Raw genomic sequence first — 288,358 nt, forward strand, 5'->3', positions numbered from 1 at the left:
AAAACAATATTTTACAACACCAAGATGCCCCAAGAGGTCCCCATCTTCACTGTGAAATACACATCAAGGAGATTGGGAGAGCTGGAAAGATTGCTCAGTGGTTAGGAGCACTTCTGGCTACTGCAGAGGACCCAGGTTTGACTCCCAGCATACACAGATGGCCCACAAAAATCTGTAACTCCAGTTACAGAGGATCTGACATACTCTTCTTGCCTCCGTGTGCAGCAGGCACACATGTGGTACACAGACATACATGCTGGAAAAACACTCATATGCACACAGAAACAAAAATAAATGATCTTCTCTTCTTAGAGAGAGGAGACTGTGTTCCTCCTGGAACCTCCAGGCCACCCTGGCCTCTGCCTCAGCACTTTGCTGTTGAGATCATTGAGACCCTTTTCTTGAATCAGCCGAGATTGAAGTTGACCTAATATCCAAGGAAAATCCAGGGAGGCAAAAACAGGGCAAAAAATTAGAGCGTTCAGAACGCACTTGCATACACGAAGGACTGGGTTGCTACTGGAAGGCAAGTGTCGCCCCAGCCAGCTCAGTAGGGCCTCCCTCAAGGTCCACAGCCCATAGCCTCCCACCACCACACGGCAACAGTCTTGGGTGGCCCAAATGTTGGGTCCCCACCGAGAGAATATTCAGGTCCATCATTTGCTATCCTCTTTCTCTAGGAACCTTTCTCACCTCAGATCACAGTTGGCACCTTGTCCTGTGATCCCTTGGCTGTGGTCTAGTGCATCCTTTCCCCGCAGTGAACCATCTGCCTGGTGACTTCTCCTCCAGAAGGGGCGTTCCTACCCTCACCCATCTGAAGGGGGAGAAGCAGACCTTCCTCCCCTGAGCTCCAGAAATGCTTAGGTAGGCTTCTAGTCCAGGTGTCATGAAGGCGCAAGTCATAAACAATCCCACACCAGTTTGGAATTGTGATTAATAGGGTGGTATTTATTTAAAGGGGAATAAACTTACAGATCACCATCCCAGATAACAGCCCTCTGCGCACGCAATTAGGAAGAAGTCTAGTCGCAGGAACCGGAGCAGGAAGTAAAGAGAGAGAGGAGGGAAGTAGCCGCTTTTTTAAAGGGAAAGAGACCATGCCCCAATGGGCTGGTATCTCGGCGGCTATTGGTTGGAGGAGTGGAAGGACCTCCCGCAACAGTGTCACACTTAGAGACTTTTTCTTAAAGACAGATTTTGTGGGCTCCAGACTGTGGCACTCTCAACAGGATGAGTTCCAAGAGTCAATGTTGCCTGATCACTTTGCAACATCAAAAGCATCATTTAAATTGTCTGTGTCTCTGTTTTCTCTTCTCAAAGTGGAATATAATTCTACTCTCACAGGTGAAATGACACCCATGAGGTCCTTGGTAGCATGGCTCGCATGGATGGATGGGGTTTGAACAGGTGGAAATAACGACACTCACACCAGCCTGAGAGCCACCGCTCACAGTGTGCCTTAGCTGGACTTCTCCCCCTATTCATTTCATTTGTACAGTTTATACCATGAAAACATCTCTCATTTTCTTCCAATCTCAAGGCAACAGTGAGAAGAAAGAGATACTGCTGTGGTTGAGTGTGCACCTAGTTATATTCTATTGAAATATAAAATTTCCAGGATAGTCCACACTCCTGATTTCTTACCTCCATCCAAAGTAAGTCCCATGTATGGAGCTGAATTTATATGTGTCCATCAGATATGTGTGTTCCCTATTTACATAAGAAAATGGCTGAACAGGAAGATTTAAACATGAGGGTAAGTCTGCCACAAGCACTTCCTGTACCCTACAGACTCACTTGACCTCTTAGCCTTGGTTTCCCAGTTACAGCAATGGGGATTAGGTCTAGACTCCGTCTGTCCACTTTAGAAGATACACAGTTTGAGAAAATAGTTAAGGTCCTACAAATTGGAGCCAGTTTAGTCATTGAAGAACAAAGCTTGCAGCTTCCCAGAAACCAGAATCCAACCTTTAATTCAAATTTGAATTACAAATAAATACAAATAGCAAACCTCCCCGTTGCTATTCTGTTCCCTAACTACATCAACACTTTCTCTGAAACTATAAGAACTGGGCATTTGTGCAATAAGCTTGAACTCAAAAACTGGCATTTCTAGCTATGAAATAACACCCAAGTCAGGAAGAAACCTGAAACAGGTGATGCTATTTTGAATACAGCTCTAGTGCTCAGGCATCTCGTTATGTAAGAGAACAAGTTCCCCCTTTACACTGGTGTGCTACAGTGAAACCTGGTTTACACAGAGCTAGACTGATTGGAGTCCAGCACCTGACATTCAGGAGGTCCTTGCCAGTCAACACCATCTTGCCAGTCAAACTCTACCCAGGTCATGGCCATACTCTACCCGGGGTCATGGTCATACTCTACCCAGGGTCATGGTCATATTCTACCCAGGGTCATGGTCATACCCTACCCAGGGCTCAAGTGAGTTTCTCTGGATATAAGGCTCTGTCTTCTTCCTCTTGAACTTACTATGGCACCAACTACTCAGCACATAAGACCCTTTTCTTGACCTGATAGAACATTCTGGATAACTGAGAATCAAGACAAACCTGCTTATTTGAAATGATAAGTCTTTCCCCATACAAAGATATGACTGGAGCTGCCTCGAACCTCCGTCAACCAGCAACTCTGCATCCAGGATGTGCTCTATTCATCTATCCCCCCAACAGAATATCACTCCACAAGAGGAGACTCACATGACCTCTAAAATGTTTGCTAAATGAAACAGGAGAATGTTTTGTGGTCCCATTATATCACTGTTCAGAAGAGGTAGATGGATGGAGACGGTGTAGAGCAGTGGTCACTGGGGTATAGGAAACAGGGACAGACTTCACAGTGAGTATGTGTGAGACACAGAAAAGTGACAAAAATGGCCAGAACTGACCATGGCTGCATAAGCTGTAGATCTCCTTTTCAAAAACTCAAAGGGGCTGTAGAGAGCGCTGAGGGGTTAAGATGCTGGCTACTCTTCCAGAGGATCTGGGTTCAGTTCCCAGCACCTACATGATGAATCACAACCATCTGTAACTCCAGTTTCAAGGGATCTAACACCTCTTCTGGACTCCATGTGCACTGTACAAACGTGGTGCACACACATATATGCTGTCAAACATCTATTAACATAAAAGTTAATAAATGCTTTTTTAAATCATTGGATTGTGTACTTGAAGTGGGTGAATTATATAATATGCAAAATATAACTCAATAAAATACTTTTAATTCTCAAATCCAGCCTGGCCTAGGGTTGCTCATGAATTGCAAGAGCACAAACCAGACTCAAGTGAAACTCTCCATTGTATCCTAAGACCAAAAGTTTTAATTTACTTTAAAAAGTAGAATTCATAAGAATATATCCAAAATCTTTCTCAGGTTATAGGAGTGGCCCACACTGCCTTTATCTCAGGGTTGCTGGAGGTTTTACATTTCAGATGCACACAAGGTTTGGGTGTGGGCTGAGTCCATAAACCCCACAAGAGTGACCCTGAAGCCTTAGGAGCTTCTTGATGTCTCCACTCTACCACCTGTGAGTGCTCCCTCTTATGTGTCCAAGTTCTGCTTGAGAGTGTGCGTAATGGTCTCTTCCATCTCTTTCCAGCGTTTCCTGAAAGGAAAGACAGGGACTCAGCAGCAAGGCAACCTCAGTCGGCAATCCTGTCTGTCTGTAGCACGCAGTAGGAGCCTGGGTACTTGTGTGTCATTTGGGAAGCGCTGGCAGCCCAAGCAGAGCAGCTACACAAGCCCAGGACCAATGAGTCAAGTTTGTGTTTACAGAGGAAACAAATAATTAGAGTAGATCAAAGGTCTGATGTGAAAATTAGAAACACACTCTTTGCTGTTCAGCTGCCAACCATCTGCCCTCGGAGATGCAGACATGGAGAAAAGTCACCAGGCACTGGTCTAAACCAGTCCCACAAGGCGCTGGGTTGGCTTTTGTTTCTCTGCTGTGAAACCGCATAAATACTTCACTTTGCCCTGTTTGTTCTTAGCCTGCTGGCCTCTCCACATCTTTTCTGACACCCCAGTCAGTGCCTTTTATCTGGTGCCAGTCTCCTGCCCAGAGCTTGCACTGCAGTGGATGGAACACTCTCTGTGTTCCCCTTCGTCATTGGATTCCGCGGGTTAGGGCGGCCGCCCAGCCCCGCCACACAGCAGCTCTGTGCATGGTTGCTAAGATGCGCATGTCAACGGTTCAGCAGTGTCCCGGCCCCTTGTCAGGCCCTTCAGCATCCTCTCTGCTGCATCCCCTTTGCCGCATCCCCTTAGCTGGCAATGTACTCTTTAGTTCCAACGCCGCTTAATTCACAGAGGGAAAAGAAGCATGCTGCTTGACTGGTCCTCCACCGGGAGCTGATTTTCCCTCCAGTTCTCATCAGTACCCGCCCTGTCTCAAAACCCTTTCATGTGTGACTCCGTCCCTTAGCCTTAGAAAGCTAAAAAGGGAACCACAGTGCAACATTGCCTGACATACTCCATGTAATGAAGAGGTTTGGTGTACACAAATCCCGTCAGCTTTGATCCATCTGCAAGGCACGTATACCCCCGCACACTGGGTCCTGCCTGATGAAACTGCTCCAAAATCTCCATGGGCTAGGTGGGGGCAAGGTAGGAGAATTTGAAGCGATGGATACAGTTTCCTCCCTTCTCATCAGAGCCGACTCCTTGATCGCTTCCTTCCAAGTCTGAGCAACCAACCTATCCCTCTGTCCATTACATGTGTCTCCCACAGACTCGAGTCAGCCAGACACACATGGCCACACACATGCAGCACAGCCTCACATGGGGAAGAAGTCAAGACGGAGACTGAGAGGAGGAGCTGAAGGGGCTGTGGAAATGGATGGTCCAGCTCGCACTGCTTCCCAGGGGTCTGTGCTCCTGTTACCATTCCCATGGTTCAGCTCAGACCTGCAGCTCAGGCACAAGCCATTCCCATCCCTGTCTTCCCCGACAGTCCAAACACGGCCATCTGACTTGACGCCATCACCATCACCCACCTGTCATCTGTACACACGCACTTGAGTACCCGATTTGGTCACCATGATCTGTCTCCACGACAGTTCTTGGGTCTTCCCACCTCTGCCCTTCCAATAAACATTTCACGTTTCTGAGTCATCTCCTGATCTTGCTGACTTCCTTGTCGCTTTTAGGGCTCTGCATTGACACAAGAGTGAAGAGTCTGGCTTTTATAAAAGTAGTGGGATTCAAAAATCAACACCCAAATCAGTAGCTTTTCAAATATAATGAACTTACAGCACAGAAGCCAGGAAAGCAATCCCATTCATGGGCTTTAAAAGAGTAAGAATAAATCTAACCAGGCAGTCAAAAGCAGGGGAAGGCAGATTGGGGAAACAGAATTGTGAACGTGATCCTCGGGTTCAGTGTAACCCCCATCAATGAAACTGCCAAAGGAAAACACAGGGATGCCCTTCAAAACATGCGAGCAAGGGCTTTCTGGAAAGAACTCCCCACGAACTGACAGATAGGACTGCACAGAATTAAAAATCTTCAGAACAAAGGAGACAGCAACCAGAGGAATCAGGCAGTGTGATGATTGTTTTTATCAGTGTGACACAAGCCAGGGTCATCTGGCAAGAAGGAGCCTCGACTGAGAAAATGCCTCCATCAGATTGGCCTACAGGCATGCCTGTGGGAGGGCCCAGCCCACTGTGGGTGGTGCCGCCCAGTAGGCTGAGCAAGCCTGGGTTGTGTATAAAGTAGGCTGAGCAAGCCTGGGTTGTGTATAAAGTAGGCTGAGCAAGCCAGGAGCAAGCTAACGAGCAGGATTTCTCTGTGGTCTATGCCTCAGCTGTGGCTACCAGGTTCTTCCCTGGAGCTCCCACTGGCCTGATTTCCCTTGCAATGGACTGTAAGCTGCAAGGCCAAATAATCCCTTCCCTCCTCAGTGGCTTTTGTCACAGTGGTACGACAGCAATAGAAAGTCAATGAGCCTGCAGAGTAGGGAAAGTTTAGCCAACTATATACCTGACACAGAATTAATATTTAGGCTCTAAAAAGAAATCCAAAACTTAAATACCCCTCCCCAAATCATCCAATTAATAAGTGGGCTAGTGAACTAAATAGTCAAGGAAGAAATTCACATGGGCAGTAAGTATTTGTAAAAAATGTTCACCATCCTAATCCATCAGGATAATGCAAACTAAAACTGCTTTGAGATAATATCTCAAGCAGACACAGTGGCTAAGATAGAAAAAGAAACAGGAAGGAAAGAAAGAAGTGAGATGAAGAATATTGTGACGCATGCTGGAAAGGACGTGGACAGGAGCTACCCAGGCTGCCTAGAACCTGAGTCTCAGGGACACTGCCCACCTCTGCCTCCCCAGCCCAGCACTGGGATTACAAGGGCACGTCACCATGTAAAGATGTCTATGTGGGCACTGGGGGTCAAACTCAGGTCCTCACATTCCTATGGCAGACACTTTACTGATTGAGCCATTGCCACATTCCCTAGAAGTACGTTGCAACTGTTTCTTGCTTTTAAAAGGCCATTCCGGTGTGGCGCTGAAAAGACACACTCTTTCCCCCAGCACAGAACGATGAAGGCAGCTGCTGCGGGTGATGAGGACACCTGGAGCTATGCTTCCCTTTCTTTGGGAACCAGGACCAATGGGACAAACCCGCAAGGCCACTTTCTAGGAACTGAGGAGTTAACCAGCTGTACAGCCCCAGGCTTCCCGGAAACTAAAGCACATGGCTGCTGTGATCTCTCACTCAGACATGGAAGCCTACATTTCATCCTTTGATTGAAGCTGTGCCATCCAGTCTGCCTCTCCACAAATAAATGGAATGCTCTGAGATGCCAGCATCTGGGCACACACAGTTTGCTTCTTCTTTTGAAGAAAAATAAACTGTATCATAACAACCAAGATGCTATGGATAAGACATGCCTTGGATTAGAGTCCCCTCTGCCCGGGCCACAGCATCGAGGCAGGCGGGGCTGGCAGGCAGTAATGGTAACCAGACATTAGCCAGTAGCCACAGGGAATCCTTGGATATCTGAGTGTGGCCATGCTGCCGGCGAGTACACCCTCATCTGGTGATGTCAACACCATTCCTGACGAGCATGCGTGCACTGTTTATTTCAGTAGTGACAATGAACAGTGGCATCTAATTCCCTCTGTGCATCTGGTCATGATTCCAGCAAGTCAGGCTCCTCCTAGCCCAGGGCATCCTTAGGTTCTCTGTGGATCAGGAGAGGAAATCAACACTCCCCTCCCCACACGTGATTCCCTACCCACTGCCCAGGGCAACTGCTGCAGGGATGCCTCTCATAAAGTGTGGCATGATGTCAAGCTTCTTGAGTTCTCTGCATATTTGGGACATCAGTCCTCTGACCAATGTGGGGTTAGTGAGGATCTTTTCCCATTCTGTAGGCTGCTATTTTGTCTTGTTGACGATAGCTGCCATGGATTTTTGAAACTAGAAAGGCCCTGGGTATGGAGCCTGAACAGGTGACTTTGAGACTCAACCACAGGACTTTGGGTACATCTGTGTTAGTTAATTTGGTGTTGCTACAACATAATGCTTGAGTCTGCATTCTTTATGCAACAAAGATTCAAAAATGGACAGCATGTGACCACAGGAGAGATATCGAGACCAGATAGGAGCAGCAATACCAGGCTCTCTACTTAGAACAGACACAGTAAACCCAAGGGTTCCGCCTGACTCTGTGAGAGCAGTTGCATTCTGCTCTTCCCCGGTCCTTGGTCAGAACCAGCTAGTTCAGCTTTCTGTCTCTCTCTCACAGGCAGAGGCACCTGCTGCCGTGTCTCCTTTTCTTTCCTCTCCCCTCTCTCCTCTCTCTCTCTCTCTCTCACTCTGTCTCTGTCTCTGTCTCTCTCTGCTTCTTTCTTCATCCCCCTTCTCCCTCTCTCTCCCCTTCCCTTCCATAACCCACTAAATAAATATCCAACTCCCTCTGCATCTCGGTCTCTCACCCACCATGGCTGCTGCTCCTTGTGAGACTGGCTGCCCAGCCGGGGTCTCTCACCCACCACCCGGCTGCCTTTGTGGCCCGCCATGGTCTCAGGACCCACTGCCCACTGCCGCCACTTGGGGACCTGCAGCGTTTCTGCTGCTGCATCCCTCAGAGGAAATGCAGCATTTTATTGTTTCCATAACACCCAACAGGAGGCAGCTTAACTGAAGACAACTCATGGGCTGCTCACTTGAGGAACCAAAGTTGGAGGGGTGGTGAGCAGCCCTCACCTCTCTGCATCCTCTTATAGTCTAGGAGCTAACCTTCCTCCTTATCTTATTCTATATTGACCATTATGCTTGCATGCATCTGACTCTATCAAATCTCACACCTTCCCCAGAACCCACAAGTCCTACGCTCACCTACCTGGGCAGTGTCCGACCCTAGGGTGGGAGCATGAGACAGCTTTTGTATGATGGTTTTCAGTCCTATTGGATCAAATCTCCCCTTTCCTTCTTTTGATGATACTTTGTGCTTGTGTGACAGATTGAACTCTAATCCAACTCAGGCCTCATCTTCCCTTCTCTAGTCTTGCCTAGAGAGCCCCTGAATGTGTCCAGGGAGGGGTGCAGCTCTGAGTCCACCTTCAGAGCAGTGACCCTCCAGATGCTGGGGTGAGGCTGAGGGATGAGAGATGACGTGTCTTTACCATTCTTTGGCTCCTAACATAGTCCTTGCCCTTTCATGTGTCTTTCTTGGGCTAAGAGCATGGGACAGGAAGTTCTCCAGCTGCAGGTCTTCCTGCTGACTATGGCACTTTCAGGAGGTGCATGCCTGTGGAGTCCTCGGTGCTGCACGGCATCCTCAGCTGGCTCCGCTAGCACTGGTTGCATCGCATGCAAAGGCTGGCTCATGCATGGCCATTGAATTCGAACGTCATGTGAATGATGCCAGCAGCTAAGCGGCAGCCAGGTTGCCCTGGGTCCCGTCTCGGAGGCCACTGCGTGCCTGGCTGATAGGAGAGGAGAAGCACGTCCCTAGGCAGACCCGTGAGAGCAGAGACAAGAGTGATTCTCTCAAAGCTGTCTCTCAAAGGGGTTTACATTGTTCCACTCTTACGCCTGTGGCGTGGTCCAGCCAACTCCTTAGACTTTCACAGCTTCTTTTCCAGCCAATGCAAAATACTTGGCTTCTTTCTGAAGGCTCTAATCTCGCCAGCAACCACACCTTCTTTGGCTTCCATTTTAATGCATTCCCTTTTTTGGCTAAGCTCTTAAGCTTTTAACATCTTTCCTCTTGGCTCTTTGTTTCGATTCTCTCACTTTATAAACCTGGCTAAGAGTACCCAGCAATATCTATGCTACTGCCTGAACTGAATTTTCTCGATTAATTATCCTGTCACAATTAAACTTAGCCTCACATGTCTTGGAGAAAGGCACAGACAAGTTTTTAGCTAGAATGTAGTCTTCCTGGCTCTAATTCAATACCCAAGAGTGGCCCATCCCTGTGTGAAAACTGTCTGAGCCTGCTGTCTCTGTGGCCTGCGTTCCTGTCAGAGTCTCCTGATCCTCCAGTGAGTTGACATTTTTAGCTAACATCTGCAGGTTCTTCTCATGAAGTAATTCAAAGGCTTTGCCCACAGCTGGGAGCCACCGGAACAGTCTTTCGTCGACTTGCTTCCTCTGTTAGCTACTTTTCATTGCGTTGACAGAAACACTTGAAGGAGAAGAGGTTGATTTGGGTCCACGGTTTCAGTTTCGGAGATTTCAGTTCACGGCTGTGGTCCCATCTCTATGGGCCTGTGGCAAATGGACAGTCAATAAGAAGGTGAATCGCTTTCCTGTTGTTTTGTTAAAATGCCATGACCAGAAGCAACTTAAGAGTTGAGTTTATGGTTCCACAGGGTGTGGAAAACATGACTGTTGGCAGAAGCGGGACATAGGTTGCTTTCTGTTCTATCTACCAGCAAAAGGCAGAAAGACCAACCGGAAGCAGTCAAAGCCCTGTGGCTCTGAAATCCACCTCCAGCAGCACATTTCCTCCATCAAGGCTACACCTCCAAAAGGTTCCGTGTCAGAGGCCAAACAGTGCTACCAACGGGGGTCAGAACATTCACCACACAAAGAGAGGATGACAGAGCAATGTAGCTCATCTCCTGGTATTCAGGACGCAGAGAGAAAAGGGCCAGAGATAGGTACACCTCTTGAGGGTACTTCCCCGGTGACCTGCTTCTTCCAACTAGGTCCTACAGTCCAACCGCCCATTAATCCTTCAATGGTGGCATTAGCTTGGGACCAAGCCTTCAATACACCAGCATCAGGGAACATTCTATATCTAAGTCACAAAGATGTTCTTTGATCCCCTGAACAGATTCAAAAAGTTTCGAGAAAACTGATGTGGGATTGCCCTATGTATGCTGTGAATACCATTGGTTAATAAAGAAGCTGTTTTGGGCCTGTGGTAGGGTAGAACAGAGCTAGGCGGGGAAAACTAAACTGAATGCTGGGAGAAAGGAGGTGGAGTCAGAGAGAAGCCATGGAGCCACTGCCAGAGATAGACATATTAAATCTTGCAGGTAGGCCATGAGCCTTGTGGTAAAATATAAAATAATGAAAATGGGTTAAATTAAGATGTAAAAGCTAACCAATAAGAAGTTAGAGCTAATAGGTCAAGCAGGATTTAATTAATACAGTTTCTATGTGATTATTTTGAGAGTGTGGGCAACCAGGAAATGAACAATCAGCCTCCTACTACAAATTGGCACCAACATGGCCAACTAAAATCCACATAAAACCTGAGAGGGCTTGGAAAGGAATTCTAGACACTAAAAAACAAATTTTAACCACATTTTCCCCCCGTATGGGCTTTGCTTGCTGGCGGTATGCTATGGCTCCTTTAAGAGAGGTCTTTCTGATTCAGTGGTAGCAGAAAAACAGCTACATGGTTTTGAAACATTGGCTTCTTGGGCCATGGGCCATGTTGCCAGCAGGAACTCTGATTCTTTTGGGAGGCCAAGCATTTAAATGGAGTCTGTGGGCAGCATGCTACAAGTTACTTGGTGACAGCATGAGCCAACTGGCTATCAGAGTTGAGGTGGTAACGACGGCTCCCACCCAGCAGTCTCAGATACTAACAAACTTTTACCATGTTGGACTGGGTAGAGCAAGCAGGCAGGGCCATATTTCCCCTAGCAATGCTGCCACTTAAGTTCATAAGAAGGGCTTAGCATTTTAAGAAGCACTTCTGGTCAGAAAAGGATTATAGATACACAATAAAGACAAATCCAGATTTTTTTTTAAAAAAAAAAAAAACTTCTAAATGGATCACAGTGTTGGCTAAATGTACACAGGCTTGGGAGAGAGAAGAAAAAGAGTATAGAGGGTTAGAAAAGAAGTAAATATTAAAAAAAAATAAAACACAGTCTTTAAAGAGACAGAGTACAGACAGTCAAAAATGAAATAAAGATAATAAAATAAATATGAAAAATAGGGTAAAAACAAATAAGCCACAGAAAGATGGAAAATTTACAGAGACTCTTGATTATGAATACTATCATGTTTGTTGAATTTTTTTTTACTGTGAATGAGCTAAATACAGAGAGACATTTCATTGTACAGACTGTTAAACTAAGCCAGCATATATACTCTAAAGGTATCTTGATTTCAAAATTTGGGTCTAAGGATATGTTGCTTTGGAAAAGAGGTTCTTCTTTCGTTTCCACAGAGGATGAGAACCTATGGAATCCTTCCAGACTAATGTGTTTGATGGACCAAGACCCCCTGAAAGGTCACCTTGGTCACCCCTCAAAAAATTACTTTGCCCAATAAACAGCAGGAAGCAGTTTGGAGAGAACTATGCCCATATTCCCAAATATTGTTTACAAATGTTTGTTTACATTTAAAGGGGTATATACTATAGAGATTGGTATAGATCTTGGCTTATTGATACAAATTTAAGGTCAATTTTATTATATGTAATTTTTGCTCTTGATTAAGGCATTGTGTTTGTACAACTTATTTAAAATGTAATGTATAATTTAAAAATATAGGTTAATAGAGAATCATCTATAATAGTCAAGCTTGTAGTCATGTTAGATAGGATTTTTTGATATATAGAGATATTTCAATTATATAGGGATTCTTCAAATCTTACAGAGACCTTCAGAATATGGCAATTAAAATGTTTTAAGAAGTTAGAACTTTTTATGACAGTGAGAGACATCTGCTCCTGGCAGCACCAGCTACTTTAAGAGGATGATGGGCACCAAAGAGGCTCCTTATGGAGTTTGTTAGCCATTTGGGCAAGAAGCTGCTCTTGCATGGACTGCTTGATGAATTTGACATGCAGTACCCACAGAAAGATGATGGCTGAATTTGCCTAAAGGTGATATGATCCTTCGGGGTTTCTGCTTCATGATAGAGTCCGCTAGACATTCTGCAGAACACAGAAGAAAATGATTGACAAACTGCTACTATAGGTGGAATTGTCTTTGAAATTTCCTGCTTTGTGGAAAAGTCTGTCAGATACTATGGGCCTGTAGGCTGAAGATGGATGCTCCAATGTTACAGAAGAACTTTGGGTGACTGTCCAGGCAGCAAGATGTCTCTGTCAATTCTAGAGTTTTGGAATACTGCTTACAATACACTTCCTGTTAACTTAGGTAATAATATATACTTCTGGAGTCTTCGATGAAGTGAAAGAATAATTATAGTTTTCCTTAGTTATAATAAAAGATAGATATAAATATAGTAACTATAATTCTTGCTTGATAACTGTTTTATTATATGTAATTTTACTAAGTTAAAATTAAAACCTTCCGTTTTATTTAAACAGAAAATGGGGGTGATGTGGAATTCCCCTCTGTATGCTGTGAATACCATTGGCTAATAAAGAAGCTGGCTTGAGCCTGTGATAGGGTAGAGCAGAGCTAGTCGGGGAAAACTAAACTGAATGCTGGGAGAAAGGAGGCAGAGGCAGAGAGAAGCCATGGAGCTGCTGCCAGAAACAGACACATCAAACCTTGCCAATAGGCCATGAGCCATGTAGTAAAATATAAAATAATGGAAATGGGTTAAATTAAGATGTAAAAGATAACCAATAAGAAGTTAGAGCTGATATGTCAGGCAGGATTTAATTAATATAGTTTCTGTGCGGTTATCTCTGGAGTCTGGGTGGCCAGAACACGAACAAGCAGTCTCCTACTACAGAAAACCCACAATGGGTAAGAATCAAGGCCTTCAAAGCAAGGATGATAAAACAAGCTCAGTGCAAATTTTGCACTCATTTGCCCCTTGGTGCTGTAATTTTGTATGGCTTGAACCTACACAGTGTCTGAGTTCATGTGCACATCAGTCCTGTTGTGTCTGGAGGAGGGTTCCTTGGGATCACCTACTGCCTCTGGTTTGGTTTGGCTAATTTTTACTCTCCAGCTTTTTCTTTCTTTCTTTCCTTCCTTTTTCCTTCTTCTTTCTTTTAGTTTTTTTTTTTTGTATTTTTGTTCTTTGTTCTTGGTTTTTGTTTGTTTTGAGAGAGAAAAAAGAGAGCAGCACCCAAGTGAGCTTGCCTGAAATTGGATGCGGAGGGAGGTGGGGAGGTGGGGGAGAATCCAGGAGGAGTTGCGAGAGGGGAAATAATAGAAACAAAATATATTACATGAAAAATTTTTAAATAAAGATGTTTCAGTGTCTACCAGGATCTTCTGAAGAACATGCAGTGCTGCTGGTACTGGGAGCCACGTGCACAGAATGGTCATTATAAAGACCTGTGGTGGATACATGCAGCCAGTACTATGATGTCTTCATAAATTCCTAAGCAGACAATGTGACAGGGCATAAAGATTATTCAAGAACGGCCTGTCTCCTATGTGGTCCTATGAAATGCTGGCATTTCTTAAATAATGTTGAACTTGATGAGATCTGTAATAATAGACATACATCCTTATCTGTGTGTGAAAACTGACATTCCTATTTTGTCCAAAACTTCTGACTTCTTGGGCATGGGCTGTCTCAAGCCATCAGGGCCCTGTCATGATCTGCCAGTTCAATCTCTGTTACAGCACATTCAATTTTCCTGTCTGAGCCCTGAGTGCTCCTGTGTTTGACTACTCAGCTCCCAGGCTCCACTCACAGACTGTATTGTGCCTATAGGACCATCAAGTGTTCCTAGATGCTAGGGGTTCACAGCCAAGCCAAACTTCTTACGGGTCCCTCTCCAGGGCACCCTCATGGCAGGTATAATGGGACATGCTTAGCATGGGGTACTTCCCCTAAAAAGGAACACTCAACAGTCCAGCAAAGCTGGTTAGTGATATCTCAGCACACTGAACCCTAAACAAATAGCACAAGAGATATTTATTCTCAAACTACAATTTTACCATCTTTTCCTTGATCCGTGAACCTTTTCCCAATAAGCACTTTGTCTTTATCTCAGTCTAGACACAGGGCACTTTTCTGTTTTAACAACCAAAGTATTTCTGGTGGGCATAGTTGGGGGACGCACTTATGTGGTGTCTAGCTATCATTGGTGCACACATGTGATGAGAGAGAGAGACCCATATGCTCTGCCTGAGAAAGCATGTGGCATGAAACATACCATCCTGATAAAACTGCCAAGCTCGGGGCCACAGGAAGGACTAAGGCACATATCCCATTGCTTCATGGGACTTCAGTCCTCCTCCAGTGAAACAGTGGGCCGTAAAAGCTGAGGCAGTGATCTGTAGTGCTGCTGACGTTCAACTGATTTCCTAATGCCCATTGCGTGTGACTTTTGCTTCATTTCTGCATTTTTCTAGTGGGGATAATGCTCATCACAGGTTTGCATTGGGGATTGTCGTTTATGTGTATAGGTACATATATGTTGTATATGTGTATTGGCACATATATGTCGTATATGTGTATAGGTACATACATGTCGTATATGTGTATTGGCACAAATATGTCATATATGTGTATAGGTACATATATGTCGTATATGTGTATAGGCACACATATGTCGTGTGTTGTATAGGTACATAATGCTGTATGTGTATAGGTACATATACGTCGTATGTGTGTATTGGTACATATATGTCATATATGTGTATAGGTACATATATGTCGTATATGTGTATAGGAACATATGCATGTTATTTCCACACATAGTTCACAGATCAATGTAACACAATGGACACTCTGCTCATTTTCTCTGTAGACATCCGAACAGAAAGGCCTCTTTGCTGCACACTCAATCCAGAACTGACTGGCAGGCTTACTGTTCCATTCGTTTGATGTGACCTCTGTAAGATTCCCCTATCAAATGATACAGAAACAGAAGCAGGGGGAGCCCAACGTGTTGTCACTGATTGCTTGGGGACCTGTGGGCAGTAGCTGGTCAGAGGGCTCCGGACAATTAGTGCTGTCCCTCCAGCTCTTCTCTGTGGTACTCACGCTCACACGTGTGTGGTCCTCACACCTGGATAACTCAGGAGACGGTGTGGGCTAAGCTCAGCCTGTCAAGGAACACAACACCCAAACGCGAAGCCTGCATGCATGCTCAGGTCAGCTTCTCTTTTTCGGTGATATGAAGATGCTTTTGTAACTCTCACTGAACTTGAAAACAGGTAATTCTGAACTTCTCGCTTGGCCACTCAAAGGTGACACTGAGGCTACAGAATAAACCTTTCTTGTAAAGTTAGAATCTTTAGAGAAAGAGAAGCAAAATTTAACAGCTTTGATAGAGGAAAGATACTCTGGGTAAGAACATTAGACAAAATGCTCCCCCTCTTCCCCCACCGGCAGAAATAAAAGCAGCTTTTATGAGCATAAGAAAATACAAAAAATAAAAGACAGATGGAGAAAGGCTTGTATTAAACCAGATCCTTGACAATTGGAATTCTGTAACTACCCAAGACGTTATAGATGCCAGAGTCATGGGATCCCTGCTGAGGAGAGCTCTAACAAAGACTGCAAACAGCCCAAGAGAAAGAAGTGTGTTCCAGTCAGTCAACAAAGCTGAGTGGAACTGGCGATGTGGAGACTGGAGATGCAGAGTTTGGAGTGTGCCCAGCTGGTTTTCAGTCTTGCACTGGTCCAGCATTTCCTCACTACGCTCCTTTCCCTGCACTTTGGAACAGTAATGTATATCCTGTGCCATTACATGTTGATATATGATCTGTTTTTTTATTTTTTTTTTTTACAGGTGATTACGTTAAGAGAGTGTCATGCATCTCAGAAGAGACTGGATTTTGAAACAAGTTCGAGACGGCTATTAACTCTGGGAACTTCTGAAGTTGGATTGAATGCATTTTTTGCACTATGATATGGCTGTAAGCCTTTGGCGGCCAGGGAGTGGAATGCAGAAGTTTGAAAGAAAATGGCCCCCAAAAGTTGTGGCACTATTAAGAGGTGTGGTCTTACTGGAAAAGGTGTGTTGACTTCCTGCTGCGTGTAGGATGTAGTATACTCGTCTGTTCCTGCCTGCTTGCCACCATGCTCCCCACCATGATGAAATGAACCTCTGAACTGTCAATGTTTTCTTTATAAGAGTAGTTGTGGTCATGGTGTCTCCTCACAGCAACAGAACGCTGACTGAGACAACCACCACCCTCTCCAGGATTTGACGGCCTGAGAGCAGGACCTGAGAGCAGGACCGGCTCAGTGTCACCATCTATCTCATTTTATTTTCTGAGACTAAGCAAGAAGTAGACAATCTGGAGAAAACAACAACGAAAATGATAACAACAACAACTTTTTTCTTTTATTTTACAACAGGGTCCTTGTAGCCCAGGCTAGCCTTGACTCTGGATCTTCCTGGCCCCACTTCCTAAAATCCTGGTGTGCACCATCAGCCTGGCCAGCCTCATTTTACAGCATCTCTGCTATATTTTTAACATGGCTCCCAAGACACCAAAGAGAACCTATATTTATCTTAAATAAGATGATAAAAAAAAAGCACTGATTTGGGAAAACGCATATATCCAAAGTATATTTTAGTCATTTATTTTCCATTTTAAAAGGTTTAAAAATGGCTCTAACCTAGGAGTAACCCAGGAGACAGACACACAGCGGCACCTAAGCACATGAGCCACAGAGGAGTTTCATTTACAACAGCAAAATTCAGCACATAAAGCAAGTATCTAGTCACTGAGTTTGTTTTATTTGGTGATAATGGTTACCCTTGCCACAGGATGGCTAACCCTCAGCAAAACATCACTGCAAGAACAATTCAAATTGACTGGGGTCACTTAGGGCTCCTGCTACTACTGGCATGCTCTGAAGAAACCTCACAAGCCCAGGCACACAGCTCAGCTCAGCTCAGCTCATGCACGGGACTGCAGTGAGGGTCTTGCAGGACATCCATACAACACAGCCAACAATGGTGCAGCTCAGTGGGAGGCACGGGCACCCACAGCATCATTCTCAAGCCTGGGAAGCTAGGTTGTTTAGGGAAGCTCTCATCAAGTGTCAGACATAGGATTTTTACAAGTTCTTCAAACTAAGAACCTGAGCTGGCTAAAAAGATGACAAAATAAACACGGTATTTGATACGTTTTTTATTTAACGGACGGTTTCAAGGCCACGGTCCACAATTCACATTATTCTGAAGAGCAGTCTTATCTTCAGGAGCTACCCACCTCAACACAAGCATCTCTGGAGAAACCCACGTACAGGGATATTAGCTTTCAACACTATCATTTAGACTTTGTACTTGGACACACTTCAAATTTATCTACTTGATGCAGGTGCCACAGGAGATAAAAATTCATGCAATGATATTTGGGTTCTTTTTAAAAGTAAATCTATCATTTGATAATTCAATGCTATATAAAGTACATTGAATATCTAAAATAAAACAAATGCCAATTATATCATTAATTAATAATATATTTATTCTCTTGAAACCAAACAGGCCCAAGTTCCTTTTTGTCTTCTTTGAGTCAGCTGTCTAAAAGCTTGTCCCTCTCAAATTTCCTGTGTAATGAAAACCAAGACATTTCATTTCTTCTTGGCAATTAACAAAGATGGCAGAAAGTTCAAGACAGGTGAGCTCTTGATACCTCGGAGTCGGAAAGGGCTTCTTCTTGGGCAGAAGGCTCATAATCACCTGTGTTTTCCGCTAATTCAACCTCTAACTCGTCATTGCTTTCTGCACTGTAATCAACTTCTTCAAGGAATCGAGGTTCATCTTCATCCAAAACATAAGTGGTAGGGCTGCAGCCAAAGCACAGAACACACAAGGCTTCGTGAGACCCAGACTTGGACACCCCACTCACAGGTATCAACCTGGACCTCAGTAATACAAGCAGCTCGGATTAACTGGAGACTTCACACAAATGAACAAGGTGTTCATAACAGCTGAAAGCCACCTGCCCCAGTAGTGGGGTGACATGGCCGGCCGTCTTTAGTGACACTGAAGGGTCCACACACGGTACATCATAGGCACAAGGGAAGAAGATTCACTCAAGGGTTATTAGTTCAAGGATTTCATCAACACACACATTTTGAAGATTTATCTTAAAATCCTATTTTAATCCCTGCAAATCAGGCAACAGGGAGTTAGAACCATTGATGTCTACAGTGACTCGCTGCTGTGAAATGGTCACAGCCATATCCCCACAATGTGACTACTCAACACACAGACTGACTACTTCCCACCGGGTAGAGAATAAGATGTCTGTGCATATTTCTTCAGGAAGTGTGTGAGGGATGAAAACAGCTCTCCCATGACTGCTTCCCAGTGGTGGGAATTACACACTCACATCAAGGACACACTGCTGGGACAATCTACACACCCCGCAGTTGTGTCCAAATGAACACAAATTTCATATGTATGTTTGCTTACAGGCCACTTCCAAACAACTATTTCTGATAGGTGAAACAACCAAAAGCTATACAACTATACAAAAGAGAAAACAGTCTGTTAAAATAAGAAGTGTAGAGTCAGTCGACCCTGGAGATGAGAGAATGCACAGCTGAGCACAAAACCCCAGGCCAGCACGCTGGAGCAGAAGGCAAGGGGATCCTAGAGTTCAACTGTGATGGAAAAAGTCAATTCTGTTTGAAAAAGCACTTCTTCCTCTAGTGAGCTTTGCCCTTGCAGAGGAAAGTGTGGAGAGTGTGTGTGCACATGCGTGCACATATGTCTGTGTCTGTGTTGGGAGTGGGGATAGGACTGCAAGCCATCTTACTCTGACACATAATGATTTTTCTCTTAGAAGCTCAGAGCTTTCTTGCCCAGTGGTTGTGGAGCACACCTTCAATCCCAGCACTTGGGAGGCAGAAGCAGATGGCTCTCTGAGTTCCAGGCCAGACTAGTCTTCAGAGCAAATTTCAGGATGGTCAGGACTACAGAAAGAAACCTTGTCTTGAAACAAACAAACAACAACGACAACAAAAATGTTCATAGCTTACACAGCATACCACAGTTCAGATAAAGATGTTGACTGGCTTGGAAAATGAACAAGACTTAGTAGATCCAACATTTACAAGGACAACTTACTATGAAATTTAAACACATAGTTAAAAATTCATGGGCAGAAAGACTGTAAAAAAAGATTGTCTGTTTTTTGGCATGGTTGTTACTATCTCTCTTGCTTTTGAAATATTGGTTCACCTTTGACCTCAGTGTTTCAGACACTCCTAAAATTGTAGGTGAGTCTTACGAGGCTGAGACGGGAACAAATGAAGAGAACAGGCAAACTCCCTGGCACATATTTGCTTAGTCCTGGCTGCGGACTGACAGCCAGAGAGGAGCACGGCAGGCCCATCAGAGAGGCAGCTAGAGGGTGGAGGACAGGGCAGCTCCAGGCAGGTGAGGCACAAAGGCAGAGACAGTGCTTGGCAAGAGGGAGCAAGGCGACAGACCCCACACGTTAGGGGCAGCGCTGAAGAGACCCTGAGCCAGCAGATGTAGCTCAATGGCCACTGGGAGAGCAGAGGCTGGAACCAGGTCGGTTACAAGGAGCAGGGTCAAAATAAGGATTGATTGTGTGTGTACAAGTGGATACAAAGTTCATTAACAGGAAATCAGAAAAGGGTCCGAAGACCATCTCCTAAAGCTGCACACCAGTAAGAAACAGAACAAGAGAGGTGCCAGAGTAAGGACAGCAAAGACTTGGGAGCCTCAGACCAAGAGAGCAAGCTCCAGGGGAGTGCAGCAAGAGACGGGCAGGGCTGTACCAGAGGCTGTTTCCCTCGTGGCAAGTCATGGTTTACTTGTCAGTTTGGCATGAACAAACCACACCTGCTTCATTCACCAAGCACCCTGCTCATGGTGCCACCTGTCCTGGTAAGGAGAATGGAAAGAGTAGGAAACAAAGCCCTTCTCTTAGTTCACACTGTACCCACCATGGTCACTCAGACCCTTGTCTCTCCAGATCCTCAGAACGCTCTGCTCCTAGCTCACAGCAGCACTGGCCCTGCAACACGGTCACCACTGCTGGGAGTCTGCCAGGAAGGCGGGCAGGGATCAGAGAGGAGAGAGAGCAGAGCAGACATGTCTATGAGCCAGGCTTAAGGAAGGAGAGGAAGGGAAGGCATGCACTTCTCCACACTGCACATGCACAGCCCTCACAATCCAATTCCACTGCCATTTCCACCAGCCGCTCGGCTGCACTCACTGTGGAGAGAATTCTGACTCTTCCACTCTGGTTTGCTCTCTCTCCTCTCTGTTGCTGCCCTACAGAGCATGCGGTCTGACAAAGATGCTCTTGGTTCCCAGCTCTCCATTCATGCATTCTCTTAAGTTCCAAGAGCAAGCATGTAACCTGACTTCACCTAACCCTCTTGTACCTGCATGGAGTTCTAGAGATGTTACATAGCTATCTGACCTACACCACAGACACTACATGCTGAGAACTCATTGTTTCCCCCACTAAATCTATTCCTCCTCTGTATTCTCAAATCTATACACTCAGGAAGTCACACAACTCAAAATTCTCCAGAAGGAAGCTAGCCTTAATCTCCAGACAATACCAAGCCCTACGTGATCTTTGGCACACTTTGGTCATACCTGTTTTCTCTGCACTGGATGTACATCGCACTTTCTTCTACCAATGGCTCGTGTTTCTTTTCAAAGTACAGCTTGACTTCATCCTCAGTTCTCCTAAACTCCTTGGCATGAGTTCCCTACACAGACATTCCATCTGACCATCATACACAGCTGAAGCTGCCTGTTCTCATGCCTGTTTTCTCAATACTAAGCCAAAGGTCAGGAACTATGACTCCACTCACCCACTTCCTGTGCCCCCAGAAAGGTCTAGAAGCACTTTTCAGGTGCTTCAATAAAGGTTTGTTGTATACTTTATGAATGTAAGAATGTGATGTCAGGATCCGACCTACAGCAGCCCTTCTCCTCCAGGCACCAACAGGCACCTTACTCAAACACAGCCATTCTCTCGCCCTGCCAGGCTCAAGTGAGTTTACACCGGAGGGTTATTTACTGGTGGCTCCCCTTCCTGCTCCCAACCCCATCTGCTAGTTCCTCCCTGGGAATCAGCCTAGCTGCAGGCTTGTGTTGTGAAACCACTTCCATCATGAGCCCTTATCTTCTGCAGAGCCCCACTATAATGACTGCCTCTGGGAATTAGGCCCAGACTAAAGCACTGTGCTATTGTCTGTCTACCTGGCATGGCATTCCACTCTTCCACTTGATCTCCCCGACCCTCCACCTCAGCCGTTTCAGGGAGGAGCAAGGCGGCTGACACAGTCATCAATGCTCCTACCCCCACACACACTATTTTACTTCAGTGGGAAAGATTTAGAACACAAGGCCAATCGCACCAATTAATTTTCATCTGCTGAACTCTGGTATATGTCCTGTGTACTTGACAACTTAAGAAGAACCTTCACATACATTACCTAACACAGTCACAACCACCTTCCTTCTCATAGGAAATATATGTGTCACTCTGAAATGACTATGACATACTTACAAGCATGTGCAAGCACACACAGAGGTCAGCTGAGCTACTGGACAATATGGCTGCCCAAAGGACATCTATTTGGAAAAAGAGAAAGAAAGAAAGAAAAAGAGAGAAGGGAAGGGAGGAATAGAAGGAATGAAGGAGACACCACTAAGCTCCAGCTATGAGCCAAAAGTCAGTCCTCAGAGGAGGGAGCCAGACGGTCAGGTCACCCATCATGCACAGAGTCATAACACACCAATGGCACCATCTTGTACACAGAGAGAATCAGCTACAATGAAGATGGTGGAGTTTAGAGGAGACCGTCTGCAGGAACCAGCCCATGACGACACTGGCAGTGCTGAGCTACTGCTGTACAGTATGATCTAGCTCCAGTTGTTCTCAGCAAAAACACTAGCATCTCTGTGACAACCAAGCAAGGAAGAAACTCAATGGAGCAGCAGGTTGAGAGGAAGAGGAGCACAGAGCGGGGTCCACACTCATGGCTTATTGCACTGAAAGGATACGGAGCAAAGTCGGCAAGGGAAAGTGCGGGGCAAAGTCCAGTGGGAAGCAGGGCAAAGGAGGCAGCGGCCCAGGGCAGGGTGTCATCAGAGCGCCAGCCATCTCAAGGGACTGCAGGGGAAAGCTGGGGCGCAGAGCTGTCAGGATCCCTGAAAAAAGGGAATTGCAGAGAGGTGACCCCAACATTCCAGTTTCCCAGAGGCATTTGACAAACTGTTAAATGATAGCACAAGAAGCTAAGCGGCACAGGAGCAAACGCAGACAGAGCCACAGGAGCGCTCTGGCAGCTATGTGGCCAAGGAGAAGAGGGTCCTGGACCTGCACTGTGACCCCTGGGGCTGCCACTTGGAGAGTCAGGAGGACTGAACCAGGAGTCAACTACATTTCACACGTTCACATTTGTGTTTGATATTACCTCAAGCCAGCTCAGTAGCACACTGAGTTGGGGCACCAAACCCTACTCCTTGAAGCTCAGCTGAGGACAGAGGAATCCTCTGATCTTTACATGACACCCCGCTGGCATTTGGTAAACTGCCAGACATGCCAAGAAACACAACTAGAGAAAACCCCAACAGAAACAGCTCTAGTGTGCTAATTATCACATGGGAGCTCTAAAATAACTGTGATCCCAATAAAAGGGAAAAATGAGAAAATGTAGTAACTGAAATAATCTATTCCCAGCAGACATACACATATAGACATACACACACAGACATACAAACATACACAGAGACACAGACAAAAGCACACAGACACACACAAAAACAGATACATACATGCACACTGACACATAAACAAATACATACACAGAGACAGACACATAAAAAGATACATACAAAGACACACATATAAATAGACACACATACACAAACACACAGAGAGACAGACACATACATATACACACAGACACACAAACAGACACACAGAGACACATACACACACACAGAGACACAAACACACATACAAGCAGATATACACACAGAGATACAGACATATAAACAAATGTACACATAGACACATAGACAATACAGATATGCATACACACACACACACACACACACACACCAGTTTAAGAGCACACTACATGACCCTAACCTGGAGCAGACGCAGAGGAGTCCAGCCTGGGTTACAGAAAGAGACCCTCAACAGAGAGGAAAGACCAGCAGTGGGGTGGGAACCAATGAGGAGCTAAAAAGCAAATCTTAATGAATAATGGATGGCCAAAGCAGTTATATGCATAATATGGCTTAAAGTATAAACAGTTCAATTAAATACATAACAATAGTATTAAAAGTGGGAAGATCATAAAATTAATGTGTCCTAAGGTCTCAGCATTCATTGTCTGAGGAAGCAGACACAGCAATTTATACTGTGCACTAGTAAATTAAGGGTCCATTATGCACTGATAAACCTCTAGGGTACCAATGAAAGAATAACAAAAGAAAATAAAACAGGCTTATGCAGAGACAAAAGTGAATAACAAAATCATCCCCAAAATAAGGTTAAAAAAAAAATTAAATAAAATAGAATATCAGATGTAAAAAAAAAAACCAAAAATTAAAACTCTTTAATTTTATCAGTAATTCACTAAATGGAAACAGAATGAATATACCATTGCATGAAGACAACAGAACAAGTAATAAACCACACACTTATATTCTGCACACACATTCACAGGCATAGCTGTAAAGTAATCCCAATGAAAAAAACTTTCTAATTCCTAACAGGGAAAAACTACATTTGCAATGGGAAACTTCAGCAATCCATCCTCACAGGCGAGCAGAGGGAAGGTTCTGAGCAACAGGAGAGAGCAAAGCTACACAGCAGACCAGGATGCCACAGGAGAACCCAGCATCCGCAGTACGCTTGCCTAAAATGAATGGCCTAGGTACATTAAGAGATGGAGGAAAATTCAGACCGAGGACCTGAAAACTATGGAAGCCTTAAGGTATAAAAGTCAAGGGAAAAAATCAGAAGTTAAGGGAAAACTAATCTGAGACAGACTAAGAATGATAGCCAGGGAAAGAGGTAGCTGAGTTCTTAAGGGCAGAAAAAGGGTGAAAATACACACAAAATCACTGCATCTCAGCTGCAGACTGTCAGAGAAAACAGCCCATCTTAACTGAAGATTGCTGGATATTTTTATAGTAGATATACAGATGTTTATATAGTGGTGAGAATCAGATGTGCTCAACCTGTTCTTGTACTACACCCTCTCCAGAGAGTCTGCTACAGGATGGACTCCCCATGACACAGAAGGAAACAAACACACTTACAAGAGGAAACAGTTATACTGATAAATAACTTGAAATGTTAAATATATGGAAGTAGTTAGCAGTATAATTCTTCTGAACAGACTTTTCAAATATACATTTCTTCCTTTTGAATGAATGAGTGTGTTGGGAGGAAGGCACAAATGGTGACCATCTGTGTAAATCACTAATAAACAAAGCTGGTCCTCTGGACTATTGGAGGCAAGCATCCTCCTTCCATGGGCATGGTAACATTGTGACTCCAAGTCAGTGTCTGACTTCAGGGAAAGCTGACCACCCTCCACATTTTGTATTAGCACCACATGTGGGCATGCATGTGTGGACACCAGAGGAGAACTGAGGAGTCAGGTCTCTGCCTCCACCTTATATGGGTTCTGGACCTGAACTCAGGTCATCTGGCTTGCATGGCAAATGCTCTACCCACTGAGTTATTCACCTGCCTAGCAACACCATGGTGAACTCTGCATTTGCTTGCACAGGGGTTGGGCAGTATGTTAAAGAACAATGGCTGCCAGAGATCACTGTCTAATGACCACGTCCACAAAGAGCCCGGTTTCCTGTCTCACTACACTTGAGGCTGCTGTACTGATTCACCTAACAGTGCAGTGACGGATTAACACAATGGCAAACTGGTACTTAGTAACACAAGTCATCACGGTGCTAGAGAATGGGACTATTCTTACCACACTCGCACACCACACAAGAGAAGGCTACAGTCTGACACTACGACTAACAACTTTAGCACTGAACTCTATGCTTACAAATGGTTCAAATGTCATACTCAATGAATTTTAAAAGTGAATATTATTTTTAAAACCATTTGACAGAAATAAATTGTCAAATGTATGCTAAATTCAGCTGTTTTCAACATAAAATCAGGTTACTGGACAACCATCTCAAGTATGTATACATTAATAAAATAAAATCTCTTCTGAAATATAAAACACAACTCCAAGTCTTCTTAAGTTAGAGATTATCTAAATGCCGTATTTCTCTGCTACTTGTTTTCAGGTTCAAAGTGAAGTATTGCAGTTATAAAAGCAAAACTCAATGCAGAAGGCTCTTTCATGGCAGCATTACTTAAACATTAATAAATGAATCAGCCACTACAGCTAGAAGCAAGTATTAGACACGTGACCTAATCCTGTTAACTGTACATGTGTTCTTGGCTATTGCCGTTGTCACGCTCGCCCACTGACTGTCCCGGAGAGGTCTTACTAGCAGATAGCACACAGGGGAAAGAGAAGAGTGTCTTACCTCGTCACTTTACAGGTGGATTCCATTAAGTCATTTTCAAAGTCAAGCATTTGGGAGGGCAGATTATATTCCAATGAAGAAGTCAGTCTTTTCAAACGCATTAAACCAACACAAAATTTCGCTCCCATTTCTTCCAATTCTCGAGTCCCAATCTGTAAACCCTAGAAATAAAGTAAACACACAGATTCTCAGAACCTTTGGTTTCCTTCGGCTGCAGCTCACTGAAGTCATTGAAGTCACATCCAAAGAACGTTGATGCACTAGCAAAGCTAAACCACTGCTGCGGAAGAACTGCTCTGTGACATGGTGGGCACGCAGTGTTCTAGGAAACACAGCAAACTGCCCTACAGCATGGCATCTTACTGTGGCTCTCTGGGGTTGTTTTAGAGAGAGGGTCTTGCCATGCACCCCAAATTTTCATCTTCCTTCCCCTGCCCACCCCCAACAACCCCACAGCTCTAAAAGAATATCCTGAAATCTGGACTCAGCTCTGGCTTCTGCGGGACTAACCTGAACTCTGCAATAAAACACATACTGCCACTAACCAGAACGCAAATCACGTTACCAACAATCTGAGGGAACATAATACATGAGCAGAGAATTTTCTGACTAACATTACTCTTGTTCATGTGCGAAACAAAATCTTCCTAATACTTCTTGTGAGCAGTGGTTCTGACTGTCAATGATGAAGTCTTCCTAACATTGTACTGAGTCTGGACCTCCAAAGACCACCAAGAGACCACATCTAACACAAAGGCAGAGTGATGATGATGATGATGATGATGATGATGATGATGATGATGATTATTCCAGCATGCTGGGGCTGACCATCCTACACAATGGAAAGATGACTATGACCCCAAGAAGGACATGGGGGGGGGGGCTTCTTTTCAGCCTTACTGAGGGGAGTATCTAAGGAAGGTAGGTCATTTTAGCTATGATTGGCTTAATCGTGTAAAAATCATATTAGTATATTTTAATTGGCTAGGGCTAGTCAGGGGTTAGCCAGGGCTACAGTTTCCATTTGGGGCAAGCCTGGTCCTCGAGCTGATGTGGAGATGACTCGAGCCTGGCCTGGCCCCGCACTGCACAGACCAGGCCTCCTCCTGGCTGTTGAGGGTGTTACACATTGACTGTCCTTTATTCGTGGCTTTTCCTCAGAAACTGCTTGTCCGGTCTCAGGAAACTGAGAGAAGACCGCGCAAACTGTTGCGGCGTCTGCTTGGCCTCTCACACACCGTGTGAGCCATGGGTCTGACTGCCAGGGCTGACACTCGTACTGAAGTTGAAGCATTGTGCGCTTCTGAACACTGCCTTACAGATACTCAGACAGTGTCTAAGTTGAAGCGTTGTGCACTTCTCAACACTGCCTTACAGATACTCAGACAGTGTCTAAGTTGAAGCATTGTGCACTTCTGAACACTGCCTTACAGATACTCAGACAGTGTCTAAGTTGAAGCGTTGTGCACTTCTGAACACTGCCTTACAGATACTCAGACAGTGTCTAAGTTGGTAAAAAGAAATGAAAGTAAGTACCTAAACAAAAGAGAATGAATTCAACAAAAGTAGCAAATCATTTTTATGTTCCACGTCAAGTGAGAGTGCTTGTTTTAATTTTTCTGCTCCATCAAAAAGAAAATTACACATGATTCCCATCACCTTCTTTAACTGCTCCCCAAATATAAGGTTATCAAATGTTAAATGTCACCATATAAAACCACAAATACTGACTGCAAACTATAGAGCTTATCATTTATTTTCCAGATACAAAATGAACCAAAACAACTAAAGGCTTCAGGCTATCAAGAGCTGTGGGTGTGGAGGAGAGCGTAGCCTAGCAAGGATGGACTGCAGCTGGCTGCAGTCGTCGGCCTGCAGGAGTCCACTGCAAGTGCAAAGAGGCACAGCTAGCACAGCAGGCAGTTTACCTGGGAATGACCTGTCCTCCTGACCCGCACAGCAAACATGTAAGACTGCAGAAGGAGAAGCATTTCCCTCCATAGGATATTCAACTTTTTTTTTAAAAGCTTACATATTTATACATTAAAAAAACAAATGGGTCTGATGGGATGGCTCATCCAGTAAAGGCATTTGCTACCAAGCCTGACCACCTAAGTTCATCCTGAGACCCACTTGATAAGAGAAAAAAACTAACTCCTACACATTGTCCTCTGGCCTCCATGTCTGTCTGTCTGTCTGTCTGTCTGTCTGTCTGTCTGTCTCTCTCTCTCTCTCTCATACACACACACACACACACACAGCCATGTATGTACACATACAAAAAGGTCACACACACAAATCTAAATACTAAATTGACAGGAATTTTTATAATAGAGTGTTACTTGTGTAGCTTCTTATAAATTACTAAATAAATGTGTGATCCAATGCACCAATGTACTTTCCTTAAAATCATGGATCTGAGGTAGAGTTGAATAATTAAAATTCTTAAAGTTTCCTAAGCAAGTGATCTAGTTTAAAGAAATTAAAAGCAACAAAAAGCAGGGTCAGGAAGATGGTTCAGTGGGTAAAATTGACTTATCTTCAAGCACAACGACTTGAGTTCAAATCCTATGCACAGCTGTGTATGCCCGGAGCAAGTAAGAGGAACTGGTAGATTCTAGGAACTCATTGGCTGGCCAGCCAAGGGCATTTCTAGTTCTATAAATAGAAGGTTTGTGTACACTTCAGAGAGATCCTATGTCAGAGAACAAAGTGGACAGTAACATAACAGCAGCGCTCTCAACCTGGGGGCTGAGAGACGCTTTTACAGGGGTTGCCTAAGACCATTGAAAAACAGATTTAATTACAATTCATTATCAGTAGCAAATTATAGTTATGAAGTAGCAATGAATAGTTTTACGACTGGGAGTCACCACGACATGAGGAGCTGTGTTAAAGGCCACGGCAACAGGAAGGTTCAGAACCACTGCCTTAGAGGAAGATGTTCCACATAGACAGGTGTGTACCCTTACACACCCACACACATGCAGTCCTCACTCTGACCCTCTGACCCAGAAACTGTCATGCTGTGCCACTCGGTCCCATTACTATATGTTACACACATAGCTCAATAAGGCAGATGTACATTTAACAAATACTTGAAAACCGAAAGAGCGTATATGAAAGGAAGCATCGAGCATCTTTACGTCTAGCACCTGTGGTAGGAGAGACAGCTCAGTGGTTACGAGTGCAGAGGACCAGGGCACAGGTCCCAGCAGTCACACGCACAGCTTACACTGCCTGGAACTTCAGCTCCAGAGCCTCCTCGGGAGTTGCGCTCTCGAGCGCGTGTGCGCACAGACACACAAGAATCTCCAGGTGCGCTACCTTGTATCTCCCCTGGTCGCAGCCACACAGGGTGCTCTCCATGGTGTAGCTCCTTTGAACGCCGATTTCCCGCCACACCACAACCCGAGCTGTGGACTCTTTGGATTTCTCCACGACAAAGCTACAGCTGCTCATGCAAAATGCTGGAGCAATGTGGCTCAGTATCTTAGGCAGAGTCTGTAAAAATAAAATTGTAACCCAGGAGTTATTAATTCAAACACTGCTTTGTTTTTAAGTATCTATGCTCCTCCCCCTCACTCAACCTTAGCTAATTTAGAGTCTTCTGCTGTTCCAAATGGTAACCAGTGAGGAAACACATTTATAGCAGCAAGCAATGTACAAAGTACACATTTAAAAGTGTCTACAATAAACATGGCTAAAAATATAAAGAAAGGGACTTGAGAGATGGCTCTGAGGCTAAGACCACTTGCTGCTCATGCGAAGGGCCTGAGTTCAGTACTGAAAACTCACATTGGTAACTGAAGCTCCAGCCATCTAATTCTCTCTTCTGGTTCCTATAGGCACCCACAAGCATGTGTGAAAACTTTCACACAGACACACATGCATAGACAATGCACAAGTAAATAATAAGCAATAAAATATAAAGAAAAACATGCTTAAAATTTAAAACAAATTAACCCAGAAAAGGTCAACTGATTTAACACTAAATGTCAATGACCTCAAGATTTAAAAAAAAAAAAAGCCCAACTAATGAAATCATAATCTAAGCAGTACCAATACTTTTTCTAACTCAAATTATCAAGCTCACCTAATATTGTAAATATGTGAACAAACTCTAAAAAAACATCACAGACAAAAAGAATGACTGTGTTTGGAGAAACAATCTCATCCATGTCAATGTGGCCTCTATGTCTAAATTGACCCACATGTGCATAGAAATGCAGGAAACACTGAGCTCTGCACTAGAAAGAGCCAACCATCACTAACATGGGCTCAGCTGTTGTCAGTGAGAAAGACTTGAAGTCACTCTTCACCAGTTAAATTAAACATGAAGCAACTTTTAAAAATCTGCAGGGATGAGAATGTGGTTCAGGAGTCCACAGGACTTGCTAAGCACACAGAAGGCCCTACGTTCTCAGCCCATTGCTATCAAAAAGAGGGGAAAAGGCAACAAATATCATTTCTAAATTATTACACACCAGAAAAAAATTAGAAAATGTGGGAGTTTTTTTTTATAAAAAAAGATTTAATTATTTATTATGTATACACTGTTCTGGTGCTTGCACTCCAGAAGAGGGCACCAGATTGCATTGCAGATGGTTGTGAGCCACCATATGGTTACTGAGAATTGAATTCAGGACCTCTGAAAAACAGCCAGTGCTCTTAACCTTTGAGTCATCTCTCCAGCCCTATAAAATGTGTTTGTAATACATATGAAACATTCTTATTTTTAAAATACTAATAATTAGATGAACATTACAAAAGCCAGACTTATGATAAAGTACTTCCAAAGGACAGTGTGATGTGCAAACATGAAAACCTCAACCTCACTTCCAACTGTCACTATGTAAACTCAAAGAACCAGACACTGGTTTCCCTAGGAAAGATGCTGCAGTAAAAAGGATGTGGGTCACAGTAGCACCTCTCGTGGCATTCTGAGCATTAACTGCTTTCATCTGTATTATGGAGAATTTGGCAATAGTATTCAAATGGCCATCTACAAGAGACTATTCAAGAAATACATGTGGGTGCTCTAATATCTCTTCACAGCAATATAAAAACCCTACCTAAGGCACATATCCATACTAAATACAAAAATAAATTCTAAATGGATAGCAAAGATCAATATGAAAGCAAACGTAAAAATAAAAACTTTAAACAAAAATAGCAAGATGCAGACATCGAATCTGATCAATTCACGTGTATTAAAATTTTCTGATAGCTTACATGCATTTGAAATTCAAATATTCATGAACTGTATATTACCCTGTATCCCATGTCTTCCACAACATCACAGGGAGCTGAGTTGTCATGGGTATGCCACACTGTCTCTTTGATGCTGCAGCCATACATAAACACATTCTTTTTTCGAGAATGGCCATGGTAGTCACAATACACCTTAAAAAGAGCATATGTTTTCACAATTAAAGCCTTAGGTGTACACATGTCACATTCCAAAAGACACGTCTGCTGGCTGACCCAGCATGCTCACATATTAAAGACATGAGTGATGATGTGAACCCTTAACTGCAGGCTCTGAATTTACTCAACTCCATTCCATGTACAAAATCATTTTCCCTATACACAGCTTATTGTGCTCAAAGTTGTGAAAGAATGCTTTATTATGATCTTTAGTAACTTTAGGATGAATTAAAACTACACTGTTGCCAAAACAAAAATTTTAATCTTTAGACTTATATATTACCAAATAAATGCAGATATATCAAGCCAACCAACAGCTCTGTCTTCTTTGGTCTTTAAATTTAGAAAAATCATCATTCAATAAAAAGTAAAACCAAGTTTTGTCAAGGATTTATAATTAATGTTTGAATTGCTAAATCCTCGAAGATCTCACATGCTGTAGGACGATTTTTACCCTGTAAAGATTTGTTTCTTGTACTTGTTTAATAAATGCTGATTGGCCAGTAGCCAGGCAAGGAAGTATAAGCAGGGCAATGAGAATTCTGAAAACAGGAAAGTTTAAGTCTGCAGTCGCAGACCCAGCTGCAGAGGAAGCAAGATGTGACTGTCTTGCCAAAAAAGGTACGTGGCTAACACAGATAAGAATAATGGGCTAATGTAAGTTATAAGAATTAGTTAATAAGAAGCCTGAGCTAATGGGCCAATCAGTTTATAACTAACATAGACCTCTGTGTCATTCTTTGGGACTTAACCACTGCAGGACCAGGTGGGACAGAAAACCTCCATCAACTGTCTCCTAAAACTGATCTGGATTGTGATGTCTTTTCACCATAACAGAAAAGTAACCAAGACAATAGCCTCCTTAACAATGGTCTGGAGAATCTGGGTTTCCACACCTCTAGAAAGACCAATCTGCATCTCACACCTGGCACAGAATCCATCAAAACAGATCATGACCTGCATGAGACCTGAAGCTTTCACAGTGGTAGAGGAAAGCACTTCAAGAAGCCTGCACAGTACAGGAAACAATTCCAACTGGCAAACGGGGTTACATGAAATCAAAGTGTCTGCATGAAAAAGGAGGAAGATGGCTGGAAAGAAGGCTCAAGAGCACTAGCTGTTCTTCTGAGAGGCTCTGGGCTCAGTGCCCAGCATCCATGTTGGCCTCCAAGGGACTCAGGCTCTCTTCAGAGCTGCTCAGGACCCTGAACACATGCGTCATATATTCACAGAAACACATAATTTTTTATTCTTTAAAGCTATAAAAATTATTTTATTTAGCCAGGCAGTGGTGGTACACACCTTTAATCCTAGCACTCAGATCTCTGTGAGTTCGAGACCAGCCTGGTCTACAAAAGCTAGTTCCAGGACAGCCTCCAAAGCTACAGAGAAACCCTGTCTCAAAAAAAAAAATTATTTAATGTTTACAAATGTTTTACCTTGTATATACGTATTTACACCAAGGGTGGGCCTGGTGCCTTCAAAGGCCAGAAGTGTTGGATGCCCTGAAACTGGAGTTACAGATCATTCTGAGCAGTCGTGTGGGTGTGGGAATCAAACTGGATCTTCTGGAAGAGCAGCCAGTGGTCTTAAACACTGACACATCCCTCCAACCCTAAGGTTTGGGTTTTTGTTTTTTGTTTGGAGGGAGGAAATCTTTGACAACTACACATCAGAGGACTAATATCTAAACACTATAAAGAATTTTTTTTTAAATTACTAAAAAATAGAATCACCCACTCAGTAAATGGTATAATGAATCAAAAAGAGAGTTCTCAAAAGAAGGAATATTAATGGCTAATAAATACTTGAAAAGGTGCCTGGGAACCCACACAGTAGAGGGAGAGAACCAACTCCTAGAGTTGCCCTTTGACCTCCACGCTTGCACTGTGGACAGGAATGCCAACCCTCCCACAAAAAAAGATAAATAAATATAATTTTTTAAAAAACTATTTGGCATCCTTAGCCAACCACCAGAGAAATGTAAATTAAAACTGCTCTGAGATTTTATCTCATACCAAACAGGGTAGTTGTCATTAAAATCCAAGTAACAGGTGCTGACCAGGAGGGAGGAAAGAGGAACCCTTCTCACTGTTCAGAAAGAGACGTGTGGAGCAACTGTGGAAGTCAGGATGGGAACTTCTCAACACAACTAAAAACAGAGCTCCTGGAAGATCCGACCTAAATCAACACTCTTGATGAGAATTGTATGCATCTGTAGAAACAGATGTAACGGGAAATGATTACATTAAGTACAATTAAGTAAACACAGAAAAACAACTACCAGTATATGTGGGACCTAGGTTTAAAACTGTGTGTGTAGATGTACGATTAATATATGCACGTGTATGCAGGTCACGATCTAGAAAGGGGGACGGGACACAGCTGAAGAGAGTAGTGGAACCTGCTGGGGTGGGAGGTGAGGACAAGAGAGAGCAAGATCTAAGGACACAGGTGTAAAGATGTCACTTTGCACGCCAACCTAAAAATATAACTTAATATAGACTATCAATCAGTAAGTGCACTTGTGTATTCAAGGGCAAACAAATACAGCCACGTACCAGCGGTAAGCGCTTCACTGCAGCCAGGTACTGTAGTAACCCCTTCGCATGGTAAATCGTAGGATGCAAGTCTGGGTTTGGACTTTGCCACTGTCTGTTCAAATCCTCTCCACTTAAAGAGCAGCGGTGACTACACAAAACAGAAAATACAATTGCCACAGACCGTCACATACCCTTCTGATTCAACTTTATGACTTATTCCAGTAAGTAGTCAAGTAAATGCAGATGGCGCTCAACTGAACATATATAGTATTCATTAAGTAAACACACATTCATCATTTTGCTATGTAAAATCTTATGTCATATTAATGTAACAATGGTGATTTCAAATTTTAAAATAAAGTTTTAAATTTTAAATAAAGTTTTTTAAGTTATAAAAAAGTTAAATTGTGAATTCTTTGCTTTTCTTCTGTACTTTATAAACACATCACTGGACACACTCTCTACTGACTAACTAGCAGCCATCTGCAATACTAACTCTATATGCTGAGTGCATTAGCTGCCTTGTAGACGTGCAATCGGAGTCCTCCACCAGAGAAGGGCAAACACATGAAAACTATGTAGTCTTGAAAATGTCAATGTGCTGTCCTTTGTCCACAGGAGCGATGTACTAATGTCACCAGGCACAGCACAATCTCTGGCCACACTGTTATGAAGAAGGCAAGACTAAAGCATGAAAGGCCTTCCTCATACCTGGCACAGCTTCCCCAAAACAACTCAAGATTTCATGAAATGACATTCCATAGGAAGAACACTAGCACAGCCATTTAAAAGTCTATCGATAAATTACTCACCAAAGCTTGCTTTCTTCTAGAAAACAATCATCAAATCCATTTTTTGAATTAACTTGAAAGCTACCAGCTCAGTGAACTCACATAACAGCCACCCTAAGAACTACGACACGGCTAGAACTATTGCTCCACTCACTTTCCACTGATGACACCGTCTGGATTTAGCATAGGGACGATTTTAAAGATGTAGGACTCCCGTAAGCTCTGGGCAGTAGGGCTATTACCCATGAGGTATTCCAGTGTTCCTTTCATGACCCAGCTTGCATTAGTTTCTCCAGGATGGACCCGAGCAGACAGGAAAATATAAGGACGATTTCCTAAAGTGCACATAAAATCTCAATTAAAATGAACAGCTAGCATGCTAAAAACCTGAACGACTTATCACTTTGGGGTCCAGAACTCTCCTCAGTTGTGAATTCTAATGTAAACTCAGGGTAATTCACTATGCACACACACACACTACACTAGACCCTACAGTAGGAAACACAAGCAAGCTGCCACATGAAGGAACTTGCAATGTGAACACACACAGCGCAATAATGTACACTGTTGAAATCACTTTCCTATTTTCTAATGATTAAAAAAACTTGAGGGGAAACAGTTTTACAAGGACTATCACCTGGTAAAGCTTAAAATATAAAATTGTATTTCACCCCTTCACTAACTCTGCATGACAGCACAGTGGGACAGCATGCACAGACTGGCAGAGCAGTCACTACGCACTGGCACAATCTACCAACACTGTGCACTTAGCCCACAATCACACAACTCGCCACCCCTGCATCCATGCACAGCATCTCTTTTTGCTGTTGGTCATTTGAAATACTTATCAAAAATTGAACTATGATCTTATTTTTATTACCTCAGCTGTAAAACTGAAGTAATGTTAAAATCTTAAATGATGGAGAAAAACAAGCAGCTATTTAATATGCCAGCTATCAAATGTCTCAACTCTAAAATACCGCTGCCCTTCTGCTTCAGCACCTGGCATGAGAACTAAAAGCATGGCTGTCGAAGGAGTGCTGAGAGGAGATCTCAGCTGACTCTCACTCTGCAGAGGAGACATGGGAGACACAGAGGTAGGTCTACAACTAGGTGAGGACCGAGACTAGAGCCCTAATCTTCTCAGGTGGCTCTTAGTATTATTTCTATATAAATACATAGAAAGCAAACACAAGTGAGAGTGCGTGACATTTTGAGTGAAGAAGATGGACTTACTGAATTGACAGATGTGCTCATAATAACTGGACTCTGGCATTGCTGTAATGGTCACCAGGGGACAGCTGTTTCCAGACAAGGTTTCACACAGCACATCTTTTCGAAAATAAATTTGTTGAGGATTATGTGCTGATTCCAATTTTTGAAGATGCATCTTGACAAAAATTTAAAAGCAAAGTATATAATCATTTCAAAACTCCCTATTGATATACATAAGTAATGCATCTAGATATCCACAGAACCAGAAGTAAATCTGGTTCCTAAAACTCTTCTCTAAAACCCTCAAGGCCAAATATAGGCCTCAACCTGTGCAGGACAGGAGAAAGGTGTCGTCTGCTAGCTACACATCACAGCAGCAGGGTTTCCCTCAGTGGAACCAATATTCTAAATCAGTTCACACAAGCTCAGCTGCCAATCTGATCCGTGAAAAACATCTGGTTTGCAAAGCATTTAGAATGTTGGAATTATAACTAAGGTCACGTAATAGCAAGCTAAAACTACATAACACAAATTATGAACAATTCCTTCTGATTTCAAAGTTAGTAATATATATGTGCAATAATGAATATATACAATATATTATATATAATGAATATATATAATATGCACACATATATACATATATATGCGTGTGTATGTGTGTATATATGTGTGTGTATATATACATACATATACATACACACACACACACACACACACACACATATTTACTTTCCTTGGGGAAAGAACTTTGAAACAGAACTTAATGTCACTTGGGCCGGGAAGGCTCCTACGCCACCCTCTACTGAAAAGCAGCCAAGCTTGGAGCCATCAGCCCTTCCCCTCTGTTCTACAGGCCAGGATGTACAGTCACATCTTCCAGTTCCCTTCCTGTATGTGACCACCCCTTCAGCACCCTTGCCATTAGACCAGATACTCTGCAGTGAGGATAAATCTACCACACCTGGCTTGATTTATCTTGTTTAGTTTTGATATACAATGCAAACATTCAGCAATCTCACAGTTTATATCCACATTCTAAGAAACTGGAGTCTTGAATTACAGAATAAACCTAGTTCTTATGCCAAAAAATTAATCTTCCTGCAGAAAAAAATTCACAATGCGGCCATACTTTCCTACTGTTAAATTTAAAAAAAAAAAAAAAAGATTTAGTGCTTTTAATTAAGAAAACTGAAATCCCATTTAGTAAAAATTTGCTCACAGAAAGTTTGGAGAAATATCAATTTCTACAAATGATATGTGAAATACATAAATGTTCCTTCCATCTACACGTGTGCAGATGTGTGGAAGCATGGAGTGGGCATGTGTGTACACGTGTGCAGATGTGTGGAAGCATGGGAGTGGGCATGTGTGCACACGTGTGCAGATGTGTGGAAGCATGGAGTGGGTATGTGTGCACACGTGTGCAAGCATGGGAGTGGGTTGTGGGCACACGTGTGCAGATATGCTTACCCATGTGGGTACATGTGAAAGCAAAAGCTGCCACGTAGTGTCAAGCATTCATTGCTTCTCTATATTTTTCATTTTCTTTTCTGAGATAAGGTCTCTGACTAGACCAGAGCCAAGAACCCAGGACCCTGCTGCTTTTGCTCCCAGCGCTGGGGTTCAGGAGCTCACTACACAAAGCTTTTTCCTGTGTGGGAGCTACAGACCTAAAGCTGGGACCTCGCGCTTGTGCAGTGAGCGGCCTAGCTCCGCCAGCCCCAGGCTTTCATAGTCATTGCATCGTCTCATTTCCACCTGTAATGTTTGCTGAGCCCGAGCCTTCCCCTGCTCTGATTATTTATTCAACCAAAAGCAACTTATCTCCAACTGTCCGATACTTACCCACAATACAGAGTGATATTCGAAAGTTTACAATCAGCATCTCTCACCTGCAGAGTTGAATATGTATATGGATAGTGATAGGCAAAATAGCAGACATCATCTTTATGTGGGAAGTTCACAGTAAATGTAATTGTATAGTAAGACTTTCCCTTCTGTCCACCTGCAGCAACTGAACTTCTTGAGAAGTGATTTCTGCAATTAAAAAGCATAAGGCATAGATGTTCTGATTCTCCTTTGCTAATTTTATTAAGTGGAATTTCAAAGAGAAAGAGAAAATCCCCAGTGGTAACTGCTTTATTCCACAGATATTACTCTTCTACTGCCTTGATAAGCACCATGGCCAGGGCACCTTATGGAAGAGGCATTTACTGGGGTTACAGTTTCAGGTTAGCGTTCACCTCACTGTGACCATCATAGCAGGGAGCACAGTAGCAGGCAGGCAGTCACTGAAGAGTAGCTCAGCATTAATGCCTTGACCCATAAGCACGAGGCAGGAAAGAACACACGGGGGATATTGGGGGCTTTGGAAACTTCAAAGCCTCCCCCCAGTGACACATCTCCTCCAACAAGGCCACACCTCCTGACCCTTCCCTAACAGCTCCATCAACTACAGAGCGCATGTTCACACATCTGAGCCTTTGGAGGCCACCCTGAGCAGGCCGTCCAGTCCATGCCGTCCAGTAATTTCCAGCTTGTTCTTCAGATCTCATGCGGTTAGATCTCGACACTGCTCATCAAAGGCAGCTCCCTCCCTCCATCAGACAACGGGCTGAGGACTGCGTTCACGGTACACGGTACTAGCACTTCACCATAGTTAGTGTTGAGATTACCACAGGGACATAGCCAGGAAAGATGCTGCTTCCTAATCCTTCCTAATGTGGTGTAAGGGAAATTGGCAGCATCACGGCTGCAGTGCTCTTGCCAAAAATAAACCTAAAGTTAAGCTTTTATATCTAACTGACAATGTACAAGAAATCAGTAAGATATACTTATTAATAGCAAAGGTGCAATCAGCAAGACAAACACCAAACTCCTATATGACAAATGAGCCAGTTTAACAGGGCGCTGGGAGAGAAGGGCGAGCACACTGATAAAGAAACACACTACCCACACTGAGTGATGTGTGATGAGCAGGGGCAGTCAGCAGCATCCTCAGATAATTTTAACACGGAACATTCTGAAGGGTATTTTCCAATGACTGCTCTTCCCTGCTAGCAGTCGTAGAAATACATCACTTTCCAGCCTTTTATACTTGAAACATCAAATCTAATGGGGGAAGCAACAAGCAGCATTTACATAGCCCCTGGAAGAATGTGAACACTGGCTAGATGACATTAAGGACTTTTCTTATGTATGATAATGGCAAGGTGGTTAGATGGTCTTAAGGGATCTTTGTGTTTTAGTGGTAAGTATTTCTGGACAAAATATGTGTATTTGACAATTGCTTTAAAAATTCAGCATGGGGGCCCACACGATTGCTCAGTGGAGAACGGTACTTGATGTCAGAACTGATGACACAAATTCAGTGCCCAGAAACATGTCTTAGAAGAAAGAATCAAATCCCAAAAGCTGTCCTTCGGCCTCTACACTCAAGCAGGTACACCCACCCTCCAAAACTCAGCCCACAATGTAAATAAATAAATAGGAAGGAACTTACATAAATCAACTTGGAAGCAGGTGGTTATGAAATACACAAACAAAACTGACAACATGATGGTAAATGTTCAAAGTGGGCAGTGGACACGTGGGGTACCACCCTGTCCATGGCTGTTATTAGCTTTAAAGTGGGCAGTGCACACGTGGGGTACCACCCTGTCCGTGGCTGTCATAAGTTTAAAGTGGGCAGTGCACACGTGGGGTGCCACCCTGTCCGTGGCTGTTATAAGTTTAAAGTGGGCAGTGCACACGTGGGATATCACCCTGTCCATGGCTGTTATAAGCTTTAAAGTTTTTAAGTTTTGCTGACATTGGTATTTAAGGATACACTATCAACTTAATTTCTAAAGTTCTAAAATTCTTGGAAAAACAGGGCTTACAGGTCATTTATTCCCACACTTACATATTCACACTGCTCCTCATTAACTCCGTCTCTGTGTCTTCAGTACACAGACAATGGCAAGCACTAAGAGCTAAAGAACACACAAAACAGGTCCAAGAAGGAGCCTGGCAGTTGTTTCTTCCCTGAGGTGACAGCTAACTGAAGAGGCATTTATGCCATCATACGTAGTCCCATGGAAGTCACAGGCTATAAACAAACATACACACATGTTGACTGATGGGGGTGGTTCTTGTATTTTATCTGTTGCTTTCATTGGTTAACTAATAAAGAAAACTGCCTTAGCCCATGGGTGGAGTAAACAGAAGAGAATGCTGGGAGAAAGAAGCCGAGTCAGGAGTCACCATGATTCTCCCACTCCAGACAGACGCAGGTTAAGATCTTTCCTGGTAAGCCAGCTCGTGGTGCTACACAGAATATTAGAAATGGGTTAGATCAATATGTAAGAGCTAGCCAATAAGAGGCTGGAACTAATGGGCCAGGCAGTGATTAAAAGAATATAGTTTCCGTGTAATTATTTCGGGGCATAAGCTAGCCATGCGGGCGGCCGGGTGCCGGGGACGCAGCCCCGCCACTCATCTTCAACAGAGTGGCACCCAACGTGCTAATGAACTCCACGTAAAACCTGAGAGGGCTTAAAAAGGACACAGAGAAAATTTAAGACAGCTTTTTGCTGTTTGTGGGTTGCGTGCGGCAAAGAAATTGTCCTGACTCAGCAACAGGAAAAAACTGGCTGTTTTAAAATGCCGGCTTTCTGGGCTGTGCCGCCATCGCGATCTCTGTCTGGCTCCTGCAGGAGACAGAGCTTTTGAATGGAGCATTTGGAGTAAAGTGCTACGATTTGTTTGATGGCAACTAGACTCACTGTGTGCCTAAAAGGAAGTCATTTTGTGCTGCGGCTCAGAGGCACAAACAGCTCCACCATGCTACTGGTGCAATGTGCAAGGATCAGAGGCACGAGCGGCTCCGCCATGTTGGACTGGGCGGGGCAAGCAGGCAGTACCTGTTTTTGACCTAGGAATGTCACAGCTTAGATTCTTAAGTGCTTAGCGATTTAAAAGCGCAAAACAAAGTGCTCCTGGATAGTAAAAAAATTAGATTCACAATAGAACTGATTCAGACACTGTTGGATGAATGTACGTAGGCTTGAGAGAGAGAAAAAAATATATATAAAGAACAAAGTTAATGTCTTAAAAAAAAAGGTAAAGTCTTTAAAGAGACAGAGTACAGGTAGTTGTAGATTAAAAGAAATAAAGAAAAATTAAGCCACGTAAAAATGGAAAATTCACAGAGAGTCTGGATTCTTTGTATTATTGTGTTTTCTTTAAAATTTTTGACTGTAAAGGAGCTAAATGCAGAGAGACATTTCATTACATGGGCTGCCAAGCTAAACCAGAATGGATATAAGGGTATTATGATTTCAGAATATGGGTCCAAGGATATGATGCTTTGGAGAGGGTCTTCTTTTGTTTTCACAGAGGATGAGACTCTATGGATTGCGTCTATCCCAATATGGTATGATAGACCACGCCCTCCTGAAAGGTTGCTGTGAACACCTTCAGAAAATTACTTCACTCAACTGCCGACTGAGATGACCCTGACACACAGGTTATACCATGAAAGATCTGAATACAGCGCCCCCATTCAGCAGGAAGCAGTTTGGAGAGAAAAAACTGCGCCCATGTTCCCAAATATTGTTTATAAATGTTCTTTTACATTTAAAGGGGGATATGATATAGATATGAATAATTTGCATTGGTATGGATTTTAAGGTCAATTTTGTTATATGTATATGTATTTCTGATCTTGATTACTGTATTGTGATTGTATAGTTCATTTAAAATGTAATGTATAATTAGGAAATATAGGTTGTTAATGGACAATCATCAATAATAGTCAAGCTTGTAGTCATGTTAGTTAGATTTTCTAGATATATAGAGATATATTTCAGTTAGATAGGCATTCTTCATATCTTTCAAAGACTACAGAATATGGCATTTTAAATGTTTTTATAATTTAGGGCTTTTCATGACAATGAGACACGTCTGCTTCTGGCAGCACCAGCTACTTCAAGAGGAAGATGGGCAGCGAAGAGGCTCCTTATGGAGTTTGATAGCCATTTGGACATGAAACTGCTCATGGCTGGACTGTTGCATAAACTGGACACAAAAAACCCGCAGAAAAAGGACTGCTGAACTTGCCTAAAGGTGAGATGGTCTTTCGGGGTTCCTGATTCATGAAAGAGTCTGCGAGACATTCTACAGGACACAGCAAAAAGTGACTGAACTGTCTTTGGAATTTCCTGCTTCATGGAAATGTCTGCTGAAAACTATGGGCCTGTAGGCCGAAGATGGATGCCCCAACGGTACAAAAGAACTTTGGGTGACTGTCCAGGCAGCGAAATGTTTCTGTCATTTCTAGAGTTTTGGATTTCTTGTTTACTCAGGTAATATTATATCCTTCTGGAGTCTTTGATGGAGTTGAAGAATGGATAGATAGTTATAGTTTTCCTTAGTTATGATAAGAGATAAAATAGATATAAATATTGTAACTGTAATTCTTGCTTGATAACTGTTTTGCTATATGTAATCTTACTATGTTAAAGTGAAAGCCTTTCTTTTTTGTTTAAACAGAAAAAGGGGAAATGATGGGGGTGGTTCTTGTATTTTATCTGTTGCTTTCATTGGTTAACTAATAAAGAAAACTGCCTTAGCCCATTTGATAGGCCAAACCTTAGGTGGGTGGAGTAAACAGAAGAGAATGCTGGGAGAAAGAAGCCGAGTCAGGAGTCGCCATGATTCTCCCACTCCAGACAGACGCAGGTTAAGATCTTTCCTGGTAAGCCAGCTCGTGGTGCTACACAGAATATTAGAAATGGGTTAGATCAATATGTAAGAGCTAGCCAATAAGAGGCTGGAACTAATGGGCCAGGCAGTGATTAAAAGAATACAGTTTCCGTGTAATTATTTCGGGTAAAGCTAGCCGGGTGGCGGTGGGAAGCAGCCCTGCCACTCATATTACAACAGTTGACAGAAGAGAACTTTGTTCTATTTATAGCTGACATAACAGTGTCCAATCCTGACTGAATGCAGGCTTCTGGAAAGCAACCCCAACAACACATACAACATAAAAAATAGTTTAGCATTGTATGCTAAAATGGGCTGAATTCCAATTTGACCCCAAAACAGCCAGAGAAAAAGCAAAAATGAAAATGAAAATGCCTGTTATCATCCCTTATACAGAAAAACTTAATCATGCTATGGTCACACACTTTGCATATGAAAGGATTTGAAATGTAAAGAAATATGGATGTTTTAACATTTAATAGCCTGAGCAGGTCTTCCAAAACCTTGCCCACCAATGCCTAGGTCCCCTCTTTTACTCCAACATTAAGAACAGAAAGGGTGGTCCAGGAGCACCTTTCTATTGAGCTGTCATTAAAAACACTACAAGCACTGCAAAGTGGAGATTAGGGTACACATTTCCTTTGTGTCTGCTCCTCATTTATTTGCCACTTATTTTGCTAACAAACAGGGTGTATAGAACCTTACTGAGAGGAAGCCTGTTTCTTTCCCAGAAAGTAACAGCACTTAAAACCTGGATTTTTCTATCTATCTATCTATCTATCTATCTATCTATCTATCTATCTATCTATTGATTGATTTGATTTTCAGGACAGGGTTTCTCTGTAGTTTTTGGTGCCTGTCCTGGAACTAGCTCTTGTAGACCAGGCTGGCTTCGAACTCATGGAGATCTGCCTGCCTCTACCTCCCAAGTACTGGGATTAAAGGTGTGTGCCACCATCGCCCGGCAAGACCTGGGTTTTTCCAAAGGGACGGCAGCAGCTGTTAAATCTGTGTAAATTCTAGAAGCCATCATCTTCTGATAAAGCTAAGAAGGATGAGATATCTGCGCTGTTAAGGACTACATTAAAGTCAAAATCCACTTATGGAAAACTCAAAACTAACAGGACAGAAGCCAGCATCTAACAGAGATAAAACACCAAGGCCAAAATTATGAGCATATAAAACTCTGTGTGACTGATGGGAAATGATCATTAAAAACTAGAATGTTAAATGGTTAGTTTGGATGCAGAGTTTTTCAAACCTGAGCACGTCCCCTACTGTTTAGCATTCATGTTCCAACAGAAAACCACAGGGAAAGCAGAATCTCACGTGGAACATCCAGTGGGCTCTAGTTAAACGGTAGAGGGGATCCTTACGAGCATGAAGAGGGTATTCTATTAGTAAAGAAAGAGGAGAAGGCCGAATCCACGCTGTGAACGTGCAAGGCTGTGATCAGAACTGTGAGTCAGACACTTGTGTAGTTTAAATTTTAAGAGTTTAATCTGAAAGTCTGTATGCATTACTAAAACACCTCTGAAAAGACAGCAGCAAGCTGTCCTTCTGCCAAGGGAAGGTGTGACTGACTTACAAAATCGCCCTTTCCAGCGGTGAGACAGCAAGCCATACCTTCTAGCTTTCCAAACACGGATGCACATAAAGGAGCACCAAGTGCCCTCAGGCGTCCAGCACAAGCACTTCGGGATGAAGGGGTCACGAGGAAACCAGACTAAGTGATAAATGATGCAAAGAACTGCTGACAACTATGCAGGAGTCATATATTGTCATAGTAAATAAAATAAGCATTAAATATACAGAGTGGAGGTTACCTGGAACATTAGAGTAAAATGGGAAGCAAGGACTCTACGGAGTTTAGGTTGTTTAGCAGCAAAGCTACAGTCACAAACAGGACATCTGTATCATACACACCACCCACCCTCCCACACAGGCTCAGGGACCACTTCAGAGGAGAAGGAAGAACAACATTCGCAGTCTAATGTCTGGGAGGACCCGTCTCAAACAGTGACCACTGGACATGACAGGGCTGCTGTGCTCAGGAATCCACAGCAGCTGAGGGTACCTGCACACGGTTAACAGGTGTCCAGGCTGGCCAGGGAGCCATGGACAGCTGACGGCTTCTGAAGGGGAGAGAGTCAGTTCTCTTTAAGGGTGTGACCCCTGGCAGGTCCACCATTCCCCCAGTGGATGCCCACACACACAGGTATATGGGCAGCACAAACTGGCCTCCATGAGTTATTTTAAAAGAGGAAGAAGAGGGAAAAAAGAAAGAGATCAAGTTGGGGTGTTAGGGAGGCAGGAGTGGAGTTGAGAAGAAAGAGTGGGGGTTGACTAGAATTAAAAAATATATTGTATGAAATTCCCAGAGTTAACAAAAATTATGGCTACCATTGCTGTGTGAAATAAAACATGACCACTGGGTAGTGGTGGCACATGCCTTTAATCCCAGCACTCGGGAGGCAGAGACAGATGGATCTCCATGAGTTCATGGACAGCCTGGTCTACAGAGTGAATTCCAGGACAGGCTCCAAAACTACACAGAAACCCTGTCACAGAAAGAGAAAGAGAGGTGGGGGGGGGGGGGCTTATTTGGCTTGCGCTTCCACATCACGGTTCATCATGGAAGGACATCAGGACAGAAGCCTGGAGACCAGAGCAATGATACTACCCACAGCGGGCTGGGCCTCCCACACCAAATCACTAACTAAGAAAACATACTACAGTCTGCCTACAGCCCAGTCTAGTGGAAGCGTTTTCTCGATTGAGGCTCCCTCTTTTCCAGTGACTCTAGCTTCTGTCGAGTTGATATAAAACTAGCCAGCAAACATACTAAGCCTGTTTTCACTGTTTTCGATAAACTTCTGTAAGAATACTTACTTGTAGTAACAAATGTCAGTCCCCATCCGAATCCACCATGGTCTGGCGTTTAGAGCTTCCTGAACTGAATACATAAGTGGCTGCATACCTTTGAAAGAAGAGGAAAGGGAAGAAAATATTTTTTTCAGAACTGTTGATGTAAAAATGAATCTTGTATTTCTAGAAAGCACCAAAAATCCAGGAAAGCTGAGGTACAGTGCGTGTCATTATTTTAAGATGTATTAAAGAAATCTGAGAGTTCTTCAATTATAATTTACCAATAATAACCCCTTTTAAATTTTAACTAAAATGGAATAACTTCAGAGTGAATGGCTACCATTTTTCTGTTAAATTGTATGTATTCGATCGATTAAAGATAATGTACTCCTTGAAGAAAGTAAAACAGCCATACATAAAGATGTGAGAATCTAGGGAGATGGCCCTGAAGGTAAAACTCATCACCCAAGTATGAGGCTGTGTTCCAGGCCCCAGAACCCACATATAAGAAGGTGGAGGCAGCAGCACACGTCTGTAATGCAGTGCTCTTAGAGGACAGGGAGAGGCTCATCCAGCTAGCCTGGCTGAGGCAGCAGCCCAAACAACACACACACACAGATGAGTATCACTCCTCTAACTCTCCACAGTGTCTCATACGCCGTGAGAAAGGCCGAACAATCTGTGTTTGCTGTCACTCTCTCTCCACTTGAGTGTTAACATAGGGTGGTATCCTGGCTCGCTTTATTTCAATTTGATACAAGCTAGAATCATCTGACAGAAGGGAACCTCAATTAAGATCAAGCTGTAGGGCATTTTCTTAATTAGTGATTGACATGTGAGGGCCCAGTACATGGTAGGTGATGTCAGCCCTGGGCTTGGTGGTCCTAGGTTCCATAAGAAAGCAGGCTGAGCCTGAGCAAGCCATGGAGAGCAAGCTAGCCTAGTAGGCAGCATCAGCTCCAGCCTCCAGGTTTCTGCCATTTGAGTTCCTGTTCTGGCTTCCTTTGGTGATGAACAATGATGTGGAAGTGTGAGCTGAATAAACCCTTCCTTCCCAAGTTGTTTTTGGTCATGGTGTCTCATCGCAGCCTACACAGTGAGATCTTATCTTCCCCTTCTCGCCCCCCCCACAAAAAAAAAAAAAACATAAAATCACCTCATTTCATTCCCTAACCTGATACAGTAGACTTTTAAACTGGAATTGAATTAAATTCACGTGTTAATTTTAGAAATACTGACAGCTTTTACTGAGATCAAGTTTGACTTTAAATTCTACTTTCAGTACATAATTACTTTCCTGGTGCAGGAATATTTCACTAAATGTATTTGCATTTTATAAGTTTTTTCCTCTCCCTTTCCAACTGGCTCTTTCAAAGCTATTTGTTGCTCACCTTCAAAGTGTGTTGCCTGACACACACCAGCCCACAGCAGCGATGCTGCCTCCTGGATCTCCGAAGGAATAACATTCTACTGCGAGCTCCTTATCCACCTAGCCCCTCATATGGAAGTTACTGTTATTTTCTATTTTCATTGCATTTCAGGAGATCACAACCTCAAATGTTGACGGTGAATATACTGGTAAGAATAAACAATTGTTTTCTCTTAATTTTAATCAAAATGTTACATACTACTTGATCCAATATTGGTCAAATTTCTCAGTTCTATTCTGTATAATCCAAGCTACAGTGAATAACGTCTGTGTGCCCAACACTGCTGGTCTTAGGCAGATAATGGTCAGTATACTCTCCCAACCACCTGCCCTAGATGTCAAGTGCTTTTAACGCCACAATTCACATATTTCACAAAAACTATTACTGCGTTTAAAAGTCAGGATCATTTTACTCTGGGCCTCTCATTACCCACAACAGAACACCGTGGCTGCTTCTCACACCCCTGATGGGCACACTGTATGCTGGAGGCTTCTTACTGTGGGCTGTCCTAGTTCTGACAAATTGCTATTCTTTTGGCAATAAGTTGTTATACCAGCTATTATTTGGAATCCTGCACCTAGATTCTTAGGTTTCTTATTTCTTAGATTTATTATTTTAAAAATTATGCTTATGTGCATTTGAGTGCAGGTAACCACACAGGATGGAGGGGTAGGGTTCCCTGGAGCTGAAGTCACAGTCAGTTGTGAGCCTCCCGGCACAGATGCTGGCAATCGAACAGCAGTCTCTGCAAAAGCAGCTTGCACTCTCAGCCATAAGCCAGCTCTCCAGCCCCTTAACTTGGCTCTTTTAAAAATAAGTGTGGAGATCACACTAGGTTCAGAAAAGAAAACTTAAAACCATTTGATTTTTTCACCATTTGCTAAAATAAACAACAAAAGTATAATTTAGTTTTACAGGGTTAAAAACCTAATGTATTCTTTTTTTCTCATTTTTTTTTTTTTGTTTTGTTGTTTTGAAGCAGGTGCCCAAGGTGGTTTAAATTCACTACACAGCTGAAGCTGGCCTTGAACTCATGATTCTTCTACTCTCCACCTCCCAGGGGCTGAGATGCAGGCATGCACACTATGCTTAGCTCTCAGCTTTCAAGAGTTCACAGCCTGTCTAAATTTCCACCTCGGGAGGCTGAACAGACAGCTCAGATGAGAGCACTGATCGCTCCTCTCCAGGACCCAGGTTTGAGTCCCAACACACGGTCACTCACAACTATCTCTAACTCTAGGTCCCGGAGATGGTCCTCTACCAACCAGCAGTACCTAACACACATACATGCAGGCAAGACACTCAATCACATTCAATTTTAAAATCATAAATCTACTTTGGGGGACTAGTTAGATGGCTCGGTGGCAAAGTGCATTTTTTTTTCTTCGAGACAGGGTTTCTCTGTGGTTTTGGAGCCTGTCCTGGAACTAGCTCTTGTAGACCAGGCTGGTCTCAAACTCACAGAGATATGCTTTCCTCTGCCTCCCGAGTGCTGGGATTAAAGGCGTGCGCCACCACCGCCCGCAAAGTGCACTTTTTTATACAAGCATGAAGACCTGAGTTCAAATCCCCAGAACACATGTGAAAAGCTGGGTGTGGTTATACGTATGCCTATAATCCCAGCACTAAATAGGACACAGAGAGGATCCCTGGGGCTTACTGTTGGTCAGCCTAGCTCCAGGTTCAGTAAGAATCCTGTCTCAAGCAAATAAAGCAGAGACAGATAGGGCATGGTAACATCCTCCTCCAACCTCTGCACCCACACACACCAAACACACACACCACACATACCAAGCACATAGCAAACACCACATACACACACACACACACCACATACACACCAAACATACCAAACTCACACGCCTCATACACACCAAACACACACCACACATACACACACTACACCATACACACATCACACACCCATACATACACCACATACACACCACACATACACACCACACATACACACACCATACACACACATACCACACCACACACACCACACACACCACACACACCATACACACCACACACACATACGTATCCCATACACACAACCACACCATACATACCATACCACATCATACACACCACACACACACACCACACATATCATACATACCACACATACACACACATCATACCATACATACACAAACACCACACATATACATACCACACACATACCACACCAGATACACACCACACATAAACACACCACACACATCATACACACACACACACACCAGACGCACACCACACACCATACATACAACATGCACACATACCACACCACACACACCACATATACCATGCATAACACACACACACCTCCTTTCATCTAAACATTGACTTCTATATTTTGCTTTATTTTGGTCTAAATATCTATCATTTGTTTTCATTAACTGTCTTCCTTTCCTTTGATTTATGTCCTCCAGTTCCTTACACTCAATACTTACTTTCAGTTATTTCTTATTTAAAAGAATGTAACCATTTCGGTTTACAAGTTAATACTGGTTTAGTTATGCTAAGTCTCTGATAGCCAGTCTTCTCCTAAAATAAAATGTATTATATAATGGGGCATTGATTAAATACTAGCAATGAGTCTGGTTCTACAGGAGAACTCAAATATTTAATTTTAATAGCTTCATATAGCTGGTAGTTTATTCTGCTTGACAGATAGTTCTAAATAATTTCTAGCATCAAATTCAAATCTCTTCTTTTTTAAAAAGATATTTAAGAATAACTATCATATGATTTCCAAGAGCTGATATATTCTTTACCTTAATCACTTTTCTCTTGATTTCTAACAATAGTCATATCACACTAAAAACTGCAGCTATCTTCTTACATCAGTAAGTTTCCCAGTAATAAGATGCAAGGTTCCCTGCTGTTTCATGAGCCTCCTGTGCCTCTTTATGCAGACAGTCGGAACTGAAAAGCAGTTGCACTTCCTGGCTAAGATTCTGTGGGTGTCACTTCCTGGAAAGCCAAGACATGTACGCCCCAAGATGCTTCCAGGGTCCAGTTCAAATGCTTCCTCATGTCTTTGCCAAAAATGCAACCTTATATGAAATATGTTTGTCTCATATTTGAAGCCCAACATTTTTAGTTTACCATGTTTGTCTTTATTTCATCTTTCTGACAGAAGAAGGCAGCGTGTTCCCCCTCATGCCCTCATGGTTTCTTACATGTTTAAGACTATACTCCACTTTATAATGAGGCATATATTGCTCTTTAACTTCAGGCTCTGGAAGGGAAGGCCGACTTTCTAGAGCTTCATCAGCTTTTATCGTCTTGTTCTTGGCTGGACCTGCATGAGTTCCATCATTTCTCATCTCTAATGCTTTTCTCTTTCTTAAACATTACTCTCAGACGCTGAAGTACATCCTCAAACAGTCCTCAAAAATGGATCCTCAAAATTCCAAAGCCAAGTTTGGCTACACTGTTCACAATCTTTACATTCTTTCTTATGTTGTAATTCTTGCTGTGTCAAATTCTATTTTAATAACAGTGATCTTTAGTAAAAGTAATTATTGGAGCTTTGTTTTCTTTCTGTGGTCTCCATGATCACTTTACTCCATAAAGGTCTATGGCCCCTTAAGGGCTGCAGCTTGAGAGCTGCACCTGCAGCGTGCAAGGTCCTTCTGTATGTGTTGCTTTTATTGGTTAATGAATAAAGAAGCAGCTTTGGCCTGTGACAGAGCAGAATAGAGCTAGGTGGTAAAACTAAACTGAATTCTGGGAGAAAGAAGGCAAGTCAGTGAGAAGTCATGCAGAAGACAGGAGACAGATGCTTCCACTGGAGCCCACTGGAACTTTCCTGGTAGGCCACGACCTCATGGTGATGCGCAGATTAATGGAGATGGGTTAGTTTAGAATACACGAGCTAAGTCTGGTCTACAAGAGCTAGTTCCAGGACAGGCTCTAAAGCTACAGAGAAGCCCTGTCTCAAAAAAAAAAAAAAAAAAAAAAAAAAAAAAAAAAAGAAAGAAAGAAAGAATATAAGAGCTAGCTAAAAATATGCTTAAGCTATTGGCCAAACAATATTGCAAATAATATAATTTCTGTGTGATTATTTCGTTTCTGAGAAGCCTCTGACAACACACCTGTCTCTTGGTATTCTGGTTTTCTTTTTAAACCATTAAATTTCTCTGACATTAATACTACAACTTCTGCTTCATTTTGCTTGCAACTTTATCAATTTATTCAATCACAAGTGTTGGGTCACTGAAGGAACACACAGCACCAAGCTGTAACTGACTTTTGAGAGCACCCACCTCCTCCTACCCAGTGATGCCCTGTCCCACCTCAGCCCCTTTAACCCACTTCCTTTCTCCTATTTATCAAACACTTCTTTCTTCTTTAACTAATTTCAGCTGATTTCTTCTTAGTTTTCATTCCCATTCTTTAATGGTCTAGACTAGCTGTTATTTTCCCTAGGTTCTATCAAAGGGATAAATAAAGGGATGAATAAGCCGCAGACCAGGACTAGTCTCACATCTTCCATGCCCTCTCCTTTCAAAGAACGCTGCTGGGCACCTCGTGTGATTCTTAGTTCTGTGTCCTGACCTCCTCATGGACTGATTCCTGAATTCTTAGGTATGCTACACTGTGTGCTGGCAGCGACAAATGACAGACTCTACAGAAGGCACCTGGCTGTCCCCAAGCTTCTAGAGTCACAATGACATGTCCAGTGTTGGGCTGATCTTCTATATGCAGAAAAACACAGTAGTTTCGAGTACATGATCTGCAACCAGGGCTTAAACTCCCAATCAGCTCTCACAGGATTGCTGAGCACTGACTGCGCTGTGACCTCTGAGTAAAATGAGCGCTTAGAGTAGACTGTGCTAAGACACACCAAGGCCTGCACAAGGTCAGCACTGACCACCGCCTGCCCACAGTGCTGGCATGTCCTTTAAAGGGGAAATGAGACCCTCTCGGTAAGTAACACCTCAGCAGTGTTACGGACACACTACATCATCTCTAATTTCCTGACCTCACTGCACCCAGGCAACTGGGTGAGCCATTTAGATCTCGTTTCACCCTCCTACAGACACACAAAACTCATCCTAACAGCTAACTACAAGAAGTAGAAAAAGGTCCAGGCTGAGGTGAAGGGGAACTTTAGACTTATCTAAAATGCTCTAATTTCTTTTTAAAGAATGTATTCTGATATTACTTTTTAAATTATAGTACTAATTTTGATAAAATATTTTAGAAGTTCTAACTGAATATATTTGGAAACAAAAATAGGCTGCAACACCAGAATTAATCTAATGAGGTAACTTGGATCCTATCAGCTATAATCTACTCAACATACTTCAGAGAGGTTGTATTTTAGTAACTGATTAATTCATCAGCCAAAAGGATAAATCTTTTTATTTTCATGAAACAAATATATTAACAAACTGTCCATTTTAAGTTGCCATGGTAACATCCAATGGCACTAGCCTTTAACAAAAACAAAGGCCAGGGTCAGTAATAACTACAAACATGAAGGGAGATGAGGTGTCTCTGGCTCCAACCATCACATGCCATAATATACAGGCATAAAGGTAACATTAACAGATGGGGACAAAAAAACTTAAAATAGAGAAGGGCTAACTCTTCAGCATCTCACAGGGACATCAGGGCATGACACTAAAGAGAAGAGGAAGCCACTGGCATAGGCCTTTCTCACCAACAGATGAATCAATTCAACAAATAATTCAAAACTAGATACTATCCAGACTATTGGCACTTCCAATCTGTTACCTGTAAGTCCAGAAACAGGCAAAGGTACAGGTGCCAAAAAGAGACAATAATGTAGAACAAAGTAGATATCAAGCCAAAATATACTAAACGCAACAAAGAGGTGTTTAAAAGAAAACACTGTGTGTGTGTGTGTGTGTGTGTGTGTGAGCTGTCTCTTTCTGTAAGTCACACTTCACACTGAATTTATTATTTATGCGCAGAGCAAGGTCAGCACCCTGAGTGAAGAACAGACCACAAGAAACAGGGAATAAGCACACTGTTGATGGCAGACTTCAACAGAGATCTTTCAATTCGATAATCACTTGACTGTATGAATAACTGAGAGACTGGAAATGTGGCTTTGAGCTAAACCCTTTTATTGATTTTAAAAAAAAAAGTCCAACTTAAATGGGGATCCAAGGACTAGTATGTATTTCATGAGCTAATGACAATTTCATGATCCCAAAACTAACAAAAAGGGCCATGGTCTGTAGGAATACAAAGTAATCCAGAGTGCTGGGGCATCACTTCAGAGGGGCAACATCTTGACAAAATATGCAACTCTCCTCACACCTCAAGTTATTTCAAAATAAAGCTTTTAGAAAGAGTTGGGAGCCATGGGAGATGGCTCAGTGCGTAAGGTTTTTGCCTTACAAGCCCGAGGACCTGAGTTTGAGCCCCGGGACCCTAGCTACCAGGAGATGGGAAGAGAAAACGGGTTTTCTGGAAGCTCTTGAGCCAGGGAGGTAGTGCACTGTACACAGCTGTACACAGCAGAGATCCTCACTCACCTCAACATGTCATAACATGCATGCACATATACATCATATACAGACATACACAGACAACATTCATGTCATAACATGCGTGCACATATACGTCATATACACACAACACAACACACTTCACACTCTTACACACCATACACACATATATACATACAAACACATAAACTCATATAACATACACACAAAGTCGATTATCCTAACTAGACTAGGGTCTTTGACAAGTATCTTGTGCATGCTTGTTTTATGCTACCAGCATGAACGTTATGGTCCTCACATTCACTGCATCAATCAACAAACACTTACCAAACAGCTACTAAGAGCCATATTATCAATGTACAGAACAGTCCTATGTTCCTATCTCAAAGGAGTCACATACACGTTGAAACAGCAGGGGAAGTATTAGTAACACAGCTAACTAACATAAAGCCCCCGTAGCAGCAGAGGGAAAGGTCACAACCCAGACAGCCCCAGCTAACCTCCAGGGCATGGGGCGTAGATCCCCAGCTGTGTGCATGCTTGATTCACTTAAGAAGGTAGAGACTGAACCTTAGGACCTTCATCTGGCGATGGATCGAGATAGAGACAGAGACCCAATTTGGAGCAATGGACTGAGCTCTTAAGGTCCAAATGAGGAGCAGAAGGAGGGATAACATGAGCAAGGAAGTCAGGACCACAAGGGGTGCACCCACCCACTGTGACAGTGGAACTGATTTATTGGGAGCCCACCAAGGCCAGCTGGACTGGGACTGAATAAGCATGGGTTGAAACTGGACGCTCTGAACATGGCAGACAATGAAGGCTGATATGAAGCCAAGGGCAATGGCACTAGGTTTCGATCCTAATACATGAACTGGCTTTGTGGGAGCTTAGCCTGTTTGGATGCTCACCTTCCTGGACCTAGATAGAAGTGGGAGGACCTTGGTCTTCCTGCAGGGCAGGGAATTTGGACTGCTCTTCAGTATCGAGAGTGAGGGGGAATGGAGTGGGGGGAGGAGAAGAGGAGTGGGGATAGGGGGAGGGGAGTGGGGGAGGGGGCAATATGTGGGAGGAGGGGGAGGGAAATGGGAAACGGGGAGGAAGCGGAAATTTTAATTAAAAAATAATAAAATGAAAAACAATAATACAAAAAAAAAAAAGAAGGTAGAGACTGATGCGGGGAGAGAATAAAACACAGCCTGAAACTAAAGCTGACTTATTAAATGTAAAACTGCCATCTAGTGGCAATTTAAGACAATCCATTTCAAGTAACAAAGAGGGTATGGAGATAGTGACACAGATTCTCAAATTTAGCCGAGTATTATTCTCAGAAATATGTTGTAAAACTGCCTTAGAATCATTTGTAAAAAAAAATAATAATAATAACAGAATCAGAAAAAAAAAAGTCCCCAAAAGTGGAGCAGGGGTGGCAATTTCTCTAAATGAAAGCAATGGTAAGGCTGCCCATTTTGGTGAGGCTATCAATATCAATGGACCCCTATGCCTCCTGAGTCCACTTCCAAGTGCCCATCTCTCAGCATCCCCCAGACAAAATGCCCAAGCTTCCTCACAAAGTGGGGGAAAGGGCACACCTTTAATCCCAGCACTCAGGAGGCAGAGGCAGGGGAGATCTGTGAGTTCATGCCAGTCTAATCCACAGAGGGATTTCCAGGACAGCCATGGCTACACAGAGAAACCCTGTCTCAAAAAATAAAACAAACAAAAAATAGAAAACAAAACCAAAAATATACAAAACGACAAATATTAAAATCAGGGAGGAATACAAAATTAAGTTGTAATAAAGAGAAAATTTTAAAGTTTTGATTTCTACAAATCAAAGAAAAGTACTAATTTACAGGGAGGTAATGATCAAAATTAAAGAAAACTTCTAAAGAAGATGAACAGACCAGCAGCTGTGTTTTTTATATAAAAACAGAATATTTTAAATACATACAAAAGAAAAGCCTGAGCACAAAGACATACACACAACTGTAGTTTCTGTTCACAACTCTGTGCTATTGATGAAAATCTAAACGTCACTCACACAAGAAAACACTCCATGTCAGCACTGTCCAAAACTGAACAGCCACTCAGAGGAAGACACTGGACAGCATGTTTTATTTTGACTTTAATGGGAATGCTACTGATATTTACCTTACACAAGACCATGTAAATAAAAATCTAAATTATCCTATAATTAATTAAAAGTTTCTGGCACCTGACAAAATTGCAGTATTTATAATAGATGTCCATGAGCGGTAGTGGTGCACACCTTCCTTCCATCCCCCACTTGAGGTGGGCACAGGAGGATCAGGTGATCAAGGTCATTTAAGATGATGAGGTCAAGACTAGTTAGGACTATGTTGAGACTCAAAAAAATAAATAAATATTCAGAGAAACAAAGATTTTTAATTTTTTTGAAAATGGTAAAATGTTAAACTATCATACTACAATCAATATTCTCCAAACAAATGCTGGTGTGTAGCTGAGGCCCAAGCTTATGAGAAATAATGTTTTTAACTCAAAGGAGACATATAAAACAATTCAAATGCCAGAATAATTTTTAAAAACCTGATAAACTATGGCCAATAATGTGTGATAATAAAAGTTTGGATAACCCTCATTAAAATTATTTCAAAGGAATATTTGAGGGCCAGAGAAAATGTCAGCAATGTAATTTTTAATTAAAATATAGAGAATGAAACAGCATGGTTATGGCTTTATTTTTTTAAAATGAGGCACAGTTATGTGTCGGAAATGTCAGCACTGTGGTAAAGGCTATAGAAAACTGCGTCAAGGGGACTGTCTCCACACAGGGCAGCATCGGTTTTATCTCCTTCTGAACACCACTGTGTGAGACTGGAAGTGCGAAATACACACAAGCACGTCCAGGGAGAGATGCACGCACGTACATCCAGGGGGAAATGCAAGCACGTACATCTAGGGGGAAATGCACGCACGCACATCCAGGGGGAAACGCACACAAGCACGTCCAGGGGGAAACACACACAAGCACTTCCAGGGAGAGAAATACACACAAGCACATCCAGGGGGAAACGCACGCAGGCACATCCAGGGAGAAACGCACGCAGGCACATCCAGGGAGAAACACACACAAGCACGTCCAGGGGAAATGATTGTGCTCTGCACTAGCATCACGGAGAACAAGAGTATGGAACAGACTACACAAAGATAGTCCCATCACCAGTCATGCAAACCAAGGACACTATGGATGTTTTCAACAAAATATACACATTTACAAGATTGTTTAAAAATTAAATATGACTTCACATCTCTTAAAAAGTATTTATAACCATGCCAGATATTAAAATATCTATTCATCCCAATATTTCATTAAATGACAAAGCTTTTATCTCATACAAGTGGGTCATTCTAGAATACATTATTTCCTACTTCCACACAGCAGCTGGCAGCAACCTCTTCAACTACCAAAAGCTTTAATTTTCAGAACTGTTTCTTTGAAGAACATCATCACCACAGGCTTTTAACAACTTAGGGAAATGACTTGAAATACAGGACACCAGTGTCTCAGACCTCCTGTTTAAAGCTTTCTAATCTTCGTAACCAATTATTGAGACCACTATCATTTTGCAACAAATTTCTCCTCAATAAAAGGATGCTTTGTATGTTAGAGAGTATGCGTGTACTATATAAAAAACTTGCTAGATTCGATATTTGAAGTTTTTATTTTTAAATACAAATGCTGAGTTTATGTAATTAGCCTCCATAGATATAGTCCTTGATTACTGACCAGATGCTGAACAAATAATCCTCAAGTTTCGTATTTAAGGTTTAGAACACAGCAGCCTTAAATGACAAGCTATACTTCAGATTCCTATTCCAAAACACTAGAGTTTTATTTAAAAAGATAAAAGAAAATTATTCAGAGAGCAGCAGTAAGGAAGGCAATAAACACAACACTCCTTCTTCAACACTGTCAATAAACTGTGCAGTAGGGACTCATTCTGCAAGGGATGAAACTGGCCAAGAACAGACACACATCTGTCCCGCGGCAGGTACCCAGTGAACACAAGGGAAGCGAAGCACGAGTTCTGTGTGGGCAGCTAAACAAGATCTGGAGTCACAGCTACGATTACAGAAAATGAAACTGGGGTTATCAGCACAGGCCGTGCAAACAGAAACAGCAACACAGGAACAGTGACCAGTGACCCCTTGGAAGAAATGGACCCACTAGTAAAAGCAGAGGCTACAGCAGCTCAGTCCCCACATAACAGAGCACCAACAATTCTCATCCAGTAAGGAAATGATGCCAACAAGAGAGAACTGCAAAGCCCGGATGGTTTCACTAGAAAAGTCCATCATGCCTTGCAGAATTAGCGCCAGTTCTACACAAGGACTTCCAAAAGATGGAAGACGTGCCATGTTGTACCAAGTCAGTACGACCATGATACCAAAAGTAGGTATGGTGGGGGCAGTTAGGGAGAGGGAAGTACAGCTTCCTAAGCACAAATGTAAAAATATTTTTCTTTGCTTTTTTCCTCTCTTCTGGAGCTGAGAATGGAGTCCAGAGCTTTCTGGACTGAACCACCACTGAACTGCAGCTTGTCTAAAATGCACACGCCCTCCACACATTTTCTCCACATGTGCCTTATCGGGTAGGACTAGGATCACAGCCCTGGGACCAGCTTAAAATGGAAAAAAAAAATTAACAAAACATTAACAATTCTATGATTTAATATATAAATGAAAAAGGGCTAATTTAATACCCTAAAATAAAACCTATGCAGAATATTAACAGGCTACGTAAAGAAGAAACCCCTGACCTACTGCTGCTGCTGCTGCCCAGGCAATATCTGAATTGTGTTCCATTTGGATGAGATCACCAACAGCTACTGCAGCCTAAAGGAATGTCTACAAGAAGGTAGCCCTTCTTACCAACCAACCAGACATTAAGCTATTTCAAACTGTGCACGATGAACAGCTAAGGTTTGGAAATCAGAGACTGAATACATCTAAGGCAGTGCTTCCGTGCTGATCTCTGGTCCTGCAGGTAACCGCCTCACAGGAAAGAACAAGAGGCTCACCATAATTAAACTGGCTGTTGGACTTCTCACAGTTGATGATGTTGAACCTGTATGCAACGCCAGGCCGCATCCCGCTGACTTCAAAGTAGAACCACTGGTGATAATGATTACTGTTTATATCCGAGTTCAGAATGAGGTCATACTCGTTTCTAAAACACAAGACAAAGACACCTGATGGCAAGTCTGGAGTGTCTGAGCACACACAAAATGGGAATGTTTAAACGGCTTACTTTCTAATTTGAATTACTTTGCGCAGATTCCCAGATTCAAATTTTGAGTTAAACTTCAAAATATCTCCTTCTTCTGGAGTGGCATAGCTAAATGAAAATTTTAAAATAAATATATTAAAATATATCACACTTAAACAGAGAAGCAAAGACTAAAACTAGAAGACATTGCTTCCCTCCCCCCTTTTAAAACAAAGACTATAGAAAACAAGAAAATTCTGATGTCCATTTATAGTCAAATTATAATCATAAGAGTCTTGTTACTACATTTATACCCATAATAAGGACTTTGCCTTGCTGAATAAATGTCTAAAATACTGATTATCACATAGGAAAAAAGAGACTTATTTTTAGAACCGCCTGGTAAGTAGCCATAATTTTTTTTTAAATATTTATTTATTATATATACAATATTCTATCTGTGTGTATGTATGCAGACCAGAAGAGGGCACCAGACCTCATTACAGATGGTTGTGAGCCACCACCATGTGGTTGCCGGGAATTGAACTCAGGACCTTTGGAAGAGCAGGCAATGCTCTTAACCACTGAGCCATCTCTCCAGTCCAAGTAGCCATAATTTTAACAAATTATACAGTTTTTGCTTTTCACTAACATGGACGGTTTAAGGGATTTACTATCATCTGGTTGAATACCTACTTGCTGGGCACTTCTGTTGTCTGCCTGCCTAACCCTCAGAGAATGAAAACCCCTACTTTTCTGAAAATTCTATTCCAAAACAAGAACGAATAAACTCCAAGAATCTCGGTATTTTTGTGCATCGTCACATCTGTTAGGAACAAGCTGGACATGCCCTTGCTTGGGGTTCTGAGGTTTGTTTTCCACATCTAACATGGAAGCATGAACAATGAAACAGCTACATGTTTAATAGGGTGTTATTCTTTCCTTGGGTAAGAATATTTTAAAGTCAAGAATGGTGGCATATGCCTCCTAAACCAGGAAGACTATTTTAAGTTGAAGGTCAGCCTGGGCTACACAGTGAGTTCCACATCAGCCTAAACTACAGTGGGGAACTCTGCCATAAACAACGGCAAAGACTATTCTAGACTCAGGCACCACCTTTGACGAAGCTTTAACTCATAGGTCTTAAGTTTGTTTCCTCCAATCATGAAAGGTAAGATGTTGGATTTCCTCAGAGCAACAAGGAGAGGAGAGACCCATAGACTTCACTCGACTTCTTTGAGTAGCTGGGATTTCCATGTATTTACTGCAGTTAGGTCCTGACACATACATACTATCAGTGATAATTCAAAAATAGCAAATGGCTGGGCTGCCAAGCCGTAAGGCCAGGACGGAAACTCCAGTGACTGGTCTAGTGCTATGGCAATAAAGGACAGCATTTCCCGTGAAAACCCCACTCTTTTAAGTGGAGGTAGTTTCATTTTTCCAAAACCTCGTTCTCCTCCTCCCTTCCCTACCACCTCCCCTTCTCACCTCCTCCTAGTTTTCTCAGTAGGTCTTTTCTGTTGAGGCCCTTGGTCTTGCCTCATAGTGAAGTGTCAGAATTTGCTCACTTCCCATGGGAAGCCTTATCCTTTCTGAGGAGAGGATGACAAGGTGCAGGTGTGTGTGTGTGTGTGTGTGTGTGTGTGTGTGTACAAGGATAGCTATGTAAAATGAGAAAAGATTGTATTAAAAAAATCTTAATAAAAAGAAAAAATCCCATTAAATGACAAAAACCAAAAACATGGTATTAGCTTACCTTTAATTTTTACCTAAAAAGGGGGGGGGGGTTGTCTTTCAACTTAAAGGAAAAATGAACAAGTTTTACCATGATCGTTGGATAAAAACAGCAAAAATAAGAGGGAGGATATGATAAAGGATAACATGTTGATGTGGGAGTGTCATATATCAATCTGTTGATTTCATTGGTTAAGTAATAAAGAAACTGCTTTGGCCCATCTGATAGGGCAGAATTTAGGTGGGCGGAGTAAACAGGACAGAATGCTGGGAGGAAGAGGAAGTGAGCTCAGATGCCATTTCTTCTCCTCTTGGGGGCACACGAGATGCAGGGCAGCTCCTCTGAGAGACAGCCACCATGCTCTCCTCTCCAGAGCAGATGCGATGAAGCTCCGACCCAGGATGGACGTAGGCTAGAATCTTCCTGGTAAGCGCACCTTGGGGTGCTACACACATGAATAGAAATGGGCCAAGCAGTGTTTAAAAGAATATAGTTTGTGTGTTGTTATTTCGGGTATAAAGCTAACCATGCGGGAGCCAGGCTATGGGAAGAGGCCCGCAGCTCCTACAACAACGTGTCATAAGAACTTTAGGGCTCAGACTCACTTGGGGTTGTCCAGGTCATACACCACCCGGTCTATGATGTCACACTGGTGGATCAGCCTCTCAATGTCTTGGGCAATTTTTGTCCTGAAAACATAAAAGACAAACTTGACAAAATTTACAATTATATGCCAAGGATACCAATGCACAACTTTCTCCAGAGTGAGTTTGGAATGAAAGGGTATAAAATAACTGTGTAAAATAAAAATAATCATTATTTTACTTGTATACAAAAAGTTAACACAAAAATATAAAAAGTAAAAATCAGTACATATCAAAGCTTGATCTTTAAAAGCTAACCACATAAAATACAGCCACAGTCAAACCTTATAAAGACAGAGGGTGGGAGGGAAGCAAGCCTAGAGTATCTATTGGGCCTCTCTGACTATGGACTATGGACTAACCGTTAGGCACGTAATTCTGTGTGCATGAGTGGAGGTAGGACAGAACCAGAGAGTTAAGACATCCTGCAAGATTTTGAAACACATGTATCTAGGAATTTAGCCCAAGAATACAACTAGCAGAATGTTATGGAATATTAGTTGAAGATGTGTTACATGTGTTTATGCTGTGGAACATCTGTTTAATGGTGCAAAGATGTGCTGCATTCGTTTATGTTGCATTTGTTTAACTCTGTGAAGCTGTGTTACTTTGCCTGTCTAAAAGACCTGACTGATCTAATAAAGAGCTGATTGGCCAATAGCTAGACGCGAGAGAGAAAAAGACAGGTCTGGTAGGCAGAGAGAATAGACAGGAAGAAATCTAGGGACAAGAGTGAGGAGTGAGAAAAGGAGGTGTGGAGGATGCCAGGGGTCAGCCACTCAAGCATACAGTCAGTCGCTGAGTAAGAAGGAAGAAAGATACCTAAAATAGAGAAAGGTAAAAGTCCCAGAAGCAAAATGTAGTTAAAGAGAAACTGGAAAATTTAAGTTAGAAAAGCTGGCTAGAAACAAGCCAAGCTAAGGCCAAGCATACATAAGTAAAAACAAGTCTCTGTGTATGTTTTTGGGAGCTGGGTGGCAGACCCCCAAAGAGAATTAATTAATTATAGATAAATAAATATACGAACCAACGATAACAGTATGCTTGCATGTTCTGCAGAATCCCCTTCCTGTGAGGGGGGAGGGGGAGAAGAAAAGTGGGAAGGAGGGAAGCACCAGAAGGAACCAAGGTACAGCTGGGACAGAAATTCAGACCTTAGCACAGATGAAGATTCCAGGCAAACTGGACACCAAGTCCTGGCAGCATTAATACAAAGCCATCTCTCCAATCGATTTTAAGATTTATTTTTATTATTAAATTGTGTGTATGTGTGCGCACCCAATATGTTAAATCCCCCCAGTAACTAGGATTACTAGTAACTATAAACCGCCTGATGTGGGTGCTGGGAACTGAAGTTGGGGCCCTTGCAAGAGTAGCATGTACTTTAACCACTGAACCATCTCTTCTTAGAGAGGAAGTTCACTAAGTGAATTGATTTAACCCCTAACTTTGTTCACATTAGCTAAAGGCAAACAGTAGAAATTAGAACCGTGGTTATAGATCTATGAAAAGCAGCATGAGAAATCCAAATTTAAAGACTCTTTAGCTTAGAAAGCTGAAACTGCCACCTACACAAGGACACTTTCCTACACTTGAAGAATGTCAGTGACATCCTTAGTCTTCAAGTGTCACCCAGAGACCCAAAGCTGAAGGCCACCATTCAGAGGCTGGAGAACCACTGGAGATAGGGCCTCGAGGAAGGAAGCTAGGTCACTGGGGGAAACGCCTCAAGAGGATACTGAGAACCCCACCCCTCCCTCTCCCACCCCTTCCAGCTCTCCTTCCCTGCCACCATGAGATAAATAGCATGCTCTACCTGCACTCACTGGCACTGTGTCCGCCTTACCACAGGCCCAGAACAGTCAGCCCACCACGACTAAAACCCCTGAAGACACAAGCCAGAATAAGCCCTTCTCTGAATTCGCTGTTGATCAGACATCGGTCACAGTGACAGAACACTGTAACAACAATACAACCTTAAGCTCTACACATGCTCAGAACTTGTCCTAAATGAAGACCTGGGCATTATGAAGAAAATATTAAAAGGTGTGACAGTTAAACATAAAAAGAAACTAAAACATGAGAAAAGTGTAAAGCAAAAATTTCTTTATCTACTCAACAGTTAAACACAATTAACTTTTCGATTTACTCTATAGAACACAGCCCCTTTGGCTGTGTCAGTGTGGCGATTTCTCAGAAAATTAGAAAATAACCTTCCTCAAGACCCAGTAATACCACTTTTGGGTCTATATCCAAAGGATACTCAATTGTGCCACAAGGACATGTGTTCAACAATGTTCATAGCAGCATTATTTGTCATAGCCACAACCTGAAAACAACCTAAATACCCCTCAACCGAAGAATGGATAAGGAAAATGTGGTACATTTACACAATGGAGTACTACACAGCAGAAAAAAATAACGACATCTTGAATTTTGTAGGCAAATGGATGGAGCTAGAAAACATCATTTTGAGTGAGGTAACCCAGACCCAGAAAGACAATAGTTACAGGTACTCACTCATAAGTGGATTTTAAACATAAAGCAAAGAAAACCAGCCTACAAATCACAATCCCAGAGAACTTAGACAACAATGAGGACCCTAAGAGAGACATATACATAGATCTAATCTACATGGGTAATAGAAAAAGACAAGATCTCCTGAGTAAATTTGGAGCATGGGGACCTTGGGAGAGGGTTGAAGGGGAGGGGAGAGACAGGGAGGGGATCAGAGAAAAATGTAGAGCTCAATAAAAATCAATAAAAAAAAAAAAGGGAGCCCTGGCAATGTCTCTGAGTGCAACAGTCAAAGGGACAGTGCTGGCTGTTTGGACTGCTTGTGTTTTTTTAAGACCTCCTACTGAAGGTCCGGCAAAGGGCAGCCTGGTAACACAACCTTAACTCTTCCTCAAACGGTCAGGAAGGGAAAGGGAGCTTCCCGCAGATGTTCAGGAGTCCCCTCTCCCTCAGGCTTCCCAGCTTCTCCAGGGTCTTTCTTGGCTGTGTGACAGTGTTGCTCCTTGGTTGTCCCTCTGAGCTGATTGGGTAAGAAGCTGTCAGCTAAAACCCTTAGCAATGAACCCTGGAGGATCTATAAACTTTCATGACCAGAAAATCCTACTTAATGGTTGTCAAGGGCCTGACCAAGAATGCTTCATGACTCTGGAGAGATGGAAGATTAACAGCCATGCAAATGGTAACAGCTTCTGAGTTAGCATACTTCTCAGTATTGCAAGGCCTGTCCCATGCTTCTGTCAGTTGGGCCTTAGAGTATCTCTGAGAGACCTGGCAAAGCAGGTGATGTAACCCCCACGGACGATCAATAAAAATAAAAGAGTGAGGGAAGAGCTTCAAAAAGAAAAGAAAAGAAAAAAGAAAAGAAAAATAACTCAACACATACAAAATAGTCTACAAGGGAAAAAAGCAGTCTGGTAGTCCCTCTTCCTGCTGCTGGAATAAAGCACTTTAAGCAGGAAGGGCTTAGCGGCTCACAGTCCAGGGGATCGTCCATCACGACAGCAGGAAGGTGAGGTGCTGCCACCCTGCACCTGCAGTTGGGAAGCAGAGAGGTGAAGGCTGCTGCTCACCTCTTTCTCTGCAGCCCAGGCCCCAGGCCTTGGAAAGACACTACCCACAGCAGAGGTGAGTCTCCCTCAATTAACTTAATCTAATCTCACAGACATGCCCACAGGCTAACTTAATGTAAATATATCTCACAGGCAAACTAATCGAATGTAGATAATTCCTCCAGAGCAGGCTCTCCTCCGTCGGGTGGGGTGAGTTGCACACGTGGTTTTGTATAACAGCCACACAAATGTCCATGCATGTTCATCTGACACTGCGAACTTTCCATGATGCTCTCCCGCCCTATTTGTTGAAAGTTTACCAATACAGCTAGTCTAGGTAGGCCAGCTTGCTCTAGGGATCTGCGTCTCCTTCTGACCACTGGAATTACAAGCAGGCCACCACACCACTCAGCATTTATGTGGGATCTCAACTCCAGTTCTTTAATTTCCATGACAAGTACTTTAACCACTGAGCCATCTCCTCAGCCTGTCCTAAGAGGTTATAGACTCTATCAGGTTGACAATATTTGCCATCACATCTAGTTTCAAAGATTCAATTATAGTTTTATTTCATAACCCAGCTAGTTTACCGGTGAGCATCTGTATGGGATTGGAAGTGCCTGCAGGAGCCTGCAGGGTCAGCAATGGATACAGCTGAAGATAATACTGCCCCTGTCTAAATCTATCAGTACAAATGGCTCAGCTGTATCTTGCCCAGATGAATGATATCTGGAAGTCCAGCTTCCTACCCTCTGACCTCATACTATCTCTACCCCCTTTTCCACAATGTTCCCTGAGCCTGAGGAAGGGACCCGGAGGAGCAGTGGGAGAGGACAGTAAGGCTCATGGGAAGAAGGAAGCAGTCTGCATGAGAATTCATAACTGTTACACTGCCTGATAAAATGAAATGATAAATACACCATATTTGGGGCTGGAGAGATGGCTCAGCGGTCAAGAGCATTGCCTGCTCTTCCAAAGGTCCTGAGTTCAATTCCCAGCAACCACATGGTGGCTCACAACCATCTGTAATGAGATCTGGTGCCCTCTTCTGGCCTTCAGGCATACACACAGAAAGAATATTGCATACATAATAAATAAATAAATAAATATTTTTTAAAAATACACCATATTTAATTTTACTGTTATTTTATCATTTACATTGAGCAAATATATATATATAAGCAAATCTTATAACAGATTTTTTATTTTGCAATTGGGTCAGAGACTTTTCAACTGAATTTATTCTATACTTAATTTTTGTTTTTAAAAGATTAGGATCAATACTACAAAGGCAAGAAAACAACAGAACTACAAATAACACTAAAACATTCCACAGGATAATTTTTTTTTTTTTTTTTTTTTTTTTGGTTTTTCGAGACAGGGTTTCTCTGTGGTTTTGGAGCCTGTCCTGGAACTAGCTCTTGTAGACCAGGCTGGTCTCGAACTCACAGAGATCCGCCTGCCTCTGCCTCCCAAGTGCTGGGATTAAAGGCGTGCGCCACCACGCCCGGCTTTTTACTTTTTTTTGCTTTTTACTTTTTTTTTTTTTTTTTTTTTTTTTGGCACAGGATAATTTTTTGAGCATGGGGTCTTGCTATGCTGCCCAGGTTAGCTTGGCTCAGCCTCCCAAGTGGCTGGGACCATACAGGTAAGCATTATCATGCCTAGCTTACTACTAAGTAAATTTAAAGGAATGGCTTGCTTCTTTCTTCTGAAAGTAACAAACCAATAAAGCTTCATTAATTTGACACCTTTCGTTTATAGTGTTACTAGATTCAGATAGGGAATCCATCACTTGCTTAGAGCAGGCTGAAAGAGACAAGGCAACTGGTATGAGCTAACTAAGGTCAGCATCCTCAATGCATTTCAGGAATAAGCATTTCTGAAAGCTTTCTAAACAGCTGCTCGCTAACCACATTTGGTATTTCTGACTTGAACGTAAAACTTCAAAGCCGTAAGACTACCGAGCTATAAGGGCCAGCGAATATCTCCTATAAAGAAAGGAGAGTGTGTATTTTAGGCTGGAAAGCCACGGGATTTCTGTCACAATCCTCCAGTTCCGTCACTGGAGGGGAGGTCCCAAGGCTATCAAGTGAAGCATTAAGTGGTAGCACATGCTACGGTAAAATGCACAGCTGGGGCTTAAAGACGCTTGTATTCCAGGATGTTCGGAGGCAACAGCAAGGCCTCCTTTTCAGGACATACTACACTTCTAACAATGGTATATCAAAAACTGACCAGACGTCATCTTTTAAAAATCACCAGAAACAGTTCAGAGACACTAAAAAGATTTATGAAGGTTTTTTGCATGCCGAGTATGTACTGACTGCTAGCAACGATTTCTATATGTATTTTTGGCACATGAAATATCACCTCACTTAGTGCCTTTGTGAATACCGAATTCTCGCTCTTTATTTCCAGCTAAACTTCCAAACAAAAGAATGGATCCTTATTGCTTCATTTACAGCATATTTTAAAAGTATATCTAAACAAAGTATGAATAAAAAATTACTAAATGTTGCTAAGATAGTATTTATTCAAACATCATTAAATAATCCTTCATACTTTTAGGTGCAATCTAAACCAAGCTTCTACATTATAACAGGTACTTATTATTCTTTCATTCAAACGCGTAATATGCTGACAAAATAAAGTAAGTTCATAAAATTACATTAATTAAGTATCATTGTGTCCTCTGCACTTGCTGAGAACTGGCAGAGGAAGGAGTAAGCCCCTTGTCTCAGACTCAAGCGCCCTCAGAGATCCCTTGTCCTGGAGCAGATTGATACCCTGACCCTGTGACAAGAGAAAAGGGGACTAGCAGATAACTCAAGGGCAGTAAGAACTGCACCCTTGAGAGCAGCTGTAGGGAAGACACTTCCAATAGGTCACTACTGTGTGCCCCAGACTACAGAGTGCCTGAGGTCACTAGAAGGAGGACACTACCTGGGACTCTAAATTGGTCCTACAGCTCACTGTTTCAGCAAGGCCTCTCTGGCCATTTCTGATGGATGTTCTAAGTGCCTGATTTGATGTTATCTATCTGCTACCTGCTATGTGTTCTTTTTCTTGCTATACACCCAGTGAACTTAGTCATTCAAAATCCAAAGTATAGCAATCATAGCTGATTCTCCAGACACAACTATCAATTGTGTCTAGAGAAAACGGGCAATTTCAAAGCAACACAAAGCATCCCAACCAATGTACCTTTAACTTGCAGCAATCTTTTTCCTAGAGACCCCAGATAGAATTTGAGTATGCCTTAGGAGGAGGAAGAGATCTGCAGCTCACCTTTGTACACCATAAGGCCTTTCTAAAATGGGCTCTTTGAATGGAGGTGGAATGTGACCGAAATAGTCAGGATAAGCCACCTCTGAGTACTCTGGAACAGACTTTGTGCTTTTCACGATCTCAATGTAGAGGTCTGGGTCGTGAAGCGTTGGTCCATCGGGGACTTCCACAGAGGAGGCCTGCTCGACTGACGAGTTGGACTCGCTATCTTCATCATCTTCAGTTTCAACTCCAGTACAACAAAGCTTCCCAAGCTGGACCGTCCGCCCTTCAAAAAGAGTACTTCCGCACGTAGCCACCTGTGGGCATGCTTTCGTGCACGAGAGGACCGTGAGAGGGAGACCACAGTCCTTCCTCGTGCCTACTTGTGAAGGACTGTTCTGCAAGGTGATCCGGTCCAAGGCCTTCACAATGTCACTGCTGAAGCTGTGAGCTGAGGAAGCAGTTCTGTTCTGACCACCACTGCCCTTGCCATCTTCCTTGGCTTCCTCGCCTTTGGGAGACATCTTCTCCTTCAGTACAGCTGCTTTCCTTACACCACCTGAGTTTCCAGACACTTCCTCTCCAGCCGTGGGAACAACAATAGGGCCTCGGACTTTCCCCTCAAACACAAGAGGTTTGGGTTCTTTAGAGATTAATTCATAGTCCTATTTAAGAAAAAATAAGTTTAACCTGTTATCTGTCAGTATGCTAATAAAAGTAAGAGCATATTTGTTTCACATACTACTTCAGAAACCTTTTTCTCATCTCCATAAACTCCAGGCATGCATATGGTGCACATATACATACATACAGGCACAACACTCACACACATGGAAGGGAGGGAGGGAGGGTTAAATGAATAAACAAACAAACAGAGGCTGGGAGACCACACAACAATAGAATGCCTGCTTAGTGGGCATAAGAACCTAAGTTCAATTCTCTCTTGCCCTGCAAAAAGTAGCTTCCGAATGCCACCTACAAATGACATTCGTTTTACTTCCACCCAGCAACTGAATAGCCAGACTTTACACATTGGAACAAGGTGCATGTTGGTCAGGTGCAGACACATCTAGCTGTCACAGACTTCAATGGTTAATACTGAAAGCAACTAATTTCACATATAATTAATATCATATGATATACCAGGAATTGACTCAATGATGGTTGAATAAAATTCTTTCAAACACTATTAATAGAACCAATAAACTTTTATAATCCTCAATATTTCTTCTTACTATTCATACATATATTTCAAACTCTGAAATTTAAAGCGAGAAAGACAACCAAATGCCAGAACAACTAACTCCTTTGGCAATAAATTCAGTTACGTAAATAAAAACAAAGTGCTATTTTCCTAACATATAGGACTAAATTAATTTACAACCTATAACTTAATGGCAAAATACACAACACACTAATAAATTTGCATTGCCTTATTTACTTGAAATAACAATTCAAGTGCTCTGACTCTAGACACATGTATCTTTACTTGCTACATTAACTGTCCTTGCTATCCTTACTCAGACCCAAAATAGAACCCCTGTGAAAGGGCCTCTCAACACCCCAAAAGAAGTTGCACCCCACAGGCTGAGAACTACTGATCTAAATCCTAACCCTGACACCAATTATAAAATTATTATACTGTACTCCTACACCAAAGCAGTAATTTGTATAGCATTATATATTCCTATGTGCATATAATTATAGGAAAATAGGTGAAATCATCATATGCTAATCAATTCCTACTCAAAACCACTATAACACTACTTGTCTGCCTAACTCAACAGTTGTTCTAGGTTAAATGAAAGGAAACTTACCCACTCCACACTCTGCCCCAAATACCTCTTCCCCCACTGCTTCCCACTTGACCTCCCTGGCCCACCCCCACTATTTTCTCCCTGACCCCTGACCTCCTTCCACTATTCTCAGCTTCAAAGTTCCAATGGACTGCAAACCTACAGGAAGAGCAGAGAAAGAGGAAGCAGGAGGTCATCTTTTTCACTGTACTCCAAGGTCCTAAGTTTACTCCCAAAGACAAATAAAAACCTGGTAAATAGTTCTCATTTATGTCTCATAAACTCACTGCAATCTTTTTCTTTCATCTACTGTGATTAAGAATATGGGATTTGGAGAACAACAACATTTATAGCAAAAGTTACTCAAGGCTTAGCGGCTAGCTAGCCCAAACACACACTTTCTGGCCTGGAGCTCACTGTGTAAAGCTGGCCTCTGAACTCACAAGATCCCCCTGGCTCTGTTTTCCTGGTGCTGAATTACAGATGCATGCTACCATGCCCTGCCAAACCCACACTCTAACATCAGATTTCAGAGCAGCACAGTCACTACAGAGAGAATAAAAACTACAGCTCAGTCACCCTGGCTGGTTGTGTAACTCAAGCTGAATAACTCTATCTCAGTAAATGAGAATGAGGAACGCTAACACTGACGACCCAGATTTCAGGGCTACGTTTGCCCTCTCCCTGTCCTGACCACTGCCATGTTACACAGTAGGTACCCAGGGAAAGGCAGAGCTGCAGAACTCCTCAGCACTGCTAAAATGGGCAGAACTAACAAGGAAGACTATAGCGTGATTTTACAATGCAATTTTAAGAATAGAAGACAAAATTTAAAAAAGCAAATCAAAGTGATGAATTAAAGTGACTATAAAATGTAAAGACTAGCCCAACGCTCTTCCTTCCTACAGGTCATTAACTCAGCCCAAAATGTCACTATCACGACCCAGTGTCATCCAGGAAAGGAAGATGAGTGTGACTTTCCAGAAATGATCTGTATTTATACCTGGAAATCATCAACAAGCTCAGGAAAGAGGTGCTCGTACATCTTCAGTTCTTCTACTGTGCGTCCTGGTACTTGCTGGGGCTTTAACTTGTTAATATCTGTTTCAATATCATCATTCTGAAATAATAAAACATGTAATTAGTATAAAAACACAAAAATGTTAGAGAATATATTTTATATTTAAAGTGTCCCAAGATAATATTATTATTTATGATTAGTAAATAATCACTAATAAAATTTATATTCAATTTAATGGCAAATCGGTTCTTTTAATTAGTTATAGATTATCACTGCTGCTGATTTTGTTGTTTGGCCATGATTAATCTTAATACAGCAGACAGTTTTCAGGCTCATCAAGAAAAAAGTAAAATAAAAATAAAGATCACGTTTGTTCTCCTTAATGCCCCTATTATTAGTCTGTGAAGTAAAACTCAAGAAAATTAAATTGAAAACCTTTATACATAACAAAAATGGTGACAATCAAAGTAGCTAGCATTGGCTGGCAGGAACTACACTACCCTCTAAGTCACTCTGCACACCCCCTGAAATAGGCTCATTTCATCTCCACCATCTGACTGAGGATGGGAGTGGAGCGCCAAATGATAAGGAGCAGGTAATCAGACAGCCTGGCATGAAGAATTAGTTCCGGATGTTCCGAAGTTTACATTCTAGCCAGTGTGACTCTTGAGTAGAGAAAGACCAGCACACTCAGCAGACCCTCTGCACACCCCACCGTCACCGTGCACACTGCTTCCTGTAGGCCGGGAAATAAAGAAGTGGTGCGAGTGCCCAAAGCCCAACTCTAGGAAAGGAGAGAGTGCTGCAGGCGTGTCCTCAGACGGACGAGTGTGCTTCATGGCAGGAGGGCAAGCGTCAGCTCACCTAGCACCCTCAGTGCCCTCAAAGAATCTTAACAACTGACCGCACACAAACTCATAACTTCCACATATGGGTAAGGAGACATAGAAAGACCAGTTACTAATTTTCCCTCTTTATCATACTGTCGCAATAAACTACTTAATTTCAATCCTAAAGCAAATTTATTTTACTATATTTAAATCCTTCCTATATAGTACCTAACTATATATGAACATTAATGAGTAATCTTAAGGAAAAATATATGACATTTCCAAACATTCTATATTTGGGAATTCACTTTTATTTACATAATCAATAAATAAGATTTTGTAATTACTATTGATAACAGATTGGTTTTGCCAGATGGTAGTGGCACATACCTTTAATCCCAGTACTAGGGAGGCAGAAGCAAGTGGCTCTCTGAGTTTCAGGCCAGCCTGGTCTACACAGTGAGTTCCAGAACAACCAGGACTACACAGAGGTACACGGCTCACTGTTAGGAAGGGCCACTTTAGCCTCAGGAAGGGAACCTGCAGTTGAGTTGTTTAGAACCTAAAGAGAGCCTAGACTAAAATCTCTGCAGAAAAAAAGAAAAAAGCCACATGCTAGTGAGGGCAATGCAGGCTGGAAGAGCACAACAGAGCAGCCCCAGTTCTCTACAACACAGCCATTCTCTAAGACACTGTGCACTGAGGACGCCCAAGGGTAACAGCCAACAAAGTCAAAGGCAGACAGCCGTGCAGGCAAAAGAGGCTCATGCAGTTACAGCTCGCAGTCTCAGCCAATGCACCATGGGCATGCAGAAGACATTTCAACAGAGCACACAGCAGTGGTGAGGAGGTGGATCTCCACCACACTGCCTGGCCCTGCGCATACACAGCCACTGGTGCCTTGTCTACACTGCTGGGAGGGTTTGATGGTCACAGTGCATAAAGAGCTTGGACTGGAACATGGTTAAGTGCTCAATAAGTACTATTTTTTCTCATAACTATCACTGTTTTGTTAAGGCAAAGTAGACAGTATAACTGCAGACAGCAATAACTGTCACTGGTAAGTCAGAGTAAAATGGAACGGTTCTTCAAAAACACCAATGTCAAGAACAAAGAAATCGGTGGAAATGTTTCAGATGAATGAATGGACCAAGCAAGAGCCGATAAAATGCAGTATCTGAGGCTAGATCCTGCAGCAGAGAGGGTAAAACAGCTCACAAAGGGCATTACAGGAGCAAATGATCAACTGGACACAGACGGCAAGTTGGTAGAATGCTAACAGCTGAGCTGCAGTTATGGTGGCTGGCGAAGGACCAAAAGAGCTGACATATCTAGCCCACGCTCAAACACCTACTTTTTAACACGTGCACTCATGCACACAGTTTCCAGCAGCCAAATCAGTCACTGTTCCAATTCTCCTCACTAATCTTTATACTCTTAATCATCACAGGTATTGTTAATCACAAGTGTGGAATGTGAAGAATAAACGCTACCAGACACTTTGCAATGTTCATTACTAAAGTCTTCACAGCTGGGAACCTACCAACTCCATTTCTCATGTCAGGTCCAAATACCCCGCTACCCCAGATTTGTGTCTTAACATCAAAGTCTGACCTATTTTTCTTTGTGATCACACTGGTGGTAATAAAATTGGTTCTATATTATTAATAAGATACAGCTTCCAGTATTCTATACTCTGAAAGGTGAAATATATAGTGTATCCCAATTTTAGGTAGTATTTCAAGATTTCAAGTATTAAAAGTGTTATTTTAAGTCATGTATATGAATGTTTTTCATGTGTGCCTGGTGCTTGCAGAGGCCATAAGCAGTGTCAAGTCCCATGGAGCTGGAGTTACAAATGTTTATGAACCGCCAAGTGGATGCTGGGCATCGAATCTGATCCTCTGCAAAAGCTGCCAGTTCTCTTAACTGCTCAGCCAGCATCTTTCCAACCCCAATTGTCCAAGATTTAAAAAACAAAACAAAACAAAACCAGAACCAGACAAAAGTTCTGAGCAGGCAGTAAACAGGCTAAGCCACTGACAATCAAAGGGACCTCTTTTCTAAAGATGCTGCAATGGCCCTTTTGCAGCAAATAAGCAGAGACACGTCTCTGAGCTGCCAGACACGGCACAGCTCCGAGAGTGCAGACTCTTCAGTTGCACAGCTCGGGGAGCACAGCATTAGCTTTATAGTCCCTCAGTTCAGCACTCTCCTCCTAAGAATCATGATGTCAATACTAAGCACCTCCACCACAGACTACACTCCCAGTGTCTTTACAACCCCAAAAGATTGCTGACAGAAGAAAAGGCCTTCTGGAATAAACCACCATAGCATTCTCAGGTTGCTTTCCTCAGAGCCCTTACGTTCCTAAAACTAAGTAGAAAGCTTAAAAACTTTTCCTCAGGAACAATGAACATTACATTAGGGCTGTTTTCAGACCAATAGATTCAGCTACAAGAGAAAGACATGGATAAAACATTTTATCTGTAAACCTATGCACCAGAAAATCTATTTGAAAGCTGATATACACAATTAATAAAGTTTACTAATGGTAAGAATGAACCAACCTTAAAACTTTGATCTAGGTCATCTTCATTTTCGACTTCATTTTCAGCTTCTAAATCAGCATCATCATTGTCATCACTTTCATCTACTACGTCATCCACTGCGGTGGAAACACACTGCGAGTCAGTCAGAGGCCAGGGTGTACAAGGCAGATGCGCACAGCGCACACAGAATTCCAATCATCAAGAAAAAGCAAGGTGATTTCTTTTTATAATTGAATTATTATGTTCATCTACTCAACACAAACTTCTTTTTTATTCTTTGACAATTACATATATTTGGTTTTTTGTTGTTGATGTTTCCTTTTTAGATGCCTTACTAACAACATCCATAAAGATAGCTCAGCTCTAGAAACCTGAGAAAGTATGTGGAAAGTATGTGTTTCCGAGCCCTAAAAGTTGGAAACACTACAAATTAAACATTTCACTGCTAATGTTCTCAGTTACAAATATAATAATGCCCTATGTTACAGTAGCCCAGATGAAGCATTATGATAAACCTGAATGACTCACTTATTTCCATGACCATGTGTTACAAACTAGGAATTTTTTAAAGATATAATTCCTACCCTAAAGGAGGAATACCATGGGAAAACCAGGCAGACAGTACGTGGCTGCAAACCTCATAGAGCCAAGAGATGACCACTGCCATTTCACAGGGCAGCACCTAAAGGAGACCTAGGGGCAAGGTAGTGACCTTATAAGAGGAAGTAAGAAAGTGAGATGACAGGCAATCGGGAAAATAAATATGACTGGCATGTAGAGTGTGCTTGGTAAATTTAAGTAAGAATGAGATGAGATGAAGATTACACGTCAGCTAAGGCAGTGAGACTTGAACCTACAGAATACAGATGGGATTTCCAGAAAAAGAATGGCTTCATACAACTTGCATTTTCTGGTTTGAGAGGAGAACATGAGTGAAGCAAGGCCAATCACGATGGACAGGTAAGTGTCTAGGCCAATGCAAGACTAGGGAATGAAAGAAAAGGCTTCAAGAAACACTCAGGGAGTTCCATGAAAAGGGCATGCATGGAGCGTAGCTGCGGGGAGACAGGAGAAAAGCATCAGGCTGCTCACAGAGTAAGGGAAGTACTAAGAGCCACTTTCCTAAGCTCCCTGGCATCTGTACCCAGTGTGGCCTAGACAGAGATTACTGACTGCCCCCAGCAGTACCATCCTGCTTCGCCTAATGTTAGTAACAGAACCCTTGCATTTTAGCGGAGGAATTCCAGCCTTCACTCAACAGTGACATCAGCTCCTCAGGATAATTCCAGACCAGTGTAATGTGATGCAAATTGATAAACATACACCCCCAAAATAAGTCGTATTCTCTGGAAGAGAGGAGAAAGTCATCCCTTGTTGCGTACTTTCTTACAATAAGCTACAAATGATCTCTGAGACCTACTCCACTGAGATCTACTAGGCACAAACCACTCGCCAATCGAGCAAATGAGTGAAAGCCTTGCTCCCTGCCCTAGGCCTGCTCAGCTAAGGTGTCCATCTCCATCTTCTACTCTGTGAAGTGTGGGCACCGGTCTGGCATGGGACTCTAACAGCAGCTCAGTCTATCTTCACTAACACTGGTATCAAATGACTTAAATTTGGGGGATGCAGAGAGGTTTTATAAAAATAAAAACTAAAAAAGAAGGTAACACAGCACATGCAACAACCTGGATCTATTTACCCTGAGACCTAACAGCAGTCTCTCATGGATGCAGTGGAAAGAGCTGATATACGGAAAAAGAACAGGAGCAAACGCTCTTCAGGAAAATATGCACTAAATCAACAAAAGCCTATCGCAAACAGGAAAAATACCACTTCAACAGTTCAGAGCTGGAGAAAAAAAAATGTCTTTAATTTGGGGCCAAATGTTCCAAGTATTTTCCTTTAGGTACATGCTCCAATGTGAAACCTCACACAGCTTCAGAGCATCTGAGGCTTTCTCACGGTGTTGCACTGGTAAGGACTAACTACACCTTCAGCATACAATCAAAACCAGTGGCTAGAAATCAAAACTGTCATCTGCTTTCTTGTCTATATTAACAACAGCACTGCAGGGAACAATTTCTATATGTCTCTCTGATAGCTTAGTAAGGCAAATACAGGGCATCCCTGGGATGCCTCCACTAAGGGAATGAGCCAGCAGCTCCTAAAGGACTTAGAAACTATAAACATTGTGCCTATAAACATGGTCCTCTTCCCCTCTTGCATTGTGTATTAGATCTACAGATATGGATATATTTGTGTATACAAATACATTGTTAGGTAGCATATTATATGCTGTGTGTACTGCACACACAGGTTTGATTCTATATACATGAGATACAGACACGGGAAAACTACTATATTTTACTCATTTTTCTTGTGTACCTGGTGCTATTAAATTTTTTGTTTGTCATGGTTCCCTAGGTAACACTGTAACAATACCTACCACAATTCATACATCTTACCCTCTCAATAGGTAGTCCTTTCTTTCTCTATCTTTCTCTACTGACTTAGCTAATGATTTGAGATACATCTTTTAATATTTAATTACTATTTCTGAGGCATGGGATAGATAAAATTTAGTAATACTGTTCAAAATAACTCAATTTCCTTAATAATCTTCATCTGGAATCTATTCATGATACTTACTGAAACAACTGGTTCCCTTATTTTGACCTATTAATAATATATGTCACCCATTTTAATATTAGAGTGAACTTCGTTTCTTAAAAATAATCATAAATAAACACAGCCCAGTTCAATTTGCTCTATTTTAGAATTTTCACATTTGTTTTGATTAGTGAGATTTAGCTGTGGATTGTTTCCGGTAATCCTTACCAGGTTTTGCTTTCAGCATCATGCTAGCTTCTAAAATTTTCTTTTTTTTCTATGCTCTGGAAAATAAAGCATAGGAAAATCCCTTGAAAGTTGAGAGAACTAACCTATGACATCATCAACAGTTGATATCACCAAACAAACTTGACTACATACTCCGTTTTAGGCTTTTTACTATTCCAGTCAGTTTTAGTCAATTACATGTCCCTAAAATACTATTTCAATTATATATTCAAATGTATTCTTAAGAGTGTTCTCTCCAGTAGCATTCTGATTTACGTAACCAGGGACTTAAGGGCACATTTACCCATCCATTGACTACTCATGGAGGGCAGGTTGAACTTGACTGGATGGAGCAGCGCCTGTGTTCCAGCACAGATACAACAGCATGGCTGTCCTGTCTTACACTCGCTTCCTCCTGGGTCTATACTCTGTGTAAACAGTGCTTCTGCACCTCTTTGGAGAAATGTACACATTTCCTAGTTTCCTTTCAAGCTGTCTAACCTACTGCTTTAATCTCCAGACAGTATCTGCCCTTTCACTCGATGTAAGGTCCTGATCTTTTCATAAAATTTTGGTGTTGTTGTTGTTGTTGACTTTTTATTTAAGACAGTGTTTCATTATACAGGTCTCGTTGGCCCAGAAACCACTGTGTAGACCTGGCTGGCATCAAATGCAAAGATCTGCCTATCTGCCCCTCCCAAATGCTGGGATTCAAAGCCCCAAAACGGCAGCCTTTAATAAGGAGTACTTAACCTGTTTAGATTTACTATCGGAAAGGACATGCTTGCTCATGTGTCACAGTCAGATCTCTCAAGGGTTTGTTATTCATCTCTGAAACTCCCTTGCTTTTACATAGCAGTGGTGGGTTCATTCAAGAAAAACAAAAGCTCCCAAAGTTTTTACTGAGAATGACACAGGGGCAGGCTCTAAAATACCTGTGTGTTCCTTTGGACCAATGAGGTCAGCATAAACACCTCTGTTGAGGAGGTTACATATGAAAATGTACATTTCTGCAATTACCATTTTAGAAATGTAAGAATTGTTATTAGGAAATCTATCAACATGAAATGGATTTGTTCATGTAGAAGCTCCGTTTATGGTAACGACATGCATTGTGAGCCTTGTACTAAAAGTGGTTATTATGTCATGGTGACAAGGTAGCCGCTGTCAGGTGTTACAGAGTGGGCAGCTTGTAGCATTTAGTACAGCTGCTCTTCTGCAGGGTCCTCTGCATCCTCAACATCTAAACTCATCACTCGACTGGCTGCAGTATACTCCAGTAATCATGTCAGGAAGGGCTTAAGATGCACAGCTCCATACCCACATATCTAAGAGCACACCACCTTCGTGATGGAAGCTATTAAGGTTCAGAAACCTCAAATGAGAACTGATCCTTCAGAAAGGTCTCCATAGATGGTACTTCACTACCTTTTTGGTACTTACTAATCAAGAAGGCAAGTCCTGAGTCCAGCTCCAGCCACTCAACAAAGGTGTACCCTCATAACCACCCATGCAATTCAAAGGGCGCTAAGGAGGAAAACAGGAGCTAAAGCAGTGCTCTTGTGATACCGAGCTATTCCATTTTGTCCTGAGGTCATGACAGTTCCCAAGCCCCTGGGATTTCCTGGGTGGCAGGAATGTCTTCTGTTCTAATGAGAGGACCCTTGGTAGAACCCTAGGTAGCTTCAGGATGGAGGCTGGGAATGTCACATCTGTTTCTCAGCCTCTACGGAGGAAGGAGGACCTACAAACGAATTAGTCATCAACATCCAATGGTTTAATTGACCATGCCTATTTTATGAGACCTCCATAAACTTTCTAAAGAATGTGGCTCTGAGAGCTCCTGAGCTGTGGACACAGAAGACATTAGGAGGAGGATGTATCTGCAAGAGCATGGCTCCTGTGCTGCGCTTCCTGCTGATGTACCTGAGTTATGTCCTTTATAACAAATAACGTACAGACTGTTCCTGACTGATGTGAGCTGTCCTAGCAGCTTACCAATACTGCCAGCGGTGTGGTAATGCCCTAACATCTTTACAGTCACTCCAAAACAGAGGAAGCCTGGGCACGTAGCAGCTGTCTGAAGTGGAGAGTGTCTTGTGAGATGGAGCTCTAATTCTGTGGTGTCCATACTAAGTCAAACAGTAGTCAATAAAGTGAGAAAATGAGAATGCCATCTCAGCGTCCAGAGTATCAAATCTGTTGATTATTATAGACAAGAAACAGTCCAGACCTGTCCCAGAGGAGGTCACATTTTAGCTAGGGAGGCTAAAAAAAGTAATTCTGACACACTAGAAAGTAATGGAAAACAAAATGAGAACATCCTCCTTGGCCCAAGACTCTCCATCAGACTCTTCCCATTCCACTTTGAAGGCTTGTGAGCTAACAAATAAATGCATTTCTAGTTTAGTGATTCGTCAAGTCTGAGACACACATCGGAAAGGAGCCCATAGGAGGGTATCACCTTTCTCATGTTCTCCATGCCTGGTGAACTCACTACATTGCAGATAAACTTCTGCTATCCCATAATCTGAACTCTGACTAAACATCAGGACATATTCCATTTCCTCCCTGTAGTTACTCTCTGCTGCAGGACCAGCATCTAACTCCTACAGCTCACACCTCCACAATCCTGTATTTAGACAGAGGAAAGACAGAGTCCAAAACTCTTTGATTGTCCCTCCAAATTAAACGCTAGTGGCATTACTGGAGTCAGAGATGCCACGCGTCAGAGGAGGAGGACTGTGCTCATCCTGGGCCTGTCTCTACCACTGCAGCATAGCTGTTATAAAGACTCCTCTGCCTGCCTTTCATAACTGCTACAAATGTCCTCACTTTCAAAGTCTGTGGGAAATTTCAAAGGAACAGAAAGAAGAAATTAGAAAACTATTTCACTCAACTGTCTTACTCAGAACTCTCTAGACTCAATCTTGCTGACTTTTAAACTTTGTGAGTTTTAAATTTTTATCAAACACACACACGTACACACACACCCCTATAGAGGTCAGGGAATAATTTGCCAGAGTCCACCATCTCCTTTTACCATGTGGGTCCTGAGGATTGAACTCGATTCACCAGGCTTGGCACAACATGCCATTACCTACAAGCTAGCTCACCAGCCTGATTTTTGAAAGGTATTTTTCTAAATGAGGTATTTTGATATTTTATGTCAATTAAATCTCTATTTAGATAATTAGATCTTATTATTGAATAATAATAAACCTTATAAAAATAACTTTTTCAATAACATAGTAAGAAAAAATTCTATGAATATCCATGTAAGCATTGCATCTGGGATGAAAAGGGAACCTGGCAGTAGGGAGCCAAGGAAGACCACAAAGTTACCTTAAGTGTAGCAGCTTACAGCCCTGCTCCAGGGAAAAGTTTCTAACAGCTCCGCTCCACTAGGGGAAAGCTTCCCCAGCAAAAGTGTTGCAGGTTCTTTACAGCTGGGCTCCACTCTGGCAAAAACATCACACTGCACAACAAACCTCACTAAAGAGATTTATTGAGAAGGAGGAATCCAGCAGGGTGACTGCCTCGAGTGAGAAACAGCAGCAAACTGAACAAGGTATAGGCCTTATATAGGGCTTCTTGGGGTGGGGGTGGATTTTTGTGGTAGGATTCTGAGGCAAACTCAGAGATTGGTGGCATTTCCAGCTCAAGGACTTCAGGAATTGGTGGGATTCTGCAACCTGACAAGGGGACAAGTTCAAGGTTTGGTGGGATTTCAAGTCCTGGTCCTGGGGTCAACTCAGGGTCAGAGTGTTTTCCTTTGGCCTTGGGTCTAGGCATTTTTTCCCTTGGTCCTTTTTACCATGCAATTCTTAACTACTACTTCTTTTCCATTTCAGTAGATACCACCAAAAACCACCACCAGTAAAAACCACATTGGAGTTAAAATTCTCCCATATTACATACCTACAGTGTTACACTAAAAGTGAAAAACAGCCTACCTCAAGTCATTTCACTTTTTTTCCAAGTAAGTTATTTGTTCAATTTTTGTTAATTGTGATAATTAGGTTTTTAGCTTATGGGAGTAGCAATCAGGCCAGCAATGTTACTCAGTGGGGCTGCCAGTAGCCTGATGTCATGGTTTGATGTAGAAGGGTCTTTATCTATCTGTTGTTTCATTGGTTAATTAATAAAGAAACTGCTTGGCCTGATAGGTTAGAACATAGGTGGGTGGAGTAAACAGAACAGGATGCTGGGTAGAAGGAAGTAAGGTCAGACGCCATGCCTCTGCTCTCCGGGGCAGACATGATGAAGCTCTGACCCAGGATGGATATAGGCTAGAATCTTCCCGGTAAGCGCACCTCGTGGTGCTACACACATTAATAGAAATGGGCCAAGCAGTATTTAAATGAATACAGTTTGTGTGTTGTTATTTCGGGGCATAAACTAGCCAGGTGGCTGGGAGCCGTGCGGCAGGAACGCAGCCCGCAGCTCCTTCAACAATGGTTGACCCCTAGGGCCTGTGTGGGCAAAGAACCAGCTTCTGGACGCTGTCCTCTGACCTTCACATGTTCACTTAGCACAAGCGTGAATGCAGGTGGCACACAACACACATGCTCATCATCACCCTCATCATCATCATCATAAGTTACACATACGAACATAATGAAGGACCTAAGTATCTGAGTCACCATCTTTTTTTTTTTTTTTTGGTTTTTCGAGACAGGGTTTCTCTGTGGTTTTGGAGCCTGTCCTGGAACTAGCTCTTGTAGGCCAGGCTGGTCTCGAACTCACAGAGATCCACCTGCCTCTGCCTCCCAAGTGCTGGGATTAAAGGCGTGCGCCACCACCGCCCGGCCTGAGTCACCATCTTACACTCTGAAAATTTACACTGATTTATTGACTGATTTCCTGTTTTCACAAGTCTCTCTGACATATACATGCAACACAGTACTTCTCTTAATAGACTACATTTCTTACTTATAAAGAAATGCAGATTTATCCTGCTCACATTCACACCCATGTCAAGAGCCCCACGAGCAGCCAAGGCCCTACCTTCAGGGGGTAAGCTGTAGAGCTGAGCCACAGGTCCAGTCACAGGGATGACCGGCAACTCGAAGTGGAAAGAGCTTTTAATGGTTGGTAGTGGCAAGCGGTTTTTTGGGAAACACTTCCTCATTATCAGACTAGAAGTGTTGACAAGAGGATCAAGGGTCCTGACAGCCAAGCATTCCTGTTCAATCCAGAATATGTGAGTTAGTGAACAGCTCAACACCACTATACTCAAAATGTAATACAATAATGATCTCCTAGCACAGATATCACATAAAGTAATACTGTAACATAATGTAGTTATAGAATGGCGTTACTCTTAAGACATAGCTGTACTCTGGAGTCACGTGACTGACTCAGTAGGATATTTCCTTAAATGTTCACTAGGCAAAAATCAGTACTTATCTTTGGCAATGAAAGTCATCAAGTAGAGTCACTCAGAATACAGAGGCACTGGGAACTGGTAAGAACTAAAGCATCGTGTGTACTGATTGTGCCTCTCAGAGCCGTAAGGCAGCAGCGGGAGCAGACACCACTTCCACTGCTAGGAGCCTGGCTGGTTGGCCAATTGTCAAGTACAGGTGATCTGATACTATTGCCAGTGACAACTGGCCTTTCAGTGGTACTTTGACATACTACACAATCTTCAATACATGACTGACTTAATTAAACAGTCAAATTAAGGCTCGAAAGTGTTAAAACCACCTGATTCATCAACATACATCAAATAATGATTACTGTATGCATCCAGGTGATAAAAGCAGGCATCTAGGATTGTTCCAGAAAAATGAAAACACTCAGATTTATACATGCCAAGTGTTTAGAAACCTTAAGCACCATCATGCAGAAAGGTTATTTATTGTGTGGAAAACCAAGAGAGTGCAACTTAAACAGGTATCCTGTCATTTCAAAGGGCAGAATATGGCTGCCCTGCAACTGCCCTCCACCCCCTGATGGTGTCTCCTACAGGGTCACTGGCCTGCTCTCGGGGCTGCGTGCCCTCCACCCCCTGATGGCATCTCCTACAGGGTCACCGACGTGCTGTCAGGGCTGTGTGCAGCTAGGATGCTAGCAGGGCTGGCATGCTACTTGTAGCTCTCATCTCTCTCTGTACCCTGTATTGAAAACTGGCCATGGTCAGGGCCCACGCTCACAGCAGAACTGCCCTGAAGCTAGAGCATCCTCAGATACCTGGTGAGAGTGCACAAAGCTAAGCCCATCTAGTCTCCCCTGCAGCACAGCTCTACGGAGCCCTCCCACTGTGTGCACGGTTTATACAGCTGCGGTGTGAGACCCATGCTCCAGGCATGAGCACTTGCCATGCTCTCCAATCATCTCTGAGGTCACATGTGAAAAACAATTGGGATTATTGGTTTTACAAAATTTTAAAATATATGTACACTTTCCTGACATAATAGTTCATTTTTCTAAGAGCCAAAACAATATCATTAGTGCATAAGCAGAATTGCGAATAAAAGTGACTTACTTGTGAAGTGTTGTACAGAATTTTCATCCCATTCGCATCAATAAATGCTTTCCTTCCCAATTTGATGTTTGTGACACTTTTTAAGCTCTGTAAAATTCCTTTCCGAATAAGCATGTTTCTGTGCCGGTTATCATGGCGGTGCCAATCTACATAAATTGTTAAAAGCACTTGAACATATCCTCTGTCTACGGCTCTCCTGGCATTTGTTTCTTTAACAAGAGAAAATTAGGAAAGGTTATTTTATATGACAGGAGAAAACTTTAAAATGAATCGAACAAAAAGTAAAATATCAGTATTGTGATAAGTTCCTAGCCTTTGAAAAAGAACAACCACATATTTAAATTTTTTCTAACAAAATAATTACAGCAAGTTCCAGAAATCATTCCAATTTCTACACACATCCTTGCCTAATTATGTTATTACAGTCCACAGCTGAGCCTCCTTCCTAGCCAGGCTTGGGGGCACACCTGCAGAGCTCATGAGGCAAAGGCAAGATCACAAGTGTGAGACTGTCTCAAACAAAAAAACTGAAAAATGAGTGCATTTACTAAGACAACGTCTATAACTTTTTAAATGTTATACTGATTTTAAAACTCCATATATTTTGAAACTTATATGGGCCTTTTTCATAAGACAAAAGCATAACGCTTTTATTCACTGGCTCTGAGTGTGACTGTGCTTAAAGCAACTGCCACTCTTGCTTATTTTTACTACAAAACTAACCCTATTGGATTATAGCTCATTGCTTAGAAAATTTATCTTCCCAGTGAAATTAGCTGTTCTAGATATTTCACAACTGTATAAATATCCACTCCTTAAAACACAAAAATTAAAATACAACTTGTTTTATATAAGAGGTAATAGTGTGTGATTAGAAAATAGTTCTTTCTAGGTACTAAAATCTTAACATAAAAAAACTATAAGTTTTCTGAAGTAAGTCAATCTTAATGGACTACAACTATAAGAAACCCTAAATTTGAACTGACCTTCTTACACTTAAGATTACTACCCAGAAGAACACACCTACTAAAGCAGCAGCCATGGAACACCTCCACAGCACCACACAGCGCTACCAGAACTGCTGTGGCAGGTCTATGAGAACCGCAGGAGCAGAGGAGTGGAGCCGACCCACCTAGGGCTGCTGAGTTACAAACTCTAATCTCTTCTTAACCTCAGATTTACTAAGCAGCCTTGCTTATGTTATGGACCCCAAGATGCTGCTGCCTTTAACTGCCTAACAGGATCATCAGTTCCTGCACATGCTTGTGTAACTCGTACGCTGGTAACGATGCTCTGAATGCTCTAAGGAGGAGGTGGTTTCTGAGGAGAGCATTGTCAAAGCTTACTGTAAACTCGATGTGTAGTGCACATCTGACATCAGCACCGGGGTGGTGGAAACAGGAGGATTGTCTCAGGCAAGAGAGAAAAATAAAATCAAACAAAAAAGACCCTCTACTGTATCTACAATAGCTAATTTCCTACGAGGCTGTTATTTATATTATTAGTTCAATTTCTTGATTTGATCAACAAAATTTTCTTGTATTTTAGACTAGGGATCTAACTTAGTTGACAGTGCTTGCCTATCAGGCACAAAGTCCTGGGTTCAGGGGTTCACCACATAAACTGGGCAAGCTGGTGCACATCTTAATGTTGGCACTCAGGAAATACAGGCAGGAAGATCAGGGGTTCAAAGTCATCCTTTTCCACACAGCAAGGTCAGGCCAGCCTGGGATGGACCAGACATTGTCTCAACAACAACAACCGAGAGTTTTAAGTGAGTGCACACTTTTGCTCACACCACTTGAAATTCACATGCCTTTAGTAGCCATGAAGAAGACTTAGTTAACAACTTTTTGGCCACTGCAATATTTACAATTTTGTTTCTGCTAGAATCTGCAACAGCCTAAATGATACTTAGGGGGAATGTTTATATTTTAAAATGAAATGCCAAATAAAGGATTCATTATCATTCAAACATGGGTGCTGCACTGGCCCTTAAAAAAATGATGAGAGCTATCTACAATCTTCACTGAGCACAATTAAAACAAATCAATGAAAGAGTTTTACTCAAACTCAGGGTACAAAAGTCCCTAGGAGTTTGTCTGTCCTTTCCTCTCAAAGCACAAAACCCTCAAGCTTCCCATTAAGCTGCATCATGTGAAGTGTGTCCCAGTGAGGCCCTGCTCACACTACTGTTACACTCACTCCTCCTATACACACTTCCCTTACCACATTTAGTTCAGAGAGCAAATCTATTCTCTGAGATAAGTGCCCACAATAAGCAAGTTTTAATGTAAGAGAGGATACTCCAAAATGTACTGGTCCATTTCAAACTATGCGGCCTGCTACATGCTATTTTGCATTATTAGGGTCCTGTGTTGTGTACCCCGTGTGTGCAGTGCAATTGGAAGAGATATTAAATACAAACTATTCATCAGATGCCTGGCTTCATCAAGTGTAACCATGGTCTAAGTTTCTCACATCACAGACAAGAGAAGTTACCCCACTGAGACACGTCCATTCCATCCCAAGGATGAAAGTGTCAATAAGAATTCTGGTAAACAACAAAAAACATATTTTTAAACTTAATTTAGCTCTTTTTTTTTTTTATAAAAACACAGAATCTTACTATGTAGCCATGACTGACCTGAAGCTCACTATGCTGATAAGTTAGCCTTGAACCTGACATCAATGACCCTGCCTCTGACTCCCACCACTGTGCCAGCAAGATCACACTTTAATCATGTTACTATTAAAAATATATAGCCATAGAAACAGCAAACAAGGTGGCCCCACCCCGGACAATAGTTTCTGAACAACTGCCTGTTATGTACTGGGAGAGCGGGCATATAAAAATTTATCAACAGAAACTTGAAGACTAAAAGTCAAGATTAAATGTTAATTAAGCAACTGGTCATATGGGCGAATACTATGACAATGTTTCAAAGACATACTGAGCCTGTTGGTGAGAAAAACCTCAATACATGTAGCACGTGTTCCCCAACAGCATCAGAAGACACATCTCCCATGTTTCAGCTCTGAAGACAGAGTGAGTTCTGTGCAAACAAATTTATCACTGCTATAAATTTATATCATGTCATTTTTTAAATGGTATTAATGTGAACTTACAAAAATTAGTAAAAACAAAATTCCTAATAAAAATGACTATGTTAATTTATGTGATATGAAGATATGCATCATAATGACATGTTTATTGAGCTAGTTTATTCCATCCATTTGGATAATTTATTCAAGCACATTTTTATATTTCTAACTTACTGACATAAGCATAAAGCCTTGCCATTAAAATAAAATAAGTAAATGTCATATAAACATCATTTTTCTGAGAAATAAACCTCATACAATATCTGTAAATTTGACTACAAGAAACTAGTTTAAGTATATACACTAAATCTAATTTCCAACTTCTTGAACATAGATATATAGTTAGAGTAGTTTAATTACTATTATTTCTAGTATTTAGAAACTTACTTGATTTTAGCAATGCAGCAAGAGTGTCTAAAGCAACCCTGTCAACACAACAAGAAAACACAAACAACAACAAAACTAGTGAAATGAATCTACAATAAAGGCATGCAATCTTGTCAGGTATCATTTTGTCCATTATCCATTCCAAATCATTTACTCTTGCGACAGCACTGATTATCTAGTGTTTTCCTTGTGTACATCTACCTCCCCCTCACTTTAAAATTATTTAATTAAATAAAATTAAAATAGTCAAAGTACTTGTAAAATTTTAATAAAACTAGCGTTGTCTTATGTGAGAAATTAGATAAATGAAATCAATTACAGTATCTGCATTTGACTTTTAAGAGTACACAAACAGCAAAAGAGATGTCTCAGGGGCCCTGGTTACAAAAGAATTAATAAGAACAAGTTATAATGGTCTAGTTCAGACCTACAGGGTGCTTGCTACAGGTGTCTCTAACTTTCCTATGTAACGGCTGTTCATTGCCATGGGCTAGCATCCTTAGACATGAGGGATAACTGTAAACTGTGCAACTTAGAAGCAAAGCTAATTATTACCCCTTCAAAGGACACAGAAAGAGTCCTAAAAGTTGAAGGTACATACATTTTCTTGAATATACTCAGTTACACACAATTATATCAGCTGTCAATAATCAGCCACAAAGACACCATTATCTATCACTGTAGAAAGCCTGTAAATCAAATGGTTTATAAAAAGTGGGTTACTAGAGGAAAATGTTTCAACTTCAGAAATACAACCCTACATAGTATATCTCCTCGTAAGATGTTAGCAACTACAATTTTCACTAAAATATGTGTACTATCAAGATTAAGCATTTCACTCACCATTAAGCATTTGTTGAATGCCTACTACACACTCCTTCATTTATAGAAGTTAAAACAACAGATAATTTTATAGTCTACATTATATAATAGATTGCACACATCTATGAAAAACTTAAGAAATTAAGACTCCGGTGATGAAGCAGCGGGCGCACATGTTGTGGTAGAGACGAAACTGTGACCCGATGAAGAGACGCACGGACGGTAAGCGACCAGAAGGTCTGCAATGCATGAATACTGACTCACAGTTAAACCTAGAAACAATCACTCAACTACACCAGAAACGGATGTTTCATGGATGTGGAAGCTACAGAATCTAAACTAAACTACAGCATGCCAAAACACACATGAAAAACCCCATAAGGAAACTAAACTAATAAAAGTCACTTGTTGATAAAGGCAATTACAAAATCAGAAAGGTGTTCCTTTAAAGAAATCAGCAAGGGTTACTGGTGAGCAAGGGTTACTGTGGCCACTGCAATGCTCCCAAGAGCAAGCAGGGACATACAGGGTGGCCAGGCAGCAGAAGCAGTCACCTAGTAAGAACTTCCTGTCTGGGCAAAGGCCTCTGTGTTTATCAGTCAGGAATGGAACACTTTGCATGAAGAGGTGCTGCTGCTGCTGTTGCTGATGGCCACCTGCAGTTAATGCCAAGGGCTAGGCTCTCCTTTGAGACACCGAGGTTGCCAGGACCATTCAGTGGGATCCGCATGTCACTCATCTACAGTCTTGCTGTGGTGGACAAGTCTAAAACATGTCTATTTGGAAGACAGAATAGACACATCTGGGAAACAAAGGAGACTGTCTGCTGTTCTGCAGGCAATGCTGAGAAGCAAGTCATGCATTACTGATGTGTCAAGAGCCTGCCTGATAGAAAGGTTCCTTGTCTGATGTGTAGGGGCTGGATAGCCATGATTCTTACAGGAGATTATGCAGGAGTTCACCAACCAGCACCATCTTACCCTCAAAAACAGGGAACACACTGCAGTCCTCTTTAGAATGGAGAAATAAAGGAGATTCTGTAAGAATACCCCAGGGCTTAAAAGCACAATGGTCTGCATGCCTGGCAGCCTTCTGGAATGTTGAGAATTCCCAACCTGTGGAGTTATCACATTATAAAGATTGTGTATAACAACAGCAACATGGACTAAACTGTTCTTACAATCCATATCTTCTTATAACCTTAAAAGTAACAAAAACAATCTGTGGGTCTGTAGACATAGAGTAGACACACAAAACTCTACCTACCAAGCCTAGAAGGAAGTACACCTGCACACATCAACTATTCTCTAGCTGTTCACTCCCTGAGGATGGACAGTATGCTATGTCAGATGGATGTGTCATATTGCAGGGTGAAATCAAAGAGAACTCTCTGCGGCATCTTAACTTTTATTATGTTATTATGCATCCCTCTACACCGTGGTACAACCACTGAAGGGTACAGATCTGTGGGAGAGCACCTGACCATCATGGACAAGGCCCTAGGTTCAATCCCTGTTAGCAAGGGGGAGACTAGTACATAAGCAGACAAAATACATATTCCTCTGAGCATTTAACAATAAAAAGCTAAAAGATCCATTGAATTCTTTGCATCTTTACATCAAGGAGGAGGGTGCTACTGTGTATTTCTTGCCATGTCAATATAACATTCTCTCTATCAAACTTTTTACTGCATACTATCATGACCACCTGAAAGAGCAACCTCAGATACAAGTACAAAGAAAGAAATCAGTATATAAAAGACATTTCAAGGGACAAGGTACAATGAAGACAGCTGACAATACGGTGACGAAAGACCAGAACTTTCACGAGCTATTAACAAATGAAATGAACTTCTTCACTGTTACAAGCTGAACTGTATTCCACATCTCCAACCTCAGGATCTAACCTCACCAGGAAACAGGGTCCGTGAAGATGAAGTCCATTAATAGGAGGTCATGCTGCAGGTAGGCGGGCTCTTACTATCGCTCGCAGGACACCCTTAAAGAAGACATTAAGACAAACACAGAGAATCCATCTACTGAGGATGAAAGCAGAAGGCTCAAAGCTGAGACTGCCAAGGATGGCTCAAGAATCACCAGAAAACCAGCACAACTGCTGAGAAGGCAGGAGTAAGGCTCTCTCCACGGTTTCAGAAGAGGACAGCCTGTTGAGGATCTGAGACTGGGCGTTCAGGCTCTTCAGCTGTGAGACAGTAAACATCTGTCATTTCCAGTCACCAAATCAGCCTGGGAAGCTGATGTAATGAAATGAACGCTACTACTTACTCATCTTTAGCTAACTCTTTACAAGGGGGTGGGGGCAGAAGAGGGAAGCAGGTGTCCTGGAATTGGAGCCACAGGCAGTTGTGACCCACTGAACAAGGGTGATGGGAACCAGACCTGAGCCTCTTGCAAAGTAGCAAGCACATGTTGACCACTGAGCAGTCTCTCAATTGAGTCAATGGCTAACTTGATTCCAAACTGTAAAATCCTTGAGAAAGGCTTCCTCCCAGCTGGCAGCTGTTTTCTTCAGGGAGAGAAGCTGAAGCGCGCGCACAGCCCCGGCACCAGTGGCTCTGAGCTTCACCTCCACAGCTGCATCAGATAAAGAAATTAGCAGCTTGCAATCATCTTGAAACTTTTATTAAAACATTATCCAAAAGGTGTAAACTTGGTGCCACTGCCAGTGGCCCCTCAGTCTGCCCCAGCCATGCAACTGTTAATCACATTCAGAGGGACTAGTTTGGTCCTAGGCTTGTTCCTTCCCAGTCTGGCTGGAGTTGGTGATCTCCCATTAGTTCAGGTAGACTGTTTCAGCGGGTGTACTCATCATGGCCTTGACCTCTTTGCTCATATTCTCATTCCTCCCACTCTTCAGCTGGACTTTGGGAGCTCAGCTCAGTACTCCGATATGGGTCTCTGCCTCTGTTTCCATCAGTTGCTGGATGAAGGTTCTATGGTGATATTTAAGCTATTCATCAGTCTGACTACAGGACAAGGTCAGTTCCAGCACCCTCTCCTCTACTACTTAGGGTCTTAACTGAGATCATTCTTTTAGATTCCTGGGAATTTCTCTAGAGCCAAGTTTCTTGCTAATCCCTCAATCAATAAACCTCTTTCCTTGCTCTCATCTCTGTCCTTCCTCCTTCTGGACTATCCTATTCCCTTAAGTTCTCCTCACCCCTCCCCTCCTCCCTTCCTCTTCCACTCTCCCTTCTCCCCCAACCCCCATGCTCCCAATTTTGTCAGGCCATCTTGTCTGTTTCGACTTTCCAGGTGGATCTACATATGTTTTTCTTAGGTTCACCAGGATTTATCCCTACTGCATGTACTGGCTTTTTGGGAACCTGTTTCCTCTGGATGATACCTTGCTCAGCCTATATATAGTAGGGAGGGCCTTGGGCCTTCCTCAAAGCAATGTGCCTTACCCTCTCTGAGGATTGGATGGGATGGGGTGGGAGGGTATGTGGAGGGAATGGGAACTTGGATTGGTATGTACAATGAAAAAGGACAATTTGTTTTCCTTTTTAAAAAAGAAAATAAAAGGAAAAAGTATAAACTTCAGCATAAAATTCTGAAACTATGTGACATTAATAAGCCAATGTCGATTCCTAAAATAAATTCTAAATACTAAACTTAAATATGAATTTATGAAAATTATAAAAATCCTTACATATTTTAAATGAATGATTCGTATTGGGTTAACTGATTAAAGTTTCTCACTTTCCAAATATTTATTCTTTCTCCTATAGTTTTCCAATTTTTGTATTTTCCACCCAGAAGAATACTAACAAGAACCCAAAGGGCAGTCCACGAGCAATGAGGAAATAACAGGGAGAGCAGTTGTTAATGAAGTTAGCACACCTACGTTAAGTTGGAGGTCAAGCCCAGCAATGACCTTCAATGTGAGGTGGGTCCTAATACAACTTGACTGCTCTCCTTGTAGAAGAGCTTACCGAGGAAACCTCATCTATTTCCCCTTCCTAGGGAAAGACATGCATACCTATTTGGCCCTCCTTGTTACCTAGCTTCTCTGGGGCTGTGGACTGTAGTCTGATTATCCTTTACAGTTAATATCCACTTATGAGTGAATACATACCGTGTTTGTCTTTCTGGGTCTGGGTTACCTCACTCAGGATGATTTTTTTCTAGTTCCATCTATTTGCCTGCAAATTTCATGATATCCTTGTTTTTTACCACTAAGTAATACTCTACTGTGTAAATGTATCACATTTTCTTTATTCTTCAATAGAGGAGCTTGTAGGTTGTTTCCAGGTTCTGGTTATTATGAATAATGCTGCTGTGAACCTAGATGAGAAGTGTCCTTGAGGTATGACTGAGCATCCTTTGGGTATATACCCAAGATTGGTAATGCTGGGTCTTGAGACAGGTTGATACCCAATTTTCTGAGAAACTGCCATACACTCCCATCAGCAGTGGAGGAGTGTTCCCTTTACTCCACATCCTCTCCAACATAAGCTGACATCAGTGTTTTTGATTTTAGTTATTCTGACAAATGGAAGCTGGTATCTCAGAGTCATTTTGATTTGCATTTCCCTGATGGCTAAGGATGTTGAACAATTCTTTAAGTGTGTCTCTGTGATTTGAGATTCTTCTGTTGAGAATTCTCTGTTTAAATCTGTATACCACTTTTAAATTAGATTATTTGGTATTTTGAGGTTTGGTTTCTTGAGTTCTTTAGATATTTTGGATATCAGCCCTCTGTCAGATATGGGATTGGTGAATATTCCCATTCTGTAGACTGTCATTTTGTCTTACTGACAGTTTCCTTTGCCTTACAGAAGCTTTTCAGTTTCAGGAGGTCCCGTTTATGAATTGTCAATATCAATTGTGCTACTGGCGTTATATTCAGGAAACTGTCTCCTGTGACAATGAGTTCAAGGCAACTTTCCCCTTTCTCTTCTATCAGGTATGTTGTAACTGAATTTATACTGAGGTCTTTGATCCACTTGGACTTGAGTTTTGTGCAGGGTGATAGATATGGGTCTATTTGCATTCTTCCATATGCTGACATCCAGTTATGTCAGCACCATTTGTTGAAGATGCTTTTTTCCCCGCTGTATAATTTTGGCTACTTTATCAAAAACTATAGGTATGTGGATTTACATCAGGGTCTTCGACCTGATTCCACTGATCCATCAATCTGTTTTTATGCTGATACCATGCTGTTTGTCATTACTATATCTTTATAGTAGAGCTTGAAGTCAGGAACTGTGATACCTCTAGAAGTTCCTTTATTATACAGGATCCTTTTAGCTATCCTGGGCTTTTTTTTTCCCCCATATGAAATTGAGTATCGTTCTTTCAAAGTCTGTGAAGAACTGTGTTAGAATTTTGATGGGTATTTCATTAAACCTATACATTGCTTTTAATAAAGATTGCTATTTTTACTATGTTAACCCTACCAATCCATAAGCATGAGAGATCTTTACATTTTCTGCTATCTTCTCCAATTTCTTTCCTCAAAGACTTAAAGTTCTTGTCATACAGGTCTTTTTCTGTTTGGTTATAAACTGGGTTGGGTGGATTGGGGTGGGACAGAGAAAGAGAATAATGATGGGGGGGCAGTTTAGGGTTAGGGAGAAAAAATTTGTCAGGGAAACTCCCAGGAATCCACAAGGATGACCCCAGCTGAGACTCCTAGCAGTAGTGGGGAGCACGCCTGGACTGGTCTTCTATAATCAGATTGGTGACTACCCTAATTGTCATCAGAGAGCCTTCATCCAGTAACTGAGGAAGGTGAATACAGAGATCCACAGTCAAGCACTGGCTCAAGCTCCAGGAGTTTAGTCAAAGAAAGGGAAGAGGGATTGTACAAGCTGGGTTGGGGGTTGGGGGGGTCAAGGTCATGACCAAGGGAACCTACAGAGACAGTTGACCTGAGTTCATGGGAATTCACAGATTCTGAACCAATAGAGCTAGGGATCCTGCATGGGACCCACCTAGGCCCTCTGAGTGTGTGGCAGGTCTGTTTGTGGGGCCCCTAGCAGTTGGATCAAGACTTGTCCCTTGTACTTGAGCTGGCTTTTGGAAACCAATTCTCCATGCTGGGTTACCTTGAACAACCTTGATACCGGGGTAGGAGCTTGGTCCTACCCCAACTAGATGTGCCATACTTTGTTGACTCCCATGGTAGGCCTGCCCCTATCTGAATGGAGACAGAGGAGAAATGAATGGAGGAAGGGATAGATGGGAGGTGGGGGACGGGAACAGGAGGAGAGAAGGGAGGGGAAACTGTGGTCCTTATGTAAAGAAAATGGAAAATTTAAAAAAAAAAAAAATACAACCACAGTCATAGTCGGATGGCTTAACAAGTAAAGCCACTTACTGATAAGCCCAGTTACCTGGGTTCAATCTATGAAGGAGAGGCCTATTACTACAAGTTGTTCCCTGGCCTCCACATGAACATCATGGAAGCCACTGGTGCAAGTATGCACACACACACGTGTGTACACATGTGTACACACACATACACACATGTATGTAAATAAATTAAGAAAGATATTAAAAATTAAAGAAAATAAAAATACAAGCTGAGTGCTAGGCAGAGGTCTTAGTCATTTAAGCACAAGCAGTATAAGGCTAAGGCCTTGAGCCTGAATCCTGGAAAACACACAGTCTCTCAGTGCTGTGCATCTGTAACCTCAGCTTCCCCACAGCCTGACGGGAGGTGAAGACTGAAGCGCAGGTGAGAGGCTGCTGGCAAGCTAGCCAAGGGTCCAGTGCAGCAGCAAGAGCAACAAGAAAGGGCATGTTCCAAGGTGGGAGGCAAGGACCAACTGCCCAGCGTTGTCTTCTGAAGACCACAGCATGTCATGGCAGCACATGTACACACAGATACACAGACACATGCACACTGGCACGCGCACACACTAATTTAAATACCAATAGGAAAAAGGAATAAAAGGATAATTTAGGTAACTACATTCCTTTCTCAGAAGTTTTTGGCCTATTGCCCTACAATGGAAACATCTGAAAATATCCCGTGTATTCCATTACAACACTTGTCATTGGTTTATTTGTGGTGCTTTATTCTGAACCCAGGACTAGCTGGGCAGTCCCCTCTAGCACCGCTGGTCTACAAATCAATTCAAATATAATTTTGAAATGTTCTGTTTCTCCTATGAACATTTTATATTAAATGTGATAGCATGGATACAACAGGATAATATAGGTATTACATAGGAAGGTCGTGGATCTTACACTAAAGTACACTAAAGATAAATGATGAACTTCCTTACATATTAAAAGAAAAATGACATGTAAATGAAAAATAAGTCTTGGAATACAGCTCACAAGTGCAGCACTTGCCTAGTATATACAAAGCCACTGGTTCAATCCCCAGAACCACTTTAAAAAAAAAAAAAAAAAAAGAGCACTGGGGGCTGGAGAGATGGCTCAGAGGTTGAGAGCATTGCCTGCTCTTCCAAAGGTCCTGAGTTCAATTCCCAGCAACCACATGGTGGCTCACAACCATCTGTGATGAGGTCTGGTGCCCTCTTCTGGCCTGCAGGCATACACACAGACAGAATATTGTATACATAATAAATAAATAAGGCCAGGCGGTGGTGGGGCACGCATTTAATCCCAGCACTTGGGAGGCAGAGGCAGGTGAATCTCTGTGAGTTCGAGACCAGCCTGGTCTACAAGAGCTAGTTCCAGGACAGGCTCCAAAGCCACAGAGAAACCCTGTCTCGAAAAATAAAAAAAATAAATAAATAAATATTAAAAATAAAAAAGAGCACTGTGTGTATACATCATACACTTTAGTATCATCTAGAGCTTATCCACATCCAAGTTTCCACACTGCTAAACTAAACAAAATATTATATGTATAGACACATGTGTGCTCCTAGGATTCATCCCATTAAATCCTTACAATTTATAATGAAGACACCAACACTAAGTACCTTTATACCTGGAAAAGACAAGAATGATGGGTTAAGTAACTTACTCTGGACTAGGCAGCCAGTAAGTGGTCGGGTGACATCCTCCAGGCCCTGCCTGCACAGCCCACTGCACTACCCTCACTATGCCAAGTGAGCTCCCTAGCTATGATACAAATACTTTATTTTGTTACATTTTATCAGTTATGTTAAGACTGTACATGATGTTTAAATAAGTAAACATGTGAGCTACAAATACTAAACTAATAATTATATGTACAAGTAATCTTCCCAAATATTTTGAAATATTTATTTATTTCCTTAGATAAAGGTCTCCAAATGTCCTAGGCTAGCCTCCAACTAACAATATTCCTGCCTTAAGTCTCCCACATGCTGGAACAGGCGTCTACCACCACATTCATTTATTTTGACCTTTATTAAGAAAACAACAACAAAAAAAGATCCAAATACTCTGCACCTTCTTTGTTAAAAAATAAAATTTGGAGGTTGGAGAGATGGAGCAGCAGTACATACTGGTATTACAGAGCACCAGAGTGTGGTTCCCAGCAACCACATCAGGTGGCTTACAACTACTGTAACTCCAGCTCCATGTGGAAAATCTGACGGCTCTGGCCTCCAAAGGTACCCACATGCATGCACATGTATGCATAATTAAAAATATAAAATATTTAAGAATAGAGTTCAGTCAAATACTTCAGGTTAACATGTTCGTCTTTATAAACATTTCAAAGCTAAAACTTTAAAAAGACATGTTTTTAAATATTTATTTTTATCATTTTTAATTATGTATGTGGGGTCGTATGGGCAGTTTAGTACAGTGCCTACAGAGGCTAAAAGAAGGCCCTGGATTCTCTGGAGCTGGAGTTACAGAAGATGTTGAGCTGGCCAACATGGGTGCTGAGAACAGAACTCAGGATCTCTTCAAGAGCAAGTCACACTCTTAACCTCAAGCTGATCTACTTCTCCAACCCCAATGGTCACTATATTTTTAGTTGTTTTATACATGTGTATCTATGTGAGTATAGGCTATAAGTGTGCAGATGTGCACAGAAGCCAGAAGAGGTGTCAGGGCCTCTGGAGATGGCATTCTGAGTGTTGTGAACCACCCGACATGGGTGGTGGGAACCAAACTCCAATCTTCTGGAAGAACAGGAAGTGGTGAGCTCTCTCTTGCACCACAGTCATTATTTTACAAGACCCACTCAAATACAGATTCCGGCAGAGGGAAGAGTGAACACTGACTCAAGACTCAGCAGGTAGAGGGAGCCGTCTGACAGCAGACACTTCAGCACAGTGATGTACACGGTGCCGCAGCACCCACCACCATCATCACCTGGGAAACATTTCATCTTAAAAAGCAAACGCAGGCAAGCTGCAAGCACACATAGAGGACACACCTGTATGCCAGTCACCTAATCCAGAGCTGACACATTTACACCTCACAGAGACCCTTCAATAAACACAACAGAACAATGGGCTCTTTGTTGTTTTTAAAGAAGTATGAGGGCTGGGCGATGGCGGCACACGCCTTTAACCCAAGTATTTGAGAGATAGACATAAAAGTATCTGTGTTCAAAGCCAGCCTGCTCAACCAAGCAAGTTCCAGGACAGTCAGGGCTACATAGAGAACTCCTGTCTTGAAAAAAACAACAAATAACAACAATAATAGATATTATTATGAGATACAACCAACAAATAAAACTTATTTGAATGCTAATACTAATAAGCTAAGTATTAAGAAGGCATTTCTTCAGCAGTCAGAAAACAAAAAATGAAATTAAGAACCACTATTAATATTGTTGGGCACAGAAATGAACTTGCTGCAACATAACAAGTTCGCACCTAACAGTGATCAACGTGATGGCAGACATAATATATGGACTGAAAGAAGAGTAAAACAACAATGGTAGAGCGCAGGCCCTGCTGAGATCGGGAGTTCATGAACTACTCTACTTCTCTGGGAAGTTGCAACTCCCTTAAGATTCTGGGGTAATAATGGACAGGGTGCCTGAACTGACCCTGCCCTGTAGTCACATTAATGACTATCTTAAATGTCATCATAGAACCTTCATCCAGCAACTGATGGAAGCAGAGCCAGAGATCCACAGAGGAGCACTGGGCTGAGCTCCCAAAGTCCAGTTAAAGAGTGGGAAGAGTGAGAATATGAGCAAAGAGGTCAAGACCATGATGGAGACACCCACTGAACCAGCTTACCTAAGCTAATGGAAACTCACCAACTCCAGCCTGACAGCAAAGGAACCAGCATAGGACCAAACTAGGCTCTCTGGATATGGGTGATAGTTATATGGCTCAGGCAGACTCTGGGCCACTAGCAGTGAGACCAGGATTTATCCCTACTTCTTGTTCTGGATTTTTGGAACCCATTCTCTTTGGAGGGATACCTTGCTCAGCCTAGATATAGTGGGAAGGGCCTTGGTCTTGCCTCAAAGCAATGTGCTAGACTTTTTTTTAACAAACCATAGGAAGCCTTACCTTCTCTGAGGAGTGGGGCGGGGGAGTGGAGGGAACAGGTGGAAGGGAGGGAGAGGGAACTGGGATTGGTATGAAAAATGAGAAAATGAAAAAAATAAACAAAAAAGTTTCTGGGAACAATGCTATGACTTGTTTATTTCTCATCTAAATAAATTCATGTAAAATTGTGACTCTACAACATCCAAGAACATGGAGATTGTTTTCTAGTAAGGCATTATTATCCTCTTGATGTCACTGTAGTAGTGATGCTATTTTTCCATCCTTATTTAACAGAGGTGTTTGCTCAAGTAGTCTACTAATTTACTGGGAGAAATAACCATACCATATGACCTACTCAACAGTCCCCAATAAAACACGCAAACAGCACTGTGACAGGAGCATAAACGACAGGACAACGATGACACACTGAAACCCATGGGGAGGATACATTATGAGCCTTGCTGTGTGAGTTTTAAAAACCCCTCGATACAACTAAACATAACCCCAAAACAGAGTGCTTCATCTCTGAGGTTAGAGGACCTATAAACTAATGGAAACACATGTGCACAATATAGCATCTAACATATACTCATATACCCATACATGTCCCAATAGAAGAAAAGAAAAAAATTATAATTTCAAGACATATCAGGTAGTCTTGAGAAGGAGGATAGCAGTCTTTAGAAGATTAGCCAGTTGGTGAGGACTACAGTAGGCACTCAACAAAGGCCTCAGTGAATGATACTCTGTAAATGGCCTATCTTCTCACAGGACCTAGAACCATTCAAAGTCAACATGACTAAAATACTAGTCTTAGTAAACTGAAAGTTTCTAATTTAAAGATTAAGCTTTTAATTAAGAACATCTTCATCATTATAAAAAGTCACTACTTAAGAACTAGAGACTCTAACTACAACTAACTTCAACTGCCCAGGCAACGGCAATGACTAAGGACATATTTCTACTCATGCCAAAACATTTACTCACTTCATAAGACCCGAGTTCTTCTTACTGAAAGGTCCAATGATTTTAAACATCAGCTCCACAACTCCATTTTTACCTAAAGATACTGCGTTCACAGCTGAGAAACAAGAGAAAGAAACAAAATAATACGGGTCTTAGTGATGAATCGAAAAGCATTCCAAAGTATTTAGTCAGTGTGAATGTGAGCTACCAATACACGCTGAAGGTCTGCTGTAGGGTTGGGTGTTGATGAAAGAGCTACCCAGTACACGCTGAAGGTCTGCTGTAGGGTTGGGTGTTGATGAATGAGCTACCCAGTACATGCTGAAGGTCTGCTGTAGGGTTGGGTGTTGATGAATGAGCTACTCAGTACACGCTGAAGGTCTGCTGTAGGGTTGGGGGGTTGGTAGGTATTTTGCTTTGCTTGTATGGGAAGCTGGAAGCAACTAGCACTCCAAAAAGAGTTATGATGAGACGACACCAGGAAAGTGAATGTGGGGAGTAAGAGACAAGCACTGGCTCTGCTCTGAGAAAACTGAGCACAGTGAGAGCAGCAGAGACTATAAGCCATGACTACGTCATTGTCTAAATGCAGTAAGCGGTGTAGGCTGTTTATTCTCCCTGGGCATCCCCACTTCAGAGTGAGACGGGGACTTCTGGGAAAAATGATGCCTAAGTCCACTCAATGTGAACATGAGTTAGCTCTGAAAGGAACAAGGTGGAGTTTAGAAGGTAGACGTTTCTGAAACAGCTCAACAGATAGGTAGGTACACCATGGACAATGTCAGATTATCAATGGCTACATGTGACAACACCTGCAAATGGGAAGGTGAGAAAAGATAGACGAGGGCCTTCAGTTACAGCAACTGACACCCAGCAACACACTAGATATGCATTCAAACAGCCTGGGCAGAGTGGGGGTGCTCTGGAGAGTCCAACCTAGTGTGATGCAACCAGGACCTTCACTAAAGCAGGCTCTGAATATGCAAAACTGAAGACTTAGTATTCTAGAGAGAATGGGCAGTAAGAAAACTGCTCCGTATTTTAAATTCTGAACAAATGTTAAAGAAATTACACATACACTGTGTGTGGTAGTTGTCTGCCTTTAATCCCAGCACTCAAGAAACAGAAGCATGTGGATCTCTCTGAGTTTGAAGCCAGACTGCTCTACATCGTGAGTTCTAAGACAGACAAGACTACATAGGGAGAACCTGTCTCTAAAACAAACAAGCACACACAAAAAAAATTACACAGAAACCATTTGTTAGCCTTCTAGTGCTTTATTCAATAAAATGCCACCAAAAAATGCAGCTCTTCTATCCCCTGGGGACCCGAGCCCCTGCTCTCTGCCTGTGCCAGCCTTCACCATCACCCTGGGAACTGCAGCCCCTGCTCTCCGCCTGTGCCAGCCTTCTCCATCACCCTGGGAACTGCAGCCCCTGCTCTCCGCCTGTGCCAGCCTTCTCCATCACCCTGGGAACCACAGCCCCTGCTCTCCGCCTGTGCCAGCCTTCTCCATCACCCTGGGAACCGCAGCCCCTGCTCTCCGCCTGTGCCAGACTTCCACAGTCACATCTCCAGCATCTTCTTTCCTCAATTGGCTGCTGTATTTAAAATTGTTTCACTTTTATTTCAAATTAAGTTTTTGATGGAGGAAGGTCATTTGTCAATAAACAAACTGCCTTGGCCCATTTGATAGGCCATCCCTTAGGTGGGTGGAGTAGACAGAATAGAATGCTGGGAGGAAGAGGAAGTGAGCTCAGATGCAGGGCAGCTCCTCTGAGAGACAGACGCCATGCTCTCCTCTCCAGAGCAGATGCGCTGAAGCTCCCACCCAGGATGGATGTAGGCTAGAATCTTCCCGGTAAGCGCACCTTGGGGTACTACACACATGAATAGAAATGGGCCAAGCAGTATTTAAATGAATACAGTTTGTGTATTATTATTTCGGGTATAAAGCTAACCATGTGGGAGCCGGGCTGTGGGAAGAGGCCCGCAGCTCCCACTACAAGTTTTTAATTTTTCAATCAATTTTTCTCTTTCCTAATCAATGTGGTTTTTGTTTTGTTTTATTGGTTTTGGTTTTCGACACAGGGTTTGATTCCTCTGTGAGACCTGGCTGTTCTAGAACTTCTTATGTAGACTAAGTCGGCCTTAAACTCAGAGATTTACCTGCCTCTGCCTCCCAAGTGCTGGGATCTAAATTACTTTTTCTTTTTTTTTTTCCTAATTCATTCCTCACTTTTACTGTTTATGTCTGTTCTTTGTTGATTAAATAACAAATTCTTTCCCTATGTCCTTAGTCACATAAGTGTTCGTTGCTCTTCTGAGTACACCTTCAACTAAGCACTCAGCATATACATGCACATGTGTATACACATATACCTTACACTGCATCAATATTTCTTCATGATATTCAAACGGTCTAGAATTTATTTCTAATGTGTGTGTGTGTGTGTGTATGAGTGTACATATGGAGGCCAGAGGTCAATGTCAAGTGGCTTTTTCTATTGTTCTACATTTTTTGAGATGTGTCTCTCATTGTATCTGGAGTTCAGTGATTCATTTTAACAGACTGGCCAGCAAGCTCCCTCTCACCTCTGCTGTAGGAAAATGGCTTGTACCCTGTCACTTGTATTTTAAATAAATGCTGATTGGCCAGTAGCCAGGCAGCAAGTATAGGCGGGGTGACCAGGCAGGAAGTAGAGGCGGGGCAAAAGCAGGAGAATCCTGGGAACAGGAAAGAATCAGTCTGCAGTCATCATGCAGAGAGAGAGGAAGCCAGACACAAAGCCAGCAAGATGTGACCACCTCACTGAAAAAGGTACCAAGCCATGTAGCTAACACAGACAAGAATAATGGGCTAATATAAGATGTAAGAAAGAGTTAATAAGAAGCCTGAGCTACTAGGCCAAGCACTTTATGATTAATCTAGACCTCTGTGTGTTTATTTGGGTTATAAACAAGGACACTAGGGACCAAAGCGCAGGGCCTAATGCCTGCACAACAAGAATTAACTAACTGAGCCATCCCCTACGGTTCATGCGTTAACTGAGATTTCAGTCAGAAAATACACAGCAAATGTTTACCTCATAAGTTTGAGACCTAATATATCAAAGTGAGAGTATGGGGGGGGGGTAATTAAAAACAATCTCCCTTCAATTGCTCTTCTCTCTAACTTCCTGAGACACCAGCACCATTCTCTGTGTGCTCTGCTGCCTCCCTGGTGATAAGCCAATGCTGCAAATAAAAGACTACGTGCCTTCTACCTCCTCCTTTGTCCGTGAACGCCCGGAGTGTCTTACTTTTGTTTTCTGTTGCTGTGACCAAAATACACTGACAAAAGCAACTTATGGGGAAAAGTTTTTATTTAGCTCATAAGTCCAGGAAACTGCCCATCATAACGGGGGCAGGGAGAGGGGAGGGCAAGGCAGCAAGAGCCTGAAGTAGCTGCTCACATGAACCCCGTCAGGGATAGAGAACAGCACATGCACCCATCTCCTCCCTCCCTCCCCTTAGAGAACAGAACCACACACAAGGGCAGGGTCCTCCCACCACAACATGACCCCAGGCCACCCAGACCAACTATCACTTCCTGAGACCCTCCTTCCCAGGAGACTCTACTTTTGTCTCCCACCCAGACAGAAGCACTTCCCAGTGGCCAACACTCCACACTCTTCCGCTGGAGGCTTGCTTCGGGCTCTCCTCCTAGCTCAGTCCTTTTCAAGTGAAGGAACATGTGAGAATTCTCACCTTCTCACTCTAAATCACTGTTGTTGACTTATGAGCCATATTAAAGTTTACTTTCCACAAATTGGAGAGATTTATAGACTTTAGATGGTTTTTAAACTTCTTTTGTGTAAGCTCACAGCCCTGAGTAGATCACAGTCACCCATAAGTACTTACAGTTGGTAGAATACACGCGCAAGAGCTGAAGACAAGGGAGAGCCAAGCGATAGTTCTGAAAGTGCTGCTTGACCAAATTTAGGGTGACATTCAGTGCCCCATTCACTCGAGCCTTCACTCCAAACTTTTTATCTGTTTTAAAAAAAAAATTTATTCACATAAAACTTTTGAAGAAAACTAAGTTGGAAAATAATGAAGACTAAGGATATAACTCAATGGTAGAGGGCTTGCCTAGAATTGCCAGACCCTGGATGTAACCACTAGAACTGCCAAAACAGCAGTGACATATTAAATCTGTACTTTACATTCATGTCGGATGTAAAGTTGATATGAAATAATCAAACTGATAATCATTTTTGTATAATTTCTAATACACCTTACCCTTCTGAAGCACATCCTATACCAATAAGGCAGGAAAATAAGACGGGGAGGGGCTAGAGTAGTTAGTCCAACACAGATGATCCCATGCAAGGCGAGCATAGCTGGTCTACTATCCAGTAAGCTAATTCAATACACCTCCCACAAATACAGGCAGTAAGAGGAGTAAATAATCTAAATATCAATTACCAGTATTATTTAATATAAACATTTTTATAACTATAAAAATAATAAACACATTAATAAAAACATAAATATCTTAAAATAAAAATTAACGTGGCAAATATATCAAACAAATTTTTAAAAGGAAGCTGGAGAGATGGCTCAACAGTTAGAAGTGCTTACTACTCTTCCAGGAGACCCAAGTTCAGCACCCAAAACCACAGCAAACACCTTACAACTACATATCATCCCAGTGGGGAGATCTGATAACTCTGGTCTCACACACACACTAAAATGATAATAAATAAATAAATAAATAAATAAATCTTTTAAAATGTGAGCAAATAGAGGAACTATTCTGATAACTCAGTACATGCTGTGGCAGGTAACAACCAAGTCATGGCTACTAACACTTCCATCTCCTTAAATATTTTATTTTTAATTTCTGATTAAGATAATAATTATACATATTTGTAGCATACAAGGCGATAATCTTAGTACACATATATTTAGCATGTGCAATTCAGGGTAATGGACATGTCCACCTGTTAGCATCACTGTGCCTATAGAGAGACCAACAGAAGTCAGTCACTAACAACACAGATTTCAAGGCAGAAAGAATGAATATTCCTACGGTAAAGTAACCTCTATGTCACACGAAAAAAAAAACAAAAAGAATTACTCAAAAATTACTGTACAACCTGAATGAATGGCATAAGAACAGAAAAGTTGTACAAATGTTAATGCGGAAAGTACAAATTTAAGATGCAAAATAAAATAAAGATAACTTATGAATTAAAATGGAAGAAACAGACACATTGATATCTTTATTTCACAAAAAGTAAAAGATAATTTGATTATAATTAGCAGAGGAAGAATGGACTATCATATTTACCAATAAATAAAACTTTATTTCATTTTCTACAAAAGTATCAGAAAGGGAATTCATGAATCTCAAGTATAGAACTTAAAGAAAAATAAGGGCCAAGACAGATTTGTACTACATTTAGTCTCAGGGTCACCACACAGTTGCATTCTTTAAAACACGATCTGTTAACAATACAAGCTAAACGCCTGCATGCTACATGCCAACATGTATGTGTAGCATGTTCACATCAATACTTTTCAATGTTAAGACAACATACAGACACTCTACACTTTTGGGTTCCACCCAATGAGCATGACACATTCTGTTTGCCTGAATAAGCAGCCTCTCCTTCTCCTGGGCCTGCCTTTCCTTATTCGCTGTGCTTTTAGTATTTTACGTGCCTCTCTGCGGCTCGAACCCTCACAGTTTTTCACGTCTGCTTGGTCTTTGTAAATAGGAAGTTTCCAGAACACTGACCTGCACACAGTACAAATGTGACTATCAGTGAAAATACTGTCCAGCATCATGCTCACTTCCACACACTGTACCCACACCCCTCCTAACTTCACCAGAACACACATAGCATTCACTCTCTACATGTATATGTGTGTAAACATCTATACATATGCACACACATATATATGCATATGGGCACGCCCACAAGCACTAAGACACTGATACTGGCATTCTTCCTCTTGTATGCCACATTCAAAACACCTCTTCATGAATCCTGGATCCTCAGTTCCCGCTGGTTAACTGTAAAACATTCCACTGTTAAACCCAAGATAAAGTAGTGCTTTACATTTCAAAATTTAAGCAGTTTAAGACAAAGATTGGCTGGGTGGTGGTGGCAAACACCTTTAATCCCAACACTCGGGAGGCAAAGGCAGGCGGATCTCTGTGAGTTCGAGGCCAGCCTGGTCTACAAGAGCTAGTTCCAGGACAACCAGTTACCCAGAGAAACCCTGTCTCAAAAAACAAAACAAAATTTAAAAAAAAAAAAAAAAAGTAAACGGAGTTCTCACCTTTGGGTCCGATCTTTGCGAGGACGCAATGAGTCTGTACCATCAACTCCTCATGGGGAGGGGAGTCTTTGCTGGCGTTCATTAGCAGTTGTAACAGTATCTGTGAACCACCTTTGGCAACTAAGAAACTTGCTCTTCGGCCTCCACCTAAAAAATTTTTCAAAAATATTGCAAACAGCATATCCTCCCACTGTGAGCATCACAATAAGTTAGTATTCAAGAAATGTTTCAATCTAGGCATTCATTTCTACAACTAAATACTATCTAAATCATATTTTGTGTTTTGGTTACAGGATCTCATTGTACAGCCCAAATTAGCCTTAAAATCTGTGATCCTCCTGCACCAGCCTTGCAAAGGCTGGGAAGACAGGAATGTGCCTCCTATTCTATTTCATTTCACTGATTTATCTAAAATGCAGCATACAAAAACAAACACAAATGACACTAAAATTCTAGGGTCAAGGTGCTGCAAGTAGGCAAGGAGAATTTGAGGAGTATCTGAAGATGTCAAAAATAAAGCACTGCACAGGAGAGATGGCCCAGCAGGTAAGAGCTTGCTGTGCAACCAATCCTAAGGCCATCTCAGCTACCCATGTAATAAGCTGAGCACAGTCTCACAGCACTGTGGACATGGAGAGTAAGGTCTATGGGATCTGCTGGCTAACAGCCTAGCTGAAACCCTTCGGCTCCAGGGTCAGACCATGCTTGAAGGAATACGGTGGAGGGAGAGTAAGAAAGTGCCTTCTGCTAGCATACACATATTCCCCACACAAGAAGCAACAACAAGGACAGGACATTTCATTTCCACAACTTGAATCTCAAGAACCTTTAAGTACATAAGACACAAAGCTGGTCACTACTTACAAACACAAATCAAACCAAAGTAAATCAAAACTCACCAGAAGATACCAGCTCGACAAGAATGCTTAAGATATTAAGTATAGTTTGAAGATCTTTCGTGTTCTGAAACAAACAGTTGATTTGCTTTATTAAAACACTGATTTTTTTGTTTCAAATATTTTAACCTGCTGGTAACTACCTATGTCTAACAAATGGCTTTTCTAATTTCTCTAGGCACAATTATATTGACCTCTACTATACTCATATTAAAACTTCAATATCTTCATCATTTTTCTTACATTTACTTATTTATGTATATGGAGGTAGGCATGGAGTTCCTGGGACAATTGCAGACACAGAGTCTCTCCCCCTACCATGTGGGTCCTTGGAATTGAACCGTCATCAGTTAAGCAGCTCACAAGCACCTAGGGATCCTGGGGGGTCCGACACCTCGAGCCTTCATGGGCACCTGCACTCACATGCACATGCACACAGACAGGGACAGATAATTAAAACAATAACTAAAATCAGGGCCATTCGGACAGCTCTGCAGTGACTCTGATCCTCTGAGCCCACATCAAGGTGGGAGGAGAACCGACCCCACAAAATGTCCTCTGGCCCACGTGTGTCATGGCAGGTGCGCCCTCTGTCACAGACAGAATAGTAACAAAGTGTTTAAAAATATCTAAGACTAAATTTTAAGTTAGTATAATCATTTAGAAATATATGTTTACATAACACCTATTAGTGCACTCGTGTGTGTGTGTGTGTGTGTGTGTGTGTGTGTGTGTAACTTCAACAAACCTGTGACAGTTCTACCACTAAGGCTGTGGTGCGTACCTCCAATGTCGACAACAGAACCTCCATGCCCGTACCACTAGGCTGTGGAGCATACCTCCAATGTCGACAACAGAACCTCCATGCCCGTACCACTAGGCTGTGGTGCGTACCTCCAATGTTGACAACAGAACTTCCATGCCCGTAGAACCTTTGGTTGTCATTTCCCTCCTTGTTTTTTCTGAAAGGTAAAAAATGATTTCTTTAAATGTGAACCAAAAATACAAAAACAGAAAGCCGTAACATTTTGTTAGACATAGCTAACACTGTAAACACTTTAAGCTGACTCATGGATGCTCATCCCTCTAAAGCTTTTAATTCTATTCTGTGGATGGGATTCCATTTTCAGTTAACAAGACTTTCTCTTCTTAAATATCATAGTCCAGTAAAAGTCCCATCCAATCCTTCCAAAATCTTAAAATTAGAACTGGCAGTGGGTTTTAAAAGGTAGAAATTATGATGGAAGTCTTTTTTATCATTATGAGCATAATTGAAAAACAGCTCATCAAAATGAGCTCAGGCCATTTTCAAACATTTCCATTGTATTTAATACTTAGATCAAAATTCTGAATTTCATCACCAAAGGAAACACTGTATGGGAGAAGCTGCAGATGCTCTCACTCAAATGCCTGTCCTTACCACTGGGTGGGAACTCTGCAAATACTTCTGTTTTACTCAGAAGTCCCTGCATCTTCTTTACTATTCTTTGATTCACAAAGAGATAAAATTCCTAACAAGAAAGAACCAACTATTCCTATTCCATGTATTTCACCTACTCTCTCTCTGCTTGGGGAACAGGGAAGTTGAGAAGAGAAGGAACGAGACAGACCCAGAGCTCCCACCTCTACCAAGTCTGCAGACCTCTCAGAAACACAGCCATTGCACTCAGAGGTTTGGAGCCTTTTTCTACTTTTTCAGACTTGGACATTGATGTCAGAACTGCTAATGCAGGGGACCACGACATTAATCTCAATATTCTGAAGTACAAAAAGTGAAAGACAAAGGATCCAATATCAATGTAGTATATATTCTAAAATTAAGCTTCAAGACAGGAGGGCTAAATTCTGTGTTTCATATGGAGATAATCAAGGCAGTTTAGGAGCAGAGGGCTACATGAGAGAAAAATACCAACTGTAGGAATGGGAAAGACTAACACTACAGTTTTCCCTAAGTATTTCAAGTCTCTTACATTCATTTCTCCCTTTACTGCCTTCTGTGTTGATCTCTCAAAACTTAAGTTCTACTCTCAGGACCTGCCTAGAATTAGGTTCTGCTTCCTGCTGCGGTCTACGCTGCCCAGGGCAGCGCTCTCACACAGGAGCAAAGGCTGCGGTGTGGCCCTGCTCACGGCGGGTATCATGTGCTACACCAGGACACAGGAGTTCAGCTGCACAGCTAGCTGTCTTCACCAGTGACCGCCATCATTTCAGGCCAGTCCATGTGACTGTCACAACTCAAACCTTCTGCCTTTCAAACCATACGTCTCCACAAATGGCATGAAGACATAACACCCCTCATATGTGCTCACGCTACATTCTGCTAGTGCTAAACACCGTGGAAACTCACCTACAGGCATACTGTGCTCATAAACTGAAATTCTTTTTTTTTAAGTATATAGTCCACTCCTCAACCCAGCTGTCCCTGATGTGGGATTCCCCTCTGTCCCCACAAAAAAAAAAAAAAAAAAAAAAATATTAGATTTTTATAAGAAAACAAAGCCAGGCAGTGGTGGCACATGCCTTTAATTCCAGCAGTCGGGAAGCAGACACAGGTGGCTCTCTGTGAGTTTGTTGAGGCCAGCCTGGACTACAAGAGCTAGTCCCAGGACAGCTAGGTCTGTTACACAGAGAAACCCTGCCTCAAAGGGGAAAAAAAAAAAAAAGAAAATACAGTTTCAAAGAGTCATCTTGGTATAGAAAGAAGGCTGGTGCCTCCCTACAGCCAAGTCACTGTTCACACTAACGCTGGACTCACCAGAGCCACTGCACTGTAGCTGCAAACAGTGGGAACCTCTGCCTGTGAGCACAGTCCAATGCTGTCCTAACTCTTCATCAGCCTGAACCATCATCCTATGATTCTAGACTAAATGAAAACAAACTGTTAAACTAGCAGTTTTCCACTCTACTCCAGGTTTTCCCATGACTTTGACATTCTTGTGGAAAATCCTTTAAACACCATAGTTTTGCCAAGCAGTAGTGGCATAGGCCTTTAATCCCATCTATTAGGAGAAATACAGATCTCTGTGAAGTCGAGGCCAGCATGGTCTACAAAGTAAGTTCCAGGACAGTCAGGGTAGTTACATAGAGAAACCCTATCTCAAAAACCCCAAAAGATATGAAAATTAAAAAAATAAAATAAAAAAATAAACATCATAGTTTCTTGGCCTCCTTACAACAAAATCCATTCCTGTGCTCCAACCTGTTAGCCTTTTCAATAAGTGTTCTCACCTGCGTGATAAAGATCCCAAGAATAAGGACACCTGCTGAGTAAATTTGCAAACAAAAAGCAAAGCCCCACAGGGAAGAAGCCAGCTGGGCTACAGCTGGGAACACTGCAGGGAAAGGATGGTCCCAGCACGTAAGACTCACATCATGCTAGCACATGCACCACATGTCAGGCATGAAGCAACAGAACTGAACAGTTTACTAGGATTGGAAGGAACTGTGTAGTGGATGAAGGGGGTCCTGGGGGCTCACAACTAGAGTCTCCAGAGAGCCTTCAGGCTTAGACTGGAGAGGACCACAACTGTTGAGACGTAGGCAGTAAACTGTTGTGGATGTGCTTTTACCAGGGCCAATGTCGTGTCAGATGGAATTGTAAAACTATGATCTTCCTTGGACATTGGGTACAAAATATGTTTCAGTGCTGAGTGAAGACTGCTCTCCTCTGAGATGCTGGGACATCTAAGTGGAGAGTGCAGGCAGCACTACCAGACACTCTGGGGTTTCAGACAGGATAAAATGAGGGATGTATACACACACACACACACACACACACACACACACAGGCTTTCCCTGCTCACTGACTGTTGTGAAGGGAACAACTTAGCTTCCCACACTCTTCCATTGCAGCGTGCGGTCTCCTGAAAGCAGTGCAGCTATGAACTGCGCCTCTGAAGCAAAGTCAAAATACATATTTTCTCCATAATCTGTTTCTCGGGCATCTGATCGGGGATCAAATCTAAGAAGGTACACTGGAAATCAATTTCCTCCAGTCATTCGGTTTCCTACTTCCTTAAGTCAGGCTGAGAAAGGCCATTTTTTACAGAAAACCATTAGCTCTCAAAAACTGGAATATTCTTCATATCAAAAATCAAAACATTCTTAGTATCTATTTTTAAAGAACTGAAAAAGTATTCCAAAAACAAGAAGGGATTCCAGCTTACCTTGACTTTGGGCCAGATGCAGAATCTTGGATGTGACATATCTGACATTATCCGACTCTGTGGGGTCCGTATTGATCTTCTCCAGCTGAGCCAAGAGCCCGACAACCCGAGAACTATTGGTAATGCTACAAAGAACACGGCTCTCCATTAGTGTGGGTTCTGTGCCAGCTGCAAAGAGAATGTTTCTCAGAGAGGCCACTGTTTAAACATTAACCACTCCATGCCACAGACCTTCACTGCCTCTATACCACTGCTAACTTTTGACTGGAAAACACACTCTGTTTCAGAAAATCACAAACAACAAACATGCATTCACCCATCCAGGAATCTCCTATCGCACCTGCCAAGTTTTCTACTTTCCAAGGCTTTGCACTTCCTCCGCTCTTCTCAAAACTGAAACCCTATTCTCCTGCCCTACTCCATTCCCTACTCCATGCTTTTTACAGAACTGTTATCTGTAAACCCACAACTTGGAAGGCTGAGGCAAAAGAGCTACCTCAAGTTCCAGGACACACTGGGTATAGAGTAAGACATCATCTTAAAAAAAATAAAATAAAATAAAAAATCTACCTCTCACACACGAGCCAAATAAGTGTATGCACGAATTACACAGCTTTTCAGGTGGTGGGAAGTGATCTGGAGGGAGGGTGGAGGATTCACGTGTGCGAGGTGGGACAGTCTCCACGCTCACCTCGCTGGAAAGCCATACCCAACAGTAAGACGTGACCCACATAGACTGCAGCAGACAGGGTCACAGCCACCAAAGCTCCAAGACAAGAACATGCCTGCTGGGACAGAGATGGCCAAGTGGCTGTAATAGCTACTACAGCCAGCAAAAAGAACAGCAGTCAGGGTTGAGCATGGACACCGGAGCCAGCACAGGGCCACTCACCACTCAGAGCCAGCAAGTTCTCTGACAGCTTGGGCTTTCCAGTTCTTTAACTTGGCTTGGGTTTTTGGCAGAAAAGCAATATATTCTCTTTCCTAAAACCTCTTTTTGGAGAACCAACTCCACAGTGGTTCACTGACCTCACACACCATAGCGCGTGTGCACTCCCACACATGTTACACACACAGTAACAACACAAATTGTCACACTCCCTTTGGCTGGTGTGTTTGATTGTGTCTGAACTGAATGACCATCTGTGAATGAGAACATCCCCACATGCCCAAATGTTTGAACACTTTGTTCCCGTAGGAGGAACTCTTTGGGAGAGATTAGGGACCGTGGCCCTGTTGGAGGATGTGTGACACTGTGGGCAGGCTTTGAGGTTTCAAAAGACTTGGACCATTCCTAGTGTGCTCTTGGCCTCCTGGTTGGGGTTCAAAATATAAGCACTCAGCTGCTGTTCTGACTACCTGAACCTGCTACCTCTACTCTGCCATCATAGGCCCTATGAAATTATAAGCTCAAAAAAACAAAAAACAAAAAACCCTCTTCTGTAAGCTGCCTTCCTCATAGTGTCTATCACAGCAACAGAAACCCTAAGCGACGATCTGCCAGGGCTACACAAATGACTCTGTCTCAGAAACAGAAAGAGAGGAGGACGAGGTGGATGAGGAGGAGGGGATGGTGGTGCTAACAATGATGATAACGATGCTATCTAACTTCCTTTACTAGATCACATCCGCCAGCACACACACTAGCTAGGATCTCAAATCAGCTGTCCCCATCTCTTCTCTCCCTTTCCTCACACGTGGTGCCTTTTAAACCCCTCGTCTGCCTTCTGGAGATCAGAAATGCCTTTCGCTTCTTTTCACTACTTCCTCAACAAGTCACACACCCATTAGTGGGTTTAAAGAAAATATACCTGAATGTGTCGTGATGGTTAGTTTTAAATGTCCACTTACCACAACCTATAGCTGCCCAGAAAGAGTTGTAATACAAAACTGTCTAGATCAGGCTGGCCTGTGGCCATGCATGTGGGGTCTGTCAAATGATGACACCACAGAGCTCCCACTGCTGCGACTCCCCTGACACTATGGATTGTAACGCTGAACTCTAAGCTAAGATGAACGTTTCTTGTACGTTGTTTTCTGTAAGAATATTTCATCACAGTGACAGCAATGAAACTGGGCTAGTGCCCAAAGGAAGAGAACTCAAATATCTATGATTAGCCCTGTGACTGCCACACGACATATGACCATGTTATCTAAGTCCTAGCCAAATGAGATGGAAGCACACATGAGACAGCAATTTATCTATATCTGCTCCCATTTCTACTGGTTATATGATGTTAAGAACTACAGAAAATGCTCAGAGACAGACAGAAGCAATACACCAGGAAAAGCAGAGTCACTCTGTTGCCCTTGCACAACCCTTAAGCATGGCAGTAGTACATTTGAACCTATGCTCCACTGCATTCTGGGCCTCTCCACCAGCTCAGCCTACAGCTCGTCTCACACAATGCTTCATCAGTTGTACTGTGCTCTTCTCTAAGTTCAATGTCTGTTGTTTATGTGTACATTTTAAATTTGTTGAGGAGATATTTATTAACTGTGGAGGCTAGAGGGGAACTTGAAGGAATTGGTTCTATCCTTTTACTGTGTGAGTCCCCAGGTTCAAACTTAGGGTGTCAAACCTTAGTGCCAACTGCCTTTACCTCCTGACCCATCTCATCAGCCTAGTACTTATATATAACTATATCAAGTACCAGAGCAGTAAAACGGCACAAAATAATGTAAAACCTTCAACAGACACAAAACCCAGATAGTCAGATTATAAACAGATAATCTCTCCACTATGACACTTGTAAACAAATGTAAGCCTGGAAGAATGATCTACATAGTCTACACACTACCCTACCATTTGTCTCTCTTTATCCATAGGTCAACCAGGCTTAACATTAACTCCTTTGCGAGAACTGTGTTCCCTATTTTCAAAGGCAAGTGTCTAATGCTTTCCTCCCCACACTCAAGACATTCTGCAATTTCAATTTCCATTTCCTCCCCACACCCAGACTCTACCTGCCCCACCCCCCACCTGCTGTCAGGCCAGAGCCAGGAAGAGTCCAGAATCTTCAGGGATTGATGTATTTAATCAAACTGCTTCCCAATCACCTGCAGCTGATGAGCAAACAAGAGGAGACCTTCTGATCATTTGGTATGTGCTTTTGGCCTCCATCCGACTCTCTGAAGTTTGCCACCAACAGCACTTCCTCGATCACCTAGCCCTCAGAGCTAGAGGCAGCACAACCTGCCATGAACAGCACCAAGCAGCAGAGCCCTCCACATTCCACACAAGGCAAGCACCCACAACAGTCGGATTCCTGGAAAGCTGTCCCATCTGCCTTGTTGCAATGCCCTGCTCTCAGCCCACTGCACACCCTATGGTGGCAATCCATCCAGCCTGTTGCCTCACAGCCTCTCAATGCCACCTGTGCTCCTCAAGAGGCACCCCCTCCAGTCAAAAGAGTGCACAGGAGAGAGGGTTTAGCTAAATGAAGATGCCAACCACAAATGGTTAGACAGGGTGCACATATTTCCTAAAACTGTCCTTGGCATTGCATTCTCTCCCCCATTCTTTATTTTTTGACAGTTTCATGCATGTGTATAATAAATTCTAGTCGTTTTCACAACCCTCCCATTCCTCTCTCATCCTCTTCCCTTTCCTGAGAAATCCTTCTTCCTCAAAAAGTCCAGCCTCCTGCCTTCATGTCTTCTGGGTGTGGCCAACCAAGTTTAATTAGAACTGTCTCCTCGCAAGAGCTCGGGCAGGAGACTGTTTACTAGAGCATGGGCAACTTCTGAGTGGCTAGATCCCTGAAGAAGCTTTTACCCTCCTTCAGTCACCATCAGCTGCCAATAGCTCCTCAGGGAGAGGGAGGTAACATGTTGAGAGCCAGTCCTAGGCAGGCCTGGGAAGCTAACAATAGCTGTGCTGAGTTTGTGAGAACAGCAGCTATTGTCCTTGGTTCACTGTGGCCGTGAGTGCCACACTGTTGGGTGGCCACCTTCTGAGCAAGAAGGTGGTCAGAAAGATGCTCAAAATGCAAAGATAAAAGCACCTACTGTGTGATGGGTATTTTAAGCACAAATGAACTACTTAAGTTTGTGCTTTTTAAAAAAATCATAATGGAACATGGCATGGTCTTCCAGGTTTTATTAATTTCAGTTGCATGTGGTATACCAAGACTGAAGCATCCAAGCCTTATTTCTTTAAAGAGCCTCTTCACCACTAGGCATGAGGCTCAGTTGATATGTGACCTAGACTCAATGCCCAGCCCCACAGGTCAGCTGTGATGGTCACAACTGTCACTCCAGATGCACCTGCGAAGGGGAAGCATGAGGGACAGAAGTACAAGGCCACCCTTGGCCACACACTAAGTCTAAGGCTATGAATACCTAAGGCTCTGTTTAAAAACAACGACAACAAATTAGAAAGATATTTTGTCTATAAATGTTCATAATTAGTGCCTCAGTCCCTCACTGTATAATCTAGATAAATATATCTATTTTCTAGTAAATATCCTCAAATTTATAAACAAAATAATCTCACAGTTTTTAATGAAGAGTAAGCACAGAAACCTGACAAGTATAAAGAGACTATCCAAGGAGCACTCGAGAAGTGCAGGATGTAAGTGATCTGAACAAATAAATGAAAAAAGTAGGGGAGGGTTTAAATTACAGAAGGGAAGGGCAGTCAACCCAGGACAAGAGGGCAGGATGAGGGGGAAAGGACAGTAATGATGTCTGAAAAAGTCATAAAGAATTGTATTATTATATACTTATCTAAAATTACATATAAGCCTATGTTTGTACAGATACACAGTTTAAAATTTTCCCACCTGGGTTGACAACACTCCTCCACAAGAAACATAAACCATCTAACAAAAATTCCCATACTGGGCATGAGAAGCCCCCTTTTTGGGTTGTTAGTCAAGGAGGTTCAAGTAGACTACATGCTACTGCTATTGCCTTGGCTGCCTCCCAGAGACAGAAGATAAGTCCCTTTTGCTGGAGACACACTGCACTTCAGACACAGCCCAGAGGACTCGCTCTTATGGTACCAAGAAAGTCCCACACAAGCTAGGAAGGGAAAAAAGCAGCCAATAGTCCTGCCCAGTTATGATGCCTAGAAATCACAACAGCAACCAGTATGGCACAACCGCCCCAAGTGTGGAATGTGGCATCTCTTGGTGGTAACTAGCAGCTCTCTAATTGGACGTAAGGCACTTTCAACACAAGGGAAACCCAGCCAATACTCGGAGTTAGTGAGGTAATGGATCTTGGATCTAGTAATTCCTAACCACATTCTAAATACTCATCCTTATACCCACAGATAAGTGTCACTCTTATCCCTCATCAAAACAAACAAACAAACAAACAACCTTCACTTTGCAACAGATGAAGACCATTAATGAAAGTCACATCTGAACACAAAGCAGAGAACAAGTGGTGCCAGCCCCAGCTGATGCATCGACAACACAATTCTGGTACCAGAGGCTCAGAGAACACTGTGGAATAGGAGTTGAAAAGACTCCAGCAGAACAGCAAGTGTACTGTGAGGTTATGACTTCTATAAATGACAGAAAAGCTACCTACCACTCATGAGGGCTCATCAACATGGCTGCCTAAAGAAGACCTGAGCTTGGACAATACCAACAGACATGCAACATGGTGGGGGACTCTCTTGGGGCTCCAACCCTAGACAAAGAACTATGGGCAACTAAGGATGGCTGAGAGTGGAAGAAACAGCCTTCCCCTGGAAGAACCCCCTCAAATGGTTATCTAATCCCAAGTGGTCAATCCTGAAAGCATACACACACACACACATACATACATACATACACGCAAGCATGCAACACTGTATAGACTAAGCAGGCTATTTACACATTTTGGGATATATGTCAACAATTAAAGAAAAAGAGGCTATGAATTTGAGAGAGAATATGATAGGGTTACATGGAAGGCGGTGGAGAACCGAATGAAAAGAAGAAAAATTATGTAATTAAACTATATTTTAATTTCAAAATAAAATATATTTTAAAATAATAGAATAAAAATAATATTTCCTTGAAGGAAAAGTAGACTAAAAGTAAAACAATAGGGGCTGAGAGATAGCTCAGGGTTAAAGAATTCTGGCTGCCTTTCCAGGGGACCTGGGTTCAATTCCAAGAATCCAAAGAACAGTTTTTGACTGTCTTTAACTCCAGTTCAAAAAATCCAATGCCCTCTTCACACCTTGGAGGGCACCAAGCACACAGTACAGAGACAGACATGCAGACATTCCTATATACACATAAAACAAAACTTTTAAAATAAAGATTGTGGATATATATGTTAATTCTAATTGTTTTTAAAAGCTAGAGTGGTTATATTAACATCAGAAAAATAGACTTAAGAGAGAAAGGAGAGGAGAGGAGGCAATGAGGAACAAAGGACATTTTGTAATGATCAATCATTGATAACGTCTTAAAAGATATAATACTTTCAAAATTTATAAAGCAAAATTTACAGAACATAAAAGCAAATTTATGGAGATTCCAATATCAACAGACAGAAATGAGAGAGCGATGAAGTATCTGAATATAGTACACATCAGTGTAACTGGCTATTCCCAGTGCCTCCAGCAGCAGGATGCACATTCACATGCAACACGGATGGAGCACACTCCACGGGGAAGCGTACATAGTGTCAACGCGGATGGAGCACGCTCCACGGGGAAGCGTACATAGTGTCAACACGGATGGAGCACACTCCACAGGGAAGTGTACACAGTGTCAACACGGATGGAGCGTGGACAGCTACACAGTGTCAAAAAAAACTCCATCAGACAGTGCATCTTCTCATCCACAAATAAACTAAAATAGTATCAGTTAAAACCCCTGAAAATTCCTCACATACTTAGAAATTAACACTTTAAAACACAGATTAAAGGAAATTTTAAAACAGAATTAAAAGTAATCATGAGGGAGCTAGAGAGATGCCTCAGTGGTTAGAAGCACTGGCTGCTTATTGGCTGCTCTTCCAGAGTCATGATAAGTTCAGTTCCCAGCACCAAGGTGGCAGCTCACAGCCACCTGTAACTGTAGTACCTGATGGCTTCTTTTGGTATGCAGACTATATGCAGACAAAACACCCATATACATAAATGCATACATAAAAATCAGTCTTTTTAAAAAGTAATCTTGAACTAAATAAAAACAAAACATTAGAATTAATCAGATATGCAATGCCATGACAAAGAAGAAAATTAATTAATTGATTAATTAATAGCCCAATCAGAAAAGAAATATATTGTCAGACAGTGGTAGCACATGACTTTAATTCCAGCACTTGGGAGGCAGTGGATCTCTGTTGAGTTCAGAGGTCAACCTGGTCTACAGAGGGAGTTCCAAGACAGTCATGGCTACACAGAGAAACCCTGTTTCAAAAAAAAAGAAAGGGAGGGAGGGAGGGAGGGAGGGAGGGAGGGAGGGAGGGAGGGAGGGAGGGAGGGAGGGAGGGAGGGAGGGAGGGAGGGAAAGAAACATCTCAAGTCACTTAGCTTATGACATATATTTTTTAACTTGGGCAGGAAGGCAAACTACTCTAAATGGGGCTGGAGAGAGAAGGCTCAGTGGTTAAGATCACTGGCTGTTCTTCCAGGGACCAGGTTCAATTCCCAGCATCCACATGGCAGCTCATGACTGTCTGTAACTCCAGTTCCAGGGGATCTGACACCCTCACACAGACATACATGCACATAAGCACCAATGCACATAAAAGAAAAATAAATAATTAAAAAAAAACTACTCTGAGTTAGCAAAGCAGAAAACAGTAACACAAAAGACACAAAGTTCCCCAAAATCACTGAAACCAGAAGGTTGGGTTTTTTTTGAAAAAATCAATAAAAATAAACTTCCAGCCAAACTGTTCAAGAAGAAAGAGGGAGAGAGAGTACACAAATTATCAAAAAGAACAGGAAACCTCCCCAGCTTTTATAGAAATTAAAACAGAATTACTTTGAACAATTTTATAGAAGAAATGAACCTGCCTCAAACAAGAAAAACGTGCCAGAAAAAAGTATGTCCTCTAACCTGGGCACTGTGGCATATGCATGCCTACACTCACCACACACAAACATGCACACAGTACTATGTACATGCTAGTCCCAAGTGCTAAGGAGACTCACATCATGACCATAAAATAAATCATAAAATAGGAAAAAAGCATCCACAATGCGTCTGGAGATAGGGGAAATATAAAAACACAATTTCCTGTGGAAACTGATGTGGTTTTGATATAATTCAAATAAAAAATAATTCAAAACAACTTCTGAGACTGTTTTTTCCCTGATTCAGATCTTTGGCGGATACATTTTTGAATTCTCAATTTCATTATCTGTATAGATAGTCTTAGAACTTCTAGAACCTCACAGAAATCCAAATTGACTTTCTTATGTAAGCCACACACACTTCGGGTCATCTCTAGATAGATCCCTTACAATATCTAATACGGTGGAAATCATAAGGCTATGGTTAGGAAACAATGACAAGAAAAGATCTGCACATGCTCAGTGCAGACACCAAGTGTATTTCCAGGTCTTTGTGATGCACAGTTCATTGACCGCAGTCCCATGAGTGCAGCTGCTGGCCCTGAGTCCACCCCACTGCACTCAGCGGTCACTCACCGAGCAGTATGAAAAGTGCCGCGGTTTGAACAGGTAACACTTCCATAGCTTACAATTTAGATGGTTGGTCTCTAGAGATGCTGCTGCTTTAGAATATTCTGGAAACAGGAAATAGGGACCAGCTAGAAGAAGTTTCTGGGTAAGTTTTCGCGGGTGTGTTACCTGCTTCACTACTCTATATGCTCAAACCACCACGATAGTCTTCCCAAGGGGGAAGTGACATGGACTTCATGCTCTCAAACTATGAGCTAATACAAATATTTCTCTCTGAGTTGTCTGTCATGTGTTGTGACCACAGAAATGCAAGAACTACTGCAATAATATTAATAGAAATTATAAACTGTTTTAATACAGTAAAAATGTATAATAGCTGACTAGTCTAAAACAAAAACAATAAATACATAGTACAATTCATTTTAGAAAGCAAAAACAAACTGACAAGAGGAGTCTGAGCTTTACAAGCTGTGTATAGCAGTGTCCTATAAATCAGACAACTTAACTAACTAGTAGGAAAACAGGATAGTTATTTGATCTGCTCAGAAAAGTGAGGCTTAGGGCCAGAGAGATGGCTCAGCAGGTAAGGGCACTTGTCACACAAGCCTAGTGACCTGAGTTCAATCTCCAGACTCCCAAAAGGTGTTCTCTGATTTCCACAAGCACAATATGGCATACATGCCCCCCACATTTATGCATTTGCACATGAAGGGAGGGAAGAAGAAAGGAGTGATGGGGAAAAGACAGGAGGGAGGGAGGTATGTTTTAATATAAAAACAGATCCTAACTAACTTCCTGTAGAAACTATACAGTTAATGAAATAATGCAATTTATTACGGTATGATTATGTTAAATAACCAGAAAACCGAACTATTTAAGAAATAAACATTATCTAATAAGTTGTACACTTTCCATTTCATAACATAGTATCTACAAAAGCAAAACCATACACAGGAACACATGAGCTACAGTACTGCCCTCAGAGAAAGCCTTGATTATCAACAGTGTTAACAAGACATCATTTATTTTCTCACCGAGGTATTACTTAGCCATTGACACCACAGAACATTAACATCAAGATAATTTTACAGAGAAAACGGACATAACAGAGTTAATCTGTTTCAAGGCTGTATAGCCAATCTAATCAGTAAGGTTTGTCTGACTTAAACTCAGGATATTTAAACTTTCCTGTAAAGGGTCAGGAAGCATCTATTTTAGGGTTATGGGCCATGTAGCTACAAAAAATTAACGGGTAGGCTGTGTAGCAATAAAATGTCAACAATGTGCACTGAGTCTCTGAGTTTCTTATTATTTCACATGTCAAAATGTACTATACTTTAAACTATTTTAAAATGTAAACCACTCTGAGTTCATTAGACATGCTGGAAGTGAGCCAGGCTTAGCCTTTAACTGAAAGTATTAGTGAAATATGCACAACATGCCACTACACAACACGCATATTTAATCAGTCCCAATAACTGTACTGCACATTATTTGCACACCACACATCTACCAATATCCACACATATCAAGGCTGCAGTACCTTTTCTCTCCTACCACTTTTAGCTTGCTCATCTTGAGTTACTTCGTTCCAGCATTGCAGATAACCTGAAAGAAAAATGTTAATACTATCAGGCGCCTAACACAATTCTGTTTCCTGGGCATTAGGGTTATAAAGGCCGTATAACTGGGAGATTGGAACACTGGAACACAAGGAAGTCAGTCTATGGAGGCCATCACTGCAGCTGCCATACAGAACTACTAAGATTCCTAAAAGCAGCAAGGAAAACGTCATCAAAATTCTAGAGCTACAGAAATGCAGAAAGCAAATGTAACATTTATGTGGTAGTTTGAATGAAAATGTCCCCCACAAGCTCACACATGCTGAACACTTGGCCCCCAGTTGTAGTGCTGCTTGAGGAGGCTGTGGATCCTTTAGGAGGTGCAGCCTTGCTGCAGGGATTATGCAGGGGAGGGGAATTGTTATTACCTTGTCCTACTTCCTGTTCCTTGGTCCCTCTACCTTTCCTCCTCTTCAAACTGCCCCCACCCCAGGCCTGCATGCCATGCCTTTGCCACCACGGTTAAAGACTCTGGTCCTCTTGAACCCTCCGGAACTGTAAGCCAACATAAACTTCCTTCATGAAGCTGTTTTTGAGCACGGCAATTTATTGCTTCAGCTGAAAAGTAGCTCATACAGTCATGTATTTCTACTTCTGAGACGGTGTGCACGCATCTTCAATACTCAGACCAGTCACAGCATCCCATGGTCAGAGCAGTCACCAAACTGTTAATATGTGACAATTTCTATACAGAAACATTTCTAAGAACGAGTTGTTTAAATTGACACCACCACTTTAGCCATGTTCTCATCTTTAGTCCGCACTATGGAATTTAAACAACCTTCCATCTTGACTTGCAGCTTTTATGATTTTCAGATGTACTTTAAAACAAGTCACAAAAAATATCCTAGATATCTTTTAATTTTATATATCACTGCTTAATGAGACACAATTTTGTTGATTCACTAGAAAACAATGGCTATGAATCTAAGAAGCTAATCACATCTATACATATTTAATAATGCTATATTTTGAAGAAAATGTGCAAAAAGAAAGATTTTAAGGTTTCATTCAAAAGATACAAATACAAGTCTTTTCAATAAAATATAAAATGTTTCCTTTGTTAAATACATCAAAAATATATGTATTTAAGATTTTAAAAACATGTGGACCATTTTTGAAGTCACTGAGAAACTAAAATTGCATTTTTTTTCCCTTTAGTTATTTCTCTTGGTAGTTAGCTACATGAAGCCAAAGTAACTTTCTCCAGTTTCCAGGATAAATAAGACAGGACACGCCCAAAGGCAACAGAAAGCCTCATAAGAGCTTTTCAAGCCCTGTTGCTGCCTGCATAAGCAGGGGCTGTCCTTTCCAGTTTAGAGCTCGGTCCCAGCAATAAGAGATGGAAGCAGGGAGACTGGGGTTCAAAACCACTGTGACATAAAGCGGACACCAGACCCAGCCTCAAAGAGAAACCACCCAGGGCTGGAGGGCAGGTTGCAGAAACTGGCCTAGAGTGCACAAGGCAGTTAGCCAGGTGAGCCTGCAATCCCAGCACTCTCTAAACAAGTAAGCTTTGTGTTTTCAGTTTTCCTGAGATGAAGTTCCCACTAAGCAGGCCTGGAGCTCCAACCTCCCGGCTCACCCAAAAGCTGGGATTCAAGTGTGCATCCCACACCTCACTCTTACTGTGAACCTGGGTTTGGCGGTCTTCATAAAGCGGGGCAGGAGACTGTGACAACTGTAGATGCTATCTCTCAAGGAAACTGTCTTTATTTTCTGGACACGACAGGGCAGTTGCGCAGGTGAACTCGAAACCACTGTGACAGCGTGCACAAGACTACATGAGCTCCAGTCAGAAAACACTGCAGCACAGACGGGGAAGCGGTCAGAAAGTCCACCACTAGCCATGACCATCCAATGGCAGCTGATGGCCGCTGGAAGAGGGAGAGTAGCCTGTCTTTAATGCTGTGACCCTCATAGGTCAATCACACGCCTGGGTAGCTGATCAACCAAACTGAACTCAGTGGGGATGGGGTGGGGCGGGGCAGGGGGGAGTAATGAAGAAATTTCCAATTTTCAAAATTGGACTGGGAGAGCGGAGAGGGTGGTTACAGGAAGAGCTGGGAGAGGCTATGTTCAAAATATGTAGTATGAAATTCTAAAAAACAAATATTATTCAAGCCAGGCCATGCTGACACATGTCTTTAACCCCAGCATTAGGGAGGCAGAAGCAGATGGACCTCTGTGAGTTCAAGGCCAGCCTGGTCTACAAACTGAGTTCTAGGATAGCCAAGGCTACACAGTGAAACCCTGTTTTGTTAAAGGAAGGAAGGAAGGAAGGAAGGAAGGAAGGAAGGAAGGAAGGAAGGAAGGAAGGAAGGAAGGAAGGAAGGAAGGAAGGAAGAAAAGAAATTGTAAAAGTATTACTCAAAAAATATTCAAGTTGACAGTTTACATTAAAAAACTTCAGGCATGTCTCTACTCTCCTTATTGGGCTGTAAAACAAAGTCATGTTTACTCCCACAATGACAAAAAAAAAAAAATAATAACTAGGAGGAGAAAGACTGGGTAATCTGCCCAGAAGAGCCCAGGGAACTGGGGACCAGTGACCCCACAATGTCAATGCCAACCAAAACTAACTGCACACAACTACCTGTTTCTCAGAACTTCATGCCCACCACTGTGGAAAATGCTTAATTGACCAGGTATCCAACCCAGGCAACCTTCACCGAAGACACTGATACCTCAACCAGTTCTGCTTTTAGGGACTTAAAAGTCCCAGGCAAAAAGACCGAATCTCAGCCTATGCTCCTGTGTATTTCTTACACTGATTTTCTTTAATTTTATTTTTATTTCACGTCCCAATCATAGGCAGTTTCCCCTCCCTCTTCTCCTTCCCTCTCCCCCCACCTTCCCTCTGTCGCACACACCCCATCTACTCCTCCATTTCTATCAGAAAATGGCAGCCCCCCCATGGTTAGAGACAAAACAGGGCTTTATAGCAAAGCTGTGCATCTTCCTCTACTGATGCTAACCCTGAGGCCACAGGACTTGAGGGTAAGTAAAGGGAAGGCCTAATCCCAAGTCTGTCCTCCTTACAGGGGTGCTACAAAGAGATGCACAGTCCCCAGCACAGCAGACATAGCCAGAGCTGTATCATCAGCGCAAAGAGAGCATGGAACCCAGAATATACACTAAGCACCGACTCTAGGGACAGGACTGAGGTGTGCCCTACCTGCCCCTTTCTCTTCACCCCCATAAAATCGTGACAATTTCTGTCTCAGGAAAACAACTTCCATGCTATTGTCTGCACTCCCACTCCTGCCCAAGTCCTCTGCCCCAAAGCACTGCCATTTAAACAGTCAGCAAGCCCTCTCCTTGCTCTCCAACACACTCCGTCCACGCTTCCTCTTCCACACTCACCAACACACTCCGTCCACGCTTCCTCCTCCACTCTCTCCAACACACTCCGTTCACGCTTCCTCTTCCACACTCACCAACACACTCCGTCCACGCTTCCTCCTCCACTCTCTCAAACACACTCCGTCCACGCTTCCTCCTCCACTCTCTCCAACACACTCCGTCCACGCTTCCTCCTCCACTCTCTCAAACACACTCCGTCCACACTTCCTCCTCCACTCTCTCCAACACAGGTTTCTCAGCAACTCCATGTGACTAAACACACCAACTTATTACCAGTCAGCTCACAGCCTCCTCGCACAGGACAAGGCCCTCCCAGGAGCACTGCCACACTCTGGTTTTCTGCCTAGCCTGTGTTGGAAGCACAGGACTGTGTGTTGCCACCCTCTTCCAACCCTAGACTTAGTCATTTCGCCTAGCTTCACAACCAAACTTCGCCCCTGACATTAAGATGGCAGACAACAATCCGCCAGCCTCCCTTCTCCCCTGTGCCAGCTGTGAACTACCCTACTCTTGTCCAGTTGCTCTGCCCTCAAACTTGGCTTCACCCTGTCTTCCTTTCCATGTCCTTTTCCCCATGTACAATTCATAGAAACTGAGGTAATTCTACAGAGGGCATGTGAGATGTCGCAGTAGATACAGGCACCTGCCACCAAGCCTGAAACCTGAGCCTACTCTCCAGGGTTCACATGGTAGAGAGATTTGACTTCACTTGTCTTCTGACCTGTGTATATTGTAGCAAACACGTTAGCAGATATAAATAAATAGATGTTTAAATCACACACACCCAAAATCTGATCATCCCATGCCCTAATCACTACTTTCTAAATTCCAGAACCTATAGTTTATTCCAAACATGACTCCCTCAGTGGCACTGTTAACTCTGGAGGGGAACTGGCAACCACAGGCAGAAATCCAGTCTACAGTATTTTCCATTTCAATGACACCCAAGTCCCTACGGGAATACCCCAGCTATTTCCTCCCTGGTTGTCCTCCCACACACCAGGGTCAGTCTCACCCTTGTTCAAACTGCTCTTCCAGCACACAGCTCATGACTGCTCAAATCCATTTTCCCAGTACAGCCCATCTCCCCCAACCTCCCCTAGACCCTAGCACATGTCTGGCTCTACAACACCTACTGTCTTCTAATGCAGAATAATCCTAAAGTAAATGAAGACGAAGTCATGCGTGCTGTTTGACACTTGTAATACCGGCACTGGGAAGCTGATGTAGAAGGAATACTGAGTTCAAGACAAATCTGAGCTACATAGTGAGGTCCAACTTACACACCCCACCCCAACACACACACAGCAAACAAACCACATGTTGCTATGGTCTGAATGGTGGTATAACCACCAAGGTGACAGCAATGAGGAACAGTCTTCTGCAACAAAATGAGGTCATGGGGGTAAAGTCCCTCAAGTATGGTACTTAGTATCCTTGCTAAAGTGTGCGTGTGAGTGTGAGTGTGTGTGTGTGTGTGTGTATGTGTGTGTATTTAAAAAAATAAACTGGCTTGTTCTTTCACCATCTATAGAAACTTCCAATGCCTTGTGAACTTCCAGTTTCCAAACCATGAGCAAAACTATATGCTGGTTAAAAGCTACCCCATTTAGGGAAGTTTGTTACAGAAGCCCAAATGGAATAACGATTTGTTTTTATTTTTAAACTTTTAAATTAGCACACACAGTATTAGGTTTCATCCTGGCATTTTGAAACAGAATTTGTTTTTGCTGACTCTCCTTCATTTCCTCTTCTCCCTCTCCCTGTGCATACCCCTTTGTACCCTTCACCCCATCCACAGCATCCTGTCCCCCTTCATATGAGGACTACTGCCTCCTTGCCTCCTCAACAGCCCCACACTGTCATCTCCTTTCCAGTCTCATAGCCTAGGCCCACACTTACTCTGCTGATACCTACACAGACAAGCAGCAGAATAAGCTATGATTCCCATATGAGAAAGAGCATATGATGCATTCCAGAATGGGGGCTAGAGAGATGGCTCAGTAGTTAGAATTTGCTCTTGCAGAGGAATTGAGTTCAGTTCTCAGCATCCATATGACGGCTTACAACTATCTATAATTCCAGTGACAGGGGATCCAAGCCTTCCTCTGACCTCCACAAGTGCCAAACACACATGTGTACACGTACATATATGCAAGCAAAATACTCATGCACATAAATTTTTAAATCTCTAAATACTTTCTAGATCCATTCATTTTCCTTCAAATTTCATTTTCCTTTTTTACAGCTGAGTAAAATTTACTTATAGATATACACATTTATTATCCACTTGTCTGCTGAAGGTCCTCTAGGCCGGTTCCAGTTCCCTGCAACTGTGGATAATGGAGCAGTGAACAAGGACATGCATGCAGGTCTCTGTGGGAGGATCAGAGTCCTCTGGTGCACTCCCAGGAGAAGGACATCTTGGTCATATAACAGGTCCACTTTAATAATTCCCCTAATGGGGAGCACTAGCTCACACTAGAACCAGCAGTGGGTAAGACACCTCTTCCCGCATCCGCACCAGCATTCCATGTCTATTTTCTTTTTTAAAAAAAAATTATTTACCTGGAGCTGGAGAGTTGGCTCAGCAGTTAAGAGGCCCGGATGGAGCCTAACAATTACCTTTAATACCAGTTCTAGGGATCTGATGCCCTCTCTGACTCCCAGAGACTCCTGCATGCTCCTGCACATACATGATACACAGATGGACACACAGGCAAAACACTCACACACATAAAAATAAAAACATTGCTGGGCAATGGTGGCGCACACCTTTAATCCCACACTCAAGAGACAGAGGCAGGTAGATCTCTGTGAGTTTGAGGACAGTCTGGTCTACAAAAGCTAGTTCCAGGACAGGCTTCAAAGTTACAGAGAAACCCTGCCTCGAAAAACAAAAACAAAACAAAACAAAAAAGCACATTATCTTTTTAAAAAATAAAAAAGAGGGGTGGGGACCATGCCAGGTGGTGGTGGCACACCTTTAATCCCAGTACTTTGGAGGCACAGGCAGGAGGATCTCTGAGTCTGAGGCTAGCCTAGTCCACAGAGCAAGTTCTAGAGCAACCAGGACACAAAGGGAAACCCTGTCCTTAGAAAACCAAAACCAAACAAACAAACAAAACCCTCGTTTATTCACTGGGGGTGGGGTGTGCATGCCACAGAATGCATGTGGGTGGCAGAAATGACTTCAAGGCCACTCTCTGGGTTCTGAGGATCAAACTCAGGACTTCAGGCTTGGCAGAGAGCTTCTTTGCATCTCTTTTCTGGAGTGAGATGAAATATCAAAGTAAGCTTTGGGTTATTTTTTACTTATGTGTATGTGGTATACATACACGTATATATGCATGTTCTCATGTATAGGCATACTATATGTACATGTGTAACTTGTGAAAGATTTAGACCGAAAGTCAGGCAAAGACTGACTGACTCCACAGACAAAGTACTGTCTGGAACAGAACAATCAGAGGCTTCAGTTTCTTGTCTAATCTGTTTCAATCTGGGATCTAAAGAGATTACTTTGAAAGATCAGAAATTGTTCTTTTTGTTTTCTAAAAGCTTTTAAAAATGTTTCATGCACCAAGCAATGGTGGTCCTCGCAGTAAATAAAAACAGCAATATTTTACTAGAAATCGGTTGGGGGGAGTACACAGCAGAACTGCACTCATTTGGCTAGGGGTGTGGCCCTTGCAGCCTGAGGCTGCACTAACAGCCTAGTTACCCTCCACCTCCTCTAATAGGATACAACTGCCTTTAGGGACAAACACACGACAAGTGTACAGAAATTCAGAGTGACATTCTAATTCTAAAAAAAAACTGTTTATACTTTACAACCCACTGCACCTGACTCCCACCCTTGCTCCAAGGTGAACATCTATAATCTACAAATGGAATACCTTTCAGGCATCAGAATTTTGGGTTTGGGGACACTCATAGTTTTGGTTTGTTAAATCTATACAAATATTCCCTTCCAAAAACAAAAATAAAATAAAATAAAGCAAAGAAAGCCGTGCTGGTCTAAGGTATTTCAAATACAGGTGAGCTTTGCAGACTGTACTAACTACACGGGAACTGGAATGCTCCATCGCCCTTGTTCAGTTGTTATGGCCTTAACTATTAAACACTAACATCTGTAGTTTACACATATGCTTAATAACACCGAAGTTTTGAGGATAGAGCACAAGGAACAACCAGAAAGCCATTCTGGGGCATGAGCAATGAAGACCTGTGTCTTGGAAATCACTGCACTAAAGAACAAAAAATTCACACCAAACAAGCCCACCTTTACAATCAAAACAGTCCCCGTCACTGCACACCTGTGGTGACAGACCCATTTCACACCTGAGATGTACAGGGCTTCCGGCTGCATGGTGACAGCCCTCCTAGCTGCGGAACAGTCTGCAATTCTGACTGTATTTCCCTAGAGATTACTCTCTTGAGAATCTTATCATGTGCTTACTGACCACCTACTGGAGAACTGTCCACTCAGGTCTTTTCCTATTTTTCAATTAAGTTATCTTTATTACATTGACCTCTTGGGTTATACCTGAAATAATCCAACAGATATGTTACACCAATGTTCATGCCAGAATTATTCACAACACAGGTAGAAACAACCCAGTGTTCACTAACAGATGAATGCAGGAGCAAACTGTGGTATATTTAAACCAGAGTATTATTCAGTCATAAAATAAGCTTTTTTTTTTATAGCTACAACATGAATGAACCTTTAAACATTATGCTAATGAATTAAAAACCCAGGCATAAGACATAAAATTATAGAACTCCTAGGGGAAAACTCGCTCAGTACTAGCCGTGGTAATGACTGGATAGTGAATAAAATCACAGGCAACAAAACAAATAAGTTGACTATGTAAATTTAAGAAAACTTGAATTAGAGAGATGACTCAGTGGTTCAGAGCCCTGTCCGCTCTTGCAGAACCTAAGTAACAGCTCACAACCATCCAAAACTCCAGTTCCAGGGACTCTGATATCCTCTTCTGGCCTCTGTAGGCACAGCACACATGGTACACTAACATACATGTAGGCAAAACACCTGCACACATTGAAAATAAATCTTTTTAAGATGTTTAAAAAATTGTTTTCCAGGACTGGAGAGATGGCTCAGCATTTAAGAGCATTGCCTGCTCTTCCAAAGGTCCTGAGTTCAATTCCCGGCAACCACATGGTGGCTCACAACCATCTGTAATGAGGTCTGGTGACCTCTTCTGCAGCATACACACAGACAGAATATTGTATACATAATAAATAAATAAATATTTTAAAAAAAGAAAATAAATTGTTTTCCAGGCAGTGATAAGGCATGCCTTTAATCCCAGCATTCAGGAGGCAGAAGCAGGCAGATCTCTGTGAGTTTAAGGTCACCCTGGTCTACAGAGCCAGTTCTAGGACAACCAGAGCTTCACACAGAGAAACCCTGTCTTAAGAAAACAACAACACTGCCGGGCGGTGGTGGCGCACACCTTTAATCCCAGCACTCGGGAGGCAGAGGCAGGCGGATCTCTGTGAGTTCGAGACCAGCCTGGTCTACAAGAGCTAGTTCCAGGACAGGCTCCAAAACCACAGAGAAACCCTGTCTCGAAAAACAAAAACAAAAAAACAAAAAAACAAAACAAAATAAAATAACAACAACACGGCTTAGAGAAATGGCTCAGTGGTTAAGAGCACTGCTCTAAAGGTCCTGAGTTCAATTCCCAGCAACCACAGAATGGTTCACAAGCATCTATAATGAGATCTGGTGCCCTCTTCTGGCTTGTAGGCATACATGCAGGTAGAAAACTGTATCCATAACAAATACATAAATAAATAAAATCTTTTACCAGGCAGTGGTGGCAGATGTCTTTAATTCCAGCACTTGGAAGGCAGAGGCAGATGGATCTCTGTGAGTTTAAAGCCAGGCTGGTCTACAAGAGCTAGTTCCAGGACAGCTAGGACTATTACACAGAGAAACCCTGTCTCGAAAAACCAAAAAAGAGAAAAAAAGGAAAAAAAAAAAAACCACTCATACACATTTTTAAAAAATTTAAGAAATCACATGCATAGCAAAGTCAACAATAAACAAACCAAAGTCAACCTGTGGATTGGAAAAAAATATTTTCCAGATATACACATGATAAGGAGGGATACATATGAAAATCACACTACTTGGCAGCCAAAAATAAATAACTTAATTTAAAAATTAACCAATAACCTAAATTAAAATTTCTACAAAGACATAATAGTTGATTTATTTATTGGCGGACTAAAGGTTGATATTATTAAAAGGTATTCCCATCACTAATTCTGATACTGCAAGCCATATTATCACTTCATACCTGTATCAGAAGCTGTTACCAAGAAAATAACATGTCCAGGAAGCCAACCCAGTCCCAGGACACTGATGGGCCAGGACTGAGCCAGTGACCTGACCCAGTGACCTGACCCAGAGTCAGGAATCTCCACTGGAACAGGTACAGGGAGTAACTACTGAGCAAGTGAGCCAGAGCCAGAGACTGCTGAGGGTCCGGACGTGAATCTGGGACCTTCAAGGGGGTAGACCTAAGCCAGGACCTGGGTGGGTCCAGGTGAGTCTAGGACCTTCCAGGAACTAGGCCTGAGCCAGGACCTCTGCCAATCTGGGCATAAGTGAACCTGGGACCTTCCAAGGAACAGGCAGGTACCAAAGATCTCTGCGGGGCCAGGCATGAATCTGGGTCCTCAGAAGGAGTAGGCCTTAGCCAGGACCTCTGTGGGTCTGGGCATTGGTCTGGGACATCAAAGGGAATAGGCAGGAACCAGGAACCTCTGCAGGTCCAAGCGAGAGTCTGGGACCTCCGAGGGAGTAAGCAGGTCCTCTGCGATTCCGGGCGCACCCGAGCCTCGGACCTCCGAGGCAGTAGACCAGAGCCAGAAACCTTTGCAGGTCCAACTCCAACCTAGGAACTTCTGCAGGAGGGGTTCCGGACCAGGATTTCTTTCTTTCTTTCTTTCTTTCTTTCTTTCTTTCTTTCTTTCTTTCTTTCTTTCTTTTTCTAGATTTACAGATACAGAGCAAAGCCAGCTACCTAGGCCGAAGTAGGCCTGAGACAGCAAACTCCAAGGGAGCAGAACAAAGCCCAGGAGCACTGAGCTACCTCCAGGAACAGGAGTAACCAACGGGGTGACTGGAACTGTGACACTGACTGTACACGAGGAACGACCATCTGAGCAACTGGCACCTAGAAGATTATTCAACAGAATCTCAGACAGCCCCAACCACACCTATTAGAGGAAGAAATGAGTAGAAAAGGTAAGAACAATGCAACACCACAAAGAGCAACACAATACCAGTAAAACCTAAAGACCCTACAACAGCAAGACCTGAACAATCAAATATGAATAAAGCAGAAGAAAATTACCTAAAAAATAACTTCAAGAGAATATTTGAAACTCTTAAAGAGGAAATGAGAAATTCCCTTAAAGAAATGGAGGAAAAGACAAACAAAAAATTGGAAGACATCAGCAAATCACTTAAAGAAAACCAAGAAAAAGAAATCAAACATATGAAAGAAACTATTCAGGACTTGAAAACTTAAATAGAGGCAACAAAGAAAACAAAAACCGAGGTAATTATAGAAACAGAAATCATGAGAAAACAATCAGGAACCACAAACACAAGCATGAACAGCAGAATACAAGAGATGGAAGAGAGAATCTCAAGCACTGAAGATACAATAGAGGAAATAGACTCATCAGTTAAAGAAAACATTAAATCTAACAAGAGCTTAATCCAAAATATCCAGGAAATATGGAACACCATGAAAAGGCCAAATCTAAGAATAATAGGTATAGAAGAAGTTCAACTCAAAGGCACAGAAAATATATTTAACAAAATCATAGAACACTTTCCCAACCTAAGGAAAGATATGCCTTTGAAGATACAAGAAGCCTACAGAACACCAAATAGACTGGATCCAAATAAAAAGTCCTCTTGCCACATAATATTAAAAGCTGCAAAGGAAAAAGGTCAACTAACATATAAAGGTAGACATATCAGAATTACACCTGACTTCTCATTGGAGACAATGAAAGCCAGAAGGTCATGGTCAAGCGTTATGCAGATATTAAGAGACCATGTATGCCAGCCTAGACTACTATACCCAGCAAAACTGTCAATCACCATAGAAGGACAAAACAAGATATTCCATGACAAATCTAGATTTCACTAATACCTAGCCACAAACCCAGGCCTACACAAAATACTAGAAGGAAAACTCCAACCCAAGGAAGATGGCTACACCAACAAAAACACAGCCAATTGATGGTCTCACAGCAGCAAATCCTGAAGAAGGGGAAAGGCACAAATTAACATCACCAATGATGAAAACTAAATTAAGAGGAGATAGCAATCACTGGTCATTAATATCCCTTAATGTAAATGGACTCAACTCACCTATAAAAAGGCACAGGCTAACAGATTGGATACGAAAACAGAATCCATCCTTCTTCTGCATACAAGAAACACATCTCAACCTCAAAGACAGACATCATCTCAGAGTAAAGGATTAGAAAAAAAGTATACCAATCAAATGAACCTAAAAAACAAGCAGGTGTAGCTATCCTAGTATCTAACAAAATAGACTGAGCTAAAATCAGTCAAAAGAGACAAAGAAGGTCATTTCATATTAGTCACAGAAAAAATCCATCAAGAGGAAATTTCAATACTGAGCATCTATGCCCTAAATACAAGGGCATCCTCATATGTCAAAGAAATACTTATAAGCTTAAATCACACATTAAACCCCACACACTAATAGTGGGAGACTTCAATACTCTACTAGACAGGTCAATCAGACAAAAAATGAACAGAAAAATAAGGGAACTAACAGATGTTATGACTCAAATGGATTTAACAGACATCTACAGAATATTCCATCCAAACAGAAAAGAACATATACCTTCGTCTCAGCACCTCATGGAACCTTCTCAAAAATTGACCACATACTCAGTAACAAAACAAACCTCAACAAATACAAAAAAATTGGAATAACCCAATGTACCTCATCAGATTACCAAGGTCTAAAGCTGGAAGTCAACAGCAATACAAATTCAATGAAAATGACCACACAACATACCCAAATGTATGGGACACAAAGAAAGCAGTGTTAAGAGGAAAGTTCATAGCACTAAATGCCTACATAAAGAAGCTGGAAAAATTCCACACTAGTGAGTTAACAGAACATTTGAAAACTTTAGAACAAAAAGAAGCAAAGTCACCCAAGAGAACTAGACGGCAGGAAATAAAGTGAGAACTGAAATCAACAAAATAGAAACAAAGAAAACAATACAGAGAATCAATGAGAAAAAGAGTTGGTTCTTCGAGAAAATCAACAAAATAGAAAACCTTTATCCAAACTAACCAAAAGGCAGAGGCAGAATATCCAAATTAACAAAATTAGAAATGAAAATGGGGACATAATAACAGACATGGAGGAAATACAAAGAATCATCAGGTCATATTTCAAAAACCTGTACTCCACAAAATTGGAAAACTTAAAGAAAATAGACAACTTTGTGGATAAATATCACTTACCAAAATTAAATCAAGACCAGATAAGCAAATTAAACAGACCTATAAGTACTGAAGAAATAGAAACAGTCATCAAAAGTCTCCCAATCAAAAAAAAAAAAAGCCCAGGACCGTATGGTTTTCAGCTCAGAAGGCTACAAGACTTTCAAAGAAGAACTAATACCAATACTCCTCAAATTATTCCACACAATAGAAACAGAAGGAACATTGCCAAACTCTTTTTATGAGGCTATAATTACCTTGATACCCAAACCACAGAAAGACATTACTAAGAAAGAGAATTACAGATCAATCTCACTCATGAATATTGATGCAAAAATACTAAACAAAATACTGGAAAATCGACTCCAAGAACACATCAGAACCATCATCCACCATGATCAAGTAGGCTTCATCCCACAGATACAGGGATGGTTCAAAAAACGAAAATCTGTAAACATAATCCACCATATAAACAAACTGAAAAATAAAAACCACATGATCATCTCATTAGATGCCAAAAAAGCTTTTGACAGAATACAACATCCCTTCATGATAAAGCAGGGATACAAGGAACATACCTAAACATAATAAAGACAATATACAGCAAGCCAACAGCCAACATCAAACTAAATGGAGAGAAACTCCCAGTGATTCCACTGAAACCAGGAACAAGACAAGGTTGCCCACTCTCTCCATATCTATTCAGTATAGTTCTTGAGGTCCTAGCTAGAGCAATAAGACACCAAAAGGAGATCAAGGGGATACAAATCAGAAAAGAAGTCAAACTCTGTTTGCTGATGATATGGTAGTTTACATAAGCAATCCCAAAAATTCTACCAAGGAATTCTACAACTCATAAACACTTTCAGTAATGTAGTAGGACACAAGATTAACTCAAAAAAATCAGTAGCCCTCCTGTATACAGATGATAAAAAGTCTGAGGAAGAAATCAAAGAATCAACACCCTTCACAATAGCCACAAATAGCATAAAATAACTCTAATCAAACAAGTGGGAGACTTGTATGACAAGAACTTTAAATCTTTGAAGAAATAAATTGAAGAAGACACCGGAAAGTGGAAAAATTTCCCATGCTCTTGGGTAGGCAATATTAACATAGTAAAATGGCGATCTTACCAAAAGCAATCTACAGATTCAACGCAATGCCCATCAAAATCCCAGCAAAATTCTCCAAAGACCTCAAAAGAATGGTACTCAACTTCATATGGAAAAGCATAAAACCCAGGATAGCCAAAACAATCCTGTACAATAAAAGAACTTCTGGAGGCATCATAATCCCTGACTTCAAACTCTACTACAGAGCTACAGTACTGAAAATAGCCTGGTATTGGCATAAGAACAGACAGGAGGACCAATGGAACCAAATAGAAAACCCAGATATCAATCCACACATCTTCGAACAACTGATTTTTGACAAAGAAGCAAAAAATATCAAATGGAAAAAAGAAAGCATATTTAACAAGTGGTGCTGGCATAACTGGATATCAACATGTAGGAGAATGAAAACAGACCCATATCTATCACAATGCACAAAACTCAAGTCCAAATGGATCAAAGACCTCAACATAAAGCCAGCCACACTGAACCTCACAGAAGAGAAAGTGGGAAATACACTTGAATGCATTAGCACAGGAGACTACTTCCTAAAAATAACCCAGTTGCACAGACACTGAGGTAAACAATTAATAAATGGGACCCCCTGAAACTGAAAAGCTTCTGTAAAGCAAAAGACACGGTCAACAAAACAAAACGGCAGCCTACAGAATGGGAAAAGATCTTCACTAACCCCACATCAGACAGAGGTCTGATCTTCAAAATATACAAAGAACTCAAGATATTTGTCACCAAAAAAACACATAATCCAATAAAAAAAAAAATGGAGTACAGATCTAAACAGAGAACTCTCAACAGAGGAATCTAACTTGGCTGAAAGACACATAAGGAAATGTTCAACATCCTTAGTCATCAGAGAAATGCCAATCAAAACAACTCTGAGATTCCATCTTACACCTGTCAGAATGGCCAAGATCAAAAACACTGATGACGACTTACACTGGAGAGGTTGTGGGGAAAAGGGAACACTTCTGCATTGCTGGTGGGAATGCAAGCTGGTACAGCCCCTTTGGATATCAGTATGGCAATTTCTCAGAAAATTAGGAAACAACCTTCCTCAAGATCCAGCAATACTACTTTTGGGTACATATCCAAAGGATGCTCAATCGTGCCACAAGGACATGTGCTCAACTATGCTCATAGCTTTGTTTGTCATAGCCAGAACCCGGAAACAACCGAAATGCCCCTCGACCTAAGAATGGATAAGGAAAATGTGGTACACACAGCAGAAAAAAATAATGACATCTTGAATTTTGCAGGAAAATGGATGGAATGAAAAACATTATTTTGAGTGAGGTAACCCAGACACAGAAAGACAATTATCACATGTACTCACTCATAGCTGGTTTTGAAACATAAAGCAAAGAAAACCAGCCTACAAACCACAATCCCAGAGAACTTAGACAACAATGCGGACACTAAGAGAGACATACATAGATTTAATCTACATAGGAAGTAGAAAGTAGAAAAAGACAAGATCTCCTGAGTAAACTGGGAGAATAGGGACCTTGGGGGAGGGTGGAAGGGGGAGGAGAGAGGCAGGGAGGGGAGCAGAGAAAAATGTAGAGTTCAATAAAAATCGATTAAAAAGTGGGGGAGAAAACAACATGTGAGGGTGGGCCTGGGGTAGTGAATGCAGAAGGCAGGCTGGGAGAAAGGGACGGACACGAGGGGTGGGGGGCTGGCCTAGGGAGGGCAGTGGTGTGCGTGACAATGCCGCAGTGGAAGTGACACCTCACCTGCCGGTTTATGTATCTTATACACACGTATATGTGGAGACAGCCGCTTCACAAACCATTTCGTGTTCCCATTGGTTCCGGAGTCTGAGAAGGGCTGGTGTCACCACTGTTAACGGCAAAATGGATACAAACCACAAAAGGCCTAATGCTGAGTCCACAGTTAAGTGCACACAGAACCCAACAACCTCCTGAGCCAGCAGTTTCCTGATTCTGCAACAACATCATGGCTCCAGAAATGAGGCTTCAGATGCAAGCTCATAATCAGGCAGGCTTCCTAATCACAAAACAGCACCTCCCTTCCTCCCTGTACTCTGGTTCCTAAATTAAGGCTCAATAGGACCAGCAGGATGGCTCAGTACATAAAGTTACTTTTTGTCAAGCCTGACAACCTAAGTCCTACGAGGTGGAAGGAGAGAACCAATTTCCGAAAATTTGTCCTCTGACCTCCCTGCATGCACTCTGGGATGCACATACGTGCTCATGTGGGCTCATGCACACAGGTACACACACACACACACACATGCTCACAATAAGTAAATGTAATTTTTAAAGATAAATTTCAACCTAGAATCTCTTCAGATGTCCAAGCAACACTGCAAGCTCCTTACTACCTGTGCAGAAGATATTTGATTCACAGCCCTTCATTTCCAAGTTCATCCTTTCTATATGTTCTATGGAAGTGTGCCCTGTACATATATTTCCTTAACCAGCTGACATGATGATAAACTCTTTTGGTAGAAGCCACTGGAAAGACACTGCAGGAGAGGGGCTTGAACTTGCTGCCTCCAGGATGTTCCCTTGGTCTCCACAGGCAAGGCTACTCAGGGTCCACTGCTGCATCAAGGCTGGCTTCTCTAACAAAGGCCCCTGTGACGACACAGCTTCCCCAAGAACACAAGCCCAGTACCTCTACTGAGTCACCTCCCATCAGCAGCATTCTCTAAACTCTGAAGCGCAGCCACCAGCCTAGGACTGTCCTCACCAGCACACACACTCTGCACAGCACACACCTGGAGATGGGAAGTATGCTAGAGGCACAGTTGGCATTCTTTCGACCCACATCTGTACATCCCTAACAAGTCCTTCAACTATTTAACAGCCAATAGTAAACCTCTCTACTGAGGGCAGAGTGGACCCTTGATCCACAACTGCCCCTTCCCATTTTCTTGTTGTAAACATTTGTGTAGGAAAGATGGGTGATAGAAGGCCCTCAAAGTCAAGGAAGAACCTGGGCAACATCAACCATGTACAGCCAAGGGTACAGTCTGCCACTGCTGGCAGTAGTCTTGGTCAGCCTAGTAAATATTCTAAATATAAACTAATCTATTTTAGAAAGCTGTTGTTTCTGCTAGGCCAAATCTCTATTTTGAAATTTAGTCTACACTTTACAAGCACTCAAGTGGTTGCAATGAAGGGTGGAGGTTGGTAACAAAGCCTGTTGAGAATGTGGAGAAAATGGCCCCTTCCACTTCTCAGGTGGTAATACGCTAGTGTGGCTGCTTTGTAAGCAGTCTGACTACCCTCAAAACTGAACACAAGTGTGTCTCTGTTTTTAATCTTATTGTACTCACTAATGAATGCCTATGAGGCCAGTGGGTGTGCATGGGCACCACAGTGGGTGTGCGGTGGGCAGCACAGAGGGTGTGGGTGTGTGCATAGGCACCACAGTGGGTGTGCAGTGGGCACCACACTGTGCGTGTGAAGGACAAAGCAGTGGCTTCTCTCCTTCCACTTTCACATGGCTCTAGGAATCAAATCAGGTTCCCAGGCTTGTGCAGCAAACACCTTTACCTGCTGAGCCATCTTTTCAGAGTTCTGATTTTTGAGTGAAAACTCAAATATTATCATTGTCACAAATACAACTTTCTTTTGTTTACGTGAAGAAAAGGTAGACTTATTCTGTTCATTTCTGTAAAAACCTCTGCCAAGACACCCAAGTTTGAGCATGCACAGTTCCATTCAAATGGTGTCTCATGAGAAAAGGGAGGCTAATTCAAGCTCTTAACTCCATTACAGAACTCTTTTGCCCCGAGACAGTCATCAACTCTTCAGTACAGTACATGGCGGCAATGTTTCATGGATACTACCCATGCGTCATATAGAATAAGGTCTTGAACTGGCCAGTGGCTCAGCACTTGCAACCAAGCCTAGCAACCTGAGTTCAGTTGCCAGGAAGCACAAGGCAGAAGGAAAGAAAGTGGCAATCACTGTCCTCTGCCTCTGCATGCACACCACAGCACAGATACACACACAATAATATTTCTTTTGTAAAACTCATATCCTCCATCATATTTCAACCCAAACAACTTCTACTAATTTCTCATGGAATAAGCATATTAACAATGTGCTTACTGTTTATTACTATTGCTTATTATTATGTGTTTCTTTTGGGCCTGGGAGAACAAGCCTGCAATCCTAGCAAACAAACTTAATAAAACTATGCCAAAATTTGATGTGGGAGTCTTCTGTTTTGTGTTGATTTCATTGGCTCTTTAATAGGATAGAAAATTAGGTAGGCGGAGTAAACAGAACAGAATGCTGGGAGAAAGAAGCTGAGTCAGGCAGTCGCCATGATTCTCCTCTCCGAGACAGATGCAGGTTAGGATCTTTCCTGGTAAGCTACCACTTCATGGTGCTACACACATTATTAGAAATGGGTTAATCAAGATATGAGAGTTAGCCAATAAGAGGCTGGAACTAATGGGCCAGGCAGTGTTTAAAAGAATATAGTTTCCGTGTAATTATTTTGGGTAAAGCTGGCTGGGAGCCAGGAGCTGGGAGGTGGGGCCCGCCGCTCCTCACTACAAAAATTAAGAATGCATAAGTGATCTGGCTGACCCTAGGTCCAATCTCCAGTACTAGGACCCAAAGACATGACTTTCTTTGGTACTATGCAATAAAATACACCACTATGTGGAAGATGTGCCCAACTCAGTGAACCAATACTTAGCACCTGACCAACAAATTGATACAAATCCAAATGTGCATAAGATCCATTTAGAGCTCACAACACACTTAAGTATAAATGAGCATAAAAAAAAACAGATAAGATTTCAGCTTCCATCTTGCAACTAACCTTTAAGAAAGTGCCAGTTGTTGAGTTTTGATGACATACCAAATAAAAATATCCACAATTATTGCCTCCCCCCTTATAGCCACTAACTGTATCTGGCTGGATGTTCTCCATATATATATATACTTCAACCTAAACAACATATTGCAATAGATTGAATGCTGAAGCAGAAATAACCTATCTGTTTGTATTACTTGATATTAAAGAATTACACAAATTAAGTCTGGGGTATAACTCTGCGGTAGCAGCCTTCCTTGCCTAGAACAACTCCAAAACAAAGGGTGGGAGGAGGGTAAGAGAAGGGAGGGAAAGGAAAGAAGAGATTGAGAAAAAGCATGGAAAACTTACAAATATGTAAAACACTACCGTTCTTCTCACAAGGTCTGTTGTCCTGCTTTTTCTCATTTAAAAATATGCTGTTTGTATTAATATGTAATGTGTTTAAGGCTACAATTATAAGTGAATTAACAAAAAATTGTAACAAAATAAATATGGATATAACCTACAAAAAATGTAAAAGGAATCCTGAGGTCAGGTTGAAAATATCTGATTTAAGAACAGACTATGAATATAGGCTGCACAACTCTAATCTAAAATTCCAAACCCCAAACCTTCTGAACACTAACCTGATACCTCCAACAGAAAGCTCCCAGCTGACCTCACCTGCCACACTGCAAACAAAATGTAGGCACGCTAAACACTTGCATGCAATATCACATCCTACACATATACAATGTCTATCATGTTCGGATGGGGTACCGTCTTCAAAACATCTCAGAGGTATGGAAATATTCCAAAATCTAAAACACCTGTGGGCCCCAAGAATATCAGATAAGAGATGCCCAAGTCGCATCAAATCCTTGCAAACCAAGAATAAAAATATGAAATTATTAATGGAGAGACCCATTTCCTAGGAAAATTAGATGAAAGCTGAACATGAATATAATACAAAATCAAAGCACCATTTTATGTAACATCAATAAAGACAAACAGAATGCATACATAAAATTTACTCTGTATGCCGGGTGGTGGTGGCACACGCTTTTAATCCCAGCACTCAGAAGGCAGAGGTCAGCCTGGTCTACAAGAGGTAGTTCCAGCACAGGCTCCAAAGTTACAGAGAAACCCTGTCTCAAAAAAAAATAATAATAATAATTACTCTGTATATCCTAGAAACATCTATGTGCCCACAAGTGTTTTTTTTTTAAATATTTATTTATTATGTATACAATATTCTGTCTGTGTGCATATCTACAGGCCAGAAGAGGGCACCAGACCTCTTTACAGATGGTTGTGAGCCACCATGTGGTTGCCGGGAATTGAACTCAGGACCTTTGGAAGAGCAGGCAATGCTCTTAACCTCTGAGCCATCTCTCCAGCCCCGCCCCACAAGTGTTTTGATAATGCATCCAATACCAACATATGACAGAGAAACACTCAATAACTGGAAAACAGGTGTTTAAAATAGCAGCCACCACCAACATGAGGCAGGCATTCCAAGTTTCTGTCCAGGGGACAGGCCAAGATACTCAGCTCTCCAGCAACATCCCAGGGCAGTCTCCTCAGGGTGTACCTACTCTATTTAAAACTTACATGTTTCCAAGAAACAAGAGTGAGACTACACACTCGCAGCTTCAAAGAAGAAAACGGGTCACGGGAATTAACCTGTGCTAATGCTGCCCAGCCAGCCTGAAGTTTTCGTTTGGCTGATTAACTGTGGGGAACCGGCAGCAAGAAGAGTAATGCCCACCAAACACCGCCTATTACACGCTGCAAAAAGACACTTGCATTAACTTATTTCATGCTTGAGATCATCCTAAGGGCATAAACACCATCATCTCCATTTTTGGCATGGAGAGAGCTGAATCCAGAGGATAAACAAATGCCTACAGCAAGCCAGGACACAAATTCAGCCTCTCTGGCTGAGCCCCAACACCTTAACCACCGCAGGACAGCATGTGAGGTTTAAAATGTAGCACCCACCCTTAACCACGTCCAGGGTTTACCTGGATACCCACTGCTGAAAGACAGAGCCTGAACAATATGTAGAGGCTCACCAACTGCCATTTGCTGTCTGAACTCTGAGGCGCTAAAGCGCTCGAGCTATTAGAGATGACTAATGCGAAAGAAGCGTAAAGACAAAATCCAGAATGTAGGGCTACGTTAATAAACAGTAATACAATTTGTATTTGTAATATAAATTAAAATATTTCACACATCATGGACCTCCTCTTCCTCCACTAATGTGGGTGAATCATTACACAGCAATGTAGCAGACTTCTCTCAAGAGAATGCTTCAATTCAAGAGGAGAGCAAGATGGTTCTGCAGGCAGGGGCATCTGCCCATGACCACCTGAGGTCCATCCCCTGCACCCATAAGGTCAAAGAGAGAACCAAAACTCTCAAGTTGTCTGACCTATACCTAAGCGCACGCGCGCGCGCGCGTACAGACACACACGAAAACCGGGGGTATCTCAATCAAAAGCATTATTGCTACAAGGCTAAAGGGGTGGCTCAGTGTTCCCCGGGCACTGGCTGCTGTTCTTCCAGAGGACCTGGGAGGGTCTGATTCCCAGCTCCCACATTTTGGCTCACAACAAAAGTACTCCAATTCCAGGGAATCCGACGCCCTCTTTTGACCTCCTCGGGCATCAAGTACACACGTGGTGAACATGTATACATACAGCAAGCAAACACTCGTACATATATGTAAAACAAATTCTAAAAAAATAAAAAATCTTGATTGCTACCACAAAAGCTTGTTACATTGACGTATTTCACATTTTGTAACGTTGGTCAAACACAAAAAGCGTCTGTTTCAGAGTTTAACGAAGATTACAATTTTAAACACTGATCCAGCAACTCAAGGCAAAACTCCACGGTCACTCAAAATGAACGTGTAACTTCACGGCAGAATATAACTCAGGAGAAGCGGAACGGTAAACCTAGCAAATGGGAAGAAATCCGGGTGGACCAAGGCAAGGCCGAGTGCCTCTCTTAGCGAGGTCGGCTTACAGATCTCCAAGGACTTGGTTTTCACTTTTAAAATCTATGCCTTCCATAAACCATTTCTTTTTTGGTCAACTAGACCGAAAACATTCCAAAGCACAATTACAAAAATAACTTCCTATCTCAGGAGAGCTGTGAGGATAATTCGGAGGCTGGCCAAGTGAGCGCAAGCGCTGGCCACTCGTCCCCGCCGACTACGAACTGCCCTGCACCGCATGGGCGCCGTTCCCATTCCCGACACCTGGAGGGAGGGCTCGCCACCGAGAACCCGCCATGCCAGCCAGCGGGGTGGCCGCCGTTACCTCACACAGCGAGCGAGCCCAGCAGCGAGGTACCGCAGACGAGCCTTTACCCTGTCAACGTCCACCCGGGCTACCCGGGGCGGTGTTGGAACTGCCTTCCGCGGCGCTAAACTGTCAAACAAGAGCCAATCAAAGCGTCCCGGGGCGCGGCCGGGCGGAGGTCGGGGGAGTGGCGGGCAGCGGAGCGCGGCGGGCAGCGCACGGGGCGGCGGCGGCCGCGGCTCGCTCGATAGACAGCCGGGCCGGCCGGCCTCCCCGCCTCGCAGCGCGCCTCACCCCCGCCCGCCAGGTGAGCGGAGGCGCAGCCGGGAGCCGGGAGGCGGGCGGGCTGGCGGGACGCGCGGACAGCGGGGACGCTCACCGGCTCGGCGTGGGCGCTGGCGGGGACTGCGCTCGGCCTCCGCCCGCGACTCCCGGACCGCACGGAGGAGGGTCCCTCGCCGCCCGCCGCCCGCCGCCCGGTGTTTTCATACAAACCCCGGTGGCAGGAGAGGCGGTGGCGGCGAAGACGGCTGCGGAACCTGCCCGCATCCCGGGGCAACGTCAGCGCGGCGCCCCGCCCAACTCACGCCTCGGAGAGCCGGCTCGCGGGCGCCCGCAAGGCGCGTGCGCGCGAGGGAGGGGCGCCCGCACACACACTACACACACCGGGGGAGGGGCGGGACGCCAGAGGAGGACCGGTACGGGCGCGTGCCCGCGGGCGGGGGCGGGGCGTGTGAGAAGGAGCCGGGCGCGTGCGCGCGGGGCGGGGCGAGGCTCTTGCAGGGGAGGCGTGGGTGCCAAGGCGGCGGGTGGGGCAGGGCGGGTCCGCGGGTCTGAGCTCCCGGCTGTGGGCGCTCGCGCCCTTGGCTGCCTGCGGGCCACCGGCCAGTGTAACCGAGATCGACACGTTCTTCAGATGGCCGCAACCTTTTTTTCGGATCTGAGCCGGGGCCCATCATTGCCAACCACCCAAGCTGCTAGGAGGCTTCGTTGAGGCTCGGGATAGTGGTTGTTAGTTCCCCAGATCCCATAAAATCTTGGGAACACGGTGGTGAGGCTAGTCCTTTCCTGACCCCAAGGAGACCCAGAACAGGCTGGGAAGGCTGTGCCGCCTGGCTTCTGCAAACACGAACTGCACCCCTGGTCAGACCCGGATAAAGGAGATATCTGAACAAGATGCCATGCTGGTTCGTCTCGAAAACATTGCTGCGAAGTTGCTCGCTAAAGGCAAAATCCTGGAAACAAGATTGTGTTTTGTTTGACTGCGTTTAAACGCTCCGAGATACATAGTTAATAAAGACATCATTTGCGTTTTTAAGAAGCACATATCATGCTTGGTGTTTATGGTAGTTGGTAAAGGATATAAAATTATCACAGCAGAATAGGGGACTGAACTGAGCCCTTTCGGGGTTTTATTTTGTTCTTATTGTTTTGCTTAAGCAAAATGTAGCAGGTTCCTGAAGGCGATCAAGGTGTGAAACTGCTTCATGCAGTTTGCCATGAGGGCTTTACTAAGAGGACAAGCGACTGCCATTTTATTAAATGTTACCATTTTCCCCGTGTGAGCACAAAATGATAAATTATAGAACTTAAAATATCAGTAAACCACACCCCAAACTTTCCCCATCTGAAAATATGATTATGAGTATTTATGACTTCAAAATGTTTAAATACTAGTATTCATAAGATATTTAAAGAACATATTTCTAAATAAATCAACTTGCAATATTGAAAGACATAAATGTGTACATGTTAGAATTTGAATTTATCTTTAGCAAAGTACTGTTAATGGTCAGAACAAAGACTTAGAAAATTAGCCCGTATAGCTGGGTAAATAGCATTTGGCTTTGCAATGATTACAAACACATAATTTGCAAATGAATGACATATGTTTGGCTATTGTAAGAACTTGAACCAGGATTTATCCCTAGTGCTTGAACTGATGTCTTGGAGCACATTCTCTTTGGAGAGATACCTTACTCAGCCTAGATATAGGGGAGAGGGCCTTGAAGTGAAGTGTCAGTCTTTATTGACCCCCCATGAGAAGACTTACCGTTTCTGAGGAGTGGAAGGTGGGGGGTGATGGGGAAGAATGGGATGAGAAAAGGGAAGGTAGTGGGAACCGGGATAGCTATAGAAAATGAGAAAAGAGTGTATTAAAACATTTTAATAAAAAAAAAAACACTTGAAACACACATACACCCCTAGAGAATGGCCTCAACTCTACTGTGATCTTTTTTTTTTCTTCTTTTGGTTTTTTTGAGACAGGGTTTCTCTGTAGCTTTGGAGGCTGTCCTGGAACTAACTCTTGTAGACCTCAACTACTATGATCTTAAACACATGTAAACACTAGAGTTTAACACGGGGTTTGAGCACTCAGGAAATGAACAGGCTTCTTCTCCAAGCAGCACCAGCCCCAGCTGACTCCAAACCCTCACCCAGAGTACCAGGCAGGGGCAGGTCCTCCAGGACTCTCCTCCACGGTGCTAGACACCATCTCTTCCTGGAGCAACTCTTTGGAGACACATCTCAGTTGTTCATTCCTCAACTTCCCTTGTCCCCAGAGCCCTGCTTTCATCCTAACTGAACAATGAGCTAAATTTAAATAATTTTGAAACCTCACTCATTTTGTGGTTAATGTGCTTTCATATATAAATAACTGTATTATCTGTGAATTTTGTTCTGATTCTCTCAATGAATACATAAACCTCACGTGGAGAAAATCCTCTTCATGTGGCGGTAAACTCTAAGGTGATATATAATTGAATATAAATAATCAGAGGGAGAGCTCGGTGGTAGAGCACATGCTTTGTGTGTCCGAGAGCCCAAGTTCAGTGCCAAGCCGTGGTCTGTGGAGGCCCCAAAACATAGGCCCATTCCCACCTTGTCTAACAGTCAGAGGGTCAGGATGTTGTTCAAATAATTGACAGCTTGTCTGACAGGGCATCAGGAGGTTGCTCACATGATCAACAAGCATGGTTATGCATGGCAACTCAGGATGTGAATGCCTGGTTCTTTTAACGTTAAAATGGCTCATTCAGGTAGATCCCTGCCATCCTGACAGGCAGTCAGGGTATGCAAATGTACTTCTGCTTCTTTAGTAACCTTGAGGTCACCTGGGGAGGAGCAGTCTTCAGGACACCTGATCTAGAGCACCTTGGCTACCTAGATAACAGGAAGCTAATGATTTGGTGTCTCAGAGTGATAAAGCGATTGTGAGTTATCCTTTGTATCATGTTAATAAAGTCTTTTGTTCCCTCCCCCCACCTTACACTGGGTATAAAAGCTGTGGAAAAATAACCGTGGTGATTTCAGTCACTGGAATGCCCTCCCCATACTTTCTATGGTTTCTGTCCTATTATTCTTTATGTGTCGTCATATTCTTTACTTATATTTCTAAATTCCCATGCTCCACCCTGGTAAGAATATTTTTATCAAGGCCAGTCCTTGATGGTGGTCCAAGGAAACAACTGGGAAACTGAGATAGTAAATTAAATTGAAAACAAAACCTAAAGAGGGTTTCCCTCCAGATTATATGATCACAGAGGCCCACAAGTTCTAGGTTACTGAGATGTGTGGCCTCTGGCCTTGCACAGCTGCTGCTTCGGTAGTGCTGGGAATAGAGTTTCCTTCCATTCTTTCGGTTGTTTGCTGGGAATAGAGTTTCCTTCCATTCTTTCGGTTGTTTTGAGACAGGGTCTCACTGTGTATCCCTGGCTGACTGAGAACTCACTTCATGGACCAGGCTGTCCTTGAGCTAACAGAGATAAGCCTTCCACCTCCTGAGCACTGGGATTAAATGTGTGGTACCATGCCCATCTTTCTTTCCAGTTTTAACAATATAGCATTTGTAATGATTGTTCTGTCTCTTTCAGAGACAACCACGGATGACCTTGAATTTCCAATCCCCCCCCCATCCTCTGATTGCTAGGACTACAAGTGTAGGCTGCCATTCTTGTGAGATGCTAGTCATCAAACCCAGATTTTCATGGATATGAGGTAAATACATTACCACATTATTAACAAATTTAGATAAAACCCCCTTTCAGGAACACATCCATCCTCTCAGAATTAGACCATATCATGATTTTTCTCATCACAATGGGATCGGTATTTCAGAACAATAATTTCTCGCTGTATCAGTCAGCCAGACCTTGGGCCGGGGAACAGCTCTAACTCACTGGTGGGCAAATACTTCGCTGTGTTGTAGTGCTGGTGAAATTCCTATGTCTTCAGGAACTTTCCTGAAATCAACTTGTTAGGGTGCTAGAGGAAGATGTTCATCACTGGAGATCCTTCCCTGCAAAACAGCTTGAAGGGGTGCTAGTCAGGGTGACAGTGGACTTCACAGACAAATGTGGCAGGAGCCGCCTGTGTAGATAGATTAGGGGTCTCAGCTGCTGTCAGACTGCTGTCTCGCCGTGAGCCCTCACCAAAGTGCCTTAGTATCAGTGAATCTGCGTCGGTGAGTTCATACAAACCTTCCATCTTGGCCACAGAAGCTGTAAACATTGCAGCTCAGATGCAAAGGGATCCTGGCAGTCGGGAGCCAAGGAATACCACAAGTCACTCTAAGTGTAGCCTCCAGGGAAAGGTTTCCCCAATATAAGTGTAACTCTGCTCCAGCAGGGGACGGTTTCCCCAGAGAAGCTGTTGCAGGTAAACTCAGGTCCCCCAGAGTGTATCAACTCTGCTAGGCTAGGGGACGGTTTCCCCAGTTAAAGTGTCCGCTCTGCTCTGCTCTGCTCCTGCTCAGGGGAAAGTTGTTACTTCTCTGGTCTGCTCCATTCCAGAGGAAAGAAAGTCTCACCCAAATGGCATTCAAGAGATTAGGGAGGGAGGAATCCAGGAGAGTGACTGCCTCTGCCAGAGTGGAAAAGGGCAGCTCCCAACTGAACAGGCACAGGGCTTATATAGGGCTTCTTCGGGCAGGGTTTTTCCAGAGTGAAGATTTTCAGGCTGGGAATTGGTCGGATTTCAATCCCTGAGCTTGGACAAACTCAGAGATAGGCTGGATTTCCTGCTCAGGGATTGGTTGGTTTTCCTGCTAAGGGATTGGTTGGTTTTCATGCTGAGTTGGTCAGGGGCAGAGTGTGTTTCTTTGGTTCTGGTTTCAGTGCCAAAGCGTGGATTTTGGCTCTGGTTTCAGGGTGAGGGTGTGTTTTGTTGGCTGACCCTTTTACCCCACAGCCACATTTTGTGTGGATAGGTTCGTTGGAACTCATATGGTGATGGCTGGGCAAAGAGACTGATGATCTCTGTGGATGTTCAAGCTGGCCATTACCTGCCTCCACTGCAGTCCATGCCCATTGATGAGTTTCACATGAAATACAACGATAAGTGCCCATTCAAGAGGAACCCATCCATCCACATACCGCTTTCCCTAACTCTTTGTCACCAGACTGTCTGTCTTATTCTCTCCATTCCTCTGACCTCCCAGGCCAAACAATGAGTGTAACAATGAGTGAAGTGGCATTGAGCCATCCTCCTGGTCAGCTCTAACACTGGACACAGACAAACAATTGTTAACTGTTCTTTCTACTGGACAGCAGCCTGTGTCCCTTGGGGCTGCTGTCCAGCAGTGCTGCCATCTACTTGTGAATGGCACAACTTATTATACCTGCTTGTAAATCAGCTAAATGTATCTCTTTTTCAGACTGTGTTCTCAGACATACTGTCTCTAAAACACCTAGGTATTGTCTGTTTCCAGTCTTCCTACTGTTAAAATCTGCTCTTTCCGTGTTGCAAGGAGAGGACTGCTTGTTCTTCCAGGCCACCCGGCTAGCTCAGCCCTGAAATAACCACACAGAAACTATATTAACTAAAACACTGCTTGGCGGGGCTGGAGAGATGGCTCAGAGGTTAAGAGCATTGCCTGCTCTTTCAAAGGTCCTGAGTTCAATTCCCAGCAACCACATGGTGGCTCACAACCATCTGTAATGGGGTCTGGTGCCCTCTTCTGGCCTGCAGTCATACACGCAGACAGAATACTGAATACATAATAAATAAATAAATATTTTTTAAAAAAAACACTACTTGGCGCATTAGCTCTAACTTCTTATTGGCTAACTCTTACCTCTTAGTTTAACCCATTTCTATTAATCTGTGTATCGCCACGTGGCAGTGGCTTACCGGCTAAGTTTTGGCAGCATGTCTTACTCTGGTGGCGGATCCATGGTGTCTCTCCTGACTCTACTTTCTTCCTCCCGGAATTCAGTTCTGTCTTCTCCACCTACCTAAGTTCTGCCCTATCAGGCCAAGACAGTTTCTTTATTAATTAACCAATCCAAGTGACACACAGAGGGGACTCCCACATCATTTCCAAACAACTCTAGACTTGGTATTCCTAGGATTCTTTCAGGCCTAGAGCAAGCTCAACTAGTCTTAAATTCTGCAACTCTGATGAAATACTTCCACAACCCCCTTTTATGTTGTCTGGAGTTCAGAGTGACTCATTTACACACAGGCTGTTTACAAGAAATGCATTGAAGAAGGTGTGAAGTCACAATAAAAAAAAAAAAAAGTATCTTGTCGTTCCTTTTGTTTCTTGCTACAGAGTTCCCAAAACTTTTTCAGTCTTTTAAATGATATGTCTTTTTGTATGCCAATGAGATGAGTGGGTGAGTGGGGGCTCCTGGATACCCTCCAAAGGAAGCCTGGTTTGGGGGACACCAACCTGACAATGAAAGGGTTGGAACTTTTCCACCTTCCCACGCGGAGCTTTGGAACCCAGTGAAACTGAAGGAAGAGCTGGTCATTAGTGGCCAACGTAAGGGCACAAAACCCCAATAGGATAAGGGTCAAAGGATTACCAACTGCTGAACACAGGGGAGTGTACAATAGTGTAACCAACAGAGCAGAGACTCGCACTTTGCTCCCACGTTTTCCTTGGAGCCACCATCCCTGGGTTCTCATAACAATGCACTTTATAGTATGGATCTGGAATGCCTTACAGAGGCTCATAAGTTGGAGTCTGTGTCCCCATTCGGTGGCACTATTGGGAGATGAATGAAACTTCGGGAGGCAGGGCCTTGTTGGAGAAAATAGGTCATTGGAAAAATATATTCTCCTTAATGAATCTATCGGGACTCTGTTCCTGTCTTGATAATTATAGTTTTCCTGAACTCCACCATCTCTGGACTGGTCTTGTGAGACAGATTAGCTATCTGTCCCTAGCTCTGCTGAAAGCAGCCAGATCCCAGAAGTCCAGCTATTTACTGACAATAGTGACAAGCTACAGGCATTCCTTAGAGCAGTGATGAGCTCGTTGTTTGCCACATTTTTCTCCATGATGAGTCAGCATTCTTGGAAGCCAGATGGACAAATTTTAAATAATGTCGTAGTCATGAGGTTATGGTGAAATTGGACCCGAACAATTAGACTCAGTGACCAGTTCTTCCTATGATAAGGTACACCCCCAGTCTTTTCAAAGATAATATGATAGGATAAAAGGGTAGATAGAGAGGATATAGATAAAAAGTGGATTATTAAATCTACTTTTAATAGGAAACTACTAGTTTTAAGTGTTTTATATTGGATTGGACTTGTATACAAGTTTTGTATATTGAAACAAATTTGAGATAAATTTTGTTACAATATACTGTACATATATTACTACTCTTGTTCAAGGTATTGTACTTATATAACTCATTAACAATGTAATGCAAATTTCTAGGGCTTGAAAATTATTATTACCAACTGTTTAGGATAATAAGGAAGTACAGGTTATTAGTTAATCACCTGTTTCAACCAAACTTGTAGTCACTTTAGGTATGTTTTTAAGGTCAAACAAAGACATATTTTAGATAGACAAGTCATCTTCAAACACTTCAGAGATCTACAGAATATGACATTTAAGATGTTTTAATAACATAGGTTCTTTTTTTATGACAATAAGACACATCTGCTCCTGGGAGTACCAATCTACTTCAGAGAAGATGTTGGGCATCAAAGAAACTCCACAGAGTTTATTTTCTTTCTGGCAAAAATAAGTCACTGGGCAAAATAATGCCCTTGCCTCGACTGCTGACAGTATGCTGTCCTAATTGGACAAGCAGGACACCAAAGAGAGTGACTGCCAAACATTGTCAAGACAAGGAGGGAGATCCCTTCAGAATACCCTGCTACACAGAAAAGTCTGTCGGATATGCTGGCCTGTAGGCCAAAGATGGATGCCCAATGTTGCAGAAGAACCGTGGGTGACTGTCCAGGCAGCCAGCTGTTTTAGTCATTTCTCACATTTTTTGGAGTCACTTGCTCCACACTTCTTTCTTACTCAGTTAATATTATTTCAGTCTTGGATCTCTAAGGGAATTGAAGACTAGATAGCTATAGTTATATTTTTCCTTGTTTACCAGATACAGAAAAGAGACTCACTGAAGAGGTGTAAAGTATATAAGATTAAAAGACATCAAAAGATAGTGTTGGGTGGTATTGCAAGTTTGAATAGAAAATCAATTGGGTACAAGATTTTGGATTCACCAAAATAAGATGGATAGTGGAGTGTTTTCTCTGAATTTGTCAAGTGCAGATAGACTAGACATTGTTGATTACTTATTGCCTGTACATATTGTATATAGTTATTGTACTTATTTATGTAGTTTTTCTTATATTAATTATTGCCTTCTTTTTTATTTTAGAGAAAAAAAGGGAAAATATAGTGATATTTTATTTGTATTTTAATAAATAAATGAAGATCAGAGGGCAAAGCTAGAGTCAGGTAGCGATGGCACATACCTTTAATCCCATGACTCGGGAAACAGAGGCAGGTGGATCTCTGTAAATTCAAGGCCATCCTGGGCTACACAAAATCAATCCAGAAAGAGATCCTGGTGGTGGTGGCTCATACCTTTAATCCCAGTGTTTGGGAGTCACACACCTTTAATCCCAGCAATAGGGAGGTGGAGATAAGAGTGATATGGCTGGGTGGAGAGAAAAAAGGAAGAGACGGGAACTCACTGGAGTGTGGAGTCTGAGGTTTGGGGGAGACATGGTACTAGGCAGTCTGAGGATCACCCCTTTGTCTGAGCATTGGTAGAGGTAAAAGGTCTCCCTAGTGGCTGACTGTTCTGCCTCTCTGATCGTCAGCTTAACCTCTATATCTGTCTCTGGGCTGTGATTATCCATGCTACACATATAAGACAATTACCATCTTGTACAGAACAACATGTGCCTGTGTTTTCTAGGCAATGCCAACATCAGTTGTTGCTTTAAAACAGAAGGCAATGGGTCACCTTCTAAGGAGTGAAAAACCAATCAGCACAGCTAGGAGATAAGAAAAGTGAAGAGAACTTCAGTACTCAAAGTGAGTAAGAAGAGCTGTGGGGGTCATTTTCAAAGCAGCGTCTCTCCTCAAACAGAGAAAGCGACTGGATTGAACTGGAGAAATTATGTGCATAACACACACACTTATAACAGGCCTGTCAGTCAGTGTAGAGACTGCGTATTCTTGGAGATATGAGGTTCAAGAACTGTGCAAAAACAGTGACTGATGTACACACACACACACACACACACACACACACACACACACACACACACTGTGCCTTTTACCTCACAGGAACATACTCATGTTACCCCAAATACCATATTGGGTTGTTGTTTTGGATTTTCTCTGTGTAGTCATGGCTGTTCTGGAAATTGCTCTGTAGCTCAAGTTGACCTCAACTTCAGAAATTCGCTGGCCTCTGCCTCCTGAGTGCTGGGATTAAAGGCGTGCGCCACCACGGCCTGGCTCATCATCTTTTTATGACAACAGAACAAAAAAAATCATAAAATGAAGGGCATTTCTTTTTAAAAATATCCACTGGTTGGGGTCTGGAGAGATGACTCAGTGGTTAAGAGCACTAGCTACTCATGGAGAAAGGACCTGAGTCCTGTTCCAGATCCACAAGCAGGCCCACAGGGGGGCAGCTACTCCATTTCTAAGTGGACTCTGATGCCCTCTTCTGGCCCACACTGGTACTGTACACATGTGATGCACTTAAAGACAGGCAGAACACCAGTATACTTAAAATAAAAATACTTTAATTTTTTTTTTAAAAAAGCAACTGGGTATCTCTGGCTGGTTCAAATCAGTTTTAACTGGAACAAAGAACAACTTGAAAAAAGTTAAAATTATGAATGAGCAGTGGTCTAGGCACTTTCCCTTAAACACCTAGTGGCCATTGATATAAAATAAAGACTTTATATAACTTTCTACCTCTCCACATCTACACTGCAGCAGATACAACCCAAATTCTCAGCCTAGGAGCCTTTCACTGAAGCTAAATTGCAATTGGCCAAATGAATTTATAGGTGCTGGATCTTTAATCAGTAAGACACAGGCCTTGGCCAGAAACACAATTTTGAAATAACGTTAATGAAAAGAAAATAGGTCACAGAAGAGATGACGCTGATGGAAAAGCTCAGAGCTTGGGTAAGCGCCACATGCACACTCTGGGTCTCGGGTAATAAAAGGCCACAAGGGCGGAGGTGAGACAGCAGAAAACAGATTTTATTGGGTGGCATTTCCTTTATGCTTTGTGTCTGAGTCATCGAAGAGCAGGGTTTGGAGGACACCTCTGAAAGGTACAAGCGCCCCCAAAGAGGGAACAGACCAGAGACACATAGTTTCAGTAGAGCAGTAAGGTACATTTTCAAAGCAGAAGAAATAGACCAAAACCAACAGAGTTCTCTAATTCACCCAGTACTGCTGTGCAGAGAATAGGGTCTTTTACGTCAAAGACTCATTTTCCCAGCACAAGATTTTCCCTCGATGCTTTCGCCTGCCATGTGTAGTGCTAGACTCAATTTTTATGTGTGCTATGTCTCATTAACACTGTGAGTCTTCACTGAGGGTTGTGTGTTTTAGTGATGAAACAAGCCAGGTGACCATGGTAGGGAACATATTTAGAGTACCCTAACTCTCATGTTCCAATGAGGTAGCAACCATGAAGTTCTTACAGAAACAGAACAAGTACCACATATGAAGACACTTTCCAAACGCACTGATGGAAACATTAGGCAGATGGTTAGAAGAACTGGGGAACCTCTCATGTGGGCCTCACATGCTGTCTGACAACACTCTTAGCTTTGGAGCTGATGGAAGAAAGAGGTCTACTACCTAATGCATTTCAAAAAGTTTCTCTGAGCTGTGCTTAGAGGTGCATGACTTAATCCCAGCACTTAGGGTGCCGGGGCAGGCGGATCTCTATGAATTCCAGGCCAGGGCAGGCAGAGCTACAAAGTAAGACAGAAGAAGAAGGAGAAGGAGAAGGAGAAGGAGAAGCAGAAGCAGAAGCAGAAGCAGAAGCAGAAGCAGAAGCAGAAGCAGAAGCAGAAGCAGAAGCAGAAGCAGAAGAAGAAGAAGAAGAAGAAGAAGAAGAAGAAGAAGAAGAAGGAGAGGAATGGAGGAAAGAGAAAGGGAGGATAAAAAGAGGGAGGAGAGAGAGAGAGAGAGAGAGAGAGAGAGAGAGAGAACCTGATAGTCACAGGGAAGTTAGATCAGACAGACAGAGAGGGAAATGAATGGCTACCGTGGAAGCTAAAGATAACCCAAGACCCAAGATAAACTGTAATTTGGCTCTGAACCTGCAACATTTCAACCTCTCTGCAATCATTGAAATTCTAATCAGTTAACCAGCCTTGCGGAAGGTTTGGCAGCAAGCATGGCTTCGCTCCAGGAACTCTCAGTCACATCACTTAACTGTACAGGAAGATGAAAGGACCACAGCTAATGGGAACAGTAATCTGAGCTCAGGCAAGCATTCCAAAACAGCTGAAGAGCCAAATCCCAGCGCGTCCGTAACTGTCCTTCCAGTCAGTCTGTCCCAGGCTCCTTCCCTGCCAGGAAGAGTCTAATTCAATTAGGGAAGGCTTGGAGGAAAAGGCTTTCACAATCTTGAGCCTGATTGAGCATCCTTAGTGTCGACCCAGCTATTCTGAGATATTCATCACTCACTTGTGTCAGTACATAAGGCCATCCTGGGGATGCTCAGGAAGGCTCAGTGGAACATTCTGGCCCACATGCTGTGTTTCAGCATGCAGCTTTCCACTACACTACATCCTTGTTTCCCCGGCACCCACCCCTCCCAGCTTCTGACGTGTCTCTACTGTTCAGTCTTAAAAAAAAAATACTTATTTGTATGTGCACAATGTATATCAATGTTTTGTATGCATTGATGTATTGCATCACGTGAGTGCTTGGTACCTGCAGAAGAAGGCATCAGTTCTCCTAGAGCGGAATTACAGGTGTTGTTAGCCATCATGTAGGTGTTGAGAGCTGAACCCAGTTCCTCGGCAAGAAAATGCTCTGAACCTCTGAGCCATCTCTTTAACGCCTACTGTCCTTTTTTTTTTCAAGCTAAACGCACATCTGTGTTGAATAAGACAGAATGACTGGCTAGAATTTACATGGTTGTATTTCATCACAGCAACATCAAAAGCAAGTAAGATGTGCACGCATCTTGTTTCTTTAGTGTTAGAACAGAAGGAAGCTGACCTGATGTCTACCCTCAGAGTGCAAGCCTGTGTGAATGCGGGCTGCTGGGGGAGAATTGTCACCAACTGTTGGGAGCAGTGAGCCCCCAGATCCTGAATTTCTTGTAAACAACTTGTTTTCCCCTGATCTGAGTGCCTACAGCTGCTCTGAGCACGAGACCCTCAGGAGTTCCTGATGGCAGGGGAATGGTTTCTGGTGTGTTTGGTTGGGTGTGGCTATCCCTATATAAGCTGTCCCTGGACACAATAAAGGGGGCATTCTTGAGTCATCCTGGCATCAAGAATGACTCGTATCTCTGTCTGTGAGTCTTTGTGTGTTTCAATCTCCAGCCCTTTGCCTGGTTCACGAACTGTATGGTAGCACATAGAGCGTAGACGGGCGTGGTGTACTGCAACCAACGGTGTGATCCCAACATATTACACTACTGACCAAATAGGCGTGTCACATCTGTTACGGGGATAACCAATGCCTTCTGGCTGAATTTGAAACTCCACCTTCACTAGATAATTCATATCTGTACTATAAACCTTGTCAAGGTAAAGAAGGACACTTAAAAGAAATCCCACACTAGCTCAGAATTGAGTATATTAGAGGATTATTTATTTAGGGGTAGACTCACAGATCACAATCCTCTGCTGGAACGGGGAACAGCAACTGAATCCGCCAGTCGGAAAGGAGGCCGGATGCGTGCTTTACATCGGCATATATAGTATAAGTGGGTGGGCAACCTAAAGGCTACCGGCAGTAGGGATTCCTACAGCATCAAGGATCTGTGGCTGGGATGTCATAGGCCCTAGTAGGGAAGCTACCATTGTGATTGTGCTAAACAGACATAATATGTTTCTCACATTGACTTCTAAAAAAAAATGTTTACATCTGTACTGTCATCAGCTTTGGTCAGAGAAGCTTCTGGGTAACAACAACTTGTCAACAAGATGAGAATAGCTGACTCCCGCGTGCTCGTCCATAAATGGAGCATCTATACCACCCCTCCGCGGTTCAGGGAGCATCATAAAAGAGGGGAGGAGAGAACTGAGTTGCAGGATGAGATGTGGGGGAGTGTTGTGGAATGCTGTCTTCCAGACATAACGTGGCCATTGCACCCCTGAATGTATAGCAGCTGTGATTACCTACACACAGCTTACACAAGACTGGGCCTGTCAGCATCCTGTCATGAAAAGGGGAAGATCTATTGCTAGGGAAGGGACAGGTCTTTGCTTCAGTCGTGTAGCCACTGGTAAGGTGCCCATGCTCCCCTAACTGAGGCTTTGCTCATGTTCCTGTAGGCAACCTTAATGACATTAATTAGAATGCCTTACACGCAAATGTGCACACGCACACATGTGCACATATGTGCACACACAAGTAGAAGTAGGAAGGGGACTAGTTGGAAGAGAAGGGGTCAGCTAGAGTTGGAGGAACACACAAAAGGAGTGCATATGATCAAATTAATATCTGTTAAAATAACACCATGTAAAGGAAGAATATACGCGAGCTAAGAGGCAGGGTCCTATGCTGTATCTCACAACAGATGAATGGGTGCTCTTTTCTTTCTATACTTTTTCCTCCCTTTGGTTTTTCAAGACAGGGTTTCTCTGTGTAGGTCTGGCTGTCCTGGAACTCACCCTGTAGAGCAGACCAGCCTTGAACTCAGATCTGTCTGACTCCTCCGCCTGAGTGCTGCACTTGAAGGCACTTGCCATGCCTGGCAAGCTCTCTTCTTTTTTATAAAAATTGTTCTTCACGAGGCTGGGGAGAAGAGCTCAGTGGTAGAAAGTGTGATCACAGAAAAGCAGTTTGGCATCAAACACCCAGCACTAAGACAACAATAACAAAAACCACACAAACCTAGGCTGCTGTTTGTCAGTACCTGGAAACCATCTTTATAAAACAAAAACTGAGAGTATACGAAATATAAAAAGATAAGTTTCCCAGCCTTCTAACGACAAACATTTTGACTAGACATAGTGTTCATTTATCCCCAATTATTGGGGGAGCTGAGGCAAAATAATCACTTGAACCTGGGTCCTGGGCCAGCTTGAGCACCACAGTAAGACTACCTCAGAACAAAAACACAAGCTAGAAATATAAAGTGATGTCTTAATTTATTCTCTCATCTTATATCCAATGAACGACGGTGTCTATCGCCATTATCCATGCAAGTGAAAACCCAGAAACATTCATTTTATCACTGTCTCCAGAACAAATGTCATTTTAGAGTCGGCCACAGTTGCTGAAACAAGGACAGCTTAGATGTGTGGAGGTGCTGACATTCTGGGCCGTCCAGATAGATGGGTGCAGGTGCCGTCCACCAGGTGACTCTGGAACCCAGGCTCTGCCGCGTCTCAGTTCAAAGTCTCACTGTAGCAGCCACTGGCACAAGTGGAAAGTGTCGCGTGGAAGACACTTCTGCCTTACTGACCTGTTGCTATGAAGAGACACCACGACCAAGGCAGTTTGTGAAGAACAGCATTAATGGGGAGCTTGCTTGCAGTTTTAGAGGGCAAGTCCATGACTGTGGCGTGGAATGAAAACGGCCCCCGTAGGCTCAGAAGGAGGGCACCATTAGGAAGGTGGCCCTGTTGGAGGAGGGTGGCATTGCTGGAGGAAGTGCTTCACTGGGGTGGATTTTGAGGTCTCAGATGCTCAAGCCAGGCCCCGTGTGGCGCTCTCTTCCTGCTGATCCAGATGTAGAACTCTCAGCTACCTCTCCAGCACCTTCTCTGCCCGTGTGCCACCATGCTGCTTGTCATCACGGCAATGGACTAAACCTCTGAGCTGCCAGCCAGCCCCAATGAAATGTTTTCCTTTATGAGTGTTCTCGTGGTCATACTGTCTCTTCACAGCAACAGAATAGCCACACCACAACTTCCATTACCACATCATCCGTCACATTCAGCCACAATGTCACATGTCACCTTGAGAAAGGTTGGGAGATGTCTCACTGTGCTGCTCAGGGAGGTGGCATGCTCTGTCTGCAAGTAGCTAGCAGTTTCTGCCATGTCTGGGAACATAACTGCTCATAATTAAAGTTATTTAGGAGACCATTTTCTAGGTTTGAGAATTGTTCTGGGTGTAATTTAGGTGAGATTTTTTTTTCTTTATAAGATCTTAGTCTGGAAGAATGGGCATGCTTGCACTGTGGACAAAATTGAGATTTGCTTTTCTTGAGACACCCAAACACTCAACTTACCAAGCTTGCCTTTTTCCAGTAACAGGGAATGCTGCCCCCTGGAGGGCAAGCGCCACAGTGAAAGGTCTAGTTTACTAGCTGAGCGCTTCCCGTTGCGGCACAAGTGATGCAAACAGAAGGTCTTTCTGTCCTAAAGTGTACCCTAGTACCTAAAGTGTACCCTAGTACCTAAAGTGTACCCTAGTACCTAAAGTGTACCCTAGTACCTAAAGTGTACCCTAGTACCTAAAGTGTACCCTAGCAACCTAAAGTGTACCCTAGTACCTAAAGTGTACCCTAGTACCTAAAGTGTACCCTAGCAACCTAAAGTGTACCCTAGTACCTAAAGTGTACCCTAGTACCTAAAGTGTACCCTAGCAACCTAAAGCTTGTCCGTAGTTCACGTTCTCTTTCCTCAGAACACAAGAGCACGATCCCAGTCAAACTGAGGCAGCACTGGCAGGGAAAGCCATATTTGACCCCCGAGAGCTGCAGCCCCATAACCTAAAGGGTCAAAGTCATCTTATTTTTAAGAGATTCGTGAAATAGAGAGAAATGGCTTCTACTATTAAAACTGCCTATTGACATTTCCAGTGTGAGAAACAAGTCAGGTTCCAGTCCGATGCAACTGGCACGGGCTGCTACAGCTTCCGTTCAGCACCCTTCCCCAGCCACAGTGAAACATCAGTGAGGTCACCTGAGCTGGCTCCTGCCCCAGCCACAGTGAAACATCAGTGAGGTCACCTGTGCTGGCTCCTGCCCCAGCCACAGTGAAACGTCCCTGAGGTCACCTGTGCTGGCTCCTGCCCCAGCCACAGTGAACTGTCCCTGAGGTCACCTGTGCTGGCTCCTGCCCCAGCCACAGTGAACTGTCCCTGAGGTCACCTGCATACAGGCAGACATGGTGCTGGAGAAGGAACTGAGAGTTCTTACATCTTGATCCAAAGGCAACAGGAAGTGAACTGGGATACTGGGCATGGCTTGAGGAAACGTGAGACCTCAAAGCCAGCCTCTACAGTGACACACTCCCTCCAACGTGGCCACACCTCCTAATAGTGCCACTCTCTATGAGATTATGGGAATCAGTCACACTCAAACCTCCACAATTCAGATGCTCATGTCATGGTAGTGCTTAAAAGGGGCACACTTGAGACTTTCAATTTGTACATATATGACTCACCAACACATGGGATAGATCTTGCTATTGTAACTATTCCTAAAGAAAAACAAAGCGGAGGAGGCTGGTGAGGCAGGAATGTGGGTGTTTTCTGATAACTTGAATTAAATCCCCAGGACCCAGATGGCGAAAACACGGGTAAATGATTCTGCAAGCTTGTCCTCTAACTTCAACATGTGTGCTGTGGTACATATACACACATAATTAAATATGTTTAAAAAGTTTTTTTTTTTAAAAAAAAAAAAGGGAAAGAAGATGAGTGTGATGGCAAACACCTGCAATCCCAGTGTTTGGGAACTAGAGGCAGGATATCAGGAGTTCAAACCCAGCCTGGCTACACGAGGAAAAACAAAGGATGGAAGGAAGAGATACATAGAGGAGTGACTGGGTGATAGGTAGACAGTCAGACAGATAGATGGAAGATAGATACATGATAGAAGATAGATAGATGATAAATTGATAGAAGATAGATAGATAGATAGATAGATAGATAGATAGATAGATAGATAGATAGACAGACAGACAGACAGAGATATGAAAGAAACCCGACACCCTACAGAGCACTCTGAATATGGTACCACTTAGTACATACCTACATAAGGATACACAGATGAATGCAACATGGCTTTTAATACATTGTTTTCTGTATGCCTATTGACATTAATCCCAGCATGTAAGCTTGCCTGTTTAATATATATGACAGCTGCACCTTTACTCACTGGACAGTTATAATTGTCTTCAGCCATCTTTCTCACCTTTGGGCAGCAGGGGAAGACAGGGTTTCTCTCCGTAGCTCTGGCTGTCCTGGAACTCACTATGTCGACCAGGCTGGCCTTAAACTCACAGAGATCCTCCTGCCTCTCAAGTGCTGGGATTAAAGATGTGCACCACCACACCCAGCACTTTATTACCCTAATCATTTTTTAAAATCTGTCTCTATCTCTCTCAAAATAGAAACTTGCTGCCATTTCAGTGAATTCCAAACTGTACTTTTTACTTTGGGAGAAAAGTAATGAACATAGTAATATCATTGTAAATAGAAAAAAACAAACAGAAAGAAATACATACATATATATATAAACATATATTCAACAAGTTAGTTACATTGTTTCACTTTTAACACTAACAAATAAATTACTGGCAAGTCAATCAGCCCTATCAACTTAGGATGTGAAATTCTAATTATGTTGAGAGAAGAGCAAGGTATTTCAATATTGAATTTTCAAATTTAGAAGAACTATATGATTTGACTAAATTGTTCAAAGTAATCAGAAACTGCCAGGCTTGGTGGCAAATGCTTGTGACCCCACTTGAGAAGCCAAGGCAAGAGAACTGGCACAAACTGGAGGCTAGTCTGGGTTACTTAGTGATGGAGACTGAACAAAATTAAGGAAAGACAAACTGGTATACTAGCTCAATTAGCAAAGTGCTTGTAACCCGAGGGCTTGCGTTTGGTCCTCAGAACCCATGTGAGCGGAGTATGGTGGATAAGCTTACGATCCCAGTGCTGGGAGGCAGAGACAGAGAACCCCACGGGCTCACTGCCTAGACAGCTGACCCTAATCAAGGAGGTTCCAGGTCAAGTGAAAAACTATCTCTAAAACAAGATGAACTGTTCTAGAGCAGTGGTTTTCAACCTGTGGGTTGTGACCCTTTTAGGGTCCCATATCAGATATCCTGAATATCAGATTTATAAGATTATGATTCATAACATTGCAAAATTATACTTAGGAAGTAGCAATGAAATAATTTATGTTTGGGGCTGTGGTGGTTTGAATAGGTATGGCCCATAGGGAGTGGCACTCTTAGAAGGTGTGCTCTTGTTGGAGCAGGTATGGCCTTTTTGAGGAAGTGTGTCACTGTGGGGATGGGCTTTGAGGTCTCATGTGCCCAAGATATGCCCAGTGTGTTACACAGTCTCTCCATCTGATGCCTGTGGATCAGTGTGTATAACTCTCAGCGCCCTCAGAGACCACAAAGGATAGCAGGGGACATCAGATCCCCTGGAGTTGGAGTTATGAGCAGTTGTAAGCTGCTCAACATGGGAACCACACTCAGTCCTGTGCAAGAGCACCATGCTTTTAACCTACGAGCCATCTTCTGGCCCCCCAATCTTTAATTTTTAGTAAAATTCTACTTCAAAAATATCTTCTCTTATTCCCTCATGTCCAGTGCTGAAAAACATATAACCTACCCTACCTCCAAACTAAATCAGAACTCTCAAGGTTAATTCCAGACAGAAAATCTTTGCAAATTAACATAAAGAGCAAAAATAGGAAAATCTATATATGTGTGTATGCGTATGTATTTATGCTGGCTGGCATGCTGCAACAATATAAAATCACGTTGGAAATGAATTCTGGGCTGGCAGCACCCACAATCCCAATATTCATATGGGTTTCAGGACTTTGCATATTCTGCAGAAAAATTCAGAGTAGTCATGGCTCAGACTTAATGAGAAGGTTTGAAATGGTGTCTGCTGTAGCTTTGTTCTTGCTTTGGTGGGTGGGGTGGCACATGTTCTTGCCATTTCATCAAGTCACTAAAGCCAAGCTCAGCCCTAGGGCTCAACTGGCAGTTCAGGTCCCTGTGAGATGTGCCCCGGGGATAGTAGTGCCTGCACTACAACTATAGTAGCACCTTGCTTCTGCTTGCTTATGTGGTTTCTTGGAGCTTCACGAGAGCTCTGTTCTCTTGATTTCCAATGGGCGCAAAGACCACAGGGTAACATACAAGAACAGGGGTGTTACTATAATAAAACATACACCACTAACATTTTAATTGTTAAAAGATAAAAATAGCTATATGCATTTACTCATTCATTCATTTATTTTTGGTTTGTCTGTCTGTCTGTTTGTTCTCTGTGTAGCCCTGGCTGTCCTGGAACTCACTCTTTAGACTAAGCTGGCCTTGAATGCAGAGATCCACCTGCCTCTGCCTCCCAAGTGCTGGGTTTAAAGGTGTGTGCCACCACCGCCTGTCTGGCAGTTTTAAACTGTAATAAATCTACCTGTGTAGCCAGTTTACATCTGTCCAATTTGTCCAGTAAGTTGGCTTGAGAGGCTTTGCTAGAAGTCCTGGTGAAGTCCATCCACATATCAGAGCAACCCTAACAGCACCAGGAGTGTTTCTATCTCTGCTTGGGCCGAGTGGCAACAGGTTGTCCTCAAGCTTACCTTAGGAGAACCCAGAGGCATTTGAACTGTTGGACGTTACTTGTCTTCCCCCAGTGACGGGAACAGAGCCTGGGGCCTCAGGCATGGTAGAGAAATGCTTCACTACTGACTTAATATTCCCAGCGCTGGACATTACTTTTAAAAGAAGAGATCATGCTGGGCTAGTGGTTCACTGAGAATCCAGCAGTCAGGAAGGGGTAGCGGGAGTGAGAGCTCAACACCAGCCTTGTCTGCACTGCCTATCCTGTCAGAGGGGTGGGGCAGCTGAGAATGCAGTTCAGTTAGCAGAGTGTTGGCCTGGCTTGCATTGACCTGGATTCAATCCCCAGCACCAAATTCTCATTCATGGTGTGGTGGTGCATACCAACACTCTCAGAACTGGGAAGGTGGGGAGAGGGGCTGGGTTCAGGGGCTATAAAGCAATTTCTGGTCTACAAGAGACCCTATCTCAAAAAGTATTAATAGTAAAAGGACACCAACTTGTCATGTGCTGGATTTGGAAAAATCCAACTGTGATTGCAAATATTCCTAAGAGCTTTTAGAGATTTAGCACAGGAGTCTCCTCCATTTAAAACATCCTTATGGAGTTCATCTGAGGCTCCCAGGGCACTGGTCTGAGAGAGATCGAGGTGAAGGTGATCTGTGGATATCATAGTTCTGATGTTCTTCAGAGGACCTGAAACCATGGCAGTGGGCATTCCCAGGCTTCTGAAGGTACCAGATGCTTTATACCACACAGAAAAACAACCCCGGTTCAATGAAATTCATGATTTCACCAAATCAAACTCAGAGACAGAGTGAATTTCAGGGCTGGTGAACTCGACTGAGGGATTTCCCCACCATTCCACTTTGGGAGACAAAGAGAATTACTAAAGTCTACTTAGACTGTCTTTCTGGGGCTCACTGAGCATTCATGAGTAGAAGAATGTCCTTTATGGAGTTTTGAGTCATGCCTTTTAGTTCAACTTATTTCTTTTCTGACTTTTAATACAAACTGACTTCAAGGGCAAGATTGACATGATTTAGGAATGGAGCCAAATGCTTGTGGCTTCACCCCTCGCTGCACACCTGAACACAGTCCTCACGTCCCTAAGAACAATAGCACAGTGTGCTTAAGTTCCAGTCAGAGACTTGGCGCAGCTAGCATTGGAGAGCCCTTGCTCCAAAGATAGTTTGGGGAAGAAGTCCTTCTTTCTTTGTGTGAGCTTGTGGAAGAAAGATGCTCAGGTCCCTTTCTAATTGAGAAGAGATCTAACTTGAGCAAATGGTAAGACAAAAACCCCATGATTCTTTATCTTTTGGATATTCAATAATAGATTTTAGGAAGAAAGAATGAGTCAACTAAGGAATAGGCACTGTCCTACTTCTGTATGTAAATACTTATTAGCTAAGTACTTTGACAGCAAGAAGATTTTGCTTGCCCTGGCTGGCCTAGAACTCACTAAGTAGACTAGGCTAGCCTCAAACTTGCAGATCCTACTACATCTTCTGCCTCCAGAATGCTGGAATTAAAGGCACATGCCACAATACCCAGTCTTGTTTAGTTCTTAACTATCTTTCTTTCTTTCTTTCTTTCTTTCTTTCTTTCTTTCTTTCTTTCTTTCTTTCTTTCCATTCTTTCTTTCTTTCTAACAGAGAAAAGTGGAAGGTATTGCTGCTTTATTTATAGTTTTGGGGTTTTAAGGGGGTGGTGCTTAGAATTGAACTCAGGACCTTGGGCACTCTAGGAAAATGCTTTTCTACTGGACCCCACCTGCAGAGAGATGTTGGGAGATATTTGATCACACTGTGTGATGATGTCTTTGTTTTACCTCACCTGCCTAAGGCACCTTCTGATTGGTCCAATAAAGAGCTGAATGTCATAATGGATCTTGAGATTTGTTCTTTCTCATGTCCTGGCTTTCTTCCTCCACTCCTGATGGCTAGTGGCTGGTAGATTTTGAGAGCAGGGCTGGGTGTGATGCTCTAGGGAGCTTTTAAAGCACACACTATAGCTATACAGTGGCTAGTTTGTACAGTCACACATGAAGGCCCTGGATTATAAGTACTCCCTCTCTGAAACTGAACAAGCTCATAATAGATGGCCCAGACAAATCCAGTGATGTCAGCATTTGGCAAGTCCCTGTGAGAAGGAGAGCACTTTGGTCTACCAAATGGAAGCCAGTGGTTAGAACTAGAGAAATCTTTACTATGAAAGAGTAAAGCATGATTAATAAAAACCCAGAGACAGATATTGGGGTTCAACCTGAAGGTCAGAAAAGCAAAACAGGGCTGGAGAGATGGCTTAGAGGTTAAGAGCACTAGCTGCTCTTCCAGAGGACCTGAGTTCAATTCCCAGCAACCACATGGTGGTTCATAACCATCTGTAATAGGATATGGTGTCCTCTTCTGACATAAAGGGATAAATGTAGACCGAAAACTGTATACATAATACAATAATAAATAAATCTTTAAAAAATAAAAATAAATGTTCATCTTTAGCTTGGCTTGTTTCTAGCCAGCTTTAAAAAAAAAGAGCTCTTGTAGACCAGGCTGGTCTCGAACTCACAGAGATTCACCTGCCTCTGCCTCCCAAGTGCTGGGATTAAAGGCGTGCGCCACCACTGCCTGATCATAAGGCTGATGATCAGTGGGGCTATTTTAATCTCTGATTTTCAGGCAAGCTTTATTTATTAAAATACAAATGAAATATCACTACAAAAGAGACAAAAACAGTCAGTACAGCATATACAGGGACTCCACAGCCATAGATCCAGCTAAGAATTTTTTTTTAAGAATTTTTTTTTTTAAGATAGGGTTTCTCTGTGTAACTTTGGCTATCCTTGAACTTGCTCTATAGACCAAGTTGGCCTTGAACTCACAGAGATCTGTTTCTCTGTCTCCTGAATGTTGGAATTAAAGACATGGGCACCACTGCCCAGCCAGAAAAATATTCTTAACATGCACAGAATATTGGGGTGGTTATTCCTAAACAATACAACAAATGTTCACAAAACATTTACATTGTATTTACTTAATGAATGATCTAGAGATGACAAACTACACAGCAGGGAGCTAGTGATTTAGCTCAGTGTAGAATACTTGGCCCTCAGTTAGTTCCCAGTGAAAGAACACATCTGTATGCTGGGCTCTTCTGGAGCTGGATTCACAGGCTTGTGTGGACTGAAGTGGGTGCTGGCAACTGAACTCAAGTTCCTTGGAAAAACAAGAAGCACTCTTAACTGAGGACCCATCTTTCCAGCCCCCCAATGAGTCTTTATAAAATTAGTTTTAGTCACACCCTTGCACACATTACTGAACAATTCAGAGGCACACTCTTCACATTTTTCTAGAATTCTTTTGGGGTCTTAAATGACTATTAATCAGTTTCTGTAATTTATTTTCTACATTCCCATCTTCCATGTACTTTGAGAGAACTACATGCCTCCGGTGCTAGGACAGTTTTAATAAAAAGAAAGTTTCTGTCCTCGGGAAATACATTCTATGCGAGAAATAATTTTTTAAATTCAAATAATCTGCTGGGTGCGGGGCTTACACATTTAATCCTAGCACTCAGGAGGCAGAGGCAGGTGGGTCTCTGTGAGTTCGAGGCCAGCCTGGTCTACAGAGCTAGTTTCAGGACAGCCCAAGTTAGACAAAGAAACCGTGTCTTGAAAACAAACAAAAACTTAAACAATCAACACGAAGCCTGAAGATGTAGCTCAATGACAGACTGCTTGAGTGCCCTCTTACTCAGGTCTCAACCCCACGACAAGTGGCTGAGGTGCCTATTTAAGCAGACCTGGCTGCCAGGTTCTCCTAGCGTCACTCAGTCTCTACATATTACAAGGTATGGCAGGCATATCCTGGGCTGCCCTTACCTATATAATCCATTTTGGTTACCCGGTCCTTTTTTACTCCCTACCCTCCAGATCTCTTCTCTTCCTCCCCACGCTCCTCACAAGGCTCAGCTCAGGGTCATCTTAACTCTGGACTTTGGCTGTGTCTCTGCCTCTGGTCTCCCTCATATCTACAATAAACCTCCTGCTCCATCATACTAGAAGTCATGTCTTTCCTTTCGTATTTCTTTAAAATTAATTCAGGACCTGGGTTTTTTCCCAGCTACACCCACACAAAATCTACTTGATTGAGGTCTGACTTTATAAGAAAAACTTAAAACATCTGAGTGGGAAGAAAATCGCAGCTCGACAAAGACGTTTTGTTTTTCTTTCTCTTATGAAGTCCTTCCTCACTATAAAAAGACGAATATCCAATCAGTTTGCACTACCGGAAGCTCCGCCAAGCTCCTCCCCTTTCCCTTAGAGTCACCTCTCAGAGTCTCCCAGGACTGGATGAGGCCGGCTGCCAGTCCTCAGGCTCCGCCCCTCCCGGGTCTTTTCCCCTACCAGGGCTCTACCAGAGGGGAGAAATTTGGAGGCGGCTTCCGGTCTCGCGATGTGCTCTCATTCCGCGAGAAGGGAGGACGCCCGTCTATCCGGGTACGGTGGCCTAGGTGAGGGAGGGGGCGTGGCCGGAGCGCGGAGTCCCGAGAGTATGGGGGCGGGATCGCGCGCCCGGGGTGTACGCATGCGCGCAGGCGGCCGGCGGGGCGGGGCTAAGAGGGGAGGGGGCGGCGGCTGTGGCGGAGGTGTCGTTAGGTTCGTGGCGTGGACGGTGCGTGGTGGCGCGGGCGGTGGTGGGGAAAGCACCTGGGGTGGCGTGCGTGGGGCTGGCACGACCCCGCCATCCTCGTGGGCCCGACCCCGGAGCCGGCGCTGGCCGGTTCCTCGCCGCACCTCCGGCAGGAGCCGGGGGCGCGCGCCGCCAGGGAGGCCGGGCTGTGCCCGTGTCGCCCGGGTGACGAGGGCCGCGCGGAGCCGCTTCTTCCCCGCGAGGCGCCGCGTGGACGCGCGTCCCCGCCTCGGCCGCCCGCGTTTCTCCTCCACGGGCCGGGTTCTGAGGGGACGCGCCTGCAAGGAGGAGGCGAGGCCCGGGTCTAGCGAAGCCCGCGCGGTGAGCGCTGCTCGGCTGCAGTCGAGCCGAGAGGGCGGTTCTGGTTTCCGGAGGCCGGTGTGGAAAGCCGGCGGTCCCCGGAGTTGTTTCTTGGGCTGGGAGGGTGGAAGATCTCCGAACTAGTTAGAAGAAGCTGAGTCCTGGCAGGTGGGTATGTCGGCGCGTGAGCAGCTGCAGATTTAACGTGAGGTCTGATTGCACAGAGGATTTTTGCTTTCCAGCCAATGGATCGAAGGCGTTCTGCCTACGGAGTTTAGGAAGTCTTTACCTGGTACTTAGGTAGTGCTGAGGATACTGTTCCTGCCCAAACGCTGCCCTCCGACTCACACCAGTGTTCATTTTACAGGCATAATGGTTATGAAAGCTGCTGTGGATGAGGATGATTCAGGGTGGGAGCTAAGTGCCCCTGAAAAGATGGAAAAAAGTAGCGCGAGTTGGGTGGACATAACCCAGGATTTTGAAGATGCTTGTCGAGGTAAGTTTGAATTTTTTGACTATTGGTTGAAAGTCAGACAGGATAAAGTAAAATCATATTTGTGTTTTCTCAACTTTACCTTTTTTTTTTTTTGAAACAACCCTGTGATTTTTGCCAAATTTGTGGTCGTTTTGTTTATTTTTGATGAAGTCCTGTAGCCCAGGCTGACAGGGCTCTGCTGTGGAGGATGACCTTGAATTCCTGCCCGTCCTGACACATCTTAGGCTCAGGTTGTTGAGCTCTTTGCTCCCTGATTTTAAGTTTGGTTTAAAGCCTGTGTGTATTTGGTAAAACATTAAATACAGATGTCGAGGCATGTTTCAAAAAGATCTTGGTTTATGTATTTGTATGTGCCATGGATGCCAGGATAAGGTATTGGATCCCCTGGAGATGCGGTTACAAGTCTTTTCTGGAATCCTGGCTTATGCTGGAATTCCAAACTCTCTGGTCCTCGTGAATGTGCGCCAAATGCTCTTAACTGCTGAGCCATCTTTCCAGCTCCAAGGCACTTTGCCCCCTCTAAATCCTTCTGACTTTAACAGGTTAGATAATGGGCAGGTGTGGAAATGCACACTCAGTCCCAGCAATCCAGAGGCAGTGCAAGGCCAGCCTGGTCTGTACAGTAAGTTCCAGACCATCCAGGGCCACACAGTGAGAGTGAGACCCTGTCTAACCAGAGAGAAGAAAGATGCCGACATGACCATAATGTCTGGCTGTAGGAACTAAAGAATTGTTGCTTGTTGGAGGTGTAAAAATGATTCTATCCTGTCACTCTCTTACAATCCTCAGCTGGCTTCCTGTTGGAGTGAAGTTCAGACTCCTTTTCCAGGGTTCCCCTACTTCGTGCCCAGGTTTCATTTTCTGCCTTTGCGCTATCCTTTCCCATCACCCTCTTGTTGCTGAGCGCCAGGCTGCCTTGCCAGAGCTTGGTGAGTCTTGTTTACTCCATCTTAACTTTCATCAGATGCTCACATACTGAGCCACTTCTGTGCTGTTTGTTACCTTGCCTGTGAAGAGCTCAGGACAGCTGTAAGCCATTCAGCTAAGTGTATCTCAACTGAATCACCATGTTTTACTTTCTTCAGTGTTTAATCTGTCAGAACCATAATTGTAGTCTCTTTTTTTGGTTTTTCGAGACAGGGTTTCTCTGTAGCTTTGGTTCCTGTCCCAGAACTAGCTCTTGTAGACCAGGCTAGCCTCGAACTCCCAGAGATCCGCCTGCCTCTGCCTCCCGAGTGCTGGGATTAAAGGCGTGCGCCACCACTTCCCGGCTCATAATTGTAGTTATTTGTGGCTTATTGTCAGCCTTACCTACCATGAGGAATTTTGACAAGGGCAGAGATCATGTATAACTCTAGACTACAGAGCTGTGTATGGCATGTAGTAGTGCCTGTGTTAGGGAATAACTGGATTTAGTGGACACACTTGTTGTCCAAGCTACTCTGATGTTCTGGTCAGGAGGATCACTTGAAACCCAGAGGTTCCCTCAGAGAAACATAACTTCCTTCTATAACAAATAAGCACCCCTCCCAGCAAGTGATTGTAAATATGAGCGTGTCTGTTATTGAAGGGAGAAACTGAAGAAGGAGAGGAAGGAACAAACACCAGGAAAAGCTTGAATTTCAAGAAAAGGATGGGTTCAAGATCTTGGTAGTGAGGGAGGATGTAGGATATACTGGTGCTGCGGTAAGAAAAAGACAAGTGAAAATCTGGTTAAGGTGAAGATAAAGGTGAAAGAGGTGAGCTCAGATGTTAAGGAGTTCATTCCTGATCCCTCTGTTTTCTAGGGCCAGGTCTGTGGTAATAATAAGGTGTCTTTGAATGCTACTTTGAAGGAGAGGCGTGAAGACTGGCGCGGCACTAGCTATAAAGGAGGCCAACTGAGCATAGCCATCCCATTACGGTTTGAACTGCATGTCCAGTTGAAGTGTGTCTCAGGTCGTGGAGGGACCTATGTGTGTGCTGCTGTATGTCTACCAGAAGGAGACTGTGTATGTGGTAGTCTATGCTCAGAGGTCTGGTGATGGCTCACTGTGTCATTGGGTGCTGGTTTTGTTTTGTCTTTTAAAATAATTTGTACTAGGGCTGTTTTCATGAATCTAAGTAGGGAAGTTGTATCTTAAAGGAAAGACCACATTTCTGACAGTGAAGATGAGGAAATTACCCTAGATTGAGGTAAACCATTTGAGCCTGAGTTCATTGAGAATTTTTGTTTTCGGATACCCAATAATTCTGCTTGGTTAGAGAACAACTTTTAGGTGAGACTCTCGAGAGCCCTTCTTTTGTTGGTGTGAGATTGTTTTCTGGGCAGTGCAAAGGGTTTTGAGTCTGAGACTGAGAAAGTAGTCTCCTTGATGTGTTTTTAAATGTTTAATGCACTAATTTAACATTTAGCATTCAGAATAGCAAGTTACTTCATCACACTTTCATACATGCTTAGTTAACCTCACTACCTATCTCTCCTCCTTTCTTGTCTCTTCTGTTCTGTTGCCCCCCCCACACACACCTCCTTTCTTTAATGCCTGCTTCTGCCCTTTTGTGACTCCTTTTCTAGTTCATGACCTCCACGCACTTCCTCAGAAACACACATTAAAATTGGAATCTGAAGCCGGGCGGTGGTGGCGCACGCCTTTAATCCCAGCACTCGGGAGGCAGAGGCAGGCGGATCTCTGTGAGTTCGAGACCAGCCTGGTCTACAGAGCTAGTTCCAGGACAGGCTCCAAAACCACAGAGAAACCCTGTCTCGAAAAACCAAAAAAAAAAAAAATAATAAAATAAAATAAAATTGGAATCTGGGATCCCCATGTGAGACAATACATGTGGTATTTGTCTTTGATATCACTTAGGCTGCTTTAGAAGCACTGTTGGAGTCCCTCCGTGGGGTTTGACTGGTTTCGAGTGATATAGGAAGGTTTAGGATGATCTCTGGTTTATTTTAAAACTCAAGTTTGAAAACTGGCATTTCACACACACACACACACACACACACACAGACACCCGTCTCTGCTGCCTTCTCGCTTCCTTCCTCTGTGCTGGGATGGAATGCTAGGTGTGGAACACGCTGGGTGACCACTCTACCACTCGCCTTCATCTTCATCTCATGAACACCGTGTGGATTAGCAGTTTACTCAAAGTGTTTTGTACATTTAAGTAAATTTGAATCTTTAAATGTGATTTTAACATCATTCCTCTCACAACAAAGACTAGATGATGACGTGGTCTTAAAATAACGAGAGAGGCAGCAGTTGTTTCTGTGAAAAAGTTTAGAACATGGTAAACTATATTAGTAATTTAAAAATGATTTTTAAATTTATAATTCTTATTGGAATATTAAGAGGGTTGTTGGCTTGTTAATTTTCAGTCTTTTTTTTCTTCTCTTCATCTACTTTATGATGTTCTTTTTTTTTTTTTTTTTTTTTGGTTTTTCGAGACAGGGTTTCTCTGTGGTTTTGGAGCCTGTCCTGGAACTAGCTCTGTAGACCAGGCTGGTCTCGAACTCACAGAGATCCGCCTGCCTCTGCCTCCCGAGTGCTGGGATTAAAGGCGTGCGCCACCACCGCCCGGCTTTTATGATGTTCTTGAAAGCACCATTCTGAGTGGACTACAATCCTTAGAGAACGCATCTTAGGAATCAAGCTGGTTTGCTCCTAGTCTTGAAACTTGAACCTGATTGTGGTATTATTACTCAGTAATTTTTCACTTTGTTTCTTTCAGAGCTGAAGTTGGGAGAACTGCTTCATGATAAGCTGTGAGTGTCGTGTCCTTTGAAGGAGTGTAATACTTTAATCTTTTTTCTCACATAGACTAGTTCTTGAAGTCCAAGTAAAGTTATGCTTCAAAGCTGTTAAAATGAGTTATGAAAACAATTTCCACTTGGGTGAGCTATCTAAGTGGCTGACCTGGTTAAGACAGGAAACATGAGACTGTGGGATCCTTTTTATGAAGTTGAATATACTCAACATGGGATTTCTTGAAGAAAACTATCAGGTGTATGTCTAGTGTGGTAGATTTATTGATGACTAAATGCTGGTGTGGAAGAAAATCAAAGATCTCCAAGTGAAACAAAGAAAAGGATGTACTGGCTTATTTATTTTTCTGCTTATCCCCCTGTGCTAGAAACGTGCTGTGGCCAGGTTGCTTCGGGGTGAGGACTATAAAATCTTGAATTAGCAGGTAGATAAAATTAGACAGTTTTTGCTGGAGGAACAGGAAGAGACTTATTTTGCTCTTAAAACCTTAGCATGCAAAGACTCATCTAGAAAGCTTTACAAATTCCTGCTGGATCTAAGTTGCATATGTCCTAAGTCAGCTTGAGAACAGAGTTTGAATATGCAGCAGCTTCTCTCAGGTGAGATAACTTGCTAATCCACATTGAAGCTGTCTTAGTCTTTTTCTTGCTGTGATAAGACATCATGACCATGACAACTCCTAGAAGGAAACCGTTTAATTGGGGCTGGCTTACAGTTCAGAGGTTCAGTCCATTATCATGGTGGGGAGCATGGTGGTAGGCAGACATGGCGCTGGCTGCATCGTGCCTTACAGGCAGCAGGAAGTCGACTGAGGCATTGGGCAGTATCCTGAGCTTAGGAAATCTTAAAGTCCGGTCCCACAGTGACGCCCATCCTCCAAAAAGGCCATGTCCACACCAGCTAAGCCACACGTCCTAATAGTGCCACTCCCTATGAGATTATGATGGCCAATTGCATTAAAACCACCACAAGAATTTAGAATATTTCTGCAGTTGCTTTTCCTCTATAGCTTGTAGATTATCAGAGAAGAGGTTTTGTTTGCTTGTTTTATAGGTTTAGAGCTTACATCTGATTTATTTTTCTTAAATTGTATAAACATTTGCATTTTTCCATGTGATGAGTGATTTTTCTCAACAGTGTTGACTGATGTTTTCAGTAGTGTGAAATTCCTTCCTTTTGGTAATTTCCATAGAATCTGTTCTAGATATCTAGAATGTGTTGTAGATATTTTTATTTATTCTTAGTTTATAGCATTCTTCGGTAGTTGATGAAGCCAAATTGTGCTGTATTGTTTTTGTTGACAAAACTCTCTTGCTTTCTTGAGTGCTTTCCTTTTTAACTTCAGTACTCTCTGAAAAGGTACGATTCTGGTCAGTCCTTTTGGGCTTTGGTCAGCAGTCATCTAATGTGTGTGAGAGTGTTGTCTTTGCTGTACTATGAACAAATGCCAGAGCATCTTAACCTGAACATCACATTAAGGTCATGGCAGGACGTTTGTCCCCATGGAGTTTATTTTGTTCTTTTAGAACTGGGAATTGAACACAGGCTTTTGCCTCTGAGTTACATCACTAGTCCTTAAAAGCTTTTTTTTATGTCTTTCTGTTGGGTTTAGTATATGTGTGCTGCTGAAACAAACCCTCTATCGATTTTATTTAAGAGAAATCATTTAGAGTGATGGGGTGTTGCAAGGAGAGACTGCTTGTTGGTCCCAGCCACTTTTAGTTTTTTTTTTTTTTTTTTTTTAAATGGACTATGGATGTTCTTTTTTTGTTTTTGTTGTTGTTTTTTTTAAAAAAAGAGGGGGAAGTGGTGTGGGACCATGGTCTGTATTCTGTCAATTATATTTTAGATAAATGCTGATTGGTTAGTAGCCAGGCAGGAAGTTTAGGCGGGACAACTAGACAGGAAGTAGAGGTGGGTCAAAGAGAACAGGAGAATTCTGGGAAGAGGAAAGCCCATTCCTCCACAGTCCTAGCCCATCCACAGAAGAAGCAAGATGTGACTGCCTTGCTGAAAAGGGTACTGAGCCATGTGACTAACATAGATAAGAATAATGGGCTAATTTAAGTTATAAGAGTTAATAAGAAGCCTGAGCTAATGGACCAATCAGTTTATAGTTAATGTAGACCTCTGTGTGATTTCTTTGGGACTTAACGACTGTGGAAACTGGGCAGGACAGAGAATGCCGACAACAAATGACGCCCACGTGGACAACTGCATCCACAGAGAGTCTGAGAGCTTGGGAAGTTACTTAGAAAAGAACAGAGTTAAGCGTGACTTATTGATAGTAGCATTTTCTCAGATGGGCCCACAGGGTGCCAGATGAAGGCAAAGTTACAGAACAATCCTACACCAGCTTGGAATTATGATTAATAAAAGGGTTATTTATTTAAGGGGAAAACTTACTGTCCTATACAACAGCCCTCTGAGCGAACAGGAACAGAGTCTAGCAGCCAGAAGCAAGAGAATGAGAGCAGCGCTACTGCTGCTTTTTAAAGCAAAAGAAACCACACCCAAGTGATCAGGTATCGTAAAGGCTATTGGCTGAAGGAGCAGAACGAGCTCCCGCAGCAATGGGGTAGTTGTCAGTAGTTTGGTCAAGTCAAGGTTTTAGTTAAGCCTCATCTTTTCCTCATCTTTTGAGGCATGCCTCAAATTTTCGTAATCAGTTTTCAATATATAGTTACTATTTTCCATGATTACCTATCTGGATTGTTTTGCATTACATAAACACCAAAATTTTGAACTTTGAAAATTGATTAGGTATGAAGAAAATGGAGCTACAATTGGGGAGATGGCTCGGTTGATAGTGTTTGCCTTGTAAACATGAAGACCTTTGTTTAATCTCTAGAACCCTGTAAAATCCCTGCATGAATTTGTAATCCTAGAAATGATAAGGCAGAGACAATGGAATCACTAGGGGATTGCTGGCCACACAGCCAGCTTAATTGGTGAGCTCCAGGCCAGGGAGAGGTGTGTCTAAAGGATGACCCCTGAGCCTGTCCTCCAACTTACAGACACCCACACATACACATAACATGGAAATGAAAAAATTTTCACATAACATTATTTTGAAATGAAAGAAAGTTATTTAAGTTAAGCCGTCTGACAGGAGTAGATCTCTTTCTTCCGAAAGTTGTTCGTATCCTGTTGAGGGAAATGTAAAGATGCTTCTGTTCGTTCCTCCACAGAACATGTAAGATAATTGTATGGTGAATACATGAATTTTTGTGCTAAATGATGATTAATTGAAATGGAAGTTTTAGCAAATTAAACAGTAATACAAAGAAATACATGGAATACTGTAGTTTTCAAAATACCATGGTAGTTTTTGTACCATTTTGGAAATCTGAGTTTAAAAATAGCTTGTGGGTTCATTTATTTGTAGATTTGGCCTTTTTGAAGCCATGTCTGCTATTGAAATGATGGATCCCAAGATGGATGCTGGTATGATTGGAAACCAAGTAAATCGGAAGGTTCTCAATTTTGAACAAGCTATCAAGGTAGTTATTGTAATTTTGTATGTCTCTGGCTTTTAAAACATACCTTTTTTTATGTTAAAATGTGCTCATCCAGGCAGTGGTGGCGCATGCCTTTAATCCCACCACTTAAGGCAGAGGCAGGTGGGTCTTGTGAATTTGAGGCCAACCTGGTCTACAGAGCGAGTTCCAGGACAGCCAGAGCTACTCAGACAAATCCTGTCTTGAAAAATCAAACCAAAATAAAAAGCATGCTTAATACTGAAATCATACAAACTGTTCAACTGTATTCTTTAAAGCCTCTCAGACACAAGATGAGCACTGCTATAAAGCAGGCATGATGGTACTTTCCTATAATTTCAGCCCTTGGGGAGGTAGAGGCAGGAGGATTGGGCATTTAAGATTGTCCTTAGCTATATAGTGACTTCGAGATCCGTCTGGGCTTTGTTAAACTTTGTCTAAATATAAATATATATTAGTTACCAGCTCAGTTAAAATCTAGAAGTTAATGACCTGCGGTTCTCATGAACTTGCTCTAGATTGTCCACTTGTGTATTCTTTGAATTAATTTTGAAGGCATTTGAGTATATATTCAGGATATTTGACTCAGATACATTTCATGTTGTAATATACTGAGATGCTGGGGTAGAGTTGCTGTGAGGTCCAAGTTACAGAATGAGGCAATATTTGAGAGAGAGAGAAAGAGAGAGGGAGGGAGGGAGAGAAGGAGAGAAGAGAGGGGAATAAATGAGATAAATAAACAGAATTAATTTTGAGCCAGTAGGTAGCATATGCCTGTCATCCCAACCTGGGCTGTGTAATTTTGACTGTGCTTTAGAAATACTTAATGATTTGGCCTCTCTTCCTCCTTCTGCCTTTCCTTCCTTCCTGGAGGCACAGTCTCATATAGTTTTATTGGCATTGAGCTCCTGTTCTTCCTGACTTCACAAGTGCTGGGCTTATAGACCTGAGACACTGTGTGTAGAAAGACTGGACTTTTTATTATAAGGACCTTTATTATTTCAAATTAGACTTTGATTTTTCTTATTCAAGATTTAAGATAAATTAATAAAGACTTTAAGATACGTGGTTTCTTCAGTGGTGTGTTAAAGTTTGACAAAGTGCATATGTCTCACTGGGCGTGGTCAGTCAGTTCAGCTCTTGAGAGGTTGAGGCCAGAGGATCAGGAGTCCCAGGTCTTCCTTGAGTATCATAGACAGAACAAGAAACAAAATTTTGTTTCTAAGAACAAAAAAATGAAGTTGGTGTCTTGGTTTTATCAGATATTAGTGTTTTCTTTGGATTATTTTTTAATAAATACCTAGTTTTAAAATATAAAATACAAGTGTACATAATAATTTTCTTAACTTTCTGTTTATATGCTCCTTCCTTTTTAGGATGGCACCATTAAAATTAAAGATCTCACCTTGCCTGAATTGATAGGAATAATGGATACCTGTTTTTGCTGTTTGGTAAGAATTAAAACAAGATTGTTGGTTAATTAAACTGTGGCTTACCTGAATCTTTGAATGTAAAGTGTGTGCACCATGTTGAATATGAAATTATGCACTGTCAGGCCTCAGAGAGTCAACACAAGATTCACAGACTAAGTTAAGCCATGGAAGCCGTGTTTCATCTAACAGCTGGCACTGCTCTGGTCATGGGTGCTGTTAAGTGGGTGCTTTATTTCAGTGAAGATAAAATTACAGCCATTATCCACAGTGCTCTCTTTTCAAGTTACCAGGGGAAATGTGTAATTGAGGTCCCGTGAGATGAGTCCAGTTGAAGCAGAGGGAGGTGTGGACTGGCTTTGGGGATCTGCTTTGCTGCTGTCCTATGCCACAGACATACTCTAGGGATTTGTCTGTGCTGGGTGCATGTCTTCTGGCAGGGTGATCCAATTGTAGCTAGGTCCCGTGTTTTTGTAGCATCTGTTGATTTGTCTGTTAGGCAGTGTTCGTAATGGGATGTATCAGAAGCACATGAGTTGTTGACATGTACTGTTTCTCACCTACATCTTGCTTATTTCAACATTTTATTATGATGCCTGAGGCTGCATTGCTGAAGGGGTACAGCCAGAATTCTGTCTCGAAAAGATTTATTACCTTGTAGCAATACTATTCCTAAAGGAATATGGAAGCCCAGGGAGGATTGCTGGGAGTAGAAGCGCAAAGACACACACTGGTGACTAGTCAGTAGTTTCAGGGTGGTGTTGTAGGACAGAGGAAGTCTGAGAGCCCAGTAGGGACTAAGCAGGAGTAGACAAAGAAGTCATACTGGTACGGGGTTGACCAGAATGTTCACAGGCAGAACAGAGTTGGCAGGGAGCCGAGAGTGAAGGCTGTGGCTAACTCCAGCAGGATGGAACAGTAAGCAGAGGGAGAATTGTTGTCAGAGTTGAGCAGCACCTGTATGAGACTCTTTGGGCTTTAATGAGGCCTGGGTTTTCATCTGGAAAATCTTCTGCACAATTATTCTAAGTTCACACTCTAATCAGAACATTTCCCATCCATTTCTTACTGTGTCTTCTAGTAACGTATGTTTTCAGTCACATAATTCTTGGGTTGTAGGATAAACCTGGGGAAACTTATTTACATGTGTTGATTTTGTTTACTTACATGTAGAAGGAGGAAAATAACCTCTTTTCTAAAAGGACTAGAGAAACATGAGATATATGAAAATATCTAGCATAATTTGGGGGAGATGGCAGTTAGTACTGACTGTTGTTGGCGGTCCAGTCTGTAGATTATGGAGAAACAGTGTTAGATGTTTATCTTTATTATAGTGGAAAGATCCTTCTCCTTGGAGTAGCAAGCCCTATATGGGAGGCAAGGATGTTTTATTTTATAATCTAAAGGAGACAGTTCCGTTGATGAGTTAGTGATGGATGGAGAAGCTTAAAACCTGGTCAGTTCTAAGACTGAATTCCCTAACCCATGCATTCTATTGATTGCATTGTAGAATTGTTTGCTTTTCAATGCTATATAGTTTCTCTACTTTGATTAGACACTAAGATGTCACAGATTGGAATATTAGGCTTAAGAATGCTTCTCATTGATGGCTAGGCACTTATAGTGCAGAGGGAGTACTGTGGTTTGAAAATCGAAAATACAGACCCCTTAGAGCACTAGCTTCATGCGCAAAACAGTTTCATGTTCCAGAGTATTGGAGACCCAGTTTATGTAGGCTTCGTAAAATCTAGCCAGTGAAAGCTTGTTCTCAGTCCTGTCTTCTGTGACATTCTCTTTAATTGATTATCTTTTCAATCTTATAATTAATTGTAGGGATATGTGTCTAGGACTCTGGCTCAATTTAGACTTTGTAAACCCTGTGTAGCACTTGAAATGATTTATTCATTCATTCTTTCTCCTCAACAGATCACTTGGTTAGAAGGCCATTCCCTGGCACAGACAGTGTTTACGTGCCTTTACATTCATAATCCAGACTTCATAGAAGATCCTGCCATGAAAGCGTTTGCTCTGGGGATCTTGAAGATCTGTGACATTGCAAGGGAAAAAGTAAATAAAGCTGCTGTTTTTGAAGAGGTAAAGAAACCCAGAAGCTCATTGGCTGTCTTACCTTGCTGTAGATGAGTGATTCTGTGACTCGTGTCTATGTCCATGTCTGTAACTAAGGAGTATTTATTAAAAAGCATTGCTGTTGCCATGTGTGGCACATGTCTGCAATCCAGACACACAGAACACAGAGGCAGAGAAGAGTAATGAATTCAAGGCTAGCCTGGTCTATACAGTAAGATCCTGTGGGGTGAACATTGCTGCCTGTGGTGGCACACACCTACATGTTCCAACTATAAGGGAAGCTAAGGCAAGGGGATCTCAAAGCCACTCTTGTGAATACTGATCGCGTGTCAGCTATGTAGTAGAGCTTTCAGCCTCCCGTGCTCCTAGTAGTCCTGCTCACCGAGTGTCCTGTGAACAGAGGAGTGTTCCCAATATCAAGACATTCAGACAAGAAAGTCACTGCCTTCTGGCCTTGTAAAAATGTAGGCAGGATTTTTTTCATCAGGACTGCCAGCTCCCCAATAAACAAGACAAGAGACTTATTAATTTTAAATGCTCGGCCAGTAGCTTAGGCTTACTGTTACCTGACTCTTACAACTTAAATTAACCCATATTGTTTAATTTACATGCTTCTGTATGGCTCATGTCTTGTTACCTCATTTCTACAAATCCTACTCTCTCTGTGGCTGGCTGGCAACTCCACCCTTCTTCCCTACCTAACTTCTTCCTGCCTAGCTATTGGCCAGTTGGCTCTTTATTAAAACAATGAGAGCAACACATCTTCACAGTGTACAAAAGGATTGTTCTACAGCACTTCTCCCTTTTTTGTCCACTTTAAGAGGAAAATTTTAACTTTCACACAGTAAATTATATGCAACAAAGACAGTTATCAAGTAAGAATTACAGTTAGAATATCTAGTCTGTTTATATTTGGCAGATTTGGATAAAATATTCTATTATCTTTGTGAATTTAAAGTTTTATGCCTAATAATTTTTTTTCAAAACTAAAAAAAACTATTAAGTCTAACTATTTTGTCTTTGAAAGACCCCAGAAGGATGTAATATTACACATTGACAGGGGCATCTGGCTCCCTGGATAGTGACTCAGAGTTCCTTTGCAATGTTGGGGTATCCATTTTCGGCCTTTAGGCCTAGTATATCTGACATATTTCTCAGAAGCAGGGAATTTTGAAAAACCTTGTCTAGGCAAAGTTTGAGAATTGCTTACTTATGCTCCTGCTGGACCATTTTGGACAGTATACTCTTCAGCAGTCAGAGCAAGGGCAGTTTCTTGCCCAAATGGTTAGCTGTTATTACAAAGTAAGAAAACTTCATATGGAGGTTCTTTGATGCCCATCATCATCTTTTGAAGTAAATTGGTGCTGCCAGAAGGAGACATTTCTCACTGTCATGAAAAGCCTAAAGTTATTAAATATCTTAAAGCCATATTCTGTAGGTCTCTGAAGTGTTTGAAGACCATTTATCTATCTAAATATATCTGTTTAACCTTGAAAACATGCCTAATACGGCTACACGTTTGATTATCGTAGATGACTGTATTTCGTAATTTGAGGTTACATTTTTAAATGAACTGCATAAGCACAATACCCCAAACAAGTAAAATCATATATACAATATAACAAAAGTAACTGTAAATTTGTATCAGTAAACCAGAATCCTTGCCAATGTAAAATACATCTGAGGTTAATACTTATCTTTTTATTGTATGTTCCTGTATTCTCCTAAATGATAACAAACATCCATAACCAACAAATAACCAAAGACCATCCGTCCCATCTCTAGGAAATGTTCTCTAGACTGCTTCCTCTTGTCTGGGGGCAAAGGGATCTTAAGGGGTCCCTGAGAAAATTGGGGTAATGGAAGGACCAGTTGTAGCCTCTGTTGATACAATTGCCTGCCAAGATTCAGGAGGTCTTCCCTGATGAAACCTGATCCATATTAACCTGGAACATCCATGGCCTTTTGTTTCCAAAGCACTTTTGACTTCCGTTTGATAAAAGTAAAGTTCAGTCATAAAATTGCTAGGCTGTTTGTTTCAGCGGTCTTCCTTTCAACTTCGGGTCTCTTAGCGGCTGTCTTTTGCTTATCAGCAATCAGAAAATTCAAAGTCAACACAATAACATACAGGATCCAAACTCCCTGTATATTTCCCAATCTGCATGACTAATTCTTTTCTCAAAATTCCAACATTTTGTTATCTTTGGGAAATCTAAATTGCACTTCATAGATAAAGTATGGATTTTATTTTATTTGCATATATTGAAAAATTTAAAAGCCATTCTTTGCTTATCATCTCATTATTTATATATCTATATATTACTTCATTTCTCTTTAAAGACTTTATTATTTTTAAACTACTTACTTTTTAAATGACTGTCTATATACTTTCTCTTCTTTAAGCCTAAGCAGATTTTTAAACACACTGTACCCTGTTTCGAGGTTTTTGTTCTCTCTGAACTTGCTTTATTGCATATCTGTAATCTTTTCTGTGCTTGTGAGCAAAATCTTAAACAGCCATGGCTACTCAAGCACGCAGGCAGCTGCCAGGAGACGTGTCTATACCATGGCTGGCATGAGACTAGGAAACAGTGTTTGACTCTGTTTCTGTCTGTTTAGAACCCTTTTTTTTTTAATTTTTTTTTTTTTGTAAAGATTTATTTATTGTGGATACAGCATTCTGCCTGTACATACGCCTGCAGGCCAGAAGAGGGCACCAGATCTCATTACACATGGTTGTGAGCCACCATGTGGTTGCTGGGAATTGAACTCAGGACGAACTCAGGACCTCTGGAAGAGCAGTCAGTGCTCTGAACCTCTGAACCATCTCTCCAGCCCCACATTTAGAACCATTTTAAAAGCTTTCTTAGGCCTTATGTGGATGTAGGTGCAGACCTTGGGCGCCATATGGTGGCAGACTTTTCTGTCCCATCAGCCAGCTCCAAAATAACTACATAGACTTATTATTAATTATAAACGGCTGGCTGATAGCTTAGACTTGTTACTAACTAGCTGTTACAACTTAAATTAGCACGTGGCCTCCTACATGTCCTTCCTCTGCGTCTGGCTGGGACTCTGCCCTTGTTCCCAGCATTCTTTCGGTCTAGCTCTCCCATCTAACCTTTTTCTGCCGAGCTGTTAGCCAGGTGGCTCTTTATTAAACTAACGAGGGTAGCACGTCTTCCTAGTACAGAAGGGTGATTCCACGTCTCCTTGTTCTATAGTTTCTGTCACACAGTGCAAAACTGCCATGTGAAATAATCCCATTGCCTTCGGTCGCTGCCTGGATACTGGGTATAGTCAGTATCTGGCCTTCCTGGGTTGGCAGTGAGTTTTGTCTGCAATTCCACAAAGCTTTCAGAACAAACATTTTCGTGGCAGCAGTTTGTTTTTGTGTCTCCCCTGGAGTAGTGCTCCAGTGACGCCAACTCAGTTCTTGTTAGACAGCCTGACACATGCTGTGAATCATGTACACACACCTAGACAGAGCCTGCCACGTTCCCCTAGAAAACACCTTCCCTTAGGTCTTTTGGTTAAAACCTAATAGGTTGGTTGGTTTTCTTCTCACAGTTGACCTACATAGTTTTTTAAAGGAAGATTTGATATACAGTAAACTTAAAAACTCAGACTTTTCTTTTGAAAAGATAGATCTGCCTATCTGCCTACATGGACTCTGTGCTCATTCATGGCCACCATGGAGTAAGCAGTACCTAGCTCATTCTAAATGAAGCAGATACTGGTGTTGGACAGTTCTTGCTATCCCCCAATGTATTTAGTAATTTGCCTTTTACATTTTGACACCCCCCCCCCGAGCAGTAAGTCAGACTTAGGGTTTCAATGGTGATTTAAAAAAAAACAAAAACCAAAAAACCACAGACCTGAAAAAAAGCTCCTTGGGAGGACAGGGTTTATTTCAGTACAGTCCTCAGGCCCCACTTGATCCTGAGAGCAGCCAGGGCAAGAAACAGGAAGCAGCTTACTGGTTTGCTTCTCCTGGCATGTTCAGCTTGCTGCTGTCTTATACTCTAGGACAACCACCTGCCCTGAGGTGGCAACACCCACAGTGAACTGGGCCTTTCCACATCAATCGCTAATCAAGAAAGTATACTACAGATTTGCATATAGGCAAATCTTACGGAGGCATTTTCTTAATTGAGGGTCCCTCTTCCCAAGTAAGTCTACTGTGTTGAGTTGACAATAAACTAGCCAGCGCTTAAGGAATCAGGGGAAGAACTCAAGAAAGGCGGGAACCTGGAAACAGGAACTAAAGCAGAAGCCAGGGAGGAGTGCTGCTGCTAACTGCTTCTGCAGCCTGGGACCTCCTGCCCAAGGACGACCGCACATAGGGCTGGGCCTCCTGTGTAGTTCACTAACCTAGGCATTAAGATTCCCTCTTCCTACTCACATCCTTCTAGCTTTGTGTCAAGTTGACAAAAAACACCCAGCACAAAATCATTCTTTAGTGCACATTGAGCAGTAAGCACTTACGTGCCAAACCCTGTGCTAAGCCCTGAAGATGAAGCAGGGGATTCTAGTTTCGTGAATATATTCTTTGGGACAAAGTAGTTAATACATAAGTAAGCACATGTGGAATGTTGTGTGGTGAGAAGCTCTGTGGCTAAGGGGACATGCAAGCGTGTTAAGAGAGAAATGCCAGCTGAGGACTGACGCTGTGAGCTGGAATATAGTTAGGGTGGGCCTTGAAGAGTCTTAAAGACATACTCTGAGAGTGGTGCCAGCATGCACAAAGGTTACTGTGAGGTATGAAACCAGGTAAGGACTTTGATATGGGGGCAAGTGGCATATTCTGACTTGTGTAGGAGTCCCTTTGACATTTGGTGGTTGAACACATCACAAGCACTAGTCCATAGATGGTGGTGCACACCTTTGTCCCAGCACTCTCTCTGAGTTCCAGGACAACCAGCGCTAAGTAGTGTGTGTTGTCCCTGCCACCACCATCACCCCCCAAAAAAATTATATCAGGGACAATTGTAGCAAGTGGTGGAAGTGTCTGGTATACAGAGATGAACTAGAGAGAGATGAGAAGGAATTAGGTTAACTTGCAGGTCACATCCTCAGGCTCCTCTTGGGTACTTAAGACTTGAGAAGTAAAGGTCCAAAGAAATAAAGGGGGTACACTGACCCTCTGAAACCGCACCTGGGGTCTTTAGAAGACCCAGACATGTGCATATCACTACTTGGATCTGTGGTTTGTGTTTTGTCTCTTTCCTTACATGATACTCGGTTGAATTCAGTGCTCATTGTTTTTACTAAGCATCCTAGAATTGTATGTATTTGTAGAATTTTATAATACGGGGGAAATACCATACAAGATAATGTTAAATTCATTCTTCAGAGTAAACCCAATGAATTCCCTGTCTTAGCGGTGAAATTTATGGGGCACGGGAGTGGCTGGAGAACCATGCTTTGGTTTGATTTTTGGTTTTTTGTTTTGTCTTTTTGAGACAGGGTTTCTCTTTGTAGCCTTGGCTATCTTGGAACTGCGTCTGTAGGCCAGGCTAGCCTCAAACTCACATTCTCCTGTCTGCCTCCCAGGTTCCGGGATTAAAGGTGTGTGCCACCACTGCCAACTTGTTTTTTGTTTGTTGTTTTTATATTTTTAAACCATGGCCTATAAAATGTACATTTGCTGTTTTCTTTGAGTAATGCTACTTGAGAATGCTTAACCTCTAGACCACTAACAAGCAGATAAAGCCCAGGACAGAGAACAGCAGTAATGTCAAGGTGACTAGTTGTTGCAAGGAAGGCTAGCTGTATAATGGCAATATTGAGACATGCTGAATAGCATGCTATTTCTTTATAAGTAACTGGTCATTTTGTTAGAAATATACGGTTGCTGCTATCCAAGAGCTTAATTAATTCTTTTTTATATAGGAAGATTTCCAGTCAATGACATATGGATTTAAAATGGCCAACAGTGTGACAGATCTTCGAGTTACAGGTATAAACCATTTACAGAGATAATTCACAACAATAATTTGTGTGTTTTGCATGCTGATTTGTTTTAAAACTTTGTTTCTCATTCTAGGAATGCTGAAAGACGTGGAAGATGATATGCAAAGGAGAGTGAAGGTGTGTTTTCCTTGCTTTGTTTAGGACTTGTTTTGTTTTTTGAGACAAAGTTTAACTCTGTAGCCTCGCCTGGAAGTTAGTATGTAGACCAGGCTGGGTTTGAACTCACTTCACCCTGCTTGCCTTTGCCTCCTTGGTGCTAGGGTTAAAGGTATGCACCATCAGGATCAGCCAGGCTCTTTTTAAAAGTGATAGGATTTTTAATGGTGATAGTGATTTTTGTTGTGAATTGGTTTTGAAATCTTCAGAAGTGTGTGTGTATGTGGTTGTGTTTTTTGTTTTGTTTTTGAGACAGGGTTTCGAATCTTACTCTGTAGACCAGGCTGCCCTTGAACTCAGAGATCAGTCACTCTGCTTCTGCCTTCCAGGTGCTAGGACTTTTAAAAAGGCGGTCGCATTGTGGCCATGTACTTTGCTTCTGCTATATGTATTGTTTTAATACCTGCTTCTTTTCACAATCTTTCTAATCTGTATACAAATACCTGCATAAAACATCCATAGGAAAAAGGGAAGTACTGGACACAACCTTTTTCTATCTTTCAGATATTTTTTGTGAACATAGATTTTTGTGTATTCTCAGTAGATTAACTTTTTCTTGACTTCTCTAGGGTTGTATTTGTCTTAATTTATTTTATTTTTTAATTTTAGAGTACTCGAAGTCGACAAGGAGAAGAGAGAGATCCAGAAGTTGAACTAGAAGTAACTGCCTTTATTTTCTCTAGAGAATGTCAGGAAAGCCCATCTTTAATGCTGTAGTTCTCTGAACTGCATTGCCATTGATGGAAGTCTCCTTACAGTATTTCTTTAACTGGACACTGCCGAGGACTTAATTCCTCTTGTGTTGTTATCTATAGAATGGTAATACAGCTCTTTTGAATATGTTGTTTCAAAACTTCAGAATTTCTGGGAAGTGGGAACTAGAATAAAAGATTACTTTTAGATGTTTCAAAACTTAGCAAAATCAAAAATTTCTATATCAAAAGTTGCTGAAACTTTCAACCCTTTTATAACTGCTAAATTCATGTTTTTGAGATAATGGCCTCGTTCTGACTTTGGATTAAAGTCAGTCCTGTTGCTGATGCGTACAGTGTAGTTTCTTTCCTGTTTCAGAGGAGGAGGCTTTGTTTACTAGTTTTTGGTGGCTTGTTTTGGGGCATTTAAAAAGCCAAGGAGAGCCCCTTTTACTGTAATGCTTTACTGACACAGGTTAGGAGTTGCAGTGCTACAATCAGCCTCTGCAACTGGGCCTTTGCAGGCCCTGCTCCTCACCACACTCTGTCTTTACAGCACCAGCAGTGCTTGGCAGCATTCAGCAGAGTGAAGTTCACACGCGTGCTGCTGACAGTGCTCATAGCCTTTACTAAGAAAGAGGTAAGAGGATGCCATGATTGGTCGGTTTTGGACAGTGTCCTCCCTGCTCTCACAGTTCTCTGCCCTTGCTGCGCTTGCACCACAGCCGTCGTTTTCTTTAGTTAGAAGTTATTATTGCTTTACAGTTCTGTCTTTCACACACTGAAATGTCTTATGGATAGATAATATTGATTCAGGTCAGTCTTTTTTTCCTGGATTCCCTCCACCCCATATTTGTAAATGACTGTATAATGTTGGGATTTTTTTTTCCTTGTTACAGTTGACTGTATCTCTGGTCATAAACAGACATATTTACCATTTCATTTTTATCATATCATAAGATACAGATTTGAGGGGAAAATGCTTTGTATCCTGTCAGAATTTGGGCATCATGCATTAAGTGAATAATTTGTGAGGATCCGTGTACTGCAGTGTGCACGGATCTCAGCGCTATTGTAGGACCTCTCCCTATGTGTTAAAGTGTGTTTTTGGTGATTTGTTTGCTAGACCAGTGCTGTTGCAGAGGCTCAGAAACTAATGGTCCAAGCAGCAGACCTTCTTTCTGCCATCCACACTTCATTGCATCATGGCATCCAGGCCCAGAATGGCACTACCAAAGGAGGTAATTCTCCATGTTTACTCTTACTTGTATTTTCTTACTACATAGCAAAACATGCAATATAGTTTGCCCCGACTTTCATTTAAGTCAGTTTGCTTCAACTTTGGGGTGTTTCCTCTTAATACTTAAGAGTGCTTTAGGCTGCTTTGTTGATTTAGTCTAGATTAAAAACAGTTGGTGGAACTTGGCCATATCTTTCTTGTACCTTACTGTTGGACTCTATATGTACCCTGTCTTTTGTTTTTACTATAGATGCCAGCAGTAACTTGCTTTTTCATCATCTCCTTTATTTCTTTGAGAAACCCATTACAGTCGTTACATAGTCTCGTATTCCTGAGGTTCATGGTACTCACGGCTGCCTGTCTTCACACTACACTATACTTGTGCATGAGACTCTGAAGAGTTTTAGGAATAGAGTGCTTGACATGTTGGTACCATTCATATTTTGTATGTTAAATGAGCTTTAGCAGGAACAGTGTATCTCTGCTGTAAAATTCCCTAGTGGGTCAACATTTTAGAGTGTAAAGCAACACCGATTATCCCTAAAACTCATGGGATGGTTTTTGTATTCGTGAGATTATTGAGGTGTAAAATATCCACAACTCTGAAACACATTATGATCTAATTCTGGAAATGTTTATAAAATGACTCTAACATGTTAAGGTAGCTTACTTGTGATTACAGAAATTCTGTGTTCATAATTTTCTTCTGGGCATGTTCTGGGGAATTTTCTTCGTTGTTTCGAGGTGGATATATTCACTATCACTGCGGGTACCACCATTCCCTAGGCTGGGTCCTGAATCATGGAGGGTGGAGAAAGGGGCCTGAGAGCAAACTTGCATGCATTTTATTCTCTCTGCCCTCTGCTGTGGATATGGCAGCTGCACCAGGTTTCTGCTGCCTTGAGTTCCCTACAGTGATGGACTGTGGCCTGCGGTTGTGAGCCAAATGAGCCTTTCTCACCTCGTCAGGTGCTGCTCTCAGTGTTCTTTCTCACTGCGGTAGGGACGGCTGACACTGGGACAGTATCTATTACTTATTGAGTTGCCTGCTTGTAGGAGGCCTAAACATCTATGTATAAAGAACGTAAGAGCATTCCTTGATAATTTCAGACTTAGTTTAATATTGTGAGAGTGAGTGAGGGTACTGCCAGTTTCTCCTGCCTCAGCCTTCAAGTGCTGGGCTTGCAGGTGTCTCACCGAGTCCCAGGTTCAGTTTATGCTGCCTCGTGTGTGCTAATCAAGCACTCTGCCACAGAGCTCTCTCACCCAGTTCTCATCTTAACTTTTTATCGTTGTTCTTTAGTTTTTACAAGATGCGGTTTTTCTGTGTAGTCCTGGCTATCCTGGAACTCACTGTTTAGACCAGGCTGGCCATGAACTAATATAGATCCACCTGCCTCTGCCTCCTGAGTGCTGGGATTAAAGGCGTGTGCCACTACCACCCAGCAAAATGTAACTTGCCTAAGTTAATTATAAATGGGAGCAAAGCTTTTTTTTCCCCACTTAAAATGATAAAGACAATGAATATAGTTGGGAATGGGATTTATGTATGTAATCTTTTTAGATACAATGGATTTGTGAAACAGCTGTCCTAGGGCTGGAGAGATGGCTCAGCAATTAAGAGCACTAGTGGCTCTTCCAGAGGGCTGGGTTTGACTACTCGCACCTACATAGCAGCTCACAACTCTCTGTATCTCTGGTCCTGGGGATCTGATGTCCCTCTTCTGAACTCCATGGGCAATGGACACACGTAGCGCACAGGCATATTTGCAGACAAAACATGGATACATACTGAAACAAACAAAAAAACAGCCCTCATAGAGCCAGAGAGCTATCTTGATTTTTCTGTTCAGTCTCAGGAAACCACTGACCTCTTTCCAGTGATCCCTTAGGACACTTGTACAGAAGGGGGAATGAGCAAAACTTGGGACAGCTGGGAGATTGGAGAGATGTCAGAGGTTGAGAGTGCTGACTGCTTTTGCAGAGGATCTGGGTTTGATTCCCAGCACCTGTATGGTGGCTCACAACTGCCTGTAACTCCAGTTCCAGGGGTCAGTCTTTAAACTTCATGCTCCTGAATGCACATGATTCACATAAATTCTTGCAGGCACACATCCCTCCATCCATCCATCCATCCATCCATATATACATACATACACACACATTTTTTAGGCTTTTGTGATAGAAAAAGACTGTATTGCACATAGAAAATTGAGATGGCGGTGCATGCATAAGATTACTTTAGTGAAGGAGCGGTCCTACATAGTTAGTGTCAGAGTGAAGCAAGAGAAGTGGCAATAGGCATTAGGATCCTTAAGAGTTAACTGATTGAAGTGGAAACTAGGTGAAGCATTGAAGGCGAAGCTCCTCTTGTCTGAGAGGGTACGATTAGGAGAAACACGGTGCATGAAATTGCCTTTTGAGATGTGGGATGCCAAGTAGAAATGCCCACTGAACAGCTCAGAAGAAAGCTTGTGGGCTAAGGTTTTCATCCGAGAGTCTGCTCTTGTCTTGGTCTCGTATAAGGATGATTCATGTAAGTTACTGCCAAGAAAGAGATGTTATATAAGATGTATAAAAAACATGTATAGTCATATTTGTCAAGATGCAGGTCATACAGTGTTGTATTCTGGAAAGTCTGTTGTTTCAGGGGGGCCGTTGGACTTAGAACTGGTTAGCTAGTCACTTATTGGTGACCCTCCAGGCAGCTCTAGATGTTAGGTCTGCTCTCAGACTGGAGATCAGACTCAGCTGTTATCCCTGGCCTTTGTTGAATGCCTGCTGCTATAGTCTTTGGCTCTAATATCTACCACCTTCATGTAGCTAGGAAATACAATTTGATGTTACTAAATCTCATTCAAATTTATATATGGATACATAAGTTAGTTGTAAATTATAAAATTTATTATACTTTTGTGATTAGAATTTGGAAATGGCTTTAAAATTTGGGCTTTTTTGTTTTATATTTAATAGTTTTCATTTTAAAATCCAGAAAGATACTGGAAATACTACTTTCCTCTTTCTTCTATAGACCATCCCATTATGATGGGTTTTGAGCCCCTCGTTAACCAGAGACTACTTCCACCCACCTTCCCTCGCTATGCAAAAATAATTAAAAGAGAAGAAATGGTCAACTATTTCTCAAGATTAATAGACAGAATAAAAACAGTCTGTGAAGTTGTGACCTTACCAAATTTACATTGTATTCTGGTAAGTATAAAACTATATTCTGGAGCTTTGGGTGAAGTAAGAGGATAGTTTGCCACTCTAGAGACAGACTGACAGAACAGTAAGTAGCTTTGGGGTAGAGTGCGTATGCACACACAGAACACAGTTAATTTTCGTAAGGATTTGAGACATTTTTAGAAATTGATAAGCTAAACTTAAGACTTTAGGTCATTTTCATTATTTTGCCTTTATAACAGATAGTACAAAGATGAAACCTTTTTATGTAAACCTATACAACATGTACTGTCTTTGTTGAGTGAGAACATCTTTCTAATTGGAAGCCGAACAAAACTAAAATCTCGGTGGTGAGTGGCTCTAATCCCAGGGACACTGAAGCAGAAGAAGCTTGGGTCTTGGGCTAGCCTGGGCTATGTAATAAGACCTTAGCTCAAGGCAAAACAATAAGCGAAGGAAAGGTCTGTTTTGAGACTATTACACAACAAATGCTTCCCATACATTTCTGCAGTGCTCTGGTATACATAAGTCAGATTTTTTTCCTTAATACTTAGACCTGATACTCACAATTTCCTAGTTTTGCAGGTTTCCCAATAGTTACTTATTGATCTTTTTCATACACATTAAAATAGTTACCATTAATTTAACTTTCAACCATCATTATACTGTCTGTTCTTGGGTCAAATGTGACTCATCCCTAGTGACATACTGGCACAGCAGGGTAACTCCTTAGTTTTCTTCCATCCTTAGGGACTGATTTGCCTTGTCAGTAGAGGGAGCTGGGGGAGCCAGGCCTGGGCTGCTGGGGCTGTGTTAAGAGCACATAGTAAGAGAGGACAGATGCCTCTCTGAAAGGTGTCAGGCAGTGCGTGGTGGGCAGTGTGGATAGGAAGAGAGGGAGGGAAAGGCTAACAGTCTGTGTCTGCTGTGCGCAGGTCTGCCATTGTCGAGGTTCAGATAAGTGTCAGGTGGCAAGGCGTAGTTACGTGTAAGGAAAACAAACTAGATTGACAGGTATAGCTCCAGGCTCAGTGAGAGACCCTATTTCAGTAAGATGGAGAGCTGTAGTGGCATTTCATTTTTATTTTAGTAAATAAAGCCTGCCTGAAGTCAGAGTGTAAAACAGCCACACTGGCCAGCCTTACAGACCAGGCCGCAATAACACACACCTTTATCCCAGTAGCCACACTAGTTTGCCATAGAAACCGGGTGGTGCATGCCTTTAATCCCAGTGGTGCACACCTTTAATCCCAGCCCTAGAGAGGATTATAAAATGGGAGCAGACTCAGTCTCAGTTCCATTCTGAGATTCCTGGAGGCAGGATCGCCATTTTTGGACTGAAGTAGAGGTAAGAGCCAGTAACTGACTGTTTGCTTTTTGGATCTTGAGGTTGAACTACAATTTCTCTGTCTTGAGTTTTTATTAGCTATGCTTCAGGGAACTATCAATGAAGAGACCGAATATTGACTGACGTCTGTCCTTCACATGCATTTACAGCTGTGTGCTCACATGCACACACCTACACATACACACATTAGAGTATATTTGTTGCACTATTTATGACTTGAGAAACGTGAAATATTAAATTTTTAGTGGTGACTGTCCATTCTATGAGATGAGTAAAATAAATGCCATTCAGCCACTAAACAGCTGAGACTGATTTTTCTGTCCTGCCTACCAGCTCCCAGATATCCACAGAGAGACTTTTTGTTAATGATGAACACTCAGGCGATAGCCTAGGTTTGTTTCTAACTAGTTTTACAACTTAAATTAACCCATTTCTATTAATTTATTTTCTGCTTTTCTTTATTATCTCATCTCTGCATTGCCCATCCTGCTCGCTCTGCATCTCATGGCTTCTCTACCCTTCTTCCCAGCATTCTCTCTGCCCTAAAAATCTTTGCTACCTACTGACTGTTTAGGTTTTTATTAAACCAATCACAGTGACATATCTTCACATAGTGTAAAGGGATATTCCACACCAAAACAGTGTGTCTAGTGAATGTCAGTTTTACGTTTAAGGATATATGTCCATTGCCCTCACAGACACAGAAGATAGGCTTTGGTAGCATGCTCAGTACAGCATGCAGATATGCACATGCTCACTGTGTCTACTTGACACAAGCTGACGTCGTCTGAAAAGAAGGACCTCAGCTGAGAAAATGCCTCCACAAGATCCAGCTGTAGGACATTTTAATTAGTGATTGATGGAGGAGAGCCCAGCCCATTCTTCATTGTGCCTTCCCTGGACTGGAGACCTTGGGTTCTATAAGAAAGCAGGCTGAACAAGCGATGAGGAGCAAGCCAATAAACAGCACCCTTACATGGTCTCAGTATCAGCTCCTGCCTCCAGGTTCCTGCCCTGTTTGCGTTCCTGGCCTGACTTGCTTCAGTGATGCAGAGTGAAGTGAAAGCATATGAAGCCAAATAAACCCTTTCCTACCCAAGTTGCATTTGGTCCTGGTGTTTCATCACAGAAGTAGAAACCTAGCTAAGATGTCTGGGGTGTAAGTAGCTGAAGAAAAGCATACTTAAAATTTAGACTGAAGAAGAGAAGCCAGTAAAGGAGCTAGAGTGAGTGTGAAGACAGCAGGTGTAACTGGAGAGTGCAGGTTTGTTTCCTCTAAAAGGAGTTAACGCACTGCATGGATGTTATAGCAAGGGGTCATAACTAGAGGGAATTCCAGTTAAAGGAGAGAAAGAAAACTAAGTAGGCAGGAGTTAGGTGAGTGCCCTCCTCCCTCTGCCGTCATGTATGTTAGACACTGTTCACAGCGAGAGGATGTCAGAGTCCCTGATTACTACAGCTTTGCCCTGATGGTTTGGGCTATGATGGCTTTTCTAATGCCATCTCTGATATTGCTGAGTGCTGTTCTTGGAAGATTCATACTCTGCTTTGGAAGCTGAATGGAGCCACAGGCTGTCTGTGATACCTGCTTTCCATGGTGACATCTCCTGGGAACACACATCTCTTTTGTCCTCACTGCCAGTCTGCAGCAATTCATAGGCGTTACAAAGTCCACATGCCTAGCTTTAATCATTTCAAATATTAAAATTTACACATAATAAAAATGGAAAGGTTGAAAAAACATAATAAACTAGCCACTGTCTCTCAGTTTTTAAATATTAATGTTTTGTGTATTTTCTTGTCTTTTCTCTCTTATGTAAACCCATATTTCTTGGTCTTCATCCTAAGTAATACCAGTTGTCTGATTACTGATAGTTCTTTTTTTTAAGATTTATTTTTATTACTTTAAATTATGTGTATGTGTTTTCTGTGTGTGGGTATGTACACATGAATGCATGTGTCCTTGAAGGCTAGAGGTGTCAGATCCCCCTGGAATTGGAGTTGTAAGCAGTTGTGGTTGTGAGCTCCGAATGTACCGAGAAACACGGTTGGACCCTCACAGAGAATGTGCTCTCTTGACCACTGAACCCCTTACCCCCAGTATTTACTTTTTTTAAATAATAGCTAAAGTTTCATTATCACCTAGTTACTGTTGATATTGTTTTCTTGGTGTACAAATGTAATGAGGGTGTGTGTTTTGGTCAGATCTTGAAAAAGGGTTTGCAGACTCTGTCGTTAGCCCTTGGTATAATTAAACATTTTCTATAAAACTGACTTTTAATTCTTTATCTTATTTTAACATTAATAGGATATTATTTCCAAACAAAATTATACTTTATATGCAAACATCCACTGCTTTTGTTTAATCTATTAACAATACTGCTTTTTCTATATCTATTAGGATTTTTTCTGTGAATTTAGTGAACAGTCACCATGTGTTCTTTCAAGATCTCTGTTGCAAGTAAGTTTCACTCTTTTATTGATGGATGAACAAAATGTAGTTGCTGTTAAAGGTGTCCCCTAGGTGGCGCTGCCTTGTTTTGTTTGTCTGGGCCTGCACTTGCTCTGTGAGTGCCGCACTGCTATGTCCCCAGCTCACTGAAACACTGACTCAGGGCTTATGCTGGTCATAAGACAAGCCTCAGGAGTTCTCTAACAAGTGAGATCACGCAAGAGCACTTGCTTTCTGACCAGTTAGAGTCAAGGTAGTATTCAAGAAGAGGAAGGTAACCCGGGGGAAGTATTTTAAATATTGTGAACTAAAATGCGCATCAGTAACTCACAGATCACATGTTTTGAGGGAGACTGGAAACATTTTGAATTAAATAAACTTGGCTAGACATGTGGCTTGTGATTAAAGTACTTGCTGCACAAGCTTACAGCCAGAGCTTGTATCACTGAGCCCATAGGATTATTGGGTGGGTATGGTGGCTGCCTCTAATTCTAGCCTTGGAAGGTAGGGACAGGGAGTCCCCAGAGCAAGCTGTCTGGTAACACTAGCCATAGTCATGAGCTCTGGGCTTGATTAGAGCCCCTGCCTCAGTGAGTCAGGTAGAAGAGCAACTGGTCCAGGAGAATTCCTGGTATCAACCTTGGGCCTCCAGTTATATGCTCAGACATGTTCATATGTCTATTGTAATTCAATCTGTTGACTCCTTCAGCTCAACACTGTTGTTCTTGACTTAAGAAATTTATACTTTTGCCGGGCGATGGTGGTGCACGCCTTTAATCCCAGCACTCGGGAGGCAGAGGCAGGCGGATCTCTGTGAGTTCGAGACCAGCCTGGTCTACAGAGCTAGTTCCAGGACAGGCTCCAAAGCCACAGAGAAACCCTGTCTTGAAAAACCAAAAAAAAAAAAAAAAAAAAAAGAAATTTATACTTTTACGTGTTATTTAATCTGTTTCAAAGTGCACATTATATAAGTATTAATTTAGGGGGCTGCAGAGATGACTTGGTGGCTAAGAGGTGACTGCTTTTCCAAAGGACCTGATTTGGATTCCCAGCACCCGTGAGGCAGCTCTCGACCTCATCTGATCTCTAGGCATGCATGTGGTGCACAGACATATAGCCAGACACATAAAAAAATTTTAAAGGATTTACAAACTGATTTTATAAAGTATCTACCTGTTTTTGAAATTTAGTCCCTTTGTATGCTGCAGTATTACAGGTAGTCTGTGTGTGTCTCAGTGGTGACAGCTGCATATGGCAGCGGTAGTGACACTAATGTCTCATCCTTGTTTCAAGACCACTTTCCTCGTGGATAACAAAAAGGTCTTTGGAACTCACCTCATGCAAGACATGGTGAAAGACGCCCTTCGATCCTTTGTCAGTCCTCCGGTGCTCTCTCCCAAGTAAGTGTTACTAGAGGTGCTGTACTGTGTGCTTGTGAACACCAGCTTCTCTGTACTCCTTACAGCCGAGGCCTTACCTCTTAGTGCCGGTCTACCATATAGACAGTCAATGCTGTTCAGACTGCCCTCCTGTCATAGAGCCTGGGATGCCGGCATGCAGCTGTTTGAGCTGGTGCTTTGAGAGATGAGTAGGGCTTTCTTATTTTTTTCCAGCAGAAAGGGAAGAACTGAGTCATTATTTCGTACAGAGAACCCAGCATTTTTAAAGCATGAGAATATGACATGTATTTTCATGCATGAAATATTAATGCTTCAGCATTCTCACCATGACTTGTTAAAATAAATTAAGCCACATGCCATGTAAAACTGGTAGCTTTCCTGTGTTTGGGTTTCCTGGAAACAGACCTTGAGATCAATATTCATGTAAATATATTTAGGATATTACCAGGATAAGCCAGCAGTGTTGTAGGCAAGAAGGACATGAAGAGGAAGTCGGGCGGCATGCATGCCACTGGATGTGAGTTTGTTCAGTCCCGAAGGAAGCTCTGTAGACAGTGTTGGTTACAACCTCAGCCTTTCCTCCTGGGAGACTGCAAATAACAACTACCATTCCACCTCATGGTCACCATACAGGCAGTGGTCTTGTAATTCAGTCCAGAAGACCTGTGTGCTCTGGGGTAGATCCATGTCCTATCTCCTGCTCTACAGCCTCACCTTCCTGTTCTTGCTATTCACTCTGCCCCCAGACATACTGACTTTCTTGCTGTTTGGGAGTTTTCTCTTGCTGGGATTTATAAAGGGTGAAGGATGGGGACCCAAAGCTCTGCACCTGCTCCCCTCAGTCTGCTAAGTGTCTCATTGGTGAGTGCTGTCTTAAAGCCCACCTCATTCCTCGTCCCCTGCTTCTCTTCTATAGTGCCCTGCTGTGTTGTTGTGCTGCTCTCTCCATTGCCCCAGTGAGGACATAAACTCCACTCACTGGGACAGTGGTTGTGACTGTTGTGTCATAACACGCTTTGACTGATGCTAGCTGCGACACCGGAGACTAGCATGCAGTAGACACCCAGTAAATATCTGTAGACTGAGTGGAGGAGTGAAGGGGAGGATAGATGGAATAGCACGACACTCGTGTGTCGTGAGTGCTTGTGTAAAGTGTGTGGTAAGTGGGGGAAGATGGGGTGATTGGGTGTCTCGTTTAAAAGGAAGAAAACTGGTCCCATAGGCAACTCAGAAAGTTGGTGATGCAGTGCTTGAATAGGGTATAGAAAATCTCTTTGTGGGTTGCTTTTTTGGACTCTTTCATTCTTGCCAGCTGTGGCACATGCCTTTGATCCCAGCATAAGGAAGGCTATGCAGGGTATTGAGTTTAAAGCAAGTCTATGCCACTGAGTAAGTTTGAGGTCAGCCTGAGCTACCATACTGAGTCTATCTCAAAAGACCAAAGAAACAAAACATCTTTTTCGTGACTGTACCAAATTACTCTGTCTACTTTTTTAGTAGCTGCCAAACATTTCATAATTAGGAATATGCTCCAAGGAATAGAGCTACTAAAAATCTTGTTTGTGTGTATGTATGCATGTGTGCATGCACATGTGGGTGTATGTGTGTACACTTGCATGTGTTGCATATATGTCTGCAGGTATACAAACCTGTGTGTGTAGAGGTAGAGTGTTTTCCATCCTCTGTTGTTCTATGTGCTATCCTCATGAGATAGTCTCCCACTGAACCTGGAGCGCTCCATTTTCTTTCTAGGCTAGTGGACAGCAAGCCCAGAGAGCCTCCTGTCTATTTCTCCAAACTTCCACCCTGACACTGGGAAAGTGCCTGACTCCTTTTATATGGTGCTCTGAATCAATGTGGTTCTCATGCCTGCGTAGTAAGCTCTCTTACCTGCTGAGCCATGTCTCCAGCCCCTCGTATAATTTTAAGAGTGAGATTGCATTCTAAAAAACTGTTAAATTTCTGTACTACATTGCAGTACTGTGATGTAGGAAGAAATGAAAGTTCACGTTGGGGCATTATGACCAGTACTAGTTGTTGAATGCCCTCTTTGACAAATGATAAACCTCGCATTGACCTGAGAGAATATTTATTGGCCAGATTTCCTCAGAATTGCCCATTATATCCTTCTGACCCTCATCAAGGTGGTTTTCCTCTACATCTAAACACACTGTGGATTTTTGAAAATCAGTCATGCAGTGCACACTGTAGGTACTTTTTCCTTAGACTGCTCTGCCACTTTAAATCTGCCTTTGAGAGGAGACAGCTTGCTTTCTGCTTGTCTTTCTGGTGGTAAACAAGTCTGGCAGTCTAGAGGTTGCCCTCCTGTCTGCTAAAACTTCTTCCACGAGTTTACACTTTGCTAAAGATTAAAATGTTTCACTCCTAGGCTATTAAATCCTGTCATTGAGGGACGTCCAGCATTGCCTGTTCTCCCTTCCCTTCATGGGCTCCTGTGTGTCCCTGGGACCTCCTGCTGTCACCTTCTGTTTCCAAGTATTTATGTTCGTGATTTCATTTCATCTCTGCCTCCTGGACTTTGAATGTTGAACAGGGACTTTTAGTATTGGATGGTTAGGAGCATGACTGATTTTCATATTTATAACATACAAAAGAAATCCTTATTTTAATGCAGTTGGTATCCATCATTTTGATTAAATTTGAATTGTTCGGTTTCTCTCTCTTTATTCACCTGATTCAAAAGAGTATGTAAATACAAATTTATGGATGTGTCTGTATGTGTGTATGCAATAGTTTTCAGTGAGATTCAGCTACCAAATGCTTTTTACTAGATTCCCTTTGCATTGTTAATCATGCCTGCTTTGTCCATGTAACACTGCTCTAAACTAGGACAGTGGTCTGTCCTACACTGTGTTTAGTGATTATAGCTGAAGTGCCACTATTTCATGCTAAAACTATCAGTCCTGCTTTCTTACTTTATGTTTGTCTTGTTTTTTATTGTGTACATCCCTTTATATACAAATGTTAAACCTGAAAACTGCTAGGAGAATGACCAACTCCACAACTAGATTAAAGCAAGCTTTATTTTAGAGCTGCCCTTGAGACCGGCCAGCGGGCTGTCTCACCCCAAAGCTGTCTCACCCCAAGTTAGGATTTTAGAGAGCAGCCCTGGCTGTGAAGAAGACAAACTTTATACAGCTCAGGAGTAGGGCATTTCGAAATGGTGGGAGAGGGGGGTTGGTGGGCAAAATAGACAGGGTTACAGGGGCAGAACATGAGGATAACAAGTTAGTCATAATGACCCCCTGAAACAAAGGCATGATGGCCATTTCTAGAACAGCAGAATAGAGTAGGTGACAGTGGGGCATAGCCCAGTCCTTGAGAAACAGGTGTAATTATAAACAGGAATGAACCTAGTTTGTCTGTACTATAAAATGGTTAAGGTAGGCTGGTTCTTCAACAAGCTTACCTTTTTATAACCTTATTTAGAAATGTGCTTTCATGCTTTGTTCGGTGTTTTTCCCTTGTTAGTCCAGATTTATTAAAAACATTAGCCTTTTCAATATTTACTGTAACAGTTAAGTATCTTACTATTCCTCTTCACTTACTGTGTATTTTCTTTATTCTCCTTTTCCTGGTTTGATCGTGCTTATTAATTTCCCCTTTTCTTTTTTAATTTAGAAGTTCTGCTACATTGTCCTTTCTGTACATGAGTGCTGCTGTTTTGGGTGAAATGTTTGTATCTTGTCTTTCTCCAAGAATCTCAGCTAGTACTATAACTCAGTGTGTGATGGTTCTTAGAAACATGAGGCCTTTGAGAAGTGATTAGATAGTCATCAGGCAAGTGTGTGTGTGTGTGTGTGAAGACCGGTAATTCACCTTCCATGGTCTTTCCCTCATTTTGGAGACAGTGATGTGTGTGTGTGCAAGAGTGATTGAGCATGCCCCGCACGCGCGCACAAAGGAGAAATTCCTGATGGCTCCAACAACTCTTTGGATTGGGCCTCGTGAATTATACTGCATAAATACATTGGAAGCAGCAGTTCTTAACCTCTTTGTTCTAAAAATAATTAAGGAACCAAATAGATTGTGTCACATTGGTCAAACCTGTTGATAGGTACTGTTTTAGAAGTTAGAAGTTACTTTAAAAATATTTTTAATTAATTTAAAAGTGATACTAAATCCATTACATGTTAACATGAATAATATATCATGAAAATTACTTATTTCTGACTTAGAATAGTTCGAAAAATGTTGTTTTTCATTTTTACAAATCTTGTTTTTTTCTTACTAGGAAATGGTTGTTATCTGCTATCCATCTGCTCTTCTGTCACTACCACCAGCCCTTGGCAACAGTCGTGTGTGTGTGTGTGTGTGTGTGTGTGTGTGTGTGTGTGTGTGTGTGTGTGTGAGAGAGAGAGAGACAGAGACAGAGACAGAGACAGAGACAGACAGACAACACAAAGGGCAAATAAAGTTTTAGGTTTTGCTTTCTGAGACAGGGTCTCACAATCTGGACTGAAACTCAGAGAGCCACCTGCCTCTGCCTCCTGAGTGCTGGGATCAAAGGTGTGCACCATCTCGCCAGTTCTTTGTTGTAGTTTACCCCCTGGTCCCGTCTGTGTGCGTGAAGGCCATTCCTCCTTGCTATTGTTTCATCCCCTCTTCCTGCCTCTCGTCCTTTTTTCCTTCTGCCCTGAGAGGCACTGCAGCTTGGTGTACGCTTACTAAACATGTCCATAAAAGGGTTCTAGCTTATTTGTAGTTTTAAAGATGTACATACATATTGCCACTTTAGTTCTTTGTCCTTATTTGAGTTTTAATGCCTGTTTAAAAATGACCTGTATAAAACTTTCTTTTCTTTGTTTTGTATTTTTGAGACAGAGTTTCATGTAGCCTAGGCTGCTCTTCAATTCTTGATCCTCCTACCTCCACTTCCCAAGTGCTAGGATTACAGGCTTGTGCAGCCATGCCTAGCAGGTATAAAACCTATGATTTTTGAAAATTCACTCTGAACATTCTTCAGTTATTTTGCTATTCTACAATTGGATATCTGTGTTTAATTTTTCACTTTTAAAATTGTTGCTATGTGGATGTCTTTGAATATATCTCTTTGTGCATGTGAGCTATAGTTATAATAATTATGGATCCTAAGGCTACATGCATCTTCAATTTTGTTTTGTTAAATTGCTTTCCAAAGTGATTGAAATTACTTGATGCTACTTAACTCTGAATATTTGGGCGGTGGTGGTGGCACACACCTTTAATCCCGACACTTGAGAGGCAGAGGCAGGTGGATCTCTGTGAGTTTGAGGCCAGCCTTGTCTACAGAGCAAGTTCCAGAACAGTCAAGGCCACACAGAAAAACCCTGTCTCTAAAAAAAAAAAAAATACAAAAAAATAAATACAAGTACTACTATACGTACGACGCACTCATTTCCCTGTAGTCTAGCCTTTGGTGTTTGAGACTGAAAGTCTGGCACGGATGATCTAGATCTTGTTCATTAGTGACGTGTAGCATTGTTCAGTCCTCCATTCAGTTCCTAGTGGGCCTGTCTCCAGAGTGCATAAGTCCTGTCGTTTGGACTTGGCCTTTCCTGTGTGACAAGCCTCTCTACACACCTATCCTGCGCATGGTTGCACTTTTTGACATTTAAATAGTGGAGTGTTTATGACTTTGTGTTTACTGATTTCCTTTTTGCTCAGATTCATTGGCAACTTTCAAATCGGTATTTGTACCACTTTTGCCATCTCTGCAGATGTCTGCAGAATAGAGATGCGCAGAGCAGTGAGTTCTGACTGAGGCCCCATACTCTACATAGCAGTTTCTCAAACCATGGCTTGTGACTCCCCGTGGAGTCCTGTGACTGCAGTTGTCACCAAACACCGGATAACAGAAAGGGTTATATAGTACTCACCAGCCCCAGACGTGCCAGAGACCTGCAGGAAACTGGCCTGGTGTCCTCGGGAACACAGCATGCAGATGGAGGTCCAAGAACAACTAATGGGATTTGATTCCCCACTTTCACTCTGTGAGTTCAGAGGATCAGTCTCAGGTGTACTTCCCTCCCCGCCCCAGCCATCTGAAAAGACGAATATAGTCACTACACATAGTGAGAATCAAGTGTGTCAGGCAGATGCCATAGTGTGATGACCAATAGCTGTAGTTCCGCTGGTTTGAACTAGTATGTTGTCACAAGTAAGAATCTGATGCCAGGCTGGAGTTAGAGCTCAGTAGTGGTTTGTGGTTGTGTGTGTTTGAGGCGGTGTTTCTTTTTTTTTTTTTTTTGGGGGGGGGGGGGGTTTTGGTTTTTCGAGACAGGGTTTCTCTGTGGCTTTGGAGCCTGTCCTGGACCTTGCTCTGTAGACCAGGCTGGTCTCGAACTCACAGAGATCCGCCTGCCTCTGCCTCCCAAGTGCTGGGATTAAAGGCGTGCGCCACCACCGCCCGGCGAGGCGGTGTTTCAGTATGTAGACCAGGCTGTTCCTGAATCCACACAGAACTCCTTCTGCCTCTGCCTCTCAAATTCCAGGATTACAGGTATGCACCACCATGTCTGGTCATGTTAGAGTTGATGGCTCATATACACGAAGCCCTGGGTTCTCTCCTACTTCGAATTCTCTTTTTTCCTTTGTAAGTGATTTGAAATTTTCCTCTGGCTCACTGGAGTTTCTTTTAAGATTTCAGGAGTTTTACTAGGATGGTCACATGTGGTTTTTAACCAGTTCTATCTAGATCTTACCATTAATTCTTCAGATCAGATCATTTTCTGCATTATTGCTTGTTTGACTATTGTCTCACTCTCTTCTCCTTTTTCCTTTCAGAGTGTCTTCATTAGGGATTCTGTTGCTTTGATCAAGCCCCATGACCAAAAGTTACCTGGGCACTAAAGGGTTGATTTCAGCTTGCAGTTGTCAGGTGACACTGCATCCTTTGAGGGAACACTGGGCAGGAACTACTGCACAGGACAGGAGAACACTGTTTATTGGTTGCTGTGCCTACTTTCTTACAGCACGCAGGACCATCAGCCAACCTGGTTTCAGTCATCAATCAGTAAAGACCTACAGGCCAGCCTGGCAGGGGCATTTTCCCAGTCAAAGTTTCCTCTTTCAAAATGTCTCCAGCTTGTGCCAAGTTGACATAAACCAGCAGCAAACACAGCTGATGCTTAGGGTCTTCCGATCACCTGTGGGTACTCTGTGACCCTCATGTCCTCATCAGTTCTGCTCTGCTATCAGGCAGTGCTTTCTGTCTGTCTAAAGCTTATTTGTAAGCATCCTCCTCTCAGCCACTTAGATTTAAGCTTGATGATTATTCGTAGAACCGGAAAGGTTTTTAATTTTATTTGGTAAAGACACAAAGGGTCTTTATTATTATTTTTTTTAATTTGAATGATCCCTTGCCTCATCCCTCGTGTTCTGCTTTGCTCCCTCCTGGCCACACGGTTCTGCTTCTCTTTGAGGCTTATGAGATTGCTCCTCTTCGGCAAATTCCCATCAAGGCCCCGGGAGAAAGTCTCACCTACTTTTCCTCCATTGCCTTAGATCCTACAGCACTGGTCTTGCACGGTTTGTCTTTAAGGTCCTGGTATCTGGGGGCTGGAGAGATGGCTCAGAGGTTAAGAGCGTTGCCTGCTCTTCCAAAGGTTCTGAGTTCAATTCCCAGCAACCACATGGTGGCTCACAACCATCTGTAATGGGGTCTGGTGCCCTCTTCTGGCCTGCAGGCATTCACACAGAATATTGTATACATAATAAATAAATTTAAAAAAAAAAAAAAAAAAAAAAGGTCCTGGTATCTGTTTGGCCTCTGTAGCTCCTCTAGTCCTTAAAGGCTGTAAGGCAGGGACAGTTAGATGAGGAGCAAGGACAGCACTTCACAAAGACAGTAGACAGGGTCAGGGAGCACAGGTGGTGTTTACAACCCTAGTTGCAAGTGAGGTTGCGACTTGGAAGTTAAGACTCTGTGGTTCCCAAGAGGATGTTATTGAAGAGGAAGTGATGAAAGGCCAGGGAAGTATAGGACTTGACAGTTCCTGTTCTCACTAGTAGATCACATACACAAATATGGAAAGCACAGTAATAGGAGATGTTTAACATAGTGCTACTTTTCTTCAACTTCGTAATGTATTGGGTTGTGTTTTCTCTGCCAGTAGCATCACTGCTTCTTTTGTCTAAGATACATAGTTTGATGTTAGTATATGACTATTATCTTACAGGTGTTGCCTCTACAATAATCACCAGGCTAAGGACTGTATCGACTCCTTTGTTACCCACTGTGTTCGGGTAAGAACTACAGCTTGGGTTGTTTTGATATTGAATTCATTTAAAATGGACACCTGTTATGTAAGAAGTATAAGCATTGTGGTTGTGTGTATATGTCTCCACATGTGCATACACGTTTAAACAAGGTTTTAGAATCAGACATAATTATTTTTTTGGAATGAAGAAATTTCACGTTGACCGTTAACAAGTTGTCTGTGTCTTACAGCCGTTTTGTAGTCTTGTTCAGATCCATGGCCATAACAGGGCTCGGCAGAGAGACAAACTGGGTCACATTCTTGAGGAGTTTGCTACCTTGCAAGATGAGGTAAGAGCCAGGTGTCTTTTTCTGAACCACAGCAAGTCATAGACTACATGAGTAGCATGCATAAGAGTGCATACTTATAGTCGCTGAACTGGGGAGTGTGAGACAGAAGGGTCAAGTTCAAGGCTATCCTAGGTCACGTGGGGACAGTTTTCTCATACTTTTAACTTTTGAAAAGCAATTCTTCAAAAATAATGATTAGAGGATTATTTTTTCACTATGATATGTCTATTTTCCATATAAAATTTGAGTGTTATACTTCAGAGGAAAATGTCCATGAGGAAATGGAAAATACAGTTTGTAGACAGCTTGTTTGGTTTTATTTTTGGCTTGGTTTGGGGGGGGTTGTTTGTTCATTTTGGTTTTTCAAGACAGGTTTCTCCGTGTTACCCTGGCTGTCCTAGAACTTGCTCTGTAGACTTGGTTGGCCTGGAACTCAAAGATCCGCCTGCCTCTGCCTCCCGAGTGCTGGGATTAAAGGAGTGCGCCACCACTGCCTGGCCAGTTATAGACATCTTAAATCATGTCTTTGTTCGTGAAAATAAATTGTGGCATTTGTAGAGAACTATGGTTTCATGGCGAGTTTACCCCACAATGGAACAGTCTAAAGCTGACTTGTGGGCAACAGTGGTTCCCATTACTAATACCACAAGACCTGAAATGACAAGTTGAGGCTTGTTGTTTTCAGACAGGGCCTGATTGTTTGGTCAGGCTTATTTTTTAGCTGTTGGGCTCATATGATCCTCCTGTCTCAGTCTCTGGTATAGGTTGATGGTACTATAGGTTTACAAGTCTATACCACTCTGGATAGAATAACTTGCATGAAACTGGATGATTATTTTGGGAGTAATTTGGGTAAATGTTAATTATTGTAGGATAAAAACTTTAAGCCTAACCAGAAGCATTTGAAAGCAAAACTCTTTTGGGTTGTGAGATTTACATTTATATGTTTGTATTTTCAAGTTCTCTAAATAACTATTTGACAGGCAGAGAAAGTCGATGCAGCACTTCACACTATGCTGTTAAAGCAGGAGCCCCAGAGACAGCACCTGGCATGTTTGGGAACCTGGGTCCTCTACCATAACCTTCGAATTATGATCCAGTATCTGCTCAGTGGCTTTGAGCTGGAGCTGTACAGCATGCATGAGTACTACTATATCTACTGGTGAGGACTGTTGCAGTTAGCAGTGATGGGAGAGCCGAGGTCTAAGCATGTGTCTGCAAGGGGAGCAGTTTGGGGTGCTCTGTGTGTTCCGGCACACGCTTCCAGGAGTTGGTGCTTTACTCTTCCCCCTTGTTGAGGCGGTGTCTCCATGCTGTGTGGCGTAGAAGTTCTAGGTTATGCTGCTGTCTGCCATCTCAAGCTGAAAAGGGCGGGCTTACAGATGTGTGGGACTATACTTGACTTTTTTTTTTAACATAGGCTCTGGGGATTGAAATCAGGCTGGCAGTCTCTGACCAGCTGGACCATCTCACTGGCCTCTGCAACATTTTCTTCCTTCAGTGAATTTTTATTGTAATTGTGGCACAGTTGGTAAACTATTTTGAAAATAGGTCAAAGAACACATCTTTACTGTTGTACAAACATTCTTCCCCTTTTCATATTTCTGTAGAAGGTACTAATAAAGGTAAACGGGTTAATTCAGCATCTTCTATTTGCAGCTGTGGAGAAACGTAAACACAGTTTGCTGTGACTTCTGCAGCAGCAGTCCATGCTGTGGGCGCACTCTCTTGTGGGATATCATGACAGCACAATCCGTGAGGAATCATCTGTAGAGTAGCTCTTCCCCTTCACTAGAGGAGAGAGAGAGACTCCTAGGAAGAGGCTGTTTGAGGATCTTAGCCATGGAAAAGCTGTAGAAAACAGTGAAGTCAGCATAGTGATGAGTTATCTTCATCTGTCAAAGGACTGGGGCATTTTAAACAGTTTTCTGTTCATCAAATGCTTAAGTTTTTTACACTTCAGTGTATTTGCCTTTTAAACTCATGGTTAAATTTGTTTAACTTAATCCCTACCCTGAGAAGGGAAAGCTCTCCCTTCCCCACATTTGACATGGCTGTGTTAAGAGCCGCTGAGGTTCTGAGAGGCCAGTCTAGGCTGTGCAAGCTGAATGTGAGAACCGACTAGCCACCCCACGTGGTCCTTGCTGTAATTCTAATTCTACATCCAGGAACTCCAGTGGGCTGCGTGGGAAGTTCTACACGGATCGTTGGTTCTGGAATTGCAGATCAAACTCCTAACTTTTTGCAGAATCATCGTGCTTTGCTTATAAATGTAGTTCCTGTGTCTTATAGGCCTTTATAAAATGAGCAGCAGAAACAAGTGATGAATCTGCCATGGCTGTCTACTCCCTTGTCTACAGTCAGCCATGAGTTTAGTAGATCTACAGAGGGAGGGAACCCATCATTTCCATTTCTAGCTACTTCCCAGGGAGTACTGCTGCTGGCCCAGAGATGGCAGTTGGAGGGCCAGTGTTACAGAATTGTCAGCATTCTGGCTCTTTTTAAATATAACTGTCGCTGCTGGTAAAGCTCCTAATAAAAATGAGAAGTACCTAGTGTTTGAAAGTCATGTCATCCCTTACCTTCACCATCTGTCCTCAGATAATGGACAGTTAAACATCACCTGTTACTTACTGTGCAGCTTTGCAATAGACATTACAGACCCTCAGTGTACTCTAAGGTGTATGCTAATATTATCTACTCTTTGATGAGATGTGTGTATCCCTCCCCTGTGGGAACCGTAGTGCTAAAGCTTGAGAAGGTAAGACCTATGTAATTCCAGTGTGGACTTTGATTAGTTTCTGTTGGCTGAAAGGATTCTTTTTTGGACAACAAGATGGCTCAGCAGGTAAAATAAATTTCCATACAGCCTGATGACCTAAGTTCAACTCAAGAACCCACGTGAAATGAGGAAAGGGAGAACGGACTGCACAGAGCTGTGCCCTAGTCTCCATGCATGCTCTTTGTCACCCGCACACACAAGCACATCATCATAATGATGGCATTAAAATGTTCTGTTTTATATGTGCTTTAATATTGGAGCCTGCCTTGCATCTTTCAGTGCAGTTTTGGGAATAGGCATCCTAAAATATATAAGAGACCATAAACATTTTCCTGATCTTTGGTTTTTATTCATTATATGAGTCCTTAATTTTTCATGTTGCTGGTTATACTGGAAACAGTATGCAGTCTCCTAGATTTGAACTGATTTTCTGACTTAGATGCCTTGTTAGGTTAAACTCGAACAAATGCTTTACATTTGTTTATTGAATAAATTCAAGGTGAATAAACAGATGTTTTTAAAAGTTCTAGAGTGAGTTTTAATTAGTGCCAATAATTTCTGACACTTTCTGAGTTAATTTTTTTCATTTGCTTTGCAAAGAAAGTATTTAATTAATAGGCTGGGGTGAATTGTGTCCTGATAATGAAAAAATAAGGGTATTCTAACTTGCATGTATGTAGATAATTATCCAGAAATCTTTTGAAAAGTTGTAAAATGTGGAAAGGGAGAGATCACTTTCAGTGCTCACTTGTAAGATCTACACTTATCAAACTCTCCTCCCCCCAAAAAACCCCTGTGTTTTACAAACTTTAAAGCACTTCAAAAGTTGTCTACATGGGGCTGAAGGCGTATTGGAATATGTGCTTGTGTTAGTCTCTGAGGCTGTGGCTTCAGTTCCTCTCATCAGTATGAAATAATAAACCTTTTCATTATTACTAATAATGTATTGGTAAGGCTGTCTCATTTAGATATCTGCCATTAACTGATACTTTGTGACCTTTAAGGTACCTCTCTGAATTCCTGTATGCATGGCTGATGTCAACCCTGAGCCGTGCTGATGGCTCTCAGATGGCAGAGGAGAGGATAATGGAAGAGCAGCAGAAAGGCCGTAGCAGCAAAAAAACAAAGAAGAAAAAGAAAGGTGCAGTAGATGGTCTCATTCCTTATTCAGCGAGGGTCTCACTGTTAGCCAGGCTGGCCTGAATAAACAGCACGCTTGTCAGTCTGCCCCATGTTGGGATTGCAGGTGTGCACCGTCACACCTGACTTTGTGGACTATTTTTAAACTTGAAATAGAATGAAGACCACCTTACCTTTGACTCACAAGTGGCTGAAGACCTCTTTTTAAGCCTAAGTAGCTGCATGTGTCTGCCGTCCTCTTCCACCACCGTGCACAGACTACAGGGGAGGCTGAGTGCCAGTGTCAGTGGTGGCACTGTTTAGGTCCTTTCCAGTTCGTACACCAGAAGCCTTAGAGCAGGAGGCAGCACACAGGTTGTACCAACAGAATAGATGAGAGCAGGCAGGGGTCCACCCTGAGTTGTGCTGCTGTGTTGGTGTGGACAGGAAATCACAGAGTTAAGAACCCCAGGAAGCAGATGTTTCAATGGGACTACCATTATGTCTTGCCAAAATTCTATAGTGTTAGCTAGTAAGAGAGCACAGTTGTATTATTTATCGATTTAATTTAGAGAAAATTTATTCATAAATAAAATTTAGAGGAGCAAAGTGGAGTTTACATTCAGTAAATAAGTGGGGTATTTCTTATTTAGTTTTTCTTCTACAGTAATTTAGGAGAGGGGAAAAGAGTACAGAAGATTTTTTTGTTTCTGATTACAGTTCGCCCATTGAGCCGAGAGATCACAATGAGCCAGGCCTATCAGAACATGTGTGCTGGGATGTTCAAAGTAAGTGGTGAAATCAAGACCTCTTGATGTTTCGCACTCATTCCTTTTTCTTCTTTCTCAAGACAGGGTTTCTCTGTGTAGCCCTGGCTGTTCTGGAACTCATTCTGTAAACCAGGCTGGCCTTGAACTCACAGAAATCCGCCTGCCTTTCTCCTAAGTGCTGGGATTAAAGACAGTGCCCCCACCGTCCGGCTCTCCCACCCCCATTGTGTTTCCATCTGTGAGGTTCCCTCACTCCATTCTAGCTGTGTACTCACACAGTTGGCACTGGCTCACAGCCAGATAGCGCTCCTGCAGAGCAGTGTGGAGGAGACTCCAGCATGGCTGTTGTACGCAATAGCAGATAGTTTTACAAGGCTGTGGACATTAATTCTTAGATTGTACTGGCAATTCAGAAAGATCTGGGGTGACTCACCTGAGGTTCCCAAAACCAAGAGGGGACCTGGAAAAGACACGGGTCTGTGTGATTGATTATAAGGGACTTGTTCAAGTCTCAAGGCAACTACAGAAGCATGAGATGTGGAAGAGTGGTGTCGGGGAGGTGGGGTGGGAGGGATGTGTGTGTGTTCCCACAGGGACTGGAAAAATTACTATTTTTAAGTTAATGTATCATTTTCCCCTCTTCTCCCTCCAACTCCTCCCATGTATAATCAGTCACCTTTCTCTCGAAGTCATGGCCTCTTCAATGTATACACACACAATCTGTATACACACACAAGATTGTGTGTGTGTGTGTGTGTGTACATATACCTAAATAATTACAGTCTCCCCAGTCCATATAACGTTACCTGTATGTATATGATTTCGGGGCTGATTACTTGGTATTTGGTAAACAATCAGAGGCTGGAAATTTTTTATATAAAACATGGCATATAAATTGAAAATGGATGAGAAGTCTTTTTTACTTCTTTTTCTGATTTCTGAGATGACATTTTAAGTATTTAAGTTGCGACTTCTTTTTCCTGTCTCCTGTACATGTTCACCTTTCACATGGACTTTTCTATGTTTTCTCATTCCCTTCTCCTTAGACGATGGTAGCATTTGACATGGATGGCAAAGTGCGCAAGCCCAAGTTTGAGCTTGATAGTGAACAGGTTCGGTATGAGCACAGGTTTGCTCCATTCAACAGCGTGATGACCCCACCCCCAGTGCACTACCTGCAGTTCAAGGTGAGCCTGCTGGGGGGGCGGGGGGGGCACAGCAAGCCCTTCCGCTGGACGCCATGCTAGAAAGGTTGTGTTTACAACCAACCCACCTTGCTGGGCCAGTGGGACAAGTGCTAAAGTAACAGTCTTAATGGTGTAGAAAGTGTTTGGACGTGTTGATCACATGAGCAGTTTATGTTTACATCATTAGGATAATTGAGATAAGGTGTGTGCAGGTTAAGATCTGCATATCACGTGGGTTCAGTCTGAGATGTGCTAAGCAATTGCTTCAGCATCTGGATGGCTGGGGAGTCAATTAGTAATAACTTTAAAGGGTTTATATTAAATATATTATGATAGTCTCCCTTCTGTTTAGGAAATGTCTGACCTCAATAAATACAGCCCTCCTCCTCAGTCTCCGGAGCTGTATATGGCAGCTAGCAAGCACTTTCAGCAAGCGAAGATGATCCTTGAAAACATCCCCAACCCAGACCGGGAGGTAAGAGTGGGTTCACTGTACTTCCAGGGGACACACTTGACAGGAAGCACATCCTGCCACTAGGTGGATGTTAACTATAGTGAATCAGCTGGACGGCACTAGCAAGAATCTCAGGTAAGTCTGCCAACTTAACCATTGTAAGTCTTCACTGCACCCCATAGGGTCTCACTGTAGTCCAGGCTGGTCTCTGAATTCCCGGTAATCCTCTTGCCTCTGCCTCTCTAGTGTTAGGACTAGGTCATGATCTACCATGCCCAACTTTCATTATAAGTCTTAAATATGAAAAATCACGTAGCCAGTTACTATAGAACGTTTTACCATACTTGACCATTTGAAGTAAAAGCTGTTGCATTAAAAAAGACTGATATACCAGAATAAACTTTGAAAGCAAACATGGTTTAGACATTTGATGATCTCATAGTTTGTACTGTCTCCAATGTAACTGAGATCCATAGCGCAGGAGTTACTCTTGACATGTGTTGGTCACCAGGAGAGCCCTTGATGCAACTCAGTGCAGGTGATTCCGCATTATCTATCAGAAACAACCAGTGCTGGGCTCAGGGATGGAGTGTGCTTACCTGTCACACGAGGCCTGCGGTCTACCCCTAGCACTGCAAATAAATTCACAGGGGGAAATCACCTTTCAGATACATGTGACATACAGAAAGAGTGATGAGTATAGATGAGTAATCACAGAGCAGGTTTTAATTAATTGCAAATAGTATAACTGCAGTCCAGCCACTCACGGGGCCAAGGAGATTAAGCTAACAAGGATCTAACAGTGTGAGTGATACACTACCATTTTATTGAAAGTCGGCAGAGAGGACTGTATTATGCGAACAAGTCACTTCTGTTCTGCCTTAGCCTCTGAGAAACATTGAATGCCTTGGAGAAAAAAGCAGGAAGGAGATGTAAAAATTGTATTTTAGTTGGGTGTAATGGCAGAGGCAGAAGGATCTCTCTGAGTTCAAGGCCAGCTATGGCTACATAGTGAGACCCTATCTCAAAAACAAAAAAAAAAAAGTATATACTCCAGCTAATAAAAATGGTAATTACAAAAAGTTGAGGGAGGTTCAGTAATGAAAGACATTTCATTTAGTGGGAATTTCATTGTTTTATTCAAAGATTTGTCAAGTATCTATATATTCCCAGCAGAGAACAGTTGTGATGGGTGAAGGGAGGGGTTGTGGTGTGTACTGTACAGAGAACTCTGAGCTGCCGTCATAGGCAGAGAAGGAACCCTGCTTTCCTACTGCTTGGTGTTAAACCCAGGGTCTTGAGCACTCGGTACAAACACTTCTACCACTGAGATGCTTTAAGCATTTTAAATAACCCAATTTAGTACATTTTAGAAGGGGAAGCAAGTCACATGTCAGGGATGGACCCTTCTAGACGGGGGACCCAGGTGCAGAACAGTGCAGAACACTGTATCTGAAGTGTTTGAGCCGCAGTCAGGGATCCTTTGTTGGGATTAGGAGAAGCGAGTACTGGAGTGTGAGCAAAGGACAGCCAGGTCTGCCTGTGATCGAGGAGCACTCTGATGCTCTGCTGACAGTGAACTCGGGCCGCAGAGGTGAAAGTCACAACGTAGGAGAGGAGTTGTGGTCAGCCTTCTCCCTGGATTTACAGTCTTCTGGGTTGACTCATGGGTTAGACGTGGGATATGGGAGAATCAGGGAGGACTTGAAAGGGCCTGGGCAACTGAATTCATTGGTTTGCATGGTGGCAAGATTGCTGCGGACCAGTGTAGTTTTGGACATGTCAAATTATTATCAATTTATTTTTTGAGACAAGGTCTCATCCTGTAGTTCAAGCCTGGAACTACCTGGGCTGACCTCAGACCCTGGCAGGCCTCTTATTCAGCCTCAGGTACTGGGATTACAGCTCTGAACTTCTGTGTGCACCTTCTCCAGGAGATGTGGAAATGAAGCGCTTTCTCGAGGCGGGTGGATATCTGTTGTGGAATTGAAGAACCCATCCTGCCCTTTGGTACTTCCAGGGGTCAGAATTGCAGAAGTGGGAGAAATCTAGCATCACTGTTATGATTCATGTGTTTCAGTGAAACTGTGGACTAGTAGTTGTCAGAAATAAGTTATTGCACCAGGAACACTCGCTCCTTGTCAGGATTGTTTCTAAGCTTTAAATACAGCCATGTGCTACAAGTGCAGAGCTAGGCTGTGCTGGTCGGTGTCTGTGCATCCACAGTTGAATGTCCATTAACTCAGTTCTCAGCAGTTTTCATGGGGATGAGAATCTCCACCTTCATTTCTTTGAGGATGAAAGTGAGGAACTCATGGATGAGAGGACTTTGGGGTCCGTGGTGAATCTGCAGTATTGCTGCATGTTCTGAACACAACTGCAGTCTCTGCAGGGCCTGCAGTGACTGGAGGTTCATGACTGGTAGATGGGAGGTGTGTTCAGAGAAGTGCAGTGTGCGAGTGCATACAGCACAGCACCGGCACCTCGTGACCCTGCGCTGCTGATGCTCCTCTTGTTTCAGGTCAGTAGGATCCTCAAGGTTGCCAAGCCCAACTTTGTAGTCATGAAGCTTTTAGCAGGAGGGCACAAAAAAGAGTCAAAGGTGAGTGCAAATCCCCTGTGTGCTGTTATAGCAAAGATCACACATTGTGTCAGTCATCCTAGAAGAGGTGGGGCTCAGCTGCTGAGAAGTAAAGCTCACCATTTTTCTTTGACACATTTTGAGATTTAGAACTTATGCTCTTTTTTTCTCTGGCTCTCATAAAATCATTGGCTAACTTTGGGCAGTTAAGAAAGTTGGAGGAGGGCTGGAGAGATGGCTCAGTGGTTAAGAGCATTGCCTGCTCTTCCAAAGGTCCTGAGTTCAATTCCCGGCAACCACATGGTGGCTCACAACCATCTGTAAAGAGATCTGGTGCCCTCTTCTGGCCTGCAGACATGCACACAGAATATTGTATTCATAATAAATAAATATTAAAAAAAAAAAAGGCCGGGCGGTGGTGGCGCACGCCTTTAATCCCAGCACTTGGGAGGCAGAGGCAGGTGGATCTCTGTGAGTTCGAGACCAGCTTGGTCTACAGAGCTAGTTCCAGGACAGGCTCCAAAACCACAGAGAAACCCTGTCTCGAAAAACCAAAAAAAAAAAAAAAGTATGGGCCGGAGTATCAAGAGCTTAGAAATAGAGGCTGGCAAAATGATCAGTGTGTCAAGGTGTCCGCCATCCAGACTGACCTTAGTGTAGTAACTGGAACCTGTGCTGCAGAAGATCCAAATCCCACCCCACCCCCTACCCCCACTTCAGGGTATGTACCCACTCTGAGTGTGTACATGTTCACTCCGTCTTTGTTAGTTTTTGAAACAGGGATTACTGAACCTGGAGCCTACCCATAGCTAACCTGACTAGCTAGCAAGCCCCAAGGTACAGCTGCCTCCACCTCCCCAGCACTAGAATTTTAGGTTTGTGCTCTCATGTCGGCTTTTTAACAGGTGCTAGGAACTGAGCCATTTCCCCAGCCCCAAGACTGTCTTTAAACACTGATAACATGGTATTGATATGGCCAGCTTCTGGGGCAACTTTGCGGCATGTGCCTGTTGTGTGTGGCTTTGCCCCTCACTTGTTATCCTGCAGTTGAGACGTGCTGTCAGCATGATCTGGGTGCCTAGTCTCGAAGGGACGTCCATCTTCCTTTAACTTTCTCCAAAGATAAGAAACAGATGGCCCGGATGTTTTTCTCGTGCCCTTCATGAAAGAGAAGCAGCTTCCTCATTTCTCTCCCTGTTTGACTGCTGCCATTAGGCCAGTCTCTTTTCTACTGCCTCATTTCTGAAACACGTGACGTGCAAAGTACTCACTGTCCACTGCCTGAACACTCACAGATGTATTCATTGGCTTTCTGGCTTTCTTCATAGGTTCCTCCTGAATTTGATTTCTCTGTTCACAAGTACTTTCCTGTTGTGAAACTGGTGTGAAAGAGACTGCAGAGACAGACTTATGTCCGTGCTAGAGACATCATTCTGCCACACAGTAACGTAAAGTGGATTTCTTGAATGACAGCCTGTTATAAGGAATATTTTCAGTTTAATACCCTTACCTGATGGGAATGAAAACTGCTGTTTTAAAGTGGTTTATTATACTCCGTGGGTGTAACTGGGCTGGAATGCATTGGTGAACGTTACGTGGTTTTATTACAGACTTAATTGTAAAACTTTTTTTAATGAATGAGTGAGTGAAATAGTGTTTGTAAAGTTAATAAATTTCTTGACAAAAAGTACACTAACTGCAGTTTGAGCATCACCATCCAGCAGTGCAGGTCACCCAAGCTGGCCATGGCGCTGTAAGCCTTACATCCCAGCACTTAGGCAGAGGCAGCAGGATCAGGCTTCACTTACCCTCAGCTGTGTACTGTGTTTGAGGCCAGCCTGGGCTGTGAGCTCCTGTCTTAAACACCAAATATAGCCCCAAAAACTGATAAAAGTTTCAAAACATGAGTTTATTAAGCATTTAGATTCTGTTGAAATTTGAAATGGATTTTGAGGGGGGACACAGATTTGCAAGGAGCTACAATCATACAGTTTAAGAAACCACATCCCGCTGCAGTGTCTGCTGCTGGCAGCAGCGGGCGAGGTGTGTACACTGCTGAGCCTATGTTTTGTTTGAATGTGGTACACGCCTTTGTCCCGGCTGAGCCCTCGAACTGTATTGAGATGCAGGTCCTCTTCTCAGTCCACCAGCCAGAGGCCCCATCCCTCTGCACTGGTGTATGTTACATGACAACTGTCTAAGCCTGTAGGGCTTCCCTTTTGTCCTCTGTAGGAGCAGTGGTTTTAGCACAGTGAGCTACTCTGAAGTTTAGCCTGGTTGTGTGGGTTGGCCAAGACCATCGGTTGTTAATTTGGCTTATGGTAAGAATGGTCCTGAGATTTCAGTGTCCTAGTTCTAATTTGACACTTTATGGTAGTGCTGAGGATGCAACCAGGGCCTTGTACATACTAGGCAGATGCTCTCAGGGAGCTGTGCCCCAACCCCATGACACCTTCCTTTTTATCAAAACATTTCCTAGAAATACTTGAAAACATGCCTGAGTGAACTTGCAGTGCTAGCAAAGATGGAGGTAAGGCTGTTGTTGACTTCCTCGTCAGTACTGAGATGGTCTGGCTCAAGTGTCAAGCACAGACATTAGGCAGCCTGTAATTTTAGAGCTCAGAGACCAGAGTAGTCTCTTCACCTGTTTTACTTGTTGAAAGAAAATCAGCATACTATATCAGCACTGTCTACACTTTAAACCAGAACCAAAGTTAAGGCAGGAAATGGGCACTAGAAAATACAAAGTCCCCTTGAACACGGAACCTTGCAGTAGAATGTAGTGTGCTAACAGCGTGTCTGAGGACCTTGCAGGCATCTAAACACATGGTTGTATGTCAGATCGGGTGAGGTGAGCACCAAATCTGGTTGTTTGGGCAGGGAGACAAAACCCACATCTGCCACGGGTGATTGGATATGTTTTTAAAGAGCGGAATGGCTTGACAGGAAGACTGGACCACCTGGGCATCCACTTACACTGCAGGAATTTTTCAGCCAGCCCAAAGGCACTAGAGGTTTTCCAGTGGCTTTAGTGGTGGTGCTTCCCAATTAACCAGCACTGTCCACTTGAGTCAGACCAACAAACACCAGACAACCTCAGACCCTGTGGAGCATCTGACTCTTCAGAGAGCACCGGAAAGCAGGAGTTCTCTTCTCAGGGTGACTGCTGTCAAGTTACAGTTGGTTAGAACCCAGTGATCAGAATCAAGGACCACCTAAAGTCAGGCCCAACACCATTATCAGGGAACTACATGAACCTGGTGGGGTTTTCAAACAATACGTAACTACAGAAAAACTGTTGCTGTGTTTTTCTTGCCTTTGTAGGTGTCCCAGCTATAACCTGGGTATCCCCAGCAGCCAGCCCTTCTTCCTGGACTGCCATAGCAACACAACTGTGCGTCTCTGGGCCTCTGTCCTTGCAGTGCTCTACATCCTGTCTGCTCTGCCTGCCCCTGCAGCTTTTGTCCACAGCCCAGTCCACCACTGCCTTTCCCGGTGAGGGGCAATGGCTTACCAGAGACTTCCCTTTGCCCACTCAAACAAAAAATAAGGTAGAGACCATTGGTGCTCACATTGACTAAGTTAATAGTGTTCTGTACATCAAATGAATAACAAAGGTTATCTGAACCAGTAGTCTTTAAAAAAAAAAAGAAAATCCTCCCCCACAATTGGCATTTTAAGACGGTCTTACTTTCTTGCCCAATCTGACTTGAAATTCACTATGTAGCTAGGGCTGGCCCAAGCCTGTAGCAATCTTCCTGCCTCAGCCTTCTGAGTCCAAGGGTTAGCCTGATGTAGTGGCTGTCTTTTAATTTACTTCTGCACAGAACAACATTGTACTGAGACTTCTACACCAACTAGTGGTGTTTATGCTGACAGTAAGCTCTAGGCCATTGGTGGTGGGATCAAGTATGTGCAGGAGAGATGAGCCACTCGGGTCCAGTGAACACAAACTGGCAAGCAGCGCACAGGAAGGGGCACGGCCTTTCGCCAGCAGCTGACCTGCTGCTGCTGCTCGGTCCTGCAGACACCGCCCCTACAGGACAACCTCATTTCTCTTTTTGGTGTTGTCTGACTTGCTCAAGAAGTACCTATCAAGAAAGCTTGACCAATTTTGACATCCTCTGTAGACACTTTAAAGGTCCCCAAACTGTCTTTGCTACAATGTACTGATTAAACCCCAGAATCATCATCTGCCGATGCGCATTTACTTTACATTTCAGGTTCATACTCAGTTGCTGGAGCCTTTGCTGATCTCTGTTCAGGCTTCCTGAGGACTGTGGACTCCTGCTTGATTTGGCACGGGCCTCTGCTTTTCACTCCCATCGGGTACATTTACGGGGCCTCTCTTCTGATCTTCATCATTAAAATCTGAAAACAGGAAGCAATATTCCAATATTAACACTTTGGGGAAACAGCCTGGCCAGGTCTCACTTCGTGTCAGTTCCTAGGATTTTCATAAAGAGAATCCACTTTCCACAGCACCACTGCAGCTTAGAATTGGGTTCCCATCAAGAGCAAAAGAAACCGTGTGTACAGCACGCCACAAAACAAAGCCAACGTGTGCTATGATCGCCACTCTGTGGAGAAGGACATACAGCACACACTCCTTCCCAGAGCCACCTGCCTGCAGCTTCCATCCAGGCGTCCACCCTGGGTATTGACTGTATTTTATCACAAGTGCACAAACAGGTCACAAGACTTAAGCCAACGTTACTGTCATGTTTAATCCCTGCAGTGTTGAGACTACAGAGTCCCCAGGACAAGCAAGGTCTTAAGCTCTCCATTTTATCCTTTTGCTTTGCTCTCGCTCCGCTGACAGCATTGCACAGATCAGAGTGCCCCACAGGCCTCGCATAACGGACTAAGACCGCAGCTTTTCACCCCAAAGCCAGATGTCTAGCAGGACAGTCAGCTGCAGGGGTGTTATGCTGGAACCAGAGGACACAATTCAGTACAGTCAGATGTCTTGTATTTGTTTGCCATTCTTCCCGCTAATGTGTTATTTATCCCTGTGCCTCAGAAATCATTATATAGTATGTGACATAATCAAACGGAGGCTTCTCTGTAGAACTTCTGCAAGTGACTTGCTGGATAAATGCAGAATTCTAAGATGCTGAGTCAGACATCCACATTGAAGGACTCTGTCTCCCAGATGAGGCCAGCACACTTGAAACAGGAGTATCTGAGGGAGCTGGGCCTGGTGGCACAACACTAATCCCAGCACTCGCTCGGGAGGCAGAGGCAAGCAGTCTCCGAGTTTGAGGCCAGCCTGGTCTGCAGAGTGAATTCCATACACCCAGGGCTATACACAGTAACCGTTGTCTTGAAAAATAAAACAGTGATAAATAAGTTAACAGACACAGGGCAGGCAGGATAGTAGGTGTGCGGTGTGTGTGTCTAGACAACAGAGAGGACATCAGTTGGACAGACATTCGCTATGTTAGTGTACTATATCAACACTTGTGGACTGTGGTTACATTTGGGGAATGTGGAGAGAAGGCACATGGGAACCCTTATGTGGATACAGGGAGTTGAACTTGGGTCTTTTTTTTTTTTTAATATTTATTTATTATGTATAATTTATTTATTATGTATACAATATTCTGTCTGTGTGTATGCCTGAAGGCCAGAAGAGGGCGCCAGACCTCTTTACAGATGGTTGTGAGCCACCATGTGGTTGCTGGGAATTGAACTCAGGACCTTTGGAAGAGCAGGCAATGCTCTTAACCACTGAGCCATCTCTCCAGCCCGAACTTGGGTCTTTAACTACTGAACCATCTTCTCCAGTCCTGAGGTTTTTGAAAAATCCATCAAACATCAAGAATTACTCATGTGATAATAAGAGAAGGCGTTCTGAGTCCAAAGGTGAAGTGGGGTAATAACCAGGTAATAATTAAGATGCAAGCTGGCCAAAGGATTTCTGATGGAGCCTAAAGAGCCCGGACTTCTCCCTCCGCTTCTAAAGGTGTGAATGAAGCCTGAAACCTAAATCTGATCTCCAGATCACACATGATGGAAGAAAACTGGCTCACAGGTTGTCCTTTGACCTCTAGACATGCACAGTGGCACACATGTGCCTACACACGTGTAATTTAAAAGGCCAAAACAATTCCGAGGTTCTGAGGTGGGGAATCAAGCACAAAACTGGAACCCAGAGCCCCTGTTCCTGGTTTAAAGGTCAGCAGGAATAAACTTGCAGAGCAAGTAGGAGCAAGACGGTGTCAGCCCTGGGTTGCCACACCTTTGCAATCCACAGTCCTTTATGTCAGCAGAAGGACTTGTGCCTTGTGCAGCGCCCTCGTGTCCCCTGGAAGACTACTTACTCATGGAGTGGCCTGTACTCCCTCACATGCCCCGTGACTCAGGTTCACGAAAACTAGGCTCAGGGCTGCAGCATCGTCGACTGCAAGGAAGCAGGAAACTACAGAGAATTGGGATAAAGAGCAGATGGCACAGAATCTGCAAATCACGTGTGAGCTGGGTGAACACTGCATATGCTGTTTGCAGTCCAGAAAGGCAGAGACAAAGGACCTTGTAGGGCAGCAGCTCAAGGAGTCAGAAGGGATAAGAGCCTTGTCAAAGACGCATTTCATCAGCTTCTCTAGAGGGCTAGCCACAGTGGAACCCTGGTTAAGAGGCAGTCAACAGAGAGTCTAATGATTGGGCCCAAACCAGGTGTGGATGACTCTGGGGTGCCCTGGGAAAGCCCTCTGATATCTGGGGCATCTCTGTTCTCACCCTGCCCCACTACCTCACTAGCCAGGACTTCTAAAGAAAACAGCCTCTCCAGATGGGGTGGCCCACGCCTTTAATCCCAGCACTCGGGAGGCAGAGGCAAGTGAGTCTGAGTGTGAGGCCAGCCTGGTCTATAAGAGATAGTTCCAGGACCGACAAAGTTGTTACACAGAGAAACCCTGTCTTGAAAAACCAAAAAGACAAGAGTCTCCCTGAATGACCACTACTTCTCAACAGTTGAGGAGAAGGAAGAAAAGGACGGAAGGTGACCACTCCCACACACTTCCTACCGTTTCTATCACCATCGTTCCCCGCAAGGACGGCCTGCTTGTCTCTCTCAGACTCGGCTTCGTTTTCGTCTGTGTCGTAGTCGTCTCTCAACTGCTGCTGGTTCTTCTCTGTAAAACCAGAACACAAGTCATTCTTGACGTCACTGGAATACCAAACCCGTACCTCAGAAATCTTCCCGACTTGTGAGCTTCTTCCCAGTACAAACACCATGGAGACTACTGGCAAACATGCCCCTCAACACTGAGTCTAGAAAATTCAGCCCTGGTGACGGAAACCCTATTGCACAAAGGCTTTGGGCTCCATTCCTAACACGAAACAAGCAAAATCCTAGGTAAGAAGCCATGATTCTGTCAGGAAACTGAGAAACCACACGCCTTTTTGAGAAAGGCAATCAACAAGATTAAGGAAAAGCAACCCGTTTCAGGAAATAATGGGTTAATGATGGGAAATGACAGTGGCTTCTCAGAATGACTCCAAGAAAGGGTACGCGTGAATACCGTGGGCCTCCACGTACAGGATTGAACTGTCCACAACCATGCTCTGCCCTGAAAAAAGCACAGAATGAGACTAGAGACAACAGGAGTCTCCCTGGCCTCTGCAGTGTGTGTACATGGGGAGGCACAGCAGACCTTCCTTAAAAGGAATGCCTAGAAAATCCCGACTCTGCTTCTATTCTCTCATGTAGAAGGCAGCAAGAGCAATTCTCAATCCGTGTATCCTCCAAATGAGGTCGTTACCGCTGCACGCCGAAGCCGCTGCACCACACAGGCCTGGTCACGCATGTCTGCCTTTAGCTGTTCCACTTCAAGTCCTGTAGCTCAGCTGAGTGCCAGCAGAGTGGGGTCCCTCCCTCCTCTCGTGGGCACCTCCTGACTATAGTTATGGCGCCGGGCTCAGTGACACTCAGCCGCAGGCTGACAAAGTGCACCCTTAAGCAGAACAGACACATCCCTCGGGTCTGGCGTTTGCTCCACTAGGAGCACAGGTGTCGTCATGAGTGCACCTGGTGCCACGGAATGGGAAGTTTCCACACCTTTAAGGCAGCAAAATACACCCGAAATACTTGGCTGAAGGAAGATTCCACTCTTTAAGGATGGAAGGAAGGTGGGATTCAGCTGTCACTACTCCTCAGATGCACGGATCCCTCATCCCTCCCTTCAGTCATGTACCAGGCACTATCTGTACATAAGCCATAGGCAGGTAGAGATAGACAGGTGACCTACCTGCCAGGCTTTCCTCTCGATAATGGACATCAAATAAACACAAAAAAGAGTAAATAAGCCATGAAGGCCAGTTGGTGAAATTCAAGACGTGTCCATTGCTGAGAAAATGGAGAGAGCCGAGTGCCTGGCAGGAAGTCTAGGAACCTCAGGGCCACCCACCTTCCTCAGCAGCAAGCTGCTTCTCCTGCCCATCTTGGATGACAAGCTGGTACCGCTCGGGGTACTGAGAATCCCCAGGCTTAGCCAACAGGGCAGCTGGCCCTTGTGCGATGTGCTGAGCTCCCCCAGCTCCTACAGGTGTGTCATTCACGGGGGCCTGGTTTTGGACTGCCGCCTCTGGTGGTCCCAGGCCATGCTCCTCACTGACAATCAGAATCTTGTTGCTTTCCTCTGCACAGAACATAGTTAGATATGATTGCAAGAGCACCCTTTGTTTTGGTTTGGTTTCTGTTGTTTTGAGACAGAGTTTCTCCATGTAGCCCTGGCTGTCTGAAAACTTTGTACACCAGGGTGACCTTGAACTCAAAGATCCTCCTGACCCTGAGAAACTTGAGAGTGAGTGCTAGGATTAAAGACGTGCACCACCACGTCTAGCCTTTCTGGGCGTGGAGCTGACACCTATCATCCTGTCACTGGAGGCAGGGGCAGGAAGGTCCGGCCATCGAAAGCCAGCTTTGGCTATATTAGCAGTTCTCGGCCTTGTGGGTTGCAGCCCCTTTAGCAAACCTCTGTCTCCAAAACTATTTTAATTATGATTCATAACAGCCACAAAATTACAATTATGAAAATACTTTATGGTTGGGGTCATCACAACGTGAACTATATTAAAGGGTCACAGCATTAGGACTACACAGTCAGTGTGGGGCCAGCCTGGGATTCTCTGCCTCAGACAAAACAGAAGGAAAAAATGGTAATGTTAACTACAAAGAATGCATGCAGCACACCTGTCATCCCAGGACTTAGGAGGGGAAGGCAGCAAAGTCAGTTCCAGGCATGCCTGCAAGGTGAGTCTGAGCCCAACCTGGGCTGCACAAGAACTTATCTCAGAAAAACAAAGAGTGTCACCACTTCATCCCTAGAGTGTCGCCAGAAAGAATGGCTCCAGGGCGAGCCTCATACTTCAGAGTAGCTGGCTAGGAGCTCGTCCTCTGACCTCCACTCCGACCATGGGCTTCTGTCCTTCCTCATCTTCTGATTAAATAGCTAAAAGTTCAGGGCATGATGGCCCACACCTTTAATCCTCGCACTCAGCAGAGGCAGGTGGACTTCTATGAGTTCGAGACCAGCTTGGTCTATATAGCGAGTTTCAGGTCAGCCAGATCTACGTAAATAGAGATCTATCTCTAAACAAAAACAAAACAAAACCCAATTAACAAACAAAAATCAGAAAATAACATGGATTCAGGTACCTCCACACCCTGAGGGCTAGGCTCTCATGGTCATTTGTTTAGACAAGCCCTGGCCAGGCACACCAGCCACTAGGACTCAGTGTCTGCCCCTAAGTCACACAATTCTCCAGTACCCTGAATTAAAGTGCTGTCTGTACCTGTACATAGCTGCCAAGGAACTCAGCACTTGGCTTACAAGGACGAGGTGTTAGTAAGACAGTGTGGAAGCCCTGCGTCCCCCATCCAAGGACCCAAGAGAGTACCTCCAGCTGGCTATACTGCCCATTCTCAGCTGCCTCAAGGCGCACACTGCCCCCAGTGTCCACACCACCCTCCCAAACCATGCACTGCTGCTTGCATTTGGAGGACATGCTTACCATTCTGCTCGTGTGGTTTCAAATCCCGCACCTCTGAACTGGGAGCTGGTGTCTGGGACTGGTTCCTGGGCACCACCCCTTCCCCTTGTGGCAGCTGATCCTTTGCCGGGACGACTTCCTGAAGCTTGGGTTGAGGCTGGAGGGGCTGGAATTGAAATAAGCATAGGGCTCTGAAAGTAGGTCACAGGATCCTCATTGCATCCACCAGCAAGTCAAAACCCCTAAACTCAAACACCACCATCTACCCTATCACACGGCATAGAACAGTAGACTGCGGCTAAGTCCAGGTCCTCCAGAAAACACACTCAACAATGGAGGAAATAAGGGGAAAATGTAACCATCCCAATACACCAAGTTACCTGACCAAATATCTATAGCGCTCAGCCCACCACGAGGACATGCTCACCCTGTCTGCCTGACATGACTGACTCACACAGAACACATTCTCCCGCCTTATGGCATGGAACTCGAGAACGTCACAGATAGTGGGAATTAGCACTCCCAGATGGCCAAGAAGCTGCCCATTCCCTTTAGTTACTCTCAGACACTAAATGAGCTGAGGGGAGGGGACTGTCCAACGTCAGTCCCTTTCTGCCACTTGTTGGGGATACTGAGAAGCAGGACATAATCCAAAACACAGGCTCATTCCTATATCTAGCCCTAAAGAATGTATGTCTCCGCTCCATCATCTTACAAGAGGTGGTAGACAACCTATTTACAGTAGACCCCTTTAGTCGCATATCCTGTCCCATGGCGAGTACAAGACTAGAAGACATCCTGTAAAGCAAAGACCAATCTGGAGACAGGAAACACTGCAAGCAGACACAGTGATACCTGACCTACCAGGCCATGGATTTAGAGCAAACGTGGCCAACATACAGAGAACCCCAGCAAATAAAGTAGACAATGAGGTGGAGATAGAAACGGGAAGGGAAGAAAAGGAACAATGAAATAAAAATGCTGTCACGTGAATGAAGCTTTTCTTTTTTAGCAGGCTCATATGTATACTAGCTATGGCCAAGGGACAGTTTCCCAAGTTTGGAGATAAAATAGAAACCTACTGAAAATGAAAAACAGAATATAGAGCCGGGCGGTGGTGGCGCACGCCTTTAATCCCAGCACTCGGGAGGCAGAGGCAGGCGGATCTCTGAGTTCGAGACCAGCCTGGTCTACAAGAGCTAGTTCCAGGACAGGCTCCAAAACCACAGAGAAACCCTGTCTCGAAAAACCAGAAAAAAAAAAAAAAAAAAAAAAAAACAGAATATAGTCTGAAAACATGAAACAAAATCCCAAAGACTGTGAGACAAGTAGAGATAGGATCCCTCTTACTCCGGGTGGGACGGCAGACATGCATGGTCACTCTAGATCCCTCTTACTAATGGGTAGGATGGCACACATGGTCACTCTAGATCCCTCTTACTAATGGGGAGGATGGCACACATGGTCACTCTAGGTCCCTCTTACTAATGGGTAGGATGGCACACATGGTCACTCTAGATCCCTCTTACTCAGGGTGGGACGGCAGACATGCATGGTCACTCTAGATCCCTCATACTCAGGGTGGGACGGCAGACATGCATGGTCACTCTAGATCCCTCATACTCAGGGTGGGACGGCAGACATGCATGGTCACTCTAGATCCCTCTTACTAATGGGTAGGATGGCACACATGGTCACTCTAGATCCCTCTTACTAATGGGTAGGATGGCACACACGGTCACTCTAGGTCCCTCTTACTCAGGGTGGAAGTGCGGAGACAACTTCTGAATGTCACACACATAATGATCAGACCTGGCCAAGACAAAGAAACATCTAGTAATCAAGATTTAAGAATTCCTCCAAATTCATGTCAAACACTAAACTATAAATTGAGAAAGTCCAGAGAACACCAAGCAGAATAAAAACTAAGAAGGTGTGCCATGTTAAACTACAGGGTGCTGTGGAAGAATGCTCTTGTACCCTGTAAAGATTTGTCCCTTGTATTGGTTTAATAAAATGCTTATTGGCCAGTAACCAGGCAAGAAGTATAGGTGGGGCAACCAGATTAGGAGAATTCTGGGAAGAGAATAACTCAGTCTGCAGTCACCACCCAGACACAGAGGAAGTAGGATGAGAATTCCTCACTGAGTAAGGTACCAAGCTACATGGCTAAACACAGATAAGAATTATGGGTTAATTTAAGTTTTAAGAGCTAGTTAATGGTAAGCCTGAGCTAGTGGGCTAACCAGTTTATAGTTAATACAAGCCTCTATGTTTTGTTGGGACTGAATGGCTGCGGGACCAGGCAGGACAGAAACTTCCGTTTACAGCAGGGAAATTAAAAGTTCTGAGAAGCCAAAGGAAAAGGATCCACCTCACCCACAAGGGACACTCACCAAAACAGAATGTATTCTAGGCTAAAACTCCATCATAGCAAATTTAAACTTGGAACCACATCATGTGTCCCCTTCTATTACAGAAGAATTAACAAGGAAGCAGAAGTAGATATCTGGAAAAATCCCTAAATGTGTGGATATTAAGGCACATGCTTTTAAATAATGCACAGATTAAAGTAAAAGTCTCAAGTTTAAAAATATTTTGGTCACACCTTTAATCTCAGCACTTTCGTAGACAGAGTCAGGTGGATCTCTGTGAGTCAGAGGCCATCCTGAACTACAGAGTGAGTTCCAGGACAGCCTGAGCTATATAGTTAGACCCTGTCTTGAAAAAAAGATAGACAGACAAAAATATTTTCATCTAAATGAGAACAGTTTACTGAAATTTATAAGCTGAAGTAAAAGCAATGCTTTTTCAAAAAAAAAAAAGATATTTGTAGCACTGGATGCATACATGAGAAAGGAATCTTCAGATCTGTAGCCAAGAGTCAAGACTGTACCTTAAGAAGCCATGAAACAAATTAGTAAATTAAATCCAAAGTAAGTAGAATAAAAGATACATGAATTAGTTCATAAATTAATTAAAATGAAAAAAATCAGTGAAAGCAAGTTCATCCTGTGAAAAGAAAAATGCTCTGCTATCAGAACTCATGAGGGAACACTACTCTGGACCCTGCCACGGGGCCAGGCTCATCCTGGCCAGAGTACTTCACATCTCGACCTCAGCAGCCTCAAACAGCCATATAGTATCGGCTTCTTGTACACGGTAAAGACTAGCTCTAGCCCGGGGGCCAGCGTCCACAGTCAGGTCTGGGTATCCTGGTACCAGGATTTGCTCCATTGTATCACAGAGAACCACACCCATGGGGAGAACAGAGACACAGGTCAGAACAAAATGCTGAGGAGAGGAGGTGCAGCTCCCGGACACCCGGTCAGAACAGACCCAAATTACCTGCTGACGCTGGTTGTTTTTGTCACCTGCATCTCTGGAAACGGCTGCCTCGTTTCTCCTTCTGGTGACCTCTTCTATCCGCTCTTCACACTGCTCCTTCACCTCCTTCATCTGGTTGATACACTGGCTCCTGGTCGAGGCAAATGGAAGGATGTGTGGGTGTCCCAAGCACTCCGTGCTGGACCCCGCACCCACAATCCATGCAGAAGACAGAACAGCCCTTTCCTACTCTGGACACAATCTGAAAAGGGAACTTGCAAGTATTAGATGACAGGGAAGAAATATAAAGGTAACCACACTCTAGATTCGTTATTTTGCTATAAACACGCCACACACATGCCCGCGCACGCGCGCGCACACACACACACACTTAAAAACACTGCCAGTACAGATTCTTAAAACCCCTGTGATTTCCTGGTATTGGAAGCATCTTGTAATGGCGTCTCAGAGAGAAACAGAATTGCTACATCCTTCAGGGAGACCATCCCCCACTGCACCCCAGCTTCAGACAGAGCCTGACTTCCCAAAAAGTCAGGATACCTTTCCCTCGAGTTGTAACACTTGCATGCCTAGCAGAAGTGAGGGAGACTGGAAGGTTCAACCATGTGTATGATGATTTCATCAACCACGCCTACATAACAAACCCAGTTACCATCTCTAGACCTTGAGGTTTCATAGCTTCTGGGCTGGTAACGATACAGATGCACCAGAAGGCTGGGCCCTGAGTCCACGGGAGATGTAAGTCCTCTATTCCCAGACTTGCCTTATAACTCTGTCATTTGTGGCTGTTCACCTATCACAGCCTTTGTAAATGAAACCCTAGTGGTGAGTAAAGCTGTCCTCAGTTCGGTGAGCTGTCCTGGCAAATTACCAAGGAGTATGGCAGGTATCCCTGAATTTGTAAACCAACCTCCAGAGGCTGAGGGATACCCAGTTCTTGTGACTGGCCTGTGGAGCAGTCTGAGGAGCTTGATTCCTTTAGCCTGTGGGATGGGGATGGACTCTGGGCAGCATCAAGACTGATAGTCGGTCTACCTGTCAGAGAGCTGCCCCTGACATACACTGGAGGCTCGAGCCTGATTTCAGCAGAGGGGCAGAGCAAAAAACACTTAGCAAAAACAGGGACGCTAACAGGCGTTCTGTTGCCTTCTACAGCTACAACTAAGAGAAAGACTCAAGTCTTCTGAAGACTGCAGTGTTCTCTCTGTGCAGCCTTTCCTGGGTTGGAAACATTTTGGGGCCTCGGTCCCTAACTCGGAACATACCCTTTGGCAGATTAAAAAGCATCAGTGGATCAAAACATTCCACACACAGCAGGGAACTGGATGACAACAGGAACCTCAGACATGAGAAAGAAGCAAAGACTTCATTGAAAAAGTTCCCAGTCAGTTGGTGGTTGACTAGCCAGTATCTATCTTCCTGGCTGATATTTAATAAATCTTGTTTTAATTGGACAACCTTGGATTTGGTCAGAACCTTCAATTCCTCGATGAACAATTTTATACACTTTACAAATTTGCTAACAAGGTGTTTACATCTTTTCTCAGATTCTCGGATCTCTCATTCTAAGAAACTTAGGGACATCTATCTCTTTCTGGCATCCGTCAATCTCTGCCATTATGTCTGAGAGTGTCCTGCCTCTGCAGCAGGGGCCCTAAAGCACAACCAGTGAGACGGACACAGCAGAGAGGCCAACCATCTTAGTACAAGTGTCTCCACGCACACACAACCCAGGACAGCACAACAGCTGCTGCCCGAACTGGGTCCCACGTGCCTCCCTCTAGCCCATAGCTGACTTCTGATAGGCTGAAAACTTGGGTCAACACTTATCAAGCAAGACCACTGGTTTGGAGGAAATATTGGCTTCAAGGAGCTTTTGAAGGCTCTAAGTCTAGGGTATTTCACATTTGTCTGTGTGTAATGTTTTGATATCACTAGCTCAGTTATCCAGGCTCACTGTGAATGTCTGGAGCCAGACACAGCTTCATTGTGGGAGCCATCTGGGACATTTGACAGTGTCTTGGTCTCTACTCAATAGATTCCAGTGACACTGTCCTTCAAGTCAGAGCACAAGTCTGTAGATACTGCCCAGTCCAACCACGTGTTCCCGTGCTGAGTGTCTACTCATGTTCTGTGCCATTATACTGTCACAACATAGCAGTCACGTGATGCACAATGATATTTCAGCCCAAGAGAAAATGCATAGGATAAGTGAAATTGTATCCATCTCAGTTCAAGACCACCATAGCGTTCATACAGAGCCACTGTCTACTGATGCACTGCGTTTAGTACCTGCCCTGCTACTGAGGATGGAGTGCTCAGCACCTGCCCTGCCTACTGAGGATGCAGTGCTCAGCACCTGCCCTGCTTACTTCTGAGGATGCAGTGCTCAGCACCTGCCCTGCCTACTGAGGATGCAGTGCTCAGCACCTGCCCTGCCTACTGAGGATGCAGTGCTCAGCACCTGCCCTGCCTACTGGGGATGCAGTGCTCAGCACCTGCCCTGCTTACTTCTGAGGATGCAGTGCTCAGGACCTGCCCTGCCTACTTCTGAGGATGCAGTGCTCAGCATCAGCTCTGGTATTTAGCAACACATTAATGTGTTCCAGACTTTATGCTGTTTGCAGGATTGGGTTTGAAGTAATTAGGACATCAGGCAAGTTGTTGGTATTTTGAAAGGACATGGGCATTCTGTGAGCTGGAATGTGTGAGGCAGCTATTATTCTGGACTTCTGGGGTCTGCATACCCCGCTTACTCTTAGGAAGCAGCGAGGAAGTACTGTGTAGTGATCCCAGCACTTGGGTGGGAGATGATGAGTCCCAGGCCAGTCCTAAATATACAAATTTTAGGGTCGCCAGGGCTACACAGCAAGACCCATTTCAAAATAAAATAAGAAAGAATGCAAGTAATTTGGCAATGTACAGCTAGTGACAAGCTAAACCTACACTGAGTGTCTTGTGCAAGGATAAAACCCCAAATACCTTTAAATGACGAAACACTCTGAAGCTTGTTGGAGTCACAAATATTAGAAAGTAAATATACAGTTGACAGATTCTTAGACCCACAAGTGTACAACTTATGGAAAACACGTTTTGCAGGGCCAGTCACTGTCAATTCTGTAGAAACCTTGTGAAGCCATGATCCTTCTCCCCTTCAAAAAGAGAGGAAGACAGCATGCCTGCCCTTACTGACAAAAGGTCTGGGTGTCCCCAAAGCTGGTTATCACAACAGAGATTGGGGTGAGGGGAGTGGGTGAGTCCAGGGTCCAGGGACATCTAGTGATCTTGTCTAATGGTTTGGAATGTGGAGTATTTCCCCTCGGATGCTGGCCCTTCCTGGTGGCGTCACCTTTTCCAGGAGCACTGCTTTGTCAGGTCCTGCTGTTTCCTTATGACTTCTGAAATGCATGTTAATGTCTGTGTGGGTTAAACAGACAGGTGAAAGACCAACTGGAGTTACAGACGCTTGTGAGCAGCCACGTGGGTGCTGGTAACTGAGGAACTGAACCCGGGTCCTCTGGAAGAGGAGCCAGTGCTCTCGACCACAGAGCCAACTCTCCAGTTCCACGCCTGACAGTTTTTAAGTGTTGGGACTGCCACAGTAACGGTCCTACTGTGCTTTATATTATTGAGTTTCTGATATGTAAATGTTATATCCTGCTGAGCACTGCTTGCGTGCATGTGCACACGCGCGTGTGTACGCCCAATGCACCTGTGTGCTGTTATTTTGTGATCTAACAAATAAAGCTTGCCTGAAGATCAGAGGGTGGAGCTAAGCCACCAACCATAGAAGCCAGGCAGTGGTGGCACACACCTTGGATCCCAGTACTTGCTAGGCACACGCCTTTAATCCCAGCACTAGGGAGGTGGAGACAGGATCTAGCCTTTCAGTCTGAGGGATTTTGTAGAGGTCAAAGCTTTAGTGGCTGGCTGCTTCTCTGATCTTTCAGCTTTTAACACCTAATATCTGACTCTGGGGTTTTATTATTGAGACCAATTAGATCCATGCTACATACCCAAGTGCACACACATGCATACATACAAACAAACCTTTCTTACTCTGTATAACGATCCCTGCTGGTTGATACTTACCAGGTGGAATGCTGATTTTTAGAGGGCATCATCCCAGAAGCCCTGAGTCCCTCCTCACATGCTCTATACAACAACTCCCAGCTCTGTGCCAGGCTGAGTGAGTGGACTGGACTCTGTTCTTGGCCTCTGATGCTCAGAACCCAGACCCTCCTCCCCAGAGGGTGCGGTTCATCCCAAGCAACACTCACAGGTCATAGGAGAACTTCTTCTCCAGGCTAGTCTGGTTCCTCTGGAACTGGAAGATGTCCTGCTGCAGTCTACCATAACTGCTCTGCAGAGCCTTCAGCTGGGCTAAGGCAAGAGGACAAATCACTCCACTGGTCTCTGTGTGGCTGTCCTACCACTCAGACAACAAGACACAACAGCACCACACTCAGCACAAATGACACAGAGGGGAGCAGAAGGGGAGAGAGAGAAGAGCCCCTCCCCTGCCATCACGATGCCAACCATCTCTCGATCCTATTTGAAATCGCTATTAAAATGTTTAATTATTAGACTTTGTACTTGTGTGTGCACCACTGCGCATGTGCGGAGGTCAAAGGTCAACTTATGAGACTCAGTCCTCTCCTTGGACTATGTGGCCTTGAGATCAAACTCGAGTCATCAGGCTAGGCAGCAAGCCTCTTTCCTGCTGCGCCTCCTTGCCGGCCCTCATACATGCTTTATATACGCAGCTCAAAAATAACTTTGTACAAGGATTTTGTGCTACACTATATTTTTAAGGTGGTTAGTAAAGGTTTATTTTCAGTAAAATTATGAATAGGACACAGTGCACAAGGATTTTGTGCAGTCTGACCTTGGCCTGAGGTCAGACGTGGGATCTTCCACGTGGTGGAGGAGGCTCGTACCTCATCCAATTTCGTTGTTTGGTGGTGCGGAATGAACCCTAAGGTCTCCTGAACACCAGGCAAGTGCCCCAAACTCAGCACACCCTCCCAGTATTTCCTAAAGAGACATAAACCAAAGGACTGAATTACGTCCATCACAACTTTCAATGTCACCGTCATAGTTTATAAGGACAGATAAGATTACATTAAGGATGACTCGGTTATTCCTAACATAAGATTATAGTGGCAGAGCCAGGGGAGGCCATTGTGAGGCATGGGGACAGGGACAGGCAGACTTTCCCATGAGGCAGCTGCTGGGCTGGCAGGAGGGGGCTTACTTTTCAGGTCTCTGATGAGCTTCTCGCCTGTGGTGATGTTACTCACTAAAATTGCCTGCAAGGAAGACAAATGCCAAATCAGACTGCAGATAAATGTTTGCCAAGAGATGAACACAGACAGGAACACAGAAACGAGTGCTGGGAGAGGAACACAGGAACGCGTGCCCGGAGATAAACACAGGAACGCGTGCGGGAGATGCATGCTTTGGGAGTAATTTGGCAATGGTAGAGAAATCCTCAGAAGGGTGCTGGTAAAACTCTTCTACCGTGGAGACAATTTCCTAGAGAAGTGTATCTTTTACAAGAGTATGGAGGGGTGGAGAATGAGGGACTAAGAAGGCCCACTCTAGGAATAGGACTTCCCCAGCCAAACTTCCTGCTGCTCTGGGCAAGAAAAGCATGCATTTGCTAAACTGCATGGATGAATCTGTCCCAGACCCCACAATCTCTCTCCGAATATATATGCAAATAATTCAGAAAGACTCCTCAACCGTCCACATTCACTGCAATCTGTCTCACAGCCAGGAGGTGAAGTGATCTTAGAGTCCATGAGTAGACAGACACATGGTGTATTGCACGTGTATTACAGGTGTATTGCATAGCCTTTTAAAGGGAGATTCCAGTGCTGGGTGGTGGTGGCACACGCCTTTAATCCCAGCATTTGAGAGGTAGAGGTAGGTGGATCTCAGTGAGTTTGAGGCCAACCTGGTCTACAAAGAGAGTTCCAAAACAACCAGGACTATTATAGAGAAACCCTGTCTTGAAAAGAAAAGAAAAAAAGAAGATTCCAACACACATACAACGCAAATGAACCTCTAAGACTTGGGGTTAGGTGAAAGAAGAGGCCACTCACAAAAGGAAATTTTTTGTCTGTTTTTGTTTTTCAAAATTGAGTCTCTCTGTGTAGCCCTGGCTGTCCTAGAACAAGCTCTGTAGACCAAGCTAGCCTCGAACTCCCCGAGATCTGATCACCTCTGCCTCCCAAGTGATGGGATTAAAGGTGTGCACCACCACCACCTGGCTATAAAAAGAAACTATTGCCTGGACTCCATTCACACGAGAAACCTCAAGCAGTGAAGCCCCAGGACGACCAAAGGAAGGTAGTTTCCATTGCTGAGAGGGGAGGGGGATGGCTGTGTGGGAAGTGTGACCTCTGTGACCCAGAAGTCCAAAAGAAGTAAAAACAAAACCAGTTGCTTCTGCAGGTTTTATGACCTGTGTGAAGTGCATGTGTTTCTTACAGAGCTGGCAGTGAGCAGACTGTGGTACCTCTCTTCGCAAACACAGGAGGAGAATATGCTAGAACAGCTCTGAGGCAACTGGAATTTTCTACCCCATACGGTCTTACGGACTGCAGTTATCTCAGCCCTTCATGGAGTAAAGCAGCCCCAGACACTGTGGGCAGAGGCGCGCTGCATGCAGAGAGAGACGGCTGACAATACTGAAGTCTGATGTGCTTTCCTGTTTGCATTTCCCCACAATTTACACACACATTTACACACACATATACACACACATATACACACACCCCTCTGCCACATTTATAAAAATTAAATCTTAAAGTAGGATGTTGTGGTGCATAACTTTAATCCCAGCAGAGGCAGGCAAATGTCTGGGAGTCTGAGACCAGGCAGGTCTATTCAGAGGTCTAGGGCAGCCAGGGCTACATAGTGAGACCCTATTCACCTCCCATGGCTGTTTCCCAAACCTACAAACAACAAAGCCCCCTCCCCACAGGATGTCTTCCTACGTGTCTCCAGGAAATGCTGGGAGCTATCAACAGGGCTCAGCAGCTATGGATGGGGCTGTGGGAAAGCAGGCACAGGAAAGGGAGATGAAGGTCTCTGCAGCAGAGTTCTCTCCCCTCCCCTCCTCCCGCAGGACTCAGCAGATATGGGGATTCCTCTCTCCGGGGCATAGACACAGGAACCAGACTCATTTTCCTCAACAATAGTCACTGAAGCTAATAATTTCTCTAGCTTTCCCTGTCTGCCACATCAGAGCTGGCCACAAATACTCTGGGCCACACTAGCTCGCACTGCAGAGGGGCCCGACCTCAGAACAGCAGACGCCCAGGTGGCTGGCCCACAGCCTGAGTGTCTCCTTTGGCGGCAGCTGAGCATGCCCTGCCTCCCCATGCGTCCACACAGTGATTCAGGAACATCAACACCAAGTTCAAGCATGAAGAGGGCCATTCACCGGGGTCTTTAGACTTCACTCCTGAAGTCCTCTTGTCCTGGAAACTGGGTGTGTTTCTGTCTCATCAGTCTGTCTTTTATGAGAGGGTGTAGTGATATTCCATTTGTATTTTAATAAAAGAAAGCTTGCCTGATGATCAGAGAGTAAAACAGCTGCACCAATCAGCCTTACAGACCAGGCAGTGGTGACACACACCTCTAATCCCAGTAGCCACACTAGTTTATCATAGAAATCGGGCAGTAGTGGTGCACACCTTTAGTCCCAGAACTAGAGAGGAATATAAAACAGGAGGAGACAGCTCTCAGACAGTCTCATTCTGAGATTCCTGGAGGCAGGATCACCATTTTCAGATTGAGATGGAGGTAAGAGCAAGTGGATGGCTGTTTTGCTTTCCTGACCTTCAGGTTGAACTCTGACTTGATCTTTCACGGTGAGTTGTGTAGGGCTCTCTGTCACTGTGACATTGATCAGGGTTTCAGAAGACACTGGCAGGTCATTGTGATAAGGATCATGGAGAAGGAGCTCACACCACAGTGACCAGACGGACACAGGAGGCAGGGACAAGGTAGTCCCGAGGCCCTTTCCTTGGGGAGTCGTGAGCAAACCGCATACTTCCAACATAACACAAGCCTAGCTTGGTGAACTATGGGGTTTTACTGGGGGGTGAGGGGCTACTACAGGAGCATGGCTGACTCCGAGGCTCCTCACTGAAAACTCACCTCGGCACTCAGGAAACCTGCACCTTGGAGCTCCCCTTGCAGGCCGCTCTATTAAAGACTCCCCCACAATTCCTTCTTGCCTGTGTAACCTCTGGAGGGAAAGTTTCATGGTGGTTCGAGCCTCCTCAGTGAGCTACCTCAGTGTCTGAACACTCTGGCTCCCTCCAGGAGGGAGTGGTTCGATTGGAAAGAAACAGGCTGGTCAGATGCCCCCAGCGACCTGTTTCTACAGCCTCCCGAAATAGCGCTGCCAGCTGGGGCCAACCCCATGGTGCAGGCGCCTAAGCGCGGCAATCCACAGCCAAACCACGGAACATGCAGCAAAGCCTGCCCTCCTTTTCCACGACTGCAGTCAAAGAAGTTCCACAGGAGGCCTGTAGGCCTCGGGCAGCTCTGCCTGCAAAACCACCCCCCCACATGAAAGCCTCTGGCCTTCACGACTACCCGATTCCTGCACCTCTATATAGCCAGTGTTCTGAACAGCAAGGAGCCGGATGGTGTCTCCCGCCTGACTGTGGATATTTTGTGAGGTGGGGGGAGGGGGACTAAGAGCCGGAAAAGCATGGCTGCTTCTGACAAAAGGGCGTCCGCAGGCCAAGTGCACACAGGCTGGCTGCACCACACAACCAAAGCATCTCCTACCAGGACATCGCGTGCCTTTAAGGAGAGCAACATCCTCCCACCTCACAACTGGCCTCAGCAGGAAGGCCCAGCCCACAACTCAAGTGGAGGACCAGGGCGTGCCACACCCATTCTGGGATCTATTCTCACACTTCAGGCATTTCAAGAGTGACCTGATTGGGGGGGTGGGGGGGCAGGGGGGACACAACACACAACCACCTTTCTGTCCCACTCACCTGACCTAGCCCCCAGGGGCCTGTTATTTAACCCTATAGTCTAAACTCCAGGCCAAGTGGGCTTTCCTGATTTAACACACCCTTGGGAAGGACCCCAGGCCTCCTCCTGCACTGCAGCACCACCCTCTGGTCAGGACAGCCACCACAGTCCACCATCCTGCCACAGCCGCTTCTAGTCCAGCAGGTTCTGCCAAGTGAAGTAGAGAAAGCAACACCTGTATGACACCCTCAGACCGTGCACAGCTGTATGACAGTGGCCTTCAGACCATGCACAGCTGTATGACGCCCTCAGACTGTACACCGCTGTATGACTCAGCAGCCATCAGACTGTGCACCGCTGTATGACGCCCTCAGACTGTGCACCGCCATATGACACATTGGCCCTCAGACCGTGCACAGCTGTATGACGCCCTCAGACTGTGCACAGCTGTCTGCTGGAGGACACTATGGGCCCAGGTCAGTGTGTTCTCTGGGTACATGTGATCCTGAATAGCAAGACCAGAACACTCAATTCCACTTTCCACACTCATTACCAGTAAGGTTGTGATGCCAGCATCACACGGGTGAGTGGTTCCCCGCAGAAGCAAAGCTGTCTGAATCATGTTCTGCTCCTGTAAGCAACATTGTAAAACTCACCGGTTTACCGCATGGACTCTGGTGGCATCTGCGTTTTGGTTGGTTTCTGGTTCCCTATCTAGGGAGAGTAGACATTTCAGTCCCCTCAGGAACAGTGTCACACACAGGGAGAACCAGGGCATTGACAGCACCTCGGTGCACCTTAGCATGCTGAAAGTGAGGGTCTCCCTGCCAGAGGCCCAGGTCTTCCCCTACCTCCCCCCAGTGCTTCTGTTTTGATGAGGCTGGGCTCAAACCCGAGCAGCTGTGCCTATGGGCATTTCTTTCTCTGAGCACAAAGCAATGCACAGGCCTCTGTGGCTTCCTTTCTATCAGGCTCAGATCTTTTCTTCCACTCCTTTCTTTCCCTTGTTTCCCCTCAGGAACTCTATTTCCATCACAAAAGAAATGCACTCTTAAGAATTTTCTTCAGCCCTGGGCCAGCTAGTTAACAAACTTGGCAAAACGCAGCAAAGACGAATGTCAAGGCGGACACAGCTGCCAGGATGCCACAGACAGACACTGACGGGGAAGCTATTTCTGACTAAGGTTTGGCAAGCCACATGAGCGAATGGCAGAAGGTCCACATTTGTCTGACAGTTCTACTCAGTAGACCGGGATCTCCACCTCTTGCCCTGCCCCAGACCCAAGACTGCACCCAAGACTACAGAAGATCACTGGACCCCAAATTAGCCTTCTGACAGGAACGTAACAGAATGGACTCAGCTAACCTTGGGAGACAATGCAGAGCCTCAACACATGAATGTTACAGATTTCTGTCAATTAAAACCTCAAGCCTGGCTGCCTCTTAAATCTTTAGAAACATGTTTCAAGCTGGGAATCTGAGGCAGGAGGATTCTGTGAGTTTGAGACTAACCTGAGCCACACAGTAAGTTTCAGGCCAGACTGCTTCCAAAAAAATGGAACTAGAAAGATTGTTAGCAGGTAAGAGGATTTCTGTGCCATCTCAGGGACCAGAGTAGCAGTCCCAGCAGTTATACGATGAACCCAGGCTCCTCATGTGCTTGCTCCCAGCTAGCAAGACAGGAGAACTGCCAAGCTTGTTATCTCAAACCTAACTGAGAAAACACAAGCCCAGGACACAAAAGACCCTGCCTCAAAGGTATAATCAGTGGACAGCAAGAGAAGAGGACACCCGAAGGCCTCTAGTGGCATCTACTCTGCACACACATGTACACATACCCTCACAGACAGATATATACATGCAAATAAATAAATCTTTAAAACAACAACAACAAAGCTCAAACAAAAAAGGACCTTAGGCAAGCATGCAAGCATTCCGACCTCAGCTCAGGCACCCAGCGCCTACATGAAAAGCCACACTGCAGCACAGACCTACAATCCCAGCTCGCAGGAGACAAACAGGAGGGCACCTGGGGTCTGCTGACCAGCTAGCCTAGCCAAGGCCAAGAGCCCCAAGCTCAGTGAGAGACCCTGTCTCAAAGCATAAGGTGGTGAGTGGGAGAGGGAGGCTGACATTAACCTCCGTTCTCCACGTGAACATGTGCACTCATATGTGCACACACAGGAACACGCACGCGCAGAAGGAAGAACAGCATTTAAAAACATGACTACAATCAAATCCTTTGATAGTGCTCACACAGGCAGAGGTGTAGAGTCCTCCCTTGACAGCTGGCCAGCCTCCCCAATCTGCTTACAATGGGTATGGAGGAAGTGACAGTTGACACAGCCACCCAAGATACTGTGAATGGGGTAGATGCACCTGTAAACTTCCTATCACTCTGGGGGTACCCACAGAACTCCTACAGCTAATGAAAGCCCCTCTCCCATGTGTCTGGTATTCACAAGAGAGAGGCAAAAACGTGGAAAGCCAGAAGGAAGAAGGCCGCATTTCTGGGGTGAGGGTGGGGGGGTAAGCTGCAGAAATGTGTCCCCAGGGGATCTCTGGAAGCTTGAGGACAGGCGGAAGGCTGTCCCTGGCGTCTACAGGGACAGGATCCTGGTGACTTTAAGACTTCTGACCTTGACAAACGTGAAAGGTAAACTCCAGGTGGGCTTACGTCACCGACTCTGTGGTCATTTGTTATGGCAGAACTAGCAGGTAAAGACAAAATCGTCTTCCTGGGTGTGAGCTCCTGGCACCTGGCCAGCAGGAGGAGGTCAAAAAGGTGTGTGTGTGGGGGGCAACAGAGAGAGACAGGCAGAGAAGCAAGAAGGAGAGAGAGACAGGAGGTGGGCAAGGCCCACCTTTTGAAAGGGAACTTAGTGAAGGTGCACAGCTGGTGTTCTTAGTGGTTGCAGCTGAGGAAGCACCGTCAGGACCCCAAGGGCAGGCCAGTACAAATGCCTGAACACTAACGCTGCCATCATGCCAATTGTAAAACTCTAATGGTCAAAAAATTAAGAGTTTTGGAGGGGACTTCAGATTTTTAGTTTAGGGGTATTCAACCAGGAAATTGTGTTTTGTACATATATATGTATTTATTTATACAAAATATATAATATATAAGCATATTTGTTCAGCTGGAGCCTCTAGCTCACTCCTACATGATCTGAAAAAGCTCCATTCTTCTCTCTCTCCCCAAATCCTGCCCCCTCAGAGAATCTTCAACAATGAAAAGGCACCAAAAATCCCAGTTCTGCATTTTTGGTGGCAATGGCAGCTCCTCCCATGAAGTTTCCAGCAGCCCAAGACCCCACCTAAAGCAGTCAGTTTTGACCATACTTGGGCACAACCCCAGCTTGTGGGGGACACATCATCACCCCTTACCTACAGGGTACATAACCTCCCTTCCTGCTTTGGTTTGGGTGTGTGACTTCTCTGCCCCTATCTCTGGGACTGGAGAACTCACCCAGGAGTTGGTTTACTCAAATAAACTTATTCTTTTGTTTTTTCAAAAGAAAAAGATCTGGCTTACTGTGTCAGCTAAGAAACCTATTATCTCATTACAGAAAACCTATGTGTGTGTGTGTGTGTGTAATTTTAAAATACCAAATTGGAAACTTCTAGTCTTAGCATTTTAGATAAGGGATATTTAACCAGTACTTTAAAAGATCAAATTCAAGTCTCTGAGACTTGGCTCAGGTTCTCATGGCAGGGAACTCGACTGGTTGGTCAAAGCCCTGCCAAGGAATAGACTCCATCTTATTTCCAGTCTACTCTCCTCTCTTTCTACGTGAGTGACAGCAACGTAGGAAAGATTATTCCTGGGAGGGATGATTAGACAAGGCTGCCAACAACACCTGCCATTACACACATTAGCTCCAACATACCACCAAATCTGTCAGCTAAAACACAGGGCCAAAGTCACACTGGAGGCACTCGGCAGGTCACAGTGTGCAGCATGGGCTTCTGTTCTCGCAGTAACCAAACACTTGGGCTTCTGTGAAGTTACCAGCAGACATCACAAAGAACTTATGGTCAGGCACTCAGCTCTGCTTAGGGGAAAACATCGAGGAGAGAGAGAGAGATGATTGACAGAAACTAAGGACCAGCTGAGATGTGGAGGTGTTGAAGCAAATGGTGACAATGAGATCACTCTGGGAGCGATGTGACAGCACATCAAAATAAGTGTCATGGGGCCGGAGAGCGGGCTCCACCGTTAAGAGCGCTCGCTGCTCTCACAGAGGACCTGGGGTTCTATTCCCAGCACCCACACAGTACCTTGCAATCATCCAAACTCCAGGGCGAGATCTGACGCCTTCGGACCGTATAGAGACCAGGCATGCGGGTGGTGTACCTATACACATACAGCCAAGATACTCATATAAACAGAATAAAGTAAAGCTAAAAAAAAACAGGTTTCCTATATAATCCAGCAGGTTGGCTTCTAGATTTTTTCTTGAATCTCCCAGGCTCTTTTGCTACAAAAGCCTCAACATTATACAGTAATTGCTCAGCCATCTTTTCATGAGCGACTTATCAGAACCAAGGGCTCTGGTAAAGGTTAAACCAAGATACAAGGAAATTTTGGCAATATTGTTTTGTGAATTAGTGGCTGTCCTTTGCTGTAAACGTTCACTGTAACATAACTCCCGCTCTGTTATATATTTGGAAATTAGTTCCCACAGTTCAGAACTGTTTTGTGAAAACAATTTCCTACTGCCGCTCCGTTCCTCTCTCCTAGGTCAGAGCTTAGGGTCCAGGCATAGAGCATCCCATTTAAAATATTCACAGATCTTCAAGGACACAGAATTACTGCTTGCCCGAGCTGCTCCTCTGGCTTTTCCCCACAACCAGAACAACTGATAACAGGATACCCCAGAACTGATAATTTAGAGACCTGGGTCCCTTCTTTGTTTCTACCACCTAGAGCAAAACTCCAGGCCTAGACCCACAAAAACTGCAGCGCCTGGTGTACGAGTCGTCTGATCAAGCGCCATGACTTCTCCCTGTTTACGTAGATTGCCTGGTTACCTGGTTCAATGCATGCTGAGAGAGGGAAAAAGCAGCACGCTGAAAATGAACATTTTAGCTCTTACTAACCACCTAGAAATGCAGTGTAGCACACTAACCCCCCCTCTAGAACTCCTCATGATTTAATTCCTTTCTTAACCAATTTTTTCTACTAAGGAGTTCACTGAACTGCACTAACCACTTCCATCTTTGAGCTGACAATCATAGATATCTCTCTCTCTCTCTCTCTCTCTCTCTCTCTCTCTCTCTCTCTCTCTCTCTCTCTCTCTCTGTGTGTGTGTGTGTGTGTGTGTGAAAACCCTTATCTGATTTTTTTTTTATGAGACAATAATTCTGGCCCTAGAACCTGCCAGGGTTGGGGTTGTGCTGGTTTGAAGGAAATGTGTGAGTGAATGTTTGTAAAACGCAGAAGAGAGAAGAGAGAAAGGAGAATAAGGATTGGAAGAGGAGAGAATAAAGAAACATGGACAGACGGATCCCATTGTGAGGAGACTTCTTTACCTCAGATTTTAGCCCCCCTTTAGCTTCTCATGACGTCTTTAATTGAGTCCTGAAAGGAGGGGTGAAAGGCGGGAACTTTAGGGCTCCCTTTAGCCCTTTAGCCATAATGTACAAGGACAAAGTTCACCGTGGGAGCCAGCACAAACACTTACATACGCACCCGTTTCTTTCATTAAAAAAAAAAAAAAAATAACACGTATAACAACACTCAGTTATTTTTCACTTTCTGAGTGCGGGCAGAATGTACTAAATTCCTGTCATAGCTCTATAATGAGACCCAGACTGTACCTGGAAAAGTACAAGGTTCAAACTCCAAGAGCCCAGGAAGCAGGGCAGAGCAGCTCATTGCAACCATCGATCACAGAGACAACTAGAAGCAAGGAAGGCTACTTTACTGAGGAGGGTGTGGCCACTTTAAGGAATGACTAGCTATGAATTCAACAAGGACCTCAAAGGAAAACAAACTACAAGAAGAATGAGAGAGGATCTGAGCAAATACCTGAAAAAACGAACATAAAAAACCTTACTTTTGGGTGTGAGAAAGTTCAGCAATGTAAGCTAGAAGGTTAACCGTTAAAGTTCACAGATGCAGGGGAGAATGCAGAGACGAAGAATAAATTATAAAACCCAATTTTATAATTTATTATGATCCTCAAGTAGTATCTGGGTGCCTTGTGAAGGCTACAGGTATGTTTTAAGTTTAAACTCCTGTGCTTAAGAGATCTAGAAAACAAAAATGCCTCTAACCTAAAAACCCCCCTTGCGCAAGGACAGATACTTCCGGGAATGCTGGAGGCTGTTGTTCACGTATGGTAACAAGCCGTGTTTCCACTCTGCAAACAAGGTTGTTTGCTAATTGCATGGGATGGGCTTGATCACACACAGGCAGGAGGTACATCAGGATGTATGCTTGCCCCCAATTGGACAAAGGGAGGAAGTGTGTGTAGCCTTGTGGGTTTTGCCTTTATAAGCAAGGGACACAAGTAATTCACAGCCATTCAGTGGGAATTCCTGGTATGGACCTGGCCAGTGCCCATCATCCTGATCAGTAGTTAATAAAGCTCGATTCAAATTTGGCTCAAAAATCATGCGGATGATCTCATCTTTGCTGGGGGGGGGGGGCAGCGCAGTTAACAACCTGTAATCCCACCATTTGGGAAGCAGAGGCAGGAGGACAGGGAGTTCTCGGGTGGCCTGGGATGCAAAGATCCTGTCTCCAAACGTATAAAATGTGGGTGGAGATTACAGTTGGGTCCTGTTAGGCTTCTGGAGGGGTTGGTACCTCATATTTGCTCAAGGACCCCAAGCCCCACCCTCATTTGAATTCTAGGCAAGGCATCAACCTTGGTGGGAGATGTAAGGACGAGCAGTAAGGTCTAACCTGGTGCAGCTTCCACCAATGCCAGCAAGTTTGAATAAATAGAGTCTAGTTCAGGGGTTAACAGAAAGCTCAGCAATGAAAAGCAGAGGAGAGGGCCTGGGTCCGGCGTCCGGCAAATGCAGCACCTCACAACCATCTAGAACTCCAGCTCCAGAGGATCTAGGGCCCTCTTTTGGCTTCTGTAGATACCAGGCACATACCTGTAGCATTTCCGTGTAGGAAAAACACTCATACACATATACTAAGTAAATCTTTTAAAAATAGTTTAGTTCAACCTTGTTAGGAATCATTCACTAGTCACCCTGGCCTTCACTAGCTGGGCATGGTAGCAGGGGCACACCTTTGATCCCAGCACTCAGGAGGCAGAGGCAGGCGGATCTCTGAGTTCAAGGCTAGCCAGGTCTATCCAACGAGTTCTAGGACAGACAGGGCTACACAGAGAAACCCTGTCTCAAAAACTAAAAGACAAACAAAACCATTCACTTAGGAAAATTCAAAAGGCTAAAAAGAGAGCATCTGTTTATCTCCTTTTTAGCCTTGATGCCACAAAACACATGATCTCAGTTTGCAGTCTCTGGATCAGCAGCCGTGGCACAGTGACCTAGGGACCAGACAAAACATGGGGGCGCAGGAACTTGTGGGCAATCCTCTAACAATTATATAGTCTTTGAGCCCTAGGCAGTCTGAGACAGCACGCACTGCCTTGCTTTAAGTCTTTTCCCATGAGTTCTCGGGCTAAGTTCAAACCCCACGGTGAGGTACAAACAGCAGCGGCTTGATGAACTGACCCTAGCAGCTGACCAACAAGCATGAGACTCTCAGGGGAACAGGCACCGGCCAAGGGTGATCTCACCTTCCGTGACTCTCTCCTGCAGGGGAAACGCTTGGGACCACTCGTATGTCAGGACCAAAACTTCTCAGATTTTAGTATCTACATCTACACAAACTTAACTTGTTCAGCACACCTCATCTGAAACAAGACATTGGAAATGTGCCCAAGTCCACACCTGTTTGAGTCAGGCACTGAAAACGTCTCAGACTGTGGCACATTTCAGATATCACATTGTTAGAATTGGGGTGCCCAGCCCTATGCATATGTGCGACCCTCAAAGAGCAAGGACGAAAAGCTAAGAACCTCCTGAGACCTCGTGAGTCTGCTTGTTTGTTTATGGAACATGACCCCCAAAGCCTAAGCCCAAATCAACTTCTTTACCAATCACCCACACTTATGTCTGCCAGGACAACCACTGACGGTGTTTGACAATATTATTTCTGTTACTTAAAATTAAATCCATTCAGCCATTCGACAGCCTCACGTGGCTAGTGGCTACTGTGCTGTAGAGGATGGACAGACAACATAACCACCATTGAGAAAACCCCACCGCTGGGCGTTGCGCCTTAGCAAGACTCCCTCAGAAGACCCATGAAGAGACACTGAGGAACTGGACTGGGAGCTGGGTCCGGTCACCTCAGAAGGAGCAGGCATTTGGCCATGGAAGAAGAACTTCATCCCTGTCACACAGTCAGCTGGCTTGTCACAGTCTCCAGAAGCACAGACAAGAAGGGGTTGTGAGTGTCTGGGGGTGGGGGGAACAGGCAGACAGCCACACCACCTGCAGGTCCCCACCATCCAGTCACATAAGTGACTTTCTCACCCCGCCAGTAAAGGAAGAATATAGCTGGAAGCCAAGAGGAAGCTGGCCCTTGGAGCCATCCAGGGTCTAGATCTCACCCTGGTGACATCTGCAACAAAAGCAGGAACAAATGCTAAGGATGCTGAGGCAAAAGCACAGAGTTCAAGGCCAGCCTGGGCTACATAGTCAGGTCAAGGTCAGCCTGGACTAGAGCCAGGTCAAGGCTAGCCTGGGAAACTTACTGGGACCTATTCCAAAACTTAAAAACATTTAAAAAAAAAAAAATGGAGCAGGGAGCAGATGAGAGGGCCTGGATTCAATCCCCGCTACTATGAGGGGAGCAGGAGAAGCCTGTGGAACCTGACTCTAGAGGTGATTAGATTGAGGGATGCCTAGACTGGTGTGGGTTGTAGAGGGTAGATGGGGGTGTGGTTTGTTTCTATGGAAACTGACTAAAAGGGGACCACCATACTGGATGTGAGTACACCCTGCCACAGGCTGGGGCTGGGGTGTAATTAATCGGAAAGGAGGCAAGGCCTGCTTCCTGCTACTGACTGAGCAGCTATCACACCTTAAGCACGACCAGGGGAGCAGCAGAGCCCTCCCTGCACAAACCCCTCCCTCCCTGCACAGACCCCTCCCTTCCTGTACAGACCCCTCCCTCCCTGCACAGACCCCTCCCTCCATGAAGCTGTTTCTCTGGGGCATTTGTCACAGGGACCTGAGACCACAGCCCTCACACTCACCTCCTTTCTTTCAACCAAGCAGCCACGGCCAGGGAGGGAGAGACCCCAAGTGGCCATGGCTTTGGTGTACTTTGGTTTGGAAGACACTAATGCTGTCCACTGTCTTTGATGTGAATAAACAGTTTAGTCACATAACCCTCAGAAAAACCAAGCAGGCTTAGGAGGTCAATGAACAGGAGGCATTTGTTCAGCTGCACTAAAGTGCGGCTGGCAGCCCATGCGCCGATCCCCTTTTGCTGACGGGGTTAGAGAGCAATGCTTCCCTGTGTGATGTTCTCGGTTTTGTTTTGTTTGCCTAAAAGTATATCTCATATTTAACTTGCATTTGTCTCTCCCTGTAGAGCTTTTTGTTTTCTCTCCTTCCATTCAGAAATCTTTGAGGGCACTGGATTTTTGTTTTCTGGACTGATGCTAATTTTTAGATCTTATGGAGACTAATTCTTGACATGCATGTTCAGTATCCTCTCCTTGGTTTCTAGGATGTCTCTAATCTGTGTATGAGATGCCTGAAGACAAAAAATATCTGTCTATGACAAGTATTTGACACGGCCTGGAGAAAAAGGGGCGAACGCCAGCAGGAGGAGATTCCACCCCACCTTGCTCTGCTCACTCCCCCACGGCTGACAGCTGCACCAGCGAGCGAGCTCAACCCCACCGGGAACACGGCCTCATGGTCAGCTAAGTGTCACTCAGAAGAGGGCAGTGGGGACAGCGGCCTTGCCTTCTCGTCCTGGTGCAGCCTGTGAACGTTCTCCATCTGGAAGCTGTGGCTGGACTGGATCCTGTCGAGCTGCTCCCGCTGCTTCTGAAGTTCGCCCTGGAACTCGTTCTTCTTCAGCTCCACAGCACCCCTCTCTGCGGCGGCCCGGCGCACCCGGCCTTCCAGCTCCACGATGCGTGTCTACGAGGAAACCACAGGACCGAAGGTCCATGTCACCGAGATACTGCCAGCTCCCTCAGCAAAGGCCTCACAGTACCAAAGCTTGGAGCCCAACGATGACCAGAGCAAGGGAAAGGCTGTGTGGAAGCTGTACCCAGAGGACACAAGGTGGGGGCGGAGTGGGGACGGACTTGCTAAAATACTTTAATGAGACACTTGCCAGAGGCAGCCAATCACCAATGCATCTAGGGGAAGGTTGAGCCTACCCTCTGCAGGACTAGACAGGGCAGAGCAAAAGCAACACGCATGTCCTAGAGGACAGGAGGCCTCAGAGGAGCTCTCAAGTCTGTCAAGGAGACACTTTGTCATTGTTTAATATGTGTCTTAGGTAGGTTTCTGTTGCTATGACAAACAGACATGACCACAGGCACCCTGGGGAGGACATGGTCTATTGGCTAACATGTCCCAATCACAGTCCATCGCTGAGGGAAGGCGGGAACTGAAGCAGAGACCATAGGAGTGTTGCTTACTGGTTTGCTCCTCTTGGCTTGTCTGGCTGCTTTCTCGCTGCACAACTTTGGTCTACCTGCCCCGGGACTCCTCTCTCCTACCAACATGCGTATCACCGCACACTGGGACGTCTCACCCACATCAACCACTAATTAGGAAATGCCCACAGGCCTGCCTACGGACCCATCTTACAGAATGTGGTGTGAACTGTAACTCAACAGTCTCAGAGTGCAGAATGAGGTGTGAACTGTATGTAACTCAACTGTCAGGGAGTAAGCAGTCCTGGGCTGGGGAGGGGGTTGGGACCTAAAATACCATTAGTGTGGGCTACAGGAACCAAGGAATTGACTGACAATGAACAGGGAGCCCGTGGTGCTGTCACCCAGCGACTTTAAACATTACACGGCTTCCATGCATTCTAAATAGACACCATACCTGGAGTTCCATGCTTCTGGAGCTCGCGAGCCAGTAGTTGAAGCCCAGCACAATGACGCAGGCCACCAGGGCAGCCATGATAAGGGGCGGAGACTTCATGCTGCGACGCCCATTTCCCAATCCCATCATCTTAAAACCAGGGCTGAGGATCTGCCAAATAAAAACACATTAAGTTTCCACAGTAAGACAACTTTCCCCAAAGCAGACCACAGGCAGGCAACCATGAGGGAGCACTGACTCTCGTACTCCGTGACACACGGGCCCTTTTCATGCAGAACATGTACCAGTGCCCACAGTCACAGGTCTGCATGCCCGAATGGTGAGACCAGGGCTCCGGGCTGAGGCTCGTGGATTGGCACCATTCAGGGACCCAGGCAAAACAAGCTGGAGTCCTCAGCATGGCACCGTACCTCTTGAACCCTGAATTGCTCATCTGTATAATGGGTGCAGCGCAGCCCTCAATGTCCAGTATGACCTGAGATTGCTTGCATTTGCGAACAGGAATAGCAAACCCTGTGTCCACATCTGTGAGAAATCTGACATCTTCAGGCTATCCAGAGAGTGGGGGAAGCTTTGGTCATGTTCCCCCACATCATATCTGTCACCCCAATAAAGCCTCCAGAAGCAAAGCACAAACACCATGCTAGAAGTGAGTGTGAACTGTTCCAAGTTACGCCATGCGCAATGTCACCGCTCAACAGGAAGCAGAGAGGACTTGTCCCTCCCAGGAGCAGGGATGGGAGTCAGATGTGCAGTCGGGCTGAGATGAGGTGGGAACCATGAGCCTGAAATCCCCATGAAACCAGGAGCCAAGATACACCTTTCCTTAAGCAGATCCATGGCTTCCATCCAGAGAATTGGTTACGGTGACACAGGAGTGGCTCGTCCAAAGGGGACGGCCAGTGACAGACCCCAAGTCTGCTGTCTCCTGTACCCATTCCTCTACTGGCTGTTCTCCTTTGGGTCCACTGTCCACTGAGGCAGAGCTGATAGACATCACCAGTGGGTGGCTTGTGAGTGTGACCGCAGCACTGTCTAGCCAACAACTCCAAGAGAAAGGGACTCCTCACTGTGGTCTAGAGCATGACTGCCAGGGAAGACATGCTAACTGCAAAGCCAGGGATGACCCAGCGTGCTGCTGGGAACAAGGGTCTCAGGTGGGGAAGCAGCTACATGGAGGGGGAGAGGCAAGGCTGACCGGCAGGGCCAGCAGCGAGCTGAGTGACTGAGCGACCGACAGGGCCAGCAGCCAGCGCAGTGACTGAGTGACCGGCAAGGCCAGCAGGCTGAGTGGCCATGATGGATGAGGACTGCAGGCAGGATTCTCACCTTTCCTTGACCCACTTTAGACTATAAAATCTAAACCGTCTAAACTCTGCAAACCTCCCGCTCCAGACCTCCCTGCAGTGAACATAAGAACTGTTTGTTTCTGTGTTGAAAGTCTATGTCTTTGGTGGTGGGGTTAGGAGAACAGTTCTGTGGTGTAGACCAGGCTAGCCTTGAACTATCTGGCCTGCTATCCCACTCTCCCACCTGCTGGGATGACGGACATGTGTCACCAGAGGGGTAAATGGCTCCATGAATCAGGAAAGCCATGGGAAAATCTGTGGATTCTCATGGCTTTACTGTGTTTTAAAGTTTTAACTTAAGTTAATATTTGCTTAAAAGATAATTTTGTCTAAGACAGGGTCTTACTCTGTAGCTCAGGCTGACTTTGAACCCTTAGTGATCCTCCTGTTCCAGCCCCCGAGTGCTGGGATTGCAGGCATCAGCAGCCACTATTCTATGCCTAATTTTTTCCCTTGTTTTAGAAAGCAGAAAAGATCCTGAGGATGTGGCTCATGGCAGCCTGTGTTTAGCGCGAACAAGGCCCTGGGTTAGAATCTCGGCACCAAGTGTGGATGATGGGAATAGAGGCCTTCGTTAAAGGTGTTTGGTTGTTGTTTGTTTGGACAGGGTCTCTCTGTGTAGCGCTAGCTGTCCTGGAACTCACTATGTAGGCCAGGCTTGAACTCAAAGAGATACAACTGCCTTTGTCTCACAAGTGCTGGGATTAAAGGTGTATGACACCACACCTGGCTGAGGGAGGGAGGGAAGGAAGAAGGGAGGGAGGGAGGGAGGGAGGGAGGGAGGGAGGGAGGGAGGGAGGGAGGGAGGGAGGGAGGGAGGAAAGAGGGACACTGGTGCATCCAACACTTTAAGTATTTCCCATTTTAAAAACTTTCCATTTTTAGGCCAGGTGGTGGTGCACATCTTTAATCCCAGCACTAAGGAGGCAGAGGCAGGCGGATCTCTGTGTTCAAGGCCAGCCTGGTCTACAGAGCTAGTTCCAGGACAGTCAGGGATACACAAAGAAATCTAGTCTCAAAAAAAATTCTTTTGCACACATTTTTAATAATAAGCCAAATACATTTGAACAACAGATGAGAGGAACCTGGATAGCCATGCTGGCCTGACAGTCAGGGTTTTAGTCAGCTTGGCACAGTTCTGGTCATCTGGGAGTAGGAGCCAACTGAGAGAACGGCCTCCTCCAGACTGGTCGGTGGGCAAGGCTGAGGTGCATTTTCTTGGTTAGGAATCGAAGTGGGAGGGCCCAGATCACTGTGCGCAGTACCACCTCTGGGCAAGCGGTCCTGGGTTGTATCAAAAAGCAAACTGACCAAGTCATGGAAAGCAAGCCAGTAAAGGGTATCCCAACATGGTCTCTGCCTCAGTTCCTGTGCCGTGGCTTCCTCCAAGGATGAACTGGAACCCGAAAGTCAAATAATCCCTTTCTTCCCCAGGTTTCTTTGGGCCACAGTGTTCTCACAAGAACAGAAACCTGCCTGAGGCACGAAGTCACTGAAGCAGAAATAACACAGCTTCTGCAAATAGGGCTGGGGCCACACCTCTTATCCCTAACCACAGGCTGGGCTCCACCTAAACCCGGACAGCAAGCTGCAAAGCAGCAAGTTCAAAAATCACCCTGATGAGGACATCACACCCTGCACGGCAGCAGCAAGGTCTTCGAAGGCTGGGACCACCACGCTGCTTCTGAGTGTAAAAACAGTCTTGGCTCAAACTGCTTCTAAGTCAGAGATCAGCAAACCCAGTCCGCAGCTGGCATTGCCTGTAAACACAGCTTGACTGATACGGCCATCCTCTTAGCAGTTTCCCGAGCATAAGACGGAAGGGAATGGTTAAATCGGAGACCTCTGAATAGGACCATTGTAGAGTTTAAACATTAACAATCTTTAAACAGCAACAAACTTCCTCTAATAGAGATGTAAGGTCATGTCCACCAAGTCTGGCTAACTTCCTTCATAAAGTCACCAGGAAGTCCAAAGGCTGCGGTCCGCTCTTCACACCCAGCGATAAACCGCAACAGTAAACCGCGGTCCCTCCAATTCTGGACATCTATATTGTTTCTAGAAAGTGAAAAGTGAAAAAAGGACTCGGTGGGTGGGTCATGCCTGGCACCCCAGCTCTCAGGAGGATGAGGCAGGAGGGCAATCTCCAGGCTAGCCTGAGCTCCACAGCAAGACTCTGACGAAGCAGCCCCACCCGGTGCGCATAGGAAAGTTTCAGCCAGCACAGTAATGATTTTCCTGCCCTGTGTAGATAACACTACCAGCAAGGTAGATAACACTACTGTGCCATACAGTCATCCTTAGGGCCAGCATCCTGACAGTGCTAACGCTAAGTTCCCCAGGGAGCAGACTGCTCACAACACCAGCAGTGCTAAGGCTAAGTCCTCCAGGGAACAGAACAGCTCACAACACCCGCAGTGCTAAGGCTAAGTCCTCCAGGGAACAGAACAGCTCACAACACCCGCAGTGCTAACCCATGTATGCAGCCTTCCCATTCACTTCTTACGGAAGAGTAACATGTCATGGCTCTGTCTAAAGCAGCTTCCTCGTCTAAAGCTGGTCTCTGCATTTATCAAATTCCCTGCACAAGCGTAGGCAAGGCTAACACGTCCATCAGAATGTGCCCAGAGCAGCCCTGTCTCTGCAGGACCTGGCAAAAGTGATGTGGGGGGAGTGAGTGAGGGGGCGAGGTAAGGAATAACCTGTCTGCTGCCTCAATACCAGCAGCAGAGAGAAGCAGAAAACACCAGGTCTCCAGTTCTGCTGCCAGGAACATCAGACCCATCAATCATTTGACTAGAGTAATAAACTGCCACCGCTAAGAAGTCAGCAAGACAATATTTTAAAACTGGAAACAGCCAACGACCCATCTTGAAGTCTCAGCCTCCCAAATTGAGTTTCCCAAGGACTACAGCCCTGGCCAGTACTGTGCAGAGAAGAATCACCAGCAAGGGGAAAATCATAGTGTTAACCTAGAAAACAAAACCAAGCATACAAATTGTAGAGTGCAAGGGTTACAGAACAGGCAGTAGAGTATGTTTCTGGTTTTGCTGGAAAACGAAAACACCTTAAGGACATCCAGGGCCTGAATATGGTTTCCTGTCCCATACACGGGAGATGCACAAAAGTCAGGACACCAACACGCTGTAGGACTGTTCCCCCACTGCTCTGATTTTGTTTTTCTACAAGAGGAAAATGGTGAAAAGAAGTACGATGTAAGAAAGAGATAAAATTCTGGCCAGACTGAGAGCTGCATCTCGGGGCATGCCACACCTTCCTGTTTAATGCAGTCATTATGCCACATGCGCACCAGGAAGTGGAATCGCCAGTCCCCTCCACAAGGGTGCCTTGCGCTGGGTACCACCACCAGAAGAACAAGGTAGTAGGGGAAGGTCTCCAAAGAGCCACAGGGAAGATTCTGCCATCCGAGTCAGGTAACTTGCAGGCCACTCTGTAGGGTTGACCCTGTGTCCTGGTTTGGTTTCTACCACAACCAAAAACAGCCTGGGGAGGAAAAGGTTTGACTCATACAGTTCCCACATCACAGAGGGATGTCAGGGCAAAAACTCAGGGCAGGAACTGATGTAGAGACCATGAGAGAATGCTGCTCTCTGTTGGCTCTCCGTAGTTTGCCCAGGGATGACACACCCCACCCACCCACCCTCCCCCATCCCCGTCCACAGTGGGCGTGGCCTTCCTACAACAATCTTTAATCAAGCAAATGCACCAAGGACATGCCCACAGGCCAGTCTGATGGAGGCAAATCTTCAGTTGAGGTTCCCTCTCCCCAGATGACCCTAGCTTGTACCAAACTGATTAAAAACAAAACAAAACCCAAACTAACCAGCTCACCTGGAGACTGTTGCCTGAGGCGGTTAAGAAACCTAAAGAGAATATCAAGGAAACCAGTCACCTTCAAGAAAATGTTTAACCACGGAACTACAGAAAGCAGAGAGTGCTAGCCTGGCCTCCTGGGGCTCAGACGTGAGAACAGTCTAAGCAGAAGACCAGCATTTCATGAGCATAGCATTACATCTGCATACAGTGGACACGAAGAGGTCGTACTTCATTGATTCTCACCAGCTGGGTTACGAGATCGTAAAACACTGACAGTATTCGGACACGTGGGAGCACAAATCTATGTTCTCCCACAGACACGTCCCTGCCACCTTTCCAACTATCTAGCTGGCCTGTACACAGTGGGTACGTGGGCGGATTTTAGCTACAGGAAACCTTACAGGAATAGCAAGCACTTAGGATGGCGTGAGAGGCACAAGTGAAACACGAGCAACACAAAGATAGGTCAGGTAAGGTACAGGCTCTGCAGGTGAGCCACACACAAAGTCAAAGCCCTCAGGACAGAAGCAGACCGGACAGGAAATGGATCCTGAATTAAGTGAAAAAATTGAAGCACGGTTCTCCACCGACATTACAGCAACCGCAGCTAAAATAAAACCTGAGTCTTCAGAAATACTGTGAGGACAATCAGCACATGCATATTTATCTACAGAGAAGTAGAAACACATACAGGGGAGCCGGTTTTGGAGAGGAAAACGATCAGACTGTGGCATAAGCTGCCGTCTCGTGTAACTGTCTTTACGTGTGCATCTGTGCCAGGCGCTCAGATGTCGGTCAGGCTGCGTCCTGTTAAAGCAACACCTGGCGAAGCCCGAGAGAGTTGCTCTGGAGAATCGGGAACACCTGAAACTTCAAGCCAAGTCTCTCCCCAAATAATCACACTTCAAAAGCCTGGAAAGCAAACTGGCCTGGGACATTGTGAGAAGGTTTTCAGGTGTGAAACTGTCAAAGAAATTTTAGTGTTTAATACCTCTTGACGTTTCTAAGATTGAAGCTAAAGCCTGGGTGTGCGCGAGCCATGCATGTTTATATGTTGGTGTGCACGTATGTTTATATGTCAATGTGCGCACATGTTCATATGTTGGTGTGCACGCGTGTTTATATGTTGGTGTACACACACATGAGGGAGGATGCCCCTCCACGTCCAGCATCTTCCTCTACGGATCTCTATTTCGCTGTTTGAGCCAGGGCCTTTCACGGAGTCCCCTGGGCCCTGGTCGACCACACCAGGGGCCTCTGTCCTGTCTACCCAGCTGGGAATGTAGTCCGGCACTGACACTTTTGTACACACACCCCTAGCCATTTCCCCAGCAGGAGAGGAAAGGCATCTGAAGGTCACACCTCCTACCTTATTTTTTCCCTTTCCCAAATAAGAAATGCTTTAAAAAAAAAGAGAGACTACAGGTGTTATTTTTCATGTTAGGTCCTAAAGTAAAGGAATCTTTAATTTTTTTTAAAGAAAAAAATGACAACCATGTAAAGAAATTTGAGGGTAAAACATAGGACTCACGGGCTTCCTTTCCCCTCAGCACCCCAGGATTCCCAGGGGCTGCTCCTCAGGCCCCTGCTTCCAGCAAACTCCTTTTCCCAGCCCTCCAAACCGCCCCTCACAGGCCTTGTTCCCAGGTCCTGTCTTTCACAGGACACTGCAGGCCTTCCCTGCTGAGGTGGCCATGGAAACATAACAAAAGAGCTCACACTCTTTGTGCCCTAGGCCTAAAAAACAAATGTAAACCCTTCCCATCCCCAACCAATCACCAGCTGAGAGTCACCAATAATTACAAAGCAGATGGACTTCAAGGCCTAACAGCCAGAACAGGTCACAGGGTCCCATCACACCCCGACCCCCCCCCCACACAGGCTCTCTGCAAGCAACATTTCTGTTATTTTTGTACAAAACTCATTCATTTAAATGTGCAAAATAAAAATCATTCCCCAAGAGGAAGAATTAAGGCCTGAAAACCAACATAATTTCTTTCCGTGTTTTAAGACTTCAACTTATCATTCACTAACACTTTCAGGTGGGTCCACCCTGACAAGATCGTCTACAGCCAACTGGCTACCGTTTTCTGTTTGCAGGGAAAATGATTCCTGCCAGTAGTGAGGGGACCAGCTCTCTAAGTCAGGAGTTGCAGTGTGCTAACTCAGACCCAACAGTACCGCTGGTGGCTTCCCAGGCCCCAGCCCTCACCTTCAGAAACACAACTGTCAAATCTGACCCAAGCTGACCGCCATTCATTCAGTCACGGTCACTCATTCCATCACTGCTGAACAAACAGTTCATAAAACGCGTGCATTTTACTCCGCTTCTAAAGAACCTTCCTCAGTATGGAAAAGGGGGGAGGGGGGCTGAGACCCCCTAACCAGACAAAGAAAGCTTGAAACCTTGAAAGTTTAACACACACACACTTCGAATGCGACACCTGGAAACGGCTAGCCCGTAGTGACTTCCCCAAACTCACCACTCTAAAAATGCTAGAAAGAACTCATCAAAACTGGCGTTGTTTCCCAATCTTGTCTTACATCTTTAAAGTAATTGCCAACATTTTAAAATACAGCGTAGAAAGCGTATCAAAACCCCAGCGGGCCGGGCGGTGGTGGCGCACGCCTTTAATCCCAGCACTTGGGAGGCAGAGGCAGGCGGATCTTTGTGAGTTCGAGACCAGCCTGGTCTACAAGAGCTAGTTCCAGGACAGGCTCCAAAACCACAGAGAAACCCTGTCTCAAAAAACCAAAAAAAAAAAAAAAAAAACAACCCAGCGAGCGCTTCTAGAACAGAGCAAAAGTAGTTCGGTAGTTCCAGCCCGGCAAGGAGCATCCCAGGTAACCGGCTGTAGCTGCCTGTGCCTGGCGACCCGGGGGCCTCGGGGGCCACTAGCAGGGTTTGCTGGGGAAGAAGGGGGAAACTAAGGAGAGGAAAGACCGGAGGAGGACAGAGAGAGAGAAGGAAGGAGAGACATAAGAGGGAGGCGAAGGGGGAGGTGACCCAGAGCGGAGGAGGATGAGGCGGGAGCGGAGAGGGTGCGAGCAGGGCGGCCCACGTTGCATCCAGCGGGAGAGGCGCGGCGCTCACCTACGGGGCTGCGGGATGCCTGGTCCCGGCGCCGTGCGAGCGAGGAAGCGAGGGAGCGAGCGAGCGCGTTTTCCGCCGAGGCGCCCCCGGCGGGCGGGCACTTCCGGCCGAGCGGCAGCCCAGGCCCCAGCCCCGCGGCGCCGCCCTCCTCCGCCTGCTCCCCGCCCTGTGCGAGTGCCGGTGCGCTCAATCCTCCAGAACAATCGCCTCCAGCCCCCCAACACCGCAAACGGGTAACCTCCGGGGTAGCCGCGAAGCAGGATTTTGTCTTTCAGGAGAGGTCTCACTGTGCAGTCCAGGCTGACCTGGAGCTCGCTGGGTGGACCATGCTGGCCTCGAACTCCTGGAGCCCCTCCTACCTCTGCCTCAGAATTCTTAACTCTGGCAGCATTTACCAGTTATTGGGGTGCACGGTTCTGAGTTCTGACTTTGAACACTGGTATCATTTGCATGATTTTGTTGTTGTTGTCGTCATTTTGTTTTGGTTGGTTGTTTTGTTTTCTTTCTTTTTTTGCCCCCACCCCCGGGTTTCTCTGTGTAGTCCTGGCTGTCCTGGAACTTGATTTGTAGACCAGGTTGGCCTCGAGCTCACAGAGATCTGCCTACCTCTGCCTCCAGAGTGCTGGGATTCTTTTGTACGTTTTTGAGCCTCCGTTTCTTAATACGTGGCTGCCGCGCACCGCGCCCCTGTGTCTGCGCTCTGTGCGCTGGCACCCAGTTCCCAAGCTTCGGGCAAGGGCTGGAGGTTAAAATACACAAACACACACAGAGAGAATGCTACACGGGTCATCCTTGAATTCCCCAAGAATGCCCCCTTTATTGTGTTCAGGGGCAGATTATATAGAGATAGCCACGCCCCAGCCAAATCCACCAGAAACCACTCTCCTGCCATCAGGAACTCCTGAAGGTCTCGTGCTCAGAGCAGCGGTAGGCACTCAGATCAGGGGATTACAAGAAATTCAGAATCTGGGGTCTCACTGCTCCCAACACATGGCTAGGGCTGAGAACAGTTGAAGAAGACTCTCTCGAGGCTTCCCAGGCTTCCTGTCTGGGTAGAGAAGCTGGTTCAAGAGCATGTCCTTGAAACACCTGAGCCTTGCTGGACGACCTCACCAGTACCTCCAACCCTGACTTCCTTTTCCCTAGAGACTGCTTGTGGTTGTCTGAATGAGAATGGCCCTCATAAGCTGATTTATTTGAATGTTTGCTTCCCAGTTGATGAACTGTTTAGGAAGGGTTAGGAGGTGTGACCTTTTTGGGGTAGGTTGTCACTGCCAATGGGCTTTGAGATTTTACAAGCCCGTGCCAGGTTGGGTTCCCCAACCCTCTGCCTCCTGTGTGTGGATAAGACATCAGATCTCAGCTACTGCTGCACTGCCATTCCCCCACCATGATGGTCATGGACTCACCCTCTGAAACAGTAAGCAAGTCCCCAGTTAAATCCTTTCTTTCATAGGTTGCCTTGGTCATGGGGTCTCTTCACAGCAATGGAACAGTGACTAAGATGACTTTTCTAGACAGGACTCTCTACGAGCATAAGGACGCTCTTGCCAGAGATTCATAATTAGAAAACCAAGACCTGTGTGGGTGGAGGAGCTTTCTCTCTGAAACCATAAGGTTATTAACTCAATCACCTTGCCTGGGTGCACCACCTTCCGAGGAGGGCTTGCCGGGGTGTTCTGTGTTCTGAGGGGCTCCTGGACACCGAAACGATAGATTACTGCCACTGCTGTGGATTGCGTGCCAGAACTAAGCTTCACGACCCTGTTACTGAAGATGGCACAGTGCGGTTGCAGGACAGAGAGAAATGCCCCTGGGACTGAGTGGCAAGTTCCTCCCGCTAGCTAGGCACTGTGCAGGCTGCTGCGGGAAAACCGTCACCACAGGCTAGGCTGAGGAGTCTTCGTGCTGTGCTGTCAGCATGCCAGGAAAGACGTGCTAGGTGGTATGAGGGTGGCACAGACTGTTCCAGATGCATCCAGCAACCTGCCCAACGGCTGTAAGGTCACAGCGTTCTCATGGTTCCCATTGAAGGGTGCCTTGAGGCAGCCTAGGCCCAGTTACTAATGAACAGAAAACAGATCCCTGCCAATACCTGTTAGTCTAGCAGCCTTCCCCGACCCTGCTGAGCTACCTCCGCCCGCACGCGTGCGCGCGCGCGCACACACACACACACACACACTACAAGTTTATAGAGTAGAAAAAACAGTAACAGCCAGGCTTGCCTGCAAAGTCATGACCTTAAAAAGCTTTAGATGAGATGAAGGCGTAGAGATGAACCATGTGTGGTTTTGTTGAGTAAGAGACCCAGACTATGAAACCAGCTATCGTTAAATAGATACAGTAGCCCCGTCAAATTGCCTTGTGACTACACCTGCACAGGCAGTGTCTCGCTGCCAACAGCACCTCCCCCTTCAGTGACTGTTGTAGATGTTGACAGCTGCTGATGTGACTGTTGTCTGCACGCAGTGCAAATGATCAGAAAGAAATCACCTGTTGTCTGCATCAGCCAGCCTGAGCTCAGGCCTCTGGGAGGATGGGCAGAAAGACGGTAGAGCTGGGGGAGGATCATGCAGACGGCTGTCTTAGAGCAGAGGGGTTGCTACATCTTCACCAGAGCAGCTGTGACACTACTTGTCTGTGCCCCTCCTAGAGGGGGTCGGGAGGGCTGTTTGCCCTCACCCGAGACACCAGCCCTGCCTTCCTGCACTCCCCTGGTGGTTACACAAAATTCTGCCCAAGCTGAATGTTGCCTCAGGAGGTGCTAGAGCACGTAGAACAGGGAAAGTCAACCGAGATGGGGACTTCATCTAATGCAGCTGTGGGGTGTCAGCACCCATGCTGGGGTGCGGCTTTCAGTGATGAACTGTTTGAGGTCCCCCATGCACTTGCGAGGGAGCTGGCCTTTTCCGCCCCCCACCAAGCTCTCTCAGCTGGGGGATGGGACACACTCATGCACCGCTCCTCCCCCCATGCTGGAATGCTGGCTGCCTTGTTCCTGTGCAGGCAACTGTAGCCCCTGTGGGTGCACAGGTGCAGTAACCCCATCATGTCCAGAAGACACTGTTTACCCTCAGCCCTCCTCAACCTTTGACCCTTAGAATCTTCCTGCCCCTCTTAGGAGTCTCAGGGGAGGGTATGTGGTACCGGCATCCCATTGTGGCCTAGCACTCCACAGACACTCGTTCTTTGCACTTTGACCAGTCATGAGTTGCTATGAAGCCTCATCCTGCCCAAAGATGGTTCTAGACACTTCCCTGCTGAGCCTAAGTCAGTGACTCTCAAGTCTGTTGTTGAGCTGCAGGTGTGTGTGTTTAGGAGCTGAGGCACTGGGCTGAGCTAACTTCCTCTTTACTGAGAATTCACTCCTTCTCTAGTTTCCCTGTTTTCTTTTTGACAATCCTTAGAACGTTTAAGCTGCAGGCACACTTCTGTTGTGTGTCTGTGCGCACCTCAGTACGTGTGAGCATTGCTCTGAGCTTCCTTCTCCAGCCCTTCCTCCTTCATCTTCCCTAATTGTTGGGTCCCAGCACCACGTGTAGCTCTTTTCTAGACATGTTGACACTCAGTCCTCACAGCCCCTTCTCCTTCACTTGCTGATACCACCTGATTGCCATAGGATCCTGCCTGCTTTCCAGGAGTATGGCCTCTGTAGGTCTGCCAATCATTGTCTTCCCCCACTGACTGGATACTGTTAGCTTTCTCTTTACTGATTTAACACATTATTGCAAACTTAACATCTTAAAACAACACAGTTTTGTTTTTGTTTTGTTTTGTTTTGTTTTTGAGACAGAGTATCACTGTGTAGTTCTGACTGACCCTGAACTCTCTATGTAGCCTTGTCTGGCCTTGACTAAAGTCCTGGGATTAAAGATGTACGCCACAAGAGTCAGCCCCAGTGACACAAATATATTTCGAGTTCTGTGGGTTGGAAATGTCACTGAGCTATACACTAAAGTCTGGTTGTCTGGAGGGCCGTCTCTTCTTCTAGGTTTGGGGAGGGTCCCAGCTTGTAAAGACTGCACACGTTCCTTGTTGGGTCAGTAGTGCAGTTTTGTTTTTTGTTTTTTTTTTTAAAGATTTATATATTCATTAGATATACATTGTTCTTCAGGCCAGAAGGGGGCACCAGATCTTACAACAGATGGTTGTGAGCCACCATGTGGTTGCTGGGAATTGAACTCAGGACCTTTAGAAGAGCAGGCAGTGCTCTTAACCACTGAGCTATCTCTCCAGACCATAGTGCAGTATTTTCTAACCCTGCTTCCAGTAGTTATTCCTTTTTCCTCATTAGGAGGGGGTTGCCACTGTTAGGACTTCATACTTATATTGATTTCCCTGAATATTCCAGAATTACTCCCATTCTTTTGTATTTCCTGCATTTCTCCTGGGCTCTTTTTGTTTTTGTTTTTTGAGACAGGGTTTCTCCGTGTAACTGCCCTGGCTGTCTTAGAACTCAGTCTGTTGGTCAGGCTGGCCTCGAATTCACAAAGATCCACCTGTCTCTGCCTCCCAAGTGCTGAGATTAAAAGCGTGCGCCGCCGCCACCACCTGGTTCTTCTGCGTTCTTATTATCCTTGTTTTAATAGAGTTTATTTTGTTTGGTTCTGAATGGGTTGCAGACAGTAAACACTCTAAGGCTCTCATATATTTAAATACATTTATTGAACTTCCAGCTCTTTGAAGAGTTTGGCTGCTTGGTGGTTGGCTTCCCTCAGACTTTGCCTTTGCCCTCCAATGTTTAATGCTAATTAAATTCCACCGTCATTTACTTATTTTAATGAAATTCGTTCTTCTTTATAAGATTCTGTTTTCTCTACTGTTTAATGCACTGCAGTTTTGCTGCCCTGTTGCCGGGGTGGTATTTATTCCTAATTTCTTGTTAGTGATGTAACAAAAGGTTTTCTATATGAAGTCTCGTGTGTTTCTTCATTTCTGAATAATTGTGTTGTTCTATTGTTTTTGCCTTTTTGTTGCTAGGGATTTAACCCTGTGCCTCATCCATACTGGACAAGTGCCCGCCCACCAAGTCTCCTCTCCAGATCTTCTCTTTATATCTTAAACAAAATGCTTGATGCTGAGTTAAACTCACCTCTTTTCTGCTCTTGCTGTGCTCTGCCTTATCTGATTGCTGTAGAGGATCTTCCATAGTGTCCCTTTTGATGTATAGCTAGAAGCTTCTCAGTACCGCTTTCCAAACTACTAGCCTGTCTCTTCAGACGTACCCGGGTTTGCGGGGTGGCGTGGGAGTTTGTGTCACTATTTCAATGGTTTATTTTTCACTTCCAAGATTTCCAGCTTGTTCCTTTTTCAGATCACCCTGTTCTTGTTTTATGGGTGCCCCTTCCTCCCTACTTCTGAGTAACAGACTTTATTTTGGAGTCCTCCTCCCGTTGAACTCTGTACCCATTTTTAACTCCTCTGTTCTTGTGTTGTTCAACTCTTTTATGGGATGGAATCACCATACACTTACCTGTGGGAGGAGTGGGATCCAGGGTTCAGCGTGGAGTCTTGTGCTGTCAGGTAAACTTTGTAAAGATTGGCTCTTAGGCCGGGCGGTGGTGGCACACGCCTTTAATCCCAGCACTCGGGAGGCAGAGGCAGGCAGATCTCTGTGAGTTCGAGACCAGCCTGGTCTACAAGAGCTAGTTCCAGGACAGGCTCCAAAGCCACAGAGAAACCCTGTCTCGAAAAACAAAAAAAACAAAACAAACAAACAAAAAAAAGATTGGCTCTTGCTGGAGACTTATTCTCGAATCTCCATTCCTGACTCAGATGAGTGTCATAAACGTGAACCGGGGCTAACGTTAGCAGATCAGGTGGGCATTTTCCTCCATGTGAATATTTGGATTTAGGCTTTGCACAGATGGTATATAGAAAAATGGTTCCTAATTACAGGCCTATCTCACTCATGAACATCGACGCAAAAATTCTCAATAAAATACTGGCAAACCGAATCCAAGAACACATTAGAAAAGTTATCCATTATGATCAAGTAGGCTTCATTCCAGAGATGCAGGGCTGGTTCAACATACGCAAATCTATCAATGTAATCAACCATATAAATAAATTGAAAGAAAAAAACCATATGATCATTTCATTAGATGCTGAAAAAGCATTCGACAAAATTCAACACCCCTTTATGATAAAGGTCTTGGAGAGATTAGGGATACAAGGGTCATACCTAAATATAATAAAAGCTATTTACAGCAAGCCGACAGCTAACATTAAATTAAACGGAGAAAAACTCAAAGCCATCCCACTAAAATCAGGAACACGACAAGGATGTCCACTCTCTCCATACCTCTTCAATATAGTGCTTGAAGTGCTAGCAATAGCAATAAGACAACAATAAGGGGATCAAGGGGATCCATATTGGAAAGGAAGAAGTTAAGCTTTCGTTATTTGCAGATGATATGATAGTATACATAAGCGACCCCAAAAACTCTACCAAAGAACTCCTACAGCTGATAAACACCTTTGGTAATGTGGCAGGTTACAAAATCAACTCCAAAAAATCAGTTGCCTTCCTATACACTAAGGATAAGGAAGCAGAGAGGGAAATCAGAGAAGCATCACCTTTCACGATAGCCACAAATAGCATAAAATATCTTGGGGTAACTCTGACCAAGGAAGTGAAAGATCTATTTGGCAAGAACTTTAAGTCTTTGAAGAAAGAAATTGAAGAGGACACCAGAAAATGGAAGGATCTCCCTTGCTCTTGGATTGGGAGGATCAACATAGTAAAAATGGCAATTCTACCAAAAGCAATCTATAGGTTCAATGCAATCCCCATCAAAATCCCATCAAAATTCTTCACAGATCTGGAGAAGACAATAATCAACTTTATACGGAAAAACAAAAAAACCGGGATAGCCAAAACAATCTTATACAATAAAGGATCGTCTGGAGGCATTACCATCCCTGACTTCAAACTCTATTACAGAGCTACAGTATTGAAAACAGCTTGGTACTGGCATAAAAACAGAGAAGTCGACCAATGGAATCGAATAGAAGACCCTGACTTTAGCCCCCAAACCTATGAACACCTGATTTTCGATAAAGGAGCTAAAAGTATACAATGGAAAAAAGAGAGCATCTTCAACAAATTGTGCTGGCAAAACTGGATGTCAATCTGTAGAAGAATGAAAATAGATCCATATCTATCACCATGCACAAAACTCAAGTCCAAATGGATTAAAGACCTCAATATCAGTCCAAACACGCTGAACCTGATAGAAGAGAAAGTGGGAAATACTCTACAACACATGGGCACAGGAGACCACTTCCTACGTACAACCCCAGCAGCACAAACACTAAGGACATCATTGAATAAATGGGACCTCCTGAGACTGAGAAGCTTCTGTAAAGCAAAGGACACTGTCACTAAGACAAAAAGGCAACCCACTGACTGGGAGAAGATCTTCACCAACCCTGCAACTGACAAAGGTCTGATATCCAAAATATATAAAGAACTCAAGAAATTAGACCGTAAAAGGTTAATCAATCCAATTATAAAATGGGGCACTGAGCTGAACAGAGACTTTTCAACAGAAGAAGTTCAAATGGCCAAAAGACACTTAAGATCGTGCTCAACTTCCTTAGCAATCAGGGAAATGCAAATCAAGACAACATTAAGATACCATCTTGCACCCGTTAGAATGGCTAAAATCAAAAACAGCCTCTGCTGGAGAGGTTGTGGAGAAAGGGGCACACTCATCCATTGCTGGTGGGAATGCAAACTTGTGCAACCACTTTGGAAAGCAGTGTGGCGGTTTCTCAGGAAAGTCGGGTTCAACCTACCTCTCGACCCAGCAATACCACTATTGGGAATATACCCAGGAGATGCCCTAACATACAACAAAAGTATATGCTCAACTATGTTCATAGCAGCATTGTTTGTAATACCCAGAACCTGGAAACAACCTAGATGCCCTTCAATGGAAGAATGGATGAAGAAAGTATGGAATATATACATATTAGAGTACTACTCAGCAGTAAAAAACAATGACTTCTTGAATTTTGCATACAAATGGACGGAAATTGAAAACACTATCCTGAGTGAGTTAAGCCAGACCCAAAAAGAGGAACATGGGAAGTACTCACTCATATTTGGTTTCTAGCCATAAATAAAGGACATTGAGACTATAATTCGTGATTCTAGAGAAGCTAAATTAGAAGGTGAACCCAAAGAAAAACATATAAGCATCCTCCTGAATATTAACCTTCATCAGGTGATGAAAGAAGACAGAGACAGAGACCAACATTGGAGCACTGGACTGAAGTCTCATGATCCAAAGGAGGAGCAGAAGGAGAGAGAGCATGAGCAAGGAACTCAGGACCGCGAGGGGTGCACCCACACACTGAGGCAATGGGGATGTTCTATCGGGAACTCACCAAGGCCAGCTGGCCGGGGTCTGAAAAAGCATGGGACAAAACCGGTCTCGCTGAACATAACGGACAATGAGGACTACTGAGAACTGAAGAACAATGGCAATGGGTTCCTGATCCTATTGCACGTAATGGCTTTGTGGGAGCCTAGGTAGTTTGGATGCTCACCTTAATAGACCTGGATGGAGGTGGGTGGTCCTTGGACCTCTCACAGAGCAGGGAAACCTGCTTGCTCTTTGGGCTGAGGAGGGAGGAAGACTTGATTGGGGGAGGGAGGAATGGGAGGTGGTGGCGGGGAAGAGGCAGAAATCTTTAATAATTAAATAAATTAATTAATTAATAAAAAAAAAGAAAAATGGTTCCGATGCATTTCTGTCTCCTGTATAAATTTAATGTTCTCAAATGTGACAATCCATGTCCAGAACTACTGTCGGTGTTCTATGCATTCCACTTAAGAGAATAATGTCCCTCTTCATGACAGTCAAGCTGAGGATAAATCACCAAAGTCTTACGAACTAGAGGAGGAAAAATCGGACCAGGCATGCCTTGGCTCTCAACAAATCTCTTCTCAGTGTTGTATTTTATGTCCATGGATGAAAACTTCCTGGGAACGCGTCCCCACTTTGCAAGTCCGTTGAAATACCGCCACTCCAGGTCCACTAGGTCCAGGAACTGCTTGCCTAGAGAGAATCAAAGAGTCACACATCAGCACACTCCACAGGCTGAATAAGTCCCTAATAAGAAACACATATACAGAGGAACATCCCATATCACCCCGGAACTGAGTGCCCCCTGCTGTACATAGAGTATTTGGTTCCTCATGTGGTCTCTGATATCCTAAGGGAAACCAGTGAGAAACAGAAACAAAGTTCTTCCTGCCAGGGATCCTCTTTAAAGGAGATAAAACAGTCTGGAAAGGTTTAGGGAATACACAGAAACACCACACACAGACACACACGCACTCACGCATACATGCATGCACACATGCCACCAACTGTGAAAGGCAATAAAGTCAAGAAAACTATGAAGGATAATACTCTAACAAGCCCAGGATGCAGAAAATGAGTAGTGGCAGGTGTTTCCGGAGCTGACGAGCTTCATCAGGGCTATCAAGTGTCCTGCTCACACCGTCCCCTCTCACAGATGGATGTGAGTCTTGGCCCTAGATTCTCTTATTCTATTATTTTGTCATTCTTGGAGTTGGACTCAAAACCTTGAACGTGCTAGACAAGTGTTCTGCCATGAGTAACTGTTCCTGCTGCCTCTGTTAACCCCCAAACCCCCACCATTTAATTTTAGGCTGGGTCTAGTGAAATTGCCCATGTTAGCTTCAAACTAATAATCCTCCCACCTTAGCCCCTGGAGTAGGTGTGTACCGTTCACAGGATGGGATTTTAAAAAAAAATTATTTACTTATTTATTGTTTTTTGAGACAGAGCAGAGTTTCTCTGTGTAACAGCCCTAGTTGTCCCGGAACTAGTTCTTGTAGACCTCAAACTCACAGAGTCCTGCCTGCCTCTGCCTCCCGAGTGCTGGGATAAAGGTGTGTGACACCACCACCCGGCACAGGATGGAAGTTTTAAAACCCTTTCCTTTGTGTTATTGCCACCATAGGCTGCAGCAGCATAAGCTACGAACTCTAGAATAGGCAGGATATTCGCAGGTCAATGCTTGGACTGGAAATCGACCTAGATTCTCAGCAAATTTGCAACCTTCCCTCAACCCCCCAGGTGAGCCTCTTTACATTACCTGGCTCCAAGGAGAAGAATCGCATCGATTTATCTTCAAACTCCAGCCTGTCCGGGGTAACAGAAGCCAGGAGAAGTTTCCGGAACGTGTGGCTTGGAAGCCTCTTTCTAAAGGGGGGCGTTGGCGTAACTATCGGTTCGTCGGTCCTGAAACCGTACGGAAACGTGTGCACGGGAGGAGGGATGCCCGCCTGGATCAGTCTATGCTGGGTCCTGGATAACTGCTCCAGAGGGACGAGGGAGCCCATCAACAGGCTGTGGTGAAGTAGATCTGCCATGGACGTGAGCTTCTGCTCCTCGTTGCTAACCGGGCTCTGTCCGGCAGGGTGGGGCTCATCTTTTCTCTCGGCACCAGAAGCAGCAAATGGCACAGTACCCAGGTTTTTTCTGAGGAGTTGCCGAGCTTCCTCAAAGGAGGTGGCGCAGAGTTTTTGGAAATTTGATTTCTTGCTCTCCTTATTAAAATTCTCAGCTGATGCGTACAGTTCTGGCAGCTGTGAGTGGGGGGAAGGCGTGGAAGCCATGAGATCAATGAAAACGTAATGATTTCTGCCCACAGAAGCATTCATCTTTGCAAGGTGTCCTTGCCTCAGTAAACCACATCAGTAGCAGAATGTGTCATTGACAACGGGCAGAATGCCAGGTTCATCATTCAAGAGATAAATTTAAGACACATCCTTAGCTAGGCGGGGATGTCTCATGCCTTTAATCCCAGCACTCAGGAGGCAAAGGCTGGTGGATCTCTGTTTAGGTTTGGACTTGGTGGCTTTTGAGAGCTGTCTAGCATTGCCATTCTGGTGGTGGTACAGAGGGATGGCTGAGATGAGCTGCGGCCTTGTTTGGAAGAAACCAGGACAGATCATGTAGACACCAGAATTTCAGAATATTCCAGAATGCAAGGCAAAGGAGGCTGTCGTCCGAGTATTTTCCTAAGTAAATGATTGCATTATTGAGTGTTTGGAAACGGTTGTTGGCAGAACAAACTGTAAGTTATTTCCTCACCGTGTACCTTTCCATCTAAAGTTCTACGGAGAGAGAACAAAACCTTGCTTTCTTGTAGGGTCCTGCCTACAGATCAGTTTGTTCTTGAAAAGAATCTGTGGGCCTTCCTTGAGAAGTCAGGCAGTTTACTATCTCAGGTTACAGCTCAAGTGTATGTCATTTCCCTGGGGGAGCTACTCAGGGGTAAAGGCTTGCCTACCAGTGCAAGGCCCTGGGGTCTATCCCCAGAGGTGAAAGAAAAAGAAAAAAAAAAAAGGAAAATTAAGTCAATAACCCCCAGCTTCTGGGCCCAGTGACCCAGTGAGGTCTCTCTCCCCTCTTCGTCATTTTGTTGCAAGAAAAAGAGCACAGAGTGGACTAAGGTGAGCTTGTCTCTTGTAGAGCAGCTTCCTCAGCAAAAGGGCTTAGCCCGGGTGCTGCCCTGACCTTGGAGAGCTAGGTCTTATGGTGGCAAAAACTGTCAAGGGGGCTAGAGAGGTGGCTCAGAGGCTAAGAGAACCGGTCACTCTTCCAGAGGACCCATATTGGTTCCCAGCACCCACACGGTCTGTAACTCCAGTTCTGGAGGATCTGATGTCCTCTTCTGGCCTCTGTGGACACCAGGCACACACATGGTACACAGAAGGCAAAACACGCATGCACATAAAGTGTTGTTCTTTTTAAATGAAGTCCCTGAAATGAAACCCTGGCCCTCCAGGCGACACCCAGGCACATCTGTATACAGTCACGGTCTTTACTATAAGTTGCCTGTGGGCAGTACGGGAGTGTCAACTTCATACCGAAAATTGGTGCCGGGATGGCGTCCTGCTGCCAGGTGTCTGACTGGGATGTTCTTCTGGGAGAGACATTGTGTGAGGATCTGAGTCTCCAAGTCCCTGAAAAAAGAAACAAACAAACAAAAAAAATCAAAGGTCAAAGGTCAGATAGAATGACAAAGGAAGTAGGGTCACGGTGCCACTTCCAAACGTCTTCTGAACTTTGTAGACGTGGTGACACAGTTTTGCCATTTTATTCTTATTTTGTTTTTCCTATTAGTCTATATGAGTCAAGTTAACCATGTTTGAACCAACTCTTTATCTCAGCACTCCAAATTCTTTTTTTCTCAAGACAAGATTTCTTCATGTAGCCCTGACTGTCCTAGAACTCCCTCTGTAGACCAGGCTGGCCTTGAACTCACAGACGTCCACCTACCTCTGCCTCCTGAGTGCTGGAATTAAAAGCATGTGCCACCACCATCTGGTATACTCCAAATTTTTATACAAATATATGTTAAGGTTTAATCTTAGTCCAAAGACCAGTTTCGAGGTCCAAATCAGGTTCTCCAAACAGCAAGAGGGTCGGGTGACCACCTGGGTTGCTGGTGGAGCAAACAGAAAGTTCCCCAGAGGAGGAAGGTGTGAGGTAGGAGCAGATGGAGGAGGGGAGCAGCAGGCTTGGGCAGAGGGCTCTGAAGAGCTCCTTGGGTGGGGGAAGGGCTGGAGACACACCCTCATCCCCACCCTCAGGAACCCTTGTGACTCTGCCCTGCTCTGTGATGCAGGCCTGGGACTCCAGTCAAACTCAGGAAGCCTCAGACTCAGTCACCTCAGGCAGCCATGCTGTTTACACTATGGAGAACATTCTCTCATCTCTGAATAGCCTCACTGAGACATGGCTGACCTTTGGCTCAGCTTCCTATCATATAGACCTCAACGACACCTTACTAGGTGGGCTGGGGTTGCTGCTTCTCTATGTCTGCTACCTGATAGTGAAACTGGTTTTACAGTCACTGTGGAAAAAGAAATACACCCAAAAGGTAAGGAAGTAGGGTGGGTTCCCAAGAGACAGTGTCTTCGTTGGTGAGCTACACATCTGTTCTCTGGCTATGGGATGAGCTTGACTGTCAGAGGGGTGTCTGAGATGGAACACTGAGGAGAGGGGAGGGGAGGGGAAGGGATGGGGATAGAAGGGGAAAGGAGGGGAGTGGAGGGAAGGTGGTGGAGAGGAGGGGAGGGAAGGGAATGGGAGGGAAGGGAAGGGAAAGGAGAGGAGGGGAGGGGAGGGGAGGGGAAGAGAGAGAAAGATGGGGAGGGAGAGGAGGGGAGGGAAGGAGAAGGGAGGGAAGGGGAAGAGAAGGGAGGGGAGAGGAGAGAAGAAAGGAAAACAGGGGAGAGAAGAGGAGGTGTGGGGATGAGAAGAGACCACTGTTCTAGGAGGTCTTGAGAGGGATGCAGGGAGGACTAAGGTTTCTGTCTGGGACCCATCTGTGTGTGGCTGAAGTTTCCAGGACAAAATACAAAACTGGTCCTAGTGGCTTGGCTACAGTCTTTTGCTCTCAGAGTGAGACCAGCCTCTCCTGACACGTGATCCCATGATCCATCCCCACATCGTGTGTCCTTTCCCCTTCCTTCTTCCACGTTGAACTGGTCAGGATCCCAGTGCTGAATGTTGGTGACGTCTCTGAAGAGAACATGGTACCCAGTCCTTGGCCCCAGGACTCAAGCTTTAGTAGGAGCACAGGTGTAACCTCTGTCCTCAGAGAGGACACCACATTGTCCTTTAGTTTTCCAATGGAGGAGAGTGAGAATAACTAGTCACCTTCACAGTTAATCCTGGGACAAGCATCTCACTCTGCAGAGGACCTCGGGGTGTGCCTGGGTAGTGGGGGTCTGGACATCTTAGGAGGAGAAGCAAAGCCAGGAAGTCCCACGCACTCATTCTACCCTTGTTGTTAACAGCTGCAGGAGAAAGCCAAGGAAACCGGGGCAACTCTTAAAGGTAGGTGTCTGCCTTTGACCTCGTCTTCCCAGGCTCCCCAGCATGTCCTTTCCATAAAGTTAGAGGTCTCTGACCCGAGGATGTCACTTGCTATACATGGTCCCCTCGTCAGGAAAGAGAAACTCACATAAAGACAGCCAGATCCAAGAAAGTTCTCTGAGTGCCCCTCCATCCCGTCGGGCTTATGAAGCAGGGACAGTCCTGGGCAGTGGGCACTGTCCCTAGGGGCTCCTGTGGGATGCGGAGGAGGGTGTGCTGCTGCTTGGGGCATAGGCTGTGTCCCCAGATGCTGTGTTCAGTGCTGCATTCCTGAGAGCTCAGACCTGAAGGGAGCCACTGACCAGCGTTTCCTGCTGTGGTTTTGAGTTTCAGGTAGGGCCACAGGTGGAAGGATTTGCAAATGGGGTTGCACAGGTGTGGCCATTCCTAGTGTCCTCATGGTTCTGAGTGCTTTTAGGAGTGACTAGCCTCGGTGTTTTCTTCTAACTCCACTCCTGTGTGATCCTCATGTCCCCCTCCATTTCACCTAGTCCATGGTCTTGCTTTTTTTTTTTTTTTTTTTTTTTTTTTTGGTTTTTTCGAGACAGGGTTTCTCTGTGGCTTTGGAGCCTGTCCTGGAACTAGCTTTGTAGACCAGGCTGGTCTCGAACTCACAGAGATCCGCCTGCCTCTGCCTCCCGAGTGCTGGGATTAAAGGCGTGCGCCACCATCGCCCGGCTAATGGTCTTGCTTTTTTAAGGTGATGGAACTCACCAGAGAGCAGAGAGAGGGGAGCTGCGGACAACGCAGCAAAGGTGATCCTTTTATGCCTCTCCTGGTCCCTTTGCCCACATATCCCACGCTTCCCAGGGATCCAATGCATCCTGTCCTTGTCAGTGGAGGGGTAGACCTGGGAACAGGGCATGGGAGGAGGGTATAGAGGAGAGTCACGGATGGGGCAATGTGAAGGGACACCCCGGGTGTCTGCACTCTGACTAGGCGGACAGGCCCTCGTTTCCACAGGCTGATCCCAATTGTAACTTGAACCTCTTCTCTCCTATAGCCCCTTGGGAGAGCTGGATGATGCCTTTCACCGTGGACTGCGACATCCAGATCCTCTCTTCAGTGAGTGTCCCAGAAGCGCCAGCAAGGTCAGTTCTCTGCTCTTCCAGGCCACCCCTGAAGACGGTGCTGCCACTCCATCCTGCTTGGCTTCCACAGCTCCTGTGACAGAGGGCTCGCTTGTTCTGTCCCCTCAGCTCACAGTGAGCCAGTCAGGACATCCAGCACTGGCCATTCCACATGGGCCTTTACCACCGAACCCTTCTAGACTCTCTCCTTTTGCTCCCTTAGAGAACTTGCTTTCTCCCACACCGCTGGGTGACTTTCTGATACCGGAGCCAATGCCTCCCTTGAGCCCTGAATTTTTCCCGGACTCTACCCCACCCTATACACTTGCCTCTTTGACTCTTCCAACAGAAGAAGCACAGGACTCAGAAGTGGTCTTCCCACCGGAAGCCACTAGATCTCTGGTAAGCAGACCCAGTGAGGTGTCTGTTAATGTCCCAATAACAACAAGCACTGGCTATGAAAGACAGCCAGCTCCAGGCCCCTCCCAGCAGCGGCCTGCGGCTGATGAGCCGTTATCTTCAGATTTGGCACACTCCTTTAACCAACCTCTCCCAGACCCCCACACTTCTCAAGTCCCCTTGTGGGGAGGCCATCTAGAGTCTGGAAACTTCTTAGCTCCTGACTCTGATGCCCTGGTACGACTCAAAAGGCAGAACAGAAAAGGGGGTGATTTCCATACCACAAGCGATCCAGAGAACAATGAAGGTTTTATAAAGTCACCCCATTCTTTGGAGAAGCGGTCCTCTGCAGAACCATCGGCTAACCCGCAGGCTTTGTCAGCCTCTCATTTGGCAAGCAGCAAAAGCAAGCACATGTACCAGCAGGTCCCTCAATCCAAGACCTCTGGAGACGATGCAGAGTCTAAACCCTCCCAGCTCTTCTGGGGTCCCCCCTCTCTACACAGTGAGGCCTTGCATCCTACCACTCCTGCCCAGAGTGACCATTCCCCAACACCCGTCTACTTCAACAGTATGGCTGAAGCCTCCATGGCCATTACTCTCCCCACAGCCCCTCTGGTGACTGAAAGTCAGCCACAGACCTGGCTACAGACACAGTCCAGACCGCATTCCCAAGCTGGCCCTCACACCGAGTCTCAAGCTCAGCCTCAACCCCACACCCCAGTCTTGGTTTTGACACATTCTCCTCAGTCCCAGCTTAAAGTCTGTGGTGTACAATTTCACAGAACTCAGGAAGCACAACCTCTTGGTCCGTCTGAAACACAGTGTCTGGAATACAACATCTTGAAAAAGGAGCAGGAGAAAGTGTGGGGTTTACCCTCTGTGGTCCAGAAATCCCAGGACACTTTTTGTCCCCCACCTCCCAAGCCCTCATTGGTGAGCCGGTCCTTCAAGTCCCAAACTCCCAGGCCCATCCCTCTTGGAGACTTTCCCCTCACCAACGAGCTTCGTAAGAAACTGGAGCACCACCTCCGGAAGAGACTCATTCAGCACCGCTGGGGGCTGCCGCACAGGATCAATGAGTCCCTGTCACTAATGTACCCTCAGTCAGAGTTGATGGAGCCCCTAGAGTCAGGGAGGAGTCGTGGGCTCTCCTGGATCTCTTTCTTTAAGCATCGAGGCAGCATGGAGTCCTATGCCACAGTACTCAGTGGATCTGGAAAATCTCGCAATAGTACCTCAGAGAGTCATCCCCTAGCAGGGACTGAGGTCAAAGCACAGACATACAGTCAAGATACTGGCCAAGAAGACCATCTGCAGAATAACTTCCGGGAGGCCCCAAGGAACAGTCTAGCATCTGCTTTGAAGACAGACCAGGAGCGTCTTGCTGGGAGTCGGTCAGACCAACTCTCAAGTCTCTCACTGGTGAGCCAGTGTCAGAAAAGGATTGAAAATGCACTGGAAGAACACTTCCACAAGAAAACTCAAGAAATCCACAAGGGTCAGATGCCCAGCACCGTGGAGAAATCCTGGCGCTCGATCAACAAGCCACAGCCTCCACCTGAGACAACCCCCGGGGAACTGAAAGATCTGACACCGTTGGCAGGCGAGGAAGACGCACTGATAGAACACCAGCATGGTTTGTTGCTCAATCAGAGCAAAGAAAAGGTCTTGGAAGAACACATTAAAACCTTCGGCAGGAGGATGACATTCGGTCTTCCCCAAAGAGTCGAGGAATCCCTAGAGTCCTACATGACACAAGCCGAACCGTCTCATTATTTCTCTCAGTTCCACATTCACCCCCACACCGTAGCTGGAATGGATTCCGGCCAGTCCTCCAGGTTCCTGCAAAGACACCCGAGTGGAGACGGAATGCGGACAATGAATGCCGTGCCCACCCGAGGAACGCGTCTTTCTGCTTCCTCACCTGTGAGCAAGGTAGAGCCGGCCTCTGAGCACAAGAGAGGGTTTGTAGACAAAGACCTCAGCATAGCTCAAAGTGGCAGAGAGCCGATCCAGTCCTGGATACCCAGTATGGTAGACAAAAGTAGCCTGCAACAGTCTGGATCAAACAGACAGAGCCCAGAGCTGCCCATGAGAAAGGACGGGCCAACAGATGAGACACTGGCTTCCAGCACCAAGACACGGGGGCCTCAGGGGCAAAGGAGGAGCTGGAGGGATGGCTCCATGACTGAGGGGACCACAGAGCTACTCAAGGGACAGAAACACCCTTGTCTTCACCCACACTCCCCGAAGATCTTGACTGTCCCCCAAGACACATGCTCCCCAGGGAGCCACGGGAATCCATGTCAAGCCATGCAGGGAATGTCAGTTCCCCACAACCCTGAAACATTCGATTCTAAAAGTCGGGTGTCCAGAGGAGTCGTGTTGCCCTCAGAGAGGGGGCTTCACCTCCAGGCCACGGGCGTGCCTCACGTGTCCTCGGCCTCAGAAGAAACGACTTCCAAATGCCAGGACCCCTCCAGTGGGAACAGGACAGCTTCTCAGGTGCTGCGGGTGTACTTGCCCACTGTGGGAGTCAGCATGGAGCCGGGACATGGTCCCTGGTTCCCCCCACATGCCTCTGGCAAGTGCCGGAGCCAGGCGTGTTCCCCAGCTGCCAAGGGAGTATCCCCACCGGCAGCCGAGTCAGGAAAATTTGGTGGAGGGGATGCAAGCTTAGGGTCATCCCAAACCAGAGGAAAGAGGCACTCTGTTCAGGCCAGGGCACCAAAGGAAACACATGGACACACATCTTCCCTGGCACTGTCACCTAAGGGGCAGCCTCCAGAAAATCAGTTCACCAACCCGGTGAAGTGCTTCTGGCAGTGGATGTCCCCTGGGAGAAAACACAAAGGTCAGGAAAAGTCCCTGACCAAGGGCAGCTCCTCATCACCATCTGGGAAGAGCAAAAGCCTTGTCAAAGAGAGATGTGAGTTTTTTGGGAACATTGAAGCTCAGAGTTGTATGAGAGACCCCGGGGTGATCCCCAGGAAACAGTTAGAGCACAGGCATGGGACAGTCATCCCCTGTCCCCAGGCCACTGGGCCTTCCCTCAAGGGGTCTGAAGAAACTCGGCAGGCCCAGGCAGGGCCTGTCAAGAGGCATCACTCCCGCAGCCAAGCTCCCCACTCTCAAGTGCAAAGGGTTGGGTCCTGCAACCCAGAACGAGGGCAGATAACCCCCAAGAGATGTGGCATTGCAGGAAAAGCTGAGGTGGTGGAGACCTCCCCCATACGTGCCTCACAGGGAACCCGAGTCCCGCCCAAATCAACTCTGTAGGCGTCAAGCTGGGCAGGGTGTCCGGGCTGCCCTTCTCCGCGTTGAAGGCAATGTTGGGAGGTCTGCATCCATTACCCAAACAAAATGCTTATCCAGATTTCCCAGGGACTATGTTTTCTACCCAACAATAATTTTTTCTTTGCTGACAGTATTGATTTTCCCAATAAATTTGCTGAAAATGTGTGTATGTGTATGTGTGTATATGTTTATACCAGAGCTGGACTTAGGGCTTCAGCTTTTACTCTCTGCCTCTTTGTGCTTCTTCCAAAAGACTCGCTATTTCCTGAGATTCCCTTGAAAGGATCTCAGGATCCTTTGTCCACATACCAAGAAGAGATTCTTCATTCCCTTCTGTTCAGGGGAGGAAGCTTTGCTCTCAACCCTGTCTGTCAGCTCACAATTTTCCTCCCAGACCTTCTCTATGTTCTTGAGACCAGGGTCCCCCTAGCATGAAGTCATCCTCGTTTGACAAGGGCAGGGAAGTTTCTCTGAGGGACAGTTGTCAGTGCTCACATGTCATGGTGCAAGCCTTCCTTCAAAGTTTCCCCCTATCGCTGCAAAGGAGCCTATGCGATTAAGGAAGAAAATCTAGATTGCTTAAACCAAGCCCTATGAGCACCTTGTTAAGGTCATTGGATTACTGGTGGGGTAAGCAGTGGAGCATGCTGCATGGAATTGGTTAAAAGGGAGACGAGGACATTTGTATGGACTAGATCAGGTAGGACATTTGGAGGATTGGAGGGCCAGGGTGTGTACCGGGGAGAAGCGAATGTGTCATACTGCATGAACTAAAGTGGGGACCAGAGCGGCCCTACACACCACTTGGCAGTAAGTATTGTATTGAGAAGAGAAGCATGGCTTGGTGGCAGTCTAGGATGAGCCAGGAGATAACTTGGGCTGCCCAATCCAGTAAGAGTTAACTTGCATGATTTGGGAAAGAGTAAACTGGGTAAACAAGCCTGGGTTGGGAGGCTGCAGGCATGAGGTGGCCCTGCCCTTCAGGATGGTAGAATTTCCACACCGTTCACTGAAAGGATATCTGAAAAGGTACAAACAGGAAATAGGGGCTAAACCAGGCCCGGGGGCCAGTGGGATGGGTATGATGGAGGCTTAGCTCTTCCTCAGACTCCACCTCTTAGGACAGGACAGACATCAAAATGTGGCCCTCAGTGGGGTGACTCCAAGACTTGTGGGTATGCAGAAGCTGGAGGCACAAGCAAGATGGTGTTTGAGGAGACAGAAGGACATACGAAAGCACCCAGGACAAGGAGGCTAGCAACCATACTGAAATCAAGTAAGAGACCACTTTGGCCCAGCAGCCTCTTCTCAAGTCCACATCCCGAGGTCACAGAGGCCTTCCCGGCCCTTACTCGAGGCTAGTCCTCTGCCTACACCCACAGCCGCCGCCACCTCACCGCGCACAGGTGTACTTTGAAGGTGTCTCCACCTAGGATGTTACTTAATTCAGCTGGGTGGACTTGAGTCACTAGGTAAGCAGGTTCTGTCTGGAAGGGACCAAGTCAGAGCCCTCAGTGGGCTCCAGAAGGGGACCAGGTAAGAGCCCCACCTCTCCAGCAAAGTGTCTGCATTGAGACCTTAGTCTTTTCTTCAGAAGAGGGTGGACTGACAACCGTTTCGGTTTTGAAAGTCATTCTAAGCTCAACTCTTCGGAGCCCTAGGTTTCCCTATGTAGAGCTTTGCAGGCCCATTTCTCTCCTCTCTGTCTCTCTCTCTCTCTCTCTCTCTCTCTCTCTCTCTCTCTCTCTCTCTCGTTTCTTGAGGTGGGGTCTCACAATCCTGGAACTCCCTACGTAGACCAGGCTGGCCTCAAATTCACAGGGATTGGCCTGCCTCTGCCTCATGTGCTGGGATTAAAGGTGTGCACTACCATTGCCCTGCCCTCACAGGCCCATTTTCAGGGAAAGGATTTGGGCTCAAATCTGATAATTCTTTGCTTTTCTACTGAAATAAATGGCATTTAATGGCACTGTAAATACAAGCTGACAAGTTGTAGTGTGTGTGTGTGTATAATGTGTGTGTATGTGTGGTGTGTGTGCACGTATGTGTTCTAAAAGTGAGCTGAGCAACTGATCTGGGTGTCAGTGTATACTATAGTCTGGCAGGCCAGGTGGCTTTGGCATAGGGTAAGTTGGTAGCCTGTCACTATGTTGTCACTAGTGGGAGACAGGAGACTAGGCAGTCTGGCAGATTTGCTAGCCACAAATGGGGACTGTGAGATTGACTGTCAGCTGCCGTGGACCAGGGGGAGGTTGGGGAATGGAGATGGAGGAATGATAAAGGAGGGCTGGTCACAGGGCACTGGACTGGGATGAGTCCAGAGACAAGGGAAGCCAGCCAGCCAGCCAGCCAGCCAGCCAGCCAGCCAGCCAGCCAGCCAGGTTAGGATCAACTGCAGAGCCAGACAAGAAGGCTGCCTTAGGGTAAGACAGGCAGACACACTAGAGCATGTTACGGAATGGGACACGCTTGGTGGAATAGTCAGGTCTAGGTCAAGTGAGAATGAATAGGGTTATGGGCCAGGCAACAGCAGACCGGGTGAGGGGGGGAGAACGATGTCCATGCGGGCTAGGATGAGCTATGGAACAGAGCAGCTAACAGGCAGAGGCGATGAGCTGGAGAACCCGCACTGCCGTGTGGATTAATGCAAACCACAAGTGGGAAAACCGCCGACTCAGGTAGAGACAGGCTAGGAAGAGCTGGGAGAAAATGCCCATCGGCTGACAGTGACGCAGAGGGCTAGGCTGAGCAGGGTAAGTGGGCATGGGAGACAAGCGGGATGTTGCCTGGGCACACTGGGCAGACCAGGTTACGGCAGATCTGTAGCAGGGTCTGCAGTGACCTCGCTGGAGTGGGGTGATGTGAGAAGAGCAGTATGCCCTGGGGAACACGCGCTCTCCGTGGAGTAGAGCGGCACCCAGCACCACAGACGGCAGAAGAGCAGGGGAGCCAGGATGGTTGCAGGCCACACTGGGATTGGAGTGATGTGGTTGTATAGCTGGGTGACTTGGGCAATTAGGCAGCCTAGCAAACAGACCACGCTGAGGTAATCTGGGCAAATGCCCAGCTGCTATACCGGCTACTTGGCCGTACAAGAGGATGTACTGGGAAACGGCTTGTGGAGTGAGCTGCAGTGAGTGGAGACAACTGGACTGAGAGACGTGGAAGACCTACGCGGATTGCCTGGGGAGCAGGGCTAGGATCTTCTGGGAGTAGTCCTGCTGACAGAACAGGAGTCAGCTGCTGTGTTAGCGTGAACTAGTCAGGTTGGCAGGGCAAGACAACGTGAGTGAGGGTAATTCTAGGCTGACAGACCAGGCAGACATAGTTACCAGGGTTGGTTAGAAGCCTGGAAGAATGTTGTGGAGATGTGCTGGCTGATTTTTGTCAGCCTGACACAGACTCAAGTTTTCTGAGAGGAGGGAACCTCAACTAAGAAAATGCCTCCTCCATAAGATGGTCTGTAGGCAGGCCTGTAGGCATTTTCTGATTTCATGACTGATGGGGGAAGACCACACATTGTAGATGGGGATAGTCCTGGGCTGGTAGTCCTGGGTTCTATAAGAAAGCAGGCTGAGCAAGCCATGAGGAGCAAGCCAGGAAACAGCACCCTCCATGACCTCTGCATCAGCTCCTGCCTCTAGATTCCCACTCGGTTTAAGTTCCTGCTTTGACTTGTGACTTGGAGTGTGTAAGTCAGATAAACCCTCTCTTCTCCAGGTTGGCTTTGGTCATGTTTCATCCCACCAAGAGGAACCAGAACCATGGTTAGTTGGGGAAATGGGCATGCGGGCAGGTCAGGTGCAGCACTGATGCCATGCAGCACTGGGTGGTATCATCATGTGTACTTAACAGCCCAAGTGCAAGAACTCACATGCGATGGAGGAAGGCATGTCGTGTCAGACAATGGCCCTACAGACAATGGCCCGCACTGGTAGGATGGCCATATGTAAATTCTGACCCTGGCAGTAATGAGCTACACAGCACCAAAATCAGCCCCTCAAGATACTGCTAGGGTGGCACTGGGCAGGAAGGTATGGACGTCTGGGGACGCTGGGATCATTAGGTGTCATTCCTTTTGAATAGCAATATCCTTCCTTTCTCTGTCACTCATTCTTACTCAAATACGCATACATCTCTCTTACTCTTGGTTCTGAGAGGAAGGTGACCACTCAGGAAATGTTTAGCTGACAGCAGGGTGACGATTTTCTCGGGGAGTATCGTCAGTCTAGACAGTGTAAAGACGGAGCAGAACTGTTTTCCTGGGCGGTTTTCTAGTGGACACATCTCAGTGGCAAAGACGAAACGGCATGATTTCCCAGGGCCGTCGAGCAGCACCCGCCAGCCTGTGTGAGCAGTGTCTACTGTGGTGGCTCCTTCCCAACCAGTCGTCTGGAGCAAGGGCCCCAAACGTGCTGTTTCCTGAAAGCTGTGAAAGGAGACCCCTGCTCTCAAGGATAGGAAAGCCGTGGGGGGGGGGCTGCCACACACTGGCAATAGGGATCAGCTCAGAGTTAATCACACCCAAGGCACCTGACATCCATTCTTAACAAGAGCCCCAGGAGCCTGGCAGTGGTGGTGCACGCCTTTGATCCCAGCTAAGGTAGGCGAATCTCTGAGTTCAAGGCCAGCCTGGCCTACAGAGGGAGTTCAGGACAGCCAAGTCTGCCCACCCTATCTCAAAAAAAAAAAAAGAAAGAAAGAAAGAAAGAAAGAAAGAAAGAAAGAAAGAGAAAGAAAGAAAGAAAGAAAGAAAACAAATAAAAAAGGAAAAAAAAACAGCAAAAAAACTAAGAGTCCAGGGAACCAGGCCACCTTTCAGAGGAACAGGGGAGCGGGGAGCCGGGGCAGGCATTGGTGTATGGTGAACGTTGAATTAACCCAGGCTTTCTCAAAACACAAGCCCTGTGTCACCTGCAGTCTATACCATCCACAGCACACACACTGTGCACACAAAGGACACTACTTCATCAGAACGTTTATTGGGGGCGATCAATACCATTAATAAGAGACAGATTATTTCTGGGGAAGAAAACCTTTTCCATTGAAATTCTGAGCCAGGATTTTCTGTTCACATAATCGGGACAAGTCTGCCAACACAGTTCCTACAGCGAAGGGCGGTGCCATCTGAGGAAGTTGCCCAGCTCTCCTTGAAATGACATTTTGGTGCAGCTCTGGACCCCTGTAGGGTGCGGGCGGGTTAGGCTGTAAAAACACACTTTTCTGGGACTGGCTGACTCTGTCTTTGACCCATCTCTTTTGACCAACGACGGCAGTGGCTTGGTTGTAGGGCCTGGGGCTGGACGCTTTAGGGTAGGTTGCTTGGCGCTGAAACGGAGGCCCCTGGGCTGGCTCTGCCGAGACCCAAGACTGATTCTTTGGCTTTATTATCACAGGTTTGGTAAGAGGAGAGAAGGGCACAGGATGGCGCATGGTGTCTGCAGCACTTTGCCTGTGCCCCAGTTGCTCCTTGGAGACCTTCCTTGGGTCTCTCATGGCTCTCTGAGCTATAGTAGTCCCAGGAAAGGTAGCTCTCCCCTTAAATAGTGCTGGGTCCTGCCCCGGTGATGGTGGGGAAGAGCCTTTTTGTGGGAATGTTTCCTGCACTTTGCCTCTTCTGTCGGGAGAAAGCCACTGCAGGAAGTGTTTGACGTGCTTCCTGAACTGGTGTTCAGGAGGGGTCAGTGCCTTCCCTGGTAGGGGGTGGGTGGGCTTTTCCCCATGATGCCCCTGGGTTGGACTGTCCTGTGCATGGCAGCTCTTCCCACTGGCCTGTAACGTCCCAGGCCTGGGAACCCCTGCCCCAAGCTCCTCCATTTTCCATGGAGCAGGACACACTCTCTTGACAGATGGAGAGATGTCCTTGTTCTGGTCTTTGCCCAAGACGTGAGGAAGCATCCGGGGCACCTGTCGCTGCACCTGAGACACCATCATGGGGCCCCTGGAAGGGCTCCAGTCAGACATGAGGAAATGTCTGTAAGCGAATTCATCTGAGGCAGGGAGCTTGTCACGTGGGGGCCCTAGAGCTTGGATGGGCAGCCTGCTTTCTTTTTTAAATTTCCCTTGCCTGGATACCTGACTATTACAGTCAGATGTCTGACTTTCCTGGGGACCTGTTATTTCTTTTAGGGCCCTTCCAGCTCCCAGAGTATTTTGTGCTTTTGTTGTATTCCCATCTGCCCCTTGAGTAATCTTGCCCTGGTTGGTGTTCAAGATCTTGGTATGTTGTGGTTGAAGAACACTGAGCTGCCCTCCCTTGACTATGCTACTGATCTTGTCAGATACAAATATGCTTTTGCCATTCACTTTTGCTCCTTGAAGCCCCAAGACTGTTTTTCCTGAATCCAGGCGCTTACCCAATGGCACAGGGGCAGCCTCAGTGGATATTCTGGGCACATCTGGGCTGTGTTTACTGCCCTCTGACTCTTTCATGCTGGTGTTGTCTAAGACCATGGATGCCTGGTGCAGAACAGGCTTTGTCATATATATGCTCTTGGCATGTCTGTCCTTGTTATCAGAACATGACTGTCTCTGAGCCTCGTGTTCTTCATTATCCACATGTGAGGTAAAAGGGAGAGGACAGTGCCCTGCTCTGGACGCTGTGCCAGCTCTCTGACCCTTATTGGTTTCATTGAGATGACTGACCAAAGGCTTTTGCAGCGCAGTTTTAAGTTTTTCCTGACATTGGCTCACTTGTGAGGTCCCTGAAGGTTTACCTGACAGACTGCCTTGGTGGCGTTGTAGGTTTGTCTCAGAGTTAGATGGCAGGCCATTATCTGGAGCGCCCTTGCAGTTACCCCATGGATATCTTTGAACAATCTCTGAACTCTGTCCTTGTGTCTCTACCATTTTTCCATCTAGCGAGAGACTCTCTTGGGAGCTTCCAGGCTGGTTCAAGACAGTGTCCTGCCAGTCTTTGCTATCCTGGGGCTGAAAGAGAGAGACCCCTGAGAGCCCAGCGCTGCTCATAGATGACTGCGCGAGGTCAGGATGCACCCGCGGCTGAGCCTTGAAAATCCTCTGGGGCAGGCCCCAGCGCTGTAGGGTGAGCCTCTTCCAAAGGTGGTACTCAAGTTTTTTCCGAAATGCGTCACTCAGGGAGAAGTCTTCAGGAGAAACAGACCTGGGAGCGCGGACCTTGGAGGACTGCCTGACTAGTGAGGGCGTGGAAGGTAGGAGACAAACTTTTGTCTGAGATGTTTGGACCTTCATGGGTAAAGCCCACACCCTCTCTTCCTCTGTCGTGACGTTCCATTCCAGGTGGCGGATCTCAGACTGCAGTAGAGCCTTTGTCTTGTCTTGGGATGTATGAAAATACACCTCACAGATCCTAAGCTGAGACTGAGAGGAAGATGCTGTCACTGGGACCGGACGTGGAAGACAGACAATCTGGGACTGCGATTGGGCCAAGGTCTGGGATTGGCTTTCAGGCAGGGACAGAGGTGTTGGGTGAGTCAGGACTGAGGAGTGTGGGGTGCTGTTGAACCAGATGCATGTTGAGGAACGAGTCGACAGCGTAGTGACAGTGTTCACAGACTCGCTGTGGAGGTACGGGAGCCCCCAGAAGTGCTGTATAACCCTGGGTTCTAATTGGTCTTCAGAGGTTTGCGTCTGAACGAGCCCCTGATGCACCATCAGCTCCTGGAGCCCACCTTCGCTGCCCCTCAGAGGTAGGGAGACGCCTGAGCTCTGCAACCCGGAGGCTGACTCTGAGATTTCCTTCCAAGTCTTAAGTGTTTTTTTGAATTGAAAAGTTTCTGCTTTTTCTTTGTCATCCCTCAGCATAAGGAAGTCAGACTGGCTTTGGTCTTGTCTCTCTAGCAGTGCCAGGACTTTGGGGTTTGGAAAAGAGGGTTTTCCAGGCATTGGGAAATAGATGGTGGGTTGTCCCCCCCAAAAAGCTTCAGAAGAGTGACGGTTCACCAAGCATTCCGACTGTGATGGGGGGAACTCTGACATGCCACCACAAGATTCCTTGTTTGTTGTGGCATTGACAATCTGCTCGCTTGGGCTGCCCACTAGGAATGGAGAGATTTCTAGTTGTAAAGGTTCTTCCGTTTGAGGAAGTGTGGGAAGTGGATGAGGTGGGATGTGGCCTAGCTGCGGCGGCGGTGGCAGCTGTGGCAGAGGCGGAGGCTGCGGGAAGAAGTCCACGCTTGTGAGAAGAACGGGCTCTGATGGCAGGGAGTCACCTTGTGGTGTGCACAAGTGTGTATCTTCCAAGGGAGCGACCTTGTGAGTTGAGGTAACGGAGGGAGGAGGAGGAGGAGGTGTAGGTGAGAGTGATGAAATCTGACATCCCAGAGGGCTCGGTGAGAGGGTAGGGGACAGAGTAAAGGAGGTCTCAGTCACAGAGGCCGTGGAAGCCACGCTGGATGCAGAGGCAGCGCCATCTTCGGGGGTGGCCTCTGAAAGCAGATGACTGACCTTGGCCTTGGCCCCGTTGCACACGTCACAGCGAGGATCTGGACAAAGCGCTCGTCGGAAGTGGGAGGCATCGTACAGCTGTCCGAAGGGGCTGAGGACAGAGTTCAGAGCTGCGGTCAGGACCTGTGTTCTAGTTAGCGTTGACTGTCAGCCTGACACAACCTAGCGTCATCTGAGAGAGCAGTCTCAGCGAGGGATCGCCTAGATAAGTCCTGCCTGTAGAGGGTCTTGGTTGTTAATTCAGCTAGGAAGGCCAAGCCCATCGTGAGCAGCACCATCCCTAGGCAGATGGTACTGATGTGGATAAGAAAACTAACGGAATATAAGCATAGCTACACACTAGCTACCAAACAGCGTTGCTCACAATTACCACTTCCTGGCTATGAAGCGAGTTCCCTGGTTGCAGGCAATGAACTGGCCTGCCTTCAAGTTCCTGCCTTGATTTCCCTCCCCAGCTGACTGTGATCTGGATTATAGGCTGAAATGAAACTTGTTCCTTAAAGGTACTTTTGGTTGTGGTGTTCATTACAGCAACGGCAGCAAAATAAGGACAAGCAGTACACATAGAAAGAGGGCGCTAGGCCCCCGCGGGGTGCGGACCCCAGAGCCTGTGTGCCTATTCCTTTTGCTCTGTCCTTGGCTACCAGAGAGGCAGCAGCCTCTTCCCACGCCTCCAGTTTGGGTATCCCTGCCATGACAAGAACAGACAGTGCTAAGTTCCTGGGATGCATTGACCTTGGGGTGGGGATGGGGATGGGCCCTGAAAGGAAGGGAAGATTGTTACCTTTGCACAACAGATAGCAGCTTCCGCCTCTCCTGGGTTTCTCTGTGTAAGATTCTAAATTCTGGAAAATATCGGGTGTGGGTTGGATGGAAGCAGAGACAGAGACATGAGCATCAGTTCCTCTGAGGGAAACACCTAGGCTATTGCAGTCTGAACTCGTCGAGAATAGACACGGCGGAGCTGGCACCCACAACGCTAGCGACGCTCAGCTGGGTTGCTTTGTTTACAAGGTCCCTTTGCGGGCATCATCTCACTGTGTACACAGCAGAAGCTCACAAGTCTGAGCCCCATGTATGAAGCGTGCTCATGATAGGAGGCAGGAACTGTGCCTCTGAAACAAACTGTAGTCCTCCCTGGACTCCCCCTGTGCTCACTGCGTGGGCAGTACCCACTGCCCAGGTCAGGCATCACTGCCTTGTGCCCGTGGGTGAGCAGAGCAGGGTGCATGGCTGGTTCTCAGTCTCCTCGGAGGGAGACAGTGTGTCTAGTAAATGATACCCCCAGATCATGAACCCAGGTTCTTGTGGAAATGACAGTAAGGGAAGATGGGGGTGATACAACCCTAGAGGTAAGAACCTACCTTTAAATGATGTTCTCCTTCTTTTCCTAGCTTCTCCCTGTTGCTGTGAACAAAAAGAAAAATGATTTTTTTCTGCTGTTTTTCCTAGAATGCCCAAGAATCCATTAACCAAGAATATTATAACTTCCAGTCAAGTAAGATTAATTCCAATTTTTTTTTTTTTTTTTTTTTTTTTTGGTTTTTTGAGACAGGGTTTCTCTGTGGTTTTGGAGTCTGTCCTGGAACTAGCTCTTGTAGACCAGGCTGGTCTCGAACTCACAGAGATCCGCCTGTCTCTGCCTCCCGAGTGCTGGGATTAAAGGCGTGCGCCACCACCGCCCGGCTAATTCCAATTTTTTAAAGAACTCACTCTGTAGACCAGCCTGGCCTCAAACTCACAGAGATCTGCCTGCCTCTGCTTCCCGAGTGCTGGGATTAAAGGCGTGCATCACCACTGCCTTGTTCCAACTTTTATTATTTATGTTCACAAGTGAGAGAAGACTATAAGTTCTTCCTTCTTTGAGAAACCAAAAGAGGATTTTTGTCTGCAAGAGTTGCAGCTGTGGATATCAGTACGAAGTCCCATGTTGAGCAGCACAGACTGAGACCCTCTGAGATTCTTTGTCCTGGGGACAGGTCTCAGGCTCCACCTGGGGACAGGTCTCAGGCTCCAGGTTCTGCTCAGAGGTCACATGTGGCCACCACTAGTCTCCCGCAGCACAACTTGGAAGTGAAGGTGAAGGAGCTGAAGGGGCGTAGGACCAGGGATAGGGCCTGGGCGCAAGTGTAAGGAGAGGGCCTGGGTGCAAGTGTCAGGAGACACAGTTCTCCTTCAGAAAACCTGACATCTGGAACTAAGCCAGGAAGACCAGGATGGGTGCTTAACGCTGAACCACGAACACCCAGGGAGGTAGGCAATGATTCTGATGGAAACTTGAATTCCTTCCACCCCAGGGTCCCCGCTTTCCCGTGGCCGTATCCTCTCCTTTCCAGGGTCCTAGCTCAGGCACTGCCCCAGGCAGCCACTCTCCTTCAACAATAGGGGAGTAGAAAGACAAAGGAAGACACCCCCCTAGGAGCTCACCTCACCCCCGCAGGAGCTCACCACACCCCCTAGGAGCTCACCACACCCCCTTAGGAGCTCACCACACCCCCCCTAGGAGCTCACCACACCCCCTTAAGAGCTCACCACACCCCACAGGAGCTCACTACACCCCCTAGGAGCTCACCACACCCCCCTAGGAGCTCACCACACCCCCCAGGAGCTCACCACACCCCCTAGGCACTCACTACACTCCCTAGGAGCTCACCACACCCCTAGGAGCTCACCACACTCCCCAGGAGCTCACCACACCACCCCCCAGGAGCTCACCACACCACCCCACTAGGAGCTCACCACACTCCCTAGGAGCTCACCACATCCCCTTAGGAGCTCACCACACCCCACAGGAGCTCACTACACCCCCTAGGAGCTCACCACACCCCCCTAGGAGCTCACCACACCCCCCAGGAGCTCACCACACCCCCTAGGCGCTCACTACACTCCCTAGGAGCTCACCACACCCCTAGGAGCTCACCACACTCCCCAGGAGCTCACCACACCCCCCTAGGAGCTCACCACACCCCCCAGGAGCTCACCACACCCCACAGGAGCTCACCACACCCCCTAGGAGCTCACCACACCCCCCAGGAGCTCACCACACTCGCTAGGAGCTCACCACATCCCCCTAGGAGCTCACCACATCCCCCTAGGAGCTCACCACACCCCATACCGCCTCACCTTTCTGACGGCTGGATTGCTCCGTGTGGGTAAGAATGGTTTCAGCAGCAGGTACCTCAGGAACAAAAGCAGCACCCCTACTGCACTCAGAAAGATGCACTTGGGGTAAGTGTCCGGGAAGGCTGACGACAAATGTCCAAGCCTCAACCATGGCTCAGTAGTGCTATTCAGAAAGGAGAGGACCTTCTCCATCCTGTGACTCACACGGCTGCTGAGGCAGCTGAGAGCTGAGGCTGTCTGGGCCTAGCTGTAGTCAGGTCTGCATCACAGAGCAGGGCAGAGTCATAGAGGGTTTGTGAGGGGGAAGAGGAGGGTGAGCCCTCAGCCCCACCCCGTTCCCCACCCTGACGCCCACTCCAGCAGAGCCCTCTGCCCCAGCCTTTTGCTCCATTCCCACCCAGCTTTCCTCACAGTTTTTTTCTTCTGTGACCAGGACGTCACCTCAGTCCCCTTTACTGCTTGCAGCTCTTGAGCTGGACCCTTGCAATTCTCCTGCGTGGAGAACTGACGTGGCATTTTCCTGGAAGTGTTTGCTGGGGGTTAGTCTGTGTCTCCAGGACCAATGTCTTTCAGCATATCGTATCTACAGGATCATTTTCTCTCACCAAATGAGCTACAAGATAAAATTTCCTTCCCATACATTTACTTTCTGAATGCCCAATGACTGACTTTTGTGTTTGAGTCAACTTGACACAACTCCCTTTGTGTCTTCTGAGGGACAGACAAATCATAACGCTATCATAAATATAGGATGTATATAATTAAAGCTTCAAGCTTCCTTCTGTGTATGATTATACAGTTTTTTTTTTCTTTTTGGTGGTGATGTAGTAGGAAAACCAGATCAGGAAGGAGAAGGGCTAGGCATAGAATGGCGGGGAGGAGCTTGGTGGTATAGGATAAAGTGGGTAACGGTATCAGATGGCAGGCCAGCCAGCTGCAGTAAGCTGGGTCTGTGGATAGCTGGATGGTATCCTGTGTAGACCAGGGTGAGGTGAGGATCCTGGTAGGCAAGCTGAAAAGAAACCGGAGAACTTGCATGAGCTGGGGGATGGAGTTTGGGCAGACAAATGGTTTTTGTGGTCGGTTGCACTGTGTAGAGTGGGACTGGAACTGGTTAGGTAGAAGGAAGCTGAGGAACAGGACAGTACTTGTCAGATCCTGGGAAAGCAGACAACCGCAGGATTGCCGTCATGGCAGTCCACTGTGAACTAAAGTTAGGTTGAGGTTCTGGTTGAACAGGGTGAGAGAGAAGCCAAGGCTGCTGTCAAGAGCAGGCTACTATGCAGACCGCCAGGATAGGGACGCACGATACGTTGGTAATGGTATACCTAGTGTAGAATAAGACCAGCTGGGAGCATAGCAGGCTGGCGACCTCTGATGTGACGGGGGTCAGGTGGCACAAAGGTGCCAGGGTATATGTTTAGGGGCAAGGCAGGGTGACACTCTAGGGGGCCGTAAAATAGGTCCTGTAAGCATGCGGGGGCAGAACATGGTCTCCTAAGTCGTCCAGTGAAGTTTGGGGATTGGCTTTCCTGGAAGGTTAGGCAGAGGCTCAGCGGGATGGAGGATGGGATGCAGGTGAGGTGAGGTTCTTGGGGTGAACTGGTGGGCAGATTGGGGCGAGTAGGGTAGCAGGTCAGGCTAGTGCCCACTGTGGGACACACTAAAGTGTGTCAGGGAACATGGAACCACCGTGAGCTTGGGCATAGGGGGAGCCCCCTGCCCATTCAGTAGGGGCACATACAGACAGAGATGAAGGTGGAAAAGGAGCTGAATGTGGCCTGGCCATGGTGGGATGGGGTGGTCTGTGGAAGCAGGCGCCCTAGTGGCTCTGTTGTGACATTGGGAAAGGGAAGGTTGGCGGGCCGTGTGACATCATAATGAAGGGACTTGGAGGAGAGCTCCATGGTGGACTGAGCTGAGGGGAGACAGGCTAGTGGCAGCAGACCAGGGTGAGCAGGGGAAGCTGACTGGCTGGCAGCTCAGGAGATGGGGAGCAGGGGAGGATGGGTGAGCTGGGGAGCACAAACCGCTGGGGGCATCTTGGGAAGGGGGCGTGTGGCATCCTTCTCACCGATGGGATCATGTGAGCCTGGACAGCGAACAGACTCACCCATCATAGATGAGCCCACGGGGGGCACTGGGGTGACTGAGAGCAGTGTGCGACTTTGGACTAAGCTAGTTCAGGCTGCTGTGGGATCCGGCGGGCTAGGCAGCTGAGCTCACTGAGTCTGGGAACACAGCAGGCTGGGTGGACCGGGGGAAGATCTGTCAGGGCAGGCAGGGTGGCCACAAATATCTGGCCGGTATGGTAGCATGTAGAGGCTGCAGTTGGGTGAGATTATTAATGTCTTTTCTCTCCCAACAGCCTGCACAGCACTTTCCTATTTAGAAAATCCTTCCCTACGCCTCTGCCTTGTAGTGTACACCTTTACTTTTTCCTCCAGCGGTTTCAGAATTTCGGGTCTTATACTGAGATTCTTCTGTTTCTTTTCTTTTTTCTTTCTTTTTTTGTTTTTTCTAAGGCAGAGTTTCTCCATGTTGCTCTGGCTGCCCTGAAACTCACTCTGTAGACCAGGCTGGCCTCGAACTCACAGAGGTCCACCTGCCGCTGCCTCCCAAGTGCTGGGACGGGATTAAAGGCATGCGCAATCACTGCCTGGCATGTTGAGATTCTCTTTTTTTTCTTTTCCATATTTTTTTAATTAAAAAAATTTACTAGCCAAGCTGTGGTGGCGCATACCTTTAATCCCAGCACTCGGGAAGCAGAAGCAGGTGGATCTCTGTGAGTTTGAGACCAGCCTGGTCTACAAAAGCTAGTTCCAGGACAGGCTTCAAAACCACAGAGAAACCCTGTCTTGAAAAACCAAAAAAAAAAAAAAAAAAAAAATTTACTTTTCATTTTACATACCAACCCCAGTTCCTCCTCCCTCTCCCTTCTCTCGCCCTCCACCTCTCCCCTTCCCAACCCCCATCCACTCCTCAGAGGGAGTAAGGCCTTTCTTGGGGAGTCAACAAAGTCTGGGACACCAACTTGAGGCAGGAACAAGCCCCTTCCCCTCCACCCCCTGTATCAAGGCTGAGCAAGATTTTCTACCATAGGAAATGGGCTCCAAAAAAGCCAGTTCATGCACTGGCATAGGTCCTGGTGCAACTGCCTGCCTCGCCCCTGCCCCTCCCCCATACAACAGATCAAGCCACATAACTGTCACCCATATTCAGAGGGTATAGTTCGATCCTCTGCAGGCTCCCCATCTGTCAGTCCAGAGTCCACAAGTTTGGGTCTGTTGTCTCTGTGGTTTTCTCATCATGCTCTTGACACCC

General features: G+C 44.4%; 6 protein-coding genes across 17 annotated transcripts; 2 read left to right on the forward strand and 4 right to left on the reverse strand.

The window, feature by feature from the left end:
* Positions 1–16,905: 16,905 nt before the first annotated feature.
* Positions 16,906–143,479, reverse strand: Agtpbp1 (ATP/GTP binding carboxypeptidase 1). 7 transcript variants are annotated; one of them, XM_057787285.1, is made up of 26 exons: positions 143,270–143,293; positions 120,655–120,719; positions 110,504–110,671; positions 107,232–107,299; positions 106,341–106,404; positions 105,442–105,588; positions 103,009–103,140; positions 99,127–99,220; positions 86,919–86,956; positions 83,427–83,635; positions 81,944–82,121; positions 74,114–74,211; positions 70,696–70,812; positions 67,915–68,561; positions 61,019–61,102; positions 58,718–58,804; positions 58,488–58,636; positions 45,513–45,600; positions 37,766–37,910; positions 35,892–36,045; positions 34,810–34,990; positions 33,883–34,012; positions 31,166–31,297; positions 29,219–29,395; positions 25,892–26,052; positions 16,913–18,144 (listed from the first exon to the last, which is right to left on the reverse strand). In XM_057787285.1, the coding sequence occupies exons 3-26, from the start codon at positions 110,649–110,651 to the stop codon at positions 17,967–17,969; spliced, it is 3,606 nt and encodes a 1,201-aa protein (XP_057643268.1). In that variant the 5' UTR covers positions 110,652–110,671; positions 120,655–120,719; positions 143,270–143,293; the 3' UTR covers positions 16,913–17,966. The 7 variants fall into 7 exon arrangements, with proteins under 7 accessions (XP_057643263.1, XP_057643268.1, XP_057643269.1 ...); XM_057787283.1 differs by lacking the exon at positions 143,270–143,293 and adding an exon at positions 143,386–143,468 and having other exon boundaries at positions 16,914–18,144; positions 110,504–110,628; XM_057787284.1 differs by lacking the exon at positions 143,270–143,293 and adding an exon at positions 142,909–142,991 and having other exon boundaries at positions 16,914–18,144; positions 110,504–110,628.
* A 24,016-nt stretch (positions 143,480–167,495) lies between these two features.
* Positions 167,496–214,779, forward strand: Naa35 (N-alpha-acetyltransferase 35, NatC auxiliary subunit). Of its 5 annotated transcripts, none has more exons than XM_057787013.1 (23): positions 167,496–167,549; positions 168,235–168,363; positions 172,078–172,111; positions 175,501–175,615; positions 176,989–177,063; positions 178,969–179,136; positions 185,026–185,092; positions 185,180–185,223; positions 185,872–185,922; positions 186,511–186,594; positions 187,081–187,195; positions 190,226–190,404; positions 194,127–194,186; positions 195,471–195,577; positions 203,758–203,824; positions 204,030–204,128; positions 205,112–205,290; positions 207,915–208,051; positions 208,750–208,817; positions 209,846–209,986; positions 210,339–210,461; positions 212,962–213,042; positions 214,350–214,779. In XM_057787013.1, the coding sequence occupies exons 2-23, from the start codon at positions 168,240–168,242 to the stop codon at positions 214,407–214,409; spliced, it is 2,178 nt and encodes a 725-aa protein (XP_057642996.1). In that variant the 5' UTR covers positions 167,496–167,549; positions 168,235–168,239; the 3' UTR covers positions 214,410–214,779. The 5 variants fall into 5 exon arrangements, with proteins under 5 accessions (XP_057642996.1, XP_057642998.1, XP_057642995.1 ...); XM_057787015.1 differs by having other exon boundaries at positions 167,510–167,533; XM_057787012.1 differs by lacking the exon at positions 167,496–167,549 and adding an exon at positions 167,754–167,888.
* Positions 214,780–214,911: 132 nt separating this feature from the next.
* On the reverse strand, positions 214,912–254,866 carry Golm1 (golgi membrane protein 1). 2 transcript variants are annotated; one of them, XM_057787018.1, is made up of 10 exons: positions 254,779–254,866; positions 246,499–246,648; positions 245,395–245,574; positions 231,623–231,677; positions 230,646–230,748; positions 226,366–226,495; positions 223,039–223,183; positions 221,433–221,663; positions 220,050–220,157; positions 214,912–217,392 (listed from the first exon to the last, which is right to left on the reverse strand). In XM_057787018.1, the coding sequence occupies exons 2-10, from the start codon at positions 246,625–246,627 to the stop codon at positions 217,283–217,285; spliced, it is 1,191 nt and encodes a 396-aa protein (XP_057643001.1). In that variant the 5' UTR covers positions 246,628–246,648; positions 254,779–254,866; the 3' UTR covers positions 214,912–217,282. The 2 variants fall into 2 exon arrangements, with proteins under 2 accessions (XP_057643001.1, XP_057643002.1); XM_057787019.1 differs by having other exon boundaries at positions 254,783–254,860.
* Positions 254,867–263,607: 8,741 nt separating this feature from the next.
* C13H9orf153 (chromosome 13 C9orf153 homolog) lies at positions 263,608–265,486 on the reverse strand. Its single transcript, XM_057787082.1, has 2 exons — positions 264,919–265,486; positions 263,608–263,849 (listed from the first exon to the last, which is right to left on the reverse strand). Exons 1-2 carry the CDS (start codon positions 265,484–265,486, stop codon positions 263,608–263,610), a joined length of 810 nt encoding a protein of 269 aa, XP_057643065.1.
* A 2,042-nt stretch (positions 265,487–267,528) lies between these two features.
* On the forward strand, positions 267,529–273,466 carry LOC130885552 (spermatogenesis-associated protein 31D1-like). Its single transcript, XM_057787083.1, has 3 exons — positions 267,529–267,714; positions 268,637–268,676; positions 270,009–273,466. Exons 1-3 carry the CDS (start codon positions 267,529–267,531, stop codon positions 273,464–273,466), a joined length of 3,684 nt encoding a protein of 1,227 aa, XP_057643066.1.
* Positions 273,467–278,500: 5,034 nt separating this feature from the next.
* On the reverse strand, positions 278,501–285,226 carry LOC130885553 (spermatogenesis-associated protein 31D4-like). The gene is made up of 4 exons (XM_057787084.1): positions 285,035–285,226; positions 283,276–283,318; positions 282,696–282,756; positions 278,501–282,002 (listed from the first exon to the last, which is right to left on the reverse strand). Exons 1-4 carry the CDS (start codon positions 285,224–285,226, stop codon positions 278,501–278,503), a joined length of 3,798 nt encoding a protein of 1,265 aa, XP_057643067.1.
* Positions 285,227–288,358: the final 3,132 nt, after the last annotated feature.

The sequence above is a fragment of the Chionomys nivalis genome, chromosome 13, assembly GCF_950005125.1.
Source record: "Chionomys nivalis chromosome 13, mChiNiv1.1, whole genome shotgun sequence".
NCBI classification, from domain to species: domain Eukaryota; kingdom Metazoa; phylum Chordata; class Mammalia; order Rodentia; family Cricetidae; genus Chionomys; species Chionomys nivalis.

What these genes read in the sequence shown, in the direction of transcription:
- Agtpbp1 (XM_057787280.1), bottom strand. Translation starts at nt 143,439, where the DNA reads ATGCGGGCAGGTTCCGCAGCCGTCTTCGCCGCCACCGCCTCTCCTGCC. An exon ending in AAAGTAATTCAAATTAGAAA is followed by an intron (nt 58,637 to 58,717) that starts GTAAGCCGTTTA and finishes CTTGTGTTTTAG; the next exon opens with AAACGAGTATGACCTCATTC. An exon ending in GCGACCAGGGGAGATACAAG is followed by an intron (nt 26,053 to 29,218) that starts GTAGCGCACCTG and finishes CTTTATTTCTAG; the next exon opens with GGTTTACAGATTGGGACTCG.
- Naa35 (XM_057787013.1), top strand. Translation starts at nt 168,240, where the DNA reads ATGGTTATGAAAGCTGCTGTGGATGAGGATGATTCAGGGTGGGAGCTA. An exon ending in GAATGGCACTACCAAAGGAG is followed by an intron (nt 187,196 to 190,225) that starts GTAATTCTCCAT and finishes TTTCTTCTATAG; the next exon opens with ACCATCCCATTATGATGGGT. An exon ending in TGTGTGCTGGGATGTTCAAA is followed by an intron (nt 208,818 to 209,845) that starts GTAAGTGGTGAA and finishes CCTTCTCCTTAG; the next exon opens with ACGATGGTAGCATTTGACAT.
- C13H9orf153 (XM_057787082.1), bottom strand. Translation starts at nt 265,486, where the DNA reads ATGAATGCTTCTGTGGGCAGAAATCATTACGTTTTCATTGATCTCATG. An exon ending in ATTCTTCTCCTTGGAGCCAG is followed by an intron (nt 263,850 to 264,918) that starts GTAATGTAAAGA and finishes GATTCTCTCTAG; the next exon opens with GCAAGCAGTTCCTGGACCTA.
- LOC130885553 (XM_057787084.1), bottom strand. Translation starts at nt 285,226, where the DNA reads ATGGAGAAGGTCCTCTCCTTTCTGAATAGCACTACTGAGCCATGGTTG. An exon ending in GCAATCCAGCCGTCAGAAAG is followed by an intron (nt 283,319 to 285,034) that starts GTGAGGCGGTAT and finishes TTTTGTTCACAG; the next exon opens with CAACAGGGAGAAGCTAGGAA. An exon ending in AAGGAGAACATCATTTAAAG is followed by an intron (nt 282,757 to 283,275) that starts GTAGGTTCTTAC and finishes GATATTTTCCAG; the next exon opens with AATTTAGAATCTTACACAGA.
- LOC130885552 (XM_057787083.1), top strand. Translation starts at nt 267,529, where the DNA reads ATGGAGAACATTCTCTCATCTCTGAATAGCCTCACTGAGACATGGCTG. An exon ending in AAAAGAAATACACCCAAAAG is followed by an intron (nt 267,715 to 268,636) that starts GTAAGGAAGTAG and finishes TGTTGTTAACAG; the next exon opens with CTGCAGGAGAAAGCCAAGGA. An exon ending in AACCGGGGCAACTCTTAAAG is followed by an intron (nt 268,677 to 270,008) that starts GTAGGTGTCTGC and finishes TTGCTCCCTTAG; the next exon opens with AGAACTTGCTTTCTCCCACA.
- Golm1 (XM_057787018.1), bottom strand. Translation starts at nt 246,627, where the DNA reads ATGATGGGATTGGGAAATGGGCGTCGCAGCATGAAGTCTCCGCCCCTT. An exon ending in GGCTGCACCAGGACGAGAAG is followed by an intron (nt 231,678 to 245,394) that starts GCAAGGCCGCTG and finishes TCTTCCTTGCAG; the next exon opens with GCAATTTTAGTGAGTAACAT. An exon ending in GAAACCACACGAGCAGAATG is followed by an intron (nt 221,664 to 223,038) that starts GTAAGCATGTCC and finishes TGTTCTGTGCAG; the next exon opens with AGGAAAGCAACAAGATTCTG.